At 35.5% G+C, this 222,824-nt stretch overlaps 4 protein-coding genes across 4 annotated transcripts; 2 read left to right on the forward strand and 2 right to left on the reverse strand.

Annotated features, from left to right (window-relative positions):
- The first annotated feature begins 15,094 nt into the window (after positions 1-15,094).
- LOC128983687 (leucine-rich repeat and WD repeat-containing protein 1-like) lies at positions 15,095-56,194 on the forward strand. The gene is made up of 7 exons (XM_054403126.1): positions 15,095-15,420; positions 21,862-21,997; positions 23,411-23,553; positions 34,381-34,577; positions 42,102-42,309; positions 45,100-45,341; positions 54,900-56,194. Exons 2-7 carry the CDS (start codon positions 21,863-21,865, stop codon positions 55,178-55,180), a joined length of 1,206 nt encoding a protein of 401 aa, XP_054259101.1. The 5' UTR covers positions 15,095-15,420; position 21,862; the 3' UTR covers positions 55,181-56,194.
- A 6,588-nt stretch (positions 56,195-62,782) lies between these two features.
- LOC128998671 (uncharacterized) lies at positions 62,783-68,092 on the reverse strand. The gene has a single exon (XM_054424907.1). It carries the CDS (start codon positions 68,090-68,092, stop codon positions 62,783-62,785), a length of 5,310 nt encoding a protein of 1,769 aa, XP_054280882.1.
- An 11,207-nt stretch (positions 68,093-79,299) lies between these two features.
- LOC128983821 (synaptic vesicular amine transporter) lies at positions 79,300-187,092 on the reverse strand. Its single transcript, XM_054403139.1, has 13 exons — positions 187,030-187,092; positions 121,301-121,444; positions 110,072-110,218; positions 109,715-109,859; positions 109,340-109,398; positions 107,756-107,839; positions 105,680-105,862; positions 100,921-101,022; positions 91,392-91,566; positions 91,111-91,162; positions 85,293-85,476; positions 83,201-83,334; positions 79,300-81,052 (listed from the first exon to the last, which is right to left on the reverse strand). Exons 2-13 carry the CDS (start codon positions 121,440-121,442, stop codon positions 80,984-80,986), a joined length of 1,476 nt encoding a protein of 491 aa, XP_054259114.1. The 5' UTR covers positions 121,443-121,444; positions 187,030-187,092; the 3' UTR covers positions 79,300-80,983.
- On the forward strand, positions 170,329-171,417 carry LOC128998682 (mariner Mos1 transposase). Its single transcript, XM_054424919.1, has one exon. It carries the CDS (start codon positions 170,329-170,331, stop codon positions 171,415-171,417), a length of 1,089 nt encoding a protein of 362 aa, XP_054280894.1.
- Positions 187,093-222,824: the final 35,732 nt, after the last annotated feature.

Genomic DNA, 222,824 nt, shown 5'->3' on the forward strand with positions numbered 1-222,824 from the left:
TATAAATTCTTTCTTTACATTTTCTTGTTCTTCTACTTTCATTCTTTTAGTTTTTTTCATTTTTTATTAATTTTTCAATCATTTTTTCTTTGTATCCATTTGTTCCTGCAATTCTTTTTATAGTTTTCTTTTCTATTTCAAAGTTGTCTTTAGACATTGGTATGTTAAGTAGTCTAAATACCATTGATTTGAATGTAGAAATTTTGTGTTGCCAAGGATGGTTTGACTCAAATGGAATGATTAGGTCAGTTTGGGTAGGTTTCCTATATATATTGAAACTATGTCGATCGTTTTCTTTAGTAATTGTTATGTCTAAGAAATTTATCTTCTTTTCTTGTGTCTCCATCGTAAATTTAATTGTTGGGGAGATAGAATTTAAGTATTTCAAAAAAATCTTGATATGAGTCTTTATTGCCGTTGTATAAGCATAATATATCATCGACATATCTATACCAATAGATTATATCTTTTTTAAATGGATTTTCGTCGTTTATGATTTTTGATGATTCTAGATGCTGCATATATATGTTTGCTAGAATACCAGAAAGTGGAGAACCCATAGCCAATCCTTCTAATTGTTTGAAAATTTTGCCATTGAATTCAAAATAGCTTTGATTGATTGCTACTCTAGATAGTTTCATAAGATCATTTAACTCATTTTTTGAAACCTGTTTATTTTTGTTTAAAGTTTCTTGAAGGATTTGAAGGGTATCTTTTGTAGGAACATTTGAATACATATTAGTTACATCAAAGGAGATAAAAATTGCATTTTCAGGTATTAATTCATCCTTAATTTTTTCAATTAATTTATATGTATTGTTGATACTGTATCCAGATTCAAAGTTTATCTTATGTTTTAGTTTATTATTTAGGTACTTACATACATTGTATGCTGGGGCATTTCGGTAGTTAACAACAGGACGTATTGGTACATTTGTTTTATGTGTTTTAGGTTGTCCTCTAAATTTTGGTATTATTGGATTTATCATTTTTAGTTGTATCATGTCACTTTTATTTAAAGTTTTACATTTAGATATTGTACTATTAATTTCTTTACTGTATTCTAGTGTGGGATCTTTAGAGAGTTCTCTGTAATTATTGTCTTCAATAAAGTTTTCTACCTTTTTGTTATAGTCGTCTATGTTTATTATAACAGTTGTATTTCCCTTATCAGCTTTGGTTATTATTGCGTTGTTATCTTTGAGTTTTTTTGATATTGATGTTACAGTATTTAAGTCTTTTCTAGACTTCTTTATTATACCTTTGTTTTTAGTTTCTATTCTATTTTTGCCTAATTCATGTACAAAATTATGTCTAATTGATTCTTGGATGTCTGTCTTTTGTTTTCTTATTGCAACTTCTAGATCTATCATTTCATCTTTTATAACCTTCTGTTGGAAGTCCATGTTAATGTTGTATTTTAATGCTTTTGATAACATTTCTGTTTCATCTTTTTCAAATACAATATTTGTTAGATTTTGAACTTTGGGATAAAATGAATGGGTTTCATTCGAATTTTCATTTTTTATCTCCTTAGCTTTTTGACCTATCAGACTTTGTAGCTTCTTGTGATGAGTTTCTTTCTTTCTTTTTATAATTGGTTCAATCCAATTTTGTACGTATTCATTGAATTCTTCAATTGATTCTGAGTGGTAGTTATTATTGATTTCTGTCTTTATGATGTTCATTTTTTCATTCAGAGTATTCAGTTTAGAATATAGACTGTTAATTTCTTCTTTTATCCATATCTTCTTTGCAATTATTAATGTTTTCTGAGCTGCAATTGATTTAGATTTTGTGTTAATTTGAATGTAGTTTGGCGTTATATTCTCATGTATACATCTTTTATTGAAAGAAATATCTTCTTTTATTGTTGCAATTCTTAAGGTTATGTACTTAAGTTGATGTATAATCTTTGGTTGGTTAGCCATTATTATTTTGTTATTGTATACATCAATGAGGGCTACTTTAAATGTTATTAAGCAAATCACAATACCACAGTACCCTAGAAACATTTTATTTTATATTACTTACATGTTTCGGACATTAATGCCATGATCACAGTATAGTATATAACCTATTAGTTTCTTTTATTTACAAACATTATTAGATATTTCTTATTAAAGAACAGGTGATAATTTTTATATTAAGGGAAGGAGGTGTTTTCTTTAAGATGTATAATTTCATTGAATATTACGTTTTGATTTTGAATTTGTGTCAAGTTTAGTAAATTGTCTTTGTCATTAATATGGTGAGTATAAATATAAAAGTCTTCCTTTGTATTCATTTTTTCTCCTTTATTTTCAATATCCAGAATGTGCATGTTTTTATTCATTTCTGAGTATGTATGGTCGGTCTGAAGTATATGTTCGGCGTATGAGGATTTTTGTGTTGTCATATTGTTTGATCTGATTGCCTGTATATGCTCTTTGTATCTGACTTCAAATGTTCGACCTGTTTGACCAATATAGTATTTTTCACAGTTGTTACATGATAATTTGTAAATTCCTGATTTCTTATATACATTTGGTGGGTTGGGTATCGGATTTGTTCTTTTTTGTATTATGTTAAAAGCGTTATTCCTTGTTTTATAACTTAATTTTTTAGCCTTTTTCTATAGTCTAAAGACAACTTTGAAATAGAAAAGAAAACTATAAAAAGAATTGCAGGAACAAATGGATACAAAGAAAAAATGATTGAAAAATTAATAAAAAATGAAAAAACTAAAAGAATGAAAGTAGAAGAACAAGAAAATGTAAAGAAAGAATTTATATGTATTCCATTCAGCTCATATATTATATTAAAATGAATACTCTGAATGAAAAAATGAACATCATAAAGACAGAAATCAATAATAACTACCACTCAGAATCAATTGAAGAATTCAATGAATACGTACAAAATTGGATTGAACCAATTATAAAAAGAAAGAAAGAAACTCATCACAAGAAGCTACAAAGTCTGATAGGTCAAAAAGCTAAGGAGATAAAAAATGAAAATTCGAATGAAACCCATTCATTTTATCCCAAAGTTCAAAATCTAACAAATATTGTATTTGAAAAAGATGAAACAGAAATGTTATCAAAAGCATTAAAATACAACATTAACATGGACTTCCAACAGAAGGTTATAAAAGATGAAATGATAGATCTAGAAGTTGCAATAAGAAAACAAAAGACAGACATCCAAGAATCAATTAGACATAATTTTGTACATGAATTAGGCAAAAATAGAATAGAAACTAAAAACAAAGGTATAATAAAGAAGTCTAGAAAAGACTTAAATACTGTAACATCAATATCAAAAAAACTCAAAGATAACAACGCAATAATAACCAAAGCTGATAAGGGAAATACAACTGTTATAATAAACATAGACGACTATAACAAAAAGGTAGAAAACTTTATTGAAGACAATAATTACAGAGAACTCTCTAAAGATCCCACACTAGAATACAGTAAAGAAATTAATAGTACAATATCTAAATGTAAAACTTTAAATAAAAGTGACATGATACAACTAAAAATGATAAATCCAATAATACCAAAATTTAGAGGACAACCTAAAACACATAAAACAAATGTACCAATACGTCCTGTTGTTAACTACCGAAATGCCCCAGCATACAATGTATGTAAGTACCTAAATAATAAACTAAAACATAAGATAAACTTTGAATCTGGATACAGTATCAACAATACATATAAATTAATTGAAAAAATTAAGGATGAATTAATACCTGAAAATGCAATTTTTATCTCCTTTGATGTAACTAATATGTATTCAAATATTCCTACAAAAGATACCCTTCAAATCCTTCATGAAACTTTAAACAAAAATAAACAGGTTTCAAAAAATGAGTTAAATGATCTTATGAAACTATCTAGAGTAGCAATCAATCAAAGCTATTTTGAATTCAATGGCAAAATTTTCAAACAATTAGAAGGATTGGCTATGGGTTCTCCACTTTCTGGTATTCTAGCAAACATATATATGCAGCATCTAGAATCATCAAAAATCATAAACGACGAAAATCCATTTAAAAAAGATATAATCTATTGGTATAGATATGTCGATGATATATTATGCTTATACAACGGCAATAAAGACTCATATCAAGATTTTTTGAAATACTTAAATTCTATCTCCCCAACAATTAAATTTACGATGGAGACACAAGAAAAGAAGATAAATTTCTTAGACATAACAATTACTAAAGAAAACGATCGACATAGTTTCAATATATATAGGAAACCTACCCAAACTGACCTAATCATTCCATTTGAGTCAAACCATCCTTGGCAACACAAAATTTCTACATTCAAATCAATGGTATTTAGACTACTTAACATACCAATGTCTAAAGACAACTTTGAAATAGAAAAGAAAACTATAAAAAGAATTGCAGGAACAAATGGATACAAAGAAAAAATGATTGAAAAATTAATAAAAAATGAAAAAACTAAAAGAATGAAAGTAGAAGAACAAGAAAATGTAAAGAAAGAATTTATATGTATTCCATTCAGCTCATCCTTAAACAAAACCTTAAGAAAGACATTACCGAACTCAAAATTTAAACTAAGTTATAAAACAAGGAATAACGCTTTTAACATAATACAAAAAAGAACAAATCCGATACCCAACCCACCAAATGTATATAAGAAATCAGGAATTTACAAATTATCATGTAACAACTGTGAAAAATACTATATTGGTCAAACAGGTCGAACATTTGAAGTCAGATACAAAGAGCATATACAGGCAATCAGATCAAACAATATGACAACACAAAAATCCTCATACGCCGAACATATACTTCAGACCGACCATACATACTCAGAAATGAATAAAAACATGCACATTCTGGATATTGAAAATAAAGGAGAAAAAATGAATACAAAGGAAGACTTTTATATTTATACTCACCATATTAATGACAAAGACAATTTACTAAACTTGACACAAATTCAAAATCAAAACGTAATATTCAATGAAATTATACATCTTAAAGAAAACACCTCCTTCCCTTAATATAAAAATTATCACCTGTTCTTTAATAAGAAATATCTAATAATGTTTGTAAATAAAAGAAACTAATAGGTTATATACTATACTGTGATCATGGCATTAATGTCCGAAACATGTAAGTAATATAAAATAAAATGTTTCTAGGGTACTGTGGTATTGTGATTTGCTTAATAACATTTAAAGTAGCCCTCATTGATGTATACAATAACAAAATAATAATGGCTAACCAACCAAAGATTATACATCAAATTAAGTACATAACCTTAAGAATTGCAACAATAAAAGAAGATATTTCTTTCAATAAAAGATGTATACATGAGAATATAACGCCAAACTACATTCAAATTAACACAAAATCTAAATCAATTGCAGCTCAGAAAACATTAATAATTGCAAAGAAGATATGGATAAAAGAAGAAATTAACAGTCTATATTCTAAACTGAATACTCTGAATGAAAAAATGAACATCATAAAGACAGAAATCAATAATAACTACCACTCAGAATCAATTGAAGAATTCAATGAATACGTACAAAATTGGATTGAACCAATTATAAAAAGAAAGAAAGAAACTCATCACAAGAAGCTACAAAGTCTGATAGGTCAAAAAGCTAAGGAGATAAAAAATGAAAATTCGAATGAAACCCATTCATTTTATCCCAAAGTTCAAAATCTAACAAATATTGTATTTGAAAAAGATGAAACAGAAATGTTATCAAAAGCATTAAAATACAACATTAACATGGACTTCCAACAGAAGGTTATAAAAGATGAAATGATAGATCTAGAAGTTGCAATAAGAAAACAAAAGACAGACATCCAAGAATCAATTAGACATAATTTTGTACATGAATTAGGCAAAAATAGAATAGAAACTAAAAACAAAGGTATAATAAAGAAGTCTAGAAAAGACTTAAATACTGTAACATCAATATCAAAAAAACTCAAAGATAACAACGCAATAATAACCAAAGCTGATAAGGGAAATACAACTGTTATAATAAACATAGACGACTATAACAAAAAGGTAGAAAACTTTATTGAAGACAATAATTACAGAGAACTCTCTAAAGATCCCACACTAGAATACAGTAAAGAAATTAATAGTACAATATCTAAATGTAAAACTTTAAATAAAAGTGACATGATACAACTAAAAATGATAAATCCAATAATACCAAAATTTAGAGGACAACCTAAAACACATAAAACAAATGTACCAATACGTCCTGTTGTTAACTACCGAAATGCCCCAGCATACAATGTATGTAAGTACCTAAATAATAAACTAAAACATAAGATAAACTTTGAATCTGGATACAGTATCAACAATACATATAAATTAATTGAAAAAATTAAGGATGAATTAATACCTGAAAATGCAATTTTTATCTCCTTTGATGTAACTAATATGTATTCAAATATTCCTACAAAAGATACCCTTCAAATCCTTCAAGAAACTTTAAACAAAAATAAACAGGTTTCAAAAAATGAGTTAAATGATCTTATGAAACTATCTAGAGTAGCAATCAATCAAAGCTATTTTGAATTCAATGGCAAAATTTTCAAACAATTAGAAGGATTGGCTATGGGTTCTCCACTTTCTGGTATTCTAGCAAACATATATATGCAGCATCTAGAATCATCAAAAATCATAAACGACGAAAATCCATTTAAAAAAGATATAATCTATTGGTATAGATATGTCGATGATATATTATGCTTATACAACGGCAATAAAGACTCATATCAAGATTTTTTTGAAATACTTAAATTCTATCTCCCCAACAATTAAATTTACGATGGAGACACAAGAAAAGAAGATAAATTTCTTAGACATAACAATTACTAAAGAAAACGTTTGACATAGTTTCAATATATATAGGAAACCTACCCAAACTGACCTAATCATTCCATTTGAGTCAAACCATCCTTGGCAACACAAAATTTCTACATTCAAATCAATGGTATTTAGACTACTTAACATACCAATGTCTAAAGACAACTTTGAAATAGAAAAGAAAACTATAAAAAGAATTGCAGGAACAAATGGATACAAAGAAAAAATGATTGAAAAATTAATAAAAAATGAAAAAACTAAAAGAATGAAAGTAGAAGAACAAGAAAATGTAAAGAAAGAATTTATATGTATTCCATTCAGCTCATCCTTAAACAAAACCTTAAGAAAGACATTACCGAACTCAAAATTTAAACTAAGTTATAAAACAAGGAATAACGCTTTTAACATAATACAAAAAAGAACAAATCCGATACCCAACCCACCAAATGTATATAAGAAATCAGGAATTTACAAATTATCATGTAACAACTGTGAAAAATACTATATTGGTCAAACAGGTCGAACATTTGAAGTCAGATACAAAGAGCATATACAGGCAATCAGATCAAACAATATGACAACACAAAAATCCTCATACGCCGAACATATACTTCAGACCGACCATACATACTCAGAAATGAATAAAAACATGCACATTCTGGATATTGAAAATAAAGGAGAAAAAATGAATACAAAGGAAGACTTTTATATTTATACTCACCATATTAATGACAAAGACAATTTACTAAACTTGACACAAATTCAAAATCAAAACGTAATATTCAATGAAATTATACATCTTAAAGAAAACACCTCCTTCCCTTAATATAAAAATTATCACCTGTTCTTTAATAAGAAATATCTAATAATGTTTGTAAATAAAAGAAACTAATAGGTTATATACTATACTGTGATCATGGCATTAATGTCCGAAACATGTAAGTAATATAAAATAAAATGTTTCTAGGGTACTGTGGTATTGTGATTTGCTTAATAACATTTAAAGTAGCCCTCATTGATGTATACAATAACAAAATAATAATGGCTAACCAACCAAAGATTATACATCAACTTAAGTACATAACCTTAAGAATTGCAACAATAAAAGAAGATATTTCTTTCAATAAAAGATGTATACATGAGAATATAACGCCAAACTACATTCAAATTAACACAAAATCTAAATCAATTGCAGCTCAGAAAACATTAATAATTGCAAAGAAGATATGGATAAAAGAAGAAATTAACAGTCTATATTCTAAACTGAATACTCTGAATGAAAAAATGAACATCATAAAGACAGAAATCAATAATAACTACCACTCAGAATCAATTGAAGAATTCAATGAATACGTACAAAATTGGATTGAACCAATTATAAAAAGAAAGAAAGAAATTCATCACAAGAAGCTACAAAGTCTGATAGGTCAAAAAGCTAAGGAGATAAAAAATGAAAATTCGAATGAAACCCATTCATTTTATCCCAAAGTTCAAAATCTAACAAATATTGTATTTGAAAAAGATGAAACAGAAATGTTATCAAAAGCATTAAAATACAACATTAACATGGACTTCCAACAGAAGGTTATAAAAGATGAAATGATAGATCTAGAAGTTGCAATAAGAAAACAAAAGACAGACATCCAAGAATCAATTAGACATAATTTTGTACATGAATTAGGCAAAAATAGAATAGAAACTAAAAACAAAGGTATAATAAAGAAGTCTAGAAAAGACTTAAATACTGTAACATCAATATCAAAAAAACTCAAAGATAACAACGCAATAATAACCAAAGCTGATAAGGGAAATACAACTGTTATAATAAACATAGACGACTATAACAAAAAGGTAGAAAACTTTATTGAAGACAATAATTACAGAGAACTCTCTAAAGATCCCACACTAGAATACAGTAAAGAAATTAATAGTACAATATCTAAATGTAAAACTTTAAATAATAATATTCAATGAAATTATACATCTTAAAGAAAACACCTCCTTCCCTTAATATAAAAATTATCACCTGTTCTTTAATAAGAAATATCTAATAATGTTTGTAAATAAAAGAAACTAATAGGTTATATACTATACTGTGATCATGGCATTAATGTCCGAAACATGTAAGTAATATAAAATAAAATGTTTCTAGGGTACTGTGGTATTGTGATTTGCTTAATATATATATATATATATATATATATATATATATACGTCCGTGAACGCAATAGCTTGAGTAATTTTTGTCCGATTTTGATGAAATTTGGTTTAAAGGTGTAAAGCGGGATAAACTTGAATGAGTTCGCGAACCAGCACGATCGGACCATTAGAACGGGGCTTTACGGGGGGTTTTATGGGGTAAAAATTGTTTTTTCTCACTTTTGACCCTCAAAACACAAAATTTCCCGATTTCTCTTTAGACCTTTTTAAAGAGCTTTAAAAAAACAAATAATTTAGTATATAAAAGTATTTTTGTTCGATTATTGGTAACGGAGAAAATTAAAGAAATTGTAAATTTAAAATTCCCATGTTATTCTTATGGAGAATATTGTCAAATGTTGTAGTTTGCTTGTTTATGGATATATTTTGATCAAACTTGTCAAATTTATTTATTTTGTACTAAGCTATCAATATTTTACTCAAAAACACACTTTATTAGTTTCCTTGTAGCAGCAAACCTAGGTACTCGTTAAACCTAATGTTATTAAAATATATTTAACTGAAAATCAATTCAGACAAATGGAAATTCGCTTAGTCGGCAGGTTTGCTGCGGCGGGGGTATTTATATTATCAGCAAGTCTGGTTGGTTAGGTTAAGACAGTTTAATTTTTAAAATTAAAAATTTATTTTATAATTTTAAAACAATATTTTATAATTAAAAAGTTAATTTTATAACTAAATACCCCCGCCACAGCAAGCCTGTAGACTAAGCGAATTGCAATTTGCCTGATTGGATTTACACTAAATTGTCTCCTTAAAAATATCACATTTTTATTCCCTATCTAAAGAACATTAGTTTAACGAGTACTTAGGTTTGCTGCAACAGGGAGGGTAAAAGTGTTTTTTATGTAAAATGTTAATAGTTGGTAAGAAATAAAAACATTTATTTTCCAAATTTGGGCAAAATATGTTAATAAACAAGCAAACTACAACAGTTTACTTATTCTCCATAAGAATAACATGAGAATTTTGAATTTACAATTTTTTGGAATTTTCTCCGTAACCATTAGGCTCATTAACGCTTCAATATACTAAATTATTTGTTTTTTTAAGCTCTACAAAATTGTTTGGGAAGAAATTGCAAAATTTTATGTTTTTTGGGTCAAAAATGGGAAAAACCCATTTTTACCCCTTAAAAGCCCCCATAAACCCCCATTCCCATGGTCCGATCATTCTGGTTCGCGAACTCGTTCGAATAAATGTAGGTTTACACGTTTGTACCAAATTTCATCAAAATCGGATCATTTTTGCTCGAGTTATCTTGCTAACGGACATATATATATATTATATATATATATGAATTTGAACGGATGGTGTTTTTGGCCTCTAGGGACCTCAAAACGAAAAAAATCTGTCCCGGGTCCAGGTCTTACCATGAGTACTACGGTAATAACTTATTCCCTATATGGGAAATTCGCTAAAATAAAAAAGAAATTTCAACTTAGCGGTTCTAGCGGCGAACGCTGACACTACAAGATATGTTAGCCTTAGTCCCTCCCGTGTGCCCCACCACGATGTAAGTCAAGCTTTACTTTATAAACTCAAACTGAATCTTCCTCATACATTTCATATGACAATCAAATCATACCTAACCGACAGATATTTCAGAGTTAAATTTGGAGATAGCATTACAAAATTGTTCCCAATTCAAGCTGGCGTTCCCCAAGGAAGTGTTCTCGGACCTGTACTATATACGCTGTTTACAGCCGATCTACTTGAAAATGTGAATACTTCTGTGGCCACTTTTGCTGACGATACTGCTATTTTAGTGTTCCATCCTGATCCAGTGGTAGCTTCACTTAGTCTTCAAAATTCACTAGATGACTTAGAAGAATGGTTGCAAACATGGAAAATAAAAGTGAATGAGAGCAAATCTACTCATGTGACCTTCACTACCAGATTAAGTACTTGTCCCCCTGTAACCTTAAATAATGTCAAAATTCCTCAATCCCACGATATCTCGGCATGACCGATCGACAAAAGATTAACATGGAAAAACCACATCTGGAACAAAAGAATGTATCTAAATTTAAAATTTCAAAATCTGCTTTCCTGGCTCCTAAATAGTAAACCAAAATTGACCATTACAAATAAATTATTATACAGTACTATACAAAGTAATCCTGAAGCCAATTTGGACTTATGGAACCCAACTGTGGGGAACATATCCAGTATTTCGAACATAAACATTATCCAACGATTTCAGTCAAAAGTTTTAAGGTTCAACCTGCAAGCCCCGTGGTATGTTAATAACAATATCCTTCACAAGGACAGTGGAATTCCAACGGTTGAAGAGGAAATAACCAAATATAGTGCAAAATATCTAAAGAAGCTTGAAAATCACCCTAATCACCTGGCTATTAACCTATTTAGTCCAGTGCAATTAGGTTATGACCCGGACAAAATTGATAACAGGCTGAAAATTGGTGGAAATGTTCAAAACAATGTCCTGAGTGGCCCACACAAAGTCCCAAGAAATCCCAGTTGGGGAACGGCCGCCATTTTGAAAAAACTGCTGCCATTTTGGAAATTTAGATTTTTTGCTGTATCTTTTGAAGTAATTGTCCTAAAGACCTTATTTATGTCTCAAATTAAACGTTTTGGGCTCATGTATGAGGGTAATATACAATTAAAGAGTTTATTATGTTCTAAGCATAAATTTTATTTATATTAACCTAAAAAATATCTATAATAATGATATAGAAACGGTTATGTCCCCCCTTTTATACGAATTGTGGATATTTATAGGCATGCAAGGTGGATGCGATGCTCCTTGGTGTGGATTAACGTCCGCACTAGTGAGTACTATGACTATCCGCAGTACTATCCTGATAATTAGACCAATTCGTTAATTACAAGGAAAAAATGTGGTTCGGATTCCACTTTAAACTGTAGGTCCCTTAGTTGCCATTAGCTATATGGGCTATTAATTAACATCTGTGTCTAAGGAACATGTCGGCCTTAGTCACTAACAAGACTACAAGATTGCGCCACTCATCCTACACTCATCCTTCACTCATATTTGGTTAAAATACGCACATAGTGGCGTCCCCATCTAAAATAATTGATATAAATATACAAAATATATACAAGATAAGTTTTTTTCTCTTTCTTGCACCCCACAATGCTTAGTCTTTGGAATTGGTTAGATATAAATATAATATCCATTTAACTATGACAAAGCTTTAAAGAGGAGACAACTAATACAGCTCATGCAATTATTGCTGCAGCTTTGACCACGATCTTTCATATCGCCCCTGCTGCTCGACCTTCACAGATGGTATGGATACAGTACAATGACCCTTATGGTCTTAATTGTACCACGGTGCATGGCTACTGCACTGGACACGGATGTGCCAACCGCGCTAGTTACAACGAAGATTACATCACCGACAATATTATTTATACTCCGTTCAAACAGCCGTGGCACCTGACGGATTAGGAGACCCCATGGAAACCCTTGGGGCCTCCTAATCCGTCAGGTGCCACGGCTGTTTGAACGGAGTATAACAGCGAGTAGTTACATTATAGTTTACAAATACAAAATACAAATACAAATATATTTATTATGAAAATTACAACAGCTTGGCCTCACCAAGTTTATAAAACTTGTCGGTGAGGTCCAATTGATACAATAAGGCTAGCAAACAAATAATTTACATTTTTTTTTTCTTTTTTTGAACAAAGATTTCTTAATTGTACTATATTTCTACGGCGGTTTGTGGCAGGCACTTTAACTTAAAACATAGTAGTTGGCAGCACACTAAAAAATCTAAAATGTAGTGACATAAATATTATATATGCATAAATATTTATATGCAATATTAAAATATAATGGTAATCAATTATAGCAATTATATCTTAATGATTCTATTTTTCATATCGGAACGAACAAAATTATTAATTGCTTTTTCAACATTTATTTTGTACTTCATTATTAAATTGTTGCTTTCCTAGTCAAGATTATATTTCCTGTTACCGATGTTGCTCTGCTCCTGCCATAGATTTAACCAACTCCTGTTCTGAATATAAGGTTTCAACTTACTACAAGATTCCCGTACGTAGAACGGGCAAACAGCTAGTAAATAAATAAATAAATAACAAATTACAGCATTTAAGTGAATAAAAAGTCAATACCCCCCTTCTATAATATTTTCTAAGTGAATATACAGAGATGTCCTTTTTGGCGGTCGTACAATCTTAGCAGGGAGTTTCATTTTATGATTTTGAAATTTTTAAATGTTCCCCAAAAAGGGGGGATTTTGGGGGCAACTCAAAAATTTTAAACGTAAACCCCCTTCAAGTGACATCTCATTTTAATGTGTTTACAAAAACTTTATGAATGGTGAAAACCAGAGTTTGCTATTTCATCTTTATCAAAAAGGGTAGCCCGTCAAACGTTATGGAAAATCAATGGTAATATTGGTTCGTAATTGTAATATTGGCTACCATTTTGGACAGAGGAGAATACTCAAAGATTTTAAAATCATAAAATGAAACTTCCTGCTAAGGTTGCATCACCACCAAAAGGATTACTCTGTAATATTTACTTAGGAACAAATTAGAGGGGGGGGGGAGTTACTTTTTACTACACAAGAAAATTAATGTAACAATATCGTCATTAAACTTTTGATGGGCTACCATTTTGGATAGAGAAGATATAGCGAACACTGGTTTTCACCATTCTTTAAGTTTTTGTAAACACTTCAAGATAATGTGTCACTTGAATAGGATTTACTTTAAAATATTTGAGTTAACTTTAAAATTCCCTCTTTTTGGGGGACACTCAAAATCATCAAATGAAACTTCCTACTAAGATTGCAACACCACCAAAAGGATATTTCTGTATATTTACTTAGAAAAATATTAGAGGAGGGGGGGTCTTGACTTTTTATTCACCCCTTATTTAACCAATTCCATAGTGAATTGCAAGAAATGTCAAAAGGATTAATGGCTTTAACAAGTCAATTAAGAACAACAGAAAAAAAGCTTCATTTTGTAAATATTTTGTAAATTTGTATCATTTTTATAGATATATTTTTAGGTTAATATAAATAATGTTTATGCTTAAAACGTATTAAACTCTTTAATTATATACTACCCTCATACATGAGTTGAAAACGCTTAATTTGAGACATAAATAATGCCTTTCGGACTATTACTTCAAAAGATACAGCAAAAAATCTAAATTTCCAAGATGGCGGCAGTTTTTTCAAGATGGCGGCCGTTCCCCAACTGGGATTTCTTGGGACTTTGTGTGGGCCACTCAGGACATTGTTCTGAACGTTTCCACCAATTTTCAGCCTGTTATCAATTTTGTCCGGGTCAAGGTCATTTTTTGTCTAATTGCACTGGACTAATTGGACAACAGTACCAGTTTATACAGGCTGAAAAGGATTCATGTTTTGGACCTAAGCTCACGTTTCTCTTGTTTATTTACTTATTTATTTTTTTATTGAAATATTTTATCTTTATTCAGACCTTTTCTGTTTACCGATTTGTGTCTCTGCGTCCTGCTATGAGCCACGGCCACCTGGGCCACCTTTAACTACAGGCCGCGGCCTGGTAGAATTTGCAACGTCGCAAGTGGTGTTGTTTAGTGACAGACGTTCCATAAGATAACATGGCAGACAGGTGACATCAGCTTATTAATTCACACTTTATTGATTTTAATTTATTTATGAACATAAATTTATTAAAATATTGAAAATAAAACATACAGAATTGAAAACCGAAACAATATGAATTAAAAATCTAGATCTGTACTAAGGCCCCACTAGAAAAAACTTTCTGGTTTTTCTAGTTGGCCTTGTCTGTACATTTTAAGCGGAGTCAACATTTTCATAGTCCAGTAACCAAGCTTTCGTAAATACACAAATATCATTAGATGCTTCCAAACAAAACTGCTGTTACAACACCACTTGTGACGTTACCACTTCGAAGGCCACGGGACCAATGGAACAATCACGCGGGGCATGCCTAAAAAATATCAGTTCTTGGCCCTCTTCTCTTTACAATAATAAAGATATATAATCAATGGTTCCAGAGGGTCTCGGTCTCGAGAGGTTAGAGTCTGGGTCAGAGTCTTATTTATTACTCTCTTTAACCAACCCTGGAACTTTGCTTTCCCGCGATTTTAGCTGACCGAACCGACCGAAGTAAAATAAAATAATTTGTTTATTAAGCATTTTGCAATAATTTGCATTTAGTTTTTAAGTTTTAATCAAGAGACCTAGCCTAGTTCTAGTTATTTTGCTTTGCAGTTTGGTCAGTTTGCCGGTTTGCAGAAAAGCTTCTCCAGTTCTCCACAATTGCAGTCCACACTCGAAAAGTAAGAATTAATTTGAATGCAAATGATTGATAAAAAATGATAGCTTGTCCCATGAAAATAACAGTATGATTCACGCATTTGTATATTAACCTTTTCATGTCACATGCTTAAACTTAAACCTTTCCTAACTAAAAACAGTTTTTTTCATATTAAATTGCCTAAAAATGGGGATGATTTTTATTCAACTTGTAATGGGCTCAGACTAAACTTAGGCCTTTGCCTTTATTTTGTTTGGTTCATCAACATCATTTTTGGCTCTTGACACTTTATGTTCTAATCTAACTTAATGTAACTTAACAGTAACATAGACTTAAGTTATGTCAGCATAGTTCTATAATGGTTAAACTCTAGAAGTATAAATTAAAACTAAGACATACATTTCTAGGCCTATAGTTATATCCTAACTTAACATGATAACTTAAACCTAGAACTGACCTGCTTAAACTAACCCTAAATTAATTAGCCAAGCTAGGCCCCATAACATAATGTCATACCTTAATTTTTTAACCCTTTTGATGCTAGAATTTATTGTCATTTTCCAATAAATGCTATTGAGTTATTTAAAAGTTAGGCCTACTTAATTCGTCCGAAAAGTGCTAGGCCTAGGCTTGCCACAAGGGCAAAGTCTAGTGTGTGAGTAAATATTGGTAAAAATAAAATTTTATATCTCAAAAGTGCTAGGGAACAATACAACTTATTGGGCCTCGATCGTATGAGAAATCGAAAGAAACCATCGCTGTTTTGAAACAACAACCGAGTCAACAGATATGCTCATTTAAACTCACACGGTCGAAAGTCGCACGGGCATGAGATATTGTCGTTTGGCACTTTCTGGATGAAATGCGAACAACGATATATCGTTCCATAAAAGACACACAATGATATATCGTTGCTTAAATAGCACTGAAAGGGTTAAATTTAATATATTAAATAAATAAGTTAGGCTAGGCCTATATTAAACATTTTTGGTTATTAAAAAGTCAGGTACTTAGCTATAATCTGTGTCTTAAGAGTCTGCCCGTCTTAAAGACGGATTTCTTCTTGGTGGTAGGCTATTAACCTTTTCATGAAGTGTTGTGGGATATGGTTTGTTGGCTAATTTTTAATTAAATATTGGCCTAATCAGAACATTGGCAACTCTATCCTGAGTAAAGTCACTTTTTAATGGTCCAAAACTGAACCCAGCTGTCCTCGATCATTAGGCTTTTTATCTTAATAAGTAAACTGGACGTGGCTAAAGAGACAGCTGATCTTATTTGTTATACCTAACAAAGCAAGCTAGGCTAACTCGGTCACTCAACACTAAGGCCCTACTTGAAACGTGTCCTTAATCCTTTATTAACGATGTGGGATAGATTGCGTCAGAGGCACACTAACATAACTATTTACATGTTTAAAACTAATATTTACATTCTTCTTTCAAGAAGATTGGGCCATGGCGATTTTGATATCCTGTCCTAACCTACTGCTGACTTTCAGTGACGCTTCCTTTAAATTCCTCTAATAAGTAGAGGGGTCTAGTAACCAGATGACCGTGCAGTACTGCCCGCCCTGAACTTCACACTATTCAGCTCTCTTACTCTTTTTGGCAGCATATTAAAGATTTTATTGTTGAGCTAGGGTTAGCTTTTAAGAGAGTAGCTCTTACAACACCGTGGAAGATCCAGCTCTTCTGCCTTGCGAGTGTTATAGCTATGCTGGCGTACCCTCATTACAAAACGGTGGAGGTTGTCTTTAAGGAGTACTGCTTAGGACATCTTGACTGTGCACTGTTAGCATTCCTAACTCCATGAAGAGAGGCCTGCAGTGTTCATTGTTGTCTGAGGATGTTACAATTCTTACGGCCTTCTTCTGTAGGAGGAATATGTCCTGAGAGCTAGAATATATTGCGTGTCCACATATCGCTATGCTATAGGTGACATGGCCATGGAATCGTCGACTCGTCTCTTCTCATTTTTTGTCTTAAATACTGAATTCGCACCTTGGTCAACTAACTTTCAAAAAGTACCGGGTGGTTAGTCGGCGTATTAATTACTTAATCTAATTAGTATACTTAGATCAGGCCTAAGTTTAACTTACAACCTGTTTCTAAAAGAGCTAGAAACATATCACCTGTCTAACTTAGTAGTCTAGGATTTTAAAACTGAATAATAGGCTTATTTGATCACTTCAGATATATGTTACTTACCTACCTAGTTAAAGTTAGACAAATAACTTAATAAAATTTGTCTTTAAAGTTTTAAATTAATTTTTTGTGATTATTTCTGAGCTTATTTTAATTTAAAAAGGGATTCTGCACATCTACAGGAAAATATTTTTCCTACAGCATGCCTATGCGTAGATTTCCCCTGCAATGCACAGGAGCTGAAAAAAAGGTTTTCAATAAACATGCTTGTCTATTAATATATAGGCCTAGATAATTAGCCCCTTGTTAAATCTCCATAAGGAAAGTTGAATTTCCATTTTTACCCAATTAACATTTAAATATTCTCAAGATGTTGTTCTAAGGTTTATTGCGGACATTTTCCATCACAATACGCAGCCAGTGGCGTAGGTAGAGGGGGGGTCCGGGGGGTCGGGAACCCCTTCCCCCCCCCCCCCCCCCGAAATGTAAGAAATAAATTTTATTTTTTGTATTAAACATTTCGAGAAACATAAACTTGTGTTATACTGTTTGTAATTGCAATACCAACAATCAACTCAGCTGCTTTAATAGTAGGCCTATAGTCTGGCGTCCACATAATACCTTTCAACGATGTTAAAATAAAACGATGGTAAAATACTAGATGTTTTCCATTGTTTCTTAATTGGTAATGACGCACCGGACTAGAAACTAAATACTAGAAATACTGTAGAAGGCAGACATAAGAATTCGGTCGTGCGAGAGAGCTCGGGACATTTCGTTCAAAGCCGTGACTGAGACTGTGAATATGGGAAAAAATGGTTGGCCAAGGGTATGATGGTTGTTCAACCTTTAGTGGACACATTAGTGGTGTACATGAAAGAATCTAAGAACTATACCCTAAGGCTATCTACGTTCACTGTGCGTCACACAGATTAAATCTGGTCCTATCCTAAGTCAATCCACAAACGCGCCTGTCATAAGAAACTGCTTAGGTGTAGTTGGAGAAATAACAAATCTCTTCACAAACAGCGCTCAAGCTAATGATTTGCTCAAAGAAAAAACATCAAGTCTGCTACCTGCATCCAAGAAAACTCGTCTGACAGGTTTATGTCAAACACGATTCATTGAACGTCAAATTGCAGTTACTGACTTCATTGAACTTTTCCCGGCAATTGTTGAGAGTTTGGAAGAGTTGTCTTCAAGTGGACGAACTGTGTCTTCTACTGCGTCAACTCTTCTTTCTGCGATAGAAAAGGGTGGATTTGTCGTGGGACTCTATGTTTGCGAGTTTGTCTTTGATAAAACTCTCCCACTAGCTAGATATCTCCAAAAGATTGATATTGAACTGTCATCAGCTCTAAGATATGCAGACAATATACTTTCCCTTTTTAAAGACATACGCAAGGGTAAAGAGAAGGAAAATGAGCCTGGGAGTCACATTTTCAAAGAGTTCTCTGATCTGTTTAAAAAAGCTGAATATACGATGCAAGAGGTTTTTAGTACAACAATTGGAGTTCCTCGACAAGCGCCTAAACGAACTAAAAGAGATATTACCAGAAGAATATTATCGCAGAACAGCATTTCATCCCTGTCTAGATGCTTTGATTCAGGGACTTCAAGACAGATTTTCCAAAAACAGAAGTGTTCTAGAAGCTTTCGACATTTTGTTACCGAAGCACGCCAACCCAGCTGAGGTAAAAAAACTGAAATCCCTGGAATTGTTTTACAATGAAAAGGCTTCACAAAATGCTCTTGAAAGTGAATATTTGTTATGGTGCCATGAATGGTCTACTACCCCGAAAGACAAATTCCCCAAAGCTTCATGGCAGCGTTGGATGCATGTGATGCAAACTTCTTTACTCAAATAAACTATTTGCTACAAGTGTTAGTGATACTGCCAGTTTCAACTTGTGAAGTAGAGAGGTCCTTTTCTAGCCTTAAAAGGATCAAAACCTACCTACGAAACTCAATGGAAAGTGAACGTCTCAACAGACTAGCTCTGATGTCTACACTACCCAGTGCAGTTCTCTGACTGACCAAGTCCTTGATGAAATGGCTAAGAAAACAAAGCGAAAACTTTTGTTGTAAACATGTAATCACCTGCAAAGTATTCAAACCCTTTCTTGGTTTAATAAATTTGGATTTAATTAATTAGCATTTATTAATTTTCCTTAGTATTTCCTGAAGCAAAATAACATGCTATGCAATGCCAATGGTTAAAAGCGTGCTATACACCTTCCTTTAAATTATTAATTTGACTTTCTTCTATTTGTAAATGTTTAAATGGAAATGATATAAAAACAGGAAAACACCTTTTTTTAAAGGGCTAATATGTTTTAATAGTGAACAAAATATTCCAAATGTTTAAAAAGGGTTCAAAATTTAAGAACAGATAAGTTGGATTGGTGTTAATACGTAGGCTAATTGAAAATAGAAAATTGTATGTAGGCCTATAAAAGTTAATATGCATTAAAACAAAAAAAAATGTGTAGGCCGATAGAATAAAAAGATGCTGTATATAAAAGTATGTTAAAATAGTTGAGTGATTTGCGAGATAGAACTTATTGCTTATTTGGCCTTAAATCACCCTGGACCCCCCTTTGGATTGGGGGGTATTCCATACCCCCAAACCCCCCGAACTGAAATCCTGGCTACGCCACTGACGGCAGCCTGCCGTCACTCTTGCATTGCTGCCAACCCATGTCACCTTAAGTGTCACTATAGGCTACGTGGTCTTGTTATTCAGCTGTGCGCATTGTAGTTGTTTGGTCGTGTCGTACCTAGCAGAAGCTCTCTGGTTTACCAGACAGTATGATTTCGTATCCTTCGAGTATTTCAGGTCTTGTAGTCATGGTGTGTAGAAAATTCAAAGCAAGTTCATCAAATGGGGGCACCGACATTAGAAAATAATTTTATAAAAGCTTGTCACAGTCTTCTCATAACTTTCCATAGAGGTTTCTAAAGGCTAGTACTCACTAGGACACCCGGTCGCTTATCAACCGGCGATCTGGTTGACGAGCGACCAAATTGCACAAATATCGCCGTGTGTGTACGTGTCTGTCAATTTGGTTGACAGCGATTTGTAGGTTGCCAGGCAACTTTTTGGTTTTCGGACATGTATCGAAAACCTGGGGGTTTCCGATCAACCATTTTATCGCCAGGCAATCAGATTTCTCAAAAAACTAGAGTGTGTACGCTTTAGCGACCAAGTTGATCAACTAAAGACGGCTAGCCCATGCGCAGTACAACGAAAAATGAACTGACGAAACAAAACCATGCTAAAATCTCAATCTGACGTCCTTTTTTTCTATGTGAGGTGTCACAGGGTGTCACTGGTTGCTTAGTATGACGGAAACTGTCATCTGACATAAGTAAATAGTTCTTAAAATCTTGAGGATTTTAAGTCGAAAAGCTCGTAGGAGTGCCGATGTGGCTGGCTGTAACTATTTCTACTTTAAAGCCACCCTTTAACCCAAAATCTTCTAAACAATTTCTTTCTTCTTCTCTACTTCCCACAGTTTTTAATATAATCAAAACTTCGGCAGCTACTTCCTCTCCGTCGGGGGCATGGTGTTGTCATTGAGGTTCACACTTTGATAGGCTTAAGCGTGAACCAGAACAAAACAAATTGTCTATCCCCACCAAATTTTGATTGATTTCCAGCTTGGTTGAAAGTGCTAGGTATCCTAGTGTGTACCACCCAGCAATAAAACGTTCAATCATCAACTTAGTCACTCGTCAACCAGGTCGCCGGTTGATAAGCGACCGGGTGTCCTAGTGAGTACTAGCCTTTAAAGCACCATCTACATGTCAAACTTGATTTATATGATGCACTTTCCAACTCCTATGGCACTTTTTTACTGTAATCTGGTTGGCAATGTGGTTCGAAGCACTGTTACACCCTCCGCATGACAGCGGTCCACAGCGGCTTGCTGCATGACACATTTGTGCATCGGTCAGTGACCGCTGCGGTGTGACGCGGTGAATGAAATGAGCCTAGTTGAGGTTAAAAATAGCTAAATAATTCAATAGGTGAAGAAAATTAGCTATTGCATGCGCTCCAAGTTTTTTGTTTGAAATCTTACAAGTATTTATTCTCTCCATATTTATTATTTTCTACTTTTTAGTGTGTTTAAAAACGTGGTATTTTTTAAAAGTTTTTTATTTATAAATTATTTAATCATGGGCCTAAGATTAATTATTATGAATTTTACTGTTTGTATCCAGTTAAGACCTGAAAATCTTATATTTGTTACACATAAATCTGCCTTTGCTTAGCTATTATTTTATATATATTTTTTATTTTTAAATTTCAGAATGGGGACCATTACCCAAGACCAAGTGAATGAATCAGACCAAGATACCACCAAGAAATCAATTATTGACTATGACCCAAAACATTTTCTCAGGTGTCACTCTAAGAAGAATGATAGTTCAGATGTTCAAACACAAGTGAGTAAAATTTCTTCTGTCATGGTATTTACTGTAGGCTATCCTAGATTTGTCATTCTAAAAAAAAAATAAAAATAATCAGCCGAAACTCAGTTGTAAGTTGATTTCCATTTAACTTAAATCAGTTTGAGTTTGTTTTTTTAGAGTTTTGTTTCCATACAGTACAGTCAGTAAATGATTTGACAGTAAACAATCGGCTAACGATTCCTGTAGGCTACCATTTTAAATCTATATGTAAACAGGTGTTTCAAAAATTTTTTAGCACATCATAATTCAAAATATTAGGCCTAACCCTGGATGTGCCTAAATTTGCATGTTACTACCATCTAAGTCTTAAAAGTTTTAGTTTTAACTTTTTCAGATAACTAGGCCTATTTAAAAAAAAACAACAATTTTTATTACCCTATACATTTTGAAGGGAAACTCTAATACAATATTGTTCTACATAATTACCATTTAAATTAGGCTAAGGAATTTATCATAGCGTGGTAGGAGCTTTTCATTTTTAAATGCCCTATTTGTAGAAATCTGCCGCCGCGATTCAACCACTGGCTGACACCAGCATGGAGTTCAGCGTCAGTGTCAAAGCGTAGCATAGCAAGCCACGTCTTCATCTCTGGAAACAGATGATATTTTTTGCTTGGTGCCAAATCCAGATAATTTAAAATTTGCCATCCAAAACCATCAAGAGCGCTTGAGTGCAATTGGCCATGTGTAGACGTAGTGTTTTGTCGTGAAAATCAAAAACTTCTTTCATTAAGATTCCACAACACTTGTTATGGATTGCACGTCTTAATTTTCTAAGTGTTTCGCAATACCTCTCTGAGTCGATTGTTTGTCTAGGTTCAAAAAATATATACGAAAACCACTACCTGAGCGTCCCAAAACACAGCTATGATTTTTCTTGCTGCTAGCATCTGCATCGGTTTCTCAGGAAATGTATGTGACCCACAATTTTGACAAAATAGAGGGAAAAAAAGGAAATAAAAATATGTGAGCCCATTCCACTGATTGCTGTTTTGTTTCACAGTTACCATACTTCATCCAAGTCTCGTCACCAGTTATGATAATGTCAATAACGTTTCCACTATTGTAATACTCTTCCAGAAATGTCAGTGCCACTTCGACAATTTTCGCTCTGTCTCTTGAAGCCACTTTTCAGCTGTCAGTTACCTACATCATAGTCCACGATTATCGAAAAACCACAGACTATGGAATTATGAGCTCGTGAACCTATTTCTAAATATTTCGTTACCAGTTCCAGGGCTACAAAGTGCAATACGTCTTGAAATTTTCCTACTTATGCCTATATAACAATGTACAGATTAAAATGTTCGTCCCTAATAGCATGGTTACTGTGGATAAATGTTTCATATTTTATTAAACATTTCTTTGTCTTTTTGTTTGTCTTAGGTGTGGCAGTGTGCTTTTCAGCCAGATTGCAATGATAGAAGGAAAACTACATCTATAGTAGCAACTTGCGGTGGAAATAGTGTATGTTTTATAGATGTAGAAAAAGGAATAGTCCCATATAAGTACTACGCCAAAGATTCTAGGTAGGTCCATTGTATTTTAATTATAAAGTAATCTACAAATATATGGCAACAAATTATTTGAAAACATAAATATAAAAGTTAAAATGTGATATCCGCAGCCGACAAGAAGTATATGCTCCCAGTAAGCAAGAACTTAAAGAGAAGTGGCACAAGTTGCCACAGTCAACAGGACTGTACAGGAATGAACAGCAATATGAAACTTCCTTAAATGAAACTTCATTCTAATTGCTCTGGCCAGGGTTTCCCGTATGTTTTTTTTTTTCTTTATGTCGACACCAGTGCTATTTTTACAGAAGAGGTTGTACACTGTACACTAACCGCTTTTTGAAACATATGGAATGTTAACAATGCCTTCACTTCTGGTATACTTCAAGAGCAATGCACAATTATTTATAAACAATCAATTTATTCATCAATACCCAAAACTTTCAACAAAAAAATTTGCAGTATCCAAGACATCGGCTATGCCTGTATGAAAGATCGCCGTACTATATGAGTCTGAGGCTTTACAACGGTCTACCTGCTCATTTAAAAAATATCAATAGCATTGTAAAGTTTAAGAAAGAATTAAAAACATTCCTTATAAAAAAGAAATATTATAAAATAGATGAGTATTTAAATGACTGTTTTTAAAAAAGTGACAAGTTTAATTTTAATCCTTAGTTTTAATTTTAATTTTTGTTAGCTAAGAAACAACAATGTCATCTGTTTCACCATCTTTGCTGGAAATGTGAAATGTTTTATGGCAATAAAGTGATACTAGGGGAAACCCGTCGAAATCGACGGTTACTTTCAAGGGTTACGTTAATTCATCTAACTGCGATAAATTGGGTGAAATATACATATTTTGAGCATTTAGCATTGTTTAAAGGGTAGTAAGTGTGAAAACAATAATGATTTTAATTGCGTTAGTTGCCAAATTTGGTTGATCATTCAATTATTAAAATATTTCCCATACCGTACGTCATTTGACTCATCGGAGTTATTATTAGTATGTTATATGATATCTCTTCCTTTGGAAGAACCTTTAAATAGTATTAAAATCGTATTGGTGGGTCTTTTGTAGTTAAACACTTCTGTGATTTCATCAGTGTAATATGATTTTATTTGAAATGAAAATATTTTTTGGGAAGAAATGTTCTAACTTCAAAGGGAGGTATGTCCGTTACAGTGTACCTAAGTTTCATTTTTCCTTCGTCACGTCGCGTCAGTTCATATCGTACTTCTGTGCCAATGAATGAACCCTCTAGCATAGTTATGAGAAATTTATTGTGGGGTTACTGTTAAAGCTGGAATTCCTTGACATGGGGGATGTCAGTTAGTTGTCTCAGCCTTATCAATAACATAAAGTTGTCAATATAATCTCTCTACGGAATGATAGGTGTAGTGGAATACTTGAAGTGAAGTTGGCTTTTATTCTTAAACTGTTAGGGACCTCCTAGTTTATATGGTCTTGCGGCTTCATTGGCAACAAATAATGCAAATGACATAGCAATGGGACATTTCCAAAAAGAAAAAATACTGTAAATTGGCTGTTGCGTATATATTGACGTTTACATATTGTAAATCAACGTATCTTATAAAGGATTATGAGGTCTAGTTTAAAAGGAATATGACCTTTCTGTCATGACAGTAGCTGCTAAAATAGTATTTTCTCTTTGTACCATATTTTACAGCCAAAATGTCGTGTTATTTTCAATAATGTTACCAACCCAGTGCGCCAAAGTCCGTAATATAGGCAGGTGCAAATAATTTGTCAAGATGGGTACCATTTTAGGCAATGTTTCTATGTTTGGATTTTATTAGACACGATAAGAGCAGATATTTCTACATGAATATTTGATATGTGTAGAATAATATGATAAAATTTAGGCAAAAGTGGTGAAAAAGGCAGACACCAACCCGTACAATAGATATAAGATAGTTCAATAAGAAATAATTTAAGAATTTCTGTTATCAAAGGATTTTCCACTGATTTCGTAATAGAACGTTATATTGCAAAACATGACATGATAAAGAGGAAAATTAATTTTAAAATCATAAAATAACATTGCAAATACTTATTTGGTACAATTCAGTAACCCAATAAATATGTGTGGTTTGAAATACAATTTAAAAATGAACAGCTGTTTTATTAAAAAGTATTATTCACATGGCCAAAATGTAAACAACTCTGTGGAGGGATCTTTAAAGGCTTCTGGGGCAGAGCCCTAAGGGATTTTGCTTAGTTTTTCTTTTGATATCTCATCTACAGACCAAGACCTTTCTTTGGACACCTCTACCAAGTTTCTACGCCCAGCCATTCTCTCAAATTAGTGGGGACAAAGTTTCCAATTAAATATTTAAATTCCCCCATGTTAATCTTATGGGAGAAAATCCAACTTTGATGGCCTGTGGGGCAAAGCCCGAGGATTTTTATTACATGAATTGGTGAAAGGGGGCGTCTACACAAAAAATACTTTATTTTGACACGTCGTTTGTAAAAATCCGTCCATTATTAACGGAGGAGTAGTGTTTTCAAGAAATCGCCTTCACGTATTATATATAAGGATTAACATTATCATTATCATTATCATTACAGTGTACTCAAATAAAGCTTTTAGGCACATTTAATTTTTTGAACACTTAGAGGCGGTTTGGGAGCTCGGTATTAGCGCTAGTCCGCGACTATAGGGATCAGTTAGGCGCGCGCCTAACTTGTGCAGGGATAATCTCGTGCCTAAATATTGTTGGTTTGGGAGTCAAGTAGACTTAGGCGCCAGCCTAAGAGATAGTCTCGGTGGGTTTGGGAGACCAATTTCGGGACTAAGTAATATATTTTCGTCATAACAATTAGTGAGTTTAGTCCCCAACTTAAGTCGTGCCAGGGGGCAGGTCTAAGTCGACATCATGCCGGTATTACCTCATTAGCAAGTTAATTGTTTACATATTAACAAAAAGAATGTTATAATGGAATTCGTTATTAAATTCCGAACAATTTCATTACTCTCAAAGTATATTTGATAAAAGTTTTTTTTTAGGTTTCTGTTGTTCAAAATTAAAAAACATCTTGCAGAAAGCTAAATTTAACGAAATTTTATTTGTTTTTTGTTTTTACTGTTAACTGCAATAAAAAGTGGACCCTAAATAGAATTTATTTCAACTGAGAGTTTGGTTATAAGCACCCGTACCTTAATAATAAATATTATATTAGCTAAGAAAAAATTAGCGACCGCATACAAACCCCCCCACTCACCCCCTACGAAAGAGTGAAGAGATAATAAACAAAACATAAAAAAACTGCAAATAGCTCACAGTCATAATCGTTAAATTTTTATTGCGTTGTGATTGAGCTCAGTTCAGTGTCATTGACCAAGTGCTAGTTACATCAAAATGGAGTACTTAGATTATTTGGAGTATAAGAAAGTATATACAGTATGCGATCAATCATACCCACCACAGAAAACCTACTGACTAAGCGAATATTCAATAACCTAATAGGACTTTCAATGCAATTTATTTAAATAGCTTTAGGTTTAACAAGTAACTAAAACTACCTACATGTAGGTATGCTGCTACAGGGAGGGCAATAAATTGTGTTTTTTACCGAAATATTAACAGCTTTATATAAAATAAATAAATTTGTCAGGTTTCATCAAAATACTCGTATATCCATAAACGACCAAACTACAACAGTTAACTTATTCTCCACGAGAATCACTTAATCACATGGGAATTTTAAATTTACGATTTTTTGAATAATCTCTGTAGCCAATAACCGTACAAAACATTTTAAGATACTAATTTGTTTTTTATACTCTTTAAAATATTTTAAAGATAAGGATTTATGTTTTAGGGGTTAAAATTGAGAAAAAAAACTATTTTTATCCCATAAAACCCTGGGTTCCCATGGTCTGATCATGCTGGTTCACGAACTTATTAAGGTTTATCGCACCTTACACTTTAATGCAAAATTTTATCAAATCAGTATATATAATATATTGGCTATACATATATAAATATTTAAACGAATAGTGTTTTTGGCCTCTAGGGACATCAAAATGGAAAAGTATATCGGTGCCGGAACTAAGTGCTACCTACGGTAATAGCTACTTCCCTATAGGAAAATTAGATAAAAGAGTGTCATTTTAAATTTTTTTTTAAATTGACAACAATTTTTTTGTAAGTATTAAAAGATATACCTTTGCTTCACACAATCATAACCTCCGCAATTACTTAAAATACTTTTTATTTTTTATTTCCGTCAATACCCATATATTATACAGGGCAATTGCTGTTTAATTTTGAAGCTTTTTATTGCATTAAACCGAGTTTCAGATGTTACCGTTCCACACACTAGGTAATCTTTGTTAAATAAAATGATTACCTAATGGTTTTGATCTCTGAAAGAAATCATATTGATTTTCAAAAGCCTATGTTTGTCTCTGTACGTATTTATAAGGTGTAGTACCATAGATAAAACATAGACGTCATTGAGATGTAAATCAACGACCTTACAAAACTACATTTTTGCAATGGTAAAATGCAGAAACTTACACCATAGTCTACTAATTAGCCACCGTTGATATACCAAGATGAAATTGTATCCATCTGCAATTATTGTTCATCGTTTGTTGTTGTCAACGGTAACGTGCTCTGCAGTGGCCGTTGCCAACGTCAAAACCTGAATTCCCCGCGATTCCCTGTCCATCTAGCTGCGCTGCAACTTAGGCGCGACTATACTTGATCTACGACCATTTCAACTTAGGTGCGAGCTCCCAAGCCTGGTTTCTTGTCCGGGGACTAAAGTTAGGACTAAAGTCTAACACTAGGCGCGTACTAGCTGGGCTCGAGCTCCCAAACCGCCTCTTAGACTCATAAGAAGCCACTAACACTCATCAACACCAATCTGACCAATCACATGTAAGACTGTTGAGTTAGATGTTCACCATGTACACTCTCAGTTGCCTTACCTTTTTAAAAATCGTACTAACTTTCCAAATTCAAGACTCGACTATCTCTAGCCGTTTCTTCTATTCTTTTGAAACATCTCCACAATACTGAAATTTCCAATTCAACAATATTATACCACCTATTTTTTTAATAAATTAAAATTTATGAAAGTATAATATACTATACATTATTCATTTTTAAGTTTAAATGTAGTCATAAAAGAGGCTTTATCCTTTAACACGTTCGCTACTGAGCGTCGCATATATGCGACGTCGCGGTCATTGCCACAGACCGAGGTATACATTTGAATCTTACACATAGACCGGCTGTCACTTGGATAACAGTACACACAGACCACGGGTGAAAACCTGTAAAACAGTAATCATTTACATTGTAATAATCTACATTCGTGTTTGTATATATTTTTTCTTGTTTTTTTGTATTTTTTATTTTTATAGCCTTTTGTAATGTTGCATATTTGCGACGACCGGTCTACAGCGAAGACAATAGTGAAAATTATCATAGTATTCTTGAAATAGACTAAACGTTGCATATATGCGACAGTTCATTTTTTTGTGTTTTGAGGTGAAAGTAAGTAAAAAAAAACAGATTATTTAAGAACAGTTTATAACTGAACAAATATAAAAGCTACATAGAATAATGCAGCATACATACTGCATACTGAGTCCTCCCTTATTGCAAACGCTAAGCTTGAGTATAACTGCATTAAGCATTTTATACTTATGGGTCATTGTCACTAAATGTGATAATTTGCCAATTTTTTTACTTTTTTTTATAAAATATTTTGTTAATATTAAGTTATTATAAGAAGTAACCATTCAGAAATACAAATTAATCAGCAGCAGAGCTTAAAATCTTTATTTAGTATTTTTTTTCTATTTTTCAGGTCACCAAGTACAGTCACACCTATTGTTATTAAAAAAAAAAAAACAGTAAATATTGTTCAATAAAAAAAAAAAAAACATATTAATAATTAGGAAATAACACTATTTCAACAGGTTTTAGACTAAATGTTTGTTTTTTTCATGAAAAGTGATTGATAAAGGTGAAATTAAATATAAACTCCTCTTAAAAGTCAACAAAATCCATCATAGCCTAGTTAATTAAATATACACTTGTATTTGAAAAAAGTTCAGTAACATTGAAATACAATTAGTTTACAAACTACCTATTGTAAAAAAAAATTACCAATGCATTTTTCTTAATTTTTATAAATCAGTACCGTGACCGGGCTGTCGCGGCCGTGACCGGGCTGTCGCGGCCGTGACCGGGCTGTCGCCGCCGTGACCGGGCTGCCGCCGCCGTGACTAAACTAAGACTTTGAGTATGCGTCCATCCTGTTCTGCGAATATTTGAGCTTAGGCCTACATATGGTTAAAAACTGACCATAGAATCGTAAATGACAAATATTAAATATATAACAAAGAACTAAAACGGAAATTCATTCATACCTGGATATTTTGGAAACAAATTTCTTATAACAATTTAGTTTTTTTTTTACTATTTTTAGTTAAAGTTTAATATTTGTGTTGTTAGTTAAATTTAGAATATCAAATAACATAATAAAATAAACGCAACCTGCGTTTATTATACATTTTGGCACTATATTACAGCCCGGTCACGGAAAAACAGCTCCGGTAACGTGACCGGACTGTTGGTGACCGGACTGTAATCTTACTATTATTTATATAGCTCCTAGGCTAGTTGACGAGACTAGGCCTCATTTTCAGGTTATGCTCTGTGCACAATTCTACAGCTAGTCCAACGTTTGATTTGCCAGTTTTATTGGAATATATCGGATTAGTGTGAGTGACCGAACTGTAACATAATTAAGGTACGATGTGTTTCTTACCTGTTGTTTTGATTATAATTTCAAAATCAACACTTTTTCTGGCAAAAACTTCAACTCACAGCAACTTTACCAAGGTACTCACAAGGCTGGGACGATTTGCCGCGCTTTACAACTTTTGTTGCTGCTTTGGCGGGCTACGTCATTTTCACAGTCCATATCTCGGTGGCACTTGGAGACTGGCGTATTAGGTCGAAAAATCAATATTCCGACCAATTGTAAGATTGAACAGATGACATATTTGAATAATAAGTATTACGTATAACCTTTATTCAAAGCTCTATCGTGTTTTTAGAGTTTTTCCATATTTGACATCTCATTTGATGTTTAGGTTAGTGACCGGACTGTAAATATGCGCCTGTCTGTAACCTATAAAACTTTTAAATTATGCATGTAATTGCTAAAATAAAGGAATATATTATTGGGAAATAAGGTAAATAAGTAAGTACACACATTTAATAATTTTTTATTCAGTTTTATTTTTTATTTATACCTGAGACATAACTTATCCCATTCTATGACATTGACCCATACATACTTACAGTGATGCAGAAAAGTAAAGACCAGTTTTTCCAACTATTACATGACGTCACCAATCATCATATCCACAGACCAAGCGACGCAGTTGTGCGCCAGACATCTCTGTAGACCACTGCAGGGAATTCAGTCCCTTCAAATAGACCACTACAAAGATATAAGCAATTTAATAACATTAGAACCCCGACGCAAATATGCGACGGCAGTCTATTTCAATGTGACTAGCCGACGCATATATGTGACGGCAGTCTATGGGTGGAAACCGGCCGTCGCATATGTGCGTCGCTGGTCCATGTGAATGGAAAATTTCGTACTATTGCAGTAGCGAACGTGTTAATAAAAAATTTCTACTCTCACAATACTTAAATTTTTTAGTGTGACTCAATACCTGGTCACTAGAGGAGGCCACACTTGTTGATAATAACAACCTTTCAGTGATATGAATTTTAAAATCATACCAGTAAAATGAGTTAGGAGATATTTAAAAAATCAGGTCATTGATTATGGAAGTAAGTAAGACTTTATGACCCTTATTGCATGTTTTTGTATTAGGCCTTAAAATACATGTTATTAGGTACTATTTTGAATTATTATACAGTCTTATCTTGACATAACAAACCTCGATATAACAAATTCCTTGATATAACAAATTTATTTTAAATTCCCTAGAATTCTTAATAAGACGCAATGTATATTTTACCTTTACATAACAAACTAATCATATCAACCTTGATTTAACAAATTTTTGACGATCTTGACTAAAATAAGACACCTCAATAAAACAAATTTATCATTGTCAGAACCTCTACATAGCAAATTTAACCTCTACTTAACAAATTGTCTGCGTCTTTCCCTCAATATAGCCTAATGAATTCTCCACATTATTGTTTCTTTTTTAAATCACAGTTTCTTTGTGAAAATGAAATTAAAATAATGTCGTTTCCGAGATATATGACATTATTATAATTGGCTAAGCGACCATTTTGATGACGTCCCTGCCCGTGACCTAATTATTTTAAAGCTTGCCTCCCGGTTGATTTTCACTCTTACATGTATTTAGTCGATTCCCAAAGTATGGTGCTGGTCTCTGGAAGTGAAAGATTACTAGGTAATATGTTGCTTTTTCCACACACTATAGAAGTACATTACGGTTTTACATTATGGTATTAGAGTTCTTTATATTTACAAATTTTCTACTGATGTATTTTATTAAGCTTTTTTCTTTGTTATTCATTATTTTTGTCTGTTTAAAAACTTCACTCTCATTATTATTCTTCTTCGTGCAAATAGCTCGATAATGTCTACAGGGAAACAATCAACTTTACCACTTAATTTCTTCACATTGGGCCTTTTAAAATCTTCAATTTGCAATTTTTTGGAATTTCACTTCTAATATCTCAATTTTTCCATAAAATCCACTGTTGGTTCTGTTAAACCCCCTAAGAATATCTCACCAATCCAGGTTGACGCTTTTTTTCGCGTTGGTAGGTAGGCCTAAAATTTCCAAGGTTAGGATATTTATTTCTGAACTTTTTTGCTATCCATCCTGCTATATAGTTAAGTCCATCTTTCGATACACAAACTTCCAAACTATCCTTTTAACATCTCAACTGATTCCTTCTCATCCACATCACTTTTTTCATTCTCTTCGGAGTCGAAGGGCACCTTTATCTCTTGGTCAGTACTGCATGATACAGAGCTTTCTCTTAAAACTTTCCGAATTATGAATTTATCTGACGTGTTCACAGTATTCACATTGCTCCTAACCGTACCCGTGTTCTTCCCTAACACAATCATGCGCATTCTATACAAACATTCTATAGGAGTAGGGTGATCATTCATGCCCCCACCCCCTCTTATTAAGGAAAAAAATTTTACTTTCATCTCATCATTCTCTCATCTCTCCAAAGTTGTCATTTGCTGTGCAGCAACCCTCATAAGGCCTAGAACCCCTCGGAGCATTCCCCATTTAAGATGCAATTTCTATGTCCAATTTTTAATGTGCTTAAACAGGGAAGAGGAGTTTTCATTTGAGTTCTCAAATAAATGTAGCATTGCTTACTATAGTATCTAATGATAAAAGCTTTCGTAATGTCCTCATTAGACCACACTTTAACTTTTTTGTTCAGATTAAATAAAATATTTATTTGGGTATCAGAAAAGGTTCCTTTAAGAATGTTTCTTCTTTAATTTCTTGAATTTCTTACTTTAACACTAGCACATTTTTCTTTGACCAGTCGAACATTTTCACACCTTGAAGCTGATAATGTTGATTCATATTCTTCTTTTACCTTTTCCAACCCTTTACTTAATTTCTTATACTCTTCTTCATAATTAATAGTCGGTGGTATCAAAGCAGTCTTAGGATCTTTATCTGTAAGGTTATCATTTACATTTATATCATCTTCTTTTGACAACGCAGCTTGCACAAACTGTTCGTTTTCCCGAGATACTTGTTTTAATTTCCGTTTTTTAGATCATTCCGCATCACTGTTGATACTGTTTTCAGAAAGTAAGAGTTTTTATGGAGGGAACAGCCCTAGACTTGAGATTTTTTTACTTTACCTAAACCCAATAGATCTGATTTTAAATCCCTTTCGAAATCTTCTGATTTAAAGTGTTCTGACCAAATATAAGAAGTGTCAGGCTTCCAAGAATCCTTTCTTTTGCAACGTTCAACCCAGACAGAGCGTATATCTTTCTTTTGAAATTTAAAATATGACACTATGTCGGATCGAGTTTTAGTCTTAAAATAACTGTTATTACATATAGCTACAGCACAACGCATACCTAGCATTTTTCATCTCAGTTTTCAGACAGTAAATTATTATGAACACAACGAACAAACACACACTCATATAAAAGAAAAATCTTCTTAATACTAAAATACAAACTTTAAAATATATATATACACACACGAGACGTGACTAATTTTACTTAAAAATTTATTGCAATTTAACCATGTTAGATCTACTGAAGAATTTTAACTTTTTTTTCATATTATACCACTGCCAAATCAAAACTGAAGAAGATATACATGAAAACAGTTCAGGGACTGGGTGTGAGACGGAGCGACTTGTCGCCTAAAGTAATCATAAGGCCAGTGCTTTAAGATAACATGAAAAGGAATTTGTCTCTGCGACCCAAAAACACTCCTGGGCGCGTAAGATATACTGTCACCTTGGGTCGGGGTTTACTTAGTGTGGCCGTCTTGATTAAATTCAAGTGTAAGAAAGGGCAATGTGGCCCTAACTTCAACTGTGTAGATAAAAAAAATTCATTTAATTTAATTTGTCATTAATTGCTAAGTGGCCTAGCTTATTAACTTATTACTTATTACTTACTTATAGCTTATTACTATATAAGAAATTCACTAACAACAATTAAACAGTGCTTTGAGTGATTTAAAACACTAACATGGGTATTATGCGCTTAAAGCATTTAGGTTACAAATAAGGATTGTATACAAGTTCTGTTTTTCTGTGCAGAGAAATGCTGTATGCGCTGGCTTGGACTGTCAACCTTTCTTACTCATTTCTTGTGTGTGCTGGAGCAATGTACTCAGTGCACTTTCTAGACTCAGTAAATGGTATAGCATTTGGAGTAAAAGCTGTGAAGAAAACCAGCAAGAAAAATATCATCAATAGTCTTCTTTTTCATCCAGAACAATGGAACCTGTTGTTTTGTAGGTATCATTAATTCAATACAAATGTCATCAATTAAATAAAAGCAAAAGTGAAATCAAACCAATTTAAACTAAAAACTCTATTATTGATAGTACTGCTACGGGATGGATTCAAATTTCATTTTCTTATGGGTAGTTACTAGTTATCATCAAAAAGCTCAAAGACATCCACAAAAAAAAATTGTTTTTATACCCCCGCCGCAGCAAACCTGCAAACTAAGTGAATTTCCAAAAATATTCCCTGAAAATTTTCAGAATTATTTCCTATTTTAATAACATTAATTTTAATGAGTACCTAGGTTAGCTGCTGCAGGGAAGGTATTGAGGTGTGTTTTTTTATTGAAATGTTGATAGCTTAGTATGAAATAAACAAAATTGCCAAATTTGATCTAAATATACAGTATCCATAAGCAAGCAAACTACAACAGTTTATTTATTCTCCATAAGAATATCATGGGAATTTTTTTAAGCTCTACAAAATGGTCTGGAAAGAAATTGTGTAAAGCTGGGTTTTCCTAGGTGCGAAAGCGAAGAGCGGAGAGAGGAACACGGAGAGCGGGAAAGAGATTAATATGGTGTTCCGCTCTGCTAGGAAAACAGTAACATTAAATTACCTACAAGACCTTGGAGCATACATCATATTATGTTGTAATGTTTTGTTTGAAAAATTGTCTGCACTTTGTAATTTTCTGCTGCTAACATTGAATCTATATATTAACCCCTTCGCTTAAACTTATTTTTACACCTAACCGGGCCAAAAAAATGAATTATTTATGTGTAATTTTACACAATTTGCAATATTTTTACCTGCACTCAGAATTTTGTATTTGTAGATCAAATACTGTTATTTTTCTAATCAGAATTGAATGTAGATTTAAAAAAAACTACAGGGTGTCTACCAACCGGGAAATCCGGGAAAACCGGGAATTGTACTTAAATTTTTACTGGCCATGAAATGTACGGGAATTGTCCTTAAATGCCAGACTATGTCCTTAAATTTTTAATGGGCCATAATTTTATTGATCGCTAGTTGGTTAGGAGCACATAAAAGGTTTATCAGATGTTTGTTTACATTTTCATAATTTATTACTAGAGTAATTATGCAATAAAAATCCCATTAACAATCTCAAACCCATTAATATTTTATCACGACAATCAAGTGTCAAGTCAAGTACTTCCAAGAACTGTTGACTCAGCAGCTAGCTCATAAACTTTTATTCCTTTACAACTTCTTTTTTTATTACTAGGGTAATTATTATTAGATCCCAAACCTATTTTATCGTGAAAATAATAGCTTTATAATGGCTGTTAAATTTCACTTCTTACTTGTACTTTCGGCTTGGAAGATTCAATTTGCCGCGGCCAGTGCCTAGTGCCATAAAACTGTTTATGGTTTCATATTAAACATGTAAATAATCTACAGTCTTATTTTGTAAGTTAACCCCTTTTTTATGGACATTTTATCTTTCAATTGACAAAACCACAAGCATTGTTGTTTGCATTAATGTTTTATCACTATGTAAGCCTGCTTGGTTTCAAATTATGTCATTGCATTTTCTGTATCTTTGTCTTATATTGTTGGCTATTCAGGTTTCAATGTTTTTTGTTTCCCATATATTTATTTATTGAGTTGTATGCTTTAAGCAATCTAAATCTTATGAACTAGAATGATGATAGTGACTTTGCTGCTATTATAACCTCATCTCAGTTTATATAGGCCCTCCTAAATAATTAGGTCTAGGCCTGGGTATTTTGATTCTTGAAAGAGCTGTAAAATATATTAAGAAAATGTAATTGTGCCAAAGTTAAACAACTAATGATTGCTATGTGTCGATATTAACTTTGCAAATACAATAATCCATACCTTGATTTTGTACTAAGAATTGAGTAACAATATGCATTAAAGATGTTTTTTCAAAAGTAGTCAAGAACCTAACGTCGTGCCAGGACGAATCATGCCAAATTAATAGGCCTGGATCGGATAAGCTATGTTATGAAGTTTACGTGACCGATGGAGATATTTTTCGCTATCGCAGGAAACAATGATTGCGTTTCTCTGTTACACTATACAAGCTTTACCTAAAGTATAGGTAGGCCTATGTTTGTTTACTTTCAATAAATTTCTATTTTGTAATTTTTAACTCTTATCTATTATTATTTACTTTTCTCTCTGGTACAACTACAGTGAATAACAAGATTAATACACTTTGACAAATCAGGAAAATTATTCGGTAGGCCTAATGACACCGACAAAGGTTACGGCGAAGTGTCCTTAAATGTACGGGAATTGTCCATGAATTTTTTATCCAGAATGTAGTAGACACCCTGAACTAATATTTTATTGGTTAAAATTATTTTTATTATTTTTTTATACCATATAATACAAAAACAAAAAATTACAAAATTTTTTTTTTCTTTAAAAAAAAAAAATTACTATAAAAGTTAAAAATATCTTACTGTTCTGCCTTAAAATACTGATTGACATGTTGTAGACTCAAAAAGATATCAAGCAAAGTTCAACTTAGTATGATATGTCTTGAAACATTCGGGTAGGTGAAGAGCAACAAGGCACATTTCGCACTCCCACCGACTGTCACTACGCTTCCCTTGTGCACTACAAACTTTACAGCGTCTTGATGGGTTTTGCTTTACTTCGTTAGGTGGGATTTGTCTTGGGAAATGACCCCAAGAAGCTGCTTGAAGCCGTAGAGGGGTTTCAGATGTTGATGGCCGCTCTCTTCGTTTGTAGGCCGGTAGTTGTCTGGTCTGGAACACTTGCTCCGTAAATTTATTTTTGAACTCAGCAAATCCTATCTTCTTGTGGGTGATTTTTTTAAAAACAACATAAGAGTTGAAGAGGGCTTTGTCCAAAATATAAAAAAAAAATCTTCTTACCCTTTAGCATATCTCCTCATTGTAGAAAAAGAATCGAGCAGTTGGTCTTCTCGGTCGATACCGCCCATCGAGCTGTTGTAATGGAGGATAGGTTCAGGCTTGGTAATCACCTCACCGCTGACTCTGTCTCTCTTTCCAGTTGTTTTTTTGTCTCCCTTACTGTGGAAAGTAGACAAGAGACACACTTCTTTCTTGTCCTGCCATCTAAGGGCCATCATGTCATGGCTAAACGCAACTTCATAATCACCGACATCAAGTTTTCCACTTTTGAAACTGTCAGGCATATTTGTCCTCCAAGAGTTCACCGTCCCGATCACATTGAAACCAATATGTTTCAATCTATAGTAGAGGAGAGGTGAGAAATCCCAGTTGTCAATTGTTAGGGTATGACCATTACCGGAACATTCCTTGACCATTTCAATGACTATGGCCTCGCTCACCAAAAGTTTATCATCCTCAGCAGTGTCTACACCCCCTTCTTCCACTATTTCACCTTGTTTCACTTCAGCCCCAGTGTATATTTTAAATTTTGTACAGTATCCACTGTTTGACTCAAAACATTTGTAAAATTTTATCCCGAACCTGGCTCGTTTCTTGGGGTTGAATTGCACATACCCCAACCTCCCACGAAATTTCATCAAGCTTTCATCTACTGCAATGTTTTCATCGGCCAAATATAACCGTGAAAACTTTTGATTCATATAATCAATGACATACCTCAGTTTCCACAGTTTGTCATTCTGGGGCTTATTTTTATTATCACAAATATGGAACATTGTTGATAAGAGCAAAAACCTACGAAAAGGGATAACTTTTCGAAAAAACGGAGTCTCAGTAGTAGCAGTAGGGGCCCAATACGATTGAATGGTCCTTTTCTTCACAAGTGACATCAAAACACATAGACTGTAAAAACAAGCCATTTCATCAGGAGTTGTTTCAAACCATTCAGAGAGTAACTGTTTATCTTTACCACTTGCATTATTTTTTTCAATAGTCTCTTCGGCGTATTTGTTCGTTTCTGTAGCAACATGTTGCCAAAAATCATCCTCGACAAACGCGTTGAATACTTCAACTTCAGATGGAGAAGGACCTAAATTTCTTGCTAAGCTTGCCCTGATACCAGGACAGCCTGTAAAAGGTATTTTGAAAATACTATTGTCTTCTATAGTGTTGGTCCATTTCCAACCTTGTTTTTTCTTTTTCTTAGCTTTTTTAGGTTGGCCCTTAGACCGTTTAGTAGGCTTAGGTAGCACTAAACTAGGATTTTTTCCTTTAGGCCTACCTCTTTGTCTTCCCCTTCCCCTTGATCTACCAATTGTTGCACCTACTCTACTCTCTACTATACTCTACTATACTCAGGTACTTGACAAGGAATGTTTTCAATAAAACTAGGGTCATCAGCCTCAGCCTCCTCACTGGGTGTAGGAGATAGTGCAGGTGCAATTACCCTACCTCGGTAAATTTTATCCATAAATTCAACAGGGTTTTCATCATCAGAACTTTGCTGTTCATAGGACACAGGACTAGGCCTATGAGGCACATTTTGAGGGGACATAGGTGGGGCATAACTACAAGAGGGCTGGTCATGCAAACAATCATTATTTACAGGCCTAGGCCTAACATGCAGGTCATGCAAACAATCACTATTTATAACAGGCCTAGGGCTAGCATGCTCTGTCACACCATTATCAGCTATACTTATACTATTGCATGCTTCACTTGTGTGTTCATTGTTTATTTCCAAATCATCATCACTCTCAAGCCTTTCTTCAAATAAATAACAATCACTGTCTGAGTCACTGTCACATTCAATAAGTTTAGCAATTTCACTTTCGTCCAATTCCCTTCCACACTCATCAACAAATAAAAAGTTACTCATCTTATTTAGTTTATAAAACAACTATTTGCAAACGAAAAATAGAATTCATCATGATATAAACACTGTTGTGAAATGACGATGTAAACATAAACAAACAAGGCAGACAGCTGCCAAGACAACGTTCCCAACGTCAGCTGGTAAATCGTAATTTTCAATTGATTGTTTATGCCGATTGGGCAGGCTGTGGACGACAAAAATACAACCAAATGAAAGCCTGAAGCTTGCAGAACAAGAAGCATATGCGATCTGTTGGATTTTTTGGGAACTAACTCGGCAGATATTGGTTTTAATGGCGGACGGCGATTCGCCGTCGCTTCAAACAATGGCTCGATTCGCCGTCGCTTTAAGCGAAGGGGTTAATAGGCAAGGATGTTTCTTTAAAACCATTTTTCTCAGCTCGTGTGCATCGCAAGGAAAATCTTTTAAAATCATCACAGAATCCCTTTATAAAATAAAATAAGCTTAAAAATAAGCCAAAAAATTAATTAAATATTAAAAAAAAATAACATGGGCCTTATGGGTAGAGTTTTCGATCACGGTGCGACCTCTAGGAACCAATATAAAAAGAAAACGTTTATTATGGAGATTGTTTTAAGCTTACAACAGACACCCTGACCATACTACTGGACTGATTTACACGTGGTTTGTACCAAATGAAAGGTTATTGTCTGTATGTTAAATGTTTGCCCATTTTGCTTTGACTTCAGCTATTACTGGAGTAAATGTTATACAAACGGAAATTAAAATATCTATTGACAATTTAAAATGGGTTACAATTTTTAGCCTATTAAGAGTGAGATCTGGAGTTATATTGGACCGATTTACATGCAGTTTGTGTTAAATGAAAGGTAACTCAATTTTTCCCCATGTGCCTGAAAAGTTTACTATTCCTTTACTTAATCTTATATCCCTCCAAGTGTCCATAGTTTAGGCCTTAATGTCCACCTATTTTTGGCGCATTTGCAAGGTTTTAAAACAATGTTAATTCTAATGTTCTATATACCATTTTGTTTGGAAAATCATGGGCTTCAATATCATACATAAAACATAAGGAATATTCGTTTCAAAAAAATTTTTTAGGTAAAAAAAAATTATTTTGGAAAAATTGAAAAAAAAAATAAGTTCGCGCTCAATGAAATCGTATAAATTATAGGCCTATAAATATTTGAAAATAGCCACTTTGTTCTAAATTTAATGAGGATTACAAATATATAATCATATAGTGAGGTAAGTTATCAAATAAATAAGTTATGAGTGAAAAACGGATTTCAGTACATAGCGTTTAGCTAAGAATGCATAGCCTAACCATAGCTAGGAATCTGGCTGATAATTTACATCAATATCACTACCTACTTCTTCAGGATCATCAACCAGCCCTTCAAAATCACTTAAATCTTCTTATAATGCACCACGTATATCACTACTTTTGATTTTTAACACTAAAACAATGATAAACGTAATAAAACACATCAGTCATCGGTCCGAGGATAACCAAGCTGTTTACGAATACGCACGTCAGCTGTCTGATACAATTACGATCGGCTCGGAGAACATACAGCGCTGAGACAGACCTCTGGAGAAAGCTTAGAATATAACGGAAAGAACGATACCTAAATCGATCCAGTTCAATCCGATTCAGTCAGTCATAGAGCCTTCGCCATAAACGATGTTCGTGCGTCAAAAAATCGACGCGTGACACTACACAAAGTGTGTAGCGCGTCGATTTTTCGACGATGGACGCTCGGAGGGTTAAACTAAAAACTTTTGCAAAACTTATGACAGCTAGCCTGACCATACTACTGGACAAAATTACACCCTGTTGGTACCAAATGAAAGAGGTTTTCCTGTAGATGTACAGAATCTCTTTATAAATTAAAATAGGATCAAAAATAAGAAAAAAAATTTTAATTTTAAAAAATAACATGGAACTTATGGGTTGCTATGTTGGTGACGAAATAACAACAATTAATATAATCAGAAAATCAAAACAAATTAAAGAATTTCCAATCACATGTTTTATTTACAGCGTGGGGTGAAAGTAGAGAAGTTTTCACAATATATCCTTTTGGTCGATTTTTCGACCACAGGCCGAGCTCTCGTCTTATATACTAAAAAACTTTTGCAAAACTTATGACAGCTAGCCTTACCATACTACTGGGCCGAATTACACGCGTTTGGTACCAAATGAAAGACATTTTCCTGTAGATGTGCAGAATCCCTTTAGAAATTAAAATAGCCTCAAACATAAGCAAAAAAAAAAAATGAATTTAAAATTTTAAATAATTGACAAGGACCTTATAGTTTGCCATGATGGTGACGAAATAACAACAAAATATAAACAGAAGATCAAAACAAATGGAAGAAATTCCAATCATATGTATTATTTACAGCATGGGGTGATAGTAGTAGTGGACGACCTCTAGTTTTAGTAAATTGACTGGCAACTTCATACCTCCAGGTTCACTTTAAACTTCTCCAGGATATTTTACTAATTTAAATGTTTTATTACTACACTTTTTAGAATTGTTATGTAGGCCTATATTAGTTTGTGGTTTGCCTGGTTCATTGTACTTTTTACAAGCAAAATCATGTTGTTTGTACTCAGATTTTTCACTAACTGTTGTAGCCACTGCAAGAAAATAAAGGATAAAGTTATTGTTCAGTTTAAACGTTACTCTTTTAATGTTGAATGTTGAATTACATCATATAGAAATAGTATCTTTAACAACTAAACATATTTAATATGACAGGTGGTGGGAGCGACGGGGACATTCACCTCTGTAACATCGGTAATCCATCTCCTCCTGAGTATAAAGTGGACTTTGAGGTTTTACAACAATTCTCCACTCAATCGGAGATCATTAGTTTCACTTTCTGCCCCGTCAACAACACACTGCTGATAGGCTGTGATAGCGGATTGCTTGGCTGGAATTATTCTGTGGATGATATTAAGTCTGAGTAAGTAAATTAAATGTTTCCTTATTATCATGTTCATAAGAGATTGCACTCATAAGATTCCAAGGTTGTTTGATATTTTTACAAAAAAATTATAAAGTACAGTACTTATATGTGCTGCAGCATCAATGAAGGTAGATCAACTGGAGTAGTTGCATACTTCATCACTTATTAGTTTCTAATGTAATGTTTAAAAAATGTGTTCAACTACCTAGTTTTTTCCTATAAATATTCTTTAGCGTAATAACAGTTAGCGATATGTGGAACAATTTGGTCTAGGTCAAGCATAATACTTTTTGTTATTTAACAGCCTATCCTGTGAAATCTATGTAATAAAATTTTATGAGTATAATGATTCAGCCTCTAATTTTGCTAGGTTTAAATTTTTTTGATACAACTAGATAACTTTGTAAATTTATGTTTAACACTGTACATTTATGTAAAATTGTATATTGGCATTGTATTGACTATTGGATACTGAAGTTGTGTCAACAGTCAAAGATATATTCTAACTCTTCAAGGTGTTTTGACGAGCCTTCATTCTGTAATTTTTTGTTCACACCCCTTCCTCGTCACACAATGCTACGGTTTAACAAGACCCGCTCGACATACGCAACCCGGTTGGTGGTGGCATCTGACAACAAGTCAGTGAACTATTTCAGAAGTTAATGAAACAGCTGCTCAGTACAATGAACTGGTGTTTGTTTATTTACTCGAAACATATGTTTGTGACGCTTTATGTAGATTGAGGACATGGTGGAAGGAAAAAAAACATAGGTGTGCTAATTCCCGTCATATTCTGACGTCACTCGGATTGCGAACAAAAGATCACCTGCTTGTAAACTGTCAAATTAGTATGTATTTGTTTTGATTTGATTGTTATTGTTTTTTTATTATAAAAACTAGGGATGGTCAAGTCTCGAAATTTCCGGAAATTTTCGGGAAATTTTAAATCTCGTTACACGAGACGAGATTTCTTTTTGGCCGAGATTTTTATCGAGAAGAGAATAAAAAAAAAAAAATAAAATAAAAATTAAAACGCCTGCAGAAAGTCAATGCAATACCCGCAATACAGGAGCGTGTTGTAGTTGCGTTTCCTTTGCGAAGGCGTTCTTATTTAATTAATTCTTTAAATGTAAATATTACTTTAATTATTTTAATAATATTACTTTAATAACATTTGAGAAGTTTTGTTAAATGTAAGCAGTGTGAGGAATGTTTATTACTATAAAAAGTCAAAACAAGTACCTAACTATTTTATAAAAATTAATATTGCTTTTATTTTATGATTTATTTTATTTTAGGATAAGTTGAACTCTTATCCTAACTGATATCACTATGTTTCCTAATCGTAGGCATTTTTAATAAGTTAGGCGTTATTAATAAAAAAATGTTATGCTGATGTTTTTTAATAAAAGATTGTAAATATTCTTGCCTATTATCATTATTTTTGTATTTAAACAGTCATCTAACAATGTTACAAAATCAGGTAAAAATTTTGAACGTGCATTTCCCGTTGTGTATGAGAAGGGAAATCCCGTCTCGATCTCGTCTCAAAAGTTTATGAGAAATAAAAAATCTCGTCTCGAACTAAAAATCCAATCTCGTCCATCCCTAATAAAAACAATAACAACCAAATCGAAACAAATACATATACTTGATATTTACAATATAAATACAAATACATATTAGTATGTATTTGTTTTGATTTGATTGTTATTGTTTTTTTATTATAAAAACAATAACAACCAACAGGTGATCTTTTGTTTGCAATCCGAGTGACGTCAGAATATGACGGGAATAGCACACCTATGTTTTTTCCTTCCACCATGGATTAAGGAGGGTTAAATGTTTGGTTTTAAAAGGAATACTGCATATGTTTTGTAAAGTATTGTTTAAAGTTTCATTTTGTAATTTATAGTAAGCTACATGTAAAGAGGCTTGACTAAAATTGAAGAATTATGATAAAACATGTCATTCATGAAGTATCAATATGAAGCAATTGATGATATTGCTACACTGAGGTATGATGTCATTATCTTTTGGATCTATTAACATCAAAAGTAGGGGTTTGAACGTAATTAGGTTTACACTTTTAAATCAGTTTATATTTTCAAACTAGAGTTGCTGTATTTTAAAACACACATCAGCCCCACTTTAATAGCTCTCTAGGTCACATTTTCTTCCCATTGCAAAGCACGGTTATAGCAGCTTGTATAGTTTTTAAACGATGAGTGAAGAAGTTAAATTTCGAATTGCAACACTCTTAGCCAGTGCTGAAAGGAAGATTTACGAACGACAAGTGTACAGAGTCATGTAGTATTAAGATACCCATTATGTTAAATTACTTAAAACATCAGGTAGGCCTATTGTGAGTTTTATCATCTAGAACCGCATTACAGGACATTGTGGTGAAAATTAAAATTAACTTCTTGAATATATTCTTGTAAAAGATTTCTTTTAATACTTTTATGTTAGAACATTTGATAGAATAATAGTTTAATTTTATATTTATAAAATATAATTAAGTTATTTTATAATTAAGAGTTCCCTCTCCCGTTTTGAAAACCAATGCGCCCTCTGAAACGTTAATAATAACTAGCACCAAACCTTACACCAAAAAGCAAAGAGAAAAATGTGGGATGGTTTGGTGCGGTTTTGGAAAAAACTACCATAGCAGGGTCCGTCACGTGTTAAATAAATCCAGCCTTGAACGGTTAATAGCGACTCTATTCTGTCTAAAATGTGACTAAGAGAGATATTTATTTATGTTTGTTTATTCATTTGTGCTAGAGAGCGGAATTCCATCAAATTAACGTTACCAACAAGAAAAGGAGGCCCTAAACAGGACATGGTGGATTCCGTGGAGGCTGTTGGGGGAGGAGTGATTGCCACCAAGTGTGTGCTCCACGGAGTCATCTACTTATGGAATCTAACTGACACTCTCAACTCTGGCACACATGAAGTGAGGCCGACTCATATACTGCAGTGGAGCAACACGGACAACTACTTCATGTACATGGGCGTGCAACCAGGTCAGTGTTAGTTAACCCATTGGCGCTGACATACGAGTTTCACACTACGCAACGCCACTAGTTATTTTATTATTATTTCCCTCCCTTTTTGTTTCTTCTTACTTTTATGATGTTTTGTAAATATCTTGCCTCTTGTTTTGCGCATGTACTTTTATTTTGACAAACAATGTTGTGTTGCCATGGAAAACAGATATCATCCAAAACCAGCTGCGGTTAGGTAAAACAAACATTTTTTTCTTTGTTATTTTATCTATATCTATTTAAAAGAGTATGTATGTATGTATGTATGTATATATGTATGTATGTATGTATATACCCTATGGACTCCGAAACCGCTTGACAGATTGTAATGAAACTTTCGGGCATTATTAAGCACTAGCTGTACCCGCGGGCTTTGCCCCGTTTAACTTCTTAATTTTCAAGATGAGCTCGTTCGCATGGCTCAATCACGTCCTGATTGAAGTTCGTTTGCTACGCTTACTCACCTTTTGGTTGCAAGCTGTTGTCATAATAATTTAAAAAAATAATAGTGCTGCACCCTGTTGGTAAACCTATTAACTCTTTAATGCTATTGAACATCACAGAATCAACTTATTTAGTTGAACCAGCTGTTAAGATTCTTTAATTCCATATAAATATGAGTACTCATAAAGTTAACATGGGAAACTCCAGAGCCACTGGGGCAGAGCCCAAAAGCCCGATCAGAATAAAAACTACATAGTTTTCCTATTTAATGCCCAAAGAATCGGTGTACCGAATTTCAGCCTCCTAAGTAAATGGGGAGTGGGAGAATTAGTGATGAGTGAGTGAGTGAGTCAGTCAGTGAGTCAGAGAGGGCTTTGCCTTTTATAAGTATAGATTATTCAAGGATGGTTTGTGTGAAGTTTGGTGCAGATCGGTCAAAAGGGCTCTGCCCCAGAGGTGAGAGGTTTTAAAGGGTCCAATGTCAGAATTTTGGAACTACAATATTTACAAAAAAATATAATTTAAAAGCAGAAGTTTACTTTCTACAACTGTTTTGTAGGTTTGAATAATCACAACATTCTGTATTAGTCATGATTTGAAATATTGCCTCACTGTTTCCACAGAATGCAGCACAGACAACTAGTTTACTTTCGGATAAGTCCAAATATATTAAACCTCAACTGCAGCACACCTGTGCACTCAACAACCTTTAAATTCTCCACTATTAAATATGTAAACATAAAAACCTTTATCAAAATATTATAAACAATAAAAGGGATGGCAATGCCTTAGTATTTTTATCTTTTGTTCTATACCCAACACAATCTAACATAAATTATTAAGTTAGTAATAATCGTGTCTCGTGTGTGCTATCTCAGGTATTCAAGTGCTTCCCAATTTGTCATTAACCCACCACATTACTGTCTTTAACATGTTCGCTACCACAATTATATGAAATTTACGTTCGCATAGACCAGCGACGCAATTGTGCGTCGACTGGTTTCTCACAATAGACCACCGACGCATATTTGCGTCAGCTGGTCACATTGAAATAGACTAACGACGCACAGTTGCGTCGGTGTTCTAATGTTATTAATCTGCGTATTGCTTAGCAACGGTCTATTTTAAAGCCCTGATTGTATCGTTTCAGTCTAGAGGGATATCTGCCGCAAATGTGCGTCGCTTGGTCTGTGGATATGACGATTGGTTACGTCACACAACAGTTGGCAACATTGTGTATTCCGCGACATCACAGAACAGATGTAAACACTCTAACCTCTGCAGTTTTGGCTAGTGTTTAGTGGAGTTTCTTTATTTGTTTGTGTAAAAGCTTGATCATGAAACGCAATAGGCCTACTAGGCCTAAAAACCCATCTTTTTTATATACTGATAGTGAAATTGATCGTATGATCAGTAACGAAAGTGATAGTGATTCTGAACTAAGTTCATTGTTTTCTTCCGATGGAGCCACTGAATATATCCCAACTTCGGATAGCGATGATTCTTCATCTTGTGAACAAGACTACCACGAACTACAAGAAGACATGGGGATAGATGCAGCTTGTGAGTCGTCTACTGTCGAACAGAATATGGACGAGGTATTTGAACATTTCAATAATGAAGTTGAAAACGTGGTCGTCAATGGAAATATGGATGTTTTTCAGGAACTAGAGATTCCTTTTACTGTAGAAAAAAATAATGATGGGGAACCTGAAAATGAAATCAATGGGGTTAACCTTGAAAACAACGACCAGAACAGTGAATTACCCTATGTAGATACAAATGTAGAGTTTGTTGTCAATTCCATCCACAATCATTACGAGGCTGTTGAAGGGTTATGGAAAGACACAAATAATGCGCCACAGCAGTTTGAGTTTACTGGCCAAGAGAAAGTTAACATAGAAACAACAGATCCGATTGCCATATTTAGCTCTATTTTTGACGACGCCCTCATGGATAAGATCGTGGCATGGACTAACAAAAGAGCTGCAACATCTCGAGGGGAATCCCTTCCAAAATATGCAGCACTGAACAGATGGACTGATATTACCAGAGAAGAACTAAAAAAGTTCTTAGGCCTAACCATACTTATGGGTAATGTAGACATCCCCACATTAAAACACTATTGGTCGAAAGATCCACTGTATGAACACCCGATATTCGGCAGTACAATGGCTCGCAACAGATATGAGAGTATTTTACAGTGTCTATGTTTTTATGATCGGGATACAGATCCCACCAACCACAAAATGCACAAAATTGATCAGGTACTAAATCAGGTTTTGGAAAACTGTAACAAAGTTTACAGTCCTGGGAAAAACTTATCCCTTGACGAAGCAATGGTCTTGTTTCGCGGACGCCTATCGTTTCGCCAGTACATAAAAAACAAAGCCCACAAGTACGGAATAAAGCTTTATGAACTTTGCACTTCCGACGGCTATATTCTCAATATAATTATTTATCAAGGGAAAGGCACACTGACAAACGAAGAGAAGGGTCACACCTATCAAGTGGTCATGAAGCTCATGGAAAACTACTTACACAAAGGCCATGCTGTGTTTTTGGACAATTTTTATAATAGTGTTGATTTGGCTGAAACCCTTTTGAAGCACCAAACGAACATGTGCGGGACCCTGCAGGCTGACAGGTCTGGTAATCCGCAGGTTGTGGTGCAGGCCAAGCTGAAGAAGGGAGAGTATATTAGTCGACAAAAGGGTGACGTGACGGTAATGAAGTGGAGAGACAAGAGAAACGTGCTAACCATTTCCACAACAAATGGTCCAGAGATGGAGAATGTCACAAACAGAAGAGGCGTGGTGATAAAGAAGCCATCAAGGATTGTAGCCTATAATAAAGGTATGAGTGGCATTGATAGAAGCGACCAGATGCTATCTTATTACTCAACTCCACGCAAGTCCCTTCGCTGGTACGTGAAGATATTTCTCCATTTGTTGGACGTATCACTTTGGAATAGTGTTTATCTCTTTTCTAAGCTTAACGGAAAGATGACATACCTCAGCTACAGGGACATCATTATTAAACACTTCCTTCAAGTGGAGCCAGTAAAACATCCTCTTCGCCCTAGCATCTCATCAGCAGTGTCCCAACATTTGCCTATGAAATTGGAAAAAAGAGTAAGGTGCTACGTTTGCAGGTCAAAACATAGCAAGAGGACCGATACATTTTACATCTGCAACGTTTGTAAAGACCCTAAGGAGAAGGCGTTGGGATTCTGCATCTCTCCATGTTTTAGGGAACACCACGGCAACTAAACCAAACCACTGATGGCAAGAAAAGACATTTTTATGTGAGTTTATAAGAAATACAAGACATTTTTATGTGAGTTTATTAGCAACACAAGACATTTTTATGTGAGTTTATTAGCAATACAAGACATTTTTATGTGAGTTTATTAGCAATACAAGACATTTTTATGTGAGTTTATTAGCAATACAAGACATTTTTTATGTGAGTTTTTTTAGAAAGACAAGACATTTTAGGTGAGTTTAGTAGCTCAAAGTTTTATATGTATGACATCTATATCAGTAATGATGTAATTTTTGTACCAAATACAAGTTTTATACCAAAACAATTTTTATTTGTTCAAACTTTTCCTTCAAACAACCAAATTTACAACGACGCTTACGTGCGTCACCTGGTCTATTGTAACGAAAATGTAATATTTTTGACTGGATTTCATTAAATAGACTGACCGACGCATATATGCGTCGTTTTAAAATTTGCTCAAAACGATAAATAAAAACAATATTCATTGCTTACTAATTCACTTATGGTTAATATAAAGTCAATTAGTCCATTTAAACGATATTTCTCTTTTGGTCTGTCGGCAATGTTATTCCTATATCACTTGGTCTGTAAGCAACGTCATGATCATTCCTTTCGGTCTGTAGGAGTGACCGGACCGACGCAAATGTGCGTCGCTCGGTAGCGAACGTGTTAAAAGAAGGAACTCCAATAATACTAATGCAAAACTTAAATCCACCCTTAAGCTGTGCAACGGAACCAAACTGACGATTAAAAAAATGACACCAAACTTGATCAAAATAAGAATCATCAGTGGTTAAGTTTAAAGGAGTCTTTAAATAGTCTTAGTCCCTAGAATAGCGATGATTTAACCCGAATTGCCCTTTGAATTCAAGCGACTACAATTTCCTTTGAATGTTGCTTTTGCAATCTTCCTTATAAGGCACAAGGGCAATATGCAGACTATCTCCGGTTTAAATTTAGAAAATGTATGATTTTCACACAGACAGCCGTATATTGCATGCTCGTGTGGTGGTAGGTAAGGACTTATATACAGGGTTAGGCAAAAGTCTGGAACCCCCCAGTTAACTTTTTTTTTAACACGCTGCAGTAGGAAAATCAAACTCGGCACATATTTACAACATAAGAAATTGCACTTTTTGATCAAAGTTATAACTTTGCCCCAGCCCCCAAAATGGGGTATTTTGGGGGCAGCTCCAAATTTTCAAATGTAAACACCTATCATGTGACCCCTCATTTTAAAGGGTTTGTCAAGAGAAATTGAATGGCGCAAACCAGAGGTCAATATCACACCCCTAATCGAAATGGCAGCCATTTTCATTTAAGATGAGCATGCAAGATAAAGTCTGGACACCCCCAGTATTTCTACCAGGAGTTTTTAATTTACCACAATCGCACATGATGATGACTTTTCCGTTACCGAGGGAGACGATGATGTCCACACTTTTTTTTTAAGGGAGAGGAGGGAAAATGCTTTTACGCACACAGGTAGCCAGCCTGTAGTGTGAGACTCCTGAATCTATCACAGACTACTCACTAAAAAACCCCCTCTACTCTGTTGGACACAGACCTGGAATTTTTTGTCACATTACTTCAAGTCAGGCCAACATGTGACCTAAGCCATCAGGGCTCTCACCGTTTTTGGCATTTAGATACTTCATGACCTACACCGCATCCCGTTCAAGGTCGAGCTTCTTGGCGCGGAGAACACCCTGGATGTAATGTGACACACAGGTCCAATTGTCCTCACCCTCCGTCATCATCGGTATGACTGTGTCCACTGACAGCAGTCCTACTAACTGTTGAGCCTCCAGGTGGGGCCTTTCCTAACGCTGGCAGTGGAAAAAGGTATGTTCCAAGTCATCGGGAATGCCTGGGCAGTATATGCAATCGGGTGACACGGCTTTGCCCATCTTGAACAGGTACGACCGGAAAAAGCCGTGACCCGTCAGAAATTGGGTGAGGTAGAAGTCCACCTCTCCGCACCGCCGATTAACCCAAGGTTGGACTTGCTGTATCAGTCGCCTGGTCCAGCGTCCCCGATTCTCCTGTTCCCAGCTCTCCTGCCACAGCTGGTAGGTGCGGGTGCGTTCCTCTGTTCGTGCCTGGTCCCCCCACTGCGCTGATAAATTGCTTTTCTCTCCGCCGCCAAAAGTTTGACGGGGATGACTCCAGCAACCACCAGGACGGCAGGTTCGGACACTGTTCGGTAGGCGGATGCAACTCTTAGTGCTGCCTGACGCTGCACTCGGGCGAGCCGCATCCTATATACCTCCTTGTTGAGAGCGTCTGCCCACACCTCAGCACCATACAAGAGTACGGACTGGACAGAAGACATTAACAGCCTTATACGGCTGGACCGAGGCCCTCCGACATTGGCCATCAACCGGCTAAGAGAGGAGACCGCCCTAGCGGCCTTGTCCGCCGTACGGAAAATCTGATCCCGCCAGCTAAGCTTGCTGTCCACCATAATCCCAAGGTACTTGGCAGAACGAACGGTCTGGACTTCGACGGCCCCTACCCTCAACGGCACGATGGTGTCAATCCGTTTTTTTGTTAATACCACGATCTCAGTTTTGCTCAAAGCAAGCGAGAGACCGCGGTCTGTCATCCATGCGTTTATAGTACGCATAACTCGGTTCAGCTTTAGCTGAGCCAGCTCGACGCTACAGTACACTCCCTCTTATCCGGACTCCTCGGGACCGAGGCCAGTCCGGATAACGGGTTTTCCGGTTAAACCGACGTCCCCAAAAACTTGTTAAAACAGACCGTTTACTGTGATATTCAACTTAAATTTAGGAGGGCATTGTATTTATTCATGTGATAACTGGTCTTAAATCTTTCCCACGAGAACAGTTGTTTCAGTACCGCCCACTTCCTGCCGATCTAGTCCGGTTAAACCAATGTGCTGATAAAAATTGTCCGGTTAAAGATATGTCATTTCCGCCGAGTGTAGTCCGGTTAAACAGATGTCCGGTTAAAAGGTGTCCGGATAAGAGGAGTCTACTGTACGTGCAGCTATGAAAACTGCAACGTCGTCCGCGTAACCAACCAAAACAGTTTCCTCAGGCATTTCAGACCTCAGAAGGCTGTCATACGCGACATTCCAGAGGACTGGGCCGAGTATGGAACCTTGGGCAGCACCGGAAGTGACACTCATCGTCCGTGGGCCCTCTGTAGTGTCATACATGTGGAGGCGGAACCGGAGATAATCCTCTATGATACGCATGATGTATGCCGGGACGTGGAAGGTGTTCTCCAGAGCATCCAGCATATCGCACCACCTCGCGGAATTAAATGCGTTTCGCACATCAAGAGTTACGAGCAGCACAACCCTACGAGAGTAGTGGTTAAAATCCTCAGCTCTCATCACGGCTTGCTTCACCTCCTCAACAGCGTCAACCGTAGATCGCCCCATCCTGAATCCATACTGGCGAGGGGACAGGTCCCCCGCAGCGACCACGGCTGAATTCAGTCAGAATGAATCAACTTCTCGAGGACTTTGCCAGCCGTATCTAACATACACAGAGGTCTGTAAGAGGATGGCAGGTCTGGGTCTCCCTTCCCCTTCCCAACAAGCACAAGCCTAGCTGTTTTCCAGCACGAGGGGAAAACTCCTTCGACTAGGCAGGCGTTGTACATGCGCAAAAGGATCAAGGGGTTAGTAGTCAAAACCTTTTTGAGGACTTCGCCGGGTACCCCATCGGGTCCAGGAGCCTTATTGTTCTTCAGGGATAGGACGGCCGCCTCCACCTCTCCAAGACTGAAAAGTGGTACGTCATCCACCCTTCCAAAATCCCACAGTGGGGGCAACGTGTGAGCCGGGAAAAGGGACTCGACTATCCTCTCCATAGTGGCCCCATCCATGACGGAAGGTGGAGAGCGGGTGCCAAGTTTCTTGGTTACAAGTTTGTAACCCAGGCCCCATGGATTGGAATCGATATCGTCCCTTAATGTCTCCCAGCAACTGCGTTTACTCCGGTTGATGGCTCGACGAAGAGACCTCCTAGCCACTCTGTAAGCATCCGACTTACGACGTCTGTCTACAGGTTCTCTGGCCCTGGTAGCAAGTCTTCTGGCTCTCAATGCTGACCAAAGCAATTCCGCAATCTCGGCAGTCCACCAGTACACAGGTCGCTTATTGTACCGGGATCTCCTTGGGAGGCATAGACTCATCGCAAGCCGAGACGATTAGTCCCATCATGGATGTAACTAACGCCTCTGCGTGAGCCACGCTAGTTGCGGGATGAACCACCGGTGTCCCTCGTAAGATGGCTTCATTGAATTTTGCTACGTCCAATTTTTTAATATTCCATCGAACGGGCACTTGACGAAACGCGGCTACTTGTCTCTGATGACCATCCAGGACATCAAAAATAATGTTCTGGTGGTCACTGCCCGTGTAATCCTCCAGGACTCTCCAGGCTCTGATCCTTGGCAAAAGGGACTCAGATGCAAGGGTTATGTCTGGAATCGTTCCCCGCATCCCAGGGCGCCGGAAAATTGGCTTGTTTCCCTCGTTGACGACAACGAGTCCGGCTCTGGCAGATGATGTCCACACTACCATGGGATTAAATAATAATATCTACACAGTACACATCCGCGTGGGATGATCATAATTTTGTCACGATCCTGGAAGATTTTGATAACGTTTCCGTTACCGCGGGAGACGATAATGATGTCTACACACACGGCCCCAACAAGGGATTTTTGTCACGGTCGCGGAAGATGATAAAGTCCTCACAACCCCGGGAAATTACTAGAATTTTGCAGTGTTCGGGGAAGACCATGATAATATCTACACGACCGCAGGAGATGTTCATGATTTTGCCTCAATCTCGGAAGACGATTCCGTTACTGCGGGATATATTCAGGATTTTGCCATGACTGTGGTAGATGATATAATTTTTCCATGACCGCAGAAGACAATGATATTGTATAAACGACTGCAGGAGACATATTCATAATATTTCCATAATATATATATTCATAATATTTCCGCAATCACGGAAGGTGTGGATGATCTCTTTATGACAGTGGTATGACAGTGGTAGATCATAATATTACCTCGAGTTGGGCTTGATCGATAATTTTAGGATGGCACACCACTAGTTAGAAGTACTTAAAGACAGGGGTTGGTGTAATTCATACAAAAACTTTAGTAAAAAATGGTATCGATATCGAGCATAGATTTTTCAGGTATCAGTATGGAAAATCGATAAATTTGGTATTGAATCATCACAATTTTTATTTTATTAATGAGTTATTCATAAATTGCAAGTTTGAAAATTTAGCTTTTTAATTTTCAGCTTTTTTAATTGGAGTAAAATTTTAAAATTGCTAGTTATGTCAGGCAATATTACAGCAATAAAAAATTTTGTAGTAAAAATTTTGGAGTATGCTTTTTTTGATAACTAGTGAAATGTTGTGTAGTGAAAACACAGTGGAAAGTTTGTTATGAATGAAAAGTACCGCCTGAACTACCTGAAATTTATTACTCATGAATTTTTTTTCTGGTTGGCCTGGTGTGGACACCCTACATAATAAAAAAAAAAATTATTAGTTACGTAACTATTTTCACTAGGATGCAACATCAAATTTTCACCAAATCGGAAGTTTATGAATACAGCAGTCCTTGCTTTACACAATTTTACTTTACATTACAGATTGCTGGAATGCATCTATTGCTTATTATATCGAGGAGGTGGAAATCATAATTAATTTCTGCTGATGATGGTAAACAGAATTTAGTTTAGCTAAGCAATTGAAAATTTTCTTAAAAAGTTAGCTGTAACATTGTATGTACAGAGGCCAACATGCTGTGTTGTGGTGATGACCAAGGATCTCTGTGGCTGTATGATCTCGACAGACTGGACCCTGCAGAGCCTGACTGTCCTGTCACTGTCAGACCAAGCTGTGTTCTCCCCTGGCCCACGTTGACTGACCCCCACACGGAGAAGAGACGAAAACTCTCAGTCGACACCTACGACATCGTCGTCGCCAAAGTAGCCATTTCCAGCAACAGAGAGAACATTGTTGCTGTTACCAACAACAACATGGTTTGTGTATGGGAGAAATGTGAATCATAAAAATAGTGCAAGACCTTTTAGAATGTGAGAATTTATGTTACTTTAACTAGGTAGTATTTTATTTGTTGTTTTTTATATATTTGTTTCTTCCTATCTGTTTTTTGCAACATTTTTTAATGTTAATTTTAATTGAGTCTACCATACGGAACGATATGCTTACTTTATGTAGATTTAGATATAATATTCTTAGTATTCTTTGTTGAACAGGGTTTCAAGTTGATTTTATTGTTATCAGTGCTCTTCTAGTTTTTTTATCTTGTTTTTATTGGCAGTAAATATTGCTTATACCTAGCTTTACATTTCCCAACAGTACAGAACAACTTGTGATGAGCAAAGCAGTAAATTCCGATTACAAATGATAAATTTTGATAGATAAACAAATCCTCAAGCTGGTTATCATCAACATTCTGTTTTAAATTTCTCCACCACTGCTGTTTCCACAAGTTTTTCACTTAAGTTTGATTTCAAACAATTACAGTAGGGCCTCAATAGCTCATGAACTAATTTTTTTTTTTAATCCTCACTTACCCGTCAGTGCAGAAATAGCTTAAGTTCCAGTTATAAACTTTAGCCAATACAAGTCGGGTTATGGAGGTGCTGACAACATTATGGTAGAAATCAACACCTCAGTATTTTTAGCTATAATTTGAGTAATCGAGATATATCCCTTGATAGCTAGACCTTGCTTAATAAACTCAACTCTTCCCTCTTCAGCTTCAAGTTATTGAGGTCCCTCTGTATTAAATTATTTGTTTTTTATCAGGATAAACATTTTGGTCATAATATGTGAACTGCTAGTATGAACATATGGGTAAGTCTGTGAGGTTATTTTTGTGAACAATGATGTTTACCTGCATAGGCCTTGGGTCTAAATTTGATAATTACTTATAGCACTTAACTTTTTAACATTTTTTTGTAATGTTTTATCACATTTAAGAAAATAGACTTTTAATCACAAATCATTTGTTCTATGGATCATTCTATTGTTTTTTAAAATAAATTTGTTTTAATACATGTCTGACTATTTATTGCTTGATCGTCAAGTCCATTTTTAAACATTTAACAAAATTTGTCTTGTTTGTATTTAGTGTTAAATTAATTGTTGTTTGTTCGAATTGTTCGATATTTTTGAGCTCCAATTCAGTAGAATTTTTAATATCAGTGATTGAATTACCCGAAGTTTTAAGATTGATATCATCAGCATATATACTTAATGTACTGGCTGACTGAGTCAATGCATTTGGGAGGTTTTTAATGTAGCATATAAATAAAATGGGGCCCAAAATAGAACCCTGAGGGGCCCATGCGTTTGTAGTAAATCTGATTTTGTCTTCTGTATCCAATTGTTTTTTGATAAATAAGAGAGTTCTACAAATTGATAGCGATCCCCCAAATATGAAGTGAACCATTTATGTGCAACACCCTTAATGCCCATTATCTTAAGCTTGTTTAGCAAAACCATAATATGATCTACATTGTCAAAGGCCTGCGACATGTCCATAAACGTTCCAGCAGTATTTAAGCCTTTATCAACATAATCTATTATGGCTTCAATGAGACTAATTGCTGCAGTGACTGTTGATCTTCCAGCCCAGAAACCATGCTGTTCATTATCAATTTGCTCTGATCTGCTTAAAAATTCTATCAATCTGTTGTAAACTGCTTTTTCATATACTTTTGAAATTGTGGGAAGAACTGATACTGGCCGGTAATTAGAAACATCATTTTTAGAATTCTTTTTATGAACTGGTATGATTCTAGCAATTTTTAATTTATTTGGACAATAACCTGTAACAAATGAAGAATTTATACGATGTGTCAGGATAAACTTTAATTGAATGAACGAAGTGAATTCTCATACTGGTACGAAAAGCATCTCTATGGATTACAAAAACTCGAGAACGATTACATCTATCAACTTGATGTTTTGCACAAAGATTCTATAGTATAATATCATGCCGGGGATCGTTTTTGGAGCATATTTGTTCAGTAATTACTATTTAATCCTAAAAAGACCATTTTAATTTTCCCCCATAAGAATAACATTAGGAGCTACCTTCTTCTTCTTTTTTTTTGTTTACATTTTACGAGCAACAATTTTGTTATTTTGCTTCTTGCTTTAGACAAAGAGACCAAATTGTCTATTATTTCTTTCATCCATGGAGTAAACAGTTTTACGCATAAGAACGCTTTACACTAACTTATAACTATGTGGAAATAAATATCGGATTTAAAAATATCCACCGAAATTTATTAACTTACATTCGATAAAATGATTTAGGTAGTTACATGTTGTTATGGTTGTTTGTTCAGTAGGCTTGAATAATATCAGCCTAATTACAGTAGAACCTCTTTAATCCGAACCCCTGTAATCTGAACGTCCACTAATCCGAACACCTCATTGGTGTACTCTATACACAGTACAGTATTTCTATATTGTATAGGCTATTTAATGTACAGTTCTGTTTATTCAATGTGTTTACTACTTTATTAAATAAACACTGTATTTTATTTTTGTAAAGCATTTTTTAACATTTCCCATAGCAATTACGATCCATTTTAGCCTTGTTTTAGCTATTGTTATGTAAAAACAACAGTATGTTCTGTAATCCGAACTATTCAATAGTCCAAACTACCCCCGGTCCCAATTAGTTCGGATTAAAGAGGTTCTACTGTATTACTATTTTTTTTTAAAGAGTCACTTTTTTTCAAAATTTGTTTATCGTCGTCGTCGTCGATTGGATTGTGTTGAATCGTTGAATGTGTTGTGATTCGTGAATCGTGATTGTGTGTTCGTGTTGTTGGGTGCTGCCTGCTGAGCTGAGTTTTATGTTGATGTTAACACCGTTAGTTAAATAGTAATAAAGTAATTAATTGTAGTAGTTAGGGTGTTATGGTTACACTTTGAAGTGTAGTTTGTGATACTACAGTCGTCAATCGCAACTAAAAGACTAGATCCAGGTTAAAGAGGCTCGATGCATTAACCATGAAAATCTGAGGGATTCATGGCCATTGGCAAGGAAGGATTAAGGAAATATATTACTGTGTTGTTTAAAAATTAATTGTCATTGTTGAGATATGATCTTTCAAGTGTTGGCCCATTTTAAACTGACAAGAGTGTGCCCTATCAAAACTGACAACGTTCGTGTTCGGGTAGCGTACAATCAAAGGTAGGCTAATAGCCTAGGCCTACCTAGGCCTATTCTACAGCCCAATTAACTTAAGCTTAAGGACCTAGGCCTTATATAGATAAATTTATTCTTGCCTTTAACTTAGATAGGTAGGTAGCCTATATCTCTGGGCCTTAACTTAAGCTAGGTTTTTCTCGGCCCGGATTGCGGAAAAGCGAATAAGAATGTGTGTCGCTCCGCTTCTAGAAAACAGTAAGCTAATTAAATTACTGTACTTAAGACAAGAATAGCAGCCTGTGTGGGTAAACTTCCATATCTGTTGGCACAAATAACCGAATGAGTAGGCTAATAGGCCTATTGATTATTCGATTGTTTAATTCGATATATTGTTTGGTTAGTTAGGTTAGGTTAACCTTACCTACCTAAGTAACCAAACGATACGTATTTATTCCGTATAGGTGCCTCCAAACGAATTTTTAATTTTGATATCTTACTTTATAATTTTTTACCTCCTGAATCCAAATATAGCCTACTATTATTTTTTTCACCGCTGATGAATATTTCTCAAGATATAGCCGTAGAAATATACAACATTACAATAAACAAGGTAGGATGGATAACATTTACAAGTGGAATGAACTGTGGGTTAACTAAGCCTACAGCTGACTGTTTTCAACCACACGACAAGCAACTGTAAAATTACAGTTCTCATTTAGGCATGTCAGGGTGGTAGGTCGTGCTTTATGCGAATTGGTGACTGCATTAAGTGTTTTGAAGTTAGGTTAGATTAGGAAGGTAAAGTTTAGGTTATAATGTATCGAGTTGTTAGTTTATGTCGCCTGCATACTGTTTTTGTAAAATTAAAATCTTGAGAAAAACACTTCAAATTACCTTTTCAAAAATGCTTGCATTTTTATCAATACTTGCATTGTATTGATAATTTCATTTACTGAAAATCAATAATTTAGCTCGATTCGACACACATTCAAATAACAAAATTATATTGTGGAAACGATAGCTTCTTATGTATCGAACCGAATCAAAATCGATACAGGCCTCAATTTATTTATATTTAAAACGATATTAATACATCACAGGTTCTCTGCCAAACTTTACTCCTAGGCATGTACTCCTTGGTTTTTAATTGACTTTGGAGTATCACCATGAATACATGTTTCATCCTAATTTTACTTAGTTAGGCCTAGGCCTGTAGGGGCCTAATAGTGGACAGAGTTAGAAAATAAGCCAAGTCGTAGTTGGCAATTTTTTGCTTGGGTTTATCCAAATAAGCAACTCCAATGCAGTGCCCTATTTTCAATTTTTAATAATAGCCAATTGCGTAATGAAGATACCATTTAAGGCTACGATATTGCGTAAATCAAGGCCATTTTGAATTGTAGTACCGTACCTATAAATGTTAGGATCTAGATAGCTTATGTCCAATTAATTGTGCTTCTATACCTAATATGTCTTAGGGTAAAAAAACACATAGGCTACAGCAATTCAGAGCGGAGCAGGCGGGCTGTAGGTCGAGAGTGTGAGCGACTGATGTCGGACACAGTCAACAGTAGAACAGTCAATTGAGCGCGAAAGCCATTTCTGTTATCAAAAGGGCCAATTTTTGAAATGCTACAGACAGTTTGGTTAGGTTAGGTTAGTTAAGAACAGTTAGCCTAAATTTCAGAATTCTACTATCAAACCGTATTTTGAAATGTTACAGCAAGTTTGATTAGGTTAGATGTAATAGTTTAGAACAATTTAATTTCATAATCAATATTATAGGTGCGGACAGATAAAGTGAAGTTGATTCCATCCATTTCGGCTAATGAGGTTAAGAGGCACTACCGTTCCTATACGGTACTAGGTTTTCTTTGAGGGCAATCTGTTTTTAAACAGTTATAAAAGTAACTGGATTAGGAACGTATAATGTGGCGTCATTTGGAACAGACGTGTGGTAGCGACGCACATCTGACGTGTTGTTAAGAAGTATTAATCATGATTTATGCAATACCATTCTACCTCAACCTTTGAATGCATTCTTTCAAAAAGAAAAGGTTCGAGAAGGTTCTGAAACACTCTGGGTAAGTTTTGTTTAGGGTGGAATGGGCATACAGAGCAGCCTACTGGCGAAAGTGGACCTAAAAATGTCCACAGAATCGTTGCCCGCTCCGCTCCCAAATAATAGAAAAACAAACGAGATTGTTCCTAAGTTAACCGTTTCGCTCCGCTATGCTCGCAACAGCAGTTTGTGTGCGTGTTACTACTTGATTGTATTGGTTTGATTTTGTCACTCTAAATCGCGCCGTTCCGCTCTGTTCCCAGTCGCTGTATGTGTGTTTTTACCCTTAGGTTAGGCTAGACTGGTCATATAAAGTAACGCTAATCGCATCTTGGGTAGGGGAAGGCTACATACATAACATCATGTATTAAAAAAAAAAATATTATAGGCTACGTGGGTAACATATATTGTTTCACGTTGTATAAAATAGCTATGTTAAAATGAACATTTTGGGTCATAGGGCCTCTAGGTTATTTTTAAGAAGAAACTTACACTGTTCTGCGGGTATTTGGTTAGCTTAGTTGAGTTTCGCTAGGTTTAGTTCATGGTACAGTAATAACTACCTTCTTTTTAAAGACTAGGTCCCTACTTATGAAAAAGGTTGAATTTAAAAAATGATATTTTGTCATTATCATAAACTAAAATGATTCTAACTAACCTAACCTATATGCAGCAGAGTGGCAGGGCTTTTATAGATATACTGATAATAACAACAGAAAAAACTATGACGTTGAATGAAATATTTGAATAGGCCTACATATTTATATCAAACAAACATTTCATGTGATAATATATCGTAAGTACTCTGTGAAACTGTTCACTGTGTTTTCCTGCTTACAGTATGCATCACAAAATAACAGCCAATAGTGCCTTGGTAATCTGATTATTTTTGTATCATAGTCTGATCCGTTAAAACGAGTGTGAAATAACGCTCATCATGTCTTCCTTTCAACACGCTCGCTACCGATTGCCACATATATGCGATGCTGAGATCATTGTCACGGACCAGGGTACATTTTAATATTACACATCTAGAGCGGGTATCACTTGGTTCACAGTACTCACAGACCATGGACCAGTGATGCAGCAAAGTAAAAAAACTGTTTTGCCAACTATCATATAATACCACTAATCATCATTTACATAGACCAAGTGAACTGCTTAGTCTCTTGTTTACATTCTGACTGTGGCTCAACATTCACACAAAGTAACAGCTGTTAAATTACCAGTGGCAATTCAAAGGGGGGGGGGCATAGAGGCTTTAGAAAGCCCCTCACCCCAATTGGACCCTGGAAGTATAAATTCAAACATAAATTTTGTTATAAAAACGTAACGGTGGTGGTTATAGACCTTAAATATGGCTTTAACACTATTCGTGCGGTCGACATGTTTGAACATAAAAGTTGCATTTATTTCAATGTTAAGCAATTGCGGGAATTCCCGTCATCAGCACCCAACGTGTTAAAAATAGAAAATTGTCCGTGCGAGAAGCTCTTGGACTTCCTTCTGGTGAAGAACAACCTGCAAGCCCCCCATGATAAGGCCCTAGAACCGCCACTGTAAATTACAATGCAGATTTAAACCTTTATAAAGAAAGTTTGTCATTATACCAGACATGCTGACCCAAAGATCGAAGATCTTTGAAAATGGACTCTGGATATAAATTCAACGTAGAGGGGTCAAAGCCCTAAAGGAAATTACCATTTGCAATTGCAGCTTGATTATTAGCTAAAATTACACCTAACAATTAATATAAAAATCTGACACTTACATTACCTATGTTTTAAAGTAAATTGGCTGGAAAAAGGATGTTACAGGGAAACCCCTTATTGTTTTAAGATTATGGATAATTTAAAATAGTTTTTAGACCTACAACTTTTTAGTTTGGTTTCTTAGCTACTATCCAGCGAATTTCTCATATATACAGTATTGGGAATAGACTAAGCTATTACTGTCTCAGGTCTCATGGTAAGACATAGACCTGGGACCACTTTAATATTTAGTTTTGATGTTCCAGTGGCAAAAAACCCTATCCATTCAGATTCATTTATATACCATCCAATTTCAATGAAATTTTGTACAAATCTGGTCAGACGAGAGAGCGCAGAACTATGATCGAACTACAGGAACAGGGTGAATGTTTTGTAGAGAATGAAATTAAATGGAGATTATAAGATGAGAAAAAAATGAACACACTTTTGGGATAGGAGAACAAGCACTGTTTTATTTACTTTTTGATACACAACATGTGTTAGCAATAGAGAATAATTTAATTTGATTAAGAACACATGTTAGTTGCAAGGAAAAGAGATGTACATTAAATAAAACATAGAGTGTTAAATAATATGAATGGTTAAAGTTTACTGAACATACCGGGGGCCTTGAATCCCCAGTGGATTCAACAAAAACAGTTCACGAATCCACAGTTGGCAGGGGAAACACTTTGTGGGCAGATCTTCTGAGGTTGCCACTTGATGTTTTTAAGTCTATCACTCGCACAACCCCATCAGCCCCTGGATGAACTGCTGTAATTCGAGCGAGAGGCCACGAGAGAGGTGGTGAGTCCATATGTACCAGAACAAGGTCACCCACTTCAAGATTTTTTGATTTCCGAGTCCACTTGGTACGTTGTTGCAAGTTGTTTAAGTATTCTAGGTGCCATCTATGCCATGTGCGTTGATGAAATGCTTGAACTAGCTGCCATTGCTTGAGACGGTTTTCAGGAACTGTCAGGAGATTAGGTTCAGGTACTGCTGTGAGGGGTGCACCAATCAGGAAGTGTCCGGGAGTCAGTGCTGCGAGATCCGAAGGATCATTTGAAAGAGGTGTCAGTGGTCGGGAATTGAGCATTGCTTCGATTTGGGTCAACAATGTGATGAATTCAATGAGTGTTAAGACTGAGTTTCCCATTACTCGACGGAGATGATGTTTCACATTCTTTACAGACGATTCCCACAATCCTCCTTGATGCGGAGCGGCTGGTGGATTAAAATGAAAATTGATGCCTTTAAGTGAAGAGAATCGTTGAATCTTCCGTTTGGAGTCTTGACAATAAAGAGATTTTTCAACAATCTTGCGTAGGGTAGAGTCAGCACCAATGAAGTTGGACCCACAATCCGAGTAAATGTCGGAAGAATGTCCTCTGCGAGATACAAATCGAGTCATTGCAGCAATGAAAGATTCAGTCGTTAGGTCTGTTACTACTTCCAAATGTACAGCTTTCGTGACGAGGCAGATGAAAGTACAAAAGTATGACTTTATGTGTCTCACTGCCTTGAGGTTGAAGATTTTTACAGTAAAAGGCCCTGCATAATCTATGCCGGTGTGGAGGAAAGGTCGAGCAGGAGTTACACGAGACTGAGGGAGATCAGCCATGAGAGGACACACATTTCTAGGTTTGACTTTGAAACATCTGACACATTTATGGATACGAGAGCGTATGGCACAACGGGCAGACAGTATCCAAACATGTTTGTAAAGTAATGCTTGAGTAAGCTGAGGGCCTGAATGAAGATTGTAGATATGGTAGTGGTCAATGAGGAGATTTACCACATGATGCTTTTTTGGCAGAATAATGGGATGTCGAGCATCTTCAGGAAGTGATGTCTGAGAAAGACGTCCTCCAACACGCAATAATCCAAATGAGTCAATGAAAGGTGAAAGACGTTGTAAACGAGTGGAGCAAAATGATTTCCGTTTGAGGCAGTTGATTTCTTCTGTGAATACTTCTTTTTGTACAAGTTTAAAAATGTGATATTTTGTGTCTTTCAGTTCCTGTGTTGAGATGAAACCTTGGCGTTTTTCAGAACCTTTACAGTTGTGTATGAAACGAAGGACGTAAGCAAAAATCCTAAGAAGTCGTTCCCATGAAGAATATTTAATGAGAAGATTGGTCAGCGTAGATTCAGTGGTAGTTGACACAAGTACAGTTAGAGGAGTGTGTTTTACTTCATCTAATGTTGAGATATCTGTAGGTGAAAAAGTTACATCAGGCCAGTTTGAAGGGGGAAGAGAAAGCCAAGAAGGCCCTGACCACCAAAGGGGGTGAGACACAAGCTCAGTGGCTAGAATACCTCTTGAAGCACAATCAGCAGGGTTTTCCTTGCTAGGGATGTAACGCCAACAGTGATAGGGGACAAGTTCTTGTGTTTGGGTGACTCTGTTAGCCACGAATGTTTTCAGCCTGTAAGATGGAGTTTGAAGCCATGTCAAGGTTACTGAAGAATCACACCACAAATAACATTGGTTGAGTGAAATTAAGGGTTTGAATGAAGAACAACAGAAGTTTACGAGTTGAGCTAATAAGTGGGCAGCGCAGAGTTCTAATCGTGGAAGAGTCACCTTCTTGAGAGGGGCGACTCTAGTTTTAGATAAAACCATACGTGTGGTCACTTCTCCGTTGGGTTGGGAACATCGTACATAGACAACAGCTGAAAACCCACGTTCAGAGGCGTCTGAGAAGCCGTGAAGTTCAACACTAGAATTTGGAGAGATTTTCAATGCTCTAGGGATCTGAATGTCTGCAAGTGCTGGTATCGCTGAGATAAAGTTACTCCAAATTGCACTAAGTTCTGGAGTGAGAGGTTCATCCCATTGTAGACCGGTCGTCCAGAGAAGTTGAATAAAACATTTCGCTGTCATAGTACATGGGCTAAGAAATCCACAAGGATCGTATATTTTAGCGACTAGACTGAGAACGTGACGTTTAGTTAGTGTTTTTGGCGGTAGGTTGAGATGAAATGAAAAATTGTCCGAGTCTGGAGACCAGTGTAAGCCAAGAATTGAGAAATGGGGATCAGGTGTATTTTCAAGAAAGACTGGAGAGTCTTTATGAGTGTCTGGAAGAGACTGAAGAAGCTCGGGAGAATTTGAAGTCCATTTTCGAAGTTCAAAGTGTCCACGGTTGAGTAGTTGAATGAGTTGATTTTGAAGGTTCTTTGCTTCATCTACCGTGTCTGCTCCAGTTACAATGTCGTCTACGTAAGTCTGAGTGCGCAAGACATTTGCTGCTTCAGGGAAGTCTTTACCTTCGTCTTCAGCTAACTGGTGGAGGGTACGAATCGCTAAGTAGGGTGAGCTATTTACTCCAAAAGTCACTCGAGTGAGTTTGTATGTGGATATATCTTCAGAGGGATTGTCACGCCACAAGACGAGTTGGAACAGTTGATCGGAAGGTTTGATTAAGATTTGAAGATACATTTGGCGAATATCGCAAGTGAAAACGATATTGTGTATTCTGAAATGTAGCAATATATCACAAATGTTGGTCTGTAATTTAGGGCCGGTCATGAGAGAATCATTGAGGGAAATTCCAGAGCTGGTTTTGCAGCTTGCATCATAAACGATTCGGAGTTTAGTTGAGGTACTGGATGGTTTCACAACTGCATGGTGTGGCAAGAAATAGTGAGGAGAGTTGATATCTAGATGAGGTAGTTTTACCATATGACCTTGAGAGATGTGTTCATTTATATTGTCAGAGTAAGCTTTATACAAATCAGGAGAGAGTGTAAAACGTCGTTCAAGTGAGTGAAAACGTCGTTCTGCGATGAGTTTGGAAGATCCTAAAGGTGGATGATTTTCTTTAAATGGTAGCTGAACTAAGTAACGGCCATTTTCGTCCCTAGAGTGGGTAGCTTTAAACAGATCTTCACACTGTTGCTCTTCAACCGATATCTTTGAGGGTACAGATAATTCCTCTAATTTCCAAAATTTCTGTAGAGAGTTATGCAATTCGTTGTCAACCGTTGAGAGCAGAGAGATGGATGGAGTGTTGGCAGGCTGGGAATCGGTTGAACAAGGTGCATTCCCCATAACAACAAAGCCAAAGTGAGTTCCCATCATGTTAGGCATGTTAGGGCCGAGAGAATAGTTTTCATTCGTTAAAAGAAGAGGGAAGAGAGAAGCTCCGATCAGCATGTCAATGGGCCCTGATAAGTGGAAGCTGGGATCAGCAAGGGGGTAAGGTTTTACTTTCAATAGAACTCTTTGTGATATTTGAGATCTAGGGAGATTGATAGATATTTTATCAAGTATGTGCACTTCATGGTTGGATGCAACTAATTTTCCTGCCAGTGTGTTAACAGTGAGGTTCACAATACCCTTTGTGAGAGTTGGAGATTGAGAAAGACCAACTACTTGTAAGTTGGATTTGAAACGAGGTGCATTCAGTAGTTGAGCAGCTTTTTCACTAATAAAATCACACATGCTGCCACTATCAATCAATGCTCTGAACACATGAGAAACGTTATTTTGAGCAGTAACTTTAACCAGTGTTGTGCCTAAAATTACAGTTTTAGGGATTTGATTAGCAGGACTGGCTTCCTGTGAGCAAAGAGATACGGTAGGTTTTTCATTCGAAACATGAGTGGTTGATGGTTGTGATGATGTAGAACCTTGAGATGTCTTGTCATGTTCAAAATGAAGTAAGGTGTGATGACGTTTGTGGCATTTGAAGCAAGATGCTTTAGACTTACATGTTTTAACATCATGTTTTCCGAGGCAAGAGACACATCTGTTGTTGTCCTTTACGGTTTTAAAACGTTCATTTGAAGAAAGAGAGAGAAAGCTAGGACAAGCATAAACCTTGTGGCCAGTTGATGAGCAGACAAAGCAGGGAAATGAGAAAGGATTTTTTGAGTTGTCTTGATTTGATGGAGTTGGAGTAGAGACCATTGTAACTTTCTGAGCTTGAATGAAAGAGGGCTTGGATGTGAAAGATTTGGGTTTAAAATTTGAATTGTGGTTGTTCGTACTTTGAGCAAACTTGGTATGTAACACAGCGTCTTCCATTTGGTTACACTCTTGATTAAGAAACTTGACTATTTCGACTACTTCTGGTAGAGAATGTGTTTCGCATTTTATATTAATTCTAAAAGCCTCTAGTTGTTTTAGAAGGTCATTGTCTAGTTTTCGTAAGAGTATCGTGGACAACAGAGGGTTAGAGTTAGAAGTAATGTCACAGTCAAGAGCTTTAAGTGCTTCTGTGTGTTCATAAAACAAGTTGAGGAACGTTCTGAGACATTTGTTTGAGGTAGAGGAAATGTCCGGTAGGTCGATCAGTTTGTTGAGGTGAAGTGTAGTTAACCTTCGGGTGTTGTGGTATCTGTCTCTGAGGAGCTGATAGGCAATTGAGTAATTGGCTGAAGTGATACTGAAAGCTTTTACGAGATTTAGTGGTTCATTTTTGAGCACGCTGAGAAGATATTGAAATTTAGTGACGTTTGAAATGCTTTCATTCAGATGGATGCTAGTGTCAAATAAGTTGATGAAACTTACCCACTGTAGAGGAGAACCATCAAACGTGATGAGGTCTAGTTTTGGGAGTCTTACGTGAGCAGATGATGAAGCTGAGATGTCACTAATTCTTGTTGAATCTTTACTTTCTTCTGGAACATCTTGCGGCTGCTGTTGGAGAAGGGCTTCAATCCGAGACTTGGCTTCGACGAATAGCAGTCGCAGTTTGTCTTCAGTGTCACTTACTGCATCCAAATCTAATTCTTCTGATATATGTTCCAAGGCTCTTTCCAGGTAATTTTCATAGGCTTCATGTTTCTTTTCTAACTGGTTCGAGAAGTTGTTTAAAGTTCTGATTTGTATCACTGACAAGATTGAGGGGGAAAGTGTTTCAAGCTCTTGTACAGATTTGAGAATCTTTTCAAAAGAATTTTGTATGAGAAGGGTTGATTTGTTGAAGTTTGAGAGTGAAATTGATCTGGTAGCCATATTGGACAAAACAGATGGAGTGAAACTTTACTAAGAATTAGATAGAGTTTGTGACACTATGAGAGTGGGGAGAAACATAAAGAGATTGAATGATAAAATAAAGATATTTCGATAGCTTGAAAGTGTTCTGAAAATTGAATCCAAAGACTGAAATTCAAAATCCGGCTCGAAGGACCAATGAATGTACCATATGACCTTGAGAGATGTGTTCATTTATATTGTCAGAGTAAGCTTTATACAAATCAGGAGAGAGTGTAAAACGTCGTTCAAGTGAGTGAAAACGTCGTTCTGCGATGAGTTTGGAAGATCCTAAAGGTGGATGATTTTCTTTAAATGGTAGCTGAACTAAGTAACGGCCTGTGTTTGAGGTTTTGTAGAGAATGAAATTAAATGGAGATTATAAGATGAGAAAAAAATGAACACACTTTTGGGATAGGAGAACAAGCACTGTTTTATTTACTTTTTGATACACAACATGTGTTAGCAATAGAGAATAATTTAATTTGATTAAGAACACATGTTAGTTGCAAGGAAAAGAGATGTACATTAAATAAAACATAGAGTGTTAAATAATATGAATGGTTAAAGTTTACTGAACACAGGGTAATGGGTAAAATTTGGTTTTTCTCATTTTGGACCATATCAAAATAAAATATTTTCTCTCTAAACCATTTTGAACAGCATGAGAAACCAGTAAATTAGTACATTGGAATATTGTTGTACAATTATTTAATGCAGGGAAAATATACCCCACCGCAGTAAACCTGCAGACTAAGAAAATTTCCATTTTCCTAGCTGGATTTCTACTCAAATATTTCCTTAAAATTCTCAGATTTATTTCCTATTTGAATAACATTAATTTTAATGAGTTCTTAGGTTTGCTGCTACAGGGAAGGTATTGAGGTGTTTTTTAATTGAAATGTTGATAGCTTAGTATGATAGCGTTGATAGCTTAGTAGTACAAAAATGGCAAATTTGATTAAAATATATCCATTAACAAGCAAACTAAAACAGTTTATTTATTCCCCATAAGAATAACATGGGAATTTTAAATTTACAATTTATTTAATCGTCTCTGTAACCGTTAGGCATAAAAATACTCTTCAATATACAAAATTATTTCCTTTTTTAATTTTCACAAAACGGTTTGGAAAGAAATTGTTAAATTTTGTGTTTTTAGGGTCGAAAATGGGAAAAACCAATTGTTACTCCATAAAACCCCCCATAAACCCCCATTCTCATAGTCCGATCATGCTTGTTTGCGAACTTGTTCGAATAAACGTAGGTTTACACGTTTGTACCAAATTTCATGAACATCAGATAATTTTTGCTTGAGCATATATATAAGCATATATAAGCATATAAGGGTTGGCACATAAGTATAAAATGCTTGTTGCAGTAATACTCAAGCTTTGCGTTTGCAATTGGGAAGGACACAGTTTGGTAAAAATTTTTTTTTTAAGAGGTTGGCGGCCTCTTTTAACCTTGCATTTGCCCGTCCACATAGACTACAGATCTGTGCGTGGAACGTATCCAGCAAAGCAAGGGGTGAGCCGGTACAGTTCCACGGTGAACTGTACTGATAAAAGTTAGTGGCAGTGACCAGGATCCGAACCCACGACACTACTGCCTTGGGCCCGAAGTCCGCGACGCTACCGATTGAGCCACCGACTCACCAAATTTTGTTCTTTAAATTTACGGCATGCTATAGTATAACACATATACCATTGCCATAATGTTCTACCACTGCACCTAAACCTTAGAAAAAATAAACTATCAAACATTTGCACAATCACAAATCATTCAATAAATTAAAAACATAAAACATAACTGTAAACAATCCTACTTTGACAGTTCCCATTGCACATAAGTTTTTGTTTCTGCCTTGCAGTGGTTGCCATAGGTTGTGGCGCACACCGCTGGGAGCGCCAAGTAGTTACGTAGCGCGTAACTACATAGGGTAGCTCCCAGCGGTGTGCTGTGCGCCATAACCTATGTCAAACGCAGCAAAGCTGACAGTCTATATTTAATTCTTTTTGTCTATGATATCATAGAACCAACTTAAATTCTTCAATTCCTTTTAAATATGAGTACTTATAAGGTTAACATGGGGAACGACAGAGCCACTGGGCCGGAGCCCGATAGGATTTTTCAGATAAGATTAGGCCAATATGTTAATCGGGAATGTGAGCTATCATCATGCCAAATTTCAGCCCAATCTATCCAGTAGTTAAAGCGTGATTGAACTTAAAACAAACAAACAAACACACAAAGTTTCACATTAATAATACTAGCAGAGTACCCGTCCTTCGTACGGGGATGGAATGTGTATAAAATGTTTATTGCAGTTATACTCAAGCTTTGCGTTTGCAATAAGGGAGGACACAGTTTGATAAAATTTGCTTTTTTAAATTTACAGTATTCTAGGCCTATAGTATTACACATCTACCATAGCCATAATGTTCTACCACTTCACCTAAACAATAGAGAAAATAAATTATCAAAAATTCGCAAAATATCACAAATTATTCATGAAATGAAAACATAAACATAACTGTAAACAATCCTACTTTGACAGTTCTCATTGCGAATCACAGTTTTTTGTTGCTGCTTAGTTCAAATTAGCTGTTTTCATAAATGCAAAAAAAATATAGTGCTGCACCCTGTTTGTTAAATCTTATAACTTTTTAATGCTTTTTCATATCATAGAACCAACTTTTTTAGTTGAAACAGCTGACTAAATTCTTTAATTCCCTTTAAATATGAATACTCATAAGGTTAACATGGGGAATTACAGAGCCACTGGGGCGGAGCCCGAAAGGATTTTTGAGATAAGAATATGCCTATATGTTAATCGGGAATGTAAGCTATCATCATGCCAAATTTCAGCCCAATCCGTCCAGTGGTTTATGCGTGATTGAACTTCAAACAAACAAACAAACAAACAAACAAACAAACAAACACACAAACTTTCACATTTATAATATTAGTAAGATTAGTATGATATGCAGGGTGAAAAAAGTCTGGAAATGGCTTAATATCTGTTTAACCAAATCCGTTATAAAATTCAAACCTTTCACATAAACTTACATGCATGAAAAATACTTTTTGCAAGCATTACCATTTTTTTACCTTCACCAGGGGATGGCCCATGAGGAGTAGGTGTTACCACTACATTATAAATTACATTATATTTACCATTTGTTCTGTACTATTAATTTCCCTTTTTACTTTGTATTTAATATCATATGTTCAGCTGTTTTATGTTTTTTATATTTTGTAAAAAAATATCAATTACATTCTGTTGTTCATCCAAACAAGACCTATCTCTCTCTTCTCTTTCTTTTATAATATACTGTTTTATTATTCAAATTACCAACAACCTGTGTTCTGCCAATAATAATATATTTAACTATGATGTCCTCCTCCGGTTTGGAAGTGGGGGAGGACAAAACGAATGATATTAGTGATGGCGGGGGCAGCGGTGTTAACAGTAGGTACATAATCTTTAATGTAAGCATAGGTTGATATGCACATCATTTTAAAGGTCTGGTCAAGTGGAGTTCATTGCCGGAAACCGCGTCAAAAGAGGTCCATCCGTTTTAAAATGGTGGCAGTCCAATGTTCTTGCGGAAAATACCTGCACAGGCCTTAGTATTGGTAAATACTCGTATTAAACATTAGCTTGAGAGCTGAAATTGTATTTTAAAGTCAGCTAGCTCATAGACTAAGTTTATTCAATCTTCAAAACAAATTTAACCGGGTTTCAGATTTCCCGGCTAATGTTGACTATGAGTATTTACCAACTCTAAGCCTGTGCAGGTATATTCTGCAAGAACTTTGGACTGCCGCCATTTTGTAACGGATTAACTTTTTTTGACACGGTTTCGGGCAATGAACTCCACTTGACCAGACCTTTAAAAAGATGTGAATATCAACCTATGCTTAAATTAAAGATTATGTACCTACTCCTCATGGGCCGTCCCCTGGTGAAGGTAAAAAAATGGTAATGCTTGCAAAAAATAGTTTTCATACATATAAGTTGGTGTGAAAGATTTGAATTTTTTAACAAATTTAGTTAAAAAGATATCAAGCCGTTTCTAGACTTTTTTGTCACCCTGTAAATATATATATGAGTTTAAACGGAGTGTGTTTTGGCCTCTGGGGCCATAAAGGAAAAAGTAAATCGGTCCCGGGTCTAGGTCTCACCATGAGACCTATGGTAATAGCTTATTCCCTGTATGGGAAATTTGCTAAAATAAAAATTCCCACGGTATTTTTTTATTTTATACTAAGCTATTAAGTATTTTACTAAAAATTACACTTTATTACTCTCCATGTATTAGCAAACCTAAGTAATCGTCAAACCTTATGTTACCTATTTAAATAGATTAAGTGAAATTTAAATAAGGCAAATTGAATTTCGCTTAGTCTGCAGGTTTGCTGAGTTGGAGGTATTTTTTAGACCCAATTCATGATGTACTGAATGTTTAAGATAAAAGAGTCCCATATTTTAAAACAAAACAATACTTCCATCGATGTAAAACTTTGAAATTGGGGACCCTCTTTAAGATTTTAAAGTTAAATTCCATAAAAACAAGCAACCAATTAAAATTTACACTACATTGCATTAAAATCCAAGTTCAATAGCACTTAGAATGTAAAAAAGGGTCACACTTTAAGTTTAAAGATTGGTTTTAACTAACTTACAGCATAGCAGAGTCCATGATTACAAGTGCTGTATTGTGTACTGAATTCTTTGAGTATAGGTAACTGATTTGTATGTCAAGTAACAGTCTAATGAACACCAACAAGCTTTAAGATTTCTGCAGGAATGCCATCAGCTAAACATGTTGAACAAGATCAACATGTTTCACTAGATCAAATATAATCATCTTGAAATTGCAAATATTAACATTTTGGGCCATAGGGCCCAGGTTATTTTTAAGATGAATCTTTTACACTTAGCTTAGTTGAGTTTCGCTAGGTTTAGTTCATGGTAATAACTATAAAAATAGTTATAAAAAAAACTAAGAAGTATTGATTGTGTGGCAGTGGTTTAGGGTTGAATATAGCCGATAGTTGTTGTTACTTTTTTACAATGTAAAGTAAGATTGTAGTCACCAGGTGCTCTTCCATTTCTCAGGGATCAGACAACGAAGGATAGTTCCTCTTCCCGAAAAGCTGGTAATGCGCCCTAATCTCCAAATTCCCTTCCTGGTTGGTGGGTGCTTTGGAAATAACACTTCAATGACAGTAGCCACGGCGACAGGCTCCATGATCCATGACCGTAGGGGGTGATCAAGTCACTAGCTTTTGGGTTACAATCTTGTAGCCTATCACCCAAGGATTATTCTGGATGTCCTGATACAGTTGCTTCCAGCACCTGATGTTACTCCGGTTGATATCACCATGGTCATCTCGCATGGGGGCCTTGAGCTCTGCCGATCTAGCATTACCTTCAGGCCGGTTTCTGGCATGCTGCGCTGCTCGTCAGAGCCCTAGGCACATTCTCTGGGGTCCTGCAATCTTGGGTTTCCACCAGTACAGTGGCTTCTTTCTGCGGTGGGCGAAAGTCCTAGGCATGGAACAGTCAAATGCCGAAGATGGTGGGACGCATCTTCAATGTGGCTTGAAATTCGGCACTTCTATTGTCCCCAACAGTTTGATTTTTGATGTAACCCTGAAAAGTGGCCTGGCAAAGACGACTGAGGTCCCAACATTGAGACGGATGAGCTGAATTGGCATATGGATACCCAACTCAGGAAAGCTCGGGAAGTTCCCTGAAGACGATTGCCTGATAAGTCCCTTGCAGAGTAGTCCTTGGAGACTCACCAGTCCGTGACTGGTGGGCTAGGTCTTCAGATGCCAGAGAGATGTTAGGGATCATCTTTCCTTGCCAGGGGTGACAGATGATGAAAATGTCACCTGTATTAAGGATATATGAAGGTAGCCTGGCTGCCATCTCTACAACATACTGACCCTCTTTGTTTGTTTGGGGTAAACCCCATTCCACCGCCCTAGCATTGAAATCCCTTCAAACAGCCACCTCACCAACACCATCGATTTTTAAGATCTCGTCCTCCAGAGAGTTGACCATCTGACAGTACTCTGCAATGTGCTGGTTGGGTGTGAAGTAGCAGGAGAAAAAAATACTTGATACAAAATATTTACTCCTGCATAATAATTTTGCATTTAAAACTATCTTACGATATGGTAAAGTAAAGTGGTAGGGCTACAGTAGTAACGAATGCGTAAATACAGTGTTAACGTCACGAGTAGAAAATTTAAGGTACGGCCCTTGGCGAGGGCTTTAAAAACTTCTACGAGTGTCGTTAACACTATTTACGCGAGTTGCGTACACCACTTTACCTACGACAGTGTTATAATTACTTAAAATCACTACTCATAACTTCTAAGAAGAGAGGTTATGTTTTCGTTTATAGTATCATAGCCACTGAAAATTATGGAACGAAACATTGTACTAAACTCTGATTGTTAAGCACCACTCGACAATTAAATTAGCCGATTAGTTCGAATCATTACAATTTTAATTCCTCTATGTCAATAGTTGAAGGAATGGTCATGGTCATGGTGGAAGGAAAATACAAAGGTGTACTATTCCCGTAATTTGCTGTTGAAGTCACAGTCACCAAGATTGCAAACACCATTTCACCATTTAGAACAAAAATATATAAACAATAACAATCAAATCAAAAACAAATATATATATTTAAATATGGCAATACTGTACAATCAGGTGATTTTTCGTTTGCAATCTGGGTGACGTCAGAATATGACGGGAATAGCACACCTATGTATTTTCCTTCCACCATGACTTGAACCTCATTGGTCCGTTACCTGTGTTATGATAAAACTATGATGTTATGAGAAACTTTTAAATTCTAACAAGTGAACTGAAACGGCTATTTTAATAAACGGTCGTAGGTAAATGTATTAAAATGTGAATCCAAATATATAAAGTTTTAAAACTGTTTCGGGTAAACATTTGTTTGATCATTCACACAACAAATTCAACAGTATCTGATGGTTCAAAAATAGTGTTTCCTCCCATGCAACACCTAAAAGGTTTTAATTCTTGTATTTTGAAATGTTTATAATTCTTATGGGTCATGTAAGGGATGTCCTTACCCTCAATGTATAATGGTTCTCACTGTTATAATTTATTTCTGAATGTTGTAGAGCAATGAAACATCACAAAGTAATTGTTGGAGTTTCTATAGATTGACAAACCTAATATTATTTAGCATTTTCGAGCAATATTGCTGCTTTTAAATACATCGAAATACATTCAGTGATTATACATAGTTCCTTAGTGAATTTTCTCAAACCTGCCTAATGACCTTGGACAAGGTCCCTTTCATATACCAACTCCCTGATTCCTGGTCCTGCTTTAATGACGCAAGTCCAAAGTACAGTAAAGAAAATGCTTTGGTGAAAAAGTATTATGGATTTGGTGTTAGTGCCTTAATGAAGTTAAAACTGCTTGAGCAGCTGATCAACTGATTTGAATGTGGATAGGCCTACTGTTAAATAACATTTTTTTATGTATGAAATCGTCTTCGTTCATTCTCATACGTGACTTCGGAGCGTACTCCTAGTTAATCTTTTACCTCTTTTAGAATGGTGACTGATAAGCCATCATAACGGGATGATTTTTTGTTTTTAAAAGATTTGATAACTGAAACTATTTCAGTGTCAGTTACGGGTTTTAGATAAAAATTTGAATTCAATGAAAAATCTATATTGTTGTCATCTTGAGTAGAGAATGATGGTTGAGTTGGTTTTGTGTTCATGTGTTGTAATTTTTTTTATTCATTGAATCGAGAAAGAAATTCTGCATCGCACACCCCTATACTTAAAAGCAAATATTATTAAAACTATTAAATAATTGCTGTCTTCAATTATAATATTTGTCAATAAATCGTAATTCGGTGCCGAATTACAATTGTTTTGAATTATTTTTATAACACAATTGTTCTTAAAGCTGGGTAAAGACTGATTTCCATCATGCTGCAGCAAAAATGGCTGTTTTCAATATTTATCCTACAGTTACCTAACAATGTACATGTTCTCTCACTGATTTGAGAAAGCAAAGTGGCCAATTCGCTCATCAGTGAGACAATGTTAACATTGTCTCACTCTAATGACTGTGTCTCACTCACTCCAGATTTGCCACGTGAAGGCACGAAATAGTGAGCGCGTAACATGCAGACAAGGTTGTGTGCGCGCGAAATACGTTGGCAGCACTGGCTGTAAATCAGCTGGTCAGCTGTTGTACTGTTGTATCATTAAATGTCATATTAAACGTTCACTTCTGTGTAAAAATATTTTACGTTTCTTTACCAATTTATTTATTTTATGGTAACTGTAGGAAAAATATAAAGTGCAACTCGAGTGCAAAGTGCAATTGCTCACTAGTTGCATTAATAACTATAAATTGAGGTTGTGTTGCTAAAGTAGTGCCTTTTCTCCCAAGGGCAAAAAAGATAATCAGCTGGAGTCGAGGATACAGGTGTTTATTTTGATAGATATAAATGTTGTCTGATAGTTTTGCCAAAGTCCCAATTAGCAAATATGCTATTTATTAGAATGTCTTTGTGTTTATCATTGTGTTATATATTTTACTACCAGGATTGAAATACAGAAGAATTCAAGTTATAAAATACCTATGAAATCAATTTGTGTTTAAATATAATATAAATAATGTCATTTAACAATGTAGTAACAGCGTTGTTTGTATTTAATAGCAAAACTAAAATGGTTTTGGGGGCTAATTTATAGTAAACAGTGAACAAAATTTACGTTTTGTGAATTATTTAGCTTAAAGGATGGTGCAGAATGACGAAGAATATAGAGTAGTAGGCTTATAGCGTAAGTTGTGTTTTAACCCCTTATTAACAAATCATCATCTTCAAATACCGACTGATGCTCAATGATTGTTTGTGGGGGGGGGGGGTGCTTTAAAGCAATTCGGCTCCAAACCTGGCTACTCCTCTGGGATCAGAGGCTATGAAGATCGATTTTAATTTATTCATCACTAGCAGAGTACCCGTCCTTCGTACGGGGTTGGCGCATAGGCCTAAGTATAAAATACTTATTGCAGTGTTATACTTGCTTTTCGTTTGCAATGGGAGAGGGCACGGTTTAAGACAATTTGGTTCTTTTAATTTACGTTATGCTATAGTATAGCACATCTACCATAGCCATATAATGTTCTACCACTGGACCAAAGCAATAAAAAACCCCCGCTGCATTAAATTTTCAAATTAAATCTATTAAAATAACATTAGGTTTAACGAGTACCTAGGTTCGCTGCCTACAGGGAGGATAAAGTGTGTTTTTTTAGTAAAATATTAATAGTTTAATACAAAATAAATAGATTTGCCAAGTTTGGTCCAAATATATGTATAAACAAGTAAACTACAAAAGTTTACTTATTCTCCATAAGAATAACATGGGAATTTTTAATTTACAAATTTCTCCGTAAACGATAACCATACAAAAACTCTTTAATATACTAAGTATTTGTTCTTTTAACTCTTCAAAATGGAAAGAAGAAAATTTGGTAAGTATTATGTTTTGAGGCTCAAAAATGAGAAAAACCTATTTTTTCCCATAAATCCCCCCATAAAACCCCTTACCAATGGTCTGATCATGCTGGTTTGCGAACTCGTTTGAATTTCATCGAAATCGGATAATTTTTTTTGCTCGAGTTATCGTGCTAATGGACACACACACACACACATATATATATATATATATAAATTAAATATATGTATATTAAATATATAAGTAAATAAGTAAAACTGAGTACCCTGAATATTATATTTTTTTTGAAAGAAGTGAAAATGAATGTATTTGAAGTTTGAAAATGGACTTATGTCCGAAACATGTCACATCTTTAAAAAAATATATAATACTAGCAGAGTACCCGTCCTTTGTACGGGATTGGCATAAAATGCTTAATACAGTTATACTCAAACTTTGCGTTTGCAATGGAGGAGTACACAGTAACACAGTATGATTAAATATGCTTCTTTTTGAAATTTACGGCATACTATAGTATTACACATCTACCATAGCCATAATGTTCTACCACTTATCCCAAACAATAAAAAAAATTATTCGAGATTGGCAAAATATCACAAATCGTTCGTGAAATTAAAAACATAAACATAACTGTAAACAGACAGTTCTCATTGTGTATCACAGTTTTTTGGTTGCTGCTTAGTTCAAATTAGCTGTTTTCATAAATGAAAAAAATAGTGCTGTTGGAAAATCTTATAACTTTTAATGCTTTTGCAAATTATAGAACCAACCTCTTTAGTTGAAACAGCTGACTAAATTCTTTAATTCCATTTAAATATGAGTACTCATAAGGTTAACATGGGAAACTCCAGAGCCACTGGGGCAGAGCCCGAAAGAATTTTTGAGATAAGAATATGCCTATATGTTAGTCGGGAATGTGAGCTATCATCATGCCAATTTCAGCCCAATCCGGCCAGTAATTAATGCGTGATTGAACTTCAAACAAACACACAAACTTTCACATTTATAATATTAGTAAGATTCAGGGTGCTCAGTTGTACTTATTTATTCATTGTATATCACAGCTTTTTGTTGCTAGTAAGTTCAAATTAGCTGTTGTCATAAATGCCAAAGAATGTAATAGTGCTGCACCTTGTTACCTTATAACTTTTAAATGTTATTTAATATCATAGAACGATAGAACAGTGTAGTTGAACAGTGACTCTGTTTCAACACTGTAACACTGTTAGAACAGTGTGTAGTTGAAGCAGCACACAAAAGTCTTTAATTCCTTTAAATATGAATACTCATTAGTTTAACATTGGAAACTCCAGAGCCACTGGATGGAGCCCGAAAGGTTTTTTGAGATAAGAATATGTCTATATGTTAATCGGGAGTGTGAGCTAACACCTTACCAAATGTCAGCCCAATCCAACCAGTAGTTAATGCGTGATTGTACTTCAAACAAACAAACACACAAACTTTCACATTTTTATAATATAAGTAATATAAGATATTGTGCAATAGGAAATAATCAAAAGCCTGTTCAAAACTTGTTTGTTCTCTAATGGTTATTGATAATGGATTTACTTAGTTTAAGTACTTGTTTTTGTCTTTAGTAGTGGGATTTAGGAAGAGTAATAAAACACATAAGGTATGGTAAAATCTGTCACCATTTATTGCACCACGTTTACACATGAAGCTGACACGGTTTGCCACAGAACACTGATGTACATGAATAGAGATAATCAGCTAGACACGTAGATAGACTGACCAGCCTCCCAGTACGGATGGCAAGTCATGTTCGGACCCAAACCAGCTTATACTATCATGAGATAGAGACAAGATTCCTCATGCTTAACTTATTGTCAGACAGCCGGTGAGGAAACGTTAAATAATATGTTACAATATGTTTAATATACGGTACTGTACATAGCGGATATTGCCATACCCATGCATTTACACACCTCTCGTCATACACTTTGTCAGTATCTTTCTCAAAAAAGAGTAATTTAAAAATATATACACAGAAACCAGTTTGAACTGTAATATAAATTATTAATAAACATTGAAATATGACAATTTCATGAGTTAACATGCATGAAACAAATTTAACTTATTGGAATATTGAAAATGACAAACTATCGTATGGAAAAGCCCCTACTATCAGTTGTCAGCGGCTCATATCATGTAACAGCGTTCAAAGTGGCAAAAACTCCTGAGAGGCTTCCATCCCTCACGGGCAACGATCCGACAGTAATCTATATTTTAATATATATTTCTTATATATATTTAAATAATTCATAAAATAGTATTTCAGGCAGCAGTTGCACAAGAGTATCCAAAGTCTCGGTCGGTGTGCGATAGATCACGCTTGTGTTTGTATCTCATTGCATCTCTACATTTGTCGGTGCCGAATGGAGCACATTTTCATCCGACCTTGGGGAGTTCCTCTCCTATAGGTTTTGTGCAGCCATTCACAAAAACCTTTAGCCAAGGAGTGCTCTATAGAATTTAGAATTTAAAAAGACTAAATGCATGTCTATCACTCTGTATCAGATATTCTTTGAACAATAAAATTCTGCATTTATTGTATATCATATTGTCTTCGTATATTTTAATGTCATGGTACCATGTTTTGTTCCCTTCGTAAAACAAATATGAAAATAAACAATGTGAATTAAGTAGATAAATTTCTAACGGTCCTGCAGCTATCGTTATTTGCTTGGTACCTGGTATTCAAATGGCATTCCAGCTTTTTGAGGAGAGATTTTGTAAGATATGTAAATGCTATCTTAACATTTAATACAGTAACTGTTTTGAGGAAAAAAAGACTTGCATTAGGCTTATTTCAATGCTTCACTGAATGAAATAAAAGTACTGTGACATTGAACTGTGACATCTTAAATTGGTATTAAATATTTTAGCACTTCCATTATTTCTTCACTTTACCCAAAGATAAATGTTTGTAACTCTATAACTCATCGGTTGTACATGTATATTTTAGGTTTATGTATATTTTCATTAATGTTCTAGATTTATGTGTTTTTTTTTCATTTTCAGCATAAATAATCAGAAGTTATTAAATTTTCCAAGTAATTAAACTTGTGTTGTATAACATTTTTGATCACCCTTATCTGGTACCAAGCACATAACATGTTTCTTACAATATCACATTTGCTTTGATTGTTCTTGCATGAACCATGCAAATTATATAAAAATATGTTCTGATATGATTTCAAAATAATGCAGTATTATTAGTCATTTCAAATGACTAGGTACCCCCTGGTCCCTTTTTATCAGATTGTTAAGTTCTTCCATTGACTTGAGTTGTGTCGTTTACTCATCGTCTTCTTCATTTTGGTATGTGACATAACGGACAGACGATTTTTCGCCCAGTACAAGTGACTAGAAAAAGAAAATACACTACATTAGAATCTATATAAATATATATATATATCTATATATACTTATTTAATTCGCAAGCAGGTATTTTGTGACAATTACTCCTCCGAAACTACTGAACCGATTGACATGTTTTTGGTGTCATTGCAAAGAGCGTAACGTGTAGTTGTGCAGGAAACTTTCTTTTTAGGGAACAAATTTTTGTATTTCTCCATAAGATTAACATGGGGAACAAAAATGGTTATGAAACTTCAGCTGTTGACAGAAATTAAAAGTGAGAAGAACATATGTTAATTGTAAACAGTGAACAAGATTGCTAATTCAACAGTTTCCTACAAACATTTACTGACTTGGTTGAAATGAAATATTTACTATTTGAATTTGGGTTGACGTAAATATTACAATGGAAAGCTAGAGAACCTGGATAAATTGATATACTAAAAAGAAAACTGAATTAACACTATGCTGCATTTCGTAGTAATAATTGAAAGAGCCGATTTGAAAACTATGGAAAAATAGGAAAGTCATAGAACACCACAAAGGAGAAGAAATAGAAATAATGTTTTTTTTAGAATTTATAATAGTTATTACCGGTATGGACAACCTAATGCGGCTATGAGTAAGGCTATTAGAAAACACTAAAAAACAAGATAAGCTTTTGAAAAATGATAAGATATTTACAAGAAATGTTGATTATATCGATCTGTTATGTACATCTTGAGTATTTCCATAATCTTTGAGTGGAATCTTTTAAATTCATCAGAAATTATGGATGTTATTCGTTTTAAAATAACGCCTGTAATACTTAGCAATTGCTCGAATTCGAGCAACAGGGACACTAGTACTTATTTAATACGCAAGCAGGTTTTTTGTGACAATTACTCCTCCGAAACTACTGAACCGATTGAAATGTTTTTGGTGTCATTGGAAAAAGCATAACGTAAAGTTGTGCAGCAAACTTTCTTTTTAGGGAAATAATTAGAGAGTGAGGCCCTGGGGCCCTTTAAAGTTTTGTATTTCTCCATAAAGATTAACATGGGAAACAAACATTGCTATGAAACTCCAGCTGTTGTCAGAAATTAAAAGTGAGAAGAAGAACATATGTTGATTGTAAACAGTCAATAAGTTTACTAATTTAACTGTTTGCTACAAACATTTACCGACTTGGTTGAAATAAAATATTTACTATTTTAATTTGGGTTAGCGTAAATATTACAATGGAAAAAATCGAGAGAGCCTAGATAATTTGTTATACTAAAAAAAAACTGAAATAACACTGTGCCGCATTTCTTAGTAATCAATGAAAGAGCCGATTTGCAAACTATGGAAACATAGGAAAGTCATAGAACACCGCCAAGGAGAAGAAATAGAAATAATGTTTTTTTTAGAATTAATAACCGTTATTATGGACAACCTAAAACGGCTATGAGTAAGGCTATTTTTGTAGAAAACACTAAAAACACTGATCAGCTTTTGAAAAATTTTAAGATATTTACAAGAAATGTTGATTATATCGATCTGTTATGTGCATCTAGAGTATTTCCATAATCTATGAGTCGAATCTTTTAAAGTCATCAGAAATTATGACTGTTATTTGTTTTAAAATAACGCCTGTAATACTTAGTAATTGCTTGAATTCGAGCAACATGTACACTAGTTACACATAAATATCCAAAACAGTGAGCTTAAGGAGATTTTTTTTGTGAAAGTTTGTTGTAAGCAGACCGATCTTACCAGTCCGTGAAGGGTTAACATTGCATCACATGGCTCACTTATATGTATAAGAAACTAGCCTCCATACCCGTGGCGTGCTTCGCAACGGGAAGAGAACGCTAAAGAGAATAATTATTTTTTATAGATCTGTTGTATGAAAAGTGAATAACTCATGAATAAATGCCTGCAATTTTAATAAAGCCCCAATAGAATCATTTTCAAAAACGTGATTTATATCAGTAGTAGAAATAGTTCATCTTCTTTACTTGACGACTACATCATTCAATTCACTCTGAGAAACAACATAAAAGTCTGTAACATTCGGTCAGACGCGCGACCTCGCCACACTTGTCGCTACCCCTAGCCATATAAGGAGCCACTCGAGCGGCCACACATAATAAGGCTCTAAGTTTTTGAGTAAAATAAAGGTACACTCACTTTTTTCTCTTCTTTGGTCGGTGGATTCCTTAAGAAACACATGAGTGGCGCATATGCAAAAGTCAAAATTGCAATTCCAAACAGCATCCACTCAAAACCTATGGTATTTACTAGTGTTCCACTCATTGCAGGGCCTGAAAGATTAATTACAAAAGTTAAACTAAATAAATTCTTCAATAAAATGGCTCCAAGAATTTAAACCAACATGGCTCACTGGAAAATGTCAAATTGAGTCCTAGATATTTTACATTAATTTCTAAACTTTTTAGTTTGAGGTTGTCTCATTTATTTTAAACAATATTAGAAAATAGTGTTACCAGAAAAATCAAAAAGTGTACCTTTCTTGTAAAAATGTTTTCAGTAATAATATATAAGTTATGTAATGTGTAAAGTAAAAACTTATAAATGTGTAGTTGAGAGAAAAATTAACTATTTTTATATTAAAAAGATATATGAAGATTAGAAAAATAGTTTTTTTGGTACTCTAGGGCATTAAAAGGGTCAAAAGATAATGAAATCCCCATTATTTCCAACATATTATGCTAGAAGTATTTTTGTAACCTATATTTAGCACTTTTACATAAAATGGTATTAAAATACATTTGGTAAAATAATGTTTCTTTCGAAGATACTTGTAGTTGTAACAAAATTACTTTTTCCTACAGTCACCCGACAAAGTTGGCTTCCTTGTACTGTTTATAGTACAGAAAGCTGCTAATTGCTGCATATTTATACTTTGCCGTACGGTTTATACTTTGTCGTACGGTTTATACTTTGCCGCACATCAGGATTCCAACGAAACAACACAAATCAGCGTGGTTCTATTATGCACGTAATCCGTGTACGCTTGGAAATAGGTTGGCAACACTTAAAGATAATAATACTATGAGCAGCTGATTGACTATTATAACTACGATTTAACCTGTCATTTTGTGTTTATAGTTTCGGTATTTTATAATTTCTGAACTTTCTGGACTTTTCTTTTAAACGTGTTTAAAACATTCCTACGATCTTAATAAACAAGAAAATACCTTTAAAGCATTTTTTTTAGGCGCGGAAACTACTTCAAATTACAAAAACATACGGAACTATATTCTCAAAACGCGGAGCACATTTCTTACCGAGGAAAAATCGCGGAGTGATACGGACCGCGGGTACTACTTTCTCTAGGGCACCATTTGTGTTGCCAGCTGAACCTAAAAACGTGTTGTATAGTGTTTGAAAGACTAATTATTTATATGCTTTATAGTGACTGTAGGAAAAATATAATGTGTAACACGAGTGAAAAAGGCCTTTGCTGCACTCGAGATCATTCCACACTCGCCTGCGGCTCGTGCGTAAACATTTCTCTCGTGTGCAGCAAAGTGCCACTTTCACCACTAGTTACACAAATAACTATTTCCTACAGTTACCTAATAATGTACATGTTCTCTCACTGATTTGAGAAAGCAAAAAGGCCAATTCGCTCATCAGTGAGACAATGTTAACATTGTCTCACTCTAATTACTTTGTCTCACTCCAGATTTGCAACATGAAGGCACGAAATAGTAAGCGCGTAACATGCAGGCAACGTCGTATGCGCGCGAAATACGTTGGCAGCACTGGCTGTAAATCAGCTGGTCAGCTGTTGTACTGTTGTATTTGTCACTTCACATTAAATGTTATATTAAAAGTTCACTTCTGTGTAAAAATAGGTTATGTTTCTTCACCAATTTATTTGTTTTATGGTAACTGTAGGAAAAGTATAATGTGCAACTCGAGTTCAAAGTACAATTGCCTCACTCAAGAAACCATTCCTAAGTATTTCTCTCGAGTGAGTCAATTGCTCACTTTTATCACTAGTTGCACAAATAACTATTATGATTTACTAACTGATAGGATTTGCGATATCAAAATATTAATCTGCAAAATGGTTTTTTTATGCACCGAAAATGCATTAAAAATATTTTACTCTGTAGAATCTGCACTCTTAAATCTGAACATTATCATTTACTTTTGAACTTGTTAGATTGTAACTGAGAGATAATACTGCATGTTCATATCTTAACTTAACATATTCAGCAAGTATAAGATTTTAGCAATGGAAAGTTACCGATTGCAAACCCAAGACAGAAGGCGACGTCGCCGATGGCGTACACACTTCCATACACAGCCGTGTGTCGAATGTCCACCAGATAGCCCAGTTCTGGCATCATGGAGCTATCCACCATGCCTATAGCGAAGCCCAGCCCCGCGTTGGGCACTATCAGATGCTTCAGACTGCGAGCCAGTGGAATCTGGAAAACACACAACCAACATCAGCTACAGATCCCTCTTTTCAACGAATACAAGATGTTGCAGAATAGAATATCACCAAGTCAGCCCGTCACAACTGCTCAGTATCTCACAAATAACCTGGTTTCATGAAAACCTTTAAGCTTTACAAGGAGAGTAGTCTGGTTAACTTTAGGAGTAGGCCTAAAGTTCCTTTTCTTTCTGTTAGATTAAGGATAGAATGTTTTTGCGTAAAACTTTACGTATGTCAGATTATAAATCGTCAACTGAATCTATTATTTGTATTGTATGATACATAACAACAAATTAATCATGCTACGGATAATTGTACAATCTAAAAAAAATAACCATGCAAACTAATACATATTTTTAAAATTACATGAGACTTAAGATGGTAAGACTTGATGGTACCTATTATTTTCACAAGCTTAAATAGAATGTATTGCAGAATCATGCATCAAAAGTGAACAATCCGTTTTATGCCAAGAATTGTTTGCAGGCGTTTAATTTGTTATGGGAGATTTGAGTACCTAATAAATCAAACCTTTAGGTTGAATTAACTGTTAAGATCAATAATACAATACTTAATTTTTCCATATACGGTATGTATGCGTTATCAATCTTAAACATACTGGGTTCCCAAGAGAAAAACTTGTTGAATCCTATACAATAAATTAACAAAAATACCCCCCCCCCCCCTCGCAGCAAACCTGTCGACTAAGCGAATTCCCATTTGTCTGAATTAATTTTTAATTAAATCTATTAATAAAACATTAGACTGGGATGGAGGTGTCGTCCTGTAATCCAGCTACTAGGAGGTCACGGATTGTGGATATTTTGATATTTATAGAGACGCACTGTGGATGTGATACTCCCTGGTGTGGATTAACGACCTCACTAGTGAGTACTACGACTGATCCACAGTACTATTCTTGATAATTAGACCAATTCCTTAAAGTGACTAAGGCCGACATATTCCTTACACAACAAGACTACAAGATCACGCCACTCATCCTACACACATCCTTACTCATATTCGGGTTAAAATACGCACATAGTGGCGCCCCCATCTTAAATAATTGATAATTAGGTTTAATGAGTACTACCTAGGTTTGCTGCTACAACAAAACTAACAAAGTGTATTTTTGTAAAATATTAATAGCTTAGTATAAAATACCCCCGCCGCAGCAAACCTGCCGTCTAAGCGAATTTCCATTTGGCCGAATTGATTTTTAATTGATCTATTTAAATAACATTAGGTTTAACGAGTACCTAGGTTTGCTGCTACAAGGAAACTAATAAAGTAGTGTGTTTTTAGTAAAATATTGATAGCTTACTATAAAATAAATAAATTTGCCAAGTTTGATCAAAATATATCCATAAACAAGCAAACTACAACATTTTACAATATTCTCCATAAGAATAACATGGGAATTTTAAATTTACCATTTTTTTAGTTTTCTCCATAATCATTAACCGTACAAAAACACTTTGATATACTGAATTGTTTGTTTTTTAAGCTCTTTAAGAAGGTTTAGAGAAAAATTGGAAAATTTTGTGTTTTGAGGGTAAGAAGTGAGAAAAACCAATTTTTACCCCATAAAACCCCCCATAAAACCCTGTTCCCATGGTCCGATCATGCTGGATCGCGAACTCATTCAAGTTTATCCCGCCTTACACCTTCAAACCAAATTTTATCAAAATCGGATAAAAATTACTCAAGTTATCGTGTTCACGGACACATATATATATATATAAATCTATATATATATATATATATCTATATATAAAAATTTGAACGAATGGTGTTTTTGGCCTCTGGGGACATTAAAATGAAAAAGTAAATCGGTCCCGGGCTTAAGTCTTACCATGAGACCTACGGTAATAGCTACTTCCCTATAGGGAAATTCGCTAATAAATAAATATGCCAAGTTTGATCAAAATACTGTATATCCATAAACAAGCAAACTACAAAATTTTACAATATTCTCCATAAGAATAACATGGGAATTTTAAATTTAAAATTTTTTGAACTTTCTCCGTTACCAATAAACGTACAAAAACACTTTGATACACAAAATTAGTTTAAAAAAGCCAGCAATTATCCTGGAAATTGGTAAGCTCTTAAAAAAGGTCTAGAGAAATTGGGAAATTCTGTGTTTTGAAAGTCAAAAATGACTCAAGTTATTGTGTTAACGGACGTATATTTTATTTAAATATATATATATATTTAAATCTATATATATATACCATATATACATATATAAAAATTTGAATGAATGGTGTTTTTAGCCTCTGGGGACATCAAAATGAAAAAGTAAATCGGTCCCGGGTCTAGGCTTACGTGCCACCTACAGTAATAGCTACTTCCCTATAGGGAAATTTGCTAACACTAATTAGACAAACACAACAATGCATTAAAGCATATAATCTAGTAATGAAGTAAAGTAAACATAGCTATGCCAGCTCATGAGCATATTTTTCCCGCAAACAGTGATCTTTCTGTACTTGTAATTAATTAAGGGTTGCGTTGATAAAAATCCTCTTCTTTGAACCACACAATAGTTAATGCATTACCTTAAAAAGTACCACTCTTAATAAAGGATATTCAAAAACACATTCAGACACAATAATAATATAATTTGAATGAAGTGTACCATAGGACGGGTGTGAAGTTTATTCATGCCAATTCATCTCAATCAATTAAATGGCAGACATAAATGAACAGCCTTAAATTAATGCATTTTAATACCCACCTGTAGAAAATCATTCAATTATTACCATTGCAACAGTAGGCCTATTAACGGAAATCTATTTATATAATTAATACGCTACATGAAACTTTGTCGGTTGAACTCCTCCGCCATTTCTTAACAGATTTTATCCATTGACGTCTCATTGGAAAGAGCGTGTCGCGTAGATTTGCAAACTGGCCTTACATTTTTGAAAAAGTCCCAGGGGCTCTGCTCCAGTGGCTTTGAAAGTTTCCATGTTATCCTTATGAAGAACATAAGAACACAGCTGTATAATTTAATTGCTGTTATTTATATTTCAATTCAATGAAACGCAGAGTACCCGTCCTTCGTACGGGGTTGGCAAATAAGTGTAAATTGCTTATTCCAGTTATACTCAAGCTTTGAGTTTGCAATGGGGAAGGACAAAGTTTGATAAAATTTACTTCTTTAAATTGACGGTATACTATGGTATTACACATCTACCATAGCCATAATGTTCTACCTCTTCACCTAAACAATAAAGAAAAAAAGTATTACAAATTAAAAAATCACAAATTATTCATGACATTAAAAACATAAACATAACTGTAAACAATCCTACTATGACAGTTTTTATTGTGTATCACAGTTGTTTGTTACTGCTTAGTTCAAATTAGCTGTTTATATAAATGCAAAAAAAATATAGTGCTGCACCCTGTTGGTAAATCTTATAACTTTTTAATGCTTTTGTATCTGGGGACCGAGCTTTGCTCGGGAAAATCATTAGTTTGCTCTGAAAGCAGTCTTAGTATTGCAGATACATAAATCCATTCCCAAACTCCACACTGCTCGCCTTTACTACTTCCTTCAGCACTCCCTACGTCGTGGACCTGTTTCCCTCCCTTCCCATTGCATGTTAGGATTGCAGATACATTAATGTAATTGCCACAGACAGTTCCCACGCTCAGCACTGCTAGCCTTACTACTTCCTTCACCACTTCCTACGAAGTGGACCTGTTTTCCTCCCTTCCCATTGCATTTAAAAATTGCAGATACCTTAATCTAATCATCATAAACAGTTCCCACACTCCAGACAGCTCGGCTTGACTACTTCCTTCACCACATCCTACGTCGCGAGCCTGTTTTTCTCCCTTACCATAGCATTTTAGGATTGGAAATACCTTAATCTAATCGTCATAAACAGTTCCCACACTCCAGACAGCTCGCTTTGACTACTTCCTTCACCACTTCCTACTTCGGGGACCTGTTTTCCTCCCTTCTCATAGCATTTTAGGATTGCAAATACCTTAATCTAATCGTCATAAACAGTTCCCACACTCCAGACAGCTCGCCTTGACTACTCCCTTCACCACTTCCTACTTCGGGGACCTGTTTCCCTCCCTTTCTATAGCATTTTAGGATTGCAGATACCCTAATCTTATCGTCATAAACAGTTCCCACACTCCGGGACTGCTCGCCTTTACTACTTCCTTTATCACTTCCTACGTCACGGACCTGTTTCCCTCCCTTCCCATAGCATTTTTTGATTGCAAATACCTTAATCTAATTGTCATAAACAGATCCAACACTCCGGACAACATTCCTAGCAAGTGATGCTTTCCCTTTTGTACTGTATTTGTAATTTGCTAGTATACTGTGGGTAGTTGGCTTATTATGAACACGTGCTACAACTTCAAGTCTTTTGTTTACTTTTTCCTTGTTATTTAATTCAACCAACATGGTTACTTAGCAACCCATAAGACTAATGTTAAAAAAATGTGACTTTCAGTTTCGTTTTTCAACATAATTAGATTTTTGTTGGGAGTTCTAACCGCATGAAGCTCGTTTTGAGGCCAAAAATTAACTATTTACAAGATTTAAAGAAAATCGTCGGAGCCGTTTTCGAGATTTTTCTGCAAGCAAGCAAGCATACATACAAGCAAACATTGCTCGTATTAGAGTATAGGATAGAACCAACTTTTTTAGTTGAAACAGCTGACTAAATTCTTTAATTCCCTTTAAATATGAATACTCATAAGGTTAACATGGGGAACTACAGAGCCACTGGGGCGGAGCCTGAAGGGATTTTTGAGATAAGAATATGCCTATATGTTAATCGGGAATGTGACCTATCATCATGCCAAATTTCAGCCCAATCCATCCAGTGGTTTATGCGTGATTGACCTTCAAACACACAAACAAACAAACTTTCACATTTATAATATTAGTAAGATTTGAGTTTGTGTAAACATAGCCCCCAAGACGGATCGTGTTAGTATGGTGGTATCTTAAATTTGTGCATTTATCGTTGTTTTGTGTCGCTATGACGGATAGTGTTAGCATGATTGTAACTTAAATTTGTGCAATTATCGTTCATTTGTGTAGCTATAATTTGTTTTGTTGTTGTTTTTTTTCTTTTAAATGCCTCCGACGCGACGACAACAAAACATAGACAGGAAGCGTAATCGTGAAAACGACCGCAGCTACAGAACAGTGGCGCGTAATAGACTTAACTCATCACAGTCAGCACCTTACCCTGGACAATCTCAACTATTAGGTTACAAATGCGCCCTAACACTACCCCAAAACGACTTTTCGTTCTCAATTGGCCCTCTATCAATGATCCCTGTGTTGCCTAGACAGCGAGGTATTTTGAGAAGGAGAAAACCGGCCGGAATGCTTTAGGTTTATCAATACGGTAACGAAGAAAACATGGTCTGAGTTACACACCGGTAATCTTTGAGTTGACTCTTTTAAACTCATTGTAAATATGAATGTTATTCGTTTTGAAATAACTCCTGTAATACTTTGCAATTGCTCGAATTTGAGCAACATGTACACTAGTGGTTAAGAATATGCTACTGCTGCACCTAAATACCTAGCTTATTAATCATGTCGGTTTAAATATGTACATGTACTTACACACATCAGACATATTCCAATTATTATAAGCCCCAGCAAAGATGCCAACCACCTGAAACAAAAATTCTTATCAATCCCTAATGTACAAGTAGGCCTAGGTAATTTTTTAACAGCTAAATTAAACTCAAACCCATCATTCATCTATTCACAGAAATAAGAGTTTTTTTAGCCAGTAACATAAAAAGTATATTTACATTAGTGGTTGAACAGTTTATCTTCAAAACTATAACGGTATACCTTATAAAAGAAAGACTTTTGTAAGATGCGAACTCTCAGTATACCTTCCCATGCGATGCCCAAGAGGTCCAAAGAGGTTAGTGCCGATGAGGTAAGATATGCTGGCAGGTAGAAAAGTGACCCCTTGCTTCCATCTACCAGCCCCCATAGTGTCCATCATCCATATGGGAAGGGATGGCTCCAGCATGGCTATGCCAGTGTTGGCGAATGTTATGGCACCTGCAACCATCATAATCTGTTAAGTCTGACTGAATGATACAGGTTCAACATGACAGAAATTTCTAGTTAACTTATTTGATATTTTATTGAGTAAAATATACACACAAACAAAACCCAAACTTATGTAGCATTACTTTTACCAGTTCACTTAAGTTTGGATCCAAACAATTACTGGTATGTATTCGTTCCATAAAGTTTGCAATATGTTTATATCTATATTCATAAAATTAGGGTTTTGTCTGTACATTGCTCAGAATCATAAATTTTTAGGTTATTTTTACGTTTTATACATTAAAGAAGCCGAAACAAGTCTCATCTAAATTTCTGTCTGTCTGTCAGTCTTTCTGTCCGTCTGTAACACTCAAGATGGCATTTTACGCAATCTTCTCCAGGAAAACGGGAGTACCTATCATGATCCAAGTCATTTTAATGTATTCACTGGATTGGCGAGAGTGTCTTTAGCCATTAAAATATGGCCTCACTAATTTGTAAATAAAATTAAGGACGTTCAAAAATGCCATTTTGTGCGATTTTTGTCAAGTTTTCGTCCAATTTGTATCACATAATCATCTATGAAATTACGAACAGGTGTTCGGATCAAGATTATTTTTTCTAGCTGTCACTGATATGTTTACAAATGTTGTTTACAAAAACTGCAACCATTTCCGATCACGTTTTCAAGGCAAATCCCATCCAAGTGAGATTAAAAACGTGTTTCTTACATGAAGGATTTAATTAATCGCAAGTGGAATAATATAGTGTAACCGTAAATTAAATTAACTAACTAGGCATTATCCAGGTCAAGAACAAGAGATTCCTTGTTTAAAAAATTGTTCTTGAGTTTTGATAACCAGAAAGAAGACCTTGAATCAGTATTGTATACGGCTGGAAGACTTAAATTTATTAATGATCGTCGCCAATAGCTTAGAAACAAAGTTCCACTCATTGACGGCGCTTCAATGGTGGTTGTGTAAAGTGTAAAGTAAAAAATTACAACTGCAGTGGGTGATTGTAACAGAGGTTTACGGATGATGCTAAACTCGATTTTCCAATGTGTCACTTTCTGTTCCTACCATTGACTATATATAGTCAATAGTTCCTACTCACCGTGTGATGCAATCGCTGGACCATACAGCCAATAAGCCCATAGCCCATCTCTTGGGCACGAACGCCTACCCAATTATAACAACCTTTTCGACGACGATCCTTGATACCGGTACTTTTCCCTACATTAAAAGTTTACATTAAAAGTTGTTTGAAAAAAAAACAATTAATGGGAAATAACTTTGATTGCCGATAACTTTTTATACGAGAAAATCCAAAACCAAGAGATCATAACCTTGATTAACGCATATAATTGGTCGGATATACTATAGTTCTTAACTGTAAACGTTGGTTTTTGGTATTGGTTCTTTTCCTTTGAACCGTTATGGTAACTGCAACAATAATTTTTACGTACCAACACATCACTGTAATTTACAAATTAGTTATTGTTGGTGTTGCACCTTATTTATTACAGGCGTATTCAATTTAATTGATGTCTTAACTGTATAAGTTTTGATTTTTCTGTCTGGATTCAAAAATGTTAGTTTATGCTAAGAAAACGATAACACATTTTAGAAAAACATTTATTCAGCAAACCATAATGAATTTTTCAAACGCTTTAAACATTGTTTATGTATCGATAGTTCGTGGCCTATTTTGGTAATTTTTATTATGAATTACCAATCTAAATCGTCTATAGTACTTCATTTCATAGCAAGCCGATTCATATAGCATTTCGACAGCATTTCGGGTCATCTTCGGTCCAAGAGAATATAAATTGTTATGATAAAATTTTATAACATTAACAAAGATTTCAAATACTAGTTTTATATGTTCTTTGTTATGCTTAAAGCGTAGCAAATTACCCTAATTTAGTTCTGTATTTTTGTGTGTATGGTAACGCATTAATGTCCTTATTTCTCAGTGTTTCACGGAAAGGACAAGAGCACCTTGATAATGAAAATGTCAACCCGAATAAAGTGTTAAATTGTGAGGTTGAGGTAGTACCTTAAATACTTTTAACCATTGTGGATAGTGACTTTCAATTATAGGCCTACCTCAGGGCTATGCCTCATAGATCTATAAAGCATTTTTTAGTTTAATAATTGGATTTATCATATGGACCAACAAGATCCGGGCGACATTTAATTGCGAAGCATTAGTTTTGGCTTGAAACTGTCAGATACTTACTGTATTTGCAAAGGTTTATATAAAATAGTTTTGTCAGCATATCTGAAAGTATGCAAGATCCCCGTGCGTAGAACGAGCACACAGCTAGTCTACACAATTTCCACAAATTAATTAATAATTAATGTTTGCTTTGTATCATTGGGGTGGAAATATGTAACATGTTTACTGAAAATAAAAAGGAATAGGCATGTTTTATTTTGCCGTTTCAAGGCTAAGTAAAGTAAAAGTCATCTACTACCATTATTTAAATGTACTTGTAGGCCTATGTAGTACATGTGGTAAAATAATTTATCTGTCGTTTTAAAAGTTACAAAACCTAGAAGTATAATTTGTAACTGTCAGAAAAAGATAACCGATTGATAATAATAATACCATAGTTTAACACTGTTGAATACTTAATGTTATATTTAACATGATTACATGAAGATGCAGTTCAATGTACAGATTGTCCCAAAGAGGTTTAGCCGTTTAAGAATCAAATGGTAGCTGCAGTTCAAAAATGATTGTCTAAAGTGCAATTTAATGAATAATTCAAACTAGATAACCTGTTGCTCGAAATCGAGCAAAACTGAAACTTGTATAAAAAATAAACAAAAAACATAAACAGCAAGACCTTAATCAAAGAGTCACTCTAAAATAATTTATATGACTGATTATAGAAATATAAAAATATTATGATGTAAAAAAGTATAAAAGCAATCTACAATATTTAAATTTGGCTAGGTGGGGCTTTGTTTTCAGCTTTAAAAAATTGCTGCGAAATCTACACAGGTAGCACCATTGTAGCGAGGGAAGACACTTCTTCTGTCTCTTATTATGTACATAAGAATCTCACTTGACTCCTCTGAGCTCTCGTCCCTACATAATGTCTGTCACAGTCTTCGAAGATTTGCAAATGGGTTGGAATTGTGACCCTATTTCCTGCATATTTTTTCATTGCATTTTTTTTTAAATTGTGCTTAGTTCTCCTTTGGGTTCTAGTGACATTGTCGTACTTACTTATATATCTGTGCGTATTCAGGATCATCACCTTCTTGAGGAATTAGAGGACCCATTCGGTGGTAAAACGTGTCACGGATCTTAAAATTGTAGATCCCCTGTGGAACTTTCTCATCTTAATGAGCTTTGGAGCTGACCATGGTAAAGGCGGAACTGAATTGATTGACGAACTTTATCCAAATAATTTCTGGACATAAGTCTCACAGTCCTATTTTCAGATTGGGAGTTTCCAATAAGAACCCGAAGTTTATTGTGGTGAATTGTACAAATGAGGTAAACAAACATTTATGGCAACAAAGAGTACAAACTGAACTATCTCGGCCAGTCTTTTCTTGCTTAAAAATATGTAAGTCACTACAATGTAAACATTTAACGTTCATTTGTCCGAGATTGGACTATCACAACGGTGGTACACCACTATATGTACCCATCAAATGTTCAATTGAAAGGTTGATGCAAGCGGTCATGTTCGCATTCCCTCCAGCCACCCACAGTTCTTCGTCGTACTGGCGGCATTTGATTTTAAATTGAAATGAAATAAGAAAGTTAACTAAACAACAGAAAACACTATAAAGGCATTGGAATTTTGATACACATTGTAAATTAAATGATAATATGGTAATGTAACGGATAACTGCCCTGTGAATAATCACTTTTAAACATTCACTTCATCACATCGAACTGTAACTACATGATAATCAGTAAAATACGATGTAAGCTAAATCAATTTAACCATAGACAAAAAGAATTAAATATTTATCCTTAAACACTTTGTTGTCTAGTATTGATAGGAAACTCTTCATTATGAACCAGACTTAGTTAACAGATTGAAACAAAATATAAATTCCGGCTTTGCTCTGGAAGTTTTAAGTCCTGCAGTCTGTGGTTAACCTTAAAAACTATTTCAAACTACGTTCATATGTGTTATTTGTAAACAAAGGGAAATGAGTTTGATCAAATGTAAACAGATGGCGCCGCCTTCCAAACTTTAGCCCTTAACTGTACTTAATTGGTGCCCTTTCCAAATACTCTGAGACATATTTGCACATCTACGTGAAAATACCTTTAATTTGACACCTCAAACTTTAAAATCCATCAAGCCGTTATTGAGTTACGACTGTGAAAAGAAAACTGCTTGCGTATTAATATATAGATAACTAGGTGGCGTTCGCAGAGGCATCGAAAAATTGAGCGGAGTCATCAAGGGTTCATATTATCATTGACTATACATTGTTTTGTCATACTGCAGTAAAAAAAGTCGTTTTTAATGCATGCGTTACGGGTCTAAAGTAGAATTTTTACTCTTTAGGGAGTAAAAATCGCTTTTAGCCTCTATGGAGTAAAAATCAGCTGTTGTCAACTCAGTTGTAAATTTCTATTGTAAACGATTCCATGTATCGAAATATGTATCGATTCGTGCTTCGTAATTAATTTAGTCTACAGTCTCTTCCCATAGCATATTAACATTGCAGATACATTAATCCATTCCCACACTCAACACTGCTCACCTTTACTACTTACTTCACCACATCCTACGTCATGGACCTGTTTCCCTCTCTACCCATAGCATTTTAGGATTGCAGATACATTAATTTAATTGCCAAAGACAGTTCCCACACTCAGCACTGCAAGCCTTACTACTTCCTTCACCACTTCCTACGTCATGGTGCCTGTTTCCTTCCCTTCTCATAGCATTTTAGGATTGAAGATACATTAATCTAACTGCTACAAACGGTTTCCAGTCCCCCCACTCCACACTGCTCACCTTACTACTTCCTTCACCTCTTCTTACGTCACGGACCTGTTTCCCTCTCTTACCATTGAATATTAAGATTGTAGATACCTTAATCGAATCGTCATAAACAGTTCCTACACTCCGGACAGCTCGCCTTGACTACTTCCTTCACCACTTCCTACGACTCAGACCAATTTCCTGTTTCCCTCCCTTCCCTTAGCATTATTGGATTGAAAATACCTTAATCTATTGGTCATAAACAGATCCCACACTCCGAACAACTCGCTACTACTACTACTTCCTTCACCACTTCCTATGTCACCGACCTGATTCCCTCCCTTTCCATAGCATTTTAGGATTGCATATACCTTAGTCTAATCTTAATAAACAGGTCCCACACTCCGGACAGCTCGCATTTACTAATTCCTTCACCACTTCCTATGTCACGGACCTGTTTCCCTCTCTTCCCTTAACATTATTGGATTGAAAATACCTTAATCTTTTGGTCATGAATAGATCCCATACTCCGGACAACTCGCCTTTACTGCTTCCTTCACCACTTCCTACGTCACGGACCGGTTTTCCTCCCTTCCCATAGCATTTTAGGTTTGTAGATACCTTAATCTAATCGTCATAAACAGTTTCCACACTCCGGACAGCTCGCATTGGAGTGAAAATTTAAAAACGCACGTTTTCAGGAAAAGCACTTTGCAAATTCTTTTCCCCTTTTTTCAAAACTTTTATTATTATTTTTATTTCATTAACATTTGAAGTTTCATAGAATGTCCATGGTAACGCAATATCTATGGTAGTTTCTTTTTAAAAGAGCGTCTTTAGTGGAAAAACACAAAATCCTGTCACGACCATAACGGACGTTTAAATTAATATTAAAAATAGTTAATATTATTTTTATAACTATGTTTTGCTATAAACTTATTTACTTTTATGAGCATTATACAATAAAAAGGTCACTGAGCTTTTGGTATATTTGGTCTTTCTAGAAAAAAATAAAAAAACTCAAAAAATTGAAAAAAAGCCAATAAAATCTTTTTAAGTTTGTATAACTCCGAAAAAACTTACCTGAGACCCGAAAAATCGCTATGTTTGTATAGAGGTGTGCTTCTTTTGTGTATAAAACATTGAAATGTGACGATATTTTAATTTTTGAAATTTTTATGATAGAAATCATAAACGTGATGGTCAGGGACAAGCGGTACGGTCGTGAATTGTCTGGAATAATCTAAATCTTTCTAAAAAATCCTTAAATTATCCTGTTTGTTATAATAAAAATATGTGTTTCAATTGAACTAAACTGTTCAATTTACAATTATATTAAAGTTATTGTCACGACCAAACACACTATAATCCATAAGGCTGAATTGGTCGTGAAAAAACCCGCGATGGTCGTGAAACTTTGGTCGTGAAATTACGTGTTATTTGGCTCTGTTCTGGCGGTAGCCCTGCACCTCATGTTCGAGGATACAAAGTGGACTTCTAGGTTAATCTAGCAATTGAAATATCTTATAAACAAAAATTAACACCATGTCTACTTCATTGAATGACTACCGGCACTACAATCCTGACGTACACCCCGAACTAGTCTCTAAAACCAACTGACTCTATCGACGCCAGGCTTGCCACTGTCATGCTCCAAAGTTGAAAATGTTTCCCAAATGGTCGTGACGCCAAATCGAGGGACAGACTTATTTTGTCATGGTAGTCAGTTTGTAATGACAATAAAATTATAATATGCTCCTTTTTTCTAAGTTTAATAACCATTGATGACATAAAAATATGGCTTTATATATTTCGGCATGAATAATTAGTCTAAAAACAGCGTGAAAGTTGGAAAATGTACCCTAGGGACACGTCATGGTCGTGAATTTTGAGACTTTAAAAATATGAAAAAAATACCTAGAACCTATTTAAAACCAAATAAATGTGTGTAACATGTTGCCCCCGTCCCAAAAATATTAAAACACATAATAATAAACTAAAAATCCAGTATCTACGAAGTAAAAGGCCAGGGACATGAAAACGTACGTTTTTAAATTTTCACTCATTGACTACTTCCTTCACCACTTCCTACGTCACGGACCTGTTTTCCTCCCTTCCCATAGCATTTTAGGATTGCAAATACCTTAATCAAATGGTTATAAACAGATCCCACCCCGAACAGCTTGCCTTTACTATTTCCTTCACCACTTCCTACGTCACGGACCTGTTTCCTTCCCTTCCAATAGCATTTTAGGATTGCAGATACCTTATTTTATCGTCTAAAACAGTTCCCACACTCCGGACGGCTCACCTTGACTACTTCCTTCACCACTTCCTACGTCACGGACCCGTTTTCCTCCCTTTCCATAGAATTTTAGGAATGCAGATACCTACCTAATCGTCTTAAACAGTGTCCACACTCCAGACTGCTCACCTTTACTACTTCCTTCGCCACTTCCTACGTCACGGACCTCAAGCTGGTGTCGTCATTTGATTATATTTATGATCCATACCACCGTTTATGTTCTAATATCTGTGGAACAGTGCTATTTCTTTATCTACTGCATTCAAAAGTCAAAAGCTGATCATTATTATGTCTTTGTTTATGTGTCAAATACTGCTTCCATAAGGATTACATTGAAACTTTGAGACCCAGTGGGGCGGATTCCTGAGAGACTTTTTTAACGCCATATAGATGTTGGCACTCACCGATATGGTCTTTGTCACCATGCAAAAACGTCGCCATTTAAAAACGATTGATTCAGCCATCTAGGAGGAGTTTGCATATTACAAAATGCATAAAAGTCGTTGTATAAGATCCCTTTACTAATTCCTTCACCACTTCCTACGTCGCGGACCTGTTTCCCTCTCTTCCCTTAACATTATTGGATTGAAAATACCTTAATCTATTGGTCATGAACAGATCCCACTCCGGACAACTCGCCTTTACTGCTTCCTTCACCACTTCCTACGTCACGGACCGGTTTTCCTCCCTTCCCATAGCATATTAGGTTTGTAGATACCTTAATCTAATCGTCATAAATAGTTTCCACACTCCGGACAGCTCGCATAGACTACTTCCTTCACAACTTTCCACGACACGGGCCTGTTTCCTTCCCTTCCAATAGTATTTTAGGATTGCAGATAACTTAATCTAATCGTCATAAACAGTTCCCACACTCTGGATAGCTCGCCTTGACTACTTCCTTCACCATTTCCTACGTCGTGGACCCGTTTTCCTCCCTTACCATAGCATTTTAGGATTGCAGATACCTTAATCTAACCGTCACAAACAGTTCCCAGTGTTCCCACAATACGGACTGCTTGCCTTTTCTACTTCCTTTACCACTTCCTACGTCGCGGACCTGTTTTCCTCCCTTCCCATAGCATTTTAGGACTGTAGATACCTTAATCTAATCGTCATAAACAGTTTCCACACTACGGACAGCTCGCCTTGACTACTTCTTTTACCACTTCCTATGTCGCGGACCTATTTTCCTCCCTTCCCATAGCATTTTAGGATTGTAGATACCTTAATCTAATCATCAAAAACAGTTTCCACACTCTGGACAGCTTGCCTTGACTACTTTCTTTACCACTTCCTACGTCGCGGACCCGTTTTCCTCCCTTCCTATAGAATTTTAGGAATGCAGATACCTAAATCGAATCGTCATAAGCAGTTTCCACACTCCAGACTGCTCACCTTTACTACTTCCTTGACCACTTCCTACGTCACGGACCTCAAGCTAGTGTCGTCATTTGATTATATTTATGATCCATACCGTTAATGTTCTAATATCTGTGGAATAATGCTATCAGCTAATTTTTTATCTACTGCATTCAAAAGTCAACAGCTGATCATATGTCTTTGTTTATGTGTCAAATACTGCTTCCATAAGGATTACATTGAAACTTTGACACCCAGGGCAGATTCCTGAAAGACTTTTTTAACGCCATATAGATGTTAGCACTCACCAATATGGTCTTTATCACCATGTGAAATTTGAAAACGATTGCTTCAGCCGTCTAGGAGGAGTTTGCGTATTACGAAATGCATAAAAGTCGATGTATAAGAGCTTCGCTCGCTCCGCTCAATAACTTAGGAAAGTAACTGTTATAAATTGGTAACATTTTAAATAAGCAGCTGATTTGTTCATAGACTACCTACTAAAAAAAATTTATTTTCACAAAAGATTAGTAAACCTAATTTTGATACACTGTGTAAAGTTTCATAAGTATCGGTGCATAAATGGGCTCTTTATACAAACTTTTTATGACTACTTTATAATTTTAGTATGATCTTTTTGTAATTGGAATTACAAAATGGACCGATATTCAACTGGTCAAACTTAAGAATTTAGTAAACATGATTAGATTGTAAATGTTACCAGCAGCAATGATGATGTAGGGGTCAGTGACCAGGGACTTAAGAGAAGGAGGCTCCACTTCAGCCTTCACCACTCCTGGCTGCAGCAGTAGCAACTGCAGGACTGCAACACCACAGTAATAATTACAAAACCACAATGATGATGTAGGGGTCAGTGACTAGGAACGACAGAGAAGGAGGCCCCACTTCATCCTTCACCACTCCTGGCTGCAGCAGTAGCAACTGCAGCACTGCAACTGCAACACCACAGTAATAATTACAAAACCCCAATGATGATGTAGGGGTGAGTGACCAGGGACTTCAGAGAAGGAAGCTCCACTTCCGCCTTCGCCACTCCTGGCTGCAGCAGTAGCAACAACACCACAGTCATAATTACAAAACCCCAATGATGATGTAGGGCTGAGTGACCAGGGACTTCAGAGAAGGAAGCTCCACTTCCGCCTTCGCCACTCCTGGCTGCAGCAGTAGCAACAACACCACAGTCATAATTACAAAACCCCAATGATGATGTAGGGGTGAGTGACCAGGGACTTCAGAGGAGGAAGCTCCACTTCAGCCTTCGTCACTCCTGGCTGAAGCAGTAGTGACAAGGGACTTCAGAGAAGGAAGCTCCACTTCAGCCTTCGTCACTGCTGGCTGCAGCAGTAGAAACTGCAGGACTGCAACACATTAGCAATGTTTATAAAACCACAATGATGATTCAACAAAAAAACGTTTTTTCTAATATCTGAGTTTTTCTAAGCCGTCACTTTTTCATTGGCCTGTCTTTGAGGTAGGGACACTGTAGTTAGTAACATTGTTACACGGATCCACAATGAATCTCAGATGAAATTGGCTGAACTTGTTGAAGACCAGTCAATAAGTTTCATTGCCCGAGACATATCTTACTAATATTATAAATCTCAAAGTTTGTGAGTTTGTGTGTGTGTTTGTGTGTGTGTGTGTTGCTCAATCACGCATATACTACTGGACGGATTGGGCTGAAATTTGGCATGATGATAGCTCACATTCCCGATTAACATTAAAGCATATTCTTATCTCAAAAATCTTTTCGGGCTCCGCCCCAGTGGCTCTGTAGTTCCCCATGTTAACCTTATGATTTTTCATATTTAAAAGGAATTAATGAATCTTAACAGCTGTTTCAATTAAACAAGTTGGTTCTGTTCTTTGATGTTCAATAGCATCAAAGTTACAAGGATTACCAACAGGGTGCAGCACTATATATCTTACTAATATTATAAATCTCAAAGTTTGTGAGTTTGTGTGTGTGTTTGTGTGTGTGTGTGTTGCTCAATCACGCATATACTACTGGACGGATTGGGCTGAAATTTGGCATGATGATAGCTCACATTCCCGATTAACATTAAAGCATATTCTTATCTCAAAAATCTTTTCGGGCTCCGCCCCAGTGGCTCTGTAGTTCCCCATGTTAACCTTATGATTTTTCATATTTAAAAGGAATTAATGAATCTTAACAGCTGTTTCAATTAAACAAGTTGGTTCTGTTCTTTGATGTTCAATAGCATCAAAGTTACAAGGATTACCAACAGGGTGCAGCACTATATATTTTTTTTTATTTATGACAACAGCTAATTTCCAACCAAAAGGTGAGTGAGCGTAGCGAACGAACTTCAACCTGGACGCGAGTTAGCGTAGCGAACGAGCTAACCTGAAGGCAAGTGAGCGCAGCGAACGAGCTCCAACCTAAAGGTGAGTGAGCGTAGCGAACGAACTTCAACCAGGACGTGAATGAGCCATGCGAATACTTATGAAGTTAAACGGGGCAAAGCCTGCGGGTACAGCTAGTAATAATTATAAATGTAAAAGTTTGTGTGTTTGTTTGTTTGTTTGTTTGTTTGTTTGTTTGTGTGTTTGAAGTTCAATCACGCATAAACCACTGGACAGATTGGGCTGAAATTTGGCATGATGATAGCTCACATTCCCGATTAACATTAAAGCATATTCTTATCTCAAAAATCTTTTCGGGCTCCGCCCCAGTGGCTCTGTAGTTCCCCATGTTAACCTTATGATTTTTCATATTTAAAAGGAATTAATGAATCTTAACAGCTGTTTCAATTAAACAAGTTGGTTCTGTTCTTTGATGTTCAATAGCATCAAAGTTACAAGGATTACCAACAGGGTGCAGCACTATATATCTTACTAATATTATAAATCTCAAAGTTTGTGAGTTTGTGTGTGTGTTTGTGTGTGTGTGTGTTGCTCAATCACGCATATACTACTGGACGGATTGGGCTGAAATTTGGCATGATGATAGCTCACATTCCCGATTAACATTAAAGCATATTCTTATCTCAAAAATCTTTTCGGGCTCCGCCCCAGTGGCTCTGTAGTTCCCCATGTTAACCTTATGATTTTTCATATTTAAAAGGAATTAATGAATCTTAACAGCTGTTTCAATTAAACAAGTTGGTTCTGTTCTTTGATGTTCAATAGCATCAAAGTTACAAGGATTACCAACAGGGTGCAGCACTATATATTTTTTTTTATTTATGACAACAGCTAATTTCCAACCAAAAGGTGAGTGAGCGTAGCGAACGAACTTCAACCTGGACGCGAGTTAGCGTAGCGAACGAGCTAACCTGAAGGCAAGTGAGCGCAGCGAACGAGCTCCAACCTAAAGGTGAGTGAGCGTAGCGAACGAACTTCAACCAGGACGTGAATGAGCCATGCGAATACTTATGAAGTTAAACGGGGCAAAGCCTGCGGGTACAGCTAGTAATAATTATAAATGTAAAAGTTTGTGTGTTTGTTTGTTTGTTTGTTTGTTTGTTTGTTTGTGTGTTTGAAGTTCAATCACGCATAAACCACTGGACAGATTGGGCTGAAATTTGGCATGATGATAGCTTACATTCCCGATTAACATATAGGCATATTCTTATCTCAAAAATCCTTTCGGGCTCCGCCCCAGTGGCTCTGTAATTCCCCATGTTAACCTTAAGAGTATTCATATTTAAAGGGAATTAAAGAATTTAGTCAGCTGTTTCAACTAAAGAAGTTAATTCTATAATATGAAAAAGCATTAAATAAACGGTATCAGCATTCTGACACATACTTTCTCCCATAAGTTTGTCAACAACCTTTATCATGTGTAAGCGGTGAGAGTAAATATACGGAAATGGGATTTGTACAATTTTGTTCAGAATTTAAAGGAATATAACATGCTAAATTTTGATCAAAATTGTTCGGGCCATTTTTGGGAAAATCCAATTTTTCTGTTATTTAATGGGGGTTTTATGGGAAAATGACATAATTTACAATAACTTTTAAACCGTAATTTTTCCAGAAATGGGATTTGTACCATTTTGTTCAGAATATAAAGGACTATGACATACTAAATTTTTATCAAAATCGTTCAGGCCATTTTTGGGAAAATCCTATTTTTCCGTTTTTTTATGGGGTTTTATGGGAAAATCCCTATTAAAAATAAAAATGTCTAAAAAATAAAAAATAAACTATCAAAATTGTAAGGACTATAACATACTATGTTAAATCAAAACCGTATTTTTCTAAAATCCTTTTTTTCGTTATTTTATGGGGTTTTTATGGGAAAATCACATATTTGACCATAACTTTTGAACCGTAATTTTTACAGATATGGGATTTGTACTATTTTATTCAGAATTTAAAGGGCTACAACATACTAAATTTTTATCAAAATCGTTCGGGCCATTTTTGAGAAAATCCGATTTTTCCAGTTTTTTATGGGTTTTTATGGGAAAATCCCCATTAAAAATAAAAATTTCAAAAAAATGAAAAAAACGCCTGGAGATACCATAGATTAGAACCTACAAACCAAATTTCATCGAAATCGGACCACAGGTGTAGTCTCTAGCTCTGTACACATCCAGACACACAGACACACACACACACACACACACACACACACACACACACACACACACACACACAGACATCACTTCGAAAACCACTTTTTTGGGTCCAGGAGGACCTAAAACGAATATATCCACTCAAAACTCAAACTCGAAAATTTTGACGAAAACAATACTTTCTCCATATACTATGGTATAGGGGGAGAAAGTAAAAGTTATAAGATTTACCAACAGGGTGCAGCACTATATTTTTTTGCATTTATGAAAACAGCTAATTTGAACTAAGCAGCAACAAAAAACTGTGATTCACAATGAGAACAGTCAAAGTAGGATTGTTTACAGTTATGTTTATGTTTTTCATTTCATGAATAATTTGTGATATTTTGCGAATTGTTGATCATTTATTTTTCTCTATTGTTTAGGTGAAGTGGTAGAACATTATAGCTATGGTAGATGTGTAATACTATAAAATACTGTAAATTTAAAAAAGCAAATTGTATCAAACTGTGTCCTCCCTTATTGCAAACGCAAAGCTTGAGTATAACTGCAATAAGCATTTTATACTTATCTTCCAACCCCGTACGAAGGACGGGTACTCTGCTAGTGATTATATATAGATAACCTTATATATAATCATATATATATAACCTTATATATAAGATAAAAATCAATGACTTGATTTTTATGAAAAGAAACGTAACTCAATTATAGTACTACTGATGCATTATGGTTGTGCTTATATGTTTCTGATAGTCAATGAGTCACATAAGGAACAACTTTTACCAACTTTCAATATCAACATTTAGGGAATTAGTTAGTGCTACATTCTAAACATTTTCACCTCAAAATACTTTTAAACTCCATTCACTCAAGATACAAAGCCAAAATGTTAATTAAAAAACAACTAACTTCCATCTCCTAGTGCAAGTGCAGACAAAATGAGAAATGGTGCAGTTTTCCCGACAAATTCATACATGAATCCTCCAAATGGGGGTCCAATCAGCACTCCCAGGGCAAGGCCACCTAGAGCGATGCCCATGGCGTTACCTCTCTCCTTGTCATCAGGGTAGCGTTCAGCCAGCATTCCCATCCCTACAGGCAAAACAGCAATCTTAAACACCAGATATTAAAACATGTGGAACTTAAATTATCTGTGATATGTGCTCTTTCTTCATAGTGCCCTGAATCTGAATATTGACGAGAGATTATGAAAGCAGAGACAAATAGCTTGCACCTTTTAAATTAACTAGGTAGCCTAATCTAATGTTTTTTACCCAGTATCTACCTACATCTTTCTCCATCATCAATCTAGGTATATAATTAATTGGCAAGCATGTTTCTTTAAAACCTTTTTCCTCAGCTCGTGTACAAATATCGCAGGGAAAATCTGCGTATACTATTAAAAAATATTCTGCTGTAGATGTGCAGAATCCCTTTATGAATTAAAATAGGCAAAAAAATAAGCACAAAAATGAATTTAAAATTAAGAAAAAATTGACATGAGCCTTATGGGTTGCCATGCTGGTGACGAAAAAACAAATGGAAGAAATCCCAATCACATGCTTTGTTTACTGTGTGGGGGGATAGAGAAGTCTATACATTACACATTTTTGGTAGATTTTTAGACCACTAGACGACCTCTATTTTTTGACTAAATGCGTAAAAGGGGGACCAAGAAGCAAAATTCCCTGGACAGAAGGGTAGTCAGAAAAAGCACATTAGGGTCTACTGATCACGACAATGAATAATATGCATTTCCAAGAATTGTGGAAATGTACAATAAAATACAAATCATAAAATCACTCCGTGAGATACTAACGTAGCTAAGTCATCTTATAACCCATATTTGAATGGAGAACACATATAAGAACACTTGCATCAGTATTGAACCTTTTACTCGTAAATACCAATCAACCAATGTAAAACAATCCGGGAAATTTAATTTTAAATTTAAAAATAAACTTTTAACAAAACGCAAATGAAAATCAGGAAGTAATTTTCAAAATCTTGAAAACTGCAAATAACATTAGAGAAGAAAGTTTTGATAAATTACTAAACATCTGCACAGGACAGCCAATTAAACAAAACAAAGCTTCAATTTGCGTTTTGTTTGAAATAGCTCGCATGACAATTAATTCTATCTCTGGTTTTAGCGCATTGAATCTACACCAATCAGTTCAAAGATTAAAACCCCATTCATTTAAAACGAAGCAAAGTTAATTCTATAAACTTACCCCTTTTTGCCCTAATTATAATTTCTTTAAAATAAAAATAAATACCAACTTTATTGAATACTTTTTTGGCGTTACAATGTAATAGAGTAAAAGCGAGCGAACATTTTGTATTATTTTCCTTTCTATCTATCTATCTATGTAGTAAAATAATTTTCTACCAATTGACTTCAAAAACAGGTTGGGGTTTCAATGCACAAGTTAAATAAGTCGGTGTAGGATTACCTATCTTGAAAGATTAAACATTCAGTTACATTACAGTATTTTGATACGTGCATCAAATCAACGACTAGGCCTATACAGTATCCTTGTAACTACTTATCCTAATTTTAATTAAAATACCTTTCAAACTAAGCTATAGAAACAAACTCTTTTTATATAAATTTTATTTAATCAAAAGTAGATGTGTAGCTATGTCATATAATATATGGTATATTGTATAGTATTAAAATACATCTAAAGAGCCAGATTGTCTCCTTTTGCATCCTCTCACCGTCGAAAATGAGGCATCGGCAATATTGTATAAGTGAATCCCGTACGAAGGAAGGTAACTCTGCTAGTTAATGTGTCAAATGAAACTGATTGACAGAAGGACATATAAAATATGGTTTCTAAATACTGTATTTATTTAGTCACTAACAAGACTACAAGATCGCGCCACTCATCCTACACTCATCTCCATTCATACTTGGCTTATGGTCGCCATTTCATTGAAAAGTATTAAAGTATTTGAAGTAGAGAATGTTGGCCAAACCTGATACACTAGAGCAAGACGATCCAATTCCTTGCAGCGCCCTGGCGACGAACAGTACAGTGTAGCTCCGTCCAAACGCAAAAACTAAACATCAAACACTCATAAGATGAGTTGCATATAGTCAATTTCACTTACCGGTACATATTGCACGTGCTTTTGGACAAAATCAAACTTATTAATCTAATAGTTACATTTTGAGGTCACGTTTGATTAACTTCGGTCATAAAGTTAGACCCGTAATGGATGGCTTTGTCTAGTGAGTTAAGTCTATTACGACCACATGCTCAGCAATCGCCTTTGGCTCGTTGGGGCCTCCGGTTAAGGGTTAATCGTGTATTAGACGTTTACAGCATATTTTAGGATCGGAATATCCAATTACATCAGTAGGGAATCAGAAATCGTGCAAAGTTTCATGCATGAAAACATGGGGGGTCTCTATGCAAGGAGGGGTTACAATACCACACTCTCCTAATATTTGGATTACAGGATAATAACCCTGCTAGAAGTCAAGTATATCAAATTTCTATATCCCTGTTTGGTTCCCAGGAACAGCCAAAATCAATGGAAACAGATCCTGATAGTAGTAATAGTTGTCAACTATCTAGCAGTTATATCCCTAAGATTTAGACCGTTGCCCACGTAGTACCCATTAGAAACATTTAATGAGGGGGAGGCCACAATTAATGTGGTTCTTTTTAGATCCATGTCTTGGTGTAAGCACTGTAAACTTTGTACGGGTTCAATTCCTTTGCGCCCATAGAATAGTCATATAACTCGCAAAACGTGGTAAAATATTTCAAATTTTGTCATTAAATTTGCTAATTATTGAACAATCTAACGCTACCTAACGGGTAAAAGAGAAGATATACGAAACAAGTTTTCTTAACAAGTTGTAGATCCTCAAAAATGAGGGACTGCTGGTGCTGTCCGTTTTAGTAGGTAGTAGTACGACCAACCGTTAGCCCAACTATTGCCTATAGAAAAAACGTGTTTTGCCGTTTTCAGATGTCCGCCACTTTAGTATTTTAGGGGGGTTAACATTCGAAAATGTGACTGTTGCAAATTTTACCGTTGATTAAAAATAAATTACTACATCCTTTCAAAATTTTGGGTCTCTGGTTTTAAAATTATTTTGGGACCAATTAAAAGTCGGAGACTTTAATGTTATTTCCCATAAGAAATAGGGGGGGGGGGATTGGCAATGTGGGGATTAGTTGGAAATTGTTACTTTTGAGAATTATGAGAACCAAGACCTACAATCGTGCCAAATTTCACTAGAAGTGGGTAAACATTTGTATTCCTAGTGAGTCAGTCAGTCAGTTACACAAGCGGTTGTAGTATTTAGCTAGCTTATTATTTAGCATATTTCAGTTATATTAAAAAAATGACTGTACTATTTGTCATCAACTGGCTATTCAACGAATGTAGTAACATTTGTTTACCAACCCATTGTAATTTAACTGTACATTTCTCGTATTCAAAGCAATATTTGTTTCAACTTTAGTAAATAAAATGTAATATTAGGCAAATTAGTGTTTATATAGTTTTCAACAGAATGAGACTGAACATATTCCTGTTACTTACTTATTGTGGATAAAAACATGATCAAGAAACCAGTGAACATAGGAATGCTGTATCCAATCCTGAAACAAAAATTAATAAAATTAATAAACATAGAAAATTAAAAGTAGGCCTAGTATTAATGTTGTACACTAACTTTACTGGATATTTGACAGTACTGGTATCATGGCTTTGAATTGCTCTGAAGAAGGAGTAGAATAGGAAAAATTAACTACTTTAATTACCTGGTAAATGTCCAAAAGCATTCTCATCAATTGAACGAGCCAATTTGACTTGTTATCATTATTATCGGTTTTATTATTTATTATTTCATTATTGAAGAATAAAATGGCCCTGTCCAATCGTTCTATGAATCTGAGATGAGTGACAAAGGATCACCTGTGAGTGAGGGGACCGACAATCGGATTAGCCAGAAGTTGGACGAAGGCCTTAGATGCAAACATGATCCCGACAGCAACAGTCTCTTCAATCAGGTCCTTGTGGCGGTGTTGCCGCATCAACTCCTGTCTTAACGTAGCATTATCTACAGGATACATAACAGTTAGCTAATGGAATAATTTCACACTGGGGAGGCATATGCAATCCTAAAAACAATATTTTTGTCCATTCATTATTATTGAACTAAAATATCAAACTGAGATAAAGATGTGAAAGAAATCGTCAAGAAATGTAACTAATTGGTGGTGGAATCACAACTAAACTACGATATTGTATTTTGATGAGGTAATTGTTTACCCATGGGGTTGTCGGAAGAGTTGAGCGACAAGGGGCTGAGGGTGACTCCGGGTGCGAGGGTTGGAGCCACGCCCTCCTCCAGAGACTCGGACAACTTGCTCTCATTGGGGTGGCGGATGTCGTACAGGAACTCGGGGATGATGGGGACTGTAACAAAGAAAAGTACACGTAAAACTGTTTCTGATTGAGAGTTTGAGCCAAGAATTCTCTTCCTTTCTTTGATTAGACCTATCTTTAACTATGATTTGGTAGTCATATCATCTATGATTAGCTCAATCATCATTTTGTAGATGAGAGAGTTATGTTTATCATCTATGTAGTTACTACCATGTGCCCAGAAAGCGGACTATATGCCATCTCTTCAAGACTTGAATTGTGGGTAAAATTGGTCATCGTTCTAGCCTTCAAATATGAAAATAGCTGGTTTGATTTTAAGTGATATTCTTTTCAGATCCAGTAGCCATTTGTTACTAAACCCGACGAACTATGATTGACTATGAATTATGGTGTTATCTAACGAAAAGGTTGATAGTTAGATAGTAACAAGATCTGCAAGAACAATAACAGTAATTGATCTTTTGTCGAATTGTAATTCATGCACTAATAAAGGGCTATTTATTATTTGCACAATGACCACTCTAGTCATCATCATCATCATCATCATCATATATTAAAACGTGACAGGGATTTTTTTATTTCACGATTCTGAATCAACCACTTGACGGAGCGAGCACAAGGCGAGTACGGTCGAGCACGGTAGTGTTTATACCCGCAGATTGTTAAGTGTTCAACATACACTTAGCTCATAAATATAATAGTGTTTAAAGTCGTTTTGGTATAAATAGGCTAGCCTATCTAAAGACGGTGACACACTATCGATTTTTTCCTGATCAAGACCCCGAACCGAGCAGGGAGAAAGGATAAGGGAGATCGAAGGGAGCAGGTTCGATAGTGTGTCAGGGGTTGGTACACCGATCCAGACATCAGGCCGAGCAGGGAGACGAGCACTCTGGAGGCGGTTCTTTTACGAAAGATCAAAGAAAAGATCGGTCCGATGTACAGCGTGATGTACTACGATAGTGTGTCACGGTATATTTAGTACGCCGTCATGAGCGTCGCACCGAGCGGCCTTCTGCGCTAGCGTTGATAGTTCTAATTTAATATTGCAATTAAACTCTTTAATTGATAAAATAAATAAATGTTGGGTAATATTTTGCCGTCATACATTATGGGCATTTATGTTGTAATTTTGTGTTTTTTTTGTCAAGGTTGGAATTGTATTTGACAAGTTGAAACCGTTAAATCAATGATATCAATAATATTAAACTCGAATTAAGTAATTTAAGTTTTAATTTAAGTAATTTTACTCGAATTAAGTAAGGGATCCTGCGGAATATGTTCGTAAGGGATACACACAATGTTTCTATTTTATATTTCGAATTCCCTTTCAGGTAACGTATGCTATTAAAGGAAATTAAAATGATCATTCTGTAATATGTTATTTCATGTTTTATTGCAATTTATTATTACTGCCTCCGCGCTCTCACTCACACACGCTCTCCATCTCACTCTAAACTCCCTTTTGCCGCGCTCGGTAGAACTCGTCTGGTCTTGGCTTTGTTCGGGGAAATGTTCGGATTGAAATTTTGCTGATATTTACCTCCCTCCTCCCTTCTCCCTGCTCGGTTCGGGGTCTTGATCGTCGAAAAGATCGATAGTGTGTTACCCATCACCTTAAGTAAGCTCAATATATGAAAAACATGTTTTTTGCCAGTGTTTTCAAGCTATTACCCCATTTATACATATTCGCGGTTGTACAGTGCTTAGCATAAAGGCATGATAATGATATATGACAATCAAACAATCATATTGACGATGGTGTCTACCCAGTCATCAACAATGTGTGACTGAGCACACAATGACACTCTTGATTATAATCACACCTCAATTGATTGATCTTTGTTGTAACTATACAGCAAGTGCTTACCAAAGTTACTTTTGTTGTCGTAACTACTTACTTTATGTAAGATTGATGTGGTCAAGTCGACTCGGTCAATTAACAAGTTAAATGGAAAGCTCAATAAAATAGTATTGATAGAAACATAGATCAAGTTTTAACGATGCCAAATTCAGCTATGGTTCCTTTGGTATCCTGCGGAATATGTTCGTACAATGTTTCTATATTAGGCCTATATTTCGAATTTCCTTTCAGGTAACGTATGTTTATTGTTCAGCAGTCAAGTCAGCGCCGCGGAAGATGATAAGGCATTTGTGTATTTTTTTCGCTCACGGCCATGTTAAGCTGTACATTCACATTATTCGTTTAGCCACTGTATAGTTAAACAGGAGCACAATGTTAAGCTTCAGAGAATACCATGAATCAAGGCTGATGTATGAATCTACGCAGAAATTATGGGTTAGCTCCCAAAACTAACCAGATTTTGCATTATATTGGCTAAAGTACGTACGTTCCCGAGACTTTTCTCTTAATGATTTTTAACTTTAGTATGAGGCTTACTAGTAAATACCCCCGCCGCAGTAAACCTGCAGACTAAGCGAATTTACATTTACCTGATTGGATTTTCTATTAAATCTATTTATATAACATTAGGCTTAACAACTAGGCTACCTAGGTTTGATGCTACAGGTGTTAATAAAGTGTGCTTTTTTGTAAAATATAAATAGCTTATGTATAAAATAAATACATTTACCAAGTTTTATGAAAGTAGGTATATCCAAGCAAACTACAGAAGTTTACTTGTTCCCCATCACAATAACGGGGGGTTTTTAATTTACAGTTTTTAAATATTCTCCGTAACAAAAATATTTAAAAATACTAAATAATTTGTTTTCTAAGCTCTTTAAAACTGTTCAAGGAGAAATTGGGATATTTTATGTTTTGAAGGTCAAAAATGAGAAAACCCAATACTCCTTAAAACTCAGTTCCCACGGGTCCACCAAAGACTCTAGGATCATGCTGGTTCACGAACTCATTTAAGTTTATTCCGCCCTTCAAGCTAAATTTCATCAAAATCTGAAAAAAATACTCAAGTTATCACGTTCAATCGACATGCATAACAATTTGAATTAATCGTGTTTTTGTACCTCCGGGGACAATAAAATAATAAATATATCAGTCCCGAGTTTACGTATTACGTGCCTACTACTGCGGTAATAGCCACTTTATAGGGAAATTTGCTAAAAAAACACCCGAGGATCGAGAGTGTACTTTGGTAATTTAATTGAACACTTATAAAAAGTATCTAAAATTTTCTATCTAAAAATTGGGGTGACAGGGTCTATTTCTGTCCGGTTTGGTATGTGTACTTTAAACACCCATTCCTCAAAGTAAGTCTATAGCGCTATGAGGTATTTTATAAAGGAGTAGGTGGTAAGTGTTAAGTTCCCACAATAGAATACAGATATGCATTTACATTCAGTTTTATTCAGTTCTAAAGGTCAAATTCCTAAGCGGTGACTGATACCATAGATAAAAGGAGTACGACTGCAGCATTCAGCCTGACTGATACGACTGCAGCATTTAGCCCGACTGATACGACTGCAGCATTCAGCCTGACTGATATGACTGTAGCATTCAGCCTGACTGATAAAACTGCAGCATTCAGCCTGACTGATACGACTGCAGCATTCAGCCCGACTGATACGACTGCAGCATTCAGCCTGACTGATACGACTAAAGCATTCAGCCTGACTGATACGACTGCAGCATTCAGCCTGACTGATACGACTTCAGCATTCAGCCTGACTGATACGACTGCAGCATTAAGCCTGACTGACACGACTGCAGCATTCAGCCTGACTGATACGACTGCAGCATTCATCCTGACTGATACGACTGCAGCATTCATCCTGACTGATACGACTGCAGCATTCAGCCTGACTGATACGACTGCATCATTAAGCCTGACTGATACGACTGCAGCATTCAGCCTGACTGATACTACTGCAGCATTAAGCCTGACTGATACGACTGCAGCATTAAGCCTGACTGATACCACTGCGGCATTAAGCCTGACTGATACGACTGCGGCATTAAGCCTGACTGATACGACTGCAGCATTCAGCCTGACTGATACGACTGCAGCATTAAGCCTGACTGATACGACTGCAGCATTAAGCCTGACTGATGCGACTGCAGCATTAAGCCTGACTGATACGACTGCAGCATTAAGCCTGAGTGATACGACTGCAGCATTCAGCCTGACTGATACGACTGCAGCATTCAGCCTGACTGATACTACTGCAGCATTAAGCCTGACTGATACGACTGCAGCATTAAGCCTGACTGATACGACTGCGGCATTAAGCCTGACTGATACGACTGCAGCATTCAGCCTGACTGATACGACTGCAGCATTCAGCCTGACTGATACGACTGCAGCATTAAGCCTGACTGATACGACTGCAGCATTAAGCCTGACTGATACGACTGCAGCATTAAGCCTGACTGATACGACTGCAGCATTAAGCCTGACTGATACGACTGCAGCATTAAGCCTGACTGATACGACTGCAGCATTAAGCCTGACTGATACGACTGCAGCATTAAGCCTGACTGATACGACTGCAGCATTAAGCCTGACTGATACGACTGCAGCATTAAGCCTGACTGATACGACTGCAGCATTAAGCCTGACTGATACGACTGCAGCATTAAGCCTGACTGATACGACTGCAGCATTAAGCCTGACTGATACGACTGCAGCACAGCATTAAGCCTGACTGATACGACTGCAGCACAGCATTAAGCCTGACTGATACGACTGCAGCATTAAGCCTGACTGATACGACTGCAGCATTAAGCCTGACTGATATGACTGCAGCAGCCGCGCGATCAGAGCAGTACGGCCCGAGACACCGCGACGCTCGCGACTTGTGACTGACAGACTACACTTGACTGTTCTCTACTCTACTGTTACTCAGCTGCACTTAGACCGTCATGGAGCAAAGTTGTTGGCAGCGTGTATTTTACTTGAAGAATAGGAGGAAGAAGAAATATATATGTGAGCATGGTGAAAATCAATAAAGAACATACTTTAAATTATTTTAATGTAATGGCGACCATACAAAGTAGGTATTTTAAGCCAAGTATGAATGGAGATGAGTGTAGGATGAGTGGCGCGATCTTGTAGTCTGGTTAGTGACTAAGGCCAACATATTCCTTAGAAACAGCTGTTAGTTAATAGCCTATACAGCTAATGGCAACTAAGGGACCTACGGTTTATAGTGGAATCCGAACCACATTTTTGCCTTGGTATATACGAATTGGTATAATTATCAGGATAGCACTGTGGATAGTTGTAGTACTCACTCGTGCGGACGTTAATCCACACCAGGGAGTATCGCATCAGCTGTACTTCGTGGATGTTTGTAGGAAGACTCACAATCAGACCCCATATCACTCCTGATATCATTGTTCGCAGGATTATATTACAATAAACATTTAGAGAACTAAACACTCATAAATCACTGAAATTTACAATCAACCACAGGTAGCGGAAAAGTCTTACATACAGTAGAACTCCAATTATCCGATTAATTGGGACTTTGGTGATAAAAAATCCGGATGTATGCATTCTTCTAGAAAAATTATTTAAACCAAACAACAACTATTTTCACACTAAATTATATAATTTTTTGTCAAACGTCACTCAATAGATTCACCACAGATGGACACTAACTAATAGACTGAATGGAAATTAACTTTTTTGCAGATTTCTTTTTTTAACGTTGACGTGGTCTGGATTATAAACGATCCGGATGATTCGAGTTCTACTGTACTTTAATTTGTATAGCAATACTATGATATTTTTAACTAAACACACTTTAACCCACAGACTTCTTACACTGAATTGTTGATAACACAGATACTTTCAATCTCACTAAGATTCAACTAACTACTGAGTCGACTATTATCAACAATAGGAGAGCGTGGAGACTTGATGAGATCACTGTACACCGTCCGAGTCAGAGTGATACATTGTCAGACGATTAAGGTACCAAACTCTAGGTCTTAGATTACATTAGTGGCTAATTTCAACTGTGCTAGTATACATTGGGTTCCTGATTAGAACATTTAGAAGACAATGGTTGAGAAAGAATGATCAAGCCCACTTGAAGGAGAGGTAAATATGGTCAAATTGATTGAAATTTAGGAGTGTTCCTTGCATAACAAAACCTATGATACTTTGATACTTGCCAAATTAACTAAACAATTAAAGAGCAGGTTTTCTACAGTGTTTGTCCACCTATTTCACTGTACAAAATATTTTTAAATTATATGAGGGAGTTCTAATCAGTGTAAATTAGTAAAATTTTGAAAAAAAATATATATCAGATAAACTTGCTCTTCAACCAAAGTGGTTATCATTTTTGGCAGACAAATATGATTTTTAGTAAAAAAAAATATATAAAATGACCAAAAAACTGTTTCATAAGTGAACTACAACAATTTATATATTACTTTTAAAGGCAGAAAGTGAGCTTAACACTCCTTTTCAGTGAAGAACATCCTACATGAAACATTGTACCTAGTATAAATACAAATTTAAAGAATCTATGATTATTTAATACATATACCTTACTATTAACCCTACACAATCATAAATTTTCTTGTATTTTATGTTAAAAAACATTTAAGTATCAAAGCTAGTAGGTTAAAAAAAACATTTTAATCGCTCTAAAAATCAATCAAATGCAATTAGAATTTTCATATGTTTTTCTTAAGCAATTAGTTTTTAATATTCTAAACCAATTATGTGCAACATTTCACTGTATATACTACTTGAGTACAATCTATTGCTGAAATTTGAATACAGACATTTATTAAGTTTTATTTTTATTTATTAACTAAAAGAAACTATCAATATGATGGGCAAAAAAAGCCAAAATATATACGGGAGCAATTAATTGCACCCGGAATAGGACTTTGGGGAGAATTTGCGGTAAGGCCAATCGTTGGCACTACCCCACCCGCGCCGTTGCCCGAAGTCATTCTAATTGTTGTTGTAATATTACATTTCATTGCATAACGGATAGTAAAAAACCTTTCGGGAAGTCCTCTTCGCGTCCCCAAAATGTTTATGCATGTACTGAAAAAAATAACATTTAAGGCTATTTTGCTTTTTTAATTTGGCTTGTGTACGCCAATTATTAAAATCAATATTTGTAATATTGCTTGGATAATGGTTAATTGTTGCCATAAACATCAGTTTACTAGGCTATTACATCTCAGATCTTACGAGAAGTTCAATACAGTAGGCTAACTAGAGTTTCATATTCGTTGGTGGAGTAAATACAATTTTCTATAGTTTAATTTGTACAAAGCACTTTAAAACATTCCATTACAGTTAGCTGTTTGAAAATAAACTTAAGTTAAATTCCATTAAAAGCACCCAGGCGGGTTTGTTTAGTGCTGACGATCACGAGTAAGAGCGCGGGGACGTTCTCCTCTTGTTACATAAAACATGGATGTGGCTCGCTGGCCACTTAACTCCAGGGACAGTCGTTCTCATAGCGCAATCGTGAGTTATTTCGCTTTTGGTATATTTGATAGATTCAATTCAATATTTTACTTTCTCCCCCTATACATACCATAGTATATGGAAAAAGTATTGTTTTCGTCAAAACTTTCGAGTTTGAGTTTTGAGTGGATATATCTAGAGTTCTACTGGACCGAATTGGTTAATTTAAGGGTCATTGGATACCATAATTCGTGTAGATTTGAAAATAGTGATGAATGTTTTATTTTATTAAATATTTGAGGTGAAAAATAGAAAAAATGCATTAAAAACGGGGTTTTCCAAGTTTTTATTTCCAAGTATCTATATGTAGCCAACTTCAGGCTGCCTTTTTTGAGTGTTTTAATTTAATACACAATAGTAATTAGTACAAAATTGTATTCTCTTTCTGAATATCACTCTCCACTTTGGTCGATTTCCTCACAAATTCAAAGTTATTTGCAAAAAGGCTAAGCAACCTCCGAATTTATTGTTGTTAGAAAATACTGGATTGGAGATATTTGTGTTAAACTCTGAAGAGTCAAATCTAAAGTTTTATTTGACAGATTTTATTAAATAATAGAAAAGTAAAAAAAGAAACGTCTTATAACACTTAAAACATATATCTACGCCTATACTGTTACTCACAAGACGGTCAATATGCAAAAAGATGGTGATCGAATTCGATTGGAGTGTCTAATCAAAATCGATCACCACTTACCATCTTTTTTTAGCGAATTTCCCATATAGGGAATAAGCTATTACCGTAGTACTCATGGTAAGACCTGGACCCGGGACCGATTTAATTTTTCATTTTGAGGTCCCTAGAGGCCAAAAACACCATCCGTTCAAATTCATATATATACAGTGTGTCCGTTAGCGCGATAACTCGATCAAAAATGATCCGATTTTAATGAACTTTGGTACAAACGTGTAAACCTACGTTTATTCGAACGAGTTCGCGATCCAGCATAATCGGGCCATGGGAACAGGGGTTTATGGGGGGTTTTAGGGGGTAAAAATGGGGTTTTCCATTTTTAACCCTAAAAACAAAAACATTTGCAATTTCTTTTTAAACCGTTATGTAGAGCTTAAAAAAAGAAATAATTTAGTATATTGAAGCGCTGTTGTATGCCTAACATCAACGGAGAAAATTCAAAAATAGTGTAATTTAAAATTCCCATGTTATTCTTAAGGAGCAAATGAAAATTGTTGTAGTTTACTTGTTTATGGATATGTATTGATAAAATTTAACAAATTTATTTATTTCATCCTATGCTGTTGACGTATGGTCAAAAAACACTTGTTACCTTCCCCGTAGCAACTCGTGAAATCTAATGTTATTTAAATAGGTAGTAAATATGTCTTATTTATGGAAATATTTAAATGAAAATTTAATCAGACAGGTTGAAATTCACTTAGTCTGCAGGTTTGCTGCGGCGGTGGTATTGTATATTTACCGTCTTATGAGTAACAGTATAAGCGTAAATGTAAATATATGTTTTAAATGTTATAAGACGTTTCTTTTATTTACTTTCCGTAAATTAATAACACGTACAATGCTGATCAAGAAGTAATAATTTGATACCATATCAGCATGAAAAGCCATCTAAGGGTAGTAGTTCTAGCCTTACAACTGGACGAAGGGATGAGGAACTAAATTTGAATAGAACACAACAATCTAACAAACTGTAAACCTTAAAGCAATCATCACCTAAAAAATTATGTAGAAAATAAAAACGCATAAAATGTTATTACATACATTTTATTAACTGTAATTTTTGACAAACATCAAACTGCTAGAGAAAAAAACAGTGTTAGTTAAATCAGTGGTAAATGTCAGTCAAAGATGATTATTATCTAGATGTGCCGATGTGGAAATCAATACAGCACTGTCTAATGAGGGATATTGGTTCCGGTCTCACTTCCTTATCTCTCCCTCAGGGCGGCCAATACCACACTTAGCAGTCACTGTCTAGTGATGTGATACAGACAGCATATGACCCTGTGGTTGTCTGACAAGTACTGAGGAATGATTAGTAGGCTGCATAGCTTTTATGCCTCTTTTATGCACAACGTTTTCCATCGGGTGGAATCCACCAGGCGTTCCGTCGGGGAGTTTTTTTAACATGGGATCAAATTGGGCCCTTTTATGCACGACGGAATCTCCGTCACGTTTCAGCGTTTCCGTCCGTCGGGCGGAGGATATACACTCCGCCGAGTTTTGGCATTCCGTCGGGGCGTTTTTTTTTATATATGATCAAATGGAACCCTTTTATGCCACGGCGTTTTCCATCGGGCGGAATGCAGCGCTACCAACCTACCCCATGCTCTGTCATCCACAGTATCGAAATCACCTAATAGATCGAGGATACAGCTAAAGAAGTTATATACTCGACCTAATTGCAAAAAAACTTACATGGTTAGTATAATTAAGTTTACATTTTTGTTTAAATTCTCGGAATAATACAATCATTTAGCAGCACACCATATAAGTTTGCGAAATTCACCGGGAGGCGGGTGAACAGCCCACCTCCTTCCTCGTTGTCTATTTTTCTTCACACATAAATAGTTCAAAACCGATAAACAAGGGTCTTTCTTGTCTTATGTTACTGATGATGGCCAAATGAACAAATTTGGCAGCACCCCCCCCCCCCACCGCGGACATAATTAAAAAAAACCAGCGGATTCCGCTCAGCGGAAAAATTGCATAAAAGATTCCGCCCGACCGAAAACGTCGTGCATAAAAGAAGCCTTACTGATCAGAGTCAAGTTCAAGTTATGTTCTAACTATAATTGAAGGACAAGTAATCGACCGAGGCATTCTCTGACTAGAACATTAACTAAGGAATAATAAGTGGTCTGCCTACTCATTGACCAACTGGTACTGAAAAAACCGTAGGTTGTCATTGTCTGATAGAAACTGAAGGAACCCCATGTAGTCTTCCCACCTTTTGCTTGACACCTTTTTATTAGAATAGGCATACTAATAAAAAACTGAATACTGAAGCAGATATTTCTACCTAAAACTCAATCCCAAAACTTTTAACAAAAACAATAACACTAACATTATTACCATATGAGATGGGATCGCCACCTATGTGCGTATTTTAACCCAAATATGAGTGAAGGATGGGTGTTGAATGGAGTGAGAAATACTTTCTCCGTACCCGTATAGAGGGTGATAGTAAAATTGACAATAACCTTTGGTGACTGCACGACGTAACAGAATGGGATAGAGTTCAGTTTAAAACGGAAACACGAACCAACTTATTTTCTCTTGGCAGCTACAGTTTATTGGATCACGTTTATTGATTTGTCCGACACAGTCTGCGGTTGACTGATTGTTATAAACGTGTGTGCGTGTGCGTTAGTTGGTCAGTCCACCTGTTGCACTGCTTGTATTCATTAGCTGAACATTTCTTATAAATGATCCATATTATTTTTACTCGAGATGTGTGTTAAGTTACAAAAACTTCACGTAAACTACATTACATTTTGTATGTGTATAGACAATTTTACATAGGTTCATGGGCGTTGCAAACGCCAGCGTTTCATACCAAAGAGTATGTTCAAAAGGGTGTACTAAATAGACAATGAACCCTAAATTCCTAATCATAAACGACCTAATATAATGCATGAGTACATAATACAACATTTTACTACTTCGTGATCTTTATTACAAGTTACATGATATATCTTGACTTACCGACTGTAGTGAGCAGCATGTTGTCCAGGAGGAGGGCGATGGCAACAATGAAGAGGACAAGACGTCTAGACTCCCTACATCGCTGCAGCCAGCTGTTGAAGTAGGAGCCAACCCCTGGCACTGACTCTCCGGCCGCAGCCATTCCTACAACATGGTGATACATTATATACTGTAGTAGACTCCCTACATCGCTGCAGCCAGCTGTTGAAGTAGGAGCCAACCCCTGGCACTGACTCTCCGGCCGCAGCCATTCCTACAACATGGTGATACATTATATACTGTAGTAGACTCCCTACATCGCTGTAGCCAGCTGTTGAAGTAGGAGCCAGCCCCTGGCACTGACTCTCCGGCCGCAGCCGTTCCTACAACATGGTGATACATTATATACTGTAGTAGACTCTCTACATCGCTGCAGCCAGCTGTTGAAGTAGGAGCCAACCCCTGGCACTGACTCTCCGGCCGCAGCCATTCCTACAACATGGTGATACATTATATACTGTAGTAGACTCCCTACATCGCTGTAGCCAGCTGTTGAAGTAGGAGCCAGCCCCTGGCACTGACTCTCCGGCCGCAGCCATTCCTACAACATGGTGATACATTATATACTGTAGTAGACTCCCTACATCGCTGCAGCCAGCTTTTGAAGTAGGAGCCAACCCCTGGCACTGACTCTCCGGCCGCAGCCATTCCTACAACATGGTGATACATTATATACTGTAGTAGACTCCCTACATCGCTGCAGCCAGCTGTTGAAGTAGGAGAGCCAGCCCCTGGCACTGACTCTCCGGCCGCAGCCATTCCTACAAAATGGTGATACATATATACTGTAGTAGACTCCCTACATCGCTGCAGCCAGCTGTTGAAGTAGGAGCCAACCCCTGGCACTGACTCTCCGGCCGCAGCCATTCCTACAAAATGGTGATACATATATACTGTAGTAGACTCCCTACATCGCTGCAGCCAGCTGTTGAAGTAAGAGCCAGCCCCTGGCACTGACTCTCCGGCCGCAGCCATTCCTACAAAATGGTGATACATATATACTGTAGTAGACTCCCTACATCGCTGCAGCCAGCTGTTGAAGTAGGAGCCAGCCCCTGGCACTGACTCTCCGGCCGCAGCCATTCCTACAACATGGTGATACATTATATACTGTAGTAGACTCCCTACATCGCTGCAGCCAGCTGTTGAAGTAGGAGCCAGCCCCTGGCACTGACTCTCCGGCCGCAGCCATTCCTAAAATATGGTGATACATTATATACTGTAGTAGACTCCCTATATCGCTGCAGCCAGCTGTTGAAGTAGGAGCCAGCCCCTGGCACTAACTCTCCGGCCGCAGCCATTCCTAAATCATGGTGATACATTATATACTGTAGTAGACTCCCTATATCGCTGCAGCCAGCTGTTGAAGTAGGAGCCAACCCCTGGCACTAACTCTCAGGCCGCAGCCATTCCTACAACATGGTGATACATTATATACTGTAGTAGACTCCCTACATCGCTGCAGCCAGCTGTTGAAGTAGGAGAGCCAGCCCCTGGCACTGACTCTCCGGCCGCAGCCATTCCTACAAAATGGTGATACATATATACTGTAGTAGACTCCCTACATCGCTGCAGCCAGCTGTTGAAGTATGAGCCAACCCCTGGCACTGACTCTCCGGCCGCAGCCATTCCTACAAAATGGTGATACATATATACTGTAGTAGACTCCCTACATCGCTGCAGTCAGCTGTTGAAGTAGGAGCCAGCCCCTGGCACTGACTCTCCGGCCGCAGCCATTCCTACAAAATGGTGATACATATATACTGTAGTAGACTCCCTACATCGCTGCAGCCAGCTGTTGAAGTAGGAGCCAGCCCCTGGCACTGACTCTCCGGCCGCAGCCATTCCTACAACATGGTGATACATTATATACTGTAGTAGACTCCCTACATCGCTGCAGCCAGCTGTTGAAGTAGGAGCCAGCCCCTGGCACTGACTCTCCGGCCGCAGCCATTCCTAAAATATGGTGATACATTATATACCGTAGTAGACTCCCTATATCGCTGCAGCCAGCTGTTGAAGTAGGAGCCAGCCCCTGGCACTAACTTTCCGGCCGCAGCCATTCCTAAATCATGGTGATACATTATATACTGTAGTAGACTCCCTATATCGCTGCAGCCAGCTGTTGAAGTAGGAGCCAACCCCTGGCACTAACTCTCAGGCCGCAGCCATTCCTACAACATGGTGATACATTATATACTGTAGTAGACTCCCTACATCGCTGCAGCCAGCTGTTGAAGTAGGAGAGCCAGCCCCTGGCACTGACTCTCCGGCCGCAGCCATTCCTACAAAATGGTGATACATATATACTGTAGTAGACTCCCTACATCGCTGCAGCCAGCTGTTGAAGTAGGAGCCAGCCCCTGGCACTGACTCTCCGGCCGCAGCCATTCCTAAAATATGGTGATACATTATATACTGTAGTAGACTCCCTATATCGCTGCAGCCAGCTGTTGAAGTAGGAGCCAGCCCCTGGCACTAACTCTCCGGCCGCAGCCATTCCTAAATCATGGTGATACATTATATACTGTAGTAGACTCCCTATATCGCTGCAGCCAGCTGTTGAAGTAGGAGCCAACCCCTGGCACTAACTCTCCGGCCGCAGCCATTCCTACAACATGGTGATACATTATATACTGTAGTAGACTCCCTACATCGCTGCAGCCAGCTGTTGAAGTAGGAGAGCCAGCCCCTGGCACTGACTCTCCGGCCGCAGCCATTCCTACAAAATGGTGATACATATATACTGTAGTAGACTCCCTACATCGCTGCAGCCAGCTGTTGAAGTAGGAGCCAGCCCCTGGCACTGACTCTCCGGCCGCAGCCATTCCTACAAAATGGTGATACATATATAATGTAGTAGACTCCCTACATCGCTGCAGCCAGCTGTTGAAGTAGGAGCCAGCCCCTGGCACTGACTCTCCGGCCGCAGCCATTCCTACAACATGGTGATTTACAACATGGTAAATTCCGTCAATAGAGCAAAAATTGACTCTTTTCGATCCAAGCTCAATACTTAGTTTTTAGAATATCAACTTAAAGTACCATCGTACCCACTTGATCTCTTTAAAGAAACGGAAAAAACCGTCCCTACATTGAATGACATGAATCTTAAAAAGGTTAGGGAAATGTATTTTCCTCTAAAGGATCTTCTGGAGTTAATGATTCGGAAAGCAAAAGGGTCGAGTAATGTTAAGTGGCAAGGCGGACCCTTTAGTGCTCTCAAACGCCCTTCCGTCTTTTTGAAACTCTGTTGAAGTGACTAGAGCGTGGGCATCTCAGAACTTGTTGCTAGCAGGCTGCAGTCCTTTGACGTTCAAATTGTTATTTCATATAATATCTGCCTATTATCATTGACTATACACCTCTACGTATAGGTATATAGAACGTAGAGGTGTATAGTCAATGCTATTATGCATCGTCCTCGGGGTAAATGATTAAATTGGCTGTAATCGCACAGAACCCTGCCTATATAGACTATTTCCTTTTGATTGTTTAACACTTCTACGTTCATATCGGAGAGTATATAAGAGGTATTATGTCAGGTATATTAAATTGTTTGTTCTTTTGTTGGTAGGTATTATTAATTTATTGTATTACGTATTACCAAAAAATACCATGCAATGTATGTAATCTTTAACAGAAAATATAAGATTACTTTATTTTTGAATTCACTTTTATCAGTTTATTTACATTCAAAGTCAACCCAAAACGGTTGTACTACTCAACATCTTTCTTATCTATAACATCTGCCCTTATACATTACATTAGGATAATTTTTATAAACGTCTTCGTAATTTATGGCCCTTGAGCGTAGAAACGTGATCAAATTTAGAGGAGTAGTTACGGGTTATACGGGTTAATTGTAGTGAAGGATACGGGTTGTCAGAAGCAAGAGAAGTGTGTATAGGACACCGATGTCGTTGTCCCTTATCTTTGACTGTCATGATTTCTTCCTCGAAATAATAGTTTTAGTTAAAATCACACCCTTACATTTCCATTCACATGTAAGACTCATGGATACAACCAACGTTTTACATTCCTGTGCATATCATAACATTTTGGCTTATAGTCACTTATGATGGAAATATCCTTTGTTTGTCTAGTCCGGTACTTTTATACATTATTAACTCATGTATTGAATGTCTGGGCCTTAATATAAACAGGTAGGGGTATGCTTTATAATCAGAAGAGTAATTTTGACACCGCGAATATTAAAAAAATATATATCCATTTTAACAACCAAACTATAACAAAACAATAAAAAAATATTATAAGAATACGTACAGTATTCGAATCTCATGAATCCGCCTTGAAACCCAAGAAGGTCCTAATTTTTTTAAATCCTTCAATTTGAAGAATCCATAGGTTTTAACTCCTACTTACATTTTAAGGCAATAGATACAAAAAAAAATTTAACAACATAAGATAAACATGTTTGCCCTCATTCTTCGACAATAATTGAGCCGACCAGTGTGCATTAATTAAACTTTACAGAATACTATGTTAAGCAAAATCATATAAAACTGTTAACGTTTGTTCATTGAAATACAGCACTTTCTACAGACGTATTTCCAAAATGTAAATAAACATGAACAACAATATTTATTATATAGCTGTTTTTAAACCAATTAAACTGATATCATAACTCTAATCTTATAAAACGTGACAGGGTTTTTTTTATTTCACGATTCTGAGTCAACCATTTGACGGATTTTCATGATTTTTGAGATGAAAGAAAGATAATTTTGAGAACTAGGGAATGTCGAAGCCATCATTTTAGTTTAGGGTTTCACTTTTTTTGAAATTAAATTTGAAATTTTAAAAAAGTCTAGCAGCCGACGCTAACATTCTACTCTAGCTTTTGGTATAATACCATTTAAATGTAACAGCTGTAAACATTCAGCGTTTTGACACAAATTCAGCATTTGGATGAAAATGAAATGACATACGCAGGGTTGACTTATTTATACTATGTGCAATGCTATAATCATTGATATGTTCATTTGTTCGGTAAGACGATGAGAGATTATTCAAAATATACATAATAAAATACTAGATGTTTTAATTAATTTTTTTGAACGGTCTTTAAAATCTTTAGTTTGTTTTAGTGCAATATAATTTGTTATAACTAACTTTGAATATAAAAATATTGTATATAATTATGAGCTTAGTTTATTTACTCTGTGATTTTGTCATTGATTATAGGAAATAAGTAAGATTCTATAACTATTGATGTATACGATTTGAAGCTCACGAGTCTTTAAATAAAGCTTATGAAAATTATTTTACTTTTAGACTTTTTGAGGAAAGGTTGGGAAAATAACAATGATCACATGTTTTAATTCATTATGTTATTGCCTATTAAAAGGAAAGTCGTCATATAGGAGAGAAGTCTCAATGTTTTGGTTCGACTATACAGTATTTATTCTTGGTATGTTAACAAAATCTGTTGTAAGGACAAACACTCGTTTATAGGCTACTAGCCGTCACACCGTGCTTAGCAACGGGAAGAGAACCGGAACGCTTAAGAGAGCAATTATTATGTTCCCTAGATCTGCTGTATGTAGATAGAATTGTATTAATTTACTATCTATCTATATATTAATAGGCAAGCATGTTTCTTTAAAACCTTTTATCTCAGTTCGTGTGCATCGCAGGGAAAATCTACGCATACCCTTAGAAAGGTCTTTTCCTGCAGATGTGCAGACTCCCTTTATAAATTAAAATAGACTCAAAAATAAGCACAAAAATGAATTTAAAATAATAATAAAATCAACGTGGTTCTTATGGGTTGCCATGCTGGTTACGAAATAACAACGAAATATAAACGTCACATGTTTTATTTTCAGCGTGGGGTGAAAATAGAGAAGTCTGCACATTACATATTTTTGGTCGAGTTTCGACCACTGGACTACCTCTAGTTAGTATTAACCGGCTACAAAAACATAACTGTTAAAATCCATTTATTCCATGTTTCACAGCTTTTTGTTTCTACTTGGTACAAATTAGCTGTTGTCATAAATTTAAACAATTAATAGTGCTGCACCCTGTTAGTAAACCTATTAACTTTTAAATGCTATTGAAGATCAAAGAATCAAATTGTTTAGTTGAAACAGCTGTTAAGATTCTTTAATCTATATATTTAATACGCAGTTGTAACACTGTTTGCTCAGTCATTACTGGACCGATCATGTGTCAAATTAAAGGGGATACTGCATAGATTTGCCGAACTTCATTAGAATTCACGTTTTCTGTAAGGGTTAAGACTTACAGCCCTTCAAAGGTTGAGTCAATACAATTCTTATTGAAGAAAATAATACACAGTTTATAAAATTATTCGTCAGCTGTTTAATGTTTGTCAGATATGTGTTATTATTTTTATAACCTCACTTTCAGTAAGTAGTTATTAATCTAGGTGTTCCTGTAAAAAACACCCGATTTTGTACAAGGAAAAGTTTATTTGTTAACTTTTTATACCACAATGTGTTATTTATAAATGTATTTGATTTTGAACATTATTTGTAGCCTATGTTTTGGAATGAATTTTTTATTTTCGAATAATGTGTTAGTTATCCTGCAAAGTGATCTGAAGGAAAGTGATAATTGATGAGTTTAAGTTTGAGTATGGAATGTAAAATAATACACATAGTAGGGGACTAAAACTTATTGTTTCGATCAATATAATTTATTCTCTACGGCCACCAAACAATCATAGGGAAATCCGCTTGCAAGTTGTACAGATAATTGCTAATGAGTGGGAAACGTAAAAACATTTTATGGTAGGTGATTAATCTTACTCAAGTTGGACGTTTAGCAGTACCAAAATTTCCCTTTCAAGATGGCGAGTACTCTGGATACGTAAAACTACAATTTATCAGTGAACTATACCCAAACATTTGTTTCGAGTACACAGGGTAGTTGTGGATCGGTCCAGTAATTAGTAATTACTAAGAAAACAGTGTTACAACTGCGTATTAAATATATAGATGTTGACTCGGGTCATTACAGCGTTATAAAACTTTGTCATAATTCCCAGGGTGTGAAAACAACAAAAATAAAAAAAAAGGTAAAAAGTCACTAACTCTGCGTAAAGAGACAGCCAGAACGAAAAAAAACACGTGGAGAACCATCGAACTAAAGAAGTAAATTGCAGTTAAATGTGCTCTGGAAGTCACTACATAAAAACACCAATTCTTTTGTATTGGGATCGTTTAATTAGATTTGTCACAACTGTAAATCTATGAATTTCGAATCAGAACAGACTAACAGAGACACAAATATATTCTCCTTATGTTGCCATAATGTGAAGGTAAAATTAGCTCCTTATCAACAAATATTTGAATAATACATGGCGAGTTCTAACTCTCACTTAGATGAATCAACATCATTTTGGTACTTTATATAATTTTAAGATTCGGGACTACTTTTACCATCGGATTGGACCGTTAATAACCTCTAACATTTGGCTAAACTAATAAATGGGTTTGATTAACATAAATAGTTTATACAGGCCAATTATCAGTTCTATATCGTGTAAAAAATAAGCAGCCCCTAAAAAAATACAAAGATAAACAGTATTTGTTTATATTATTATGTCTCTTATTGTTGACAATATTCCCGTGGCGGAGCACGGGCGGTTAACTAGTTCCATTAAATATAAGTACTTATAAGGTTAACATGGAGAAACTCCAGAGCCACTGGGGTGGAGCCGTTTGGACGGATCACGAAATTGATGGTGTATAAACCTATTCCATGAAATTCCACACGTATGTACATGTAGCTACTAGTTTCAGTAGTAGTTCAGTACTAGTTTCGTGTCCATCGGTCAGCGGTGTCTGATATTATTACTGCCAAATATAGAACCATACAAGCAAACCAAAATCCTCTTTAATTCTATAGATTTTTCTGTGCGTTATATTATTCTGTTTTATCCTCATTTTGAGCAATTACGCATACAGAATTAATCATATTTTGCATTGATTTTGCCGTTATCTAGTGAAAATATGTTCATATTTAGGTAAAGTTAGCGTTATATAGTACATATTCTTTCTCAATACAAACGCATATACAGAATTTTATGCGAGAGCTATGGTTATATTAGGAGTGATTGGTACAACGTTTACATTACATATAATTAAGATCTTTTAAGCTACAGTAGGTGTTTTATTCATCAACAACCATATTTTGCATTACATAACTTGAGTTGCCAACACAAGGGGCGTGGGGGTGCTTTGTTTGAATAAACCTCTACATTATATAACTATTACTATACTTAATATTTCTATTATGTCCTATCAAAGGTCATTGTATTGATATTTGGAATAGAGTAATATTGCCTGCAAACGGAGGACAATAAAGTTATAATCTGTCTGTCATAACACAGCAATCTCTTTTGTTTAATTACTCCAAGACAAAACAAATTATTTAAGTTTCCTCAGCTGATGAGTTTGCCAAGATAAGAAAGTTTTCTGAAAGATTAAGATAGTTCAGAATCTCATCTCACAGACAGAACCTGAGAAATATATGTTTGTCAATAAAGAGGTATGTCGTCACACATTTTTCATTGCTAGAGAAAATAAATGAGTAGGTATTACAATTTGTGATGCTGATGCATGAATAAATGCAGGAAAACAGTCAGAGAAGGTTGAAGTACTGGCCTCTTCTATACCAGTACTTATGAAAGGAAAATACCACTCGCTCACTAATCACTAAATCTAAAAAGCTACAAGCTATAAGAAACATTTCAGTATCACTGCCGATTATAAATTCAAAACGTAAAAAAAACTTCGAGCTTTCAGTTTATATAAGTGTAGAATTATGTCATGGTTAATATTAAAACGAAATATTATTAATCAAGTCATGGACCTACAAATAATCTAAATGATATGATTGATGGTTGATTTATATTTAGATATGGGTGCAATTAGACACACATTACACAGTTGATATTATTTCAGTGATTATATGATCAAACTTGTCTGATCATGATATCATTTTAACTGTTAAACCCAATTAACTGCAACCGAGTTAGGCTCGGTCCACCGGTACTAAATATTTGTAAAAATTTTTTGAATTATTGCTTTATTAAAAACCATTAAACGTGATCACTCTACTCAACTGGCTTTGACTGTTATGAAAGCAATACTAGTTTAATATCATATTAAACATTTAAAAAATCGCAAGAAAAGCACGACGGGTTTGCTCTTAAGGAATAAGTTTAGTGTTAAAGAAAAAAGTACACACCTCTCAATCATTATGGAAGCATGTACTGTTAATGTGTTTCTCACTATCCCCTAGACAGTGGTGCATTGCTTAAGTAATTAACGTGGCATTACAAAGACGTGAGGGTTATATTGCCGATTATCGAACATGTGAATTTCGATGTAGATTCATTGATATCTTGTCATCATTGAATTACAGTTATAATTGTAACAATAACCCCTGCACTTAAATCTTAGTTGTTTATAATAGAATCATATTATACTGTTGTTCCTTATCGTAGCCAGAACGTGATCGCGGGTTGGCAAGAAGTCTGACGAGAAGATAGAACGGTGAGAATTCTCAGTCGAGGGGAAACTCATGTTTTATGCCTGAGCAGGATAAGACCTTCTACTTTGAACATGGAAAATACTCATAAGTAACGACCAAATCCGTCTCGTGCATGAAAGATAAAGGAAGAAAATATTTCAGTGGTTTCAACCTAGCAATGTCGTTTATTATGTTGCTTTCCATGCGTCTGGCAGTCTGGCATATGCAGATTGAATATAAAATAGGATTTTGACAGTAAGAATGTTACATTGAAAGTATAGCAGTTGATAATGGTTTGTCATGGATAACTATAAAGCAATATTTTAACAAACAATCAAGCAGCAGAGCGTACAGTACTACCAAAGTGCATTTAAACTGGACAGAATTACCACGAGAAAATATATGGAAGATGGAACAAAAAAGGAAGGTTGTAAACCATTGACACTTACAAATATAACTAGGTCGTGCATTAATTGCGTCCAAGAATTCCTTAATTGCGCTAAGTACAGGGTCCCAAAAAATTTCCTTAGTTGCGCCCAAGTCCAAGAAAACTGTGAGAGGATACGGGTGAGTTGCTAGCATAATAAATTTCCTTGCTTTCATGTCATCCTAACCTATCCTAACCTAACCTAATCCAAACTAACTTAACCTAACCTAACAAAACCCTACCTAACCTAACCTACTCAGTTATACAATCACGTTGGTTCCCTGGAGTAGTTGGCGTAATTCAGGAATACCCGACTACCTGACTCAGGCAGTGGGTTGAATTAATGCTCGCCCTATAACTATTGGAATGTAGATTTCCAAATACGTAATAATGGAGTGTCAAGGCGTCAACAGATTTCATTCATGTCGTTTCTACTTGGACCTGAGTTGTTTATATACAACACTTGTGTGTGAGCTGATTGACGTTGTCCGGTGTTGTATTCCGTTGGATGTGAAGTGGTCACAGGTAACAGCAGGAGCTGTCGACCGCACTAGTCTGGAACTGACATCTGTCTAAAACACCCCCACACCGACAATACACATGACCCAAATAAACAATACATCAACTCCTGTGTTATGAGTGACGATATTGTCCAATATTTACTCAATGACGTTTATAAATATGGGGTACAGTAAATGGACACCAAGTACGGCTATTTATGCTATGCACACATTTTAGCTATTTTAAAATATTTTTTCCCCTGTATGTTTGAACATATTTAAGAAAGGGTATTTAAAAGTTTTTCTTAAGTTTTGATGATATTCCATTTTTATGAGTATACTAACTTAACTTCTTTTCTTATCTTTATTTTTTCCAATAACAAACAAATCATAATTCATATCATGCAACCGTAAACTAGAGTAATACAGTTTCGAAAGGTGACCCTTTCAGACACGTTAAGAGCTTACCCGTACACACCTTTTTTCATCAAAACTCACAGGTATTTTGTGTTTTGTAATGTTTTCCACCCTACATTGAAATAGAATAAAATCATATTTGCCGTAGACTGTGGGGAATATTGAAGAACTATTGGTATCCGAACGATTGGGATTGACACAAGTTAACCGCACTCATTTTCATTTTCATTTATTCATTTGACGGTTCATTTGACCCAGATGAGAGCGTTCATAGTTGGCCTGAAATAGTTATAAACAAGGAGTGAAGTTAGCACTAGCGTCTCATTTTCCTGGTCCGGAACGGATGAGAACCTTTTCTGCGAAGGAGAGGGGGATTGTGGGAGAGCCCCTCACGTCGATTTTAAATTGATTTTATATATTTTTTAAAATTATTGATGCGCACGTTTTTACGTGACCTGCTTACAACATTAAATTCATCTATCACATCCTATTTGAAATTAAAATTTATATTAATATTATTAGTCAGTAGCCTCATTTATGGTAAAAAAAGTACTTGGACCGATTTCGATAGCCAGTGAGTTTCGTACAAGAAGAACGCGTATTGAAAGCCACAACGCTCTTGACCGATAAGCGGCTCAAACCCAAGAATCATTCGGCAAACTGCTCTTATTGGCCACAATAGTATCTGTGCTGGATAAATATGCCGGCCTACAGGTTTTCAGTAGTGTGGGTGTATTTTCAAAATTCAGGCTGCACTTTCTAGGAGAACCTATACTTTTCTACTAGTCTACCACAGCGTAGGACATGTTTACGGATTACACCTTGGAGGATGCAAACCTTAGCCAAGCATACAATATCCTACCTACGGACTAGGAGGATATAAACATTAGCCAAGCCTACACTATCATACAAGCATACTTGGATGATGCAAACCTTAGCCAAGCCAACACTATCCTACCTGCATATTTGGAGGATGCAAACCTTAGCCAAGCCTTCATTATCATACAAGCAAACTTGAAGAATGCAAACCTTAGTTAAGCCAACACTATCCTACCTGCATACTTGGAGGATGCAAACCTTAGCCAAGCATACAATATCCTACCATTCCTACCTGCGTACTAGGAGGATATAAACATTGGCCAAGCCTACACTATCATACAAGCATACTTGGAGGATGCAAACCTTAGGCAAGCCTACACTATCCTACCAGCATACTTGGAGGATGCAAACTTTAGCCAAGCCTACACTATCCTACCAGCATACTTGGAGGATGCAAACATTAGCCAAGCCTACACTATCTTATCTGAATATGTGGGGGATGCAAACTCCCTGATAATCATAGTATTCATTTTACATAAGTATCCACACACTTAATACAATAAAGGGGTTCTCTGTAACATGCTTTATTCGGCAATCCTACTTAACTGATTTGTATGATTGAAGTGTTATTTTTAAAGCTTGTGATCTAGCAGAGGGACGAATGGTTACGAAAAAGGGAATTTTCTTTAAGACTTCGTCCCTGTAAGTACTTCGCATGTAACTTATTTCTAGAGTTCGCTTATAAATACCCAGTGGTGCTGATCAATATCCTGTTTTACGATTTAAATGTGCATTGTGTATTAACAGCGGACCAATTTGTTGAATTTTTAACTACGGTCAGATTGCTAACAAAGAAACTGAACAGTTCATGAAAATAGGTTTTAAACAGGGCACTTTTTTGATAACTGTAACCTAGTTGAGGTAGATAAATCACTCATTAAGGTGTAGATATAAAAATCTGCAAATTTAATTTATTGTACCCTAAGTTAATAGTCCCCGCCCAAATATTTCCGTAAATAAAAATTATTATAGAAGGCTAGGTTAGTCAGTCTTTGAAAGGTTGAAGGAAATTACATTAGATATGTTTTGCTACATAAAAAGTTTTTTGAAACCTATTTGAATACACGATTACGCATGGGTCCCATCGCTATTGTTATTTTTGTTAGGTTTAATGATGAGTAAATAAATTATGTTAAAAACATAGCTCACCACATCCATCAGGCGCGGACGTTGTCATTTTTACACAAGACACAGAGGAAGAGCAGGGGCACCTTGAGCAGAGGGCACCTCTGGTATCCAAACCATCACACTCACTACATACATGAGTTGACTAATGTTCCAGATATTTGGCAACCAACATTTTTTACATGCTGTGTATTAGGCGAGATAACACTATTTGCAGAGGCCACAGTTGTATTTACATTCTTCACATCAATTGACAGACATAAGCCATTCAAACAATGTAAATGTTTGGTTAGACTATAGGTACAGTAAGTAAATATTGTATGAAATCAGTCAGGTGTTTAAAGATTTGTCCTCAAACGAACACAAAAATTATTTCATAACATTCAGGACAATATTATTATTCGTATATATACATTCAAAAATTATCATACACGCTAAATTATTTATGACATATGTTTATGGTAGGTATTTTCTACCACAGCTTACATGGTAGCTTTGTCTTTTATAGTTCAAAGGGAAAGTATTGTATTACAGGTAGATCGTTTTATGTGATTTACTTGAGCATGATGTTGGAGCACTTAACGAATAGTTGTAAAATTAAAGTGGTTATAAACGTAAAAATGTCGTAAAACTTGATGTTCGTAATCTCAGTTCAGATTCTATGACAGAAAATTGTGGTTTATGGGCTTTCCCTGTACGGACACGAAATTTCGCACCATGTTTAATACTGCAAATCATCTTAAACATATTGCTTTAATATTGTTTGAATTAATATACCTATCGTCCGCAGTTCAACATTTGGGACTACTATTTCAATTATTATTAATACCCTCACCACAGCAAACCTACAGACTCAGCGAATTTCCATTTGACTGATTGGATTTTTACGTAAATATTTCCTTAAACCTGTCATCTTTACTGTCATCTTTAATATTATTCAATTTTTAAATAACATTAGATTTAACGAGAACTTAGGTTTTATACTACAGGGATAGCAATTAATTATCTTGATTTAGTAAAATGCAAACAGTTGGTTTAGTATAAAATAAAGAAATTTCCCAAGTTTGATAAAAATATATCCATAAACAAACAAACTACTACAATTTACTTATTTCCTATCAGAATAACATGGAAATTATAATTTTAAATGTTTCAAAATATTTTTCGTTTCATATATTTGTACAAAAATACTTCAAAATACTTCACCATTTCTTTAATTAAGCTCTACAAAATGGTTTAGAGAGAAACAGGCAAATTCTATGTTTTCAGGGCTAAAAATTAGAAAAAGATACGTACCAAATTTCATCAAAACCTTATCATATTTTAGTTTACTCGAGTTATCGTGCTAAAGGACACACACACACACACACACACCCACACATGTATGAATTTGAGCGGATGTTGTTTTTAACATCAGGGATTATCAAAACGAAAAAGCAAATCAGTCCCATGAGACCTACCGTGATAGTGTATTCCCATTTCCTAAAGTGAGAAATCCGCTAATATATACACGGATGATTACCTTTATAGTTGTAGAATACCATACAAGAAATGTTTTGGTTTTAATGGGTACGGTATCAAGAAAACTATCGCTGATTAGAGCTAACACTTAAATTGGATGAGATGAAAGAGAAGAATGGGACGAAGGTAAAAGATAAGGGACCTCCTCACTCAACAGAATGATGGGTGATGTTTTATTCAAAGTCCAATGCGATAAATGAGTCTCCCACCTAGCCAATCCTTTCACGGTCTCCACATGCACTGGTTAACTCGCCAGGTGTACTTGCTACTTGCCAACCTAAATGTTGATTGGTTGACTTTTTATTGAGCGGAGCGAGCGAAGCGAGCGAAGCTCTTATACGTCGACTTTTATGCATTTCGTAATACGCAAACTCCTCCTAGACGGCTGAATCAATCGTTTTCAAATTTTGCATGGTGATAAAGACCATATCGGTGAGTGCCAACATCTATATGGCGTTAAAAAAGTCTCTCAGGAATCCGTAGAAAAATGAAACTGAAAATCACATTTTTTAAACATTAGTCTTATGGGTTGCTAGGTAACCATGTTGGCTGAATTAAATAACAAGTAAAAAGTAAACAAAAGATTTGAAGTTTTAGCATGTGCTCATAATAAGCCAACTACCCACAGTATACTAGGAAATTACAAATACAGTACAAAAGGAAAAACATCACTTGTTAATATTGAGCAAAGATTATACTTAAGATTACTCGATACATTGTAGTCAAGGGTAGCAGTGCGAAGTCTAGGATCTGTTTATGACGAATACATTAAGGTATCTGCAATCCTAAAATGCTATGGGAAGGGAAGGAAACAGGTCCGTGACGTAGGAAGTAGTGAAGGAAGTAGTATAGGCAATCATAAAATGCTATGGGAATAGAGGGAAACAGGTCCGTGACGTAGGAGGTGATGAAGGAAGTAGTAAATGCGAGCAGTCCGGAGTGTGGGGACTGTTTATGACGATAAGATTAGGGTATCTGCAATCCTAAAATGCTATGGGAAGGGAGGAAAACAGGTCCGCGACGTAGGAAGTGGTGAAGGAAGTAGTCAAGGCGAGTAGTCCGGAGTGCGGGAACTGTTTATGACGATTAGAATAAGGTATCTGCAATCTTTAAGTGCAATAGGAAGGGAGGGAAACAGGTCCGCGACGTAGGAAGTGGTGAAGAAAGTAGTCAAGGCGAGCTGTCAGGAGTGAGGGAACTGTTTATGGCGATTAGATAAGGGTATGGGCAATCCTAAAATGCTATGGGAAGGGAGGGAAACAGGTCCGTGACGTAAGAAGTGGTGAAGGAAGTAGTCAAGGCGAGCTGTCTGGAGCGTGGGAACTGTTTATGATGCTTAGATTAAGGTATTTGCAATCCTAAAATGCTATGGAAAGGGAGGAAAATAGGTCCGCGACGTAGGAAGTGGTGAAGGAAGTAGTCTAGGCGAGTTGTCCGGAGTGTTGGAAATGTTTATGACAATTAGATTATAAGGTATCAGCAAACCTAAAATGCTACGGGAAGGGAGGAAAACAGGTCCGCGACGTAGGAAGTGATGAAGGAAGTAGTCAAGGTGAGCTGTCCGGAGTGTGGGGACTGTTTATGACGATTAGATTAAGGTATTTGCAATTCTAAAATGCTATGGAAAGGGAGGAAAATAGGTCCGCGACGTAGGAAGTGGTGAAGGAAGTAGTCTAGGCGAGTTGTCCGGAGTGTTTGAAATGTTTATGACAATTAGATTATGGTATCAGCAAACCTAAAATGCTACGGGAAGGGAGGAAAACAGGTCCGCAACGTAGGAAGTGATGAAGGAAGTAGTCAAGGTGAGCTGTCCGGAGTGTGGGAACTGTTTATGACGATTAGATTAAGGTATTTGCAATCCTAAAATGCTATGGGAAGGGAGGAAAACAGGTCCGCGACGTAGGAAGTGGTGAAGGAAGTAGTCAAGGCGAGTAGTCCGGAGTGTGGGAACTGTTTATGACGATTAGATTAAGGTATCTGCAATCTTTAAATGCAATGGAATGGAGGGAAACAGATCCGCGACGTAGGAACAGGTGAAAGAAGTAGTAAGGTGAGCAGTGTGGAGTGTGGGAACTGGAAACCGTTTGTAGCAGTTTTAATGTATCTGCAATGCTGAAATGCTATGAGAAGGGATGGAAGCATACCCAAGACATAGGAAATTGTGAAAGAAGTAGTAAAGTCTAGCAGTACGGACAGTGGGGATGTTTGTTGCAATTAGATTAACGTATCTAAAATACTAAAATGCTATGGAAAGCGATGAATACAGGTCCACGACGTAAGTGGTGAAGGAAGTAGTAAAGGCTGGCAGTGCAGAGTGGGGGAACCGTTTGAGCAGATGGATAAATGAATTTGTAATACTTAAATGCTATGAGAAAGGAAGGAAACAGGCCAATGACGTAGTAAATGGTGAAGGAAGTAGTAAGGCTAACAGCGCAGAGTGTGGGAACTGTCTTTGGCAATTAAATTAATGTATCTGCAATCCTAAAATGCTATGGGAAGAGAGGGAAACAGGTCCACGACGTAGGGTGTGGTGAAGGAAGTAGTAAAGGTGAGCAGTGTTGAGTTTGGGAATGGATTAATGTATCTGCAATGCTAAAATGCTACGGGAAGAGACTGTAGACTGTAATATGTTAAAATGATTACGAAGCACAAATCGATACATATTTTCGATACATGCAATCGTTTACAATCGAAATTTACAACTGAGTTGACAACAGCTGATTTTTACTCCATAGAGGCTAAAAACGATTTTTACTCCCTAAATATTAAAAATGCTACTTTAGACCCGCAGCGCATGCATGAAAAAATACTGTTTTTACTGCAGTAAGACAAAAACAATATAATATGAACCCTTGATGACTCCGCTCAATTTTGTGGATGCCTCTGCGAACGCCACCTAGTTTTACATACGTGACAAATCAATCTTTTCACATCAATGCAAACTGGGAAGCCATACTACTTTTGTTATACTATTGGCATAAAGAAAAATATGACAGTAAAATAAGTAACCTTAACTTAAAGAATCGTGTCTATTATCTTACTCTTTCTGAGTAAAAAGTGAATGTACAAATGGATTAAAATATGTTCGATTATATATCACACCGTAGTGTAATTGAAAGGAAGATACAAACTTAAAATTAGCCTCCAAAAGACATGCTACTAAAGATTTTTGGAAAAATTTAACACTAGAAAATTATATTTACCAACTAAATTTAGCGGGAATTGGCTGAATATCAAGCGAAGTACAGTAGGTATTGTATCGCATGAACAGACGCGCAGCTTTCCTCATCAATCATTGCAGTGAGCCGCACTTCTCATTTTACACCTTCTGGACATTTACAATTATAAACGTTCCCAGCTTTAATACATCTTGATGAGTAGAAACCAGAAACCACATCGTAAGGTATCGCGGTTCAGGGCATGTTAAACACTTTTGGAAATACAACATGTGTAAAAATAATTACAGTATTGACATAACCGTCGCAATAAACATAATAAAGCTACTATTAATAATACTTTTAAGTTACCTTTAAATATTTAATCATGCATGTCCTAGTAGATAGTGTTTAAACTTTGTTTTTAAATGAACAAATTCCAGATGTAATATACATAGTTTTAATTTATTGTAAACTTGATTGTATTATTGTTTATTATTTTATTGTTTTTGTATCACTTAGTTTGATATAGGCCTAAGTATTTTTGATTTAAACCTAGGGTTCGATATAAACGTGACGGTTAAGTACCTATGAACTAACATACTGCATGTATATCACGAATACTTGAACAGACCCGGTATGGATCATAAATATAAACAAATTATGTTATCTGACCCAAAGTAAACATTATTTAAACATTGTTTAAATAGAACTGTCAAAACCATTATAATTTTATTGGTATAGGATTCAGACCAGTGAAGTAATTTGTTCATGTTTATGGTCCATACAGCTTTCTGTTCTAATATTCGTTTATGTTGAAATTTTATTAAATAAAGTTTAACTCTATAACATCAAGTAAACTATTTAAACAACAGTTAAGTTATTGTTATGGGGAGATTTATAGAGCAACACTTCATTCACTATAAGAAATTGAAACATTTTCATGGAATTGGATGGAAATAAACCTTTTGTGAAAACATCGTGGTGGTTTTTTTTAGTTTTACATGAAAGGGAACACGAATTGCTGCAGGCCAGCTTGCTCAACCAGTCTCCTCCGCGTGCCCCGTCACGGTACCACAGTTTATACACTACAATGTTGGTTTATTGTGTCTCACAGTTATGTTGGCATGCAGATGTCTATTAAACAATGACTTTAAGCAAATAAAAATTATATTGAGGACTTAAATAGAAAGGAGAAGTGCTGTAATCTCTTAAAGGTAATTGAAAAAAGGTAAATTGATAGGTGTAATTTATAAAGGTGTCTATTAATAAAAGTGTATCACTAACATTATTTTTCAGAGAATGCTTAAGTTTTTTTTTTTTTTTTGCAAATGAACTAAGTATTGTGATAGAAAATGCTCAAAAGTTACGATTAGGTTACAATAAATCACGTATTCAGAGGACATTCCCTTGAATTAATTTGTATTATCACATCTATTTCAATTTAGATAAATTCTTACTGCAGATTGTAATTATTGTGTAGCCTTGTGATCGTAAGCTCTTACATCATAAGTTGGAAAATTATAATAAATATTATAGATTATTAACTAAAGATTTTTTCATTTGCTTAATGAATCCAACAATAGATTTTTTGGGTGGCCCTCTTGTAATTGGCTCAAACACAAAACTCGGTATACAGCGTTTACCAAACTACAAATCAATAGATTCTTTAACACGTGAAGCAAAATAAGTTTAAAATTTTTATTACAGGTGCAAAAGGTTTTTCCAAGTAGATCTTACCTTTTACAAATTGTTTGTGTGTAGGCTACATAATTCCGATTTTATATATATACCTGAAAGCTTAGAGCCACAATGGTTGGAAAATTTTAAAAGAAATATCATAAAGAATACCGGGTAGAGAGGTAGATGATTTTATATTTAACACTCGCTTATAAAATCCAAACTCGATGCACTTTACAATACAACAGGACGCCAGCTTGGTCGAGCGTTACATTTTATGGACGATGCTGGCAGTAAAGTTTGGGCGACAGCTGGTAAGATCACCATTGCTCTATGTTGCCATTAGTTTATAGCTTGAACACTATGGCAAAAATATCTGGTGCTAACTTACCAACCATCGACTGTTATAAACGTGGAAACAATTATCATCTAATCTTATTTGAATGTTAACGGTGTTGGCCGAATTAAGTATAACAAAGGGTACACTAATTATTAGCGAGTTGAGCGATCCATACAAACATCATACATACATAGCATGATACATAGTAATACATCATGATACATAGTAATACAATTGAAAGCAGAAGGAGGTTGGTACTCATTTTAATTGTGAAAGTTTAATGTGTATACACTGGTCTTAATAATAAACCTCACAAAATTCATTAAATAATTAAAAGTTTACTTGGTTCTCGATTTGAGGGACGGGGTGGACTTAGTTATTAACATAACACTTCTTCGAATAAATTATTTTAGAATAAAAATAAAAGATAAATAAAACCAGATTGCACAGTAAAGGGAACATATTTCAAAGATCAATGGTTGTTATACAACCGATGAGAATTTTTTTTATCATTTAGTACTAGCCGTTATAGTCAAGCTTTGCAATGAGGCAAGGATGTAAAAGAGGACATTTTGATTCTTTAAAACAATGCTGTATGGAATTGTTACACACCCACCGTCACGCTGTTCTGTATGTAGTCTCCAGACACCCGGAGTGAGTGTGTTAAATACGAAACGATATTACATTGTATCACTTAGTTTGATACAAGTATTTTTCTGTTAACCCTAGGCTACCTAGCTCGATATAAAAGTGGGAGCGGTGCACCTATTAAAATACTGCAGGTATATGATTTAACGTTTAAATTATACGCATAAGGGTGCATTTAATTAAAAACCTATAATTTTAAGTCGGCAATAAAATCAAACAAATCTTATAATACAGGGTACTAGCTAAGCAAAAAGTCATTAATCGTTAGTAATAGCTTATAAAAGAGGTCCATATTACCCAGATATTTAGATTTTAGTAAGGCCTCTTTAGCCTGCAAGCCATTAGGTTAATGTCACATTATGCAAAAATAAAAGTTATTCTACCACCTTTCGTTTGTAAAATATTGTTAATTACTACACAGATTTTATCAATGTAAATATTTCATCGACAAAAAAAATACTATCTTTAGGGATGGTCTTTGTTACAATTTGTTATACAATTGATGAGAACGTTTTAAATTTTTTTATAATATCGCAAGATGAAAAATCTTTCTCAGACCATTACATAGATTATCAATCAATCAAAATAAGATGACAGCGATCTTTTCGTTGTAATTGTGCTTCAAACACGTTGAGAAATAGTCAGTTACACAGGTATATGCCATAGCCGTAGATTATTTAGCAACTCTTAGAGCTCCGAGGTTTGTTATTTCCCCTGTTTTCTTGGTCAGATTGGCAACTTCTCACTTGACAGAATGATGTGCAATGTTTTATTCAAGGCAATAGAATAAATGAGTCCATCCTCACCACACCTTCAGTGATCTCACACCTAGGGTTCGTTCGTACTTGTACATGTTGTGTGATCAACTGAGGTTTGTAGCTATGTCAGCATTTTACTACAGTACTGTCGTAACTATGAACCAGAGTAAATCAAATGCAAGAGTTAAATCAATAGTTAAAAAGAGAATTTAATCTATAATGAATTATTCCTGATTTATGATCGGAAATTTTGTTTTTTAAAGTTATTTATTGGTTTATGCTAACCAGCAAACACAATTACCAAATAGGCCTATATAAACTAAGTAATGTGGTGCCTAAACAGTGCTTTAAGTTTTAACTGAAGGGATGCACTTAGTATTCATAATATTCTGCATATTTTGCAAGTATGCCATAATTATTTTACCATACCGAAATTATGTATATAATGCAACCTAGCATTTCCCATCCTGAAATATTGTTGTCTCCAAGTGAATAAAGTTGTGCGACAAAATTTGAGTATAGTAATACTCAAAGATTCCAAATTATGTATTTAGATTTGAAAAATCATGAGACTGATATGTTAACAGTAATTTAACGTTTACTTTAACTTGAACGTTTAATAAACAAAAATTATGGTAAAAAGTCTATTTAAAATGATCGCTCAATAGCGTGTCAGACAGTCGGGAGGAGAAGCTCGCTATTCGAGAGCCATAATTGTGTCAAGACTGACTCTAAGTCAATCATATCGGATCACAAGTCGTCTAATTAAGTAAGCAGCACTCAATTAAGCGACACTCTCTACCAATTAGTTACACCCCCTCCCCTCTCCCACTCCTATCACCCCATCTATCATCATTTGCTCTTACCATTTAACTGCTTTAAATATATCAACATAAGTAAAATGTTGTTTTTCGTATTAACAAAATATTTAACAAAGTATTGTGTGTTTAATTACAAAGTAATTCCATGACTTTGATCAAATATTTTATCTAACTTGGCGTTTTATTGTTGTTTTTTCTAAAAAAAAAAAAAAAAAAAAAAAAAAAAAAAAAAACTGTTAGAATATTAGTATATTGATGAAGTTTTCTCGGGGACAAGAGAGCTATAAAAGAACTGAAACATAGGGGTATTTAAGTAAGGGATATCGAAAGAATAATCAACGTAACAGTATTATCAAGGGGTTTGGAGAGCAATCGGCTCTGCTCTAAGTCTACCGTAAGACGCTGAGAACGGAGCGCTGAGCGATTGGGGACCGACTACAACGAGACTTATCTTGTCTTCACTAGGACATGTTATATACAAGTGACATTGACGTCATCCAATCGATCACTGATAGCTCTTCATTGGACACATTTACACAACTTTCCGGAAATATATTTATACTTTCATCCGTGTAAAATATTACAAAAGCTTAGTGTAGTGAATGAAAACTATCTGATAGAATATAAAGTAGATTCCGTCTGGGTAACATGGAGTTGAGAAAACAGAGTTTGTCCCGAAAATGTATATATGTTTGTAAAATAATAATCTCACTAAGTTTATATTACTCTGAACAGGTACGTTAGTGGGAGTTGTTTGTTCGGCACCTCACATACTAGACAAATAAACGATAAACTCAAACGTATGCACACAACTTAATCAATATTACATTAATCACACATTAATCTTAGCATACATAATCTTATCAACATTACATATTCAGTCTAATATGTGCTCATTAGTTAGGTTTACTTTGTATCTTTGACTATTGATGCAACTAGACATTCCATCTCCATGTTAAATTTGAAGCCCGATTTTCAATCAATATTGTCGTAGTTCATGTGAGCCACAAACAGATTATGCAGATTTTCCCGAGTCTAACGAAATTACGTATTGTGAGCTATAACGACTGTTCCCATCAACTTAGGCAGAAAAAGTAAGGTGGATATAGAATTTTAGACACAAGCGCATTCTGTGACTGGTTCACACATTTTTTTTTTTTTATATTGGAGACAGCTGGTCCATATAGTTTGGTTTTCTAATTCAATATCCAAAAGTCAATGATTATATGTACATCTTTGGCGTAATGGGTAGTTAACGAGTATATAATGTACTAACATACTGAAAGCGAAGGAAGACATGTAACCTAGCATTTCCCATCCTGAAATATTGTTGTGCGACAAAGTTTGAAAGAAAATATTTTAATATTTTAAATATATTAAATAATTAAATATATTAAAAAATATTTTAAAGTGATTAATATACAATTTTATATCATACAAGATATATTATACGTAACTGATCCTAAACATTAGATTTTATTCCATCAAGTTTTCAAGAACATCGAATGTTACTGTAATTATTGTTACAATTTCCAACTTTTGTTTGGGATGTTGAGCAAAACACCCCTTGTATACTATTATGATGCACATAGTATGGTTGTGTACCTAGAATCTCAAAGCGATGGCGATTGTAATGTTTAAAGGCTCAGGGCTTAGACTAAAGGACACCTGGGCCAAGTTCGATATCGTCCGCATACCTTGGCTCTCCCGCTCTCCCCTCCACCATACACTCACACTGTGTCTCGTCATACTTTCGGGAGTGTTTTACTGTTCAACACATGCAAAAATACACTTTTTGCAAGTAATTTATAATGTTATAACACTTTTGGGCCAATATTTTGTAATTTAACAACAAATTACACCTCTGTTCAATCGTACTCCTCGGCACAACGTATAAGCAGTTTAAAAAATAACGCAATTAATGTGCATTAACAAAAAGCTATACGCACACCATGCACGTAAAACATTTTAATACCTGCATATATAAAAATGTTGAATTAATATGGCCAATGCAAAGAAGCTAATCGAAGACAACATTCAGAACCTAATAAATTATAGCTGGACAGCCGAGTAGTTGAAGTGCTTACTCAAATATGAAAGTTCTTGAGAAAGTTTTGGAGTACTTTTTGATGGTTCCTAACTGGACCCAGCTACCGTTTATAGTCTTTTAATAATTGACAAGGTGTTGGCCCGTCGGGTCCGTCCTACGTACGGGAATCGAGTAGTCAGTATTATAACGCAATACAATTCAGAACAGCTTGTTTACATGCATTAAGACAAATCCTTGCAGTTTTAAAAGGAAAAAATCATCTTGTAAACAAATTTCACGTCACCATCTATTTACGATATGCATTTTAAATCAGATAATTTTACAATAAAACAGCAATTGTGTCGGTTTGAAAAGCCATGAAGAGATTCTTACCCGATTACCACACTGGTTTTGAGTACAGTAAGCTACTAAGCTACATAACCACTGTCCATTGCATACTACCACTTACCGTACGTGGCTACTGAAACCTTAAGGTGGATTCTAATTTCCCTTTCAAAGAATATTAATAACTAGAGCACCTATTGCTCGAATTCGAGCTATTGCAAAGTATTACAGGCGTTATTTCAAAACTAATAACAGTAATAATTTCCGATGACTTAAAAGAGTCAACTCAAAGATAATAATGTAATTAATTACTCCACTACAGTTATCGAAAATGAAAACAAAAAACTCTGAAATCGAACGCTCTTGTGTGTATCGTGTGTTTACTATCAACAGCTGTAATTAATACAAATTATTTTTCTGTTTAAGTAAACAATAGTTATTTGTGTAACTAGTGAGCAAAATGGCACTTTGCTGCACACGAGAGCAATGTTGTTGAAATGATCTCGAGTGCAGCAAAGGCCTTTTGCACTCTTGTTACACATTTTATTTTTCCTACACTCACTATAAAGCATATAAATAATTAGTCTTTCAAACACTATACAACAACACGTTTATAGGTTCAGCTGGCAACACAAATAGGTGCCCTAGAGAGAGTGATCACCGGTCCGTATCACTCCGCTATTTTTCCTCGGTAAGCAATTTGCTCCGCGACTTGAGAAAATAGTTCCGTATGTTTTTGTAGTTTGAAGTGGTTTCCACGCCTAAAAAATGCTTTAAAGGTATTTTCTTGTTTATTAAGACCGTAGCAATGTTTTAAAAATGTTTAAAATAAAATTCTAGAAAGTTCAGAAATACCGAAACTATAAACACGAAATGACAGGTTAAATCGTAGTTATAATAGTCAATCAGCTGCTAATAGTATTATTATCTTCAAGTGTTGCCAACCTATTTCCAAGCGTACACGGATTACGTGCATAATAGAACCACGCTGTTTTGTGTTGTTTCGTTGGAATCCTGATGTGCGCCAAAGTATAAACCGTACGACAACGTATAAATATGCAGCAATTAGCAGCTTTCTGTACTATAAACAGTACAAGGAAGCCAACTTTGTCGGGTGACTGTAGGAAAAATATTTTCTTCGTTACATTACATAAATAAGAAATGCGTTGGGATTTTGATGGCCTGTGGGGCAAAGCCCGCGTCTACACAAAAAATACCTGATATTGACACATCGGTTGTAAAAACCGTCCATTATGGAGTAGTGTTTCGTAGAAATCGCCTTCACGTATTATATATAACGATAAGGATTATATTTAACAAAATCCACTTTATATATTAACAAAATCTGTAAAACCTTGTTACGAAATATTATTGGCAACTTACCAAAATCATTATGCAAAGATATTTAAACTAAACATTATTTAAAAATAAAAATGAAACGAGAAGCACTTTACGAAGTCTATCGAGTATTACGCACAGGAAGGATGGAGGCAGTATTGACAGGGGAGTGTAAATGAGGAGACAAAACAGTTCTGTAATCAGTTTGTCGCTCAGAGGTGATAGTGTGTTAAAGGGTTGCTGTTGCCTCGTCGGCGAAAATCAAGTTGAAATTGTTGTAACTGCGTTAACATCCCCTCGTATAACAGTTTGTCAACAGACGGGGAAGGATATAATACTGTAACATGGTTGAGAACTACTTTAGAGGACAACACCACTTTTACGTATAACGCAGATTATTGAACAAAATGTAATTAAATACTCGTACACTGTTGAAAATACAATTAACTTGTCTATTTAACTCGTCTCAATGTCTATGTATGGTTGAAATATGATCAAACTATAACGTAATCAGGGTTTCATTTTGTAAGAAAATTTTCGTTTGTATCAGTTTTAAAAGGTACCACTACAGATACCATGGTAGCTAGGGAACATGGAATGTTTGAATTATTGTACCCATATTAATAAAACTAATATATATATACTTGTTTATATTGTCTATGGTTGAAATATTTAAAGCTTCAGTGATCCACATATTTTACCTAACGACCATTTAATACTGTTTCTCCTAAATATTACGTTTATCATAATTTTTATGCTTCACAAATCAAACGTTATACAACCGTATATTACTTATATATTTAAGTGAGTAATTGTTACTGCAGACGTTACTTACCGCCTCTATTTCATTATGAAGTACATCATTACCTACCTACTGTCGGCTTCTATAACCTATACAACATTTGTAAAGTTAATATGCGTGATGATAAATCTTTTAAAACTGAAGCACCTCAGCCTCACATAATGATAGTTGCCACTTATGGCCTACAAGGCAATATCATACGAACAAAAATAATTGACGAATTTTTCTCCTTGACATATAAATAGTAAAAGTTAAGTACTAGATATCTAGCAACAACGTACAGTATATTTGAGCATTTATTTTCAAATTTTTCACAATTTACACTCTAGCGAATACTGATCGTCGTAATTAGTTTTAAACTTAATATGGTAAATAGATGAAATCCAGTGCAGTAGAAAGTGTTTACTGTATATTAGCGAATTTCCCTATAGGGAAGTAGCTATTACCGTAGGTGGCACGGTAAGACCTAGGCCCGGGACCGATTTACTTTTTCATTTTGATGTCCCCAGAGGCCAAAAACACCATTCATTCAAATTTTTATATATGTATATATATATATATATATACGTCCGTGAACGCGATAACTTGAGTAATTTTTGTCCGATTTTGATGAAATTTGGTTTAAAGGTGTAAAGCGGGATAAACTTGAATGAGTTCGCGAACCAGCAAGATCGGACCATAGGAACGGGGCTTTACGGGGGGTTTTATGGGGTAAAAATTGGTTTTTCTCACTTTTGACCCTCAAAACACAAAATTTCCCGATTTCTCATTAAACCTTTTTAAAGAGCTTAAAAAAACAAATAATTTAGTATATAAAAGTATTTTTGTTCGATTATTAGTAACGGAGAAAATTAAAAAAATTTTAAATTTAAAATTCCCATGTTATTCTTATGGAGAATATTGTCAAATGTTGTAGTTTGCTTGTTTATGGATATATTTTGATCAAACTTGGCAAATTTATTTATTTTGTACTAAACTATCAATATTTCACTCAAAAACACACTTTATTAGTTTCCTTGTAGCAGCAAACCTAGGTACTCGTTAAACCTAATGTTATTAAAATATATTTAACTGAAAATCAATTCAGACAAATGGAAATTCGCTTAGTCGGCAGGTTTGCTGCGGCGGGGGTATTTTAATCTAAAAATATTCCAAAAGGATGCTATAGTATTGTTGTGAGTTCTAGTCAATTGGTAACGAGCTGCTATATCTTAGCATAGCTACGGGGGGAGTAAGCTAAAGATAATAATGCTGTTTTTTAGATCTGCTATATGAAATACACATCCATCCACTTTAGCAACATAAAGCCTATTTTCACCACTTAGTGAAGTAAAATTAACTTATTTTCTTTAAATTTTGATAAGGGGTTCTAATTATCTTTACTACTATATTGAGTACACAAGTTCTCATTGATGAATGTTTCAAAATATATGGACATGATTGAATTATAATCTACTTACTTTCTACTACTTATATTTGAAGTGAATCCGAAAATATATCATCATACCGTAACAATAAAGTTAATTACTTGATATTATTGACTGGTACATAAAAAGTGTGTACCCTAAGTTAACAATTTTAGTCAAACCTCTTTACCTGTGGCTTATTATATAGATCAAGTACAAAGAAAACTTTGAGAAAATGTCTTCAAAAGTTTCTGAATCTTTACAGCAGAGTATCTTACTTATAAAACAAGCCTTTTATCTCATAATAAGATTCAGTTTTCCTTTTATTAAATACTCGCGGGGTAAAGAAAATGCTTAAGGAGAGCTAAAAGCATTAATTGCGGAGCAAGTTAACAAACTTTCCCTTCTTCAATCCATATTAATAAGTACCTATTTTTTAAGAAATTATATTTCTTTACAACACATTTAAAACATATAGCACTTATTTAGAAAATAAATTAAATACGTACGCCACATTTCCACATTTTAAAATGATCTAATTATGAAAATAACGACAAAAGTAATAATTAAGAGTTTGATAATGCCTCCTCCCCAATATGGTTGAATTAATTTGATAATGTAAAACTTTTGTAACTCAACCATCTTTTTTGTATTGGAAGGTAAAAAGTGTGCTTTATCCTCCGAAATAACAACTTCTCATCTCGTACGCTACATTGCTAGTGACGGGTTTAGTGTTTACACTGATTCCTATTACTACTATTTACTCAAAGTCAGTAGCATATGACATATGACTGTTACACAATCATGGTATTTAAATGGGAATCAATTCGTTTCCTGACAACTATGTCGTTACCTCAAGACGTGTTCGTGCACTCGTGTTACACATTATATTTTTCCTACAGTTACTATAAATCATCTATCTGTCTATATATTAATAGGCAAGCATGTTTCTTTAAAACCTTTTTTCTCAGCTCGTGTGCATCTTAGAGAAAATATACGCATACTGTTAGAAATATATTTTCGTGTAGATGTGCAGAATCCCATTATAAATTAAAATAGGCTCAAAAATAAGCACAAAGAATTAGTTTAAAATTACAAAATAATTAGCATGGGACTTTTATGGGTTGCCATGCTGGTAACGAAATAACAACGAAATATAAAAAGAAAATCAAAACAAATGTAAGAAATTCCAATCACATGTTTAATTTACAGCGTGGGGTGAAAATAGAGAAGTCTGGACAGTTCAATTTTAACTAGAACTGTTAGGTTTTTTTAACTAGAAGCGGTTAAGCTGTGGTGGAATATCTTCGAAGATCAACCTTTTTAGTGTGAACCTTTACAATTATGTGTTCATACGTGTCAAATTTTGAGGTTATATCAAAACAAAGAAATTGAAACTGGCATAATATATTCTTTTAATTGACAATAGTTAAATATACTTACTCTACTTTAATAATATCACTTTGTCATTAGAGGATATTTACTATGAAATAGAGACGTGTTTCCTAATTTCAAATCAACTAATGAATAATTTGTTTTTTAATTATTGTCTTCAAATTAAGTGATGGTTGCTTTGAAAACAATTAATTTTACATTAACAAATATTAAAATATTGAACCTTCTTGCAAAATTTATTTCATCATTATATTAATAGAATAATGTAGTTCCTGTGACTGGGATACACACGATAAACTGTTGGGACATAATGATGATTTACGTTTCGTTTGAAAATATCTTAAGACCCAGAACTACCTTTTAAGGGTTTCAAGTTAGGGGTCAAAATTATATATTCTCGAAATGACGAGATAAACCTTTATATACCAACGTTTTGAGTGTTGACCCATTTAAATCATAATTAATTAACAGTTAAATTGTATGGTAAATAATTTACTCATGCAATCTGATAAGTTTACCTGGTACCAAACAGGAAAACATCATACGATAGGCCAAGGAAGCAAGATTCAAGTTTGGTTTATAAAATGCAATAGCCAAAATACTGAATGTTTTCTAATAAATCAGACAATGACATAATACTAAATAAATTTATTTGCTCTTAAATTAACATTCTTTCGTAAGTAATACAACATTGTCCCTAATTATTACAACATGTCAGTTTATTTGTTTTGATTTAACCTCCAAAATTGACATGTGAACATTGAATATTGACACACTCAATACAGCCAAAAAGGTTCATCCTCAAAGATATTACAACATACCTCGACCACAGCTAGCTAGAAAATCCAACTGTAGGCCAACATATTTTTGGTCGACCGCTGGACGACCTCTAGGATAATAATTAGTCTTCAAATGCTGCACAACGCGTGTTTAGGTTAGGTTAAATCCAACGAAATGGAAAACGCTGCACCAGCTGATCGTCGTCGTAATATCTTTAAGTGTTGCCAACATATTTTCAAGCGTACACGGATTACGTGCATAATAAAAGCATGCCGTTTTGTGTTGTTTGGTTGGAATACTGGTGTGCGCCAAAGCAAAAACTGTGCGCCAAAGTAAGGCTTTCTGTACTATAATCTGTGCAAGGATGCCCACTTTGTCGGGTGACTGTAGGAAAATAAATTCCAAGATGGTGTAAGAGTTACCGGTATTTAAAATGTATGACACAAAAGCCTTTGTACAATGAAGTACAAGTTGAAAACAAAACAAAGCGGTTGCATTGTCATAAAAACTTCTCTCGATTCATAGAAATTAAACAAAAGAAAGTTAAAAGCATCGGTGAGAAGGAGACAAGAGAAGTAGTGGGCGGAGGAATTGTCCCTGCAGAAATGAGACAAAAACACTGATGGATTACTCCGCCACAATGTCTTGGCCCATGTTAGAGACTCCGCGCCCGACGCCGCACCACGTGTCCACTACAACTACAGTACAATTTAATTTCAAAATATACTGGGCTCTCCATACACTTGCGCCACTCTACCTGTGTCACGTTCCAAACCATCTTACTAGTTCTATTTTCAAATAGTTTCATTAAAATGCATGAAACATGATTACTTAATATGTTTGGTCACTCTATTGATTACATTTTTACCATCGGAATGTATATTATACTAGCGATTACTGTGGGTTTATCATACCGTGAAGACTCTTTAGGTGCCAGACGAGTCATTATTAGATTTATGACTTTCTAAAGGATAATTGACGTTTGTTCAAAATTCTATTATATTTAAAAAATACAAAGTGTATATAATTTCTTTTTTATTCTTCACATGCTTTAGTTAGACGTATTGTGCTGTCTCCTTTATTATCTTTATAAATTAACAGAGTAATTAAAATAAAATTAATTTTACTGATGTATCTTCAAAACATTTGACAGATTCCTTTGCTTCGTGGTGGGCATTAACAATTGATCACAAACGCTCATTTATGGACTCTGTATTGGAGCGAACTATTATCGTTGAGCATAATACTGAACTATTTATAATAGGCTCGGGTCTAACGGGTTTATAACGGTTTTATACACTTAAGCATTAGAATTCTATGAACTATCTGTGGATTCACCTAGTGCGCAAGATTTGATACAATATACAATGAGGCTATTTAAGTTCAAGTTGATGATTTCTCATAAGAACACCAACACATATACATTCTAATGACGAAAGGTTGTCAAAACCATTTTATAACCGACGATATACCTCACTGAAAACGTGATGGATCAAGCAACCCAAGCTACAATAATTTAAAATAGGTTGTGGAAACCTATGTATCTCAAATAGGTGTAAATTATGTAAGAGAATGCAATGACTCTTTCCTCAACAACCACATATTTTACACTTTAACTCACTTGATCCCATAGCCAGGATGCTATACTAGTACAAGAGTTAAGCTTACCAGCTGTTGCATGCGAGTTACTATTGTCATTCATTACGTGATAATGGACGCGGCGCCGTTACACCAAAACTCGCTTTATTCTGTCATGTATCTGCGTAATCTGCGAAGTTCGTGTATAAACTGGAAAGCTATCAATGGAACAATTAATTATACCGCCCATGCAGATTGCGAAAAATTAAATTTTGACAGTTTTAATAAACTGATAAACTGATATTTAAAGTGACGCGTGTCGTGAAGTAGCCAAGGATTATTCCTGTTTAAAAAAGAGTTATTAAGAATGTAACAGCTTAAAAACGCAAACGTCCATATTACACTGCCTCTTGCTTATGAAATTGACAAGGAAACTTAGGGAGAGGTTAGTTACAGAGCATAAGGAAGCAATATTGCATACAGGATACTTACTTAATTTCCACCAAACTCAAACGTTCTTAGGCCTATATTTTAGGTTTGGTCTTAAGTGTTAAAAAATAAACAAAACCAAAATGAATAATATGGGGCAACTGTTGATTATTTGTTCTTGATTTTCCAATCTGGTTATTCTAAGTGGGCTCCTAATTAGGTTTTATACTGAGAATGTAGGTTAAACATCTGTGGGAGGGTCAGCAAACACAGACGCGCTGAACAGCTGCTGAGTCTCAAGCTGAATCCTGCAGACTCGTCATCAGACACGACCCCTTACTTGTGTTTACATTCATCTGTCCTGCTTGTTCAGTGAAAATCTTGAGATTTACTTCGAAATGTATATAAAATTACATTAAGGTCCTATGTCTACTAGATAGCTGGTAAAATCAAAGTAATTAATAGATGCCCGGTTTATAATAAACATTTGCTTAGTTTTTACTTAATAAGTTCTACTTACATTAAAACTTCGACGAACTATTAAACTATAATAGCAATGCGCACAATCGTGAACTACGCAATTAAGTGCTTCCTATAGATAGTCTATAAATGTTTCGTCGATATAAGTGAGAAATATGAGACAGTTAGGGAATAGCCAGAACATGTGAAATGTCTTTTGAATATTCACATTTAATAAGTGAAATACGTATCATTGACTTTATATCTACAAGTCAATGTACTTATATAATTTAATTTAGAATAGCCTTTCTATTATTTTTTCATTGATTCAAAACTATTTTAAAATTTCCTGACTTTACTTATTTTATCCTGGTTCCTGATAGTGTTAGAGCCTTTAACTCATCTTGAACTACAGAAGAGAACTCTCACACCGCAAATGGTTATGAATGCATGTTCAGCTATGATAATGATTAGTTTAATGGCTAGGTAAACATTATTGTATATTATTAATTTTGGAAGGGTTATCTTTAATCTAATTTGTTTTTGTTAGTTATCTAAAATTATAATTTATGAAGATTAAATACCACCGTTTCAGCAAATCTGCATACTTAGCATACTTATGCGTGCAATAACACTTCAATCTACTTAATAGTTTGTTTTTAAGCTCAACAAAATGGTTAAGGAAGTAATTGCAAAGATTTTTGTTTTGAGGGATCAAAATGGGAAAACCCAATTAAAAACCCCGTTCCCATAGTTCGATCATGCTGGTTTGCATATTCGTACAAATGAACGTAGGTTTTGTAATTGTAATGAATTGTAATTTGTAATTGTAAATGAACGTATAAATTACACGTTTGTGAAAAAATTCACGAAAATCGGATAATTTTTACTCGAATTATCGTGATATACAACATATATATTTATGAATTTGAACTAGTGGTATTTTTGGCCTCTGGGGACCTGAAAAATAAAAATAAAATCGGTCCCGGGGTTAGGTTTTAACATGAGACCTACGGTAATAGCTTATTCCCTATAAATTCACTTAAATTAGTTAATATAATAGACGTGCTCATGAGGGAATTCCATTATAAAAATGTATCTTCTTTGCGTCATTAGAGAATTTAATGAAATTAAAATATGGAGACAGAGCTATTAGCAAGTAAGAGATTTGTTTTAAGATAAGAACATAGTCATCACAATAGTTTCTATTTTATTTTGTTGATCACGTCTAAAAATAGTGATGATATTTTTTTACGTAAGCCTTACTATTCTGTAATTTTTACTCAAATTTTCGGTGAGTATTCTTTTTTGTTATAATTATAGAAAAAAAACCGTCACAGCAAACCTTCAGACTAAACGAATTTCCATTTGCATGGCTGCAATTTCACTATATTATTCGCCTAAAATTGTCAGATTTATTTCCCATTTAAATATCATTAGTTTTAATGATTAATTCGTTTGGTGTTACAGGGAAGATAATAAAGTGTGTTTTTTTATTGAAATATTGATAGTTTAGTATGAAGTAAACAAATTTTCCAAATTTCATATGTCCTTAGACAAGCAAGCTACAACAGTTTATTACTCCATAGAAATAACATAATAACTTTAAATTTACACTTCTTTGGATTTTTTCTGTAATCGTTAGGTATACAACAATGCTTAATTATTCTAAATTATCGGTTTTTTTTAGCACTACATAACGGTTTGGAAAGAAATTGCTAAATTTTAAGTTTGTATGGTAAAAAAAATGGGGAAACACATTTTTACCTCATAAACCCTCGTTCCCATAGGCCGATCATGCTGGTTCGCGAACTCGTTCGAATCAACGTTAGTTTACACGTTTATTCCAAATTCCACAAAAATCGGACCATGTTTTGCTATTTATATATGAATTTGGACGGATGGTGTTTTTAGCCTCTGGGGACCTCAAAACGAAAAAGTAAACCGGTCCCGGGTCCAGGTCTTACCATGAGACCTACGGTAACAGCTTATTCCCTTTATAGTTAAATGATCAACAGATAGATTAGACGCTAGAGTGTTCAAAGACGGACGTATGTAGATAAAATATTAGAGATCAAAATAATTTTTGTTTCGGAAACTAAACCGTTGTAACTCAATGTTCTGAATACGAATTACTTTTAGTTATAATATGTTGACCCCATGGTGGACATATTCTACTTCTAATGATTACTTTAATTCTGTATTTTATCAACTTTTTATTTAACATTGATACATTTACAGTGCTTTTGCTGAGGACTGTGAAAGATCAGTCTCCAATTACCCGGGGCTCAGACCTGATTGCTCCTTTGACATCGTTACTTGCATCACTCTTTCCTTATCCTACTACTTACTTGCCTTAGCCTTTTACACTTTGGTTAATAGTTTCTCCTGGAACATATACTGTTAACCAAATTATTGCTTAGCATTCTATGTTTATATGTAATTGTTTACATTATGACTGGACACACTAATAGTATAACTGGTATTTTTATGTTATTTAAACTTTGTGGCTAACATTGTTTCCTGTCGCCCAATTTCACCCTTTTCTGTTTTGTCAGTACTTAAAGGGATCCGCCACCACCACCAATTTTTTTTTAAATTTAAGCTTATACTGTATTTCCCTTTTTTATCTTATTTTTACTTTGACATCATTTATAAAAGGAATATTACAAAACAATCTTTGAAATATACATGTATATATATTTTTGAGTGGGGGTAGAAAAACTTAAAATAACTTTATTTATTACGATTTTTGATAAAAGGTAATATTTTCTTGCACCTTATAATCTACTGTAACTTTAATGGTAACAAAATAGTAACAACAATTATAGCAATTTTCGTAAAGTTTAAAGAATTTGCCTTACGTATTTTACAAAAGAAATAACACATATTTATCTTAAGAAGTATAGGCCTATGGATGGTTATGTCAATAGGCTAGCTCAAATAAATTTTATTTTATTTAACAAAATGTAAAAAAAACATGATTTTTGGAAAGTCGCGTACATAGACCGTGAACAGCTGGTTTGTCCAAACCAGCTGTTTTCTCAAACAGCTGGCTACATTTTACATTCATATAGCTTAAGTGCACTATAGAATACAAAATGTTAGTGTTAACAATATCTGTATGTGGTTAATTTAACATTTATATAAATGAAAATTATTCTAACTTATTAGAGAATGTATAGATTTTTTGTATATTAAAAATCTTAAATTCTATCACTTTTGATTTGTGGTGAAGGTATGATCAGTAAACTAGTGTATCTGTTGCTTGAAATCGAGCAATTATCAAGTACCGGTATTATACAGGAGTTATTTAAAAACTAATAATAGTCATAATTTGCTATGAGTTCTCGAAATCAACCAACTGTTAATTACCGGTATTATACAGGAGTTATTTTAAAACTAATATCAGTCATAAATTTAGATGAGCTTAAAAGGTTTAACAACTAAAAGCTTATGTAACTAATGGAAATACTCATATTTTATAAAAGTTTAATATAATAAACACTTCTTGTAAATATGTTATCATTTTTCAGAAGCTGGCATTTTTTTGTATTTTCTACAAATGTTTCCTGACTTACCCATTAGCCATTACCTGTTACCAGTAAACATTTCTTGCATGTATTCATTTGATCTGACATTAGGAAATTTATTTTACCTCTGTGACAACACAATGTGTATATTATTCGTGTATCTTTCACTTCCGAAGTAAGTTGCATAGCAGAACTGGCAAATAATATTCATCTATCCAATTGAGTATCTGGATTCATTGCTACGAACAACCACCAGGCCTCTCTTATCCTACTCCTCTCATACCCATGGGGTCTCTTATTAATAATTGTCTCCTCGTCCTGTTTGTCGTCATATTGTTAGAAAGATATTTCCATGTAGATGTGCAGGATACTTTTATAAACTAAAATAGGCTTAAAAATAAGCGCAATAACTGAATTTAAAATTTAAAAACATTTAACATGGGTCTTATGGGTTGCCGAAATTGGGGTGACGAAATAACAACGAAATATAAACAGAAAATCAAAACAAATGGAATAAATTCTAACCACCTGTTTTATTTACTGCGTGGGGTGAAAATAGAGAAGTCTGTACATTACATTATTTTTGGTCAAGTTTTCGACCACTGGACGACCTCTAGTGTACATAAAACTTTAAATAGGCCTACATCAAAAGCATAAAAAATAACAAAATGTCACTTTTGAAAAATTGAAATAAAATAAAAAATTATCCTAACAATATTTATTTTCAAATATATGCAGACGGATCAGAAGAAATTTTTTAAAGAAACAATTGTAAAAAATGCCTCCAAAAAATTTAAATAATGTCCACCTTCTCCCACTAAAGATTTATTAGTTTTAATGTTTAAAACAATCTAAACTGTGTAAGACAAAAACATTGATATCCTAAGTAAAAACTGCAACCATTATAGATTAGGCTACATCTGAGCGATGATATCTATGTTATGTTAAAACAATTAGATCAGTGTAAACCTCAAACGAAAATTAATATTTTACTAGAAAATCAAGCTCTGTTTTATAATACAAGCAGTTGGCTATTACACTTCCAAAAAAAAAAAAAAAAAAAAAAAACATTGTATATTAATTTTGTAGTATATTTTTGGTTTTAAAATCTCTATTAATATTAAATTACAGAATATGAATATAAATAGTGCACTTGATATTTAGAAATTGATAGAAAACAATCACCAACTTCGAGCAGTGTTTCACCAGTTTATTAACTTGGCTTTGTCATCATGAGACATATATTTTCACACTTTCATTTTTATAGCTAAATTAGGTTTTTGGGGCAATGCACTTTTAATGAAATAATAGTTTGCAAATTATTTGAGTTTCAGACGGAAATTATAAAAAAAAGTAAAATACTGTATATCACAGCAATAATCTTAATTTTTTTTAAGTGGGGTAAACGAAGTAACAATTGAGGAACGTCTCGTGCAATCTTGGCGTTCACCAGAGCTCTCAATAATGCCAGCGTTATTGAGCTGTGCGACGTCTCGTAATGTCATTTAACAATTGAGGAACGTCTCGTGCAATCTTGGCGTTCACCAGAGCTCTCAATAATGCCAGCGTTATTGAGCTGTGCGACGTCTCGTAATGCCATTTAACAATTGAGGAACGTCTCGTGCAATCTTGGCGTTCACCAGAGCTCTCAATAATGCCAGCGTTATTGAGCTGTGCGACGTCTCGTAATGTCATTTAACAATTGAGGAACGTCTCGTGCAATCTTGGCGTTCACCAGAGCTCTCAATAATGCCAGCGTTATTGAGCTGTGCGACGTCTCGTAATGTCATTTAACAATTGAGGAACGTCTCGTGCAATCTTGGCGTTCACCAGAGCTCTCAATAATGCCAGCGTTATTGAGCTGTGCGACGTCTCGTAATGTCATTTAACAATTGAGGAACGTCTCGTGCATTCTTGGCGTTCACCAGAGCTCTCAATAATGCCAGCGTTATTGAGCTGTGCGACGTCTCGTAATGCCATTTAACAATTGAGGAACGTCTCGTGCAATCTTGGCGTTCACCAGAGCTCTCAATAATGCCAGCGTTATTGAGCTGTGCGACGTCTCGTAATGTCATTTAACAATTGAGGAACGTCTCGTGCATTCTTGGCGTTCACCAGAGCTCTCAATAATGCCAGCGTTATTGAGCTGTGCGACGTCTCGTAATGTCATTTAACAATTGAGGAACGTCTCGTGCATTCTTGGCGTTCACCAGAGCTCTCAATAATGCCAGCGTTATTGAGCTGTGTGACGTCTCGTAATGTCATTTAACAATTGAGGAACGTCTCGTGCAATCTTGGCGTTCACCAGAGCTCTCAATAATGCCAGCGTTATTGAGCTGTGCGACGTCTCGTAATGTCATTTAACAATTGAGGAACGTCTCGTGCATTCTTGGCGTTCACCAGAGCTCTCAATAATGCCAGCGTTATTGAGCTGTGCGACGTCTCGTAATGTCATTTAACAATTGAGGAACGTCTCGTGCATTCTTGGCGTTCACCAGAGCTCTCAATAATGCCAGCGTTATTGAGCTGTGCGACGTCTCGTAATGCCATTTAACAATTGAGGAACGTCTCGTGCATTCTTGGCGTTCACCAGAGTTCTCAATAATGCCAGCGTTATTGAGCTGTGCGACGTCTCGTAATGTCATTTAACAATTGAGGAACGTCTCGTGCAATCTTGGCGTTCACCAGAGCTCTCAATAATGCCAGCGTTATTGAGCTGTGCGACGTCTCGTAATGTCATTTAACAATTGAGGAACGTCTCGTGCAATCTTGGCGTTCACCAGAGCTCTCAATAATGCCAGCGTTATTGAGCTGTGCGACGTCTCGTAATGTCATTTAACAATTGAGGAACGTCTCGTGCAATCTTGGCGTTCACCAGAGCTCTCAATAATGCCAGCGTTATTGAGCTGTGCGACGTCTCGTAATGCCATTTAACAATTGAGGAACGTCTCGTGCATTCTTGGCGTTCACCAGAGCTCTCAATAATGCCAGCGTTATTGAGCTGTGCGACGTCTCGTAATGTCATTTAACAATTGAGGAACGTCTCGTGCATTCTTGGCGTTCACCAGAGCTCTCAATAATGCCAGCGTTATTGAGCTGTGCGACGTCTCGTAATGTCATTTAACAATTGAGGAACGTCTCGTGCATTCTTGGCGTTCACCAGAGCTCTCAATAATGCCAGCGTTATTGAGCTGTGCGACGTCTCGTAATGCCATTTAACAATTGAGGAACGTCTCGTGCATTCTTGGCGTTCACCAGAGCTCTCAATAATGCCAGCGTTAATGAGCTGTGCGACGTCTCGTAATGTCATTTAACAATTGAGGAACGTCTCGTGCAATCTTGGCGTTCACCAGAGCTCTCAATAATGCCAGCGTTATTGAGCTGTGCGACGTCTCGTAATGTAATTTAACAATTGAGGAACGTCTCGTGCAATCTTGGCGTTCACCAGAGCTCTCAATAATGCCAGCGTTATTGAGCTGTGCGACGTCTCGTAATGGCATTTAACAATTGAGGAACGTCTCGTGCAATCTTGGCGTTCACCAGAGCTCTCAATAATGCCAGCGTTATTGAGCTGTGCGACGTCTCGTAATGTCATTTAACAATTGAGGAACGTCTCGTGCATTCTTGGCGTTCACCAGAGCTCTCAATAATGCCAGCGTTATTGAGCTGTGCGACGTCTCGTAATGTCATTTAACAATTGAGGAACGTCTCGTGCAATCTTGGCGTTCACCAGAGCTCTCAATAATGCCAGCGTTATTGAGCTGTGCGACGTCTCGTAATGTCATTTAACAATTGAGGAACGTCTCGTGCAATCTTGGCGTTCACCAGAGCTCTCAATAATGCCAGCGTTATTGAGCTGTGCGACGTCTCGTAATGTCATTTACTTCTTTATATTTGAAATAAGCGTCACAATCTATTTGCATACAATATTCCCCATATAAATTGAATTTGAACAGCTCCAAATCATTTCTTAAACAATTAGAATGGACAAATAGTTAATTCGGATTAAACTACATAGAGTTGCTACTAGAAAACGTAACCCACAGGAACGATGAAAAATTGACAAGATTAATCATTTGAATATTTCATAGTTTGGCATTTTTGAAAGTATTTCAAAAGTATTGATGACAGATTAGCTAAGAAATTTAATACTTTACTTTGAAATGGCCACCATCCGAATGAAGGTATTTTAAGCCAAGTATGAATGGAGATGAGTGTAGGATGAGTGGCGCGACCTTGTAGTCTTGTTAGTGACTAAGGACGACATGTTCCTTAGACACAGCTGTTAATTAATAGCCCATACAAGGGACCTACAGCTTATAGTGGAATCAAAACCACATTTATGCCTTGTAATTAACGAATTGGTCTAATTATCAGGATCTCAATTTGGAAAGCCGTAACACTCACTAGTGCGGACGTATATCCACACCGGGGGGTATCGCATCAACAGTGCATGCGATGCTCAATAAACTGTTATACTGTAGATGTACCGGTATGCAAGCAGTTCTTATGCACCCTAAATATATAAGCAAACAGAAGTTTTAATGTTTTACAATTTTTTTTTTATTCTTATTATTCAGGTACAACCCAACACGTAATTAACTAGTTAAATAAGAGTGTATAAAATATAAATTAATTATGTACTAGTATATTACGTTACTAATCTGGAAAATAAATGTTTACAATACAAGTATGGTTGTCCCTGCGCAAGACGATGTCGAGTGCTGGATTACTATACGAGTACGGTTAACACATTTGGACGAGTTACGTACGACATTTTTCTCCATAATAGTCTCTGAACCTAATAATAAAAACTGTACAAATCCATTATATATGCCTACCGACTAATGGACTTAACCATAACTATTCGTAACTTGTAAGAGAGGTTATGTTTTCTTTTATAACCACTCATTGTCAATTATAATCAGCAGGTGTCCGGTAAATATTCATGACAGTATAGTAGTACCAAAGATTTTGCGTTAGCATATGTAATCTTTGGTAGTACGTAAACTTAATGAAATCCCCTTTGATAAAGCAGGTGGTAAACAGCCGTTTTTGGACTAAACCCTTGCATGGCAAGTCCATTAAAGCAGTGTAGAATGGCGAAAAGATTATGATAATTCCTATGTGTTTCTACAGTAAAACAAATATTTTCATTAGCAATAAATTTATTCAAATTTTCGAGACAATGGTCTTAATTTTAAATGAAAATAGTTTCATGATTTATAAACAAAGGACAAAAGAAAGTTAAAAGCATCGGTGAGAAGGAGACAAGAGAAGTAGTGGGCGGAGGACTTGTCCCTGCAGAAATGAGACAAAAACACTGATGGATTACTCCGCCACAATGTCTTGGCCCATGTTAGAGACTCCACGCCCGACGCCGCACCACGTGTCGGTAATGCCGACAATTCCACAATCTTACAAATTATACTTCAACGGACTCTGTAAGAGTAATTGACTGCTAAACGAAGCTATGTTTAAATCAATAACATTGATAGCCACGATGTCCAATCGCACGCAATAAAGCATTTGTTTACTCGAGTTTCTTATCATCCATGAAACGTGTAATTTAAGTAACGTAAGTTTTATATTCTCTCTTAATTTTAAACCAACCTTATATGTTAAATAATGACTAACTTTAATTCTGAAAAATGTTAAATCTTCCATACATATTACTGATATCTTCATAATATTTTTACATTGGCGACGGCAGGTCAAGTGATCAAATAATGTGCCCGGGCTCAAATCGCATTTATGCAATGCAATAATTCCATTCTGGTGTTGGGGGAGTAAACTGTTTAACATGTACCTTGTTTGAAGATATATAAGCATATACCTTCGGCGGATAGATTTTTCGCTGTTGGGAATCTCCCTACACTATAAACCAGTATGCTGTTCTTAAAACATATTTTTACTCGAAAATATTGCACAAATATTGTTATATAGCTTGATAACTTATTGAATATAGACTAATTAAATGTAGGCATTCTAAACATTCTATAATCACAGTTCTGTATTTTAAGAGATACGCCAATTTAAAAATTGAACGTTAATTTATTATGGTTAAGATTTTATTTGATTTTACTAATTTAAATAATCAGCCCAACTGTTTGTAGACGCGAAAGTAGACATATTGTAAAGCAATATGTTGTGAGGCCGCAAGCTAGTTAAAGTTTCCTTGGTCGTCGCCACCACTGCTTGAAGTAAACTAACAATCTGACAATTGAGTATCATGATGCTACTGTAGCTTTGTGTATTGCGTTATTAAGCCGATTAACATGTTAACTGAGTATATTTGTAGTTTTAGGTTTTGCCATGTTGTCATGAGAACCTGCTAATCATCCACGAAGATCATCAGGGTTTACTAACATATAAGATTTAGTAAATATAAAACGCAAAGCGCACAGTTAACCACAAGCGTACGATATTACGCGTTTGTTAGCATTTCTAAATCAACGAGACTGCTGTGGATTCTGAAAATAAAACATTATGGGAAAAATTTTCATAAAACGGCGTACAAAAATAAACTGTAGATTAAACATCTGTGGGAGGGTCAGCAAACACAGACGCGCTGACAGCTGCTGAGTCTCATGCTGAATCCTGCAGACTCGTCATCAGACACGACCTATGTACTCAACTAATTAGGTCCCTTGTACAAATATACCCTCCTCGATTGTAAAACTAATAGCTGATGACACGGCCCGGTGTCTGGCTATGGTAAAATGATAATTGAAATGTTAAATGACTCACATAAATGTAAGTCATCCATCTATACTATTATAAAATATAGGTGGTGACTGTTTAGCTGTGCGGCTGCCACAACTATAATACTAAACCGATACAGCCAAAACTAAACACAAAGATAGTCCACATATCTAGGAATGTCATAAGATTATTCACTTTTCTGAGTTCCTCTCGGGATACGCCCCTTGGATATCCAAAGGTTGAGGTGAGGTGTTCAAAAGTAAATACTGTATTAATTAGTCTCTATGGGAGTAAGAGAAAATTCACAACTTTTGTTTACCTTTGTGTTGAAATTTCAATGTAAGCAATCAGAACTGTTGAATGCTTGTTTGACAATTTCAGACAGCTGATCCATACAAATTAAACAAAATATTGTACACAATTATTTATAAAAATATGTCATTGATTATGGAATTAAAGAAAGATTCTATAACAGTAAGTTATGAAAATTATGTTATTGATACATTTTAATGCTAAGATTAAGACAATTCAATGTAGGTCATACTTTTTTGTATACATTCGGTAGTTTTTGTTTATAAATTTGATCTACTTAACAAGTTTTTGGATTAGGTGGTATAGTACATTTTCCCGTTGCGAAGCACGGGTACAGAAGCTGGTACTATTATAAAATGTAGGGGGTGTCTGTCTGTATGTCTGGGCAGCTGTCACGACTAAAATACTAAACCGATAAAGCCAAAATTAAGGACAAAGATGTTCCACATATCTAGGAATGTCATAGGCCTATTCTCTTCCCTGAGTTCCTCTCGGGCTACACCCCTTCGATATCCAAAGGTTTGAGGTGAGGTTTACAAAAGTAAATATTAGTTGGTCTCCTTGGAAGCATACGAAAATTCACAATGTTTACCTTTGCGTTGACATTGCAATGTAAACAAGCAGAACTGCTAAAAAATCTGTATAATATTTCACATAACTACTACATCTATGTATATAATTTTTATAACTTTATTTAGTGGGAGTGCTACTCCGTACTTCATGTCTACTTTTTATTAGTTGTAGACATGAATTTGAATTACATTTTTTTCGATTTTGAATTAAACTTAAATAAAATTCTTGTTTAATTAGGTTAACTTTGGACCTGATGATCTTTTTTACAGTTAACCTCAAAAAATAAAAATAGTAGTCGGCATTAATAATAACATACCTAATAATGCTATAATACAAGTAATAATAAACTCCGATGGAATTTATACGGTGTTTGTCTTAGATAATTTCCAACAATGTCCGTCCCTTCGTTATCATCGATACATAATGAAAACGCTACTAAAAATACAGAGAACGTTTTGTATTACGAATTATACTTTAGTTGTTTTAATATTATTTTTGTATTGAAATTTTTGGCCAAGCAAAATAATTTTGGATTTAATTATTAGTTATGAAAGGCTAAAGTTGACCTTATCAGCCTAATAAACTCACAGAGTTTGAAAGTGATGTAAATCCAGTAGTTATCGTAGTTATCCTATTACACATTATCTCAGTGGGTATTTTATTTTATTAGCAAAATGATTCCACTGGAAGAGCCAGAGGCGGTCGCAACTGTTCCGTCTCATTTAGTAGTTCCACAATCGGAACACTTCCGTTCCTACTTCGATCTAACTTTGCGTTGTTACAAATTGTTAGTTATATCATTATATACGTCCCAAATATGAAATTTCAAGAGGTCTTGTAGCACACGTTATTTTTACATTTATTTTAAGTCATGCAGGCCAAAATACTGCGCAAACTTTGTTATGTTTTAATATTTTTAGTCTTAACTAGTAATTGAAAGTACTAGTGCACCTGTTGTTTGAACTCGAGCAATTGCAAAATATTAAAGGCGTTTTTCAAAGGAATAAGAGTCACCAATTTCCGTTGACTTAAAAGAGTCAACTCAAAGATAATCTAATCAATCACTCCACTCCAGTTATCGAATCTGGAAACGAACTAACTCTGAAAACGAACGCTCACTCCACTCCATCTATCGAAACTGAAAACGAACACTCTTGTGTGTATCTTGTGTTTACTATGAACAGCTGTAATTATTACAAATTATTTATCCGTTTAAGCAAACAAAATCTTTTCTTCATAGGAAATACATTGGGATTTTGATTGCCTGTGGGGCAAAGCCCGAAGACTTTTATTACAGGAATTTGTGAAAGAGGGCGTCTACACAAAAAATACTTAATTTTGACACCTTGTTTGTAAAAATCCGCCCATTATTAACGGATGAGCAGTGTTTCGTAGAAATCGCCTTCACGCATTATATATAAGGATTGTTATTTAAATATTAGTTAATATAATGTCTATGATTATGAGAACTATTGATCCATCAATGAGGTCAATGATTACACTACGTGTATTGCATTAGAACTATTTAACACATATAACGCAACAATTAATTTAAAATTTAACATACAAACTGTAAATATTCGTGTACAACACACTAATTCATTCTTCAACATTGTGTTTGAATGTTCAACAACAGTAGAGTGTTTGGATTGGACGTATTCGCACGGACGATCAATCAGTGTTTGGGAACGTTTCTATTGACCGAACTCAATCAACAGCTCTATCTACAAAAATTGTCCAGACCCTGTTTCGATAAACAATAAATTACTTCAGGTAGGTAAATAATTTAATCTTTAATGATTTGGCTATCTGATTCACATTGAAATGTGCTATTTTATGATCACAGTTATTAAAACTGTGATGTAGGCCTGCCAATCGAAAGAGTTAATAGAAAACCGGTTATCAATGTAGTGAAAATTTAAGCAAGATATATAGATACTAACACTCATTCGTCACTCATCTTCGTCAATAAAATATATAATCAGTAATGTAAAATTAATCATCGGTTTTTAAATTTTCCACACCATAACTAATCAAAAGGTTATACTATAAATAAGCTTGCACTATTTTTCCAAAGATGCGCATGTATCCTCATTAGCATTATATTTTATCAATACAATCAGAACATACTGTCAATAATTTTCAATACATCTTACATCTGTCATCTTCATCGCAGTCCTAGAGACCGGAGAATCGTCTCTTGTTTCTTTCTTCACCACTTCTTTTATAGCAGCATGTGTTAGTTGCGGTCTTCATAGAATTCTTTGATGATATGGTATGGCTTTTGAAGGAGATACTTTTTAACGCCAGGGTGACTTTTTTTGTTTTGTTCTTATTGTTTTTGGATGTTGTCACAGTAAGTTGTAGAGTTTTGCTTCCACTGCGGTGGTATGGGGGCTATGTTGGTTTTATTTGGCCTGTTTTTTTGGGTGTTGTAGTTTGATCTTGATCTGATCTTTTGATATTGATTGTGGCATGTTTCTCTGCTTTCAGGCAGATTTTGTTTTATGAAGTTGATTGTGTCAATTATGTATTGAGAGGTTAGGGTTAAGTTTTTTTTTTATGACAAAAAGGGGCTTAGTAAGTAGCATTATGTACTGATACTAATAATACTGGTAAAAATGTGTCTATATATATATATATATTTGTATAGTTAAGGTTGTATAACGTTGCACTGAAAAGGCCTATGGCACCATTACCGTAGCGGGAAACGGACATAGAAGCGAAAGTCATAAAACTGTCAACCCCTCGGCCAAAGAATTCTTCGGGGCTAGGACCGAAGAGCGCAGAGGTACCTTGCGCTCCTCGGTCCTAGCCGTGCAAGAAACTAACCCCCTACTTAAATGTAAGGGTTGAACAAGACAATGCTTGGGTCCACCCTGAGAGTATATTCCGTTAGTTGTGCCTCACTGACTACACCATTGAGTCAGGCATATTTTTATAGTGCAACTTATTACTAAACTATATTCTTTTTATAATGGTGTATCAACAAATTACCAAATTACCAACAAAGTACACTTTCACTTTCAAAAAATGCAGTGTTGTTTACTAACTTTCATTATAACGGTTAAAATTCCAATTGTAATAAAAAAGCTGATCTTTCAGTTGAATGTTGAACCCATTTTGATCGAAACCAATAGGCAAAAACGTTTATGAAAATATATTTTGAATAGGCTACTTTTTTTAATAATTGCGACTTAACTAAGGTAGGCGACTTGTGTCTTCATGGTGTGGATCTAAAATCAATTAATGAAATTGATTGTAAATTATTAAGTTTATTCAGATTTTAAGAACTGCCTTAAACAAACATAATCTTTGAAAAGTAAAGGGGCATTAAATTATTAGTTTTACCTTCGAAAAGGTTTGGAACCATATTAAAAATCACAAAATCGCAATGGGCCCCCTCATTATTAAATATACTATTTTTATGCAGGACACTGAAACGAATAAAAAAAGATAATACCCCACCGCAGCAAACCTGCAGACTAAGTGAATTTTCATCCACCTGGCTGGAATTCCACTAAATTATTCCCTTAAAATTGCCAGACTTATGTCATTAATTTTAATGAGTACGTAGGTTTGCTGCTACAGGGGGACAATAAAGTGTGTTTTTATTAAAATATCGATAGCTTAGTATGAAGTAAACAAATTTTCCAAATTGTATTAAAATATGTTCATAGACAAGCAAGCTACAGCACAGTTTATTTGTTCTCCATAAGCATAACATAGTATTTTAAATTTACACTTTTTTGAACTTTTTCTGTAACCGTTAGGAATACAACAACGCTTTATTTTCCTTATTTTTTCCTTGTTTGTGACTTTTGTTATTCATTCTGTTTAAAGATCTTTCAATATAAAAAAAATGTATTTTTTGTTTGAAGTTAATTATTTATTCTCAGTCTTTTGTCAAGGAGTTACTTTCTGTTATTTATTTACAAACATAAATTAATGTGTCAACCAAACAGACGGTTTAGTAACCATTGTTTTGTGTGCACATAAGAATGATCATTGTGTAATGTTCCAAATTGTACAATAAAGCACATTTCATTTCATTTCATTTCATTTCATTTCATTCATTTGATTCATTTTTGTACAACAACGCTTTATATGTTGAAGGGTGGTGGGTCACAATGGCTAAATGGTTTGTTTTTTTAGCTCAACAAAATGGTCTGGAAAGAAATTGCAAAAGGTTATGTTTTCAGGGAGAAATGGGAATACCCCATTTTACCCCATAAAACCTTCCATAACCCATGATCCCACAGTCTGATCATGCTGGTTCGCGAACTCGTTCGAATAAATGTATGTTTACACGTTTATACCAAATTTCATCCAAATCGGATCATTATTGCTCGAGTTATCGTGCTAACGGACACATATACTGGGTGTTTTTTTTAAACTTGCATCTTTATTTATGTAAAAACCGCAATAGATAGAAATATTCAGTTTGCGGGAATCATCTATTGACGTAGGAGGCACAATTTTTTTGAATTCAACGTTACATTCACATTCCCCCCCCCCCTTCCCTCCCTGCCACCAACTTATTTTTTTTAAATAGCAAGGTACCCCTTGTGACATATCAAATGAAAGACCACGAAAAAAGAAAATGTTTGATGAAAATTTTTTTTTTATCGCAAGGTACCCCTTTGTGACATATCAAATGAAAGAGTATGAAAAAAGAAAATGTTTGGTGAAAAAAATTGAAAATCGGCTCATGAATTTGTGAGATAATCCCCCCCCCTTTTCCCCTACCCATAACTTGTTTTATAATAGCAAGGTACCCCCCCCTTGTGACATATCAAATGAAAAATAAATTTCACCAATAATTTTCTTTTTTCATGCTCTTTCATTTGATATGTCACAAGGGGTACCTTGCTATTTAAAAAAAATAAGTTGGGGGAAGGGGGGGGGGAAAGGGGGGGATGTGAATGTAACGTTGAATTCAAAACAATTGGGCCACCTACGTCAATAGATGATTCCCGCAAACTGCATATTTCTATCTATTGCGGTTTTTACATAAATAAAGCTGCAAGTTTTTTTAAAAACACCCTGTATATAAATACGTGATATTTATGAATTTGATCGGATGGTGTTTTTGTGATAGTGGTTACATGGTGACACTCATGGCCTCTGGGGGCTTCAAAACGAAAAAGTAAATTCGTCCCGGGTCCAGGTCTTACTATGAGACCTACGGCAATAGCTTATTCCCCATATTATCATATGGGAAATTCGCTAAGAACGTGTAAAATCACATAGATGTAGACGAATCACACGGTTCTTTTACGGAAATTTTAGTGTTAATTTTGCAGGTTGACAACCTGAATTCGTCAAATGATAATTTGTATTTGCTCGGTAGTAGTTGATTCTTGTACAGGGTGGGGCAGAGTGGACTCCCTAGTTTCAATCCGTCGCTGAAGAGCGTGTACGCAAGTTAGCGGAGTGGGGGAGGTTTCATGTGGTGGGGGGAAAGACGCCATTGTTGATTCGTTGATTGTTGGTAGTCACCATGCGGTGGACTGGCGAGCATCGTGGTTTCGTAGTCGAAACGTTTTTTAAAAATAAGGATAGTGTTGTGGCGACCCAGCGTGCATTTCGAAGACGGTTTGGTTTGAATCGTCATGATAGTGTTCCCGATGCTAAAACCATAAGGAAATGGATTACAAGTGTACGGGCGACCGGATCTGCACTGCCTAGAAAACCAGTCGGACAACCAAAGAGTGTGAGGACACCAGAGAACATAATGGCGGTGAGAGCGTCTATTGAACAATCTCCATCGCGCTCTGCGCGGAAACATGCTGCTGCTCTTGGAATGTCGGCCAGAACGTTGAGGCGAATTTTACACTCAGACCTTAATTTACACCCGTATAAGATGATGGTTGTTCAAGAATTGACGCCAGCAGATTTTGTTAAACGTACAGATGCTTGCAATGCAATACTGGCTTCTTTACAACCCGGCACTATTCTGTGGTCTAGTGATGAGGCACATTTTCACCTCTCAGGCACAGTAAATAAACAAAATTTTCGTTACTGGGCAGCTGAAAACCCACGAACTCTTCACCAAATACCTCTTCATTCTCCAAAAGTGACTGTGTGGTGTGCTGTGTCCTCCAAAGGCATAATTGGCCCCTACTTTTTTGAATCGGAAGGTGCAACCGTTACTGTGAACGCTGTGCGCTATTGTCAGATGTTGGAGAACTTTTTCTTCCCCAGAATTGAAGAGCATGGTGAGGAAAATAATATGGAAGCCTTTTGGTTTCAACAGGATGGTGCCACGGCTCATACCGCCCGTCGCTCTCGCCAACTTCTGCAAGAACGGTTTCCCGACCGCTTGATCTCATTACGAGGGGATGTTTCATGGCCCGCTCGCTCCCCCGATCTAAGCCCATGTGATTATTTTCTTTGGGGTTACCTCAAATCTGAGGTTTACAAAGTTCGACCAAGGACCTTGGAAGCCCTTAAGGAAGCAATTGTTGACGTTATCACTGGAATAACGCCAGAAATGCTGCGTAGAGTTTTTGAAAACTTCATTGAACGGCTGAATATGTGCATCGCTCGTCAAGGTCGTCACCTGGACGATATCATTTTCAAAACTTAATGAAAGATAAATGGCATTGTATTTAGATTTCGGAAATAAAAAACTTTGGTAATTATCTTGTATGGTTTTTATACAGTTAACCGATCAAATCAGGGAGTCCACTCTGCCCCACCCTGTATATAAGCATAGATAAAACATGTGTTGGTTAGTCTATGATATAAGGCTGGCAAAAGAAAATTGAAAATTATAAGTACAAGTAATTACTAACTAAAAATTATAACTTTAACTGCATGAAAATCAAATGCCCAAAAAATAGGTTTTTTTATTTCTTAAAGGATATTTCTTTAGATAGGGGTTTTTTAAATGGAATTTATATGAGAACTTGCAGTTAAGAGGGATAGAACTGTTGACCTTTTTGGACGAAGTATGCAATCATAATATTGCTATAATTTGTAAAATAAACCCCATTCAGCAAGTGATTAGTTAATACCAGTACCTCATTCGTCAATCTTTGATGGTAAATGGCATAACGACCACAACTAAAATCTGTCAGTTGCCACTCATGCTGGTCACAATAATTTTCCATTATTAGTATGTTTAAAGTTGACCACATTTGATGCGGGCACTGGTCACCCAGTATCGATATGGCCCAAAGCCGTGTACATACACTACAGCACAACCACTTAAAAAATGTAATCCTCGGCCCCAGCTGTGGGATGGTCAAGTAGCCTGGGGAGGATTTGTGTAATCACGTCACCGCTATCACATGACTCATTAGTGTCCTACCACTGGTCAGTTACAATCCTCTACATCCTCAGTATGTACTAGCTATCATACATCACACACATTTACATGTAATCCTAGGCCACAGCTGTGGGATGGTCAAGTGCTCTCTGGGGAGGCTTTGTGTAATCACGTCACCACTATCACATGACTCATTAGTGTCCTACCACTGGTCAGTTACAATCCTCTACATCCTCAGTATGTACTAGCTATCATACATCACACACATTTACATGTAATCCTCGGCCACAGCTGTGGGATGGTCAAGTGCTCTCTGGGGAGGCTTTGTGTAATCACGTCACCACTATCACATGACTCATTAGTGTCCTACCACTGGTCAGTTACAATCACATCCTCAGTATGTACTAGCTATCATACATCACACACATTTACATGTAATCCTCGGCCACAGCTGTGGGATGGTCAAGTGCTCTCTGGGGAGGCTTTGTGTAATCACGTCACCGCTATCACATGACTCATTAGTGTCCTGCCACTGGTCAGTTACAATCACATCCTCAGTATGTACTAGCTATCATACATCACACACATTTACATGTAATCCTCGGCCACAGCTGTGGGATGGTCAAGTGCTCTCTGGGGAGGCTTTGTGTAATCACGTCACCGCTATCACATGACTCATTAGTGTCCTGCCACTGGTCAGTTACAATCACATCCTCAGTATGTACTAGCTATCATACATCACACACATTTACATGTAATCCTCGGCCACAGCTGTGGGATGGTCAAGTGCTCTCTGGGGAGGCTTTGTGTAATCACGTCACCGCTATCACATGACTCATTAGTGTCCTACCACTGGTCAGTTACAATCCTCTACATCCTCAGTATGTACTAGCTATCATACATCACACACATTTACATGTAATCCTCGGCCACAGCTGTGGGATGGTCAAGTAGCCTGGGGAGGATTTGTGTAATCACGTCACCACTATCACATGACTCATTAGTGTCCTACCACTGGTCAGTTACAATCCTCTACATCCTCAGTATGTACTAGCTATCATACATCACACACATTTACATGTAATCCTCGGCCACAGCTGTGGGATGGTCAAGTAGCCTGGGGAGGATTTGTGTAATCACGTCACCACTATCACATGACTCATTAGTGTCCTACCACTGGTCAGTTACAATCACATCCTCAGTATGTACTAGCTATCATACATCACACACATTTACATGTAATCCTCGGCCACAGCTGTGGGATGGTCAAGTAGCCTGGGGAGGATTTGTGTAATCACGTCACCACTATCACATGACTCATTAGTGTCCTACCACTGGTCAGTTACAATCCTCTACATCCTCAGTATGTACTAGCTATCATACATCACACACATTTACATGTAATCCTCGGCCACAGCTGTGGGATGGTCAAGTAGCCTGGGGAGGATTTGTGTAATCACGACACCACTATCACATGACTCATTAGTGTCCTACCACTGGTCAGTTACAATCCTCTACATCCTCAGTATGTACTAGCTATCATACATCACACACATTTACATGTAATCCTCGGCCACAGCTGTGGGATGGTCAAGTGCTCTCTGGGGAGGCTTTGTGTAATCACGTCACCGCTATCACATGACTCATTAGTGTCCTACCACTGGTCAGTTAGAATCCTCTACATCCTCAGTATGTACTAGCTATCATACATCACACACATTTACATGTAATCCTCGGCCCCAGCTGTGGGATGGTCAAGTGCTCTCTGGGGAGGCTTTGTGTAATCACGTCACCGCTATCACATGACTCATTAGTGTCCTACCACTGGTCAGTTACAATCCTCTACATCCTCAGTATGTACTAGCTATCATACATCACACACATTTACATGTAATCCTCGGCCCCAGCTGTGGGATGGTCAAGTGCTCTCTGGGGAGGCTTTGTGTAATCACGTCACCGCTATCACATGACTCATTAGTGTCCTACCACTGGTCAGTTACAATCCTCTACATCCTCAGTATGTACTAGCTATCATACATCACACACATTTACATGTAATCCTCGGCCACAGCTGTGGGATGGTCAAGTAGCCTGGGGAGGATTTGTGTAATCACGTCACCGCTATCACATGACTCATTAGTGTCCTGCCACTGGTCAGTTACGATCCTCTACATCCTCAGTATGTACTAGCTATCATACATCACACACATTTACATGTAATCCTCGGCCACAGCTGTGGGATGGTCAAGTACTCTCTGGGGAGGCTTTGTGTAATCACGTCACCACTATCACATGACTCATTAGTGTCCTACCACTGGTCAGTTACGATCCTCTACATCCTCAGTATGTACTAGCTATCATACATCACACACATTTACATGTAATCCTCGGCCACAGCTGTGGGATGGTCAAGTGCTCTCTGGGGAGGATTTGTGTAATCACGTCACCACTATCACATGACTCATTAGTGTCCTACCACTGGTCAGTTACGATCCTCTACATCCTCAGTATGTACTAGCTATCATACATCACACACATTTACATGTAATCCTCGGCCACAGCTGTGGGATGGTCAAGTAGCCTGGGGAGGATTTGTGTAATCACGTCACCGCTATCACATGACTCATTAGTGTCCTACCACTGGTCAGTTACGATCCTCTACATCCTCAGTATGTACTAGCTATCATACATCACACACATTTACATGTAATCCTCGGCCACAGCTGTGGGATGGTCAAGTGCTCTCTGGGGAGGCTTTGTGTAATCACGTCACCGCTATCACATGACTCATTAGTGTCCTACCACTGGTCAGTTACAATCCTCTACATCCTCAGTATGTACTAGCTATCATACATCACACACATTTACATGTAATCCTCGGCCCCAGCTGTGGGATGGTCAAGTAGCCTGGGGAGGATTTGTGTAATCACGTCACCGCTATCACATGACTCATTAGTGTCCTGCCACTGGTCAGTTACGATCCTCTACATCCTCAGTATGTACTAGCTATCATACATCACACACATTTACATGTAATCCTCGGCCACAGCTGTGGGATGGTCAAGTAGCCTGGGGAGGATTTGTGTAATCACGTCACCGCTATCACATGACTCATTAGTGTCCTACCACTGGTCAGTTACGATCCTCTACATCCTCAGTATGTACTAGCTATCATACATCACACACATTTACATGTAATCCTCGGCCACAGCTGTGGGATGGTCAAGTGCTCTCTGGGGAGGATTTGTGTAATCACGTCACCACTATCACATGACTCATTAGTGTCCTACCACTGGTCAGTTACGATCCTCTACATCCTCAGTATGTACTAGCTATCATACATCACACACATTTACATGTAATCCTCGGCCACAGCTGTGGGATGGTCAAGTAGCCTGGGGAGGATTTGTGTAATCACGTCACCGCTATCACATGACTCATTAGTGTCCTGCCACTGGTCAGTTACGATCCTCTACATCCTCAGTATGTACTAGCTATCATACATCACACACATTTACATGTAATCCTCGGCCACAGCTGTGGGATGGTCAAGTAGCCTGGGGAGGATTTGTGTAATCACGTCACCGCTATCACATGACTCATTAGTGTCCTACCACTGGTCAGTTACGATCCTCTACATCCTCAGTATGTACTAGCTATCATACATCACACACATTTACATGTAATCCTCGGCCACAGCTGTGGGATGGTCAAGTGCTCTCTGGGGAGGCTTTGTGTAATCACGTCACCACTATCACATGACTCATTAGTGTCCTACCACTGGTCAGTTACGATCCTCTACATCCTCAGTATGTACTAGCTATCATACATCACACACATTTACATGTAATCCTCGGCCACAGCTGTGGGATGGTCAAGTAGCCTGGGGAGGATTTGTGTAATCACGTCACCGCTATCACATGACTCATTAGTGTCCTGCCACTGGTCAGTTACGATCCTCTACATCCTCAGTATGTACTAGCTATCATACATCACACACATTTACATGTAATCCTCGGCCACAGCTGTGGGATGGTCAAGTGCTCTCTGGGGAGGCTTTGTGTAATCACGTCACCGCTATCACATGACTCATTAGTGTCCTGCCACTGGTCAGTTACGATCCTCTACATCCTCAGTATGTACTAGCTATCATACATCACACACATTTACATGTAATCCTCGGCCACAGCTGTGGGATGGTCAAGTAGCCTGGGGAGGATTTGTGTAATCACGTCACCGCTATCACATGACTCATTAGTGTCCTACCACTGGTCAGTTACGATCCTCTACATCCTCAGTATGTACTAGCTATCATACATCACACACATTTACATGTAATCCTCGGCCACAGCTGTGGGATGGTCAAGTGCTCTCTGGGGAGGCTTTGTGTAATCACGTCACCACTATCACATGACTCATTAGTGTCCTACCACTGGTCAGTTACGATCCTCTACATCCTCAGTATGTACTAGCTATCATACATCACACACATTTACATGTAATCCTCGGCCACAGCTGTGGGATGGTCAAGTAGCCTGGGGAGGATTTGTGTAATCACGTCACCACTATCACATGACTCATTAGTGTCCTACCACTGGTCAGTTACGATCCTCTACATCCTCAGTATGTACTAGCTATCATACATCACACACATTTACATGTAATCCTCGGCCCCAGCTGTGGGATGGTCAAGTGCTCTCTGGGGAGGCTTTGTGTATTCACGTCACTACTATCACATGACTCATTAGTGTCCTACCACTGGTCAGTTACAATCCTCTACATCCTCAGTATGTACTAGCTATCATACATCACACACATTTACATGTAATCCTCGGCCACAGCTGTGGGATGGTCAAGTGCTCTCTGGGGAGGCTTTGTGTAATCACGTCACCGCTATCACATGACTCATTAGTGTCCTACCACTGGTCAGTTACAATCCTCTACATCCTCAGTATGTACTAGCTATCATACATCACACACATTTACATGTAATCCTCGGCCACAGCTGTGGGATGGTCAAGTGCTCTCTGGGGAGGCTTTGTGTAATCACGTCACTACTATTACATGACTCATCACCAAGATGAACTGGTTCTTATTTGAAAGCTTTATTTTCCTTTTGCCTCTGAATTGATGTAGAATTGATGTTTAGAACTATTTGTGAAGTTTCTAACATAATTTAAGTAAGTAGTTGCGATCATTCAAGGGGCTTTTGTTAATCAATTTCAAAATACGTATTCGTACAGCTTTAAATAAAATATTTGTCTCACTTTTTTATCTGGAAAAAGGAAAAAACGTTAGACCCATAATGCTGTTTCCGATTTTTGCACTCCCCGCCACTACATTTTGATGTTAGATAGTCAAACTTTAGCTGTTAAATAGTATATAATACCACCAAGTTATACTTAAACTTCAGTCAATGCGATCAGGCTGAAAACTTATAATGATTAGAGCCACAATCTACCCTCCTCCCTTTGGCCATTTCTAAACGTTGTACAGTGCTTAACAAGCCAAGGACTACCTGTTCCTTGTGCAGATCCCATGGAGAGGATTTGCAAGAAAAACCGAAACCGTAATCACATTCATTGTCTGCATTCTTATTGATTACATACGGATATCAAGCTCAATTAGATGATTAAAGTTAAACTGTATACAAACTAAAAACCACCGCCGCATCAAACCTGCCGACTATGTGAATTACCATTTGTCTGAATTGATTTTCAATTAAATCTATTTAAATAGCATTAGGTTTAACGAGTACCTACGTTTGCTGCTAAAGGGATACTTATAAAGTGTGGTTTTTAGTAAAATATTAATAGCTTAGTATAAAATAAATAAATTTGCCAAGTTTAATCAAAATATTTCCATAAACAAGCAAACTACATCATTTTACAATATTCTCCATAAGAATAACGTAGAAATTTTGAATCATCAGTTTTTTTTTATACAGGGTGTCCCGGAACTCACTACCAATATTTTAGGACATTGTTCCTGGGTAAGAAACATATCTAAATATCATATTTAAATTGTCCGGAAGTCCTTAGTTACTCAGATAGCCGCCATTTTGTTTTTTTCACTTATTAATTTTTTTCTGAAAATTGGTTAAACATACGAAGTTGAAACTTTGCACAAACATTTATGACAACTAGACAAAGCTACAAAAAAATTATGACGATTTTTCAAATTCATAAAACAAAATGGCGGCTGTTTAAAATTTTGTTTCTTAAATTACTCGAAAACCGTTGATGTTTCAAAAATCTTACATAAATTACTTTTTTAAGGCAATTTTATTACAAATCGATCGACACCTTAATCTGTAAGATCGGACGAGTATTTACTGGGATATGGCAGTTTTAGTGATACGTGACCGCCGGATATTAGTTGCAGCGCATGCTGAAAGCGGTCACGTATCACTAAAACTGCCATATCTCAGTTAATACTCGTCCGATCTTACAGATTAAGGTGTCGATCGATTTGTAATAAAATTGCCTTAAAAAAGTAATTTATGTAAGATTTTTGAAACATCAACGGTTTTCGAGTAATTTAAGAAACAAAATTTTAAACAGCCGCCATTTTGTTTTATGAATTTGAAAAATCGTCATAATTTTTTTGTAGCTTTGTCTAGTTGTCATAAATGTTTGTGCAAAGTTTCAACTTCGTATGTTTAACCAATTTTCAGAAAAAAATTAATAAGTGAAAAAAACAAAATGGCGGCTATCTGAGTAACTAGGGACTTCCGGACAATTTAAATATGATATTTAGATATGTTTCTTACCCAGGAACAATGCCCTAAAATATTGGTAGAGAGTTCCGGGACACCCTGTATATTCTCCGTTACAAATAACCGTAAAAACTAATAACCGTAAATTTAACAGGGACTAGAGGAAAATTGGTAAACTTTGTGTTTTGGGGGTAAAAAATTAGAAAACCCAATTTTTATCCCATAAAACCCTCCGTAAAACCCCGTTCTCATGGTCCGATCATGCTGGTTAGCGAACCTATCCAAGTTTATCCCGCCTTACACCTTTAAACCAAAATCCATCGAAATCGGACAAAAACTACTTGAGTTATCGCGTTCACGGACACACACCCACACACACCCGAACGAATAGTGTTTTTGGCCTCTGGGGACAATAAAATTAAAAAGTAAGTCGGTACGGACCTAGGTCCCACCTACGGTAATAGCTACTTCCCTATAGGGAAATTCGCTAAAAGAGATCCAAAAAGGTAATGTAAATATTTTTACCACATTTTCCCTGCTTTTTGGCAACAGATTGTGGGGTCATGTGTTTTTGATTTCACTGGAATTTCATTGCTAAGCGTTTTGTTCATATATCTCTGTCGTATAACCAAACAAAATATGCCACTGGCTCTGGATGAACTCAAAGGATTTCAAAAGAGATACGTTCCCACTCCTGATAGACCTAACTAGAGCAGTTTGTGCTCCACTTCGCCAGGGGTCGCTATACTGTCTTTGACTCTTGTGAGATAGCATATCACACGTTTCCTGGCAAATTACCTTCGTTTGAAAGTGGTCACATCACCGGCCTCTTGTGCAGCTGAAACTCCCAATCAAGCTGCAACGTTGAGAATAATGATAATCCCAACAGCTTGTAAATCAAATGAATTGTTATTTGAAATCCAGGCAAGCTTTTTGTATGTGGATTAACTTTATATTAACAGCACAAAATATGTGTATGTATTTATGTATATATATATATATATACAGGGTGTTCGGTAGTCAGTGTCGAATATTTTAAGGCATTATTATGCACGCAAATTGCTATAAAAATACGCAATTTGGATGGTTATATCTCACTCCTACTTCCGGCAACAGCCATTTTTAGAATTTTCCAAATTTCTTTACATTGTCTAATAAAATCTCATATTTCTCAACTTTTAACCTACATAATGATATTTTCAATGGCATTTTTAGAATCGTCATTAAATATTCTATCAAAACACGTATAATATAGTACAGCTGAACCCATTTAAAAGTTTTTAAATTTGAAAATATGGAAATATTTTGATTAAACTTGGCAAATTTATTTATTTTATACTAAGCTATTAATATTTTACTAAAAACCACACTTTATAAGTATCCCTTTACATCATTTTATTGGTTTTTAAATTCTGAACAACTTTGTAATTTACATTCTTCGTGTCTCTTTTAATTTTTGTGTAAATAACAAAAACCCTAATTGTCCTATATTAAATGCATGTTATTTGGGTTTAACACTAACCTTTTTTTATGGGGCCATTAGTGTTAATGTGAATTGCACCATTCTGATACCTCTGAATATAGTAAAGACCATTTCTTCTACTCTAATAAAAATAAAATACCCCCGCCTCATAATAAACATCTCCTCGGACTCCGACATTATTTAACTATAAAATATTTGGCTTTACATTACCTTTTATTAGTTCCAAAAGTAACCTTCGTCACCGTGTTACATGTTTCGGCGAGCTGCCATTGTCAAACACTTCATTACAGGAATATATAAATCAGCTTGAATTAGTTCTCATTACACATTACACGACAAACAACATTTACACAAGACACGTACGTATACTTTTAGTTTGATATGCCTATCAAGAGTATACAACATTGTCTGTACACGAGTGGGAACATAAGGTTACTTTTGGAACTGATAAAAAGTTATGTAAAACCAAATATTTTATATTACAGTTCCGGGGCTACAACAATGATATTTAATTATTTAAACTGTCTTGCAACTGGGCAAGATTACTATGAGGATGACACAAGAATTTAATCGTATAGGGTCGTAAAATGTTAGTGAAACTGTCTGTTGAAAGTTTTAGAGCTTTTCTTCAAACAAAACTTAAAAATCACTTATATCTCAAAAACGGCTTGAGATACGGCAAAACGGTTAAAATAAACGGTTCCAACTTTTGATCAAAAACAATAATACAGCGTAAAAAATCTAAAAATCTAAAATGTTTTATCATTTTTTTATATGGGAACCATTATTGGTAAATCAATTAAACAGTTTAATTTGTATGTCAATTCACTGTAGTATAATGTCGGCGTTGGCTCTAGAATAGGTGCAAAGGTTACAGACTCCAAGCGCTGCCGGCACGGCACTGCTTAACAAATCTTTTATCTGAAAAACGGCTTGAGATACGGCAAAACGGTTAAAATTTAGGCTTACTACTTAGGTTCCAACTTTTGCACACAAAAAAACAATAATACAGTGTAAAAAATCTAAATGATTTATAAATAAAAATCTTTTTTAAGTACTACGTTTTTAAACGCACTAAAAAGTAGAAAATAATTTATAAATATTATGTAGAGAGAATAAATACTTGTAAGATTAAAAACAAAAAAACGTGGGGCTCATGCTAATTTACGATTATCTTTACCTATTGAATTCATATTATCTATTGCATCCACCCCACGATTTTCGTTTTAAATCTTACAAGTATTTATTCTCTCTACATATTTATAAATTATTTTCGACTTTTTAGTGCGTTTAAAAACGTGGTACAGTACTTTAAACAGCTTTTTTATTTATAAATTATTTCATATTTTTTAGTCTTTAATGTGTAAATATGTATAATCTATTTTATATGGCCTGTTTATACAAACCAAAACCCTTTTAACTGTAATCAGATGTTGTTGCTAATGATACCATCTATATTATAAAAGGCAAAGCCCCCACTGACTCACTGACTGACTCACTCATTCATCACTAATTCTCCCACTTCCCATATACCTAGGAGGCTGAAATTTAGTACACTGATTCTTTAGACATTAAATATGAAAACTAAGTTGTTTTTATTCTGATCGGACTCTCGGGCTCCGACCCAGTGGCTCTGGAGTTTCCCATGTTAACCTTATGACTACTCATATTTAAATGGAATGAATGAATCTTAACAGCTGTTTCAATTAAACAAGTTGGTTCTGTTCTATGATGTTCAATAGCATTAAAATTACAAGGATTACCAGGGTGCAGCACTATTATTTTTTTGAATCTATGACAACAGCTAATTTGCAACCAAAAGGTGAGTGAGCGTAGCGAACGAACTTCAACCTGGAGGCGAGTTAGCGTAGCGAACGAGCTAACCTGAAGGCAAGTGAGCGCAGCGAACGAGCTCCAACCTAAAGGTGAATAAGCGTTGGTATTTTATTTTTATTAGAGTAGAAGAAATGGTCTTTATTATATTCAGAGGTATCAGAATGGCGCAATTCACATTAACACTAATGGCCCCATTAAAAAAAAATGTTAGTGTTAAACCCAAATGACATGCATTTGATATAGGACAATTAGGGTTTTTGTTATTTACACAAAAACTAAAAGAGATACGAAGTATGTAAATTACAAAGTTGTTCAGAATTTAAAAACCAATAAAATGATGTGCCTTTTGACGTATGATCATATTTGAAAATTTTGAACAATGGGCATTTGTAAATTTTCAAAAATAATTTTATTTTTATTTTTCTCGTTTCATAAAACCTTTACTTGTAGCATATCGGAGTAAAGCTAATTTCATTACAAGTAAGAAAATTTAACCGGAAAAGGGCTAAGTGCATTGGTATAGGAAGCACAGAGTATTAAAAAATATATAGATTTTTTTTTTCAATAAAAGAAACTGCTGCCATTTTGAAACGGAAAAAGATAATTAATTGCTGTTTTAGCCAAAATGATTTTCTATTAAATACATTTAAAATGGTATATAACATAACATATGTTAACTTTGGAAAATTCTGAGATTCAAACTAGTGACCCTCAGTTTTTACCATTTCATTTTTGTAGGTTAAGCCGTTTTTCCGTAATCAATTTGAGACACCTATCCTGGGACATCCTGTATATTTATCTTCTTCTTCTATATTTATAAAAGTAGAAGTTTGTATGTATATATATATAAATATATATATATATATATATATATATATATATATATATATATATATTTGAACGTTATGGACTCCGAAACCGCACGACAGATGGTAATGAAACTTTCAGGCATTATTAAGCATTATTCAAGGATGGTGTGTGAAGTTTGGTACAGATTCGTCAAAAGGGCTCCGCCCTAGTGGTTCTAGAGTTTCCCATGTTAACCTTATGAGTACTTATGTTTAAATGGAAATAAAGAATCTTAACAGCTAGTTTAACTAAACAATTTGATTCTGTGATGTTCAATAGCATTAAAAAGTAATAGGTTTACCAACAGGGTGCAGCACTATTATTTTTTTGAATTTATGACAACAGCTAATTTGCAACCAAAAGGTGAATGAGCGTATAGCGAACGAGCTCTAACCTAAAGGTGAGTAAGCGTAGCGAACGAACTTCAACCAGGACGTGATTGGGCGATGCGAACGAGCTCATCTTGAAAATGAACGAGCATTTGTCTTAAAACCCCATTAGGACAGGACGACGTCCCAAGTCCAAGTCCAAGTGTGTTTGACTATGGCGACTAGCGCCACGTCTCGTGAAGCTCCTTTTCTCTAGGAGCATATACTTCTTGACAGCTGTGGGTCCAAGCCCTGGTAGCTCAGCTACCTGTAGACGTCAACGTCGTTCTGGGGGTTAGTCGTCGATTTGGGGGCGGAGCTGGAGAATATCCTCAGCAACCAGGTCCCTGATGTGCTCCCAAGGAGAAACATCCGCCGTCTCTTCAAGTCTTGCTCGAAGGCCGTCGATGAAGTCTCGGAGAGTCGTGATAGCTGCGGAGTCCCTGATGACGGGGTTCCTCACGTACCAGGGTGAATTTGTCGCCTGCCGAAGAGCCTTGCTCTGGACGACGAGCAGCCTCCATCTAGCGGTTCTGCAGGTGAGGTGGTACCATGCAGGGGCTGCGTACGTGAGGACCGGCCGTAGCAGGGCCGTGTAGAGACGGATTCTTGCAGTCGTCGACAACTTCCTCGAACGGAGCAGCGGGCGGATGGCGCCAAGACCCTTCCTGGCGAGGTTGCAGACCCTCTCGACGTGGGGAGTCAGGGTGAGTCGCTGATCCAGCAGGACGCCGAGGTACTTCACCCGGCGCTTCCATGGGATGTCGGCCCCGTCGTGTCAGGCCAGCTAGTACAGTATATATATGTGTGTCCACTGTCCGTGAACGCGATAACTCGAGTAGTTTTGGTCCGATTTTGATTAAATTTGGCTTGGAGCAGTAGGACGGGATAAACTTGATTGAGTCCGCGAACCAGCATGATCGGACTATGAGAACGGGGATTTAGGGGATTTTTATTGGTACAAATTGGTTCAATAAAATTGGTAATATCTTTCTAAACAATTTTGTAGAGCTTAAAAATAAATAATTTAGTGTATTGAAGCGTTGTTGTATGCTTAACGGTTACAAAGAAAATTAAAAAAGTGTAAATTTAAAATTCTTATGATATTCATATGGAGAAAATTAAAACTGTTGTAGTTTACTTATTTATGGATATATGTTAATCAAATTTGGTAAATTTACTTATTTAATCCTATGCTATTAACGCTTGGTCAATAAAAAAAAAACACTTTTTACCTCCCCCGTAAAAGCAAACCTAAGCCCTCGTTTAATCTAATGTTATTTAAATGGGAAATAAATATGTCTTATTTAAGGAAATATTTTAGTAAACGTTTTATCAGACAAGTTTCAATTCACTTTGTCTGCAGGATTGCTGCGGTGGTTTTTAGCGATTTTCCCTTATAGGGAATAAGCTATTACCGTAGAACTCATGGTAAGACCTGGACCCGGGACAGATTTACGTTTTCGTTTTGAGGTCCCCAGAGGCCAAAAACACCCTCCGTTCAAATTCATATACATATTTATATATATACGTGTCCGCTAGCGCGATAACTTGATAAGAAATGATCCGATTTTGATGAAATTTGGTAGAAACGTGTAAACCTACGTTTATTCGAACGAGTTCGTGAACCAGCATGATCGGACATGGGAACGGGGGTTTATGGGGTAAAAATTTGTTTTACCCACTTTTGACTCTAAAACATAAAATTTCACAATTTCTTTCCAGACCATTTTGTAGAGCTTAAAAAAGAAATAATATTGTATATTGAAGCGGTTTTGTATGCCTAACGGTTACGGAGGTAGTTAAAAGAAAAATTTTAATTTAAAATTCCCATGTTATTCTTATGGGGAATAAATAAACTCTTGTAGTTTGCTTGTTTATGAATATATTTTAATCAAATTTGGCAATTTTGTTTATTTCATACTAAGCTTTCAACATTTTAATAAAAAAACACACCTCAATACCTTCCCCGTTGCAGCAAACCTAGGTACTCATTAAAATTAATGTTATTTAAATAGGAAATAAATCTGACAATTTTCAGGGTATATTTTAGTAGAAATCCAGCCACGTAAATGGAAATTCGCTTAGTCTGGAGGTTTGCTATGGCGGGGGTATTTTTATATGATGTGATTTTTTAAATGTATGCTCAAAACTTTGTTATTAGATGATTAGTCCGAATTGGCTAAATAGTTTCATTCAATATTAAACCTTTACATTATTGAAAACTTACATTGTAATACTACAATATTACAATAATATTAACAAAAGAGACAAATTAAGTACTTTTTAAGCTTTGAAAATACTCTAATCTATCTTTTTATGTTACTAAATAAAATTATGCATACATAATTTAGTCTATTACTAGCTGTGTACCCGTTCTACGCACGGGGATCTTATAATATTCAGTTGAAACCTTCTTATATAACGAACAGCAGTTGGTTTGCATATTTTAAGATATGCTGGCCAAACTATTATACATAGCTTCATTTTATGTTGTTTTTTGTTGTTCCGGATCGGTATGACAATCAATAAAAGGTTAAATTACCTCTGTGTCTGCCGGTCGATCCTATAACGGTAGGCTTACTTTTATTTTTACTATCTGATCTCGTTTGCATGGCTCAATCACGTCCTGGTTGAAGTTCGTTCGCTACGCTCACTCACCTGTATGTTGGAGCTCGTTCGCTGCGCTCACTTTCCTTCAGGTTAGCTCGTTCGCTACGCTCACTTGCCTTCAGGTTAGCTCGTTCGCTACGCTCACTCGCCTCCAGGTTGCAAATTAGCTGTTGTCATAAATGTAAAAGAAATAATAGTGCTAGTGCTGCACCCTGTTGGTAATCCTTGTAACTTTAATGCTATTGAACATCACAGAACAGAACCAACTTGTTTAATTGAAACAGCTGTTAAGATTCAATAATTTCATTTCTCATAAGGTTAACATGGGCTTCCAGAAATTCCACGTCAAAAATCGACAAAAACTTGATTTTCAAGGGTTTACTGTTAAATATCTAACTGTCTCATATTCGATGAAATACGTCTAAAACCATCTCATATATGTATAGTATTTGGAAAATAAGTTTCAGGCGGGACAGTGCTATAGTTATTGAGGAGTAGTTGTAATAAAGTGCGTATTTTAGCGTTACCAAGAGAATGACAGATAGACAGACAGACAGACAGACAGACAGACAGACAGAAATTGAGATAAGGTTTGATTCGGTTTCTCTGACCTATGAAATGTAAAAATAACCAAAAAGTTCATTATTCTAAGCAATGTACAGACAAAACTCTAATTTTATTTATATAGATTTCACATGCATCACTTTCATAGCCGTACTTATGACCTAATTACTGAAATATAATTCTAACAACAAACATTTCAACGGGACATTAATGACTAACACATTTTGCTCCAGAAACTGCTTGGAAATTCGATTATCTGTTAAAGAACATCATATTAAATTTTACTATTATTAGTAAAATCAATCTAATTTATAATTTTGAAAATAAGTACTACATAAACACGAACATGTGCTTCACTCATACATTCGTTTTCAAAATTATACTTGATAATATCGATAGCAAAACTATTGTAGTAGTGACCACCCAATATCTAGTATACAACTAGATAGTAAGTTGTAAAAGTGATTGCTACACATGTATGAGAGAGGTTAAGTTACCTTGATTGGTTAGAAGGACATGGCGGCTCGGCCTAGGGCCACCCGCGTCCTGTGACCAGGACCTCGCTGTCGCTGTCCTACTGACAATCCCGATCCTTCGTCCTACCCACTACCCACCATCACCCACCACCACCCACCACCACCCACCATCGATCCCACCCAGAGGTGGTGGAGACTGACAACTCACCCCTCCATTACACTAATCATACCTGCCTAGTTGACTGTAATAGGTAGCCTATCTGCCTATACCACACAATCACTTATGAACAATCTACACCAATACAGTGTATTACTCTATTTCCGTTCATTATGTATTTGTATTTTGTTTGCTATACGTAGTAAGATAATTAAAAAAAAAAATACTCATTATTAGTCGTTATTCATTTGTTTTGTTTTACGTCATTGATCTGATCAACATTTTCGTACTGGAAAGGTCCAAACCCTGGTCTTGACGTCAAACGATTGATCAAAATTTGATCACTTTTATAAGCATTATGCATTATTATGCATTATGCAGTATTATGCTATATTTAATGACGATAAGTAATGAAAAATCTTACAGCGTAGGCTTGAGAGAAATAGTGGGAAACGATCACTACCCTACACTAATGACAGTTTAGGGAAGTTTTTTTATTCTATTTGACATATTAAAAGGATGTATAAGCAAATTCTTAAGCAAATTGGACACCCTTTTATTCATTTTTTTAAATTGTTTTATTTAAGCCGAATTTACAAGGTCGGTATGGGTTCTACTGCAACAAAATATATTTTTTCTGATAGAGTATGTAATGCAGATTCTAAAAAGATCGTTGAAAACACCATCATATAGGCTAAAAGCTGAAAAATGAGATTTTAATATGCAATGTCAACACATTTTGAACAATCTAACGACTGTTTCCGGAAGGAGAAGTGAGATATAAGAATCCGAATTGGGTATTAATACCGTAATTTTCGTGCATAATAATGTCTTGAGACGATGACTGCCAAACACCACGTATAGGTATATATAAGATTACGTGAAATAAGAAATACTGCAGTACCTTAAAAATATGTATATTTTACTTAAAAAAGAGATATCCAACCGTCGCGTCGTGGCAAACGATCAATCCACAAAGCCCATAATAAATTTATACAATTTTTAACTCACGTAGGGAAAACCCCTATAGACTGATTTGTGCCATTTCAGCTTTATACCTGCACATAATTGGTTACTATGACCATCGATTAAAGAGTTTGATCTATGCTATGACTGTGTTAAATTACGTGCGGAACGCTTTAGCTATTTAGGAGGAGTATTTGTAAAACTAGTTGTACAATGAAGTTGCCTGTTTGCAATATTGACCGGAAGGAGCATATTAATCCAATACTTTTCAAAGTCAATGCTACAAATGTGAATGGGATGTCTACTTGAAGTATCCAAAGTCAATACATCCATTTGGTTCACATGAATTGGAAGTCTACTTGCAGCATCCAAAGTCAATGGTATATTTGGTTCACATAAATGTAATGACTATTTGCAGAACGTAAAGGCAATGGTTCATAAGTATAGTTGGTTATTCATTTCGTAGTAAATTATACTCAACTGTATTAATCCGATTGTTTGTCCCTTTTGTTCTGTATTTGAAATCGGCTAGTTTAGTTGATTTGTTGATCAAGCTTCAGCCGTTCAGGAAAGAGTATTTGTAAAACAAAAGCAGGAGTTTAGTAAAGGAGCTTCGTTTGCTACGCTTAAAAAATAAACTGTTAGTAAGTTTCAAATTGTAGTATAAATGGTTTTAATTGAGTTTCGAAAACCTTGTTAAGTTTACCAGAATTAAAAAAAATCAAAACCCCACCAGCAACCCCTATTTGGGGGTGGGCGATGAAATTTAAAATTATGTTAAAAAGTGCATGACATCATCCTGGTCACGTGTAAAACCACGGTTATTTTAAAATTTTTAGCCATGAAAAAAATTAAAGTAATGGAATATAAAGGTCCAGTAAAATTAACGTCCAACATTTCTTGCCATAACTTTTTTAAATTTGTCGTTTCAAAGTCGGCTTTGTGGCATTAATTTACTTTTTAAAGCTTTTTAAATTATTTGCACTGCATAGGGGTTGCCATTTAAAAATTTTCAGTTACCTCCAGAAACCCCTATTTTGGGGTGGCGGGTAAATTTCAAAATACCACCAAAAAGTTTTTTACATTACCTTAGTAACGTGTATCGAAGCTCTTTTGAATATGCAGCCGTTCAAAAATTAACTAGGGGTTACATTTTTGAAATTTTGTAAACATATTATGGCGAAAATATATTTTTTCTGGCTATACCGCTGGTCTAGAGCTTATTTTTGAAGCAGTATTTAGTTATACCGTAAGTATAAACGTGTTTCTTGGTGCCAATTCCGAGATAGAAGTAACAACTATTCAAACTTAACTCATATTATAATGTAGGAATATATGATTGTGATACTAATAATAATAGTATAATAAAGGAGTTCTTTCTAGGCCGGGTTGTGAAAGCCTTCGTTTCACTTTAAGTATAACGCCTTACAAAAAGCGCTTTTTTAAAAGATAAAATATGTTATTATTTTTACATTAAGAGTACATGTATAGAGTTTACATTAACAATTGAAACGGTTTGTTAGTTGTTGTTTGTTGTTAATTGTATCAATACAACAAGTTGTACGAATGTAACTATTTATTTTACCATCAAAACGTTTCTCTTTTGGCCTCTGAGATCTCGTCTCAACGGCCGCGGCGGATGTCGCGATGTTTCTGTTGAGAACCAGGTGCTCATAATCTATGCTACACATCGCGGATGTTTTAGTCTTAGTTCAATGGATAAATACATTGCTTATATTTTGATATAATTGTTCAACCTATTTTACATTTTATGGAAGACATATTGCTTGATATATGTGATTTAGTTCCTCTCCCTTGTTCAACCAAAGATCTTGGAACGTTGGACTGCACTGTGGAATGCAGTCCAATCAATAGCTGGTGGAGTGGTTACAATCAATATCCATATTATCGTGGGATAATATGGTTATTGATTGTAACATAGTTTAATTATTACTCCATAAGAACCTAATTTAATTGAATAAAAAGTCATTATAATGTTAATAAAGTAAATTTCAAAAATATCTTCTTTTTATAAAGACACCTTTAGTGATATGCTGGTGATATGAGTAATCGAATAGTTAGTGACTGGGTTGTCCTTTAAGTGAATTTCAAGCTAAATTTATGGCGTAAAGGAAAACTCCTTTAAGTTTTGATAGCTTTTATCATCGAGGGAAAATTCATTTAGATATCACTGGCAAAGGGCTCTCGATGAGAATAGACCCTCGACAGACCTAATTTACCCTTCGCAGGGAGTGAAAAGTTTGTCTCAACTTGTGCTTCACAGCTGGTCCTAAACTCTGATAAAAATGTTGAACATCAATATAGTACAAAAATGCAATAGGTAACCGTTATCCCACCGACTAAAGGACTTAACAATCACAGCTCATAACTTCTAAGAGAGGTTATGTTTTCGTTTATAACCACCCATCGTTAATATATACATAGTTGGAGGCTTGAAGATAAATTAGTTGGACCCTTAAATTTGTTATGATAAAAAATGGATGATTGACACTTTATTATTGAAACAGGGACAGAGCGGATTAAAATAAGGCCTAGATCATTTGTGTGTGTATCACACAAAAAGCTTGATACGATGTTTTTATACGAAACGGTCATTTACTGGTGCACTGACCCTATTACAAGTTTACGGAGATGAGCATTTATATCAACACCATTTTAATGTTTTAGCTCAAATAAAATACATGCCAATTATTTTTTTTTATCTGATAATGTCCAATAAAATATGCTTTTGACCAAGTTTTAAAACAGTCTTTTATTACCGACACGTAATTCTGTGCATCTAAAACAGATTTTTTATTTAATCTAGTTTCACGACCAATTTACTAGTATTACCTTGATAAGACAGTTTTTTTGTTGATCATCGTTGTTTAGACGGTTTACATTATTTACAATTGTACGTATTTTGATAGCATCAGTGGATGGCCGCTTTTTAAGCTTGAGTTTCCACTTGCATCCGTCGTGGGAAAATGGGCTATTACGATACAGAGGTGGGCACAGAGTTGTACGTACACTCCTGCACGTCCTTGTGATAAAACTTGACGTACTATGTTCAAACAGAGTGTAAAAAATACATATATAAATCATTACATCAGTGAATGACCAAATATTATATTGAATTTCAAAATCCTACTAAGCCCTGTCCTCATTTCTGATTCCTGTCATATTGTATCTCAGATGCTGTATCCATAGTTGAGATAAAATAAATGACCTACTGTTAAAATAACCTATTGGTTTAGGATTTTGATCCCAAAATGAGTACAGAACTGTGCCTTTTACCATGCTTACTGTGAACAACATACAATATATTGCAGTTTACATCAATAATCAAAACACCATGACAAAATATAAAACGAACCTAGTTTTTGTGAGATTCCAATAAGGAAAGCTTCAAGATGAACCGGCTGGAACACTTATTTTAGTTTGTTTTAGAAAAGAATGATTAATATAATTAATATGATTTACTTTAGTTTAATTTGAGTGTTTTCTACGCCATTGGCATTTTTTATGATATAAAAGGGAACGATCCTAACATGTCCTGTTAATATCATCGAGCTATTTGTTAGATAGCATCATCTTTCATAGCCCAATGGCAAATGTCATCTGGGTCTGGAAACGATCTCGCTTGGAATCAAACCAACGACTTTCAGATTTGAAGGCGAGCCCTATAACAACTCGGCTACCCAGACATGACAAAGCAATTTTACTATATTTCTTCTACTGCCGATCTTTCGACCATTCACACAATTTTAGAACCATGCTCACACAATAGGCCTTCTTGCATATTTACATAACTTTACATTTTCCTAACTTACATTTACTCGAACAATTTCGCGCACCAGCATGATCGGACAATGGAAACTGAGGTTAATGGAGGGGTTTTATGAGGTAATAATTAATTGGTTTTTCCTTTTTTTACCCCCAAAAAACATAACATTTAGCAATTTCTTTCAAAACGATTTTGTAAGGCTCAAAAAACAAATAATTTAGTATATTGAAGCGTTATTATGCGCCTAATGGTTACGGAGAAAATTTTAAAATATTATAATGTTTAAATTCCCATGTTATTCTTATAGAGAATAAGTAAACTGTTGTAGTTTGCTTGTTTATGAACATATTTTGACCAAATTTGGAAAATGCATTTATTTCTTACTAAGCTATTAAAATTTAACAAAAAAGAAACACTTTTTACCCTCCCTGTTGCAGCAAACCTAAGTACTTGTAAAACTAATTATAATTAAATAGGGAATAAATGTCATATTTTAAGGAGACATTTTAGTGTAAATCAAATCAGGCAAATGGAAATTCGCTTAGTCTGCAGATTTGCTGCGGCGGGGGTATTTAGTCTATGTCCACGTTTTCGAAAGGTGTTCTGTTCGTGTAAGTGTTAAATGTATTTGACGACCCTCTACAACTCTTACGATATAGAGGATTTTTCCAGAAACTTGGTATAAAGGTTGAAAATGAACCTTTAGGTCCAAAACCTTGGTCACAGACTGAAAATAGCCTGTATCAGCTATCTGACACACAATTTCACCCATTCTGTTGTCAACAACCTTAATCATGGGTAAGCAGTGGGAGTAACTATGATATTTTATAGGGAAAATCACAAAAGTTTTTGAACTAGAATTTTTACTGCAATAGGTTGTTGCTCTATTTTGTTTGGAATTGTAAGGATCATAACAAACTGATTTTAATGAGAACCTGCTTTAAAATAATAATACAATTTTCCGTTATTTTATGGGAAAATAACAAAAGTTACGATAACTTTTGAACCATGTGAATTTTTACAGGAATGGTAGTTGTACAATTTTGTTCAGAATTTAAAGTGCTATTACATTAACAATTATATAAAAATCGTCCCCGCCATTTATGAGAAGTTTATTTTTTCAATTATTTTATGGAAAATCACCATTAAACATCAAAATTTTGAAAAACTTTTAAAATGCCTGGAGATACCATGGATGAGCACCTAAATGCCAAATTTAATCAAAATCGGGCCATAGGTGTGTTCTGTAGCTATGTGCACATCCACACAAACAAATAGACAGACCCAAAACACAGGACCCAAAACGGATATATCGACTCAAAACTAAAATTCGAAAATGTTGACGAAAACAATACTTTCTCCATATACTATGATGGGGAGAAAGTGAAACGGATCACAAACGGTACAGCAGGTGTTTAACCTGTTTATTAACAAACATTAACAACATTTTTTATTAACAACATTTATGTGTGTCCGTGAACACGATAACTTGAGTAATTTTTGTCCGATTTTGATTAAATTTGGTTTGAAGGTGTAAGGGGGGATACACTTGAATACTTTCACGAACCAGCATGATCGGACTATGGGAACGGGGTTTTATGAGGTAAAAACTGGGTTTTCTAATTTTTGACCCTCAAAACATAAAATTTCTCAATTTCTCTCTAGACCCTCTTAAAGAGCTTTAAAAAATAATTAAGTATCCCAAACCTAAGTATCTCAAAGTGTTTTTGTACGGTTATTGGTTACGGATAAAACTAAAAAAATTGTTAATTTAAAATTCCTATGTTATTCTTATGGAGAATATTGTAAAATGTTGTATTTTGGTTATTTATGGATATATTTTGATTATAAATAATCAAATTTATGGATTTTATACTAAACTATAATTTTTTTTCCTAAAAACACATTTTATTAGTTTCCTTGTAGTAGCAAACCTAGGTACTAGTTAAACCTAATGTTATTTAAATAGTTTAATTGAACATTATTTTAGGCGAAAGGAAATTAGCTTGGACGGCAGGTTTGCTGCAGTGGGGGTATTTTTATTAGGTGTATAAATATATAGGTTTTTAGGCAAACCTACCACCACGTGAGCAAGTAACATACAGCTGTCCGTGTGAAAAGCATGCATTTTCTAAATTTAACCTCTCGATAGGCAGGGGTTGCCCTTGTGCTTTTTTTGTGATTGCGAAAGCAAGACGCGAAGGAAATTGTAGTCGCTTGAATTCAAAGGGTAATTCGGATAAAATCATTGGTATTCTTGGGATGAAGACTATTTATAACAGGTTACGTACCTTGACTATTTCTCCTTTAAACTTACCACTGATGATTGTTGCTTCGATCAAGTTTGGTGCCATTGTTTTATCGTCAGTCTGGTTCCGTTGCACAACTGTTGGATTTAAGTTAAGCATTAGTATTATTGGAGTTCCTTCCTTAGTTTAATGACAGTAATGTGGTGGGTTAATTGCAACTGGGAGGTATTTGAATTACTAAAATAGCACGCACGATTATTATTCACTTAATAATTTATGTTAGATTGTATGGTTACAGAACAAAAGATAATAGTATATTTCGTACCTAGGGCTGAAAATGAGGTTTTGCCGGCTCGAGATACTTTTTAAGTTGGATACGAAGTCAAGAACTTAAAACGAAATTGTAATTCCAAAAGTCTAATTTTAACCCCCTTAAAACCGTCTGGGACGGAGCCCTTTGGACAGATCTGCACCAAACTTTACACAATCCATCTTTGAATAATGCTTGATAAAGCCTGGACGTTCCATTACAATCTGTTGAGTAGTTTCGGAGTCTATAGGGTATATACATACATACATACTTCCTCTTTAATAGATATGGATTAAGTTCCGTACAATTATAAATGTACAGTTTTTTGTCTATATAGAAATAGCTTATTATCCTCTCAACTAATCTACTATCATCCTCTTTTACAAAGCGAGGTGAGATACAGAAAAATTCTTTGTTTAAACACTCGAAGGGAATCAATTCATAGACCAGTGGTTGCATCCAATGCGCTATCCCACAAACACTTGCTCTAAGTGTTAAATTTTACCTAAGTGAATTTTACCTAAATTGACTTATCTTCCCTCACTTTCTTGTTTGAAAATTTCCTAACATTGAACAGCAAACTTTCTCCTTGTCTCACTCAGAAATGTTACATTGATTTGTATCGTTGTGTCTTGTTAAGCAATCATAGTCCTTACTAACATCATATCCCTTACTAACACCATAGCCCTTACTAACACCATAGCCCTAATTACAGGCCACGCTACTGTCTCAGATACTAAACTCAAAGCCGACCCATATTTTATGGCTCCATGAGAGAATGTCTGCCAAATTACTCATAGAGGCTAGCATGAGAGTGGTCCTTCATTGCAGGAACGAAGGAATGCAATTTGTGCCAAGATCTTCCATTCCTCCCTCTCACATTCCGTCATTCCTCGCCGTGCGCGGTATATTGACGGCTCCACTATTTAATAAACCCACCAAACCACGTTCATTCAACCCCGTTCATTCACTAGATATCATAATGATATTTGAGGGTCTTTGGAATGATAAATATGCTCAATTGTTTCTGGAAGACGATGATGATATGCTAATGATATCCTATTGCTAATTAGTTTCTCTTAAAGTTTCGACGAGGACGCGCCAGACTCTCTGAAAGTAAAAACTACGATAAGGATAGGTACTAATAATATAAGTAGGTAATTAATATGTCTATTGGCAGTAGTGATGTGGTGAGTACATGCGTATCTTCTACTGGTCTAAATAATATTGTCTGCGCTCCTTAATATTATCAGAAGATACGTACACGGGGACTTTCCCGACTACTCACAGATTGATCTTGATACTTAATACTTCATTCAACACGGAACATGTTGCCATCGATGTTTATCTTAGGGGGGTTTCTTGCTAAGTGTCAGTATGGTTGTTGCACTTACTTACTTACTTTCCGTGTCCGGGTGGTTGTTGTGATTTAATGGGAAATTGGTCTGCTTTAGATAATTTTCAAATCTTAGTCTCTATTCTGTTACTTTTATGGTTGATGATTGATAATTGATCCATACAGTAGAGACCTGGGAAAGTATTAATCTTATTAATTAATAACTTTATAAAAATACAGTCTATCTTAAAATCTAAAATATCTTTTCAAATTAATCAAACGAGGAGACAAATAAATGCGCACATTTAGTCCGATGTTTACCATTTCAGATCCATAGCTTTCCATAGATGGTTACTATGAAATAGACTTCCCATGTGATATGAAAGTTTGGAGCCAAGAAAATGGATGAAGTTCAGGACCATCTCACCAGAGTTTACTAGTGTTTTTTTTCCTATGACGCTAGGCACGAGCCTGGGATTGTTTTTCACATTACTTCAGGCTAGACTTAAGCCGGGTTATAGCTCAGTGGTTTACACGCTCCGATAAAACATAACTACTTGTCTGCAACGACTAATCGTTACGTTTTGTCATAGGTTGAGCGGACCATTTACACGTTCCGTCTTTTTCTCTAACTTTGGCTCTCAAACCACTACCAGATGTATCTTGTTGTGAAGTAGTTGACAGGCTCCCTGTATATTTGAAAATGGATGAGTTACTGTTATAGTCTGTTTACGTTATTTGTGTTGCAACAAGTTTCAAGAGGATAAGAAAATCTAGAAGTAAGTGGTGTCGGCATTGGATACTGAAAAAACAGCTATCTCATGTGGAGTTGCAAAAGGAGTTGAGGAACTGATTTTATAACTGTCAGAACTGAGGCAGACACTGACATATAAATATTTATTTGCTCGACAGAGCCGCAAGGATACAGCAGCTCCGTGCTCCTCTCTAATGCGACCAATTGTAGACTCGACTCCTGCAAACTTTCAGATTTTCTTTCCGAAGATGATTCTTTTTGGAAACTTGTAACTCGACATTTTTTAAATATTAGAAATAGGGAATACATGTATTATATACTACTCGTGGCGTGAAGGGACATAAGTCCCTAAAAAGCTCAAATATAAAACAAATTATTGTAATATTAAAAAAAAAAACTCACAATTAAACTCATTGTACACCATATCTTTTGCGTATGAAACATTTTTTGTTTGTCTTTGTTTGCTTTTGTTGGTTAAATTTTCAATAAATCACTCCAGAGGTTCTTTTAACTCTGATAATGGGAGCAAACATATAACTATTTGTGAATAAATACTGGTTTACTAAGGTAGCTTTGGTGTTTGGTCTTGTGGTTAATGACGATAAAAAAATACTTCCCTGATTGGAATTTTGTAAATTGTCTTCGTCAAATATGAAATGGCAACTAAAGGTGTGTTGAGATAAGCTTAGTTCTTGGTCAAAACCACTAAAGCATACCGACCCAGTTAATATTTTTCTAAAGTTTATACTCTTTTCGTAATTTGTTTACAAAAATTAGTGTAAAGTAAAGGCATACCCCATTGACAGAACCTAACCAAAGATTTGTTTCTGATCAACATTAAAGAAAACTACGTTAGTGTATGTTTATGTGGTGGTATTCCTCCTAAACTTTCGATTGACTTTACATATTCTATCAAAATGGGCCTAACCATCCGCTAATTATTCCTAAATCTTTTGCGACAGGTTAAGGTTACATCATCGATCTCTATTGGTTACATTACACAGCTATCGAAACCAAAAACTAAATTACATTTCATCTGTATTCAAATACATATTTTTGGTTAGTTTAAGAAACGTAAAGAAATGGAGACTAGCGCTAGGTTTTACTGTTATACAGGGTGTCCCGGAACTCTCTACCAATATTTTAGGGCATTGATCCTGGGTAAGAAACGTACCTAAATATCATATTTAAATTGTCCGGAAGTCCTTAGTTACTCACACAGCCGCCATGTTGTTTTTTTTTTCAAAAAAATTATGAAGATTTTTCAAATTCATACAACAAAATGGCGGCCATTTAAAATTTTCTTTCTTAAATAACTCAAAAACCATTGATTTTACAAAAATGTTAAATGGCCGCCATTTTGTTTTATGAATTTGAAAAATCGTGATAATTTTTAGGTAGCTTTGTCTAGTTGTCATAAATGTTTGTGCAAAGTTTCCATTTCGTATGTTTAACCATTCTTTAGAAAAAAAAATAATAACTGAAAAAAACTAAATGGCGGCTGTGGGAGTAACTAAGGACTTCCGGACAGTTTAAATATGATATTTAGTTATGTTTCTTACCCAGGAGCAATGCCCTAAAATATTGGTAGAGAGTTCCAGGACACCCTATATACTGATGCTCTCTTTACTATACATACCATACCTGCAAAGGCTATATTATTTGAACCCTTATTCTTCGAGCAACATACATTACCTGTTTAAAATCTCTTCCAATAGTTATTTGTGTAACTAGTGGTGAAAGTGGCACTTTGCTGCACACGAGAGCAATGTTTACGCACGAGCCGCAGGCGAGTGTGGAATGATCTCGAGTGCAGCAAAGGCCTTTTTCACTCGTGTTACACATTATATTTTTCCTACAGCCACTATAAAGCATATAAATAATTAGTCTTTCAAACACTATACAAAACGTTTTTAGGTTCAGCTGGCAACACAAATAGGTGCCCTAGAGAAAGTAGTCAACGGTCCGTATCACTCCGCTATTTTTTCCTCGGCAAGCAATGTGTTCCGCGACTTGAGAAAATAGTTCCGTATGTTTTTGTAATTTGAAGTGGTTTCCGCGCCTAAAAAAAATGCTTAGAATGTATTTTCTTGTTTATTAAGATCGTAGGAAGGTTTTAAAAACGTTTAAAAGAAAAGTCCAGAAAGTTCAGAAATACCGAAACGATAAACACGAAATGACAGGTTAAATCGTAGTTATAATAGTCAATCAGCTGCTCATAGTATAATTATCTTTAAGTGTTGCCAACCTATTTCCAACCGTACACGGATTACGTGCATAATGGAACCACGCTGTTTTGTGTTGTTTCGTTTGAATCCTGATGTGCGGCAAAGTATAACCCGTACGGTAAAATATAAACCGTACGGCAAAGTATAAATATGCAGCAGTTAGCAGCTTTCTGTACTATAAACAGTACAAGGAAACCAACTTTGTCGGGTGACTGTAGGAAAACAATATTGTTTCCGCACAGCGAAACCTGTCACGGTATTTACTTATTATTTAACCAATATATTGCTTGTATGGACCTATTTCATTTTTATTCCCAGGTTATGTCCTAAGAGTAGCCGTTCAGGTCATACAAAATATTGATTAAACACTACAATAAATCTCGAATTAAAAATATTGGTAAATTTGCAAAAAAAGTGTAGAAAAAATCTTGAAGATATGTTTTGAACTCAAAACATAAGTTTTCCATTTAATCTTGAATCGTTAATTATTTACATTTATATTAGTCAATGTGGTTATTTCATGTTAAACGTTAAAAATACACAAATTTAAAAAGTTTCATATTAAAATAATTTATTTCAGCATTCTATAACGTAACTATGAAATCTTAATGAGCGGAGCGAAGCAAAGCTCTTTGGGACCAACTTCAATGCAATCTTTATAACACTTAATCTCAATAACGGCTAAACATATTTTAGCCAATCTTACCAAGGTTGTTTTTTAAAATGTTTGGATGGTTTGGACGTAACCTATTTCAATTTTCGATAATGCCTATATAATTTAAAAGTAACTCAAAGTTTTTAAATTTTAACATGGATTGCCATGATGGTTACAAAATAACGATGTAAAGCTGGGTTTTCCTAGGCGCGTAGTCGGCCAGCGGAGAGAGGAACGCGGAGAGCGGAATTGAAATTAACATGGCATTCCGCTCCGCTTCTAGGAAAACAGTAACATTAAATTTAAATAACATTAAATTGCCTAAGACAAGTGGAGTCCGCTCTCCGCGTTCCTCTCTCCGCTGGCCGACTACGCGCCTAGGAAAACCCAGCTTTAAGGCAAACAAAACAAAGAATCATAGCACATGTTAAAATCAAGCTACGACCTAAACACAGTACAAAGGAAAAAAATTCGGATGATGACAATTGATCAAATAATACAGAGAAAGTCTTAGGTTTACATTTAAGTCGCAATTTGGAAACGACCAATGATCGAATAGGTACATGCATGGATAAAATATACTTTCTTATTTACAGTGTTTTACAGATTTGATTTACGTAGCTAAATAAGGTTATAACAAAAAACATTTTGTCTTAAACAATTCATCGGTGAATCACATTCAGGGGTCCATCTTATAAATGGCAAACTTAAACAGGTCCGCGACGTAGAAGTGGTGAAGGATGTAGTAAAGGCGAGAAGTGTGGAGTATGGGAAACGTTTGTGGCGTGGCAGTTAGATATTTGTATCTAAAATACTAAAATGCTATGGGAAGGGGGAAACAAGTCCACGACGTAGAAAGTTGTGAAGAAAGTAGTAAAGGCTGGCAGTGTGGAGTGTAGGAACCGTTTGTGGCAGTTACATCAATGTATCTGCAATACTAAAATGGTATGTGAAGGGATGGAAACAGGTCCACGTCGTAGGAAGTGTCGAAAGATGTAGTAAAGACTTTCAGTGCAGAGTGTGGGTTCGCTTTGGGGCAGTTAGATTAATGTATATAAAATATTAAAAACTACGGGGAGGGACGGAAACAGGTCCACGGCGTAGGAAGTGGCGAATGAAGTAGTAAAGGCAAGCAGTGCGGAGGGTAGGAACCGTCTGTGGCAGTTATATTTTTGTATCTGCAATCATATAATGCTATGGGAAGGGAGGGAAACAGGTCCACGATTAAGGACGTGATAAAGGAATTAGTAAAGGCTAGCAGTGTGGAGTGTCTGATCATTTGTATTTTGTATTATATCTTTAAATATATTTTATTGATTGCTTTATTAAAAACTATGAAACATGATCGCTCCACTCAACTGGCTTTCACTGCTATGAAAGCAATCCTAGTTATCTAACGTAACGTAAGGTAACGTTATGTCTGGTTTTATACAGTGTGTAAATTAATTATTGAAACAAATCTGTATTTCTTAAACCGAAATAGATAGAAATATTCTGTTTGTAGCATTGATTCTTAACAAACTTACCGCATTTTTACTATTTGAAAAAATAAGTCACCCCCTACTCCCTAACCTGTTAAAGGGGTTAAAAATGTATTTTGGTGTAAAACATTGCGGAACCTTTGTTAAGAATCAACGCTACAAACAGAATATTTCTATCTATTTCGGTTTTATAAATACAGATTTGTTTCAATACTTAATTTACACTGTATAGTACATTGCAGAATTGACTGTCAAATAAGTCATCCAAAGGTTAAATTGTATATTTTAGTGATAAATCACGATCAGCTGTATTAAAGTAATAAAAATCGCAGTAAATGGATTCTAATTCTATTATTATGGAGACAATTTTACGTTATATCTAATTTTGTGTTAAAATTTGGGGAATTTCACTATTTTTCCCGCCGTCACGGGATAGAAACCTTGAATTTGAGCCCCCTCCTGTCGTTCTACAACTTCTTGGTCTCCCACAATTTTGACGCAAAGAATCACCTTACGTAATTAATAGACTAGTGGCTCCCCCACCTTTCTGCGACTTACCAGACGTCCACAATTTTCTTGTAAAATTTTTTTCTTACAGAATCAATTATAAGGATAGCACACCAACTTGTCCATCCACCATCTTGTCTTCTCAGCGAAATGTACCAACCCGAGCTATTATTTAAAAAAAAAAAAACGATATTATAAGACATCATAGTGCTAAGTTTGAAAAGCAAATTGTTCTTTAAAGCCATAAATAATGGCAATTTAAAGGCTTTTTACGTATTGTATGTCACTTTTACCATTACAATCGTCAAAAGTTATAAGTATAATCATTTTTTTTATCATAATAACCATTTAATAATACCATCGATCGCGGATAAGAATTTAACAAATGGGTTTGTTTATTTTAAAACTCTTTAGAATGAAAATGGTTTCACATATGGTTTAGAAAACATCTTGTGGAGTTCGAAAGCGAACCACCTCAATTCGGTGTGCTTTAGTGATGGTAGAAGCCATTTGACCGTCGTTTTAAGTGTTTGAGTGCGATTCAGTGTAGGTTCTAATTGTGTCAATGGAAGTGGGAAAACAGAGAAAGAGAGTGAAGATGAACCCACTGGCAGCTTCTACAAACAGTGTAGGACTACTGTAGTTGTCAGATTAGCATCGCTCTATAGAACGCTTCGATATGATTACATAATAATAAAATAAAAATACTATTTGGGAAGAAACTACTGATATTTTTAAGTGAGTAATATATAGGCATTAGGATTTTTGTACTTCAACTAATTGTGTCAAATTTGGGTGTCTGATAGTGGTTTTAAGGTGGCTATTTCAGTACAGCAATGGTTATTGCTAATACGTTGTAATGAGCAACAAACACTTTGAAATAATATATTTTTCTGATTCAGATGGTAGGAGAGGGGTTATCTTCTATAGTATACCCATTGCTCCTCATGGAGCCTATCCATCTACTTATCTACTTTATCTATTCTACTTATAATTCAGTTTTAAAAATCTTTGTACAACTAAATCTAGAGTTCAACTGGACCGATTTTATTAATTAATGGGTCGTTGGAAAGCTTAATTCTTTTAGATTTGCAAATAATTATGATAGTTTATTTTTGTTATGCTTTATGGTGAAAAATATTAAAAAAAATATTTTCCATAAGAAATACATTGAAAACTGGGTTTTTCACGCTTTTTATTTGGGTGTGACGTTTGGCTGCCTTTTTTTGTATTTCCAAGAAGTGTTCGGGGTATCAATTTGTAGAAGATTTTATCCTCTTTCAGAATATCACCTTCCACTTTCCTCGATTTCCCCAGCATTTAAAAGTTATTTGCAAAATAGCAAAGCAACCTCCGAATTTATAGTTGGGAAAATGCTGAGTTAGAGATATTTTTTACTTTGTTTTTTTTACTTTGTACAACTAAATCTATAGTTTTACTGATTCGATTTTGTCAATTAATGGGTTGTTAAAAAGCCTAATTCGTGTAGATTTGCAAATTATGAAAGTTTGATTGTATTGAACGTTTGACGTGAAAAAGTAAAAATCAAGAATACTTTAAAAACTGTTTTATTCAAGTTTCTATTCGTAGCCAACTTTGGGCTGCCTTTATTGAGTAGTATTAATTTGTAGGAACTTTTATTCTCTTTCTGAATATCACTTTCCTACTTTGGTCGATTTCCTCATCATTCAAAAGCTATTTAAAAAAAGGCTAGGTCACCTCCGAATTTATAGTTGTTAGAAAATACTTTAGTTAGAAATAGTTTTGTAAAACTTTGTAGAATTGAATCTACAGTTCTATTTGGCAGATTTAATTAAATAATAGGTCAATGGAATGTTTCATATGGTTTCATTCATGTAGATTTGCAAATAATTATGAATGTCTGAAGTTTTATAATCCACTTGCTAGGGGGGTTCCCGTGTGCATTTTATGTATAGAAAAACACCCTAAGGGATCATGTAGGTACTATGTGGGTTATCATTTTTCACGTGGGTGCCAGCTTGGCAGAGTGGGCATAACCTCAGAATTCGCCATTTTAAAAATGGCGGCGGCATTTATTACATGAAACTCATCGGGAGCTTATATCTCGATAACGATAATATATAGCGAGTTACTTTTATTACAATAAATGTTGCTTACACAATAAGGAACAACTTTTGTATTTACAAAAATGCCCTAAATATTACTATTTAGGAGTAGTTGAGCAATTTATGCTAATTTAACCTATAAATGTTTACTCTGTTTGACAAAAAATTCGAATATCTTTTAAAAAACTGTTCTTTTTAATTTGGCACATATCACTAATTGCTCTTTACATCTAAGGTCTAAATACCTCCGCCACAGCAAACCTGCAGACTAAGCAAACATTTATGTGGCTGCATTTCTACTAAAATATTAAAATTGACAGAGTGATTTCCTATTTGTAATGAGTAATGAGTACTTAAGCAATTTTCAGGAAAGGTATTGAGGTGTTTTTTTTTATATTTTTATTGAAATGTTGATAGCTTAGTATGAATGAAACAACATTTTCAAATAATTTGATTATAATATATCCATAAACAAGGAAACTAAAACATTTATTCTCCATAAGAATAACATAGGAATTTTAAATTTAATTTTTTTATTATCTCCGTAACTTTTGGGCATACAAAAACTCTTCAATATACAAAATTATTTCTTTTTTGAGCTCTACAAAATGGTTTGGTTCATTATACAATTTTGTGTTTTTAGGGTCAAAAATCGGAAAAATCTATTTTTACCCCACAAAACTCCCCATAAACCCCCGTTCCCATAGTCCGATCGTGCTGGCTTAATAGTCCAAACTCGTCTGAAAACGTAGTTTACACGTTTGTGATAAATGTCATTAAAATTGGATCATTTGTGCTCGAGTTATCAAATTAAGTCGTAGTTTTGTCTTCATACAGGATGTCGTAATGTTGGCTTTAAAAATGGCTCTTCGGAAGGTTTGCAGGAATTGTGGATACGACTTAGTACAGCCAGAACTTCATGATATGTACTTGTTCACATTATAGCAAACAGGCTTGGAAGTAACCTTTGCTCAGTTCTCCCAACACTCCATATTTTAACGGGCTGTGACTTTGCCAGCAAATTTGGAACAAAGCGTGCTACCCTAAAATGTAATCCAAGTACTTTGCTAATGGACTTTGGAAAAGATTGGGAGGAAGGGATAGAAAAAGTTTGAAAAACACAGAGAAGTATTTAGTTCACATTAAAAAAAGGATCGTCAGTGTGAAGCTATGAATGATTTAAGACACTGGATCACTGTCACTGTACTGGAGTCTGTTGTACTGTCACTGTACAACGAATACTCTTAAAGAATTGCATCCGTTGCTCGTGAAGAAATTCTGTCTAGTAGAGCTACTAGACAGCATATCTTACGTGCTTTTTATTGTACATACATCCAAATCCATTGCTTGGAAGAACGCGTTTTTCAACTCGATCCTTTAAAATTTGGATACAGTGATGGTGGTTACTCTTTGTTGGTTTTTGGTCAAAATTTGATTTCCAGCTTTGCCCAAGTGATCTATTAGACAGCTGCAACTGCAAAACCTGTCCCAATCAAAGCTGCATATGTGTACGAGACTAGCTGGCATACCGTGTTGCCCTTTCTTAAATGTAGAAGTGTTCCTATAGTTGACTGCCGCAATGCACACAAGTATATTGTTAGTCCAGTCAAGGAATGAGGTGTAGAGTGCGTGAGCAGGTAACTAAGCGATTCCTTCAGAAACTTGTTCAGGGGGCTTAGGGTGTTAACATACCAAAAGTCCTGACTCCTAGGTGGTGAGCCAGGGGGTGGAGGGGGGAAAAAGGGGGGGGGAAAGGTACGCATTTTGGGTTTTTTGATTATATCTCGAAAACTATCAACTTTTTGTATACTATAGTAAATTATAAAATTGAAGAAGATTAAATTTTCTACAAGAAAAGTATATAATGTGTTTATTTTGGTTCAACAGATTACGAGTTATAACTTATTTAATTGATATCTTATTAAAATCTCCTTCCATAAGAAATACATGCAAATTAGTATGCGAAATGGGGCGAATCCTATCCGCCCAAAGGAAATATAACTGATATTCTGGAAATCTTGACAAAATTTCCAGTAATTTGACACTTTAATCATTAAAATTGATCCAAAATTAAGGCGAGGGCGAGGTAACAAAATGTCGAGTTTTGGTGTTTTTTTATTGGAAATATAAAAAAAACCTTAAATCATCACATTTTTAAACGCTCTGCCTCGCTTTAATTTTTGACAAAATTTCATGATTAAAGTGTCAAATTACTGTAAATTTTGTCAAGATTTCCAGAATATCAGTTATATTTCCTTTGGGCGGATAGGATTCGCCCCATTTCGCATACTAATTTGCATGTATTTCTTATGGAAGGAGATTTTAATAAGATATCAATTAAATAAGTTATAACTCGTAATCTGTTGAACCAAAATAAACACATTATATACTTTTCTTGTAGAAAATTTAATCTTCTTCAATTTTATAATTTACTATAGTATACAAAAAGTTGATAGTTTTCGACATATAATCAAAAAACCCAAAATGCGTACCTTTCCCCCCCCCCCCTTTTTCCCCCCTCCACCCCCTGGCTCACCACCTAGGAGTCAGGACTTTTGGTATGTTAACACCCTAAGCCCCCTGAACAAGTTTCTGAAGGAATCGCTTAGTTACCTGCTCACGCACTCTACACCTACTTTTGGATCATTCATTGACTGGACTATGTGAACAGTTTCATTTTCTGATGACTATAAAAGGGAACCGATATTCCCCTTAACCTAAAAGGCTTATAATTTAGATCCAATAACTGCGCTCAAATTTAATGATCCACAAAACTAGTTTAATATCAATACAATCAGTCCGAAGCAGCCTACCACCAATGTCAAGGTACTGGTTGTGTTAACGAGACGTCAATGGTTGGCCGATGCACCAACTTTGCCGCCGGAATTAAATTTAATTCCATTTAAATATGAGTACTCATAAGGTTAACATGGGAAACTCCAGAGCCACTGGGGCGGAGCCCTATTGACGGATCCGCACCAAACTTCACACAAACCATCCTTGAATAATGCTTAATAATGCCTTAAAGTTTCATTACAACCTGTCGAGCGGTTTTGGAGTCCATAAAGGACAAACATACAAACATACATTGGATTTTATATATATAGATATGACAATTTTAATATTTTAGTAGAAATGCAGCCAGGTAAATGTTTGCTAAGTCTGCAGGTTTGCTGCGGCGGGGGTATTTAGACCTTAGATGTAAAGAGCAATTAGTGCTATGTGCCAAATTAAAAAGAACAGTTTTTTTTTTAAAGACAATAGAATGTTTTTGTCAAAGAGAGTAAAAATGTATAGGTTAAATTAGCATAAATTGCTCAACTACTCCTAAAAAGTTATATTTAGGGCATTTTTGTAAATACAAAAGTTGTTCCTTATTGTGTAAGCAACATTTATTGTCACGTGGGTGCCAGCTTGGCAGAGTGGGCATAACCTCAGAATTCGAAATTTTAAAAACTAAAACCCACAACATAAGTTTAACGGGTTTTAACGGGTTTTGGTTTTATTTGTTATAAAAGTAACTCGCTATATATTATCGTTATCGAGATATAAGCTCACGATGAGTTTTATGTAATAAATGCCGCCGCCATTTTTAAAATGGCGGATTCTGAGGTTATGCCCACTCTGCCAAGCTGGCACCCACGTGAAAAATGATAACCCACATAGTACCTACATGATCCCTTAGGGTGTTTTTCTATACATAAAATGCACACGGGAACCCCCCCTAGCAAGTGGATTATTATGGATTTATGACAGAAATGGGTTTGCCGGTATGCATAATCTTATCATATGAAACATGTGTAGATAATTTAACAGCTGATTGTTGTATTGTCATTTCAGTAATTTTCTTTGTTTGCATGTTGTTGTTCACAATTTGCATTTGTGGTTAATAATCCAGTAAATAGAGCTCTGTTAACTTACAAACGGTCCGGTAGTTCTAAATTTTTTATATGTTGTCTAGGTTGGTAAGTCGGTGTTTAAAATGTAAAATGCACAATTCCCCCCCCCCCTCCACGCAAAGCACCATATTGAAAAATCGAAGAAAATCGGCAATTTTTGAGATTTTTGCCTATAACTCCGTTTTTATCCGTTTTTGTTAAAAAGGCAGATATAGGTAGTCAATGTTGTAGACAGCTAAATTTCCTATAATATACGTTAGAATATTGTATCTACCACTTATGGCTAAGAACATTTTAAACCTCTACTTACCATCCTAGACAACATATAAAGAATTAAGAACTACCGGACCGTTTGTAAGTTAATCCCCCCATTTTTGTTTCTATTTACTGGACTATTAAAGTGTGTTCCTTATGTTATGTGTGTGTTTCTAAGGTTATGTGCTTAATCTGTACCATTAATATTAGTGAGTAAATTGGTGCATGGATTTCATAACTGTTGTAGAGACCGTTGTATTTAACCACAATGGGCTCTGTGGCTAGTGTTCAATAGAATCACCTATACTAAATTCATTATTACCCACCAAATCACATCGCAATTCGATATAAGTCTTGTGGTTGTTATTTAAAGTAATTTTCTATCCTATGCAGTTTTCCACACCTAGAAACATCGGTCCACCCGTCTGGTTCCAAAATTATAATTAATAATGACCAGGACCTTAGAAGGAGCCCAAGAAACACCATTTGGCACTATACTGCATTGTGATTGTGACGTTTCGTCGGCAATTCTTCACACAAATGACTCTGAGGCGTAACTATTTAGAGTAATCGTTCACTGTAAGAATGGAGGAATGCAATTCGGACCATGTTCCACTCCTTGTCTCCTACATTCTTCACTACGACTCCTGATAACCGAAGTTAATATTGTTAAATAACTTCATTCAAAAGATTTATTAATTAAACTCAATAAAACATGAGTTATATGTGTTATATCTAAACATATAACATTAAAATCACTGACTGACTGATTGACTCACTCACTCATCACTGATTCTCCTACTTCCCATTTTCCTAGGAGGCTGAAATTCGGTACACTGATTCTTTTTAGGCATTAAATAGGAAAACTAAGTAGTTTTTATTCAGATCGGACTTTTGGGCTCCACCCCAGTACCTCTGGAGTTTCCCATGTTAACCTTATGATTTTTCATATTTAAAAGGAATTAATGAATCTTATCAGCAGTTTAAATTCAACAAGTTGGTTCTATGATGTTCAATAGCATACAAGATTTACCAACAGAGTGCAGCACTGTATTAACTTTTTGTTTGGATGTATGCAAACAGCTAATTTGAACTGTTAAGCCCCAATCAATATTCAATGATATATAATCAACCCAAATGCACTTTTTATATACTGAATACAAACACAAAGAAGAGATTGGATGTATGATGACAAGAACAAAACAACAATTACAAGAATTACAATAATGGAAATGATAACTGAAATGAAGTGAGTAAATTGTTTAAGTTATTTTCAGTTATTTCTTTCAAACATTTACATCCAAACAAAACTTACTTAAATCAGCTTATCAAAAACATGAACAAAGTAGCAAGAAAAAGCTGTGATACGCAATGAGAACTAACTGTCAAATACTAAATTGTTGTGGTATTGTGCGAATAGGGTAATTTAATTTTTAAGAGCATAATTCATCAAATTATTGACTTATTTTTTTATTTTAATACTCTCCTAGGGCTCTGCCCTGACAGCTTATTGAGTCCAATGTAGTTTTTCGAAGTAACCATGTAAAGCCACTCAAACTGCCTCCTAACCTGGTACGGCAATCCATAGTTTTATTAATACGTTTGAAGTCAAACGGGGCGAAGCCTGCGGGTAACAGCTAGTCTATTATTTGAAGTATAGTCTAATAAACTTGGAAGGTGTAATGTATGTTGTCCTTGAAGTAGGTAGAAACAATTTTTGTTTTCACAAAGCTTAGTTAAAAAGTATTTCAATAAGCTCTACCGTCAAAATAAATAATAATTCTAAATTAAAAAAAAAAACTTAATATATACCGTACAAAGCTACAGTTTTGCGTTTTTATCTATACTATTATAAAAAAGAGGTGGTGTCTGTGTGTATGGGAAAAGTAAACGCGAAAACTACTGGTTGGATCGGGCTGAAATTCGGCATGATGATAGCTCATATTCCCGATTAACATATAGGCATATTTTTATCCCAAAAATCCTTCCGGGCTCCGCCCCAGTGGCTCTGGAGCAAAGGTTCCCATGTTAACCTTATGAGAAATGGAATTAATGAATCTTAACAGCTGTTTCAATTAAACAAGTTGGTTCTGTTCTATGATGTTCAATAGCATTAAAGTTACAAGGATTACCAACAGGGTGCAGCACTAGCATTATTTCTTTTACATTTATGACAACAGCTAATTTGCAACCAAAAGGTGAGTGAGCGTAGCGAACGAACTTCAACCTGGAGGCGAGTGAGCGTAGCGAACGAGCTAACCTGAAGGCAAGTGAGCGTAGCGAACGAGCTAACCTGAAGGAAAGTGAGCGCAGCGAACGAGCTCCAACCTAAAGGTGAGTGAGCGTAGCGAACGAACTTCAAAAAGAACCGAAATTTCTTAAACCATGTCCTCACTCATAACTGCTATAAGCATTTGATACTTATATGCCAACCCCGTACGAAGGACGGGTACTCTGCTAGTTTAGAATAAAATCACAGCATCGACGTAGGCGGCAGCGCGGCGTGGTACATACACTATATTAAAAATATAGGTATTTTTAATATAGCCCTGACCACCATTTTGATGACGTCATAACCGGAAAATCGAGTTGGTGCAGACATGACACCCGAGTTGAAAACAATTCTTTTGACACCTACATCGTCATTAAAGGGTAAAACTTTCTATATATGACTTTCACACAGCTCTAGTTGTCTGACTAATAGGTGTTTTTGTGATATTTATCTAGTTTCTTGACTTTATCTCTTACAAGCATATAAAATATGGTATTTTTGTAAAGCTCTTAAAACGTCTTACAACTTTTAATAAAGGTTGTTTCTGATATATTTGATCAATAACACGATACTACCAAAAATAAAAATAAATATTTTAAAAAATACGGGTTTTTTTAATTTACGAAAAATGTACTAACATACAACAACTGTGTAAATTTAAGAAAATAACATGTCAAGTTATTAAAAAAAAACTTTGTCCCGATCCGACAAACAGTATGCGAAATACATACTTTAAAAGAAATCATTTGCTGCCATATTGATGGCGTCATAGCCGGAAACCTGGGGGGTAGGAGGTAAACACCCAGAGTTTTTAAACTCCCTAGACATTAAACTAAAAGGTTATGCTAGAATTTTTAGTACGCAAGTTTGCACACTAAAGTGTAGTTAGCTGGAGGACTATATAGTAAACAAAATTCAAACAATTGAAAGTAAACCATTTAATGTAAATAAAAATACCTATGACAAACAAACAAATATTGCTGTAGAAGGGGACAAATGTGATACTGATTTGTATTAAAAGTTGTATTATTGATAGTACAAATTGAAATTAATTTTTAACTTAAAATAATATTTAACTGACCTTGTTTAAGAAAATATGAAACTATTTTTTGGTCTGTGGGCTTTGTTACTCAATAAAGTTGACTTTCTAAAATCAATTGACTTATTATTTCTTCCCAAGTTCCTCCTCACTGCTTGTCCTTCGTGACGGAGACGACCTCTGATCTCTGCATCACCCGCAATATAGCCCAAGTCTTCATCCTCTTCAGTGATCTCCTTGTCATGTTCAAAATCAGGGTCGCCTAAACTTTTTGCAATATTGACACAAACAATTATGACTTTTGGTACTTTTTCAAGTTTGACACGACACACATACAGCAGTATACGAAATCACCGTTTCAGCTGCCCAAAACACCTTTCTATGTCCACCCTTTCTTTTTTCATCAGCTTATTAAATTTTCGTTCTCTTTCGTTACCTTAAACTGAGAACGGTGTCATCGACCAAGGCTCTACACCATATCCGCCATCCCCTATCAGTACAGTGTTGCGTGTTGTACGCATGACTTCTCTAATCGGGGAATTTTATAATCAATCCAAGGAAGCCCACTTTGTCAGGGGACTGTAGGAAAATTGTATATTGCGTTACTAGTCCGGAAAATGGGCATTTACCACTAGGGCTCTTCACGGCCGGAAGCCGCATTCTTGATGTAGACCGTACACGAATGAAATGCCATTTCTTCACGTCGTGGTTCACGTGCTCTATCTATTTGTCTAATGGTCTAATGTGATTGCTAAATATTTATGAATTAGTGTTACAGCTGTTTCGGTAGACTGTGCCTGTGGCGTTGCCGATTTCGTCTCTCCGCGGCCTATATCAGGAAGCTATGGTATTTGGCATAGTTTTAACTAAGTAACATAACAACAGCATAGATTTCGACACTAAAAGTGATTCTCTGTCAATTTGAAAATGCCTTAAAGCCTGTTAATGTGTAATGTGTGTATAATGTGTGAATTTCAAGCTAGGGGAGCAAAGCTCTAAAGAAAATTATCTACTGTATTTAATTACAATTCGTCTGCACTTGTAGAGCATAAGCTTTAAAATGACTCCTTAATAGTACAAATCAGTTTAGTAGAAGGAGTGAAAATGGATGTTACAGAGAACTCCCTTATTGTATTGATTATCTATCTACTATATATTAATAGGCAAGCATGTTTCTTTAAAACCTTTTTTCTCAGCACATGTACATCGTAGGGAAAATCTACGCATACTGTAAGAAATTTTCCTGTAGATGTGCAGAATTGCTTTAAAAACTAAAATAGGCTAAAAAATAAGCACAAAAAATTAATTTGAAATTTAAAAAAATTAACATGGGCTTTATGGGTTGCCATGCTGGTGACGAAATAACAACGAAATAATAAACAGACAATAAAAACAAATGTAAGAAATGCCAATACCATTTTTATTTACAGTGTGGGGTGAAAAATATTGAAGTCTGTACAGTGCAATTGGATGTTTTTAGATGGAAGCGGTTAAAGTGTGGTGGAATATCTTTGAAGAAGCTTTTTATCGCGATCGTTCATACGTGTCAAATTTTGAGGTTAATTCAAAACAAACAAACTGGCATAATATATTCTTTTAATTGACGATTGTTAAATGTACTTACCCTACTTTAATATAATCACTTGTCATTAGAGAATATTTACTGTGAAATAGAGACGTGATTCCTAATTCCAAATCAACAAATGAATAAATTGTTATTTAATTATGGTCTTCAAAATAAGGGATGGTTGCTTTGAAAATAATTGATTTAACATGAGCAAATATTAAAATATTGAATCTTCTTCCAAAATTAATGTCGATTATTATATTAGTAGAATAAAATAATGTAGTCGCTGTGGCTGGGATACACATGATAATCTGTCTGGACATAATGATGATTTACATTTTGTTTGGAAATATCTTAAGACCCAGACTCACCTTTTAAGAGTTTCTAGTTAGGGGTCGGAACTATAATATAGCCTACTCTCGAGATGAAGAGATAAACCTTTAACTTATAGACTAACGTTTTGAGTTTTGACCATTTAAATAAAAATTAACAGCTAATATTTTGCTAATAATTTACTTATGCAATCTGATAAGTTTACTAGGTACCAAACAGGAAAACATTATACGATAGGCCAAGGAAGCAAGATTCAAGTTTGGCCTATAAAATGCAGTAGCCTAAATACTGAATGTTTTCTAATACATCAGACAATGACATATACTAAATTAATTTATTTGATCTTAAATGAACATTCTTTCGTAAGTAATACAACATTGTCCCTAAAGGCTAGGGCCACACTTGGCGACTTTGTCGCGGCGACTTTGTCGCGGCGACTTTTTTTCCCGCGACTTTGTCGTGACGACAAGGTCGCTGGGGGTGGCCACAATAGGCGACAATTTCGACCTTTCAGTTTACTTTTAGCGAATTTCCCTATAGGGAAGTAGCTATTACCGTAGGTCTCATGGTAAGACCTAAGCCCGGGACCGATTTACTTTTTCATTTTGATGTCCCCAGAGGCCAAAAACACCATTCGTTCAAATTTTTATATATCTATATATATATATATGTGTCCATCCGCACGATAACTTGAGTAATTTTTGTCCGATTTTGATAAAATTTGGTTTGAAGGTGTAAGGCGGGATAAACTTGAATGAGTTCGCGATCCAGCATGATCGGACTATGGGAACGGGGGTTTATGGGGGGTTTTATGGGGTAAAAATAGGTTTTTCCCATTTTTGACCCTAAAAACACAAAATTTCACTATTTCTTTTAAAACCATTTTGTAGAGCTTAAAAAAACAAATAATTTAGTATATTGAAGCGTTATAATGCGCCTAATGGTTACGGAGAAAATTCCAAAAAATTGTAAATTTAAAATTCCCATGTTATTCTTATGGAGAATAAGTCAACTGTTGTAGTTTGCTTGTTTATGAACATATTTTGATTGATTTTGGAAAATACTTTTATTTCTTACTAAACTATTATCATTTTATAAAAAAAATCTTTTTTACCCTCCCTGTTGCAGCAAACCTAAGTACTCGTTAAACTAATTCTATTTAAATCTATATATATAAAAGAGGATGTTTGTATATATATTTGTTTGTTTGTTTGTTTGGGGGTGATAAACTCGGACACCGCTGAACCGATTGCCACGAAACTTGGTACATACGTGTAGAATGTCATGGAATAGGTTTATACACCATCAATTTCGTGATCCGTCCAATAGGCTCCGCCCCAGTGGCTCTGGAGTTTCCCATGTTAACCTTATGAGAAATGGAATTAATGAATCTTAACAGCTGTTTCAATTAAACAAGTTGGTTCTGTTCTATGATGTTCAATAGCATTAAAGTTACAAGGATTACCAACAGGGTGCAGCACTATTATTTCTTTTACATTTATGACAACAGCTAATTTGCAACCAAAAAGGTGAGTGAGCGTAGCGAACGAGCTAACCTGAAGGCAAGTGAGCGTAGCGAACGAGCTAACCTGAAGGCAAGTGAGCGCAGCGAACGAGCTCCAACCTAAAGGTGAGTGAGCGTAGCGAACGAGCTCCAACCTAAAGGTGAGTGAGCGTAGCGAACGAACTTCAACCAGGACGTGATTGAGCCATGCGAACGAGATCATCTTGAAAATTAAGAAGTTAAACGGGGCAAAGCCCGCGGGTTACAGCTAGTAGGAAATAAATGTGCTATTTTTATGAAGGCATTTTAGTGTAAATCCAATCAGGTTAATGGAAATTCGCTTAGTCTGCAGGTTTGCTGCGGCGGGGGAATTTTTTTACCATACCAGTAAAAATAGAGTTTCGAGATGTTACATTGTATTTTCAAATCCGTGTCATTGATTATGGAAATAAATTAGGATCTATGACCGTTTGTGTATGTTTTTTGGCCACGTTAGAATAAATCGATGTTTTTATTATTAATTGCAATACCATAAGGTTTAAGTGAATCTTCTATAAATTAAATCATATCGTTATAATAGTATTTTCATACGTGCACCGGCGCCTCTTTATATTTCGTACTAGGTCACGTAATAGTTTTTAACAATTTGCGTGCAACAAAAGAAATACAATCTTCTATATAAATAAAATTAGAGTTTTGTCTGTACATTGCTCAGAATTATATACTTTTAGGTTATTTTTATGTTTTATACATTAAAGAAGCAGAAACGAGTCTTATCTCAATTTCTGTCTGTCTGTCTGTCCCTTTGTCTGTAACACTCAAGATGGCATTTAACGCAATCTTCTCCGTGAAAACCAGAGTACATATCAAGATCCAAGTCATTTTAATGTATTCACTGGATTGGCGAGAGTGTCTTTAGTGATTTAAATATAGCCTCACTACTTTGTAAATAAAATTACGGACGTTCAAAAATGCAGTTTTGTGCGATTTTTGTCAAATTTTCGTTCAATTTTTATCACATAATCGTCTATGAAATAACGAACAGCTGTTCGGATCAAGATAATTTTTTCTAGCTGTTAATGACATGTTTACAAATGTTGTTTACAAATACCGCAACTATTTCGAATCACGTTTTGAAAGCAAATCCCAACCAAGTGAGATTAAAAACGTTTTTCTTACATAACGGATTTAATTAATCGCAAGTGCAATAATATAGTCTAATAGTGTAACCGTAAATGAAATTAAATAACTAGACATCGTCCAAATCGGAACCAGAAATTCTTTGAGTATAAAATGTTTCTTGAGTTTTGACAACCAGAAAGAAGAAGACCTTGAATTAGTGTTGTATAGGGCTGTGACACTGAAATGATCGTCGCAAATAGCTTACAAAAAAGGTTTCCACTCATTGACGGCGCTTCAATGGCGGTTGTGTAAAGTGTAAAGTAAAAAATCACAACTGCAGTGGGTGATTGTAGATTGTAACAGAGGTTTAACAGAGGAAGTGCTAAACTCGCTTTTCCAATGTGTCACTTTCTGTTTCTACTCACCGTGTGATGCAATCGCTGGACCATACAGCCAATAGGCCCATAGCTCATATCTTGGGTACGTAAGCCTACATATTTATTCATAACAACCTTTTTGACAACGATCCTTGATACCGGTACTTTTCCATAGAATACATGGCCTACCTACTTAAAAAATAAAATTACAAATGACCAAAACCCCAACATTGTGTGATTTTCGTCACATTTCCTTTTAATGTTGATAGATATACTAATCATTGTTTAGAGAATGCGTAATCTATTAAATAACAAAAAGTTGTTTGGGTAAGGTTGCTTTTTTTCAAATTGACACCGATAAGTTTACGCTATAACTTTTTACGAGAAAATCCAAAAGCAAGAGATCAATAACCTCGGGACTAGATATTAATGTATTTAATTGGTCCGATTTACTATAGTTCTTAGGTAGGTTCTTACGTAGGTACTGGTTCTTTTCCTTAGAACCGGTAGTTTACAAATTAGATATCGTTGGTGTTGCACCTTATTTATTAGAGCCGTCCGTATTCAATTTAAGTGATGTCTTAACTCTGTATAAGTTTTGCTTTTTCTGTCTGGATTCCAAATCTTAGCTTACCCGGTATGCTAAGAAAATGATAACCTATTTGAGTAAAACATTTGTTGGGCAAACCATCATGAATTGTTTACGCCTTTATATTGTTTATGTATCAATAGTTCGTGGCCTTTGTTGGATTGTTGTATTGTGTTGTTTTGTTGTATGTTGGTAACGCATTAATGTCCTTATTTCTCAGTGTTTCACGGAATGGACAAGAGCACCTTTGATACTGAAAATGTCAACCGGAATAAAGTGTTAAATGGTGACGTTGAGGTAGTACTTTAAATACGTTTAAGTTAACCGATGTGGAAAGTAACTTTCAATTATAGGCCTACTTTAGGGCTACGCTTCATGGATCTATAAAACATTTTTAAGTTTAATCATTGGACATATGGACCAACACGATCCGGGTGACATTTAATTGCGAAGCATTTATTTTGGCTTGAACTGTCAGATACTGTATTTGCGAAGGTTTATATATAATAGTTTTGCCAGCATATCTGCAAATATGCAAACTAATTGCTGTTCTTAATCTTAATATAAGAAGGTTTCAACTGACTACTATAAGATCCCCGTGCGTAGAACGGGCACACAGCTAGTTTTTACTAAATTAATGTGTTAAACAATGTTTTGAAAACCAATGTGGACGTCTACGTCGTCAAATCACAGTTTAATACTTGCTATTGCTATTTATTTTATATCTAAATACCCCCGCCGCAACAAACCTGCAGACTAAGCGAATTTACATTTGTTTGGCTAGATTTCCACTAAAATATTCACTTTAAATATTTAAACTTGTTGGATTTATTTCCTATTTAAATAAGATGAATTTAAATGAATGCTTAGGTTTACTGTGACAAATAAGGTAACCCAATGAGGTGTGCTTGTTAATTTAAATTTTGCTGGCTTAGTATGAAATTAAAAATATTTATTAAAATATTGTTATAATTTATGAAAATATATCCATAAACAAGCAAACTAAAACAGTTTATTCTTCATCAAAATGGGCATTTTAAATTTACAATTGTTTAAATTATCTCCGTAACCGTTAGGTTTACAACAACGCTTCAATTAACAAAATATTTTTTTTAGCTCAACAAAACAGTTTGGATGACTAGTTTCGGGAACAAAGTCCCATTATCAAATCCTTATTTAAAACATCAATTGAATATGGTCAAATATCCGACGTAAGTCTTCATCAATGTATACATGCAGGTTGACGACACATAAAATTTACACATTTTACATAAATAAAAGTTACAAATAATTTACGATAGGCCGGCCACATTGAATACGGGACAAACCGACGCAGGTTACACGGCGGACCAATTTTCCCTTAAACCTCCCATTCCCATGGTCCGATCATTTTGATTTGCGAGCACGTTTGAATTAACGTTGGTTTTAACTTTTGTACCAAATTCCACTAAAATCTCATCATTTTTGCTCAAGTTATCGCGCTAATTGGCACATAGACCTAAATGTATACACTGTATATGTAAATACATACATATTTACTTATATATACGTATATATGAATTTGAACGGTGGGTGTTTTTGCCTCTGGGGACCTCAAAACGAAAAATCAAATCGGTCCCGGGTTTAGGTCTTACCATGCAACCTAAGGGCTTATTCCCTATAGCGAAAATTCGCTATAAGGAAGAGAAAACACAGGTATGGAGTGTATTCCCTAAAACTATCGTTTATGGATGGCGTATTGAAATTTTGTAAATTTTTAGTAATATTTTGGATGAACATAGCTTTGGCGAGCTATTGACACTTAAGACGACGCACAACATTTGAAAAATACACGAGGTTTTGGATTCCTGTTATACCAGAAGAGTTAAATCTCATATATTCTACAGCACACATGTTAACATGTCAACACTTATTTTGACGATGACAATATTGGTATTTTAAAAGCATATTTACCATTTAACAAATCCAGTCCATAACTGTACAATATGAAAATAGAGCAGCAAAGGGTGTATGAGCGAGCGACTTGTCGCCTAGTGTGGCCGGTGCCATAAGATAACATGGGGAGCGTATTTGTCGCCGAGACCGAAAAACGCTCCCGGTCGCGTTTGTTTTTCTGTCGCCGGTGGTCGCAGGTCGCGAGTCGCTTAGTGTGGCCGCCTCCATTTAATTTAATGCTACGCACTTTCATTCATTGACGCAGCGACTTTGTCGCCGCGACAAAGTCGCCAAGTGTGGCCCTAGCCTTGACAACAATGGCAACATGCCGGTTTTTTTTTATATTTCACCTCAACCATTGACATGTGAACATTGAACACATTATAGCACTCACTACAGCCAAAAAGGTCCATGCTCAAAAATATTCCACATACCTCAACCGTTTCTAGCTAAAAAAATCTAACTGTAGGCCTACATATTTTTGGTCGAGTTTTCGACTACTGGATGACCTCTAGTATAGATAGATTGAATCGCTGTCTTTGAAATGGTAACAAGTCTCAGCTAATTTTTCAACAGATTGTGCAACTGTTTTCTGTCATTGTTTTGTTTTAACTAACCCGCTATGTTCTAGGACAATGGGATATGGAATGGACTTCAGACAACACAAGATTTATTTTAACAATTGACGATCAAGCGGTAAAAGGCAGGAAATTAGATGGTAGATAAAAGGCAAAGTGGTTGAACCCGAGCTGACGAGTAATTTCCTGACGCCCTTTGTCATCTAAGCAAGACTCCACTGTGGGGTCTTGGTGGTCTAATGCTCCATGGCATTCTGTAGTTTGATAATTAAATCAATAGAAGTGTTTTGAACTTCACTACCATGAGCTCTTTTGTCGCTGTTGCTTCAATATTAATTGATTTCCGTTAACCCAATGGTAGTTTCATCCACCAACACTCAACAGTGATACTTAACAAGGAAATACAGTAGAAAGAAGCATTTTAAACAACCAAATGTCATTGTAAACAAAGCAATACCGTATTTCAAGCGGTCCATTCCGAATACTGTTATACGATTTTACAGGTCATAAAACTCAGAAAAAATATATAAAAAAATTTAAAAAATAAAAATAATTAAAAATCAAAATTGTGTAACACTTTTAAGCTATGTTGTATATGCATGCATTTTTTGTTCCATTGGTCATACAAATAGGTACAGATTTTTCAGCCTCATACTTCATTTATATTTAACAATTGTGTATACTTTTGCTCGCTGGTGTTCAATTTGTTTATGTTGGCATTATCAAAGCATACATGTTTGTGATTTCTATCAGATTTAGGTTTTTATTAAAAACAATAGTATTAAACAACTTTTGAAAACTTATGACATCCACTCTGACCATACTACTGGACTGATTTACACGCGTGTTGTACCAAAAGAAAGGTTATCTTTTCTTATGGAGATTTAACATGGGCTAATTCTATATTCTATATATTAATAGACAAGCATCAAGCATGTTTATTAAAAAAAATTTCAGCTCATGTGCATTGCACGGACAATCTACGCATATTGTTAAAAATATCTATGCCTGTAGATGTGAAGAATCCCTTTATAAATTGAAATAGGCTCAAAAATAAGCATAAAAATTAATTTAAATGTTTTTTAGTCAATGTGGGCCTTATGGGTTGCCACGTTGGTGACGAAATAACAACAAATATAAACAGAAAATCAAAACAGATGGAGGAACTTCCAATCACATGTTTTATTTACAGCGTGAGGTGAAAATAGAGAAGTTTGCACGATACATACTTTTGGTTGAGCTTTCGAGCACGGGGCGAGCTCAAGGAATATTATAAAATACTTTATAAAATACGCAATAAAACAAATTTTATGAAAACATTTGATTCGGTTTACACTTAAGTATTTGTGCTATTGTCTATTATGTATTGTCTAAATAATATATAAGTCCAAGTAAAAGGAAAGTAAGTCCGAGTAAAAAACACGTCAAAAATCACTAATTTGAAACACTAGTTAGGCTCCTATTACAAATAATGTATTGTACTTTTATATAATCATCTTCATTCTCCGCTTTTTATTTAATACTTATTACTGTATAATGTTTAAAGACATCTCTTGATAGACGACCTTGCATTCCTCAAATTCAGCAATCGAACATTTTCATCAACAACAAACTCATGATATTTAACATCTCCATCTGTTCACCAGCATTGTTGTAACGCTTAATGACTGGAATCGCAGAAAGTCGCAACAATGGAATCAATTGAAATCGTGGAATAACCTGGAATAGCATGCCCAAGCCAATGCATGTGGTGCAATGTCAAAAACCACATCGGTCTAGAAAACTATGCAACAGCCTCCCATACTTTTCCTCGACACTCTCAATATTAGTGTAATATTTTGCGATAAAAGGCTCTTCATATTTGAACAGCCGTATTATACAGTTGCTAAGCGTATTAAATAATCAATGAATATTTAATCATTAGGTAATCATCGAAATTTCCTTTTCTTTTGAACTGTGTTTTTAATTTGCTATTAAACAGTTCCTAGATGGTTTGCTATAACCATATGTTTTGAGTCCTTTATCTACACCTTGTTGGTTTGTAAAACCGTTATGGCAACTTGGCAACTCACAAGGGCAATGATAACATTATTAACATTTTATTAGAAGTTGTTAGCATAAAACTAAGATATTTCTAACATTTAGAGTACATTGTTGAAGCCGTTTTTTATTACTGTGCGTGCAAACGTTACTCGTATTATATATAGTATGTATATGTAAACATCAACAAACAACATAAACAAACCAGTACTTTTTAACAGCTCTCTCAATCAGCAGCAACAGACACTTATTGAGGAAACGTAGTTGCAGATATTTATTGATTTTGGAAAAAAACTGCGTAGAAATTCGTTTCATGATATTAAACCCAACTAGTGGTCGTCCTGTGGTCGAAACTCGACCAAAAATAATTAATGTACAGACTTCTCTATTTTCTCCCCACACTGTAAATAAAACATGTGATTGGGATTTCTTCCATTTGTTTTGATTTTCTGTTTACATTTGGTTGTTATTTCGTCACCATCATGGCAACCCAGTTGTTCCATGTAAATTTTTTGAAGTTTTCAAATTCGTTTTTTGTGCTTATTTTTTAGCCTACTTTAATTTATAAAGGGATTCTGCACATCTACAGGCAAATATCTTTCTAACAGTATGCATAGATTTCCCCTGCGATGCACACGAGCTGAGAAAAAGGGTTTTAAAGAAACATGCTTGCCTATTAATATATAGATTAGATGAGGGTTTCATTTAACACGCGGTGTGAAAAAACACAAACACTAAATTTTAGAATTTAAAGTGAATGTGAAGCGCAAGCAATTTTAAGATATGATAAAAAAAAACTTTACCGCCAACATCGGCACGCACAGTAGTAATCATGAAACACGGATTAAAAAAGGCTTTAGACTGTACAATAGGATGCAAGGTGTAGAATGCCTAAATGTAAATATCCTAATATTTACAGTATTGAAGGCCAAAGATTGGAGAAAAGATATGTAGTGACTTAGCTACCTTTGAATAAACGATTGTTGTGTTATATTCAAATCATATACGGTACAGTTGAAAAATATAAAATAGTGTAACAGTTAATTATTTTTCTTGTATTTTTTAGAATGAGCAATGATCTAGTTAAAAAAACAGCTATATATTTTGAAGTCTAATGAAAAAATAATTTAAGCAGTTTAAATGTGTAAGTTCAAAACATGTATACATCTTAATTTCCATACCGTTTCCGTATATCAATAAAATCATTGTCATCCCCAAATTGTAACAATTTGAAAACTAGGGCGTAAAGCCTAAGTTGACACAGCAACGGTTATAGAATCTTATATAATTCCATAATTAATTACAGTACACAATCTAGAACAAATAAAACAGACCTACCACATAGTATAGTTATGCAAACTATTATATTTAATGTCTTTGGATCTTTTAAAATTCATTTTCATAGCCCCAGGATTGCGTTAATATGACAAATAATGGTTAAATATACCTCGTCAGACAATCCTTAACACGTAGTGTCGAAATTGCTACATATGTTTTTGCGGTTATTTAATCATCTCTGCCATCGTCAGGCAAACAAAAGGATCCACTTGATGTATCGTCAGAATACCTTCATCACTAGATACCTACCCCTTAGGCAAAAAATAAAAATACACATGTTAAGGATTGTCTGACGAGGTATGTTTAACCATCATTTGTCATCTTTAGATCTGCTGCCTAAAATTGTGAAATTAGCGTTAATTTGACAGTTCTGCTTGTTTTTTACATTAGAATGGCAACGCGAAGTTAGACACTGTGAGTTTTTCATCCTTCCATGGAAACCAATCAATAT

The sequence above is a fragment of the Macrosteles quadrilineatus genome, unplaced genomic scaffold (genome assembly GCF_028750875.1).
Source record: "Macrosteles quadrilineatus isolate MER2022 unplaced genomic scaffold, UCM_ALF_1.0 Scaffold_1__1_contigs__length_201487025, whole genome shotgun sequence".
Classification (NCBI taxonomy): domain Eukaryota; kingdom Metazoa; phylum Arthropoda; class Insecta; order Hemiptera; family Cicadellidae; genus Macrosteles; species Macrosteles quadrilineatus.

Coding starts and splice junctions, on each gene's coding strand:
- LOC128983687 (XM_054403126.1), top strand. CDS start 21,863: ATGGGGACCATTACCCAAGACCAAGTGAATGAATCAGACCAAGATACC. Junction 21,998..23,410: donor GTTCAGATGTTCAAACACAA/GTGAGTAAAATT, acceptor TGTTTGTCTTAG/GTGTGGCAGTGTGCTTTTCA. Junction 45,342..54,899: donor GTACATGGGCGTGCAACCAG/GTCAGTGTTAGT, acceptor TTGTATGTACAG/AGGCCAACATGCTGTGTTGT.
- LOC128998671 (XM_054424907.1), bottom strand. CDS start 68,092: ATGGCTACCAGATCAATTTCACTCTCAAACTTCAACAAATCAACCCTT.
- LOC128983821 (XM_054403139.1), bottom strand. CDS start 121,442: ATGGCTGCGGCCGGAGAGTCAGTGCCAGGGGTTGGCTCCTACTTCAAC. Junction 109,399..109,714: donor GTCGGTCCCCTCACTCACAG/GTGATCCTTTGT, acceptor TTTTTGTTTCAG/GATTGGATACAGCATTCCTA. Junction 101,023..105,679: donor ACTTGCACTAGGAGATGGAA/GTTAGTTGTTTT, acceptor GTGGTGTTGCAG/TCCTGCAGTTGCTACTGCTG.
- LOC128998682 (XM_054424919.1), top strand. CDS start 170,329: ATGCGGTGGACTGGCGAGCATCGTGGTTTCGTAGTCGAAACGTTTTTT.